The 288,358-nt window shown below is 42.8% G+C and overlaps 6 protein-coding genes, 1 long non-coding RNA gene and 2 pseudogenes across 18 annotated transcripts; 4 read left to right on the top strand and 5 right to left on the bottom strand.

The window, feature by feature from the left end:
- Window positions 1-33,390: 33,390 nt before the first annotated feature.
- On the bottom strand, window positions 33,391-34,398 carry LOC311633557 (ribose-phosphate pyrophosphokinase 1-like; the record flags this gene model as incomplete). The annotated part of the gene is made up of 1 exon (XM_084906344.1): window positions 33,391-34,398. The coding sequence occupies one exon, from the start codon at window positions 34,396-34,398 to the stop codon at window positions 33,442-33,444; it is 957 nt and encodes a 318-aa protein (XP_084762470.1). The 3' UTR covers window positions 33,391-33,441.
- Window positions 34,399-34,621: 223 nt separating this feature from the next.
- Window positions 34,622-39,370, top strand: COMMD4 (COMM domain containing 4). 2 transcript variants are annotated; one of them, XM_084906690.1, is made up of 8 exons: window positions 34,622-34,741; window positions 37,407-37,478; window positions 37,673-37,738; window positions 37,901-37,940; window positions 38,219-38,338; window positions 38,454-38,534; window positions 38,862-39,038; window positions 39,128-39,370. In XM_084906690.1, the coding sequence occupies exons 1-8, from the start codon at window positions 34,739-34,741 to the stop codon at window positions 39,166-39,168; spliced, it is 600 nt and encodes a 199-aa protein (XP_084762816.1). In that variant the 5' UTR covers window positions 34,622-34,738; the 3' UTR covers window positions 39,169-39,370. The 2 variants fall into 2 exon arrangements, with proteins under 2 accessions (XP_084762816.1, XP_084762817.1); XM_084906691.1 differs by lacking the exon at window positions 37,673-37,738 and having other exon boundaries at window positions 34,689-34,741.
- Window positions 39,371-41,349: 1,979 nt separating this feature from the next.
- Window positions 41,350-41,585, top strand: LOC311633747 (cytochrome c oxidase subunit 7B, mitochondrial-like; annotated as a pseudogene). The gene has a single exon. The product of its transcript is annotated as a cytochrome c oxidase subunit 7B, mitochondrial-like (transcript).
- Window positions 41,586-44,425: 2,840 nt separating this feature from the next.
- NEIL1 (nei like DNA glycosylase 1) lies at window positions 44,426-52,424 on the top strand. 3 transcript variants are annotated; one of them, XM_084906130.1, is made up of 11 exons: window positions 44,426-44,472; window positions 45,129-45,221; window positions 45,830-46,280; window positions 48,769-48,888; window positions 48,983-49,046; window positions 49,322-49,421; window positions 50,364-50,491; window positions 50,860-50,887; window positions 51,053-51,114; window positions 51,277-51,439; window positions 51,618-52,424. In XM_084906130.1, exons 3-11 carry the CDS (start codon window positions 45,847-45,849, stop codon window positions 51,632-51,634), a joined length of 1,116 nt encoding a protein of 371 aa, XP_084762256.1. In that variant the 5' UTR covers window positions 44,426-44,472; window positions 45,129-45,221; window positions 45,830-45,846; the 3' UTR covers window positions 51,635-52,424. The 3 variants fall into 3 exon arrangements, with proteins under 3 accessions (XP_084762256.1, XP_084762254.1, XP_084762255.1); XM_084906128.1 differs by lacking the exons at window positions 44,426-44,472; window positions 49,322-49,421; window positions 51,618-52,424 and having other exon boundaries at window positions 44,999-45,221; window positions 51,277-51,605; XM_084906129.1 differs by lacking the exons at window positions 44,426-44,472; window positions 45,129-45,221; window positions 49,322-49,421; window positions 51,618-52,424 and adding an exon at window positions 45,222-45,249 and having other exon boundaries at window positions 51,277-51,605.
- Window positions 49,558-50,357, bottom strand: LOC311633713 (large ribosomal subunit protein uL14-like; annotated as a pseudogene). The gene has a single exon. The product of its transcript is annotated as a large ribosomal subunit protein uL14-like (transcript).
- A 118-nt stretch (window positions 52,425-52,542) lies between the features above and the next one.
- MAN2C1 (mannosidase alpha class 2C member 1) lies at window positions 52,543-67,274 on the bottom strand (the record flags this gene model as incomplete). The annotated part of the gene is given in 39 exon segments (XM_084865071.1): window positions 52,543-52,760; window positions 52,762-52,793; window positions 52,864-53,331; window positions 53,680-53,773; window positions 53,775-53,821; window positions 53,934-53,986; window positions 53,989-54,032; window positions 54,034-54,087; window positions 54,155-54,208; window positions 54,210-54,319; window positions 54,718-54,747; window positions 54,751-54,806; window positions 54,964-54,996; window positions 54,999-55,067; window positions 55,070-55,117; window positions 55,212-55,265; window positions 55,268-55,291; window positions 55,396-55,500; window positions 55,503-55,527; window positions 55,919-55,974; window positions 56,348-56,407; window positions 56,410-56,683; window positions 56,897-56,942; window positions 56,944-57,005; window positions 57,128-57,160; window positions 57,162-57,209; window positions 57,528-57,638; window positions 57,798-57,876; window positions 57,878-57,999; window positions 59,481-59,682; window positions 61,198-61,320; window positions 66,167-66,186; window positions 66,190-66,266; window positions 66,269-66,288; window positions 66,629-66,686; window positions 66,689-66,753; window positions 67,003-67,026; window positions 67,028-67,070; window positions 67,073-67,274. Coding segments are annotated over 39 exon segments (3,300 nt in total), but the record flags the coding sequence as incomplete, so codon positions are not given.
- A 2,622-nt stretch (window positions 67,275-69,896) lies between these two features.
- On the bottom strand, window positions 69,897-158,238 carry SIN3A (SIN3 transcription regulator family member A). 4 transcript variants are annotated; one of them, XM_084905608.1, is made up of 21 exons: window positions 158,174-158,238; window positions 127,313-127,539; window positions 122,004-122,183; window positions 114,903-115,009; window positions 113,971-114,253; window positions 112,705-112,956; window positions 112,004-112,156; window positions 111,707-111,865; window positions 109,925-110,014; window positions 108,033-108,151; window positions 107,039-107,249; window positions 106,393-106,509; window positions 102,955-103,193; window positions 101,208-101,391; window positions 99,060-99,633; window positions 96,647-96,816; window positions 88,667-88,840; window positions 82,577-82,669; window positions 80,897-80,991; window positions 73,349-73,556; window positions 69,897-70,909 (listed from the first exon to the last, which is right to left on the bottom strand). In XM_084905608.1, the coding sequence occupies exons 2-21, from the start codon at window positions 127,505-127,507 to the stop codon at window positions 70,679-70,681; spliced, it is 3,834 nt and encodes a 1,277-aa protein (XP_084761734.1). In that variant the 5' UTR covers window positions 127,508-127,539; window positions 158,174-158,238; the 3' UTR covers window positions 69,897-70,678. The 4 variants fall into 4 exon arrangements, with proteins under 4 accessions (XP_084761734.1, XP_084761733.1, XP_084761735.1 ...); XM_084905607.1 differs by lacking the exon at window positions 158,174-158,238 and adding an exon at window positions 153,869-154,125; XM_084905609.1 differs by lacking the exon at window positions 158,174-158,238 and adding an exon at window positions 140,407-140,608.
- Window positions 118,011-205,898, top strand: LOC311633828. The gene is made up of 2 exons (XR_014797020.1): window positions 118,011-118,429; window positions 205,691-205,898. It is a non-coding gene; the product is annotated as an uncharacterized lncRNA (long non-coding RNA).
- Window positions 172,257-266,582, bottom strand: PTPN9 (protein tyrosine phosphatase non-receptor type 9). 4 transcript variants are annotated; one of them, XM_084905904.1, is made up of 14 exons: window positions 265,666-266,579; window positions 241,218-241,361; window positions 226,386-226,475; window positions 222,009-222,133; window positions 215,913-216,018; window positions 207,223-207,333; window positions 203,309-203,375; window positions 203,047-203,194; window positions 188,144-188,237; window positions 184,904-184,970; window positions 178,043-178,121; window positions 176,702-176,852; window positions 176,090-176,297; window positions 172,257-173,113 (listed from the first exon to the last, which is right to left on the bottom strand). In XM_084905904.1, the coding sequence occupies exons 1-14, from the start codon at window positions 265,726-265,728 to the stop codon at window positions 172,899-172,901; spliced, it is 1,668 nt and encodes a 555-aa protein (XP_084762030.1). In that variant the 5' UTR covers window positions 265,729-266,579; the 3' UTR covers window positions 172,257-172,898. The 4 variants fall into 4 exon arrangements, with proteins under 4 accessions (XP_084762030.1, XP_084762031.1, XP_084762028.1 ...); XM_084905905.1 differs by lacking the exon at window positions 207,223-207,333 and having other exon boundaries at window positions 265,666-266,582; XM_084905902.1 differs by having other exon boundaries at window positions 203,047-203,375; window positions 265,666-266,576.
- Between the last annotated feature and the right edge of the window lie 21,776 nt (window positions 266,583-288,358).

Genomic DNA, 288,358 nt, shown 5'->3' with positions numbered 1-288,358 from the left:
AATAAATAAATAAATAAATAAATAAATAAATAAATAAATAAATAAATAAAATGTGAAGTAGTGAAGGTAGTTCACTTTCTCTACTGTACTGCTTGGCAGGTCTGTTTCCTGTCAGGTAGACAGCACAGTATTGAAGTTCCCTGTGCTCCATCACTCCTCTGTGTGATAAGCCACAACCCTGTTTTCAAGCAGTCAGGGTCTCTGTTTCTCAGCCTGCATTTAGTTGTATTTACACAAGAGCCAATTTCTGATACAACCCCTGGATGGCAGTGTTTCTGTATTGATATCTGCTGCTAAAACACCCCTTCCCTCCCCAGGGTTAGATTGCTTTCCCTGCAGCACTCAATACTGGGTTGGGGGGATAGACTGCCCTTGAGCTGGTTTTCTGCTCGTCTCTCCGCAATCTGATCCCCAGGTTCCACAAAAACCGCTTTCCCCTGCAGTCTCAGTGAGTGTTTTTTGATTGTTTTTTTTTTTTGTTTGTTTGTTTTAATATATTTTATTTATTTTTTACAGAGAGGAAGGGAGAGGGATAGAGAGTTAGAAACATCGATGAGAAAGAATCATCAATCAGCTGCCTCTTGCACACCCCCTACCGGGGATGTGCCCGCAACCAAGGTACATGCCCTTGACCGGAATTGAATCCGGGACCTTTCAGTCTGCAGGCTGACACCCCATCCACTGAGCCAAACCGATTTCGGCTTGGTGAGTGTTTTTTAATTGAAAAATCTTATGTACTAGACTTAGCAATCAAAAGCATGGATTTAAAAAGAAAAAGAAGAAGAAAAGCCACAGGATGTGTGCAAACTCCCGTCTTGCCCAACCCCCTCCCACCCACACCCACCCCTACTGTCACCCCCACCCCCGGCACTCCACAGCCGGCATACTGGTAGAACTTCAGGCTGCCTTTCTGGGCCCAGCCCTGCTGTGGGTTAATTTCTGTAGTCCCCTTCTTCCAGCAGCCCTGTGGACCCCCTTCCACATTTGAGGGCTACACTGACCCCAACAGCCCTGGATTTCGTGGGTGCAGTCTTCCTCTGAAACTCTATTTCCTGTCACACACATTTCACACTCGTTTCTCCCTCCACCCTGGATCCTAGATCTCACCTTTCCCTAGGCCAATGGTCAGCAAACTCCTTAGTCAACAGAGCCAAATATCAACAGTATAATGATTGAAATTTCTTTTGAGAGCCAGATCTTTTAAACTTAAACTTCTTCTAACGCCACTTCTTCAAATTAGGCTTGCCCAGGCCGTGGTATTTTGTGGAAGAGCCACACTCAAGGGGCCAAAGAGCCGCATGTGGCTCGCGAGCCACAGTTTGCCGACCACAGCTCTAGGAGCTATCTGACCTTTCCATCCATGGATTTCCTCACCAGCTGTATTTAATCCACCAATTCCGGGTGGATGTTGTTGGATTCAGCTGTTCCTTCTATCAGCTCTGTGAGAAGGCACAGGGCCTGTCCACATATTCCGTGCCGCTTTGTCTCCTCCTGGACAAACTTTTTAGGCATCCGTGGCCAGGGAGGCTGGAATCTTGGTGTTCCTGGGTTCACAGCTGAGGCAGCTTGTCCATGGGGGTTGTGGTTGTAGGGACCCAGGAGGTATCCAAGGTCTCCCCGTTTGAAGGTAAGGCTGGGCTTCCTATCACAGCTGCTCTCCCCTTCAAGATGGTGTGGTCTCTGCAGCAGAGCGGCCGCTCAGGGGGAGATCTCAGCAGCAGTAGAGGCTGCTGGGCCAGGGGAGCCAGTCCACCAGTCCCCAATGATTCCTTGGAATATAGCTGTCCCTCACTACAAATCAGACACTCCCCGCACATCCACACACTCTCCTTTCACTCTCATTCACACACTATCTTGCAGCCTGCCGTCCCGTCTGTAGCCATCTTGGATCCCCCCCTTTTTTTTATTATTGACTCTATTACAGATGCCCCTCGTTTCCCTTCCCGCTTTGCCCTCCTTTACCCAGCCCACACCCCTCATGGACATTTTAAAAATATATTTTTAAAAAATATATTTTTAGTGATTTCAAGGACGAAAGAGGGAGAGATAGAAATATCAATGATAAGAGCCGAAACCGGTTTGGCTCAGTGGTAGAGTGTGGATCTGCAGACTGAAAGGTCCCAGGTTTGATTCCGGTCAAGGGCATGTACATTGTTTGCTGGCACATCCCCGGTAGGGGGTGTGCAAGAGGCAGCTGGTTGATGTTTCTCTCTCATTGACATTTCTAGCTCTTTATCTCTCTCCCTTCCTCCTCTCTGTAAAATATCAATAAAATAAAAAATAAAAAAAGATACATATATAAAAAAAAAAGAAATATCAATGATAAGAGAGAATCATTGATCAGCTGCCTCCTGCAAATCCCACACTGGGGATGGAGCTCACAACCGGGCATGTGCCCTGACCAGAATAAAACCTGTGATCCTTCAGCCACCAGGCCGACACTCTATTCACTGAGCCAAATCGGCTAGGGTCCTCCTAGACTAAGGTGACCAGATTTTTAACAATTGTCCCATATCCCGCGGCGTTTTAAAAAAAAGTCCCAATTTTTGGAAAGAATGCACAACAAGCTAGGGAACGGCAGGAGAACGGGAAGGGAGTATACGGTTTTCAGCGGCATGTGGCTAGTTAGCCAGGATATGCGTTTCATATTATTTTTGTTAATTTTGTAATGTTAAACTTTAATAATAACAAATAATTGTTGAGAACTGATTATCGAGAACTGATTATCAAAGTTCGTATTGTTGATCAGTTGTTAGAATTCGACCACCATTGTTTGGACTTAATGAACAATGGCATTTTTTGGGATTGGCAACTACAAAAATATTTTGTAACTGTTTCTCAGACAATACACATTGTACTGCGTGCTAGTAAGCTAGTTAAACAAGTGATGTCATTACAAACCAGCTATTCAGATAATTTAGGTAAGTAATTTATTTCATAAATACATAAATTTTCTTGAATTTAGCAGACAGTACTCGTATTATTTATATTTTATAGTGGCGGCAAAAAGTCTAGCACTGGCCTTGAGAGTGACACGACTATACATAATTTTATTTATTTATTATATTTGTAAATTGTACTTATGTTGAAATTAAAAAATATATATTACAATACTATTTTTGCGTTCTATGAAAATTTTTGTTGCTCCATATAGACCAAATTTTTAATCAAACCCCACCCCTGTCAATGGTGTCCCGCTTTACCAATGTTAAAATCTGGTCACCTTATCCTAGACATTATTGTCTATGTCCATACATATATGCTTATATATTCTTTGGTTGATCTCTTCCCATCCTCCCATGTTGAACCAGTATCTTTTCAATGCAAAAAATCCAATTCTGTTGCAATACTACTGAATAAAATATTTAAGAAAAATTAAATTATTTACTCAAAAATAATTAATATTGAAAATCTTGAATGTATTTGCTTGATTTTAAAAAGAAATCCATCTCTCGTTTGAAGCTTCTTAGCTAACTTTTTTATTAAATTCATCTATCTCTCTTTAAAGAGCTCTGCTTAAATCTTGTTGGAAATTTTTTAGCACTCACACAATCAGCTTTGTAATGGAGCTACTTAGGTAAGTGTTGTGCATTTACTCATGAGTTCCAGAAGCTGAAAATTATGTCTTAATTTTTGTGTCCCCAACAGTGCTTTCTACATAGTGGTATTCTGTAAATCTTTGGTAAATTATTATTATTTTTTATTAAATTAGTATCTGTGTACATATTTTAACATTGCCCCCCCCCCCCAGTCTTTGGTAAATTATTTAACTTAAAACCTATCTATTATTTTTAACTTGTGAACCAGGAAGTATGGGCTCTAAACAAACATTTTTATTGATAAATGTTATGGAGGTATGGAGGAAGTGAAACAGAGAAGTATAATTATACTATGTCTGCTCCTCTAAAAATAGTTGTATTGTCTCAGCAGTGTGGGTTTCTTTCTACCCTACTGTTTTCAATGGTAAGGTGATTGAGTTTATGATCAGTAGATACCTATAATAATGTGAAACTGTGGAAAGCAATTTTATATTCTGAGCCAAGGAAGTTTTATAACTATTCATGTATACTTAAGAGGTGGAAGGCATATTGATTAATGTTAGGACGAAAATAATTTTTTAATCTATCTTTTTTAATCTATCTTTATGAAAAATAATGAAGGTGACTTTTTGTTTTTAATCCTCACCTGAGGAAAATTTTCCATTGATTTTTTTTTTTTTTTTTTTTTTTTGAGAGAGTGGAAGGGAAGGAAAAAGACAGAAAAATATTTAATTGGTTGCCTTCCACACACGCCTAGACTAAGGATGGAGTCTGCAACTGAGATTCATGCCTTTGACCAGAATTGAACCCAGGACCCTTCAGTCCATGGGTCAATGCTCTATCCACTGAGCAAAACCAGCTAGGGCATGAAGGTGACTTTAAAAAAAGATATTCTCATTGCAGTAATTTTTCTCCATAGAAAGTGAAGGAAATTTCCTGTATGATTTTATGAACCACACTTTTATTTTATGTATATATTCTATTATAAATTCAACGTGTATTTAATACCTATTGAGATTTTGGCTTTCAGCTTGGAGAAGGCTCAGGTGCAACTTTCTTCGGCCCTCCCGAATTTGGGTTCATCGACACCATGTGCACTCATGAGGAAGTGAGTGCCATGTTTGCCCTGGCCCCCAAGATCAGCCTCTGGGGCCTGTCTCCAGAAAGGGCTGGGGATGGCATTGCCAAAGCAACCAGTGATTGGGAGGGTCTGAGGATTACAGTGAAACTGACATCAGAACAGACAGGCCTAAACTGAGTTAGTGCCTTCTGCCTCTGCTCTGCTCATCAAAGCCCTCAAAGAACTATCAAAATTTAGGAAGAAGCAAAAACACATTTGGCACAGTGGAAATATCACTTTTGATGAGATATTAACATTGCCCAACAGATGCAGCACTGATCTTTAGCTAGAGAACTCTCTGGAACCATTAAAGAGAACCTGGGGACTGCCCAGTCTGTGGGCTTCAATATTGATGACCACCACCCTCATGACATCATAGATGACATCAACAGTGGTGCAGTAGAATGCCCAGCAAGAACTACAAAGGAAAATGTTTCAATTAAATATCATTTGAGAGAGAAACCAAGATGGCGGCATGGGATAGATACCCGAATGCAGCCTGCCACAACAAATTTGAATTTAGAACTGGAAGACAGGGGAAACATTGCCCTGAAGTGCCAGACGGCTGGCTGAGAGGAGGCTGGCTGTACCATCTGGGAAGGAGAGAGAAGGCAGGCTGAACCTCAGGAACTTTGAAGGTGCAGAGAACTGTGCATGCGAAAAGGCAGCCACCCGACTTCACTGCTGGCTTGCTTGCGGAGCTTGGAGAGGGCAGGCGGAGTTCGCTGCTGGCTTACTCCCTGTGTGAGGAGAGGGCAGACAGCTAATGCATGGCTAGCTTTCTTGTTCAGGAGGAAAACAGAACCACCCTATTGCTCTGATAGACAGGGAGAGGCCAGACTGTCAGGCAGTGGGCAGAGATCTCCTGGAGGTGTGTGAAGCCAGCGGCCATTACTGCGGGACTCAGAAACCAGACCCTCGTAGGGAGGGGCTGAATAAAGCTTGTCTGCACCACCCGAGACTCCGCTCCATCCAAGCAGAGCACAAAAGCTCTTCCAGTGGCTAGCTTTCTCGTTTGCCTCTAATAGGACTCTAGAGCTTGTCTGCACCTATACCAAAGAGGTGCTCGTGCCTGCAACCAATCTTGCAGAATTCACCAAAGCTTGGCTGCGCCACCCTGAGACTCCGCCCCATCCAAGCAGAATACAGAAGTTCTCCTAGCTGAGACACTTCTGATCCTCATAGCCAACTGGCTTGGAGATCAACGCTTCCCAGTGATACCAACAACAAGCAAGGCTTAACAACAAGACTGCACACACAGCCCAAAAAGGTCTACACCAAGACTGTCCACCTCAGGTAACTGGGAGGCTAAGGTGAACCATATAGGACATCTTAGCACACAAAGCCACCCTACCAACTCAGGGAAGCTGTTAAAATGCCAAGACAAGGAAACAGATCACAAACAAAAGAAATGGAGGACAAGAATCGACTGGATATAGAGTTCAAAACCACGCTTATAAGGTTTTTCAAGAATTTCCTAGAAAAGGCCAATAAAATAAATGAGACCTATGAGGATATGAAAAGGGATCAACTAGAAATAAAGAATACATTGTCTGAAATAAAAAATATTATACAGAGTCCTAAAAACAGAATGGAAGATCGCAAGAATCAAGTCAAAGATTTGGAACACAAAGAGCCAGAAGACACTCCTCCACAGAAGCAAGAAGATAAGAGATTCTAGAAAGTTGAAGATAGTGTAAGAAACCTCTGGGACAATTTCAAACTAACCAATATCAGAATTATGGGAGTCCCAGAAGAAGAGAAAGAGCAAGATATCGAAATAATACTGGGAGAAATAGTGACAGAAAAATTCCCCAACCTGGTGAAAGAAATAGACTTACAAGTCCAGGAAGCGCACAGAATCCCAAACAAAAGGAATCCAAAGAGGACCACACCAAGACACATCATAATTAAAATTCCAAGAGCAAAAGACAAAGAGAGAATATTAACCTGTTAGCCGGGGAGTTCCCTTTTTAATTACGCAAAGTACAACGGGCGCATACTCTTTCACTAGGACGTGTCAGTACGTCACGCCCAGTGGACATATATATTATTATTTTTTAATTTATACTTAATTCAATAAATGAAATATATATTTTTTTGTTTATTTATTTATAAAGCACAAAGGAAAATACAAAATTACAAACAAATAGAAAAGAATACCAACAAAAAAATGGAAACATCGAATTAAAAAATTATAAATTTTACAAACAATTATAAAGATTACAAAAAATATATATTTTTATTTCTATACACAATAAAAAATATAAAAAAGTTAACAATTACAGAACAGTAAACAAAAGCACACAAATAAAATAGAAATATTGAGTTTAAAAAATTGAAATATAGATGTAAAAATTCAAAACTCAACTTCAGTGTGATATATTTTAAAACAATTGTTGATACATAGTGCTACCTTACAATCTGGACACCAGTATGTAGATTCTTTCCTAACACCTTTTTTGTAGCAAACTTGGCATTTCCTGGATTTAGTTTTTCCTATATCGCTTTTCATTTGTTCTGGAAAATGCCTTTCAACTAAGCGTGATGGTTTAGATGTAGAGCTGCTTGTTGATGTCTTTGGGTGGGTTTCCACTATGTTGTTATCTACCAATTTCTCTACACACTCTATCAAAAAGTGTAATCGATCCAAATGACCTTTATCTTTTTTGTATATAATAGATGCAATGAAGCAGCACATATCAATTAATCGTAGAAAAAAAATTTTATAAAATTTTTTTACCCTATTACGGGCAGCATAACTCCATCTCCCAAATCTATGCCGCCCATATTCTTATTATAATCCATGACAACATTTGGTTTTTCTTGCCTTCTTCCTCTCTTTTCAGTCATTGTCTTTTCATCATTATGAATAGAACTGAGCATCAATACATCCTTTTTATCCTTCCATTTTAAAACCATAAGTTTGTCTTTGATTCTTACTATATGTTCATTTTTCTATAATTTTTTTGTTTTTATTTCACTGGGGATTCCGACTCTGTTTATCCTCATTGTTCCAACAATGTCTGTATTGTTTTGACACAAGAGTTCAGCCAAATGAATTGACGTATAGAAATTATCTAAGTAAATCCTATACCCTTTATTCAGTAAGTCATGTGTTAACTCCAAAACAATTTTTGTTGATTGTTTTTCTTGTGGGTAGTTTGAAGCATAATTTGTGTCCTTGCCTGTGTATAAAATTATATTTTGTATGTATCCGGATTGGCTTTCACTCAAAATAAACAACTTCATTCCAAATCTAGCTCTTTTTGTAGATATATATTGTTTCCAAGATAAATTCCCTTTCCATAATAAAAGAGATTCATCTACGCATATTTCTCATTCACATACATAAAAACTTTTAAACTTTTCTAACAAATTATTGATGATTGGGTCAATTTTATATGTTTTTCTATTATATAAAAGTTGGAGATATAAAAAATATAAGTAAATAATATATAATACAAAAATAGGTAAGTAAGCGTAAGTACGTACCCGTCACTGCTCACCCAGAACACGTCCACCACTCTCAATAGCGAAATTATACTGATTCCCTCCGTGTCTTAAATTCATGTCGAGACATGTATGGATGACTAATACCTTTGTTGTTCGGAAATATACGTCCCTCCCGTTACAGGGCGCAACATATATTTCAAGGACGTATTCATATGTCCTACCCGTATCCGATATTGTTTACGTTTGATGTATTTATACATCCCGCTCGGTTAACAGGTTAAAAGCAGTAAGAGCAAGAGCACCCATACAATTGTCAGCTGATTTCTCAACAGAAACCATGCAGGCCAGATGGCAATGGCAAGAAATATTCAAGGTGATGAATAGCAAGAACCTACAGCCAAAAATACTCTACCCAGCAAAGCTATAACTCAGAATCAAAGGCCAGATAAAGAGCTTCACAAATAAAAAAAAGCTAAAGGAGTTCATCACCGCCAAACCAGAATTATATGAATTGCTGAAGGGGGTTCTTTAGGAAGAGGAAGAAGATATAGATAAAAGTTATGAACAACAAATACGTAACTATCAACAAGTGAAACTAAAAGCCAAGAGAATTAAAAAACCTGATGAACAATATTAACTAGTGAATATAATAGAATCAGAGGTATGGAAGGGGAGTGGACTGACGATTCTCAGAGTGAGGGAAGAGCCTGAACATAAACTGTGCACCTATGGATGAGGACAATGAGGGGTGGAGAAAGGGCAGAGGGTGGGGTGGGAACCTGGTGGAGGGGAGCAATGGAGGAGGAAAAAATGAGGAACATTTGTAATAATATGAATAATAAATATTTATTAAAAAAAAAAAAAGATGAACAGGGTTGCCTACCTCCTGCTCCTTCAAGTGTCTGTAGTATCCCAAATTCCGATTCCAGGGACAGTATTCTATTATCATTTTAGCCAATGATTCTTCTAGTAAAAAATGTTGACAACAAAAGTATGTTTATTTACATTATATGCATGTACAATATATTAAAATTATATGTATTTTAGATTATACATAAATATAAAATTGGAGAAATTAAACATAAGCGGAAATAAAAATTTTAATGTTTAAAAAATAAAAAAAATAAAAATAAAGATCATTTGAGCCGTAGCTGGTTTGGCTCAATAAATGGAGTGTTGGCCTGGGGACTGAAAGGTCCCAGGTTCAATTCCAGCCAAGGGCACATGCCTGGGTCACAAGCTTGGTCCCCAATAGTGCAGGAGGCAGCCAATCAATGATTCTCTCTCATCATTGATGTATCTACCTCTCTCTCCCTCTCCCTTCCTCTCTAAAATAAAAAAAATATATTTAAAAATAAATAAATAAAGATCATTTGACAATCAGTAGAGGAAGGAAATACTTATTGAATGTCAGCCATGTGCAGTGCACTGTGGCAAGACAAAGATGAATAAGACAGTCATATTTCAAATTGTTTATAATCTTAACAAGAAGGATATGACATTTATAGGTAACAATAGTAGAAATAAAGTGTAAGTGATATAAAAATAACCTTTACATATATTATAGAGTTAGGATGGAGGGAAATTTTTAGAAAAATGATGTTATTTGAACCAGGTTGGGTAAGCTTATGAAAGGTGCAAATGAATGGATATTGTTAATCAGGTTAGGGGTGGGAGGAGAAAAATAACGTAAATGAAAATAGAGAGATAGGGAATATTCAAGGAGTTTCCAGATATGGTTCAATAGCCATTTATGACTGGAGCAAAAGGGAAGGGAACAGTGGGTGGCAGAGATGAAGAAGTATTAATAGGTATAGATCAGATAACAGAGGACCATAAATGCCAAGCTGAAGAACATTTTGTATTTAGCTTGTCTTTTGAGGGACTATTAAACATATATATATATATCCTTATTTATTTGGGGTTCTGTGCACTTCCTGGACTTGTAAGTCTATTTCTTTCACCAGGTAAGGAAAGTTTTCTGTCATTATTTCTTTCAGTAGGCCTTCAATATCCTGCTCTCTCTCTTCTTCTGGCACCTCAAAAATCCAGATGTTGGTATGCTTAAAGCCGTCCCAGAGGCTCCTTACACTATCCTCACACTTTTGGATTCTTCTTTCTTTCTGCCTCTCTGGTTGGGTGTTTTTTGTTTCCTCATATTCCAGATCTTTGGTTTGACTCTTGGGGTATGTTGATCTACAGTTGAGTTTCTGTATATTCTTTATTTCAGACAGTGTATGCTTAATTTCTAACTGGTCCTTTTCCTTTTTTTTTTTTTTTGTATTCTTGTATTCTCATTAAGGTCTTTGAAGGTCTCTTCAAGTTTATCAGCAGTTTTTAGAAGATTCTTGAGTATCCTTATAAATGTGTCATCCAGTAGTTTACTTTCCTCCATCTCTCCCATTCGTGATATGCTTCTGTGTCTCTGCATTTTGGTTGCCTCTCTATGTTGATGGAGTGGCTTTGTGTGGTAGGTGACTTATAGCAGCGTTTTTCAACCGCTGTTCTGCGGCACACTAGTGTGCCACGAGATGTTGCCTGGTGTGCCGTAGGTGTAGACAAGACAAGAATTTTATAATTTTTCACTATTTTGTTTACTTAATATTTCATAATAAAGTAATTATAAAATACTTTCTTTGTGTTTATTTGATTCCTATTCAAGAGAATTACTTTATATATAGTCAATATAGGCACAGAGTTAAATTTTTTAACATTTTCTAATGGTGGTGTGCCTCGTGATTTTTTTCATGAAACAAGTGTGCCTTTGCCCAAAAAAGGTTGAAAAACACTGACTTATAGGGCCAGTAGCTCTGCTTCCCCAATCACCCGAGGTGGTTGCTCTTGGTGCACCCCTTTGTGAGCTGAGTGCAAAGTCTTGGTGTAGTTAAGCCTTGATTGCTGTTGGTACACTGGGAGGAATTGACCTTCAAGCCAATTGGCTGTGAGGACCCGCTGTGTCTATAATGGAAGAACTGCTGCACTGCAGATGCACTTATGGTGAAGGCCTTGTTTCAGTGGAGCTTTGGTGCTCACTGATTCCGCCTCCCAAATGTGTCACTTATGGATGTGAGGAGTTGAAATCTGGTGTCTCACACTGACCACATGTCCACTGGCTTCTGGATCTCCAATGGGGTGCAGTTCAACTACTATCTGAGGCCACCCTGCAGGAGCTACAGCAAGAACCAGTCCTCTCCTTCCTGCTTGGAGCTTGGAGGCATTGGAGCTATCTGCACCACGTTGCAAGTTTGCTAGGTTAAACCTCACTAGAGAAGACCATTCATATGCAAAAGCTGCTGTATGGAGCTTGGGTGTGTTTGTAGATTGTGCAGGGCAGAGTCTCAGGGTGTCACATGGCCAACAGCAATGGTTGCATGTCAGCCTTCTCTGCCTCTCTGACCGCGTCCCCATGTCTCGCCACCCCGCACAGCAAACAATTATTTTTGCGCGCAGTTCTGCAAGCAAGCCACCCTCACTTTCCAACCCGATGGCAGACAGTCTAGTTTTCCCCTAGAAACAAAAGAAGCCAAGCTTTCCACCTGCCCTAGCAGGCTAAGCCTCCACTCAAGACTACAAAGTTTCAATTATAGAAGGTAAACAAATGCAAACAGAAACGGCTGCCACCACTGAGCGAGCAGGAGGCTTGGCTCCGCTCCAGGCTACAAAATTTCAATTGTAGAAAGTAAATATATCTCAGATAACAGGGCCTCCGATTGGGTCGCTGGGGTGTGTGGCCGGCCTGCAAACCACCACAGGCCCCTCACCCAGGCCACCCCATGCCCCAAGGGAACCCCCACCCTGATCCAGGACACCCTTCAGGGCAAACCAGCTGGCCCCCACAGGTGCACCAGGCCTCTATTCTATCTAATAAAAGAGTAATACACAGATTGACCATCACTTCAACACACAATATGGCTGCCCCCATGTGGTCAAAGATCCTGCCCCTATGTGGACACAAGATGGCCAGTAGGGAAGGGCAGTTGAGAGGGACCAGGCCTGCAAGAAAGGTCAGTTGAAGGTGATCAACCCTGCAGGGGAGGGCAGTTAGGGGTGACCAGGCTGGCAGAGGAGGGAAGTTGGGGGCAAATGGGCTGGCAGGGGAGCAGTTAGGCATCAATCAGACTGGCATAGGAGTGGTTAGGGGGTGATCAGGCTGGCAGACAGAAGCGGTTAGGGGCAATCAGGAAAGCAGGCAGGCGAGCAATTGGGAGCCAGCAGTCCTGGATTGTGAGAGGGATGTCCGACTGCCCACCGAGATCAGGCCTAAATGGGCAGTCAGACATCCCTCGCGGGGTCCCGGATTGGAGAGGGTGAAGGCTGTGCTGAGGAACAACCTCCCCGCCCCCCCATCCCGGTGCACAAAATTCGTGCACCAGGCCTCTAGTATGTTCATAAGTGTATAGAATTAAGTCTAGAAGGATATCTATCAAACTAGTTAGCAGTATTTAGCCTTGGGAAGGAAGAGATTATGAAAAGAGCTTGAACAGCATGCTTGAAATATTCCTGGATTATTAGATACATAGGTAGGTAACATAAAGAAAATATTATCTTAACAGCCAGAAATATAACTTGGCTTACAGAGGAAACAATTTCCGTGTCTTTCCAATGCTGAGGATGCAGAAATAGGACACTCCAAGCTCTCCATTATCTGACCCCATATTGCCCTGTTACTTCTAGCTCTACCTCCACACCCCTAACCACTCTGGGAGAGCAGTAAGCTCGGCCACCCCTGGCTCTAGGACACCTGTCATAGGCACTGGAGATCACTCATCTGAGGGGCTCAAGGTGGGCCCAGCAGGAAGGACTGACCAGAGAAGGAGGGGGACTGGACATCAGCCCTCACTAGGGTTGCCATATTTAGCAAATAAAATTATATTTCCCATACAGTATTTGGGATATACTTGTACTAAAAAAATGATTTTCTATCTACTTGAATTTCCAATTTCACTGGACATTCTGTATTTTTTCTGCCAAACCTAACCCACAACCCATCCCAGCCCTTGGGGCACTTGGCCCTGAGCAGGAAGCATCATCTGAAGTGTTCAGGAGCAACGGAGAAACACCTAGTGGAAAGGTGATCTGGGCCATGCCTGGCATTGGAAAAAGTACCCCTGCCCTAGGGGAGTCCTGCAGCGAGCAGGACCTTCCAGGGTCTGAGCCATCACTCATGGAAACATCCACACAAGGTGAGTGCAGTGACTCTGGCAGAAAAAGCCAGAGTGACCACAGGGGAGCCCCACAGAGCAACACCTCCCAGCCAAAGTACTTAGAAGGTATGGATGCAAGTCCTGAACAAACTGCAGATGGTGAACATGCGAGATCAAACAGGTGCCGAGAAATTATGTGTCCCAGGGTCAGCTTCTCAGGGCCCGGGCGGTGCCTGGTGAGGGTGGATAGCTGCTGAGGTGGCCTACTTTCTCAGGGTCCAGGAGCTCCTCTCCAGGAGACTCAGCTGTGCCCTACACACTACTGCCCCTGGCAAGGGCTCATCCATCCTCACTCCCAGGGCCCTCCCACTGGGCACAGAAGCATGAGGCAAGTGAGCCCACCTCACTCTCCCCCTACCTGAGTCAGACGGTGCCAGGAGGAAAACAGACCTGCCTCTGGGGGCTCAGGGAGTGGCAGCCTGTCCATCATTGTCCCAGCATGCACTGTGGGGAGGGAGCAGGAAGATTAGTGTGGGCAAAATGGGGCCTCATTACTCCAGCTGGGCTCACCTCAGCATGGGTTCTCCAGGACCGACCCCAGCCTCCCAGCCCAGCGGGCTTCACACTGCCCCCATCTTTGGGATGGGCCTCGTGGCACCATCCTCCCTGCTCTCCCCCAACCCCCAAAGTGACCTCCCTGGCCTGGCATTCAAGGCCCTGACCAAGCTCCCACTTCTCACCGCCTGGCACTGTCCTCCATAGGTCAAGCCATTTTGCAAGTTGTGCTCACAACATGTACACACATGCATACACACTGGCATGTACACATATATACATGTGCACACACACCTAAACATAGAGACATAAACACATAGGTTCACATACACATACATACACACCAATACACATATACACATGCATAAACACATACACACCTACACACCTACTTATATGCAGATATACACACAAATGAGCAGCTTCACCCACTCTCTCTGAGATTCCCACTGATTCCTACTAAGTCTGTCCCCTGTAAGCTTCACTTACACGTCCTCACCTCCAGCACTCCTCAACCCAGGATGTTGGATTACGCTTCATCACCACCAGCAGCAATACCCTCAGCAAGGTCCTGAAGCGCCCCATCTGCCTGTGCCAGTCCTCCTACCCCAGCCTGCTGGGGCTCCCTGACCCACCCTCTCCTTGGGGCATCGCACCCCTCTATCACTCCTACACATGGTCACAAGCTGTTGTTTTCTGTCCTCCCCTTCCCCCTACCCTCTAGGGTATCTCACCCCATCAGTGTTTCAGTGTTTCCTTTATACATGGCCAGAGAAGAGCCAAAGCCCCTGCCCTGTCCTCCACCCTCTCCTCTTCCCCTACCCTGCTCTAGCCGTGTGGGCCATCTTGCTGCCTCTGCCTGACACATCTTCCTCTGGATCCTTACAGGCCTGGCGCCCTCTCCTCACCCAGGCTTGGCTCAGAGCGCCTCCTCAGAAAGCCTTCTCTGACTACTAGACTGTGTGCAGGGGCCCCTCCTCACCTGTGCCCACACCCTGACTGACTGATTCATCATTTGGTTTTCCCTATTTTAACAGTCCAAAAGTGAGTTTTTCCCTGTCAGGTTAATTGAGGTATAATTTACCTACAGTAAAGTTTACTCTTTTTAGTGCACAGTTCTATGAGTTTTGACAATTGCATATAAACATGTTACCACTGTCATGATCAAGATATAGAACAATTCTATCACCCTGAATGCTATCAAGTATTCTTATTTTTTACCTAATGAATTATTTAAATCAATTCTTTGTAACTTTTTTAAAAATCTTTAATTTGAAATCTTTATAGATTCAGAGGAGATTTCAAAGATAAAAATAGTGCAGAAAGGTTCCATGTGACCTTCACTCCATTTCCATCAATGGTGACATTTGATATAAGTATAGTATATTAAAATAATGTCAAATGTACAGTTCTACATCATTTTATCACATATGTAGATTTGTATAAGCACCTACAGTCAAGATTCATCACTATAAAGAACTCCCTCTGCTACTCCTTTATTTATAGTCATGCCTCCCACCTCCCTCCCACCATCCCTATCCCCGGCAATCACTGATTTGCTTTTCATCTCTATAATTTTGTCATTTCAAGACCATTGTATAAATGAAATAATATACTATGTGACCTTTTGAGATTGGCTTTTCCCCCCTTCAACACAATACCCTTGAGACCCATCCAAGTTTTTACATGAATATATGGGTTGTTCCTCTTTATTGTTGAACTAGAGGCCTGGTGTACGAATTCGTGCACAGGTGGGGTCCCTCAAGGTGGCCTGCACAGTTCATGCCCCAGCCTCGCAGCCCCAGCTCACACCCCCAGCCTTGTAGCCCCGCAGCCTCGCAGCCCCTCCTGGCACCCCGCCGTGGCCTGACACCGCCCCCTCACCGCTCCACCATCCCACCTGCATGGCAATCTGTCAGAGCTGGACCCCCAGTCCAGCTCCCTCAGCAACCCCATCCCCATCACTGCACTGCTGGTTGCCATCTGTGGGCTGATCAGCAGGGCAATCGGCCCCCACTCGCACCCGCCTTGGCATGGTGCCACCCGCTCACCTGTCCACCATCCTGCCATGGTCCTGCACTTATTGGGACCCATTGGCACTTATTGGGACCCATTGGGGCCAGCAGCACCTCCACTGCCACCCGCTGCCAGTGCTGCATCACTGACACCCTCCATGTTCAGCACCACCCCCTGGTGGTCAGCGCATGTTATAGTGAATGTTCAAACTGCCAGTTGAACTTCCGGTTGAATGACTGCCCGAGGGGACAATTTGCATATTAGGCTTTTATTATATAGGATAGTATTTCATAGTGTGGATGTAAAATGGTTTGTTTAACCATTAACCATTTGAGGATTATTTGATTGTTTCCAGTTTGAGGCTATTACAAATAATTATGCCATGAACAATAATGGACAGGTTTTTGTGCAAACATAAGTTTTCATTTTTCTTAGAAAACTTCCCAGTAGTGCAATTGCTAAGTGACATAGAAGGTATATGTTTAGTTTTTTATTTTATTTTTATTTTTATTTTTTATTAAATATATTTTTTATTGATTTTGTACAGAGAGGAAGGGAGAGAGATAGAGAGTTAGAAACATCGATGAAAGAGAGTCATCGATCAGCTGCCTCTTGCACACCCCCCACCGGGGATGTGCCCGCAACCAAGGTACATGCCCTTGACCAGAATCGAACCCGGGACCCTTCAGTCCCCAAGCCGACGCTCTATCCATTGAGCCAAACCGGTTTCGGTTATGTTTAGTTTTTTAAAGATACAAACTATTTTTCCAGATTGTCTGTACCATTTTATATTCCCACCAGCAATGAATGAGATACACTGTTTCATCTGTATCTTCACCAGGAATTGATGTTGTCACTACTTCTTTTAAAATTGAATTTATTGGGGTAACATTGCTAATAAAATTATGTTTCAGATGTACAATTTTATAATACATCATCTGTATATTGTATACTGTTCTTTCACTATTTTATAACTCAGCTGTTCTAATAGGTATGTAGTGATCTCTTAACATGGGCTTTATTTGCATTTCTTTAGTGGTTAGTGATATTGAACATCTATTGATGTGCTTTAAATCAACTCATCTAAAAAACCTAAACAAATGTATTTTTTTTTTAAATTTTAAATCCTCACCTGAGGATATTTTTCCATTGATTTTGGGAGAGTGGAAGAGATAGGGAAAGACAGAGAAACATCTATGTGAGAAAAACACATCAATTGGTTGCCTCCTGCATGTGCCCTGACCCAGGTGGGGGAGGAGCCTGCAACTGAAGTATGTGCCCCTGACCAGAACCAAATCTGGGATCCTTCAGTCTGCAGGTCGACACTATCCACTGAGCTGAATGGCTAGGGTTAAACAAATGTATTTTGAGAGAAACCGAGATGGCAGCATAGGTAACTACAGCCTTGCACAACAATTTCAAAAAAATACAACTAAAATCCAAAATGAACATTATCCAGAACTACAGGAAAGTTGACTGACTAGAAATTCTACAACTAGAAGGAAAGAGAAACCCAGAAGGAAAATCAGAGGAGCTGTAAAAGCCTAAGGTACAGAGACACAGTGTGCACATGGGGAGAGGACTGAGCCAGAGAGGAGGGGGTGGCTAAGTGCCTTGCTGGCATTCCCTATTGGGAAGGAGATAAAAGCTCCAGACTGTGCTGAACCCCAGCTCCAACTGCACTGAACCACAGTTCTAGATCAGACCCTGGGGACCCAGGCTCATACGGAGGGAGCCTGGGCTGTAAGGCAGAAACTCAGGGGAGCGGCAAAAGGCAGAGCCCCAGAGTGGTGCACATTAATGCGCGCAGAGGACGGACTGTTGACTGTGCCGCTGGATTGCCCTACTGGGAAGGAGACAAAACCCCACTTCCAACCCACTTCCAACTGCACTGAACCCCAGTTCTGGGTTCATTGGGGGAGAGACTAGACTGTCTGATAGCGGGTGAAACTCGAGGGAACCTTTCTCTCAGAGGTGCGTGCAGCAAGTACTGAGAGACACTGAGGAACACTGAGTCTCAGGAACCTAATAGGGCGGGGCTGACAGAAGGCAAGGCTGTAGACTCCACCCTGAAACTCTGCCCCATCCAAGCTGAACACAGAGGCTTTTGCAATTTTCCAAGTCTAGTTGAATAAGGCTGTCTCCCGGCACAGACACAGCTGATCCTCACAGCCAATTGGCCTGGAGGTCAGTTCCTACCAGTGATACCAACAACAATCAAGACTTAACTATAATAAGGCTGTACACACAGTCCACAAAGGGGTGCACCAAGAGTGTCCACCTCAGGTAACTGGAAGGCTGACCCACTGAACCATATAGGACACCTTAGCACATAAAGCCACCCTTCCAACTCAGGAAAGCTGTGAAAATGCCAAGACAAGGAAACAGATCACAAACGAAATAAATGGACGACAACAAGTGACTGGATATAGAGTTCAAAACCACGCTTATAAGGTTTTTTCAAGAATTTCCTAGAAAAGACCGATAAAATAAATGAGACCTATGAGGATATGAAAAGGGATCAACTATTATAGAAATAAAGAATACATTGTCTGAAATAAAAAAATATTATACAGAGTCCTAAAAATAGAATGGAAGATCGCAAGAATCAAGTCAAAGATTTGGAACATAAAGAGCCAGAAGACACTCTTCCTCAGAAACAAGAAAACAAGAGAATCCAGAAAGTTGAAGATAATGTAAAAAACCTCTGGGACAACTTCAAGAGAACCAAAATCAGAATTATGGGGTCCCAAAACAAGAAAGAAAGCAAGATACTGAAAACATATTGGAAAAAAATAATGACAGAAAACTTCCCCAACCTGGTGAAAAATTAGACTTATAAGTCCAGGGAGCGCACAGAACCCCAAACAAAAGGAATCCAAAGAGGACCACACCAAGACACATCATAATTAAAATTCCAAGGGCAAAAGACAAAGAGAGAATATTAAAAGCAGCAAGAGAAAAGCAGGTAGTTACCTAAAAGGAGCACCCATACGAATGTTAGCTGATTTCTCAACAGAAACCATGCAGGCCAGATGGCGATGGCAAGAAATATTCAAGGTGATGAATAGCAAGAACCTACAGCCAAAAACACTCCTCCCAGCAAAGCTATCACTCAGAATCGAAGGCCAGATAAAGAGCTTCACAAATAAAAAAAAGCTAAAGGAGTTCATCACCGCCAAACCAGAATTATATGAATTGCTAAAGGGGGTTCTTTAGGAAGAGGAAGAAAATAAAGATAAAAATTATGAACAACAAATACATAACTCAAGTGAATCTAAAAACCAAGGGAATTAAAAAATCTGATGAACAATATTGACTGGTGAATATAATAGAATCAGAGGTATGGAAGGGGAGTGAACTGACAATTCTCAGGGAAAAGGGAAGTGGGGGGGTGCGGGAAGAGACTGAACATAAACTGTGCACCTATGGATGAGGACAATGGGGGGTGGAGAAAGGGCAGAGGGTGGGGTGGGAACCTGGTGGAGGGGAGCAATGGAGGGGGGAAAAATAAGGAACATTTGAAATAATATGAACAATAAAGATTTATTTAAAATAAAAAATAAATAAAATAAAAAATAAAAAAGGAAAAAAAATAAGCCTGAGGTAACCCAGCAACATGGTTAGACTCCTCTTCTAGTGCTCTCACCCCAGCTGGGACCCAAAGAGACTCCACACAATTTCCAGTCTGTCCCTAGTTGCTACTGAGTGAAAATTTTAGGTTCTAACACAGAATATAGGGTAGGATAGCATTTTATAAAATACATATATGTGGTAGCTAAAAGGAAAAATTCTACTTCTCTATACACTGAACCCTCTTGGTAAAGGCAGCTCTCACATACACCAGAGAAGTATCAGACAGCTCCCAGAGTTCGTGGTAGAGGGCTGTCCACAACCTCAATCCTTGAATTCTCAAATAAAATTATAGAGATGGGAAGCAGATCAGTGATTGCATTTATATGAGAGACCTTGACTGTGTTGTGAAAAGCCAATTTATTAAAGCAATTAAAGTGTGTATCTTCATTAAGGAAGCAAAGCCAGCAAACCTTTACATCTGACTTATGAAGCTCAGATGGGCTCTCAGCTAATCTGAAAAGCTATTGAGTTTGGGGCCTGAGGTGATATATACCCTTCTGTCTACAGATTAATTCTCAAGGTCCCTTTTTACTTTGTTGTGGCTTTCCCAGAATTCATGAGAAGCACCTGGCAACTTTATCTTGCCAAGCCTTGTGACTGCTGGCTTCTCTGCTTAGGGAGTAAAACTGCTCTTTTGTCCTTTCCCTTTCATCCCCTCCCTTTCTGCATTCTCTTGTTAGGGAGGCTTTTAACCATTTGTTCTCAAGTGTCCTTGGTTGTGGAAGAAAATGGCTTGTTATTTACAAGCTGGCTGCAAATGGCCCACACTGTCTGGCTTTGTTTTAACTTTCCAGTCTCAGTTTCCCTATTCCTCCTGCCCTGGAATCCTGAATATATCCCCCATCAGAGACTTCCATCCCTAAAATCTTTTGGGATTGATGAGAGAGGAAGGTCCATCTGTAATTACTTTGCGTTCTTAAGGTGTGTCAAACCTGCCAGTTGTGAGGATATGGAAGCCTCTTCCTGTATGATCTAAAGGAGACAAGGGGATGGGATCTGAGAATGGAACAGAGAGGCCTTTGGTTGATTCTTCTAAAGAAGGGATGGACTGGAATCCCTGAAGCCTCATTATCTTGGCATGGAATTGTTGTTTCCTAGAAGTGACAAAATTGACAAGAAGGTTAGTAGAGTGGAGGACAATTATATTAATTCCCACTCATTACATTAGTTATCTGTAATAGGTTTTTGTTTCTTGAAGAGGAATTTGAGGTCCTTGTTGAGGTCACAAGAGTAGACCTCAGGTTGAAGTTTCTGTGGGGACACATAAGAAACCAGAAGTCCGGTGTACGAATTCGTGCACGAGTGGGGTCCCTTGGTCATTGATTGGCTGCCACCACAGAGGATCAAGCCCGCAACCCCAGCATATGCCTTTGACTGGAGTCAAATCCAAGGTCCTTCTGTCTGCAGGCCGACACCCTATCCACTGAGCCAAACCAGCTAGGGCTCATCAATGATGTTTCTATCTCTCTCTCCCTTTCCTTTCCTCTCTGAAATAAAAAAAATACGTATTTTTAAAAATATATATTCTATTGATTTTTAGAGAGAGAGGGAGAGGAAGAGAGAGATAGAAACATTGATGAGAGAAAAAACAATGAGCTGCTTTCTGCACATTCCTTACCGGGGATTGAGCCCAAAACCCGGGCATGAGCCCTGACCAGGAATGGAACTGGTGACCTCTTGGTGAATGGATCAATGCTCTGGTACGCTTGAAGTTGTCCCAGGGGCTCATTACACTATCTTCATATTTTTGGATTTTTTTTTTCTTTTTGCTTTTCTGGTTGGGTGTTTTTTGCTTCTTCGTATTTCAAATCTTTACCTTGATTCTTGCGATCATCTAGTCTGCTGTTGGATCTTTGTATATATTTTTTTAAATATATTTTATTGATTTTATACAGAGAGGAAGGGAGAGAGATAGAGAGTTAGAAACATCGATGAGAGAGTCATCGATCAGCTGCCTCTTGCACACCCCCCACCCGGGATATGCCTGCAACCAAGGTACATGCCCTTGACCAGAATCGAACCCGGGACCCTTCAGTCCCCAAGCCGACGCTCTATCCATTGAGCCAAACCGGTCCCGGCTGTATATTATTCTTTATTTCAGTTCCTGTATGCTTAATTTCTAGTTGGTCCTTTTTCATATCCTCAATGGTCTTGAAATATGGTAGCAATCATACTTGGTAAAAACTGCTGTTTGAATTTTAACCTTGCTATCTGACTTCGACCTTCGATTACTTGCTTGAACAATAGGGTAGTTGCAGGAGATTGACTCCCACTGACTCAGTAGCTTCAGGGGTAGAGACTGTAGATAACCTTTAGTTCTGCTTTTGTATTGTGGGCAAGATAGGGCCACATTCCAATGTTCAGCAGGGTGTGACTGGGAACCGACCCTGCGGGCTGTCCCCAGTCTTTAGAATTTAGTCTTTAGGATTTAGGAACAGAGAGGACGGCCAGTTCTTTGTCCTGAGGGGCCAATCAGGGTTAGCCGAGGCAGTGACATCACCGACCTGAATAAAACCCCTGGACTGGGCGAAATTCGCTCTCTTCCGCCATGCTGCCAGCATGAGTGGGACAGCCCATGCTAGCATGGAGATGGCTCTTTTGTTTATTGCATCGGACACGGCTCCCTGGTGGTCCTTGGGGATCATGACTGGAATCCCCAGCCAGGACCATGAGGAACCCCAATCCGGAGAGCCTGACTGGCCGCGGTAGGTGTGTGTTTGTCTGTGTTTTTGTGTGAGCGCTCTGGAGGGACTGCCCCTCCATCGGGGCTCTTACCTGGGTGTTTACCGGCTGCTGCGTCAGCCATGGTTTGAGTCGAGATTCGAATCTAATAAATTCTAGCATGCTTAATCAAATTGGCTCCGGTGGTCCATCTCTTGGGGACTCACATCGTAACAGGTCTCACTAAATTTATCAGCCTTTTCTAGAATATTCTTGAAAAACTTTATAACTGTGGTTTTGAACTTTATATCCAGTAGTTTGCTTTCCTCCATTTCTTCCATTTGTGACCTGTTTCTTTGTCTCCACATTTTGGCTGCTTCTCTGAGCTACACTGACAGGTCTGTCAAATACTTTTTAATTAATGAGGGAACAGTAAGATGGTAAAACAGGTTCAAGGAACATTTTGAGAAAAAGTATTTTTTTATGTATGATTGACATTTTAAAGAGAGGAAGGGAGAAGGATAGAGAGTTGGAAACATCGATGAGAGAGAAACATCAATCAGCTGCCTCCTGCACACCTCCTACTGGGGATGTGTCCACAACCAAGGTACATGCCCTTGACCAGAATCAAACCTGGGATCTTTCAGTCTGCAGACCAATACTCTGTCCACTGAGCCAAACCGGTTAGGGTGAGAAAAAGTATTTACAGTGCACTTGGGAAAGGCATTTGAAATGTGTGCTGAGTTAGATAAATCTTGTTAACGTCCAATAGGAGAATGAAACTGCAATCTTTGGAATTATCTTTTCTGTTCATTTCTTTTTCAACCCAAAAAGACTGGCGTCTTTTTTTTTAATCATTATAGTTCAAATTATTACAGTTGTTCCTCTTCTCCCCCACCCCCCATAGTTCCCCTCCACCCAGTTCCCAAACCACCCCACCTCATGCCCTTACCAACCCCCCACCCACTGTCCTAATCCATAGGTGTATGATTTTTGTCCAGTCTCTCCCTGCACCCCCCCACACCTCTTTCCCCCTGAGGATTGTCAGTTCCTTTCTTTTTTTCTTTTTTAACATATTTTATTGATTTTTTTTTTTTTTACAGAGAGGAAGGGAGAGGGATAGAGAGAAACATCGATGAGAGAGAAACATCAATCAGCTGCCTCCTGCACACCCCCCACTGGGGATGTGCCCACAGCCAAGGTACATGCCCTTGACTGGAATCAAACCTGGGACCCTTCAGTCCGCAGGCCTAGGCTCTATCCACTGAGCCAAATGGGTTTCGGCAAGTCCTCTTGTTTTTTGTTTTTGGATCTCTGAGTGAGTGATTTTTTCTCTTCATCTTCTAATTCACTGATCTGATCTTCGGCTCCCCCTAATCTGTGTATTTCTTCCAGTGTATTCTTTATTAGTGCCAGGTCATTCTTTATTTCTGACTGGTCTTTTTTTCATAGTTACTATATCTTCCTTGTTAATTTTTTTACTGGAAAATTTATCCAGTGAAGTCAGAAGGGTGTTAAAAGTCCCCTACTATGACTGTATTGTTGTTGATTTCTCCCTTAAAGTCCTCTAGAAGTTATATATAACTCTACCTCCTCCGTAATGAATCTTGCTCATTAGTGTGGAATAAACCTCCTCTTTAACATGTCTTGGTCTCCGACTCCCGTTTCCTACCCCTCGAACCTCACATCTGGTGCTGAAAGCCCAGGTGGGTGAGAGCATCCCATTTGACCATTCATGGTCCGGGGTGCCCCCCACTTCCCTCTTCTCTCCTGTGGCTCGGGACACTCAGCCTTCGTCCCCTGGCTTGGCAGAATCAGCAGTAAGTCCCAGCCCAGGCTAATTCCTGGCAGTTATTCCAGCAGCTCTTTCTGTAAACCACGGCCTGTATCAGAGATTGCCTTCGGGGCTTAGCCCTCTGAGCCTCTCCAGGAGAGGTTCCGAACTTGGGGAGGCAGCGAAGACGTTCCTTTTGGCCTCCATCTGGACCACAGTAAATAGAGGAGACACCCTCTACTGTCCCTTGAGTTTCCCGTTCGTAGCCTTGGCTCAAAGACTGGGACGATGGTCCTTAGCCTCCTCTACCTGACCCCATGAATTGGAATGGGCAATCACCAAAGACACCTCTAGGGTGTCTCCTCTCTAATCTGCTACTTCTGGAACATGGCATGGCCTCAGTATGAATTGGACTGGGTCCAGATTACCCAAAAGCAGGACCTAACATTCTCACTGACCTCAGTAATTTCTGCCAGAAAGCCGGGAAGTGGCCTGAGGTCCCATATGTCCGGACTTTTTTTCTATCTACACTCCAGTTCCTCCCTCTGCTCCTTCTGTGCCACAGCCCAGGTTCTCCTAGCTCGCGAGAAACCCCTTCAAGCTGGTCCTCAGCCCCTCTCTATGTCTCTGACTCTTTCGACCCAGCCAATATCTCATTTCCACCCCTTTCGCTCCCGCCACCGCCCCACTTTCTGCTCCCTCTCTTCCTCCTCCTTCTTAGCCACAGCTGCCTTTTCCTGGCCAGTTCTTCCCTGCGGCCGCTGCCGCTGCGGGAGTGCCATCACGGCCTCTGGCCGCAAGCCGACCAGAGGCCGCTGCACAGCGTGAGAGCTACCTGCTCGCCATCCCACCAGCTGCTCCAAATGGCTAAGTGAGATTTCTGTTTTGGTTTGCTCTTCCCTTGTGTATTTGTGAGCAGCTGCCATGTTGGCCACATGGCTTGCCATTCCCATGGGGGCCGCCATCTTGAAATGTCAAATCCCACCCCTTTCTGGCCACATGGCCTGCTGTTCCCATGGAGGCCACCATTTTGAATCAGCAAGTTCCACCCCCACAGGCCCGGCCTGGTGTGGCTGCAAGCCACCACACTCCTCCTCCTCCTACAGCCCACAACCCACCATCTGCTCCACCACCCACTCCCCTAATGCATTCTCAGACCTAGGTCCGGGATTCAGTGAACATGGCATTTAAGGTTTTAATGCCCATGAGAAGCAGGTAGAATAAGTCCGCCTTTGACAGAAGGTGAGTCTGCAAAACCAAACCTTGGTAGCTCTGAGGCTGTCGGCAGCCATACATGGTCCAAAAGGAACTGTGTGTGGTGGACAAACGCTACCTGGAAGATTCTTCAAGTGCAGAAATGAAGGCCACTGGGCAAAGCAGTGTCCAGGCCCCTAGCTCCAACCAAGCCCTGCCCGGGTTCAGCAAAAGTGAATGACCCCGGTAAAGTGGGGGGCCCTCTGCATCTCAGCATAGAGGGCCACCTTTCCAGGTCATGACCCGCCGCTGGCCATGCTGGAACTGGCTAAAGACTGAAGAAGTCCCATCACCCTCACGGAACCCAGGGTAATGTTCAAGGTAGCGGGTAAGCAGGTCTCCTTTCTGGTCAATATGGGGACCACCTTCTCTGTCCTGCCCTCCTTTTTCTGGGCCACTCTTCCCTTCCACAATCTCGGTCATGGGCATTGATGGCAAAAAAACTGCTCTGGCCTCAGCGCCTTCTCACCCTGCCTTCTCTCCCACTCCACCCTCCTTAAAGAACAATTTTCTTGCTGGCACAGGCTTATCAGAAACTTAGATCTTCATCTCTAGGAAAAAGTGTCAGTTTTGAATTCAAGCAGTTAGAGGCCTGGAAACAGGCTTCAGGGCCTGCTCCCTCCTCCCCAGCCTTTTCTAAATATTTTAAATAGCATACAATACTGAAACATTAATTGCTAGACATGTTCAGAAATATTTAATGGAAGTTATGTTGAAAGAAAGAAGTTCTAAAGTGAACTGTTGACAAGAATTGTAAAAGAACCCACTATATCAGGCTGATAAAGAAACACCAGTAGGCCCCCTCTCTTCACCCTCCCTCGTTCACCAGGCTTTTTCTAACCCTGGGATACCCTTCTAGCCTCCCTCTCTCTCCCTCCCTCCCCCCCTCCCTCCCTCCCTCCCTCCCAGAGAACTAAAAGCCTTTCCAACTATTTATTGATGAGAAACAGGGAATAGTTATGGGGGTCCTCACTGAGCCCTAGGGGCAGCCTTCACCCCCTTAGCCTACCTGTCCGGACAGTTTGAGCCTCCAGGCTCTGGCTGCAGCCACCATTTTCACCAAGGAGGCCCAGAAGATCTGCTTCCAGCAACCCTTACAGGTCTTCTCCACCCATAAACTAAAGGATCTTCTGTCCTACCAATCCTTATCTTTCCTTGCCCGCTCTCGCATGCAGGAACTCCATCTCCTGATCCTCAAGAACCCTGACATCTCACTGACTCAGTCCCCAGCCCTGAACCCAGCCACACTCCTTCCCACTGCCTCCACCCAAACTGCAGCAAAGCACTCCTGCCCCAAGGTCGTAAGAGGCCCTCACTCAACCTCGGATGGGACTCTCAGATTTTCCTCTTTCTAATCTTGACATAACTAAACTGCACATACCCTACTGCCAACATTCATCAGGTAAGATCGAGAGGATCAACGGCTTCCTTAAAGACCATCTAACTAAACTCTCTCTAGAAATTTGCAGCTCCTGGCCGTACCTCCTGCCCATGGCCCTGACCAGAATCCGGGCTACACCAAGGAGCCCTTTTGAACTCCTATATGGGAGACCCTTCTTGCTCAACCATCATCTCCCTACTGACCCTCCTCTCCTGGCTGTTTATCTCCTACTAGAGGCAAAGAAGCAAAAAATCACTCAACTGGAAAAGCTAAAAGAAAAGTATTCATAAATTTGAAGATAGTGTAAGAAGCCTCTGGGACAACTTCAAACGAACCAACATCAGAATTATGGGGGTCCCAGAAGAAGAGAGCAAGATACTGAAAACCTATTTGAAGAAATAATTACTGAAAACTTCCCCACCTGGTGAAAGAAATAGACTTACAAGTCCAGGAAATGCACAGAACCCCAAACAAAAGGAATCCAAAGAGGACCACACCAAGACACATCATAATTAAAATTCCAAGGGCAAAAGACAAAGAGAGAATATTAAAAGCAGCAAGAGAAAAGCAGGTAGTTACCTACAAGAGAGCACCCATACAATTGTCAGCTGATTTCTCAACAGAAACCATGCAGGCCAGAAGGGAGTGGCAAGAAATAGTCAAAGCGGTCTGGCTCAGTGGATAGAGCGTTGGCCTATGGACTGAAAGGTCCCGGGTTCGATTCCGGTCAAGGGCATGTACCTTGGTTGCCAGCACATCCCCAGTAGGGGGTGTGCAAGAGGCAGCTGATTGGTGATTCTCTCTCATCAATGTTTCTAACTCTCTATCCCTCTCTTTTCCTCTCTGTAAAAAAATCAATTTTATATATATATATATATATATATATATATATATATATATATTTTTTTTTTAATATATATTTTTTATTGATTTTGTACAGAGAGAAAGGGAGAGAGATAGAGAGCTAGAAACATCGATGAAAGAGAGTCACAGATCAGCTGCCTCCTGCACACCCCTTACTGGGGATGTGCCCGCAACCAAGGTCCATGCCCTTGACCGGAATCGAACCCGGGTCCCTTCAGTCCCCAAGCCGACGCTCTATCCATTGAGCCAAACCGGTTTCAGCAATAAAATATATTTTTAAAAAAACAGAAATAGTCAAAGTGATGAATAGCAAGAACCTACAACTAAGAGTACTCTACCCAACCAAACTGACATTCAGAATTGAAGGTTCGCTAAAGAGCTTCGTAGATAAGAAAAAGCTAAAGGAGTTCATCACCACCAAACCAGGATTATATAAAATGCTGAATGGTATTCTTTAAGAAGAGGAAGAAGAAGAAAAAGGTAAAGGTAAAAACTGTGAACAACAAAAAGACATAAATACATACTTACCAACATGTGAATCTAAAAATCAAGTGAATAAAAAATCTGAAGAACAGAATGGACTGGTGAATATAATAAAATCAGGAACATAAAAAGGGAGTAGACTGACAACTCTCAGGGTAAAGAGTGTGGGGGGCCAAAACCGGTTTGGCTCAGTGGTAGAGCGTCCGTCTGCGGACTGAAGGGTCCCAGGTTCGATTCCGGTCAGGGGCATGTACGTTGGTTGCGGGCATATCCCTGGTGGGGGGTGTGCAAGGGGCAGCTGGTCAATGCTTCTCTCTCATCGACGTTTCTAACTCTCTAACCCTCTTACTTCCTCTCTGTAAAAAAATCAAAAAATATATTTAAAAATATTAGAAAATCAGATCCAGCAATATATTAAAAACATCATACACCATTAACAAGTGGAATTTATTCTAGGGATGCAAAGATGGTACAATATTTGCAAATAATAAATGTGATGCATCACATAAACAAATTAAAAGATAAAAATCACATGATCATATCAATGGACCCAGAAAAAGCGTTCGACAAAATCCAACACCCATTTTTTATTAAAACTTTTTAAAAATATATATTTTATTGATATGCCTTTGACCGGAATCGAACCCGGGACCTTTCAGTCTGCAGACTGACGCTCTATCCACTGAGCCAAACCAGTTTCGGCTATTAAAACTCTTAGCAAAGTAGGAATAGAAAGATTATATCTCAACATGATAAAGGCCATATATGACAAACCTACAGTGAACATCATACTTATTGGGCAAAAATTAAAACCATTTCACCCAAGAACAGTAACAAGACAAAGATGTCCACTTTCACCACTCTTATTCAAAATAGTACTGGAAGTCCTAGCCACAGCAATCAGATAAGAAGAAATAAAAGGCATCCAAATTGGAAAGGAAAAAGTAAAACTCTCATTATTCACAGATGAGATGATATTGTACACAGAAAACCCTAAAAATTCCATCATAAAACTACTAGATCTACTAAATTAATTTGGCAATGTAGCAGATACAAAATCAACACCCAGAAATTGATGGCATTTTTATACACCAATGATGAATTCTCAAGAAGAAAAACTAAACAATCCCATTTACCATTGCAACTAAAAAAATTAAAGATACTTAGGAATAAACTTAACCAAGGAGGCATAAAACCTGTACTTGGAAAATAAAGGACGTTGAAAAAAGAGATAGAGGAAGTTATAAAATATACCGTGTTCATGGATTGGTAGAATCAACATCATTAAATGTCCATACTGCCCAAAGCAATTTATAGATTCAATGTAACCCCGATTAAAATACCAACAAATATTTCACAGCTCTAGAACAAATGCTCCAAAAATTTATATGGAACCAAAAAAGATCCCCAAATGCCACAGCAATCTTGAAAAAGAACAAAATTGGAGGGATCACAATACTAGACATCAAGCTATATAACAAAGCCACCATAATCACAACAGCCTGGTACTGGCACAAGAATAGGCATATAGATTAATGGAATGGAACAGAGACCCCAGAAACCAACCCAAGCCATTATGCTCAATTAATATTTGACATAGGAGGCAAGAGCATATAGTGGAGTTAAGACAGGCTCTTCAGCCCAGAAAAAACCCACCTAGAGTCCTTTAAAAACCTCTGACTCCCCATCTTTGTGTGCTGGCACCATTTTGGGGCTCAGCCCATCTGGGTTTCCAGATGACCTAATAAATTCATAATTCTCTATCTCTTTTGGCCTCAAGCATTCCTCTTTCAGCGACCCTAACACTGAACTTGTTATTTGTTACTGCCCTCTTTTCTAGGAGGTTCATCAAAATGAAAGAAAATACACAGGCATTTAAGGAGATACCCAGGGTCCTGATAATGTTGTTTTCTTATATGAGTGTCAGGGCATGGGGTGTACAGTTTATGAAAATTCAATTAAGCTTTGTATTTCTGTTCAATTTTCTGCATGTGTATCATATTGTAATAATGTTTTTAAAATATGGCTTTCCTGTATTACAAAGCCACTGTTCTCAAAACAGTCTGGTACTGGCACAAGAACAGACATACAGATCAGTGGAATAGAATGGAGAACCCAGATATCAACCCAAATCACTATGCTCAATTAATATTTGACAAAGGAGGCATGAACATACAATGGAGTCAAGACAGTCTCTTCAATAAATGGTGTTGGGAAAATTGGACAGATACATGCAAAAAAATGAAACTAGTTCACCGATTTACACCATACACAAAAATCAACTCAAAATGGACACAGGACTTAAACATAAGACAGGAAACCATAAAAATACTAGAGGCATCCACAGGCAGCAAAATCTCAGACATATGCCAAAAGAACTTCTTCACTGATACTGCCCCTAGGGCAATGGAAGCTAAAGAGAAAATAAACAAATGGGACTACATCAAAATAAAAAGCTTTTTTACATCAGAAGAAACCATCAACAAAACAAGAAAGCCCACTGTATGGGAGAACATATTTGCAAATGTTATCACTGATAAAGGTTTAATCTTCAATATCTACAGACAGCTTATACAACTAAATAAAAGGAAAATGAATGATCCAATTAAAAAATGGGCAATGGCCAGGACCGGTTTGGCTCAGTGGATAGAGCATCGGACTGCAGACTGAAAGGTCCTGGGTTCGATTCCGGTCAAGAGTATGTACCTTGGTTGCGGGAGCATCCCCAGTAGGGGGTGTGCAAGAGGCAGCTGATCGATAATTCTCTCTCATCGATGTTTCTAACTCTCTATCCCTCTCTCTTCCTCTCTGTGAAAAATCAATAAAATATATTTAAAAATAAAATAAAATAAAATAAAATAAAATAAAAAATGGGCAATGGATCTAAATAAAATATTTTCAAAAGAAGACAGAAGGGAGGCCAAGAGGCACACGAAAACATGTTCAAAGTCACTAATTATCCGAGAGATGCAAATCAAAACAACAATGCGGTACCATCTCACACCTGTCAGAATGGCCAACATCAACAAATCAACAAATGACAAGTTTTGGCGAGGTTGCAGAGAAAAAGGAACCCTTGTGCACTGCTGGTGGGAATGCAGACTGGTGCAACCACTGTGGAGAACAGTGTGGAGTTTCCTCAAAAAACTGAAAATGGAACTCCCATTTGACCCAGTAATCCACTCTAGGATTATATCCCAAGAAACTAGAAACACCAATCAGAAAGGATATATATACCCCTATGTTCATAGCAGCACAACCTATAATAGCTAGGATTTGGAAACAGCCTAGATGCCCGTCAGCAGATGATTGGATCAAAAAACTATGGTACATCTACACAATGGAATACTATGCTGCCATAAAAAAGAAGGAATTCTCATCATTTGCAGCAATCTGGATGGAATTGGAGAACATCATGCTGAGTGAAATAAGCCAATCAATGAAAGAGAAACACCACATGACCTCACTCATTTATGGATAATAAAGAACATTATAAACTGATGAACTAAAAGATATAGAGACAGTAAAGCAACAAGCAGACTGTCAAATTACAGCGGGGAGGGGAGGGAGACCTGGGGGAGATAAGAGATCAACCGAAGGACTTTTATACATGCATATAAGTACAATCAATGGACATAAAACTCTGGGGAGGGAGGGTATGTATGGGGGGGGGGGGGGAGCAATGGTAAAATATGTACACAGATAATAATTTATAAAAAAATAAAAATAAAATTTTTTAAAGAAAAAAAATGACACTGGCTCTAGAGGGAAAATAATTCAGTTATCAGTAAAGCCCTCAAAAGAAGGTGACAATTATTCTTCAAAGCACCCAAAATGTCCAATTATTTGGATATAGATATTAGTAGTAATTTGCTGTCAGAAACATTAGAAGGAAAAACATCATATATGCTAAATATAAGGAAATAATCAACTTATAAACATTAAGAATTGCTTTCATTTTAATTCGTGTATATGTTTTTTTTATTTTATGAGGACAGTATCTGAATTACTTTGTTGTTAATAAAGATGTGTTGGGAATACACATTAAAAATAAATAAAATAAAATAAAATATGGCTTTCACCACAGCCTACAATTACTGTATAAGAGCCTTGCTTACCCACAGAGAACATGGAAATAACCCGAGGCCCCTCTTAAGGAATTACATTAAGTTCCAGACCTGGTTCCCGAGCGCCTGATGCCTTAACTCAAACATAACTCAAACAAATTAAATGGCTTCCACTCCCTATTTTCTTTTCTTTTTAAAAAATATATTTTATTGTTTTTCTTACAGAGAGGAAGTGAGAGGGATAGAGAGTTAGAAACATCGAGGAGAGAGAAACATCCATCAGCTGCCTCCTACACATCCTCTACTGGGGATGTGCCCACAATCGTTACATGCCCTTGACCGGAATCGAACCTGGGACCCTTCAGACTGTAGGCCGACGCTCTATCCACTGAGCCAAAACAGTTAGGGCGATATTTTCTTCTCTCTCTCTCTCTCTCTCTCTCTAACACACAGATACTTTATTACTTTCCTTTACAAGAGCTAGTAACATCATCAATCTTTTTAACAGAAACCTCAGGTCATTTGAGAGGCCATACAGATCCAAGGAAATAAGATGAAAATTAAACACTTAAGGAGAAACAATTGTAATAATCTGAGCAATAAAGATTTATTTAATTAAAAAAAGAGAAAATTAAATACTTAATCAAAAAGTAGTACAAAACCACCTAGAACCTTCTACCACAGTGACAGTGGGCTAAGATTAAGCTACAGCTAAATGATCTCATGTAAATGTTAAAGAATACACAGAAAAAAGTGAGATTTGCTTTCCAGAAGACTGGTACAATGATTGTTTGGGCCCAAAAAGGTATTTAACCAGGAAAAGGTCAAGATGGTTGAAGGTCAAACCAAGTGCAGAAGGAACAGGTACAAAAGAGACTAAGAGACAGTCTCCTAGCAGAGGGTGAAGGATCAGGCTTTTTTCCTCCCAAGAAGCATCTGCTGCAGTGTGCTGCCTTCCCTCAGGCCCTACCCGAGAGCTGCCTGCCTTACAGGAACCAGAGCTGGAGTCTGAGCTGCCTAGGGCTCTTATTTAGTACAGACCTCCGGGAACTTGTCACATGTTAAGGAGGGTTGAGAGTTAGTTTGGCTTTGTTCTTTTTGTTGTTGTTTTTGGGGTGTTTTGGATCTGTTGCTAGTAGTTCTGAACCTAGGGATCCCAGAAGCATTCACATGAAAAGCAGTCTGAGCTCCCCCAAACACATTCAAACACCCCCACACAACACCCTTCGAAGTCTGAAGTCTTGCAGAAGCCGAGTTATAAAGCTGCAGGCCCACAAAATCAAAGAAGCCAGAATGAGACAATGCAGGTAGGAAATCTAAGTAGTCTCAATCTGTTTTTCCCTTGTTTTGGAGAAAAGTTAATATACCTGGAATGGGATGTAGAAAGCTACTGGAGCAAGCTGGGGCTTCTGCTGAATTTTCCATCAAACACCAAGGGAAAACAAGGGACGGGGTTCACTTTATTTTTTAAAAGCCTCAGAAGTTATTCTATTATAAAGGGACATGGCTGAAGAGGTAGGAAACAGATTCCCCATTGTGAGTTCTCCTGATGGCTTCTGCAAGAATCATGGAGATGTCGATCACCTGTATTTTAGAGCAATGCTTCATCTTATCCTCCTGAGGGATGGTATTGGTGACCACCACTGCTTCAAAGCATGCATTGTTAATGCGAGAAATGGCGGGGCCAGAAAAGATGCCGTGAGTCAGGATAGCGTAAACTCTGGTGGCTCCAGCTGAAAGAAGTTTGTCGGCTGCATGGCAGATCGTGCCACAAGTGTCAGCCATGTCATCCACCAGAATGGCCACGCGATCCTTCACGTCTCCTACCAGCACCATGCGGTCCACTTCGTTGGCCTTCTTCCGTTCTTTGTGAATCAGGGCAAAGTCAACATTCAAACGGTCTGCAATGGAGGTAACTCTCTTAGCTCCCCCCGCATCGGGTGAGACAATAGTGCAGTTTCTCCACTCAGGTATATTCTCCCTTATCCACTTCAGGACAGCTGGTTCTGCGTACAAATTGTCCACAGGGATATCAAAAAAGCCCTGAATTTGAGAAGCATGAAGGTCCATGGTAATAATATGATCTGCACCTGCAACGGAGAGCATATTCGCAACCAGCTTGGCTGAGATGGGAGCCCGGCTCTTATCCTTCTTGTCCTGCCGGGCGTACGGGAAGCACGGGATGACTGCGGTGACCCGGCTGGCGGAGGCAATCTTACAGGCGTTCATCATGATCAGAAGCTCCATTAGGTTGTCATTAACCGCACCGCAGCCACTCTGGACGATGTAGACGTCCTCTCCGCGGACGCTTTCGCCGATTTCAACACAGGTCTCCTGGTTGCTGAATTTCTTACTCACCACCTTGCCCAGCTCCAGGCCCAGGCGGTCGGCAATTTTCTGGGACAAGTCCTGGTGGGAGCTGCCGCTGAAGATTTTGATATTCGGCATCTTGGCCAACTACCCCGGGCGCTCTTTGCTCAGCGATCTCTGCGGCTCCAGGTCCGGAACCAGAGCAGCCAAAGCTTCCGGCTACGCCGCCATCTTACGCTCCCGCCGGGCGCGCCGCTCCCGGTCTTCTCCCGCTCGGAGCGCTCCCGTGAAGGGGGAGGAGTGTCCGCCGCCAACCGGAGGGCTTCCGGGGAGGCGCTGGCTTGCAGCCCGGCGGCGGCTCCCGGCGGGCGATCCGCTCCGCCCCGTCCGAGGAGGCCCCGCCCCGCGTCACGTGACCGCCGCGCCCTCTGACCCCGAGCCACCGGAAGGAGAAAGTCCCGGCGGGCTTCCCGGCGCGATGGTGAGGAAAAGGGGAGCGGCCGGCGGTGCTGGCGGGCAGGGCAGGGTCCCCCAGAGCTCGCCGCTGCCCCTTCAGAAGGGTGAGGCGCGGCCAGAGGGGGCCGGGCGGCCGCGCTGGCTCCGCGGCAAACCCGTGGGCGCAGTGGTGCCGGCGAAGAGTTGAGAGAAGAGCTCCCGCCGCCGACTCCACCGCCCGGCGGGCAGGACAGGCTAGCGGGGGGAGGCTCGGGCGCTTCCTGGACGAAAAGGAAGGCAGGCCTGAGGGGAGGGGCTGCTGCGGAGAGGCAGGCCTTCCAGGCCTTCCCGGGCTCCAGCAGGGCCTCCCAAAGTTGCCCGCTTCACCCTCCTGTCCAAGGACTTTGCGCAGAGCTTACTTAGAATTAGGCTCAGTCTAGCCCTAGCCGGGTTGGCCCAGTGGACAGAGCGTGTGGGCCTGGATCAGTTTCCATTCTGGCCAAGGTACCTGGGTTGTAGGCTCCACGGGCCTTGGTCTAGGCAGGCGACCAGGGATGTGTCCCTCTCACATCCATGTTTCTCTCTCTCCCCTTCTCCTCTTTCCTCTTTTCCCTCCTCCTCTTCCTCTCTCCTCTCCCCTACCCCCTACCCCCTTCCCCCTTTTCCTCCTCCTCCCTCCCTCCATTTTCTCTAAAAATCGATGAAAAATATCTTAGGTGAGGATTAACCACAACAAAAGAAATTAGGCTCAGTCAAATTCTTAACTGTCAGACCCTCCCAGAGCCCGGTAGGAGTTTGGGTTGGGATTTCCCAGCCCATCCATTCATTCCTTCAACAGATGTTGAGTGCTTACTCTATCCCAGGCTCTGTGCTGCTCACTGAGACTTCAGCTGCAGAAAGGAAGGGCCAAATTAGAAGCTTCATTTGGCAGTCATAGTTAAGACCTGAGGGGAAGAGACCTTTACTGTACTTTGAATATAGTGATGGGAAAGCAGTCTGAGGGCCTGGGGGAAGGGAAGAAAGCTGGCTCCTTGCAGTGCAGTTTGTGTACCGGGGCTTAGGAGTCATGGGGTGAGGCCTGTATCTTCAGACAGGGACCAGCACATTCACTGACCTCAGGGGTTAGAGAGCTTGGCTCCCTAGAAATGAATGCATTACCCCAACTGGAGTATAGACCGAAGGTTAGTGAAAGATGAGACTGGACAGGCAAGCAAAAGCCAACGCTTGCTGGGTTTTAAGAGCCACGTTTGGACTTTAAGAAGAAGGCACTGGCAAGTTAGGAAGATCCTTTTGGCCACTTTGTGGAGGGAGCAGAGAGCCTAGGCTGGAGCAGCAAGACCCTCAGGAGATGGTGGTGAATTAGGGTGGAAAGTTGAGATAGAAGCGGCGGGGGAGTTAGCAGGGCTCTGGGATTAAGTGTGTGAGGAAAAATGAGAGGGAGGTGTTGGGGATTGGTTCCCAGGTGGTTGTGCTCAGTGGAGTGGGAAACTCAGTAGGGGAAGCAGGTTTCAGTGGGAAGAGCATTAGAGTGTGGGGTTTGTTTCCATCTCGGTAGAGACGTGGACATGTATATTGCTGTGGATTAGAACTTTGCCAGGCCGGCCGAAACCGGTTTGGCCCAGTGGATAGACCGTCAGCCTGTGGACTGAAGGGTCCCAGGTTCGATTCCAGTCAAGGGCATGTACCTTGGTTGCAGGCACATCTCCAGTGGGGGATGTGCAGGAGGCAGCTGATTGATGTTTCTCTTGCCGAAACCGGTTTGACTCAGTGGATAGAGCGGCAACCTGTGGACTGAAGGGTCCCGGGTTCGATTCTGGTCAAAGGCTTGTACCTTAGTTGCAAGCACATCCCCAGTAGGGGGTGTGCAAGAGGCAGCTGATCGATGACTCTCTCTCATTGATGTTTCTAACTTTCTCTCTCCCTTCCTCTCAGTAAAAAATAATTTTTTTAAAAAAAGAAAAAAGAAAAAGAACTTTGCCAGGCAATAAGGACAGCTGATCAGGGGAATAGAGGATACTGGCAAAACATGATTGACAGGGTGGGTTTGCATTCTAACAGAGGAGTGGATAAATAACAAAATGTGATATATGCTGTGGTGATCAAGCAAGAAATATAAGGAGCTAGAGCATAATAGAAAAGAGTGATTTTTATTTTTTAACAGCTTTATTGGGAACAGCACGTGTAAATATACAGTTCAGTATTTTTTGACATTATGGCTCATGAAAATGTTTTCAGGATCAAGCTAATGAACACACCCACTGGCCCCTGAAATTTCCTGTTTTAGAAAGTATGTTCAGAAAAGGGCCATCAGAAGAGGTGTCATATGAGCAGAGATCTGAATGAAATGAGAGCGCAAGCAGACCATAAGGACAATGGTGGGAGTGCCTGGTGTAACAGGAACAGGAGGGAGGACATTGTGGCTGGAGCCAGGGAGGAAAAGGAAGTGAGAGAGGTCACTGCTGTGAGGCCAGGGACTTTATTTTGTTCTGTGGGATCTACCACAGAGGAGGCACCCAGTCAATGTTTGCTGGACAGATGAAGGCCTGGGATAGGCATCAGAACAAAGTTTGTGGCACAGTGGGTCAGGGAGGGGCTCTCTCACAGCCTGATAATCGGGCAGATCCAGTGGCTCCCTGAAGAACAGTAGTGTGAGAGACACCTGGCCACACCTCACTCCCTGCAGCCTGACCACTTGTCTTACTCCCTTGCAGAGGTTCCGGTTCTGTGGTGATCTGGACTGTCCTGACTGGGTCCTGGCGGAGATCAGCACACTTGCCAAGATTGTTGAGTGCATAGGGTCATCTTGGGGGCTGGAGTGACAGGGATTGGGGATGGGACCCTGGGAGTTGAGGGTGTGGGCCTCAGTGCTCTCAGCCCATCCTAGCATGCTGTGTGCCTGCTCACATGAATGACCTTGTGAGCAGCCCCAGCATGGAGGGATGAGGGCCATCGGGCTGATGTTGGGCCTTCCCTCCAGTCCTCCGTGAAGCTGAGGCTGCTGTGCGGTCAGGTGCTGCAGGAGCTTCTGGGGCTGGGGATGGATGTGAGTGCCTGGTCCAGCCCTTGTCCCACAACCCTGAGGGCACACCAAACCCAGGGAGGTGGGTGATCAGCCTCCTGCCCATCCTTAACAGGATCCAGGCGGCTGGGGGTAAGGGGTGGCAAGCAGGGGTCTGGCACCCTTACAGGCCTCCTTTCCCCACAGTATGAGAAGGTCCAGAAGCTCACTGCTGATGCCAGGTTTGGTGAGTACCCCACTGAGTCCACGGGCTTCAGGCAACTCTGGCTACTCGGCCTGGTGCCTGGTGCAGAGACCCCTTTTCCCAGCAGCTCACTCTGACCCAGCTGCCTCAGCAGAGGAACCTGAGGAGAAGACATTGGCAGTCTATCCCAATGTCCTCTGCCGGCAGTAGTAAAGCTCATGGCTCAAGGAGGCCTGGGGGCTCTGAGCTGAAGATAGTAGGGCAACAAGGAGGTAGCTGGGGCTATAGTGACACCTCCTACCTCCCATGGGTCTCCCCAGAGCTGGGCGATGTGAAAGCCACTGTGGCAGTACTGAGTTTCATCCTCTCCAGTGCTGCCAAGCACAGCGTGGATGGCGAGTCCTTATCCAGTGAATTGCAGCAGCTGGGGTTGCCTAAAGGTATGAGGACCTGGGCAGGCCAAGGGCTGCCAGGAGATGCACCCTGCCCTTCCTGGGCCAGGAGCCCAATACTGCCCTCTGAGCAGCCCTAGCAGCCACCTCCATTCTGCCCTAGAGCACGCAGCCAGCCTATGTCGCTGTTACGAAGAGAAGCAAAGCCCCCTGCAGGAGTACTTGCGGGCCTGCAGCCTGCGTGGTAAGTGTGGAGTCAGCCAGGTGTGGTTTGGGTCTATTCTAGAAGGTACATATAGCATGGGATGTGCTTGTTCTCAGAAGATTTACTCATGGTCACATGTCACAATCACAGAGCCAGGACTTCTGACTCTAGCCAGGTTTCTTTCTTCTGAGATCTGTGGATAATCGGAGCTCCCAGTTACTGAGCACATGCTGTGGATCAGAGGTCAAAGAAATAAGAGCTTCCCAAAGCCATACAACCGGAAGGGTTGTAGGCTGAGCCAGGGGCTAGGCTGAGGGCTGCATGGCTCACCTGCCATGAGTCTGAGAGCCCCATCCTGTCTCTCAGTAAATAGGCTGGCAGGCACGGGCTGGCGGGTAGACTACATCATGAGCTCCAGCCTGCTACAGTCTGTGGAAGAGCCAATGGTACACCTGCGGCTGGAGGTGGCAACTGCCCCGGAGGCCCCTGCCCAGCCTGTTGCCCTATCCCTCTCAGCAGACAAATTCCAGGTCCTCCTGGCAGGTAAGAAGGCTCAGCGGTACCTGGAGAGGTTAGGGGCCCTCTCAGATCCCACCTGACGGCTGCCTAACTGCTTCCCTCTTCCCTGGCAGAACTGAAGCAGGCCCAGGCCCTGATGAGCTCTCTGGGCTGAGGAGAGTTGGTGGAAGCTGCTGCCCTTTGAACTTCTCTTCAGGACCCTGGAGGCCTGGCCTCCTGGATCTCTGGCTTTCTAGGTTCCTACTTGAAAATTCAGCACAGCAATCCAGAGAACTTTTCCAAAATTGTCTTCTCTCCCCCAGAAAGATACTCGATGGCTTTTCCAAACAGGAAGAATAAACAGAAGTGTAAAGGAATGTGTGCATAGGTTTTGTAGGTTCAGATCAAAGGTTTTTGTGAGACCAAGTGATTGGCAAACCCCTCTTTTCAACTGCTGAGTGAGGCAGATCAGGGGTGAGGCAGATGGAGGACCAAAACGGGACCAAAATCTGTAGATGGGAGAAATTGGGGTTCTAGTTCCCAGAGCATCTAGTTCCTATGATGCTCTTGGCTCCACCCTCTCTGTGTTGTCTGGTCCGTAGGCTGGCAGCAAGTGGTGGCCCCTGTGCCAGATGCTCAAGTAGAGAAAGTAGAGAACTCTTGTCTAATTGCCATCTTATCTTCATTAGAAAGAGAAGGGCCCATGCCTGAACCACTCCTTGGCAAGCGTGGTTATGGACTGAATTGCCCCCTCCCTCAATTCATATGTTGGAGCCCTAACTCCCAGTGAGATGGTTTTAGGAGGTGGGATGTTTGGGAGGTAATTAGTCAAGACAGTGGGACCCTTATGATGTGCCCTGTTTAGTGCCCTTATGAGAAAAGAAAGAGACACTGCACAACCATGTGCAAAGGAAAGGCCTCATGAGAACACAGCAAGAAGACAACTGTCTCACCAGTCCTTGATCTTTGACTTCCAAAAATTATGGAACTAGAAATAGATTTCTGTTGTTGAAGCCACCCAATCTATGACATTTTATTATAGTAGCCTGAGCAGAGTAAACAAATGGCCTCCCAGGACTGGCTTAAACCAACCAGGGCTCCTGGTAGAAAAGACAGATTCCAGGGCTGGGGGAGGGAGAGTATAAAGTGAGCCTATAACATCTTGGGAAGTAAAGAATAATGAGTCATGTCAAAGAGCCTGCTATCCAGACTATAAGCATCCAAAGGATATCAACTGACTCTGTTCCTGACTTGTGGTTCTGGAATAATGGAGCAGATGTGCTTTTCCTGATTCCTCCACTAAGAACAACTAAAATCTTTGGGTATCCTATCTATTAAAAAATGAATATGCTAATTGACCACCACACCCTCACAAAGATGTTGCCTACTGGGGATATGCCCGCAACCAAGGTACATGCTCTTGACTGGAATCGAACCCGGGACCTTTCAGTCCCCAAGCCGATGCTCTCTATCCATTGAGCCAAACCGGTTTCGGCGTAAAGAAGGAATCTTGAGAAAAGTAAAAATATAAATACAGTAGACTTCTGTGTTATCACAGAATTCCACAGACACTTCTCATTGCATTAGTAAATATTAATTAGTAACAATGTGTTGTAACTTTTTATTGACTCATTTGCCTCTTTTACCAGCCCAAGTTTTTTTTTTGTTTGTGTTTTTTTAATAGCTTCTTTTATTTTAATTTTTTTATTTTTATTTTTTATTTTTATTGATTTTGTACAGAGAGGAAGGGAGAGAGATAGAGAGTTAGAAACATCGATGAGAGAGAATCATCGATCAGCTGCCTCTTGCACACCCCCTACTGGGGATATGCCTGCAACCATAGTACATGCCCTTGACGGGAATCGAACCCGGGACCCAAGCCGACGCTCTATCCATTGAGCCAAAGTGGTCTCGGTTGTTTGTTTTTTAATATATTGATTTTTTTACAGAGGAAGGGAGAAGGATATAGAGTTAGAAACATCGAAGAGAGAAAAACATTCATCAGCTGCCTCCTGCATACACCCCACTGGGTATGTGCCCACAACCAAGGTACATGCCCTTGACCGGAATCGAACCAGGGACCCTTGAGTCCGCAGGCCAACAGTTTATCCACTGAGCCAAACCGGTTAGGGCCCAGCCTGAGTTTCTTAAGGATGAGAATTGTGTTCCATATTTGAATAGCCTCAATGCCTAATAAAATACTCTTTCAATAGTGGGGGTGGATTGGGGTAGGGAGAGAGATGAACTGCAATGGATTTAAATATGTTGACTGTAGAGATTTCTTCACAAGGGTACTTGACTCCAAGTCCCCAAAACCGGCTGCTGCCGTTGCTGCAGTGCAGTCCTCAGCTTCACGATGTTTCTGTTGGCCAAAAACGCGCTAAGCCGTCTCCCAGTTCGAAGCATTCAGCAAACAATGTCAAGGCAGATTCACCAGAAGAGGACACCTGATTTCCATGACATATGGCAATGCTATTTTAGCTAGTGGAGCCACCTTTTGTGTTGCTACATGGACCTATAGAGCAACACAAATTGGAATAGAACGGAACCTGTCCCCTGTTGGCAGTCACCCCAAAGGAATGGAGAGATTAGAAATCATCCCAAAGTTGGTGTGATAATGAATTATTTCAAAACCAACTCATAATTGATGGCAAGTGAAAGCAATGTATGCCTATTAAAATATGGCATGATCATTAAAGGAAAGGAATTTAAAATTTATCCTGTCTTTGTCGTATTTCAGGATAACTATATAGCCCTAGTCAATGAGGTAAAGCTCTTTTTTACAAAAAAAAATCCCAACAAACAATCACCTCAAATAACCCAATACTCCTCAGCTGGTAAGCAGATAAACACATTGGTATGTCCATAGAATACTGCTCAGCATTAAAAAGGAATGAACTAATAAGTATAACAATCTGGGTGAATCTCAAGTGCATTATGCTAAGAGAAAGAAACCAGACTCAAAGTATGTCAACTGTAATTGAAAATAATATTTTTAAATATATATTTTATTGATTTTTACAGAGAGGAAGGGAGAGGGATAGAGAGCCAGAAACTGACCAGCTAATTGAAAACATTTCCCTTCCCAACACCTAACATGATGACTTGAACTATAGTCATCATTGGTAATCTTTGTCTCTCCGGATACTAAGATCAACTTAAAAAAACAAAACAAAAAAGATAATCCTTGGTTGGACTCTGCCTTGAACAAATAACTATAAAAGACATTTTGGGAACAATTAGAGAAATTTGAATGTGGACTAGGTGTTAGATTATGTTCAGAAGTTACTGTTAATTTTATTAGGGATGATAAAGACAGAGATTTTCAGTGTGCCGAGGCATGCTGATGTGCTGTAAGAATTTTTAAAACATGCAACTCCAGCCCTAGCCAGTTTTGCTGAGTGGGTAGAGCATCAGCCTGCAAACTCAAGGATCCCAGGTTCGATTCCCATCAAAGGCACATGCCTAGGTTTTGGGCTTGCTCCCTCAGTATGAGGCCTGCAGGAGGCAGCCGATCAACGATTCTCATCAATAATGTTTCTTTCTCTCCCTCTCTGAATTCAATAAAAATATATTTCAAAACAACACCAAACCAAACCATGCAATTCCTGCTATTTAGTCAGGGAACTGACATTTTTTCCTTTAGATTGTTAAATTAAAACATGACAACAGCCGAAACCGGTTTGGCTCAGTGGATAGAGCATCGGCCTGCGGACTGAAGGGTCCCAGGTTCGATTCCGGTCAAGGGCATGTACCTTGGTTGCGGGCACATCCCCAGTGGGGGGTGTGCAGGAGGCAGCTGATCGATGTTTCTCTCTCATCGATGTTTCTAACTCTATCCCTCTCCCTTTCTCTCTATAAAAAAAACAATAAAATATATAAAATAAACAACAAAAAAAAAAAACCATGACAACAGCCAATGCAACAATAACCGTCCAGTGTCTATTAATAAAATTATACATATTTTTTTGTCAGATTGGAAAAACATTTTTTGGTGTGACACAGAGTTTTCGTAGTTAATGTGTGCCATGAGATGAAAAAAGTTAAAAATCACTGGATAAATGTAGTGTGGCTTTGTAAGAAATGGCTTTTTAGAGATGCATGTTGAAATATTAGGGATGAAATGTCATAATTTGCCTAATTTACTTTAAAATACTTCTCCCAAAATAAATGAATTACTAGATGGAGGAGAGAAGAGGCAGACGTCCTAGTATGAAGGGTGCAGACCATGACTATTGGTCAGGCACACTTAGGAAGAAATCCAAACTCCTTACCGAGGCCTCCTGAGACCTGACCTGACCTGAGCTTGCTGTATCTGTCCTCACCTGCTAGCTCTCTCCGTTACACTTCGGCCACACAGGCCTTCTTTCAATGAGCCAATTGCTTTCCTTCCTGCAGGCCTTTGCACTGCCCATCCCTTCATCTGGCATGTTGTCTTTTATATATAATGGCCCCCGGGGAACTGGGCCCATGCCTCTGAGAAGCTACTTCCAAAACTCTGTGGCCAGGGGTCAAAGAAGTCCTCACATCTCTAGTAAAGGGGACTGCATTCCAGGAGGGGCCCCTTAGGGGGGCCGGGGAGAAGCCTCATGCCTGGAGGAGTGTCCCTCATCCCATAGGTGGGGAAGGACCCCATATCCAGGTCTGTACTGGGTTAGGGCCCCATACAATACTGGCAGTTGGGATGGCCCCACGGACTGGCCTGACATGTCCCGCAGGGACCTGGGCATGGGAACATCAGCTAGGATTCTTTTGCCAGCAGCCCTATTAATCCCCGGGCCCCAATACCTCCAGCAAGTGCACTAGGGCAATGCCAGTATCTTTGGGAGGAAGTCTCTCTACCGTCATTGAGACCAAGTTCTCCCTTTGAAGCAGCTCCGGAACGAGGACTCACTTCTCTTTCTGCTTGACTTACTGAATTCATCTCAATCATATTGGATCAAATCCATATGCTTGTCGAGAACCTTGAAGGTGCCAATAAAGGTAGTACCATTTTGTAGGGTGCACCTCTTCCTGTAGTCAGTGTGGTGCATGCAGCATCTTGCTGCTCTTGCCCACAGCCATGTTGGTGGCTCCGATTGCCCTAGCATGTGCCATCCCCTCTTTACTGAGGTCTCAGCCTGTCACTGTAGAGGCCCTACCCCCACAGAACCATCTGTCGTGGGTTCTGCTTTCTTGCCTGTTTTTTGTTGCTTGGCTGCATTTCTTACCCACAGGCGGTAATGATTCTGTTTATAAGTTATGTGTGACTGTGCGTTGATACTTAGTTTGTCACTGGGTCCCCAGGGCCTGCGTCTATCGCGCACCTGCGTGCTCCCTGCGCACATCTGGCAGGAGCCTCTGCTTTGGGCCAGGGATGCAGCTTCAGGCCGGGAGTGCTGGCTTGTCACTAGCCTGGTGACTTCTCCAGCCATAGGCAGCTGCGACGCAGGACCTCAGACCTGATCCGGGATCCGGCAGGCGCCACCCTCCCAGCCAGGTGACTGCTCCAAAGCCTTTCCTACACCTCGACCTCCAGCTCTGGGAGCTCAGCCCCAGCCTGAAGGCCTGGGCCCTGCCTTTCCCAGCGGGCGCTGGAGCAGCCACCAGTCTCGGTGTGCTCTCCAGTACGGCTCCGCCCCTCGACTGCAACCCGCTAAAGGCTGCAGGTTGGCGGAGAGGGGCGCGGGGCGCAGGTAACCTCGGCGGGAGACGGCTTGGGGGGGTGGGGGGGCTGAGTGTACCGCAGACTGAAGAGAGGAAGGGATTTGTCGGCTTTGGGGAGGAAGGGAGCCAGGGTGTACCGAGGACAGACAACGGGAGTGAGTGGTGAGGATGGGGGAGCGGGCATACAGTGCCCTCCTTCAGCGGGATTAGGAATCTGGACCTTCACCTTCATCTTTTCCAGCACCGCGAACCCTCCCGGGTACCAGACCCCAGACTGCGTGAAGGCGTGGGAGGGGACAGGAATCTGCCCTGACTCAAGGCCTCCTCTGCCCGACCACATCTGTGTCTAGGTGGGGGTGGGGAGGGCAAGCGGCAAGCTCCCCTTATCAGCCAGGTGGCCGAGGGTGGGGAGAGGAGGCGGGGTAGGTTCCCCTGGGCCCAAATGCGGAGCAGGATGGGTCCTGTTTTAGTCTGACCTTTGGCCTGCAGCTCTGGGAGACCTTCCAGGCACAGACGTGGAGACACCTGCACCCCCTCCTCCCGTCCTGACTCGCCCTCACTGCCAGCTGAGCCTCTCTGAACGTGAGTTTTCCCAGCTCCCAATTCCCAGGTGCGGCCATGCTCATTCCCTCAGGGACTTTGGCCACAGATGAGGTCGGTTCTGAGCGGTTGGGCGAACAAACTGAGCTTTCACTGGAGAAAAAGTGGAGGTAGAGGCAGACAATTTCAGATTTGGGAGTGCCACGAAGAAAAGAAAACGTGTCTGGTGGGGAGTGGGGTTAAGAGGCTATTTTGGAAGGGAGATCGGGGAGGGTGGCCCAAGTGTCCCGAGATGAAGGGACAGCAGGGGAAAAGGAGTGGGGGTGGAAAGAGCAATGTGCTTGGAGCAAGTGAGCGAGGGGGAGCCTGGGGAGAAATGAAATGACAACATGGGCCCAGGAAGGATCTGGATTTTATTCTAAAAGCAGTGAGGGTTCATGGGAGGTTAACAAAGGCAGCCATCTCTCCCAGCCGGAACTTACCGTGCCCTGGGCTTTCCCAGCATTTCCAGTTGGGGCCAAGGGCTGTGGCCAGGCCGGAATTTTCTGCCAAACCCAGCTGTCCACGATCCCCTCTGATTCGCAGAGCCCTCCTTTGTAAATCGGGGGTGGGGAACCCTGCCTCACAAGCTCCCCTGTTCTAACTTGCAGCCATCCTCCCCCACAAAATGCCTGAGGGCCCTGAGCTGCATCTGGCTAGCCAGTTTGTGAACACGGCATGCAGAGGGCTGGTGTTCGGTGGGTGTGTGGAGAAGTCACCCATCAGCCGCAACCCCGAGGTGCCCTTTGAGAGCAGTGCCTACCACATCTCAGCCTCAGCCCGAGGCAAGGAGCTTCGGTTGACACTGAGCCCCCTGCCTGGGGCCCAGCCCCCACAGGAGCCACTGTCCCTCATCTTCCACTTCGGCATGTCTGGATCCTTCCAGCTGGCACCTAGCAATGCACTACCACCCCATGCCCATCTGCGCTTTTACACGGCTCCTCCTGGTCCCCAACTCACCCTCTGCTTCGTGGACATCCGCCGCTTTGGCCACTGGGACCTCAGCGGCGAGTGGCAACCGGGCCGTGGGCCATGCGTCTTGCTGGAGTATGAACAGTTCAGGTAGGTGAGGGGCAGGTCCCAGCCCCTCTTGAGCCTCCATCCCTTTCTCTGGAGACCAACACAGTGTATTTCCCTGGGGACAGCTCCCTGAGCTAATGATGTGAAAACCCAAAACTGATATGGGAGGAGGTAGGGGTGAGGTGAATACATAGGCATGCCCTGAAGACATAGACAGTTACTGTGAGGCTGAGGCTGGATCAGTGCCCCACCCTGCTTCTTGGTGCCCTCAGGAGGCCCTTGGAAAGGTAGAGGTTTTTAATATCAAAGAAGGGAGGCTGAACGGGAAGTAAGGGTTTCAAGGTGGTGGGGAGGGAACTGCCTAATGACATGGTTTCTGAATCAGGTTTTGTGGTCTCCCACATTGTCTGCCCACTGGTCTGTGTCCCATGCTCTCACTGACTGTCTTCTGCCTGAGAAGGGGTAATACCCCTACCTGGGATGTGCTGCAGGTCACTTAAGATGGCAGTGTCAGCCAACTTCTCTTCCTCTAAAGAGGCAAATGGGTATGAGTCTGTTTTGTGCCAGGCCTTGCAATAGGTGTGAGGGGTACAGCAGAGATCAAGGGCTGAAGTTCAGGCAGGGCAGGGAAGACAAGGAAACAAACTAGATTAATTCATATAGACAAATTTCTTTAAAAAAAAATCCAAATCTAAGAGGGAGAGAATGACTTCTGGCCAGGAAGTGGGGAGGGGGGCACATTAGCAAAGATCACATTCTAGGCGGTGACATTTGAGCTGAGACTTGCTTGAGAGCCAGCCATGCAAAGCTCCATAGCAGTGATTCCCAATGTGAGGCACACAACCCACAGGGAAGCAACTTGATTTTTAAGGGGGGCAACTTGAGAATGAGTTATTAACAGGGAATCTTTGGCATTTCTTTCTTTTTTAAAAAAAAAAAAATATTGATTTTTTTACAGAGAGGAAGAGAGAGGGATAGAGAGTTAGAAACATGGATGAGAGAGAATCATCGACCAGCTGCCTCTTGCACACCCCCTATCGGGGATGTGCCCACAACCAAGGTACATGTCCTTGACCAGAATCAAACCCGGGACTTTTCAGTCCGCAGACCAACGCTCTACCACTGAGCCAAACTGGTTTCGGCTCTTTGGCATTTCTTATGGTTCTAGGGACCTCATATACAACATATAAATATATATTGACATATTCATGCATTTAATTTCTCTGTTTTAAAACTTCATTTGCTATTTTCATACCACTTCATATTATTTTTAAAACCATTTCTTAGTGATTTCTTTCTCAGTACTTCAACTGTCATTTCATTCTTTTATTTTTCTCTTTTCATGGATGCCAAACGTGGAAGCTTGTTTAGAACAAGTTAGTGGCCTTTTAGGCTTCCTCCAGGTGAATAAGAATTATGTCCCAGGGGAGGTACCAGGAATTTAGAGATGCTCAGGTGTGGCATGGCTAAAAAAAAAAAAAAAAAAAGGTTGGGAACCACTGCTATAGAGGAAGAGCATTCAAACTGACCAGCACCACAGGGGCAAAGGTCTGGTGTACATTTGGTAGATCCTCCCTTCCTTGGGGACTGCCCACCTTCACTTGACCCTTAGGAGACTTAGCTGCCCACTAAGGTGGGTCAGGGCATGTCTGATGCCACAGGAGCCAACTGACTCCTGGCCTTCCTAGGCAGGACTCCAAGTGCACCCACAGGGAAACATCTGTGGTCCTGGGTTCCTCCACTCACCTCTCCTGGGGATCATCCACAGGCTAACTCTGTCAGCTGGCCCTGAGGTTTCTCACAGAATGAGCGTCTCAGTTGTTTTCTTGGTCCTATAGCTGGGTAGCCTTCAGGGAGCTGGTCATCCAGGCTAAGCTTCTACTCTTTTCTTTACCCCAGAACTGTCTTCTGGTCCCCTATTTCACATGCTTCTCAGGCCCATCACTGAGTTAGTCTTGTCATGAGCCTTTTCCACAAATAAACAAGACACATTTCTTCTTCAAGGTGGTGAGATCTATAACCCTTGGAGGTGGGACAGGGGATGCTGGAACCCTTACTCCCACGCACTTGCTGTGTGAGATAGTACCAGCCTCATTAAAATCTTCAGGTCTTGAGAAGAATTGACCCTTCAGTGTTAACTCTTCAGATCTAAACATCCAGAAGTCCTGGCTAGGGAGCTGTAGACTGTAGGCACACCTGAAGTCCTATGATCACATTGCTTTAAAAAATGCCTGGAGTCTGGTGCACTCTGGTGGCATTCACACAACAGGTAAGACTCATGTGGCTCCTTGAACTCGTTGCTTTTGTAATGAATTAAAATCACATATTGTTCTCATTTAACAGATAGAGAAACTGAGGTTAACCCTGCCAAAATAGCACTGAGGCTTGAAAAGGGGAACTGGGACCCCCAATTTCCTTCCCCTTATACCTAGGAGCAGGTTATCCCAGTTCCTATCCTTCATCCCATGGCAAGGAGGGGGCGGGGGGGAGGGGAGAATGGGTATCATGTGCCCAGGCTGTGTCCCTCCAGGGAGAATGTGTTACGAAACCTAGCAGACAAGGTCTTTGACCGGCCCATCTGCGAGGCCCTCTTGGACCAGAGATTCTTCAATGGCATTGGCAACTATCTGCGGGCAGAGATTCTATACAGGTGAGCATGCAGGCCATGGACAAGAGGGCTGGGCTAGCTGGGTGCCCATATGCCCCACTGCTTAGCATGCTTCCCTCTTTCTACCCCACCGTAGGCTGAGGATGCCCCCCTTTGAGAAGGCCCGCACTGTTCTGGAGGCACTGAAGCAGCACAGGCTGGTGCGGGGCCCGGGGAGGAAGGCACACTCACCTACCAGTGAGGCCCGACAGGGAATGGGCTGGGGCTGGTGTCTTGTGTAACCCAAACAGGTGTTAGTTTTTCCTTCTCTACAATGTGAGTGTGTGTGTGTGTGTGTGTGTGTGTGTGTGAGTGTGTGTGTGAGTGTGTGTATTGGGGAGGAGGGGGATGAACCATCTCTGAGTCGTGCCAAGCTCAGAGGAGGTCTGCTCCCAATGGATCAGCTGCCTTCTGAGTGGCCCTGCCCCTTTTCCAGAGCCCTAAGTTGACCTTGAGCCAGAAGATCAAGGCCAAACTGCAGAACCCAGATCTGCTGGAGCTGTGCCACTCAGTGCCCAAGGAAGTGGTCCAGCTGGGTGAGGCTCGGGACCAGTCCCTCTGTGTTGGAATACTGTATAGCCCGGGACAGTTGCTGCCCTTCTCTGGGCCTGGCTCCCTGCCTGGGGAAGGGAAGTTTGTAGACCTAGTTGCTGCTAAATGGACGAGGCCTCCTCACCTGTGTCTGTCCTCCAGGCTGCCCACGAGGCAGGCAGGGCAAGGTCTATTTTATTATTATTTTTTTTTCATGTCACCAGTTTTTAATGGGTTTTTCCTTTACAAATACACCTGAGAATCATGCAATGCTGCCTGCATTGGACGCAATCCTGGGCCACAAATCTGCACACTCCTTTGCAAGGGGTCCTGTGATGGCAGAACCTTTCATTTCCCCTTTATTATTTACTATGACCCCCACATTATCCTCAAAATAAAGAAACACGCCATCTTTTCTCCGGTATGACCCGTTGTCTAATTACCTCCGCTGGATATACCTTCTTTCGAAGCTCTGGTTTGCCTTTTTTTTACTGTGGCCATCACCATGTCGCCCACACCGGCAGCAGGAAGCCTGTTCAGTCGTCCCTTGATCCCCTTCACAGAGATAATGCACAGATTTTTGGCTCCTGTGTTGTCGGCACAGTTGATCACGGCTCCCGCTGGAAGACCCAGGGAAATCCGGAATTTTTCCCGGAGGACCCACCATGTCCCCCTCCGGCTGGACGAGAGCCAAGCGCCTCAGCTGCCCATGGCCGCCGCTCCCGGTGAGGCCAGCTGCCACCACGCAGCAGATGGAGACGGATCACCCAGAGCCAGACAGGGCAAGGTTTATTAACCGCACTCCAGGATGAGCAAGCCATGGCCGAGTGGGGAAGAGTTCACAGCTGGAGAAGGGAGAGCCTTGGCCCCGGACTTAGTCCGTCAGGCTCCCTCTCCTCCCAGCCTCAGTCTGCCGTCTAAACTCTGCCTGGCTCCTCTGTCCACAGGCGGCAAGGGCTATGGGCAGACGAGAGGGGAGGATGACTTTGCACCCTTTCGAGCCTGGCTGCAGTGCTATGGCATCGCCGGCATGCGCTCCCTGCGGGACCGGCACGGCCGCACCATCTGGTTCCAGGTTTGGGTCCTAATGCTCAGAGGTGAACTGAGATCCCAAAGAGGCAGGTGTGGAGAGACCGAGGGGTCATAGCCAGGCAGGTGATAAGGGTCTTTCTCTAGAACCCCAAGTGTCAGGCTGTCCCTGAGGGTCTAAGCCTTCCCTATGTTAGCCCCTCCCCTCCTCTGAATCTCAGGGTCCCAGCTAGTAGAGCAGCCCAAGGCAGGGGAGCCTTGATGCTGGCTCTGACCTGGCAGGGAGTGGGCAGTGAGGCTTCCTAGGAGAGGATTACACTAATCTGGAAAGAGAGGTGTGAGTCCTGCTTCTCCAAGGGAGAACAACCCTGTCCCAACCAGGCTGATTCCTGAATATTCCCTGTTCCATTTTAGGGGGATCCAGGACCTCTGGCACCAAAAGGTAAGGTACTCCTAATATAATAAGCTAAGAAAGCAGAAAGGACATGTTGCCTGCAAGGGTTGCAGCAGTCTCTGGTCCCCACTCCAAGAGTCACCCCAAAGTGGGAGTCTGGAAATGGGGCCCAAAGGCCATAGGACCTTGTATCCCAGCATCAGTGTCCTTCAGGGGGCAAGTCCCATAAGAAGAAAGCCAGCGGAGCACAGTGGGGTCCTGAGGACAGAGTGGAGGTATGGCTCCCCGTCTCTAACTCCTCCCTGAACTCTCCCCTGGCCTGGCGACCTCCCAAGCCAGGCTTTTGGACAACTGCCTTCTGTGGGGGCCGTGGTGGGTCCTAACCAACCTCTGAACTGCTCTCTGAGCATCTCAGGAACCTGTCTCTCCTCATCCAGGTCCACCCTCCCCCAAGCAAGGCCCCTTCCGGGACAAAAAGGGCATGGAGAGGCCTTCCTGAGCAAACAACAGCTCAGCAGCCTGAGAGGACCAGCCTCCGTGACCCAAAAGTCCCCCCAGTCACTGAGAAAGGGAAGAGGAGAGGGCGAAGGGCCAGCTCAGGTGGGTCTTCCTGAGCACTTTCCTCTGGAGATGGAAGGGGCACCACCAAACGGGGCTTTCGGAAGGAAAGGATGGCAGTACGGGCAGAGGTTACTTGTGGACAAATGGGGGGAGGAAGGCTGTCCAGGCAATTTTCAACCTGGGGTCTGAACTGCCACCTCACCTGTTCTCCCCACAGGCTGCTGCAGACCTTAAAAGATAAAGACTGACGTCCCATCTTTGGAGCCTGAGGAGACCTCAGCCTCTTAGCAGGAGGATCTCCTTGCTTGCACCTACCCCTTCCCACTGCCTTGCCCTGGATCTGGGGGCTTGTGTGGCTTTCTAGAAGCATGCACTAGGTTAAAGGGGCTAGATGCCTGTGACCTTGTGGCTGTTCTCCACATAACTATGATGCTTTTCATTGTACCCACCATCCCCATTTTTTAAGCCCATGTGAAAAACGCTGTATTTAAGAAAATATGAATTGGTAAACTAGCTGGCTGCAGAGGGTTTGGGATGGCTAAGTTAGTTAGGCCTGTTGCCTGACTGAGAATAAGAGGCCAACTCCTCAGCAAGGCAAACTGGGCTCTCAGTCCTCAAGGCCCTGGCTCTCACAGGATAGTCTGCCTCTCAGGGACAGCCCCTCAGAGGGTGCAGAGGCCCCTCTCAGGAAGCCCAGGCTCCACAGCTTCTGCAGGCTGGGGTTCCTCAGGGCCTGGGGTGCTCCCCAGCCTGGCCAGACCAGTTAGTACTCCCCTCCTGACGGGGCTAGCTGGAACCCCCCAGATCGGCCCTCTACCTGCTGACACACAGGAGGACTTCTTGTCTCATGCTCTTAACTTGTGGCCATCCATATCCCCACTCATGGGGGCTACAACCTGCTGCACACACTGATCACCTTAGATTTTGCCCCTGCCCGCAAAAGCCCAAGAAAGACTTCTCTCCTCAGAGCCGTAAGGCCAGAGAGAGAGCAGGAGTTACCGGCAGGGTTCCTGAGCCAAAGATTTATTGTTGCTTTGGGCTGGAAAAGCAGTCCCCAAAGCTTCCCCTACACCCACCTCCACCTCCACCCCCCCAACACACACACAAAATCCCACCTCAGAGACTCAGTTAAGTGGAGGTTGAAGCTTGAGCCAGAATGCACTTGGAAGGGAGAAAAGGTGAGTTTCAGGCCAGTGTCCCTAAAGGGTAGGTGGCCAGCTCCAGGAGGTCACAGCTGCAGAACATGAGGGGCCACGAGGACTCTGAGGGCAGGGCTCCTCTCTCCCCACACTCAGCCCAGGGGGCCCTCCTGAGCTGGCAGACATTTGCAGCCAGCAGTCCACATGGCTGCCACGGGCCTCACAGCCTGAACACCTGTGTGAGGCCCTGGGGGCTGACCTCAGCCTGCTGAGGGAAGTGAGCGTGGGCAGGGCCAAGAGTGGACCCGCCCTACCCTACCCCACCCCTTGCCTTCTGGATAGTCTCCAGCACCGCCTGGGGGAAGACACAGTGAAGGCACTCCAGGCGGCTGTGGGTGCCCAGGGCCGGACCTGGACAGCAGTGTCAACAGCAGGAAATTGAGGCTGTAGGCTGTTTGGATTAGGCAGCATCTTGGAAGGAGCCTGGGCAAGGGTGGGAAAGGAACCAGTGGTGCAAAAGGGGTTAGGGGCTCGGAGCTGCTGTTTCCCCCACTGACAGTTGGAAAAACCGAGGTTTGCAGAAGAGCAGAAAAGGGGCAGGCAGCACTCACCCTTGGGCGGCATCGGCACATATGTGAACTCGTGGTGCCCCAAGTCAGCAGTGGCATCAGGGGCCCTAGGTGCCCACAGCTGTGGGGAAGAGGGAATGGGCCGGCTGGAGTTCTGGCCCGGGGAAGACCCACACCTCCATGCCGGCTCAGAGCCTGGCTGCCCGGAACTGATGCTCGGTACCTGCAGTCACTGAGTACCACAGGTGCATCCAGCTGTGGGCCCACACCTGGAGAGCATACCCCAGACCCATCTTTTACTCCCATCACTGAAGTGGTGAGCTCTGGGACCCCAGGATTGAGTCCAATAGGAGGCCCTGGACACCACCCAAACTGTCTATGCCTCAGTTCCTCATCAGTGAAATGTCCACCAAACAGTCACAGTATCAAACTAAACATAAAGCATTTAGCACAATGCCTGGCACACACGTTAGGAACCAGCAAATATTGCTGCTTTTCCTCAACCCATTCTACACAGAGTCTCTCCCCAACTAGGGAGAGTGCAAACCCCCTCACCCCACCCGTGTCAGACCTCACATTGAGCCCAGTCCCCAGAGGTGGTACAGTGGGGGGGACACTGCAGTTGCCCAAACTGACCCTCAGAGGTGGCCTGGGGTCTGCATACAGGCAGGGAGCTCCACCTTCAGAAATGTGTGGGCTTCATGCCAGTGCACCAGGAGTGGGAGAAAAGGGCGAGGAGAGGGCGACACACACACAGGCCCGGGGCTAGCCCTTCCTTCTACAGCCACACCTCAGAAAGGCAGCCCCTGCCCTGCCCCCTGCTATTTCGGTGTGGAAGTGGACATAGCAGCAACCAATGTCCAGGACAACTTCCTGCTGAGCTGACTGTGGGGACTGATCTGCAGTAGGAGCCAGGTGCTGCCCCACACCGCCCTCAGCACCCACTGATAGGGTCCCTGCCCGGCTCAGCACTGGCTTCCTGGGGCATATGTATAGGAGGTGCTGAGCTAAGCCAGCTGATGGAGAGGCCCAATAGGCCTGTACACTCACCCCCATCATGTCCCAGGTGGTAATCCATGACGTCCCACACATCCCAGTACAGGAGACATAACAAACAGCACAAACTGGCTTCCCACAGTGCCCTTGGCAACAGCCTCCCTGGAAGGAGATGGGAACTGCAGCTTTACAAATGACCTTGGTTTCTCTAGATGCTCAAGGTGGGGTGGGAGGAGGGTGAGTACGGTTAGGGAACAGGGAACCCCCAGCCCAGCCTGCCCTGCTCCATGAGTGGGTCCCAGGCCAGAGCCCCAGGTGGGCTGTTGAGGCAGTGCTGTGGCCAAGGGGACTGGGTCTGGGATCCATCTGCCAGACAGGGAGAGGGCAGTGAGGGGCTGGCACCTGCACCAGGGATGTTAGGCAGCCGGTCGGTCCAGCCTCACCGTTGTCCAGAATCACAGAACCATCAGTCTTAGCAGAAGGGAGCCTTGAAACAGTTGGCAGGGGGTTCCACAACCAGCCCCGCCTCACCACTTACTCCAGCCTGGGGAGCTCAGCACCCCCATGGTAAGTGCCTTCCCAGCCCTGCCCCACTGGACATGCCAGCACTCACCTCTTGCACAACAAACACAGGCTGCAGGGTCTACAGTGAGGTAGGGGCAGGAGCAGGAGTATAACCCATACTGCACACTGTCACCAGGACTAGGGATGAGGCCTGGGCATCAGTGCAGCTCTCTGATTTTCAGGAGCTGGGATGGGGGATACTGCTACTGCTATTCTCCAGCCTGGGGCACCTCAGGGCATAGGTCCCCAGGAGTGTCCCCAAATCTCGGTCTGGACCCCTCTCCCCAGCTCCTACCCAGGCTGTGGGTCCGGCCAGGCCTGGGCAGGCCAACACTGCAGTGTGCTTCCAAGGCAGGGTATTTATAATGAGGAGGCCCTTGGCACCTGGCTCCCAGCTCACAAGGCTGCATCCAAAGCACTGAGCAGTGTGTTGCCATAGGAATAGATGTCTAAGGAGAAACTGGTTGGTCATGAGTGGGCAATGGGTCTGGGATGACCTGAGTGTCCCATAGGAGAGAGCAGCGAGAATGTTTTCAGCCTAACCTTTGTAGTGGCACATGGCTTCTTCTGCCACCAGCTGAATGCAGTTTCCAGATCATCATGGAACTTGTTCAAGAGCAGGACTATGCAGGGGCCAAGGGCAGGGATGGGGAAGGCCAGGAAGATGGGAAGAATGAAGGCTGGGAGGGGCAGCCAGAGGTTTCTCGGGTGAAGTCAGGTATGTGACAGGGGGCAAACCAGGCTGACTTCCAGAGGTCCTGCAGCTGTGCTGCCAGGGATAGAAATTGGACACTGCAGACTAGAGCCAGACTGAGCAGCTCCATGTCATGCGCTCACACTCCTGATTCCCATTCTTGATCTGAGCCCCAGCCAGCGAGGAGGGTGAGTCTAAAGTCTGCTTAAATATCCCAACGCGCCCCCTGGTTCAGAACCCCTGATGGCTCCCCAGGGCCCCCTGGATAAAGCCTCTTGTGGGTGACATGTCCCAAACACCTCCCTCCCTCAGTGCAAGTCTCTTCTAGGTCCTGACCCACCCAGGTTTTGCTCTTCTCTCAGCTCCTCCTTAAAGAACAAGCTTCCTCCCCCAGATCTGGGGTGGGGTTGGGGGAGGGTCTGTCCTGCTTCCTTTACTGACCCTCTACAGAGCAAGGGCACACTTTCCCCGCTCAGCTGAGTGACTAGCTCCTGACCTGGGCGGGTGGGCAGTGCAGGTGCCAGTATGCAGCTCCAAGAAGAGCTCTCGGACGCACATGCAGCTGCTTGGAGTCACTCCCCAGCACCGAGCGCAGCTGCCCACAGAAGACAACTGCATCCTGAAGAGAATGTGAGCCTGGGTCTCCCAGTCTTTGGGGGCCACATGGCTCACCCTTGATCCACACCAGAGCAGACAAGAGATCCAGCCCCCAAAGAAAGAAGCACCCCCAGAATGTTCCCAGTTTACAAAGCCAGCTCTGAAAACCCCAGGAGAGTTCTCTCTCTGATGAGTTTAAGCCCCTTCCCACCCTCAGCTTTTCTCCCACCTCACTCCCAAGGTAGAAGTTGGGAGGAGCCCATGCACCAGGATTGGAGCAGGACAGACCCAGTGGAGGGATTGGGCCAAATGGTTGAGCAGAAAGAAGGGCTCAAAGTAAGGGCTAAGTTAGCAGCTCAGCGAGGGCTATCAGTGGGCCAGGCCTTACCTGGGCAGCCATCTGTATTGTATAGCCACTTTAAGTGGTCCACCATAATCTGAGGGGGTCACCACCTCCATCCCCAAAGCCGAAGAGGAAGGCACTGTGGTTGGTCCGTCCTTTCTCCCATTTTTTGGCCACTGTCTTTAGTACCTGGAGAGACAGGGGCAGATCAGCATGGTTCAGTTTAGGACAGGACACCCAGACCTCTCCAGCCTGCCTCCCTGCCCCACCTTGGTCTCTCAATACCCTCTCACCTCCTCTACACTGCCCCCATCCCATATGAGGTGGGAAGTGGGCCAGCACACGGCAGCCATCCAGCCCTTCCCAGAAAAAGGTATGGTGCTGCGGGCAGGCAGAGAGAGGGGCTAGCACCAAGGCCGAGGCAGAGTTGAGCCTTCCAGTCCTGCCCTGCCCCTTGTGTGACCCTGGAGCAGGCACACTCTATCTGGCTGGGGTTGGGTGATTTGTCCATGGCTCCTGAATAAGCCTGGGAAGAGATGAACGGGCCAGGTGGGACCTAGGCCCACTCTAACGTGACCCACTAGGTCTGCTCACCGGAAAGAAGTTCACCAAGTTCCAGCTCAGTTTTTGGACCAGGAATGCCACATCTGTGCATGATCTGGGGAAGTTGTGCTGAGGAGCCAAATGTGTTTGGTAGCCAGAAGTGCAGGAAAAGGGCTCTGAAGCACAGGAACCAAGGCTTTTGGCAGAGCAGCCCAAGCTGCAGTCCCTCATTTCTCCAGGTTAAGCCCCATCTGCCTGAAGGCATAGCAGTTTTCAGCCTACCTCTGAGCACATCTTCCCAAACTCCTGCAGGAAGCAGTTCTAGCCCTGCAGGAACTGCCTCACCATTGGGAAGATTCCCATCCTGGCAGTGAGAGAAGAGGGAGTCAGCCAGGGTCAGCACCGGATGAGGAACAGGCAGGTACTCAGGTCGACACCACCCCTTTGGAGAAGCCATGGCTCTGACCCAGGAAGTGTCTATCTCCTGGCTTCAGATTCAGCCATTGATCTGCCGAAGGGAGCTTCTGTGCTGGGTTATGCAGATAGCCCGTCACAGTGCTTGAGACCTTCTCCCCCTTGGAGTCCCAGGGCTTGGAATTGCAAGAACTAATAGTGCTGCAACAGAAAGGTTGTGAAGGGCCTGCAGAAAGCCGTAGGCTGAGGGTATGCAGACTGCACTTACCATCTCCACCCAGGTGCCTCTCAAGGGCACAAACTGCCAATGGCAGGCAAACTCCTGGAGCCAGGCATACAGGGCAGGGTAGTGGTCCTTTACCCACTCAAGCTGCTGTGCCTATGAGGCAGATGTGGCAGGAGTTGTGCCAGGAGTAACAAGAACTCTACCAAGGGCCAAGCATCTGGGGAGCCGTGGGCAGCTGAGACTGGGGAGGCCCTCAGAACCCCTGTTAGACCTACTGGGTTTCTGGTGTCTCCACATTACTGTCTCTCTGACCTGGGAGCAGGCAAAGATGAACTTAGGGTTCTGTTCCATAAGCTGCACAGCTGTTACCCAGCTCCAGGCACATTTTTGCAGTCTTTTTGAAGGCCCAAAGCCAGGCTAGATGGAGAGGGCGACAGAGGATGGAGGGAGAGGTCCTCAGTTCCACATACCGTGTTTCCCCGAAAATAAAACATCCTCCAAAAATAAGACCTACTTACAGGTTTCCTTCTGAGTGAAATATAAGGCATCCCCCCGAAAAGAAGGACCCCCTAGGCTCTGTCTCAGAAACTTTGTGAAACCTAAACTGCAAGAAGTTGTGACTTGGGTGAAGAATTCATGGGAGAAAAATCACTGACAGTTGCATTGCAAATGCACTGCGAGCAGGCTACCTTGACAAGAAGTACTCATTTAAAGACGGTGCTATTGCTAAACATGAGAGATTTGGTCCACTGATTCTGAAAGAAATGGAGTCACAAGAAATTCACCAGGAAATTCAAGAATTGGATTGTTATGATGATGTTCCAGAAGATGATGACATGATTGTCATTGAATAAATGAGTAAATTCTTGATACTGTAGGATTCAGTTTGTCTGGTTTGTGTTGACAACTACCGTACTACGGTACCGTATACAGGTAATAAATTTCCTTTATTTTCATTTAACAATAAATGTGTACCGTATTCTTCTTCATGGAAAAATAAGACATCCCCTGAAAATAAGACCTAGCGCATCTTTGGGAGCAAAAATTAATATAAGACACTGTCTTATTTTCGGGGAAATAGGGTAGATCTCCAGCCTCATCTCAGCCCTGTCCTATTAGGCCCCTGTGTCTCAGTGTCTCGTGGTAACCGCTGCAAGCACCTCTGAGAGAAAGCTGCCCTTGAGATTTTCCTGCTGCCAGACAGTCCAGTTTCTCCCCGAATGAGTCTGGGTTCCCAGAGTCTCACCCGGAACTGAAGTTCAATGCAGTCGGGAGCTTTTGTCTTCCTCCACAGCCGCGCACTCAGCCACCCGTGCACTCAGCAGTCAGTCCTCTCTGTGCACATGCGCCTCCGGACCTCTGACTTCTGCAGCTCCTGAGTCTCTTTCCTGACAGTACAGATTCCTCCCGAATGAGTCTGGTTTCCCAGTGTCTTGCCCAGGACTGGAGTTCAGTGCAGTCAGGAGCTTCCTTCTCCCTCCTGCTTTAGAAAGCCAGCCGCACACTCAGCCACCCGTCCTCTCCGCATATGAGTCTCTGTACCTCAGCCTTTTGCAGCTTCTCTGAGTCTCAATGTGCTTTCCTCTTTCCTTCTAGTTGTAGAATTTCCACTTAGCCAGCTTTCCTGTGGTTCTGGATGGTGTCTGTTTTGTCTTTTAGTTGTAGTTTTGGTATTGTTGTGCGAGGCAGCAGTTTAGGTGTTTACCTATGCTGCCATCTTGGTTTCCAGGGTTCTGTCTCTTAATCCCTGTCTTAAGCAAGTGGAGTCTCTAGAACTAGACCCTAGCTAATCTCCCAAGGGTTCTCAGCAGAGCTTTCCTTCCTCCAACTCTTTGCCTCTGCTGTTCCCCATGCTTAGAACTGTTTCCTTCTTCCCCTTTACATAGAGAAACCCTATCAACCCTTGAGCAGGCAAAATACTCTCCCTATTCTGCATTCCCAGAGTCCCAAGTATTTAACCCAAGAAACCACTAACCTGGAATTCTAGAGAGTGACCAGGTAAGGTGGGGTGTGAAGTACCTTGGCCATGCCCAGCAGCAGTTCTAGATCCACCAGGAGCTTGTGGATATCCTGGTGGAACAAGGCCAGCTCAGCCCGGCTCACCTGGAACATCTTCTCCAGGTCTGGGGCTGCAATCATGGTGCCCTTCCCGGGCCCCAAGGACCCATTGCAGGCGACTTCTTCATAGAGGGTCAGCCTACAAATATGGGGAGGCAATAGTAGGCCAAGGGACTGGCAGAGACCTCTGGGGGCTTAGGGAAGGAGGATGGCAGATGCATCCAGATGACCCCTCCCCATTTACCTCCAAGATCCCAGAGTATGTCAAGTTCATATAAGAGAGGGTCACAGAAGCACCAGCCTAAACCCATATGGTGATGAGAGCTCTATTATGGTTAGTGAGAACAAGCAACTCATTCTGGAATTGTATGATGCTACTGTTTAGCCTTTTGTTACCAAAACTGTTTTACATAGCACTGCCTTCGTCTCAGAACCATCTTTGTACATTAAAAACATGTTTGGCCTAGCTGGTGTGGCTCAGTGGTTGAGTATCGACCCAGGAACTAGGAGGTCAAGGTAGATTCCAGTCAGGGCACAAGCCCGGAGGTTTGGGGCTTGATCCCCAGTAGGAGGTGTGCCGATTGATGATTCTCATCATTTATGTTATTGTTTCTCCATGTCCTTTCCTCTCTCTGAGCAAAGACCCATCAGCTAATACAGAGCAGGCTGTTCTTTGAAGCATCATATTGGGCTCTGATACTGTTCTACTCAGTCTTCAGAGACCACAGATGACTTGTTTGGGGAAGCCCTCCCTATTCCTCCTCCCATCCCTCTCCTAAGTCTGGAACAGAGTTCTCACATTGAGCTCCAAGCGTTTTCTCTCAGAGTCCTCATCAGTTTTGCAATTGTATAAGTAGGCAGGTGTCCTCTTCCTGTAGAAGACCACATTACTCATCGTCATAGTCCCAGTGTCTGGAAGAATCAGACACACAGTATTCATTAAATATTATAACATAAAATAATATTTTTAATGGTGTAATAAATGTTAATGTTATAATATGGAATGAAAGAATTTAGAATACAAATATCAAGGACATATAACCTAAACTAGTAAAAACTACACCCGGAAGAATTCCTGAGATAAACACTGAGATATACACTGAGTGGCCAGATTATTATGATCTCTGCATAATTTGCATATTAGCCATATATATATATATATATATATATATATATATATATATATATATATCCTATATAATAAAAGGCTATTATGCAAATTGTCCCCTTGACCAGGAGTTCAACCAGCAAGCAGGCTGGCCAACCTCCCATGTCCCCTTCCCTTGGCCAGGATGGCCAGACCCACCCAAGCATGAATTTATGCACTGGGCCTCTAATATATATACACTGAGTGGCCAGATTATTATGCGTTCAGAGATCATAATAATCTGGCCACTCAGTGTAAATAATGGTCATTTCTAGGTGAGTAGGATAATGGGAGGTATTTACTTCTTTGTACTTTTCTGTATTTACCACAAGGCGGCAAACATTTTTATAGCCAGAAGAAAAATCCTGCTTTAAAAAACAAACACTGAAGATTTGAAAATGGTTGTGTTGGGAGTAGGTATGTTTCCAAGACCATTCTGGGCTTCAGCTACCACTAATGTGTCCTCCCCTCCACAACCTTGGTCAACCAGTGCAGGGCTTCACTCACCTCCAAGGGTCTCCTTCTCCCAGCCTCTCAATCAGGACATAACTGAGTTTCTCCCCTTCTTTGGTCAAACGTGGTGGGAGTACAGTAAAGGAGACAGGGCTGAAGTTTTTGGACAGTTCATATTAAACATAAGCTAAGAAAACTTAAGATCCTCCACTCTGTCTCCAGCGTTGGCTTCTTTTCCAAGGCAAGGCCAAGACTGATAAATCAAGGACCCTTGGTAGCAAGTGCCCCATCCTTCATGGCAGCCAGCGCCATGACCACCCTGGTGTTATGAGATGGGTCTTGGGCAGGCATCAAAAAACCTGGGTATGGCTCCCAGTGTCCTCTGTACCCTTGAATAAGTATCAGAAGGGAAATTCTATAAAATCACAAACAGGTTTGTCTCATTTCCTGCTATGTCCTCATTGCATAGCATAGGGCCTGGCCCAGAGAGGGCACTCAGGAGACATGTGCTGAGCCAATAGAGGGAGGGAGAGAGGGCTTTGCCATACAGGTAAGAGTCCTACCTGAGACTGAAAGTCCAATTGGAATAGAAGATGTGCAAACTGAACAAGTGAACTAACCTCTATGTATCTCACCTTAATCTACAAACAGTTACAAAGACCAACCACATAGGATGATAAAGATACCGTTAGATGCATAAGCAAGACACTTAATAGTGGATATATCTGGGGAATTTGGATTGGGTAGAGGGGAAATATTTGAAAGTTTCCCCTCATTCTATTTAATAAAGAGGGAATATGCAAATTGACTGTCACTCATCACAAAGATGGTGGTGCCCATAGCCACGAGATGGAGGCACCCAGTCCTCTTAGCCCTGCCCGAGGCCCCCAGTCCTGGGTGGGCTGGGGGGAGAGGCAGCCACTGAGAGCAGGTAGAATGAGCGGCCTGGCAGAATACTTGCTTCATAGCCCCGGCAACAAGACAAGTGTTCCAGCCTAGCCGTGAAGGGTCTCTGAGCAGGCCGGGCCTGGAGCTGCCGGACAGAAAGTTTGCTTCATCATCACTATTGCAGAGACTCTGACAGCAGGGAGGAGGAAGTCCCACCCCCACAGAATCAGCCAGAATCAGCTGTTGGTCAGATAGCTCTCAGTGGCCTGACAGCCAGGACTCTCTCATCACCTGCATCTCAGACCATGACAGAAGGGAGGTGGGACTGACTATGTCTAAAGAGCAACTATTGATACAATGTAGCTCTGTAGCCAAAAAAGAAGCCTATGTTATTGACAGAAAATGTCTAAAGACCAACATGTGTCTAGATGTTGAAAGAAGGCGGCACCTGTGACAGAATGTATCTGAAAAGCTACTATTGGCAAAACGTAGCTCTGAAGCCAAAAAAAGCCGGCGTCATCTACAGAAAATGTCTAAAGACCAATGTGCCTTTGAAGTTGAAAAAAGGCAGTGGCAACAACAAAATATGTCTAAAGAACAGTCATCAACAAGTACTACCAGAAACCAAGATGCTGGCATAGGTAAACACCTGAACTACTGCCTCGCACAACAATTTCAAAACTACAACTAAAAGACAAAACAGACATCATCCAGAACCACAGGAAGCCTGGCTGAGTGGAAATTCTACAACTAGAAGGAAAGAGAAAAGTACACTGAGACTCAGAGGAGCTGCAGGAGGCAGAGGCACAGAGACTCGTGCATGGAGAGAAGTGGCAACTGAGTGTGCAGCTGTCTTTCTCAATTGGGAAGAAGACAAAAGCTCCCGACTACCCGACTGCATTGAACTTCAGTTCTGGGCGAGACTCTGGGAACCCAGACTCATTCGGGGAGAAACTGGACTGTCTGGCAGCGGGAAAAACTCAAGGGAGGCTTTCTCTCAGAGGTGCTTGCAGCGGTTACCACGAGACACTGAGACACAGGGGCCTAATCGGACAGGGCTGACAGAAAACCAATGCTGTCTGCTCCACCCTGAGACTCCACCCCATCCAAGCTGAGTACAGAGGCTTTTGCAATTTTGCAAGTCTTGTCTCACAAGGGTGTCTCCAGCACAGAAGTTCTCCCAGCATAGACACAGCTGATCCTCACAGCCAACTGACCTGGAGGTCAATTCCTCCCAGTGATACTAACAACAGTCAAGGCTTAACCACAACAAGACTGAGCACACAGCCCACAAAGGGGTGCACCAAGAGTGTCCACCTCAAGTATCTGGGGGAGGCTGAGCCATTGGGCCCTATAGGACACCTAGCACACAAAGCCACTCTATCAACTCAAGGAAGCAGCCAAAATGTGGAAACAAAGAAAAAGATCACAAATAAAAGAAATGGGGGAAAGTAAACAACTGGATGTAGAGTTCAAAACCATGGTTATAAGGTTTTTCAGAATTTCCTAGAAAAGGCCGATAAATTTAGCCAGACCCTCAAGGATACAAAAAAGGACCAACTATAAAGTAAAATAAAAAATGTTATACAGAGATCTATCAGCAGACTAGAGGACCACAAGAATCAAGTCAAAGATTTGGAATACAAAGAAGCAAAATTTACTCAACTGGAAAAGCAAAAAGAATCCAAAAATACGTGTAAGGAGCCTCTGGGACAACTTCAAGCGTACCAACATCAGAATTATGGGGGTGCCAGAAGAAGAGAGAGAGCAAGATACTGAAAACCTATTTGAAGAAATAATGACCAAAAACTTTCCCTACCTGGTGTAAGAAATAGACTTAAAAGTCCAGGAAGTGCACAGACCCCAAATAAAAGGAATCTAAAGAGGACCACACCAAGACACATTATAATTAAAGTGCCAAGAGCAAAAGACAAAGAGAGAATATTAAAAGCAGCAAGAGACCTGAAACCGGTTTGGCTCAGTGGATAGAGCATCGGCCTGCGTACTGAAAGGTTCCAGGTTCGATTCCGGTTAAGGGCATGTACCTTGGTTGCGGGCACATCCCCAATAGGGGGTGTGCAAGAGGCAGCTAACTGATGATTCTCTCTCATTGATGTTTCTAACTCTCTATCCCTCTCCCTTCCTCTCTTTAATAAATCAATAAAATTAAAAAAAAAAAAAAAAGCAGCAAGAGAAAAACAGTTACCTACAAGGAAATACCCATACGACTGTCAGCTGATTTCTCAACTGAAACCATGCAGGCCAGATCGGAGGTATTCAAAGTGATGAATAGCAAGAATCTACAACCAAGATTATTCTACCCAGTAAAGCTATCATTCAGAATTGAAGGTCAGATAAAGAGCTTCACAGATAAGAAAAAGCTAAAGGAGTTCACCACCACCAAACCAATATTATATGAAATGCTGAAAGGTATTCTGTAAAAAGAGGAAGAAAAAAAAAAGGTAAAGATAAAAATTATGAACAACAGATACATATCAACAAGTGAATCTAAAAATCAAGTGAATAAAAAAATCTGATGAACAGAATAAACTGGTGAATGTAATAGAATCAGGGGCATAGAAAGAGAGTGGACTCACAATTCTCGGGGGGAAAGGGGTATTGGGGGTGCAGGAAGAGACTGGACAAAAATCATACACGTATGGATGAGGACAGTGGAGTCTAGGGGTAAGGGGAGAGGGTGGGTTGGGAACCAGCTGGAGGGCAGCTATGGGGGAAAAAAGAGCAATAATTGTAATAATATAAATAAAGGCTTATTAAATTAAATAAAAAAAAAACCACAATAACAAGTACTACCAATACTGGTAGGAACTGCCTTCTCAGCGAAAATGGAGTACATGAGGATGCAATTCTTGAACCTAGTTGTGGTGGAATGACTGTTAGATTTGAATTTTGCCTATCACTAAATTTCTCTGATAAAAAACCATCCGATGGGAAATTTACTCTATGTTGTAGCAAAGGTAAAGTCTGTTCAAATGATATACATTTTCCAGAATACCCAGCATATTTAAAAAGATTAATGACAAACAAAGATTCTGACAGTTAAAATTTCATGGAAAATATTCGTTCCATAAATAGTTCTTTTGCTTTTGCTTCCATGGGTGCAAATATTGCATGCCATCAGGATATGGGCCATAATGTTTTAGAATACACAGAGAATTTTATCACCATACTGGAACTTTACACCCTTTGGTGTTTCTCAGAAGCAGGGGCGGGCAGTTGTGGAAGACCGGGTCAGCAGGGGGCCATCGGGCCATTAAGGGAGCAGTTAGGCATCGATCAGGCTGGCAGGGGAGTGGTTAGGGGGTGATCAGGCTGGCAGGCAGAAGTGGTTAGGGGCATTTAGGCAGGCAGGTGAGCAATTGGGAGCCAACAGTCCTGGATTGTGAGAGGGATGTCTGACTGCCTGTTTAGGCCTGATCCCTGTGGGACATCCATCCCTCGAGGGGTCCCAGATTGAAGAGGGTCTAGGCTGGGCTGAGAGACACCCTCCCCACTGCACCCCCTGTCCCCATGCATGAAATTTGTGCCTCTAGTTGTATATATTATATATAATAAAGAAGTATTTAAGAGCTAAAGAGATGTGGTCTACAAAGCCACAAGTCTGGCACTTAGCAGAGGGTTAATAAATGGAACTGCTTTACTTATTATCATGATTAGTAACCATATTCAGCCTACAATGATGTGGTCAGCCCAGCCGGTGTGTTTCAGTGGTTGACCATCAATTCTCAGTTAGAGCACATGTCCAGGTTATGGGCTAGATTCCCAGGAGGCAACTGATTAATGATTTTCTCTCATCATTGATATTTCTATCTCTATCCTTCTCCCTTTCTCTCTGAAATCAATAAAAATATATATAAAAAAAAAAAAAAAAAAAAAAAAAGATGTGCAGTCTGTGGCAGGGTTGGTTTAGCACTAATTATGTTGTGACCCAAACACCGTCCACTTAATTTACCGTATATGAAAGGACCTAATCAAGCACAGAGGCCCAAGCAGCAACCTCCCCAGTCCTGAAATCCTCTGCCACTCTTCAGGCAGAGCCACTCAGCCAGCTTTAACTTCTCCAGAGACCAGAACTGAAATGTGGCTATGCAGTCCCTAGGGCAAGGCTCCTTACCTGAACTGTTCCCCATCACGTCACACCAGGCCCTCTCCATCACTTTCCCAGTGAAGGTGAACTTCTTGCCCCACCCATGCCTCCAGGATGGTCAGCTCCACCGGAACCAGCAGATCCACCATCTGCAAGAGAGCCACTTAGATGGGAGCTCTTGTCCTTTTGAAATAGTACTTTCTTGGATTAAGGGTCAGTAGGGGCTTGAGGCTTTCTCTATGCATTACAAGGTAATCAGATTTGATGGACAAGAAAGGAGTAAGGAGAGGGAAAGAGGCAGAGCCAGGGTCTGTGATACATCCTTGAGTGCCTTTCCTAAGGGGTGTCCAGGGACTGGGAGAAAGGGGAAAATGAACTCTTGCATTAAGTCTGAGGGACCAGAGACAGACAGTGGAGGTGTGGCCCTTCGAAGTGAGCCAGCCCAGAGGGACGCCCACTGACAGGGCCGTGCCTCTGGGCGTTACCCACTTGGGTCCAAAGGTGTCCCCGACCTGCACAGGGCGGAAGTCCTGCCGGATTGCCTCCTAGCAGGGAAACCTCTCAGCGTCAGGTAACTGGAGAGCGTGGCCACCGGGCAGCTGTCCCCAAAGAGCCTGGGCACAGAGGGGTCAGTGGGCATGCGTTCAGTCATCTTTCCACCTGGCGGGTGGAATGCGGGTCCTTCGATCCACCTTGGAGATGGCTGCCCCACAGCACAGCCTCCCCGTTCCCTCCTCCCGGCCACGCAGGCCTTAGGAGGCGGGCACTTTCTCTCAGACCCGGTGGCTGTAGCTTGGGTTTAACCACAGAAAGGAAGGCAGAGGCCGGTGAACTAGGCCAGCTGGTGTCCTGAGAGGGGCCACACCTGCCAGAGGTTACAGTTGTGGGTAGAGTGGTGACACGAATTTCTCCGCCCGCTCCAGCCTAGTGCCCAGTGCTTCAGGGTTGGCGCTGCGTCAACGCCGCCCTCCCACTCTTCTCGGACAATTCCGGTGCTTCTGCGCGGCGGAACCTGCGTGTGGACCGCTGCAGGCTGCTTTTTACAACATCCAGGCTCTCTGGAAAGCCCAGCAGCTCGGAACTTTGAGTGGGACACTGAAAAAAGAGCTTCTGGACTGGTGGGCCACTTGGCAAATCACGAAATAAAATGGTTAGTCTGGCCTTTGGCTCGGTGGATGGAACGTCGGCCTGCAGACTGGAGGGTCCAGGGTTCGATTCCGGTCAGGGGCATGTGCTTTGGTTTCGGGCACATCCCCAGTGTGGGATGTGCAGGATGCGGCTAATCAGTGTTTCTCTCTCATCTATGTTTCTGAGTCTCTATCCCTCTCCCTTTCTGTAGAGGGTCAGTGAAATATATTAAAAAAAAAAAAAAAAGGGGGGGGGGGGGCCGGGGAGGTTGTCTGACACACAGATTCTCCAAAAACTCTGGGACATAGATAGGGGGACCATTAGACACAACAGATCACTTGGCATCAGCACCAACAGGTGGGAACCCTCTGCCCTCCAGTGCCAGCCTGGCCTCTGGCTCCCTAGGGCCGCCATGTATGGACATGGTGTTGAGGGCTTTGCATCCCAGTAACCTCAGCTTCCTCTATTACTTTATTGTATGTACATGGCTGTTGGTCATCACCAGAAACTCTGGAAAAGTTTTGATTTGAGATAATATGTTAGTCATAGCACTCAAGATCCTAATAAAATACTGTATTTCACCACACAGGACTGAAGAGTTAAGAGAAGCCATAATGCCAGACACCTAATTTCATTTTCACATTACCCTAGTAGTCCACTGGCAGCTTTTTTTTTTTTTTCTCCTAAGATGGCCAAGGGAGTTCTTGTCTATAATAGCATTAAGAAAAATATATACACAGCATTAGCCCTGATATTTTAATGGAAATACTGACCAAGTCAAATTTACATTTCAAATGCAAACTACATAGAAGGGTGACTGAGTACATAATACCAAGCATAATCCTATATAATAAAAGGCCAATATGCAAATCCACAGAACGGTATAATGACCAGTTGCTATGACATGCACTGACCACCAGGGGGCAGATGCTCAATGCGGGAGCTGCCCCCTGGTGGTCAGTGCGCTCCTACAGGGAGAGCACTGCTCAGCCAGAAGCCAAGCCTGGCTCACTGCTGGCGAGTGTGGTGGCGGGAGCCCTCTTGACCTTCGCTGCAGGTGGGCGGTAAGGAGAGAGGGGTCCGGGACTGCAAGAGCCCCAGGCTGCAAGAGTGATGTCTGACTGCCAGTTTAGCCCTGATCCCTGAGGTGGGGCAGGGGTGAAGGAGATCAGGCCTAAGCCAGTAGGTGGACATCCCCTGAAGGCTCCTGGACTGCAAGAGGATGCAGGCTGGGCTGAGACCCCACCCCCCACCCCAGGCCTCTAGTTTAGTTTAAAATAAAGATAACTTGCCAGCTATAATACAGGCTGGGTTTAGAGCTTGTAGCTCTGTTGTCATTAGACAGGAGGGACAAAAATGCTGATTGTGAGAACCATGTAGTGAAACTCCCTTCTTTTTTGGTTACACTGGTAGGTTGAAGGTTTACTCCTGAACTGGCTCTGAAACCTTATTCCCAACCTGCAAGCAAGTGCTCTGGACATAATCCTGTGCAGGGACAACAACAGCTGGGCCCCGTCTATTTCTCCCATAATTCCAATCAACATGATCTTTTTTGAGTGAGCAGAGGGGGATAGGTGAGTTAATTGCTGGGAAAACCTGAAGATTTCCCATCCCCAATCAGTACTTATTATTCCATTTCCAAGTCAGATAATGCCTCAGCTTCATCCTACAATCTCCTCCCACAAGGCTCTTTGTTACCATACATTTCTGGGTCCCACCTCTTGTGTGTCTCCCCCCTCAACACTACACACACAACAAACAAACAAAAAATCAGAGAAGTCTACCATGTATTTTGAAAGTCCAGAAGCCAAAAGTTTGTGGGATTTGGAAGTGTGTTGGGAGTGAGGGGTGGGGATGGCGAATTTTATAAAAAAAACAAAACACAAACAAACAAAAAAAATCACTGTTGGTTACTTTGCAACTCTGATTAGGGTAAATAGTTGCTGGAGGAAAATCCACCTAAAAGTCAGTCCAGGCTGACCACATAAAAATCCTTATCAGCCAGGATCAAATGTCTGCCAGTTTAAATTATATATATTCCATTTTCAGTTAGTAATGAAATGTATCAAATCTCCCTCCCAATCCCACTTATACCACATGCCTTATACACACTTCTTTCAAATACTGATTTGGTATTTAAGTTGCTCACTCCCATTTCTACTAAGGATAAGAAAAAATATAGAGAATTATAAATTATTTAGCTAGACAACTCATTCATATATCACACATATCTAAACAGTTGGATATGGGAGGGAGAAAATATGTATTGAAAGAATAAAGTATTCTGCTTCAAAATTTTGGAATATTTTGACTTGAGATAAGTGAAATTGATTGCTAACTAGAAAAGCCTGGATAAGGAACTGAGCCTAAATCCCTGCTTCATAATTGTTCTCTGGTGAGGACAAGGGACTTGCGTTGCAAGTTTATTCCTTAAGAACCAAACTTTATTTATTTTTTTTAAAAAAAGTTTTGGGGCAAGGGAAAGACAAGTTTTACACAAAAGTACTACAACTGTAACTCCCTTTGGTAAAAAGTGTAATAAATGTCTTGCACACCTGTTCATAGGTACTAAATCTGAAGTCACATAGAACTATGGTACACAAGAAGCTAGAGCAATTATGCTAGCACATCAAAGCATATTTCTTTTAATAAAAAATTGACAGTATGTACATTATTTACAAAAAAGAAAATCCCCGTTAAAATTGTGTGTGTTTGAGAGAAAGAGTAAAGCTGGTGGATGGCACTGGGGAAGACTGGTAAAGAAGCAGGTACAAAATAGTTCCTCGGGAGCTAAAAAGAACTGATTTAACTTGTTGAGGTTGATAAACAGAGGAGAAAGTAAAAGGGAGGCAATAAGGGATTCGGTCAGGAATCAAATTCACAAGATGATCAATCCCAAAGCCAATCTGTAGGTCCCACATAAAGCCTAATGGATGCTCTAAATGTGCTTGAGTGACCAGGAAGAAAAAAAGAATCACATCCAGTTTTGTGCCCCTCCCCCCTTTTTTTGGGGGGGTGGGGTGGGGGAGAAGAGGAGCATTGACCATCAGAGTTACAACCCATTTGAGCGTTGAGTCCTTCCCTAGTTCGTCAACGCATACCCATCCAGCCAAGGTTTGAATAGCACCTGGTTCCCTCTTTGAAGGTCAGGCCCCAGGAGACTCCAGTCTTAGCTTTGCTGGTGTGTGCAAGCAAGCTGTGTATTTATGCTTAAGTGGGTTTCCTTCCCCTCCAGGATCCTAAACCCGTGGGGAAAGTTCCCGAGCACAGAGGGATCAGATGGCCACGTCCCAGAGAGGCCCAGTGAGGCTTGGAAGGCATCTTCCTCATTTCTTCAGTGTGTGTGAGGGCACAGGGACCGCACCCCCTCACACACACACCTCCTTCAAGTTATCTACTCTGGCTTCGCAGTTATGGGGTTTTGAACACTGTGCCGTACTTGACACGGTACTTGTTAATGTTCACAAAATGCAGAGTCTCTGTGTCACAGGTGGTGGTACAGGGTACCAGGCCCTCCAGCCCCTCACCCATGAGCCACTTGCTGGTCTCCGCTGCCATTTCACGGGGCACGTGCTCCTTGGTCCACTTATCTACCCAGGCCTGGAACCTCTGATGTAGTCTCTTGCTTACACGCTCATGGGACTGCAAAACAAAACAAGTAAACAAAACAAAAACACCCATGAACTAGGACCAAAAAAAACACAACCCTTCAAATACAAAGCCCAATTTCCTCCTAAAGTAGCAAAGAAAAGATGTGGCCACAAGTTTCTGATACCACTGGTTAGTGGGGGGGGGGGAAACACACAAAAAAATAGAAATCTATGTTTAAGAAGAGAACTAAAAGAGGTTTAGAATATAGAGCATGTAAGGAGTTGGAACCCACTGAGCCACCAAAGAAATGCCAACATAGGTTCTGGGCAAAACAAGCTCAGTGTTTCTCAATTTTAGCATTCATTAGAATCACCTGGGGAATTTAATAAAATATAGATTTCCTTGTTTCTCTCAATCTACATTTTAACATCAGCAACCCACCTGATTCTAATTAAAAAGAAAATTCTCACCTGAGCATATTTTTCCATTGAGTGTTTTAGAGAGTGGAAGGGAGGGGGAGAGACAGAGAGATAGAAACATCAATGTGAGAGAGACCACATCAATTGGTTGCCTCCTGCATGGGTCCAACCAGGACCAGGGATCAAGCCTGCAACCGAGGTATATGCCTGTATGTGCCCTTGACCAGAATTGAACCAATGACCATTCAGTCCTCAGGCCAACACTTTAGCCACTGAGCCAGGGACCAGCGGATTCTAATATACCCTCAAGTTAGACAGCTGTTAGTTATTTCTATCAGCAGCATGGTAACCCACTTCCAAATAACATGAAGCTTACAGGGCTTAAAATCCTCACAGTATTACCCCCACCCTGTCCAGCAGAGTACCAAGCATAGCGGATCTCCAGTGGATCCTACCTATGCATCCTGTAAATATTTATGAGTGCTCACATAAAAGACTGAGGAGAAAAGAATGAATTAGGCCCAGCTCCCCAAATAATTTAAACCAGAAACACAGATACACAGCACACAGTACCATGAGATAAGTATATTAAACTGTCCACCCAGCATCTCCTACTTGAATGTTTTATTGCCTTATCAAACTTAAGCAGTTCAAAACAAAATGTTTGTTCTGCCCCTCAAAAATGATAATCTCTTCTTAATAATAGATATATTCCTAAACTTTTCACTTACCCAAAAAAAACAAACAAAACCAAATAACAAAAACCACACCAGGCATCATCCTTGATGTTCTCTTTTCTCTTACCTCAAATGGGAATCTAATCACTACTGTCTGACAACTATATCTCAAAATTGTATCTCCAGTTTGTTTAATTCTTATAATTCCACTGCCACCTTTCTGCTAGACCAGGTCACCACTGAATCTCATTTGGATTATAGCAGTCCTTTTGTGTAGTCTCTGCTTTCAACTTGGTGCCACCACTTTCCTCATAACAGTCCAAGCCATCTTTGTCAACAACATCCCAATGCTCTTCAAACAAAATCCAAACCCTGGCCTGTAAGACTAAGCAATGTGGCCTCTTATTACCCTTCCAACTTTACTCATCCCACTTTTCTTATGGCTCAAGCCACACTGATGGATTCAGTTTTTCACATATTCCTCCCTCTCAGCCTTGGACTTGCTTCCTTTGCCTAGAAATTATCAACCCCCAACTCTTCACAGAGCTGGATCCTTGTCAGTGTTCAGGTCTTAAGCTTCACCTCCTTAGAGAGATCTCTCCCACAAAAGCTGGGCACATCACTTACTCTTGGTCACTTCACCTAGCTTCTTTCCTGGACAGTGAATATCACAGTGCCTTTCTTATATACTCTACTTCATGGCTGTGGTCCCAGGGTGTGGCTCAATACCTGGTACAGAAGCTTTCACTACTGAAGCAGTACATGTAAATGGGTAGCCTTCATATAAGCACTACCTCTTGAAGGTAAATGCTAGGAATAGCTTCAATGGAAATGCCACCAGCTGTATTGGGTTGATTTGTGCCCCACCTCCAAATTCATATGTTCCAGTCCTAACCCTCAGTACCTCAGAATGTGCCCTAATTTGGAAATAAGGTTGTTGCAGTAATAATTAGTTAATATGTTAGCAGGGTGAACCATAATGCAATATGACTGCAGAGGAAAACTTGGACACACACATGCACACAGGGAGAATGCCATGTGAAGATGAAGGCAAGTATCTACAAACCAAGAAATATCAAAGGGTGCCAGTTAACTACCAGAGTCCAGAGGAGGCAAGCAAAACATTCTCCCTCACAGCCCTCCGAAGGTTTGAACCTACTCTGCCAACACTTTTAACGTGAACTTCAAGCTTTCAGAACTCTGAGACAATAAAAAATAAATGCTGCAACCAAGTACCACACAACAATTTGTGTGGCACTTTGTTACAGCATCCTCAACAACCTAATACACCAGTTTACTCAATTCTTAAATCCAAGTGGAGATGTTCATAAAGGAAGAGAAAAAACTAGCAGCCTCTGGGGTAGCGCTGGTCCTGGCTGGGGAGAGGGTGTTACCTGATGAGCCCGGAGCAAGGCAGTCCTCCGATACATGTAGTCCTCAGACTTGATCACATACACCATCTTGTAGGAGTTCAGCTTGAACCTACACTCCAGTTTATCCAGGCTATCCACATTCTCCATGCTCTTCTTGCTGTTTCCTTCCTTCCCTTCCTTTTCTTGCTGTTCTCGACCACGCTGACACTTCCGGATCCGCCGCAGGTTCCTACAAAGCAGAAAGCCATGAATGATGAGAGCTAGTCCAGACAGATTTCTATGACTCCCCTAAGAGTTTTCCTTATTATATGCCTTCACAGTATTCATCACTATTTTATTTTATTTTTTTAAAAAAATATATACTTTGATTTTTTACAGAGGGGAAGAGAGAGGGAAAGTTAGAAACATTGATGAGAGAGAATCATCGATCAGCTGCCTCTTGCACACCCCCTACTGGGGATGTGCCCACAACCAAGGTACATGCCCTTGACCGGAATTGAACCAGGGAACTTTCAGTCCACAGGCTGATGCTCTATCTATTGATCCAAACCAGTTTTGGCTCTCATATAAAAAATGTCCAATGATTTCATTGTTAAAAAAAAAAAATTCAGCTGCAGGGAAAAACAGAAAAGCAGAAATCTTCAACTACCTCCTACCCCTAATTCTTCAAAAATCCCGCTTGCCTTAGCAGAGATAACCTCTGTCAGCAGTTTTGCTTTGAAATCTTCTAGGTATCCTTGAAATAACATGTAATCATTTGCTATGGTTTTGCTCTTGGAATTTGTTCAAGAGAAAATAGAATCACACTATAAATATTATTCTATTATTCTCAACTTTTCACTGACTCCATGAAGATTTGTCTACATATAAAATTGTCTCTCTTTAATGGCTGCAGAGGAAATGTGCCTCAATTTACCATTCCCTAACAGAAATCAATCAGGACTTCCTCATTTGAACCAGAGTACAGAAAATTATTTAAATGCCCATTTTCTCAATTATTCCAAAGATGGAACATAATTAATACTATTCTACATATCTAGGAAAAGAGATAAACATCAATGGGTGCCTTGGTAGGTAGATAGTGCTTAATTCTCTGCAACAAACAGAAAAAGATTGTTAATTAGGCAGTTATATTTCCAATACTTTATTTAAAATTACTGTTTCAGTGAGTATCTCTGTATCCATTTATCTCTGTAGGACAGCAAGTTCTTTTTCCATTTTTTTATTAAGGTATTATATGTGTACATATCTTACCTTTGCTTCCCTACCCCACTCCCATACATGCCCTCAACCCCCAGCATTTTGCGTCCGTTGGTTTTATTTATATGCATGCATACAAGTCCTTCAGTTGATCTCTTATCTCCCACACCTCTCCCTAACCATCCTGCTGTAATTTGACAATCTGTTTGATGCTTTACTGTCTCTGTATCTATCTTTTTGTTCATCAGTTTACAATGTTCTCTATTATCCATAAATGAGTGAGATCATGTGGTATTTTTCTTGCATTGACTAGCTTATTTCACTTAGCATAATATTGTCTAATTCCATCGAGGTTGCTGCAAATATTAAGAATTCCTTCTTTTTTATGGCAGCATAGTATTCCATTGTGTAGATGTACCATGGTTTTCTGATCAAGTCATCTGCTGACAGTTACCTAGGCTGTTTCCAAATCTTAACTATTGTAAATTGTGCTATGAACATAAGGGTGCATGTATGCATTCTGATTGGTGTTTCTAGTTTCCTAGGATATACTCCTAGGAGTGGGATTACAGGGTCAAATGGGAGTTCCATTTTCAGTTTTTTAAGGAAACTCCATACAATAAGTTCATATAATAAGGCATATAATAAGTTCTCCACAGTGGCTGCACCAGTCTGCATTCTCACCAGCAGCGTACAAGGGTTCCTTTTTCTCTGCATCCTCGCCAACACTTGTCGTTTGTTGATTTGATGATAGACATTCTGATAGGTGTGAGATGGTACCACATTGTCATTTTGATTTGCATCTCTTGGATAATTAGTGATTTTGAGCATGTTTTCATGGGTCTCTTGGCCCTCCTTCTGTCTCTTTTTGAAAAGATTCTATTTAGGTCCGTTGCCCATTTTTTTTATTGGATCATTTATCTTCCTTTTATTAAGTTGTATATGTTGCCTGTAGATGTTGGAGATTAAACCTTTATCAGTGATAACATTTGCAAATATGTTCTCCCATACAGTGGGCTTTCTTGTTTTGTTGATGGTTTCTTTTGCTGTAAAAAAGCTATTTATTTGATGTAGTCCCATTTGTTTATTTTCTCTTTAGCTTCCATTGCCCTAGGGGCAGTATCATTGAAGAAGTTCTTTCCGCACATGTCTGAGATTTTGCTGCTTGTGGATGCCTCTAGTATTTTTATGGTTTCCCATCTTATGTTTAAGTCCTGTGTCCATTTTGAGTTTATTTTTGTGTATGGTATAAGTTGGTGAACTAGTTTCATTTTTTTGCATGTATCTGTCCAATTTTCCCAACACCATTTATTGAAGAGACTGTCTTAGCTCCATTGTATGTTCATGCCTCCTTTGTCAAATATTAATTGAGCACAGTGGTTTGGGTCAATATCTGGATTCTCTATTCTATTCCATTGATCTATATGTCTGTTCTTGTGCCAGTACCAGGTTGTTTTGAGGACAGTGGCTTTGTAATACAATTTGAAATCTGGTATTGAGATCCCTCCTACTTTATTCTTTTTTCTCAGGATTAGATAGCAAGTTTTTTGATCCAAGGACCCAAACTCAATTCAAGAGGTCTCTAAATTCAAAGCTATTTTCATAACAATACCAAAACATTAACTGCCCCCATTTACTGCATTAATATCTGGCTTCACAGTTCAAAAGTAATGGTAAAAATGATGGCAACAAACTATTCTTAGAAATCTTTGCATTCTTCTCTGGGCATGCAGTAGCGATTAAAAAGATAGATGGCTTCACTTAAGAACGCCCTAATGAAAAGTACCTTTAAAAAAATATGTTTTTATTGATTTCAGAGAGAAATGTTCATAATGAGAACAATCGGCTGCCTCCTGCACACCTCCTAGAAAGGATGGAGTCCACAATCTTGCATGTGCCCTGACGTGAAATCTAATTGTGACCATAGTTCAGGGGTTGAAGCTCAACCACTTAGCCTCATCAGCTGGGGAAGAAGTTAACATTTTAAAATTAAATCCCAGTCCCTCAATTCACATCATTTTAATATACTGTAGGTAAAATGGGAACTACACAAGAAGCACCTTTGTGTGCTGAAGTACAATAAAATCTTTGAAGAAAGGCACTTGAGGTCTGCTGAGTTGCAAATGGATCACCGATTTTACCTGAAAAAACTGACTAGCCAGTCTAAGATATATGCCACATTTTTTTCCTCAAAAATGAGCAAGGGAGCTTGGCACTTCAAGGAAAACTATTACATGTATTTGTTGTCAATAAGATTTAAGCTTTCAAGTAAAACTTTGAATTTTGTAAACTGGTGCTTGCCACCATGAGCTGAAAGCTTCCCATTATTTAAAGACCAGAGGCCCAATGCATGAAATTCATGCAAGAGTAGGCCTTCCTTCCCCCAGCTGCTGGCACCAGCTTCCCTCCAGCCACCAGCAGATACCTGGGACCCAGGCTACCCTCTGGCAGGCACCCGGAACCTGGTCTTCCCTCGTAGCCCCAGCTTCACCTGGAAGGTTGTCTGGAAGGATGTCCAGTCTAATTATCATATTACACTTTTATCATTATAGACTAGGAGCCCACTGCAGGAAGATTCCTGCAAGCAGCTGCAGCGGCCACCCACTCCACCCCGCCCACACTCCTTCTGGCAGCCACCTTGCTTTCTGCTTTTCCTCCCTTTTCCTTATAAGCTGTCTTTAGTCTTCACTCCTCCCTCCCTCAGCATATGCAAATTAACTGCCATCTTTGTTGGGTTGATTTGCATACTCGCTCTGATTGACTGTGGGCGTAGTGAAGATAATGGTCAATTAGCATTTTTTCTCTGAGCGTAGATGTATTTGATGAGGTCAATGGCAATATTAATAAGTGTGTTTTTTAATATTGTAAAATGAAAATGTGTAAACTCTCAACAATTTTAAGTTTATAATTCAAGAAAGTATGACAAATATATATTCATGTTTACATTTCAATTCAGTCAAAATTCCTCTGTGTCTCGTTGAAGTAAATACTCAGGAAACCACTCTTTTCCTTTCCATTCTTACTTTTAGTTTTTCTTGTTCTGATTTAATGAAAAAGCAAGTCAAATGATTTAATTTAAATAAAATAATACAACATATTCAATTCTGTATTTGGCTTCTTTAGCTCAAAATATTGTTGAGATTCAATTTTGTTGTGTGATTCAACACTCAAGATTCCGGATTGTGCTTTGTTGCTGTGTAATATTCCATTTTATACCTAAATATATTTTATCAATTCACTTAAAAAGAAAAAAAGGAAAATGTGTAAACGTTTGGTAGGTTTGCATAACTTAGTGAATTATAATTTTCCAAATAACCAATTGCATGAAGTTATAATGCATGAAAAAGAATCAGACTACAAAATAAACCAATGGTTTGACATAACTGTATGAAAAAGATCATTAGTACTTTCACTGATATTGTAACTAATCCTTAAGAAACTACTACTTAAAGAGCTTTGATGTCATATCAAAGAATGCATATTTGAGTAAGGCCAGATTTTCTTTGCATATTTTAACCAAACAATATAGTGCAACAGACTGAATACAGAAAGAGATATAAGAATCCAGCATGAAAAAGTTTTGCAAAAATGTAATGCAATGCCACTCTTTCACTAATTTTTGTTTGGAATAGCTTTTCATTATAAAATTACTACTGGCTCGGCGAATAGATTTGTGCACATTGAAAGGAAATTAATTAGAAGAAAAATTCATGAGATAATTACATTACTGCAAAAAATTACATGTCAAAATATTATCTACATATATAAAAGCCTAAGCGAATAAACAACTAAACTGGTCACTATGATGTGCACTGACCACCAGGGGGCAGACACTCAATGCAGGAGCTGCCTCCTGGTGGTCAGTCAGTGCTCTTCCATAATGGGAGCACCCCTCAGCTGACCAACCGTCTTGGTTGCCCACTAGCCCAGTGGCAGCCACTCACTTCCCCAGTAGTCCTGCAGGTCCAATCTCCAGAAAATGGGCCAGGTACCGCCAGCCTCCTGGAAGTCAGCCTTAGGCACCACAGCCGCTTCCCCTCCCTAGACACTCCACAAGGAAGAAATGATAAAAAAGCAGTTGCCAGGTGGCTCCCAACAACCAGCATGAATGTCAATGAGATGGATCTGGATCCTGGGCAGGCAAGGGTGTATTACCGCCTGCCCGGAGGGCTGATCATATCCTGCCCCTGCCACACCCTTCTTGGGATGGGTGCCAGATGCAGGGCTCACAGCTAGTAAGCACTGCTGTGGCTGCACAAGCCTCTCCTAATCAGGACTGACTGCGTGTGAGCCCGCGGCAGGCGCAGTGGGGCCAGGATGAGCAGGAGGGCAGACAGGAGTGTCAGGCAGTGTTGGGCTGCCAGTTTTGGCCCAATCCCACAGGCCACCCTGAGGGACCACACAAATTAGTAAAATGTATATTAAAATAATATGTAAACTTATTAATAAACAATATTCTGTTGATGACGTTAGTTTCTTTTGGCTTCAGAGGCATATTGTGCCAATAGCTGATCTTCAGATATATTTTGTCAATGCCACTGCTTTCTTTCAGCTTCAGAGGTACATTGTGCCAATAGTTGGGTCTTCAGATACATTATGGCATTGCATGCGATTGGTGCCAGGGAGAGCTTTATATGTATTGTGTGTGCACGAGTCAATGTTTATTTTTAAATTGCCAGTGCGTGACATATGTACCAGCCAGCCAGTCAATCAGTAACTTAGCCTTTTATATATATAGATTTTTAAAAAATATATATTTTATTGATTTTTTTACAGAGAGGAAGAGAGAGGGATAGAGAGTTAGAAACATCGATGAGAGAGAATCATCGATCAGCTGCCTCTTGCACACCACCTACTTGGGATGTGCCTGCAACCAAGGTACATGCCCTTGACCGGAATCAAACCCGGGACCCTTTAGTCCGCAGGCTGACACTCTATCCACTGAGCCAAACCGGTTTTGGCTATATATCTAGATTTTTGATAACATAATGTGTTTAGTATTATTGTTTTTAAATGAATTCATTAACTTTTGAAACATTCTCAGTTTTATTTTCTAATGTGGTAAATGTAACTAGATATAAATCATATAAACAAAAGCTTTTGTAGGTACTCAATCTCTAAAAGTGAAGAGATCTCAAAGCCAAAAACACTGAGAACCTTAGATATTAAGGCAAATTATTAGAAACCAAAGTTCTACGGAAAAGTTCCCATACATGAACATTCTGACCCCAGAATGATTGTATCAACTTATATCCTTCCCATGGAATATGAAAATGCCTCCCTTTCCTACACTGCCTACAATATGTGTTACAAATATTTCTAAAATGTTGCTGAATACAAACACATGAAATATTTATTTTCCTGTGTCAGAAGCATGGAAACTAAATCTGTTTTGTTTGCCTGGCACAGAGCAGCTGCTTGGGGTGTGCTCAATGAATCAATGAAAAAAAGAAACTGGCAGAGCCCTTCTGCTCACACTACCATCCATGTTCTGATTAGGACTAAGCCTATAATACTGGGATAACATCTTTCTGGTAATGTAAAGCATGAGATTTCAATTAAAATTTTGGCAAGATTTCAATTTTGGGAAGGAAGAAAGCCAGTCTATTATAGCAAAACCTACTTTCTACTTTTGAAACTCTTCTTCAACCTTCCATAGAGGACCAGCATTACAATCTGCCTACATATGTGCAGGATGAATTAAAAAGATTCTGTGAAGGGAGTTAACAAAGCAGGTCTAAGATTATTATCATTTGAGAGCCCTGCTAACAAGGTTGTCCCCCTTGGATATGGGGACATTTCCACCATTCCGGAAATGGTAAGAGTGGCTCTCTCTATATAAGCTGTTTGCTCAAAATATATGGCTTATGCTGAAAATGTGCTCTCCTTCTGGAAATGTGGTACATGCTAGGCAGAGAGTGCCTACATGAATGACTAGCACCCAATAAAAAAAACTATGGCACTGAGACAGAACCTAATGAGCTTCCTTGGTAGACAGAATTTCAAACAGATTGTCACAATTCATTGCTAGAGGAATTCAGTGTCCTGTATGACTCCAATATAAGAGGATTCCTCTGACTTTGTTACAGATGACTGACTTACCCTTTGCTGATTTAGCTTTGTGTCTTTTCAATGTAATAAGGAAAGTAAATTGTCATTGATTCTCTAAAACTCTCATTTCTCTGATGCTCTGGCACGAGCTCCAAGTAAGCTTCTGTTTTAACAGCAACACAAACCTTGATTAGTGCCCTCAGCAGAAAGAACAATGAATAGAGTAAGTGAAAAACGAGAATCTAAGAAGACATTTAACTTTCTGTTGCTTAACCATGCACAAGTGTATGCTGCCAATGCATGACTTAGTTCACTTACCTTGGGAGAAATACTGGTTTCCGTGCCAGATGCTCACGAAGCTCAGGAGAGGTAGTATCAGAATGCATGTATCGCTCCACATAGTCTGACCAGCGCTAGGATTATAAACGCAAAATAGGAGTGGGAAGAGAGAAAAACCTGAGCTCTATCCTCCATCACCAGCAAATTATATTACTAAAATTCCTAAAATTTCAAGATAAAAAAAAAAAAAATATGTTCCCATAATGACATGTTTGTTACTTGGTATTGAAACATAGTTTTGAAAGTCTGTTAGATCAGCTATTTTCTACCTTTTTCATTCAGGGCACACATAAACTAATTACCAAGATCTGTGGCACATGCCCTGGCAGGGTGGGTGGGTTGGAGCATCATCTTGTACACCAAAAGGTTGTGGGTTCACTCTCCAATTCAGCGCATATGGGAGGCAACCAATTGATGTTTCTCTCACACATCAAAGTTTCGCTCTCTTTATATCACCCCCCATCCCCGCAAAAAAAAAAAAATTAATAAAAAAAATATCCTCAGATGAGGATGAAAATAAAAATTACAATTCTGTGGCATACGAAACAATGTACTTTTTGCCGATATAACAAAAAAGTTAGGTATAATTTTGATTCACTCACACCAGAAAACTATTATCATATTGGCTGTCATTTTTTAAATTTGACAATCTAAAGCAGGGGTCCTCAAACTTTTTAAAGTGGGGGCCAGATCACAGTCCCTCAGAGAGCTGGAGGGCCGGACTATATGAACTACTAATTCCTACTGTAACACCTCGGCTGCGCTCACTGCCCAAAAAACCTGGCGGGCCGGATCAGACTCCTCTGCGGGCCGCATGTGGCCCGCGGGCCGTAGTTTGAAGACCCCTGATCTAAAGGGATATGTCAGTGCTCCTAACCAAATAGGAATTGCATGTTTTAAAAATTTTTGTGGCAAACTAGTTGAAAGTCACTGCGATAGATAGCAAAACCCAGTTTCTCTGAGATACTTAAAAGTTACCAGAAGTCATAAATATGTATAAAATGGCTTATTCACAAGTTTTATTTCCTCCGAGTGTTTTTGTTAAATAAAATATTAGTGGCAAATGTTTGAAAATCAGTATCTTTCACATTAAAATCTGGACTTCTGGCATCTCTAAGAAAAAATTAATGATCTGGCAACCATGAACCAATATTCCCACAAAACAACAGTCTCCCTTCTATATTCTCCCAACATCATACACGTGGCTTACATTCTCATTAATATTACTAGTTACACCCAGGTATGATAACCAACTCACTGTGTCTACTCGGTGGAGATTGAAACCTCCTGGTTTAATCTAATCCAATAAAAAGTAAACATGACACAAAAAATCAAGATGAAATAGGGCAGATGCCACTTCATTTGTTGTTTCTTACATTTAAGGACATTAACAGAAAAGTTGCCAACCATAAGGTTTCCTCAGAGGAGATGGCCTTACTGATAGTAGCTGAGACTGCCATCAACCCCAAATAGCTACCTCCAGATAGCTCTTCTCTTCAGCTGAAGACAAGGCTGAAATGATCTGTTCTTTAAAGAGCATCAGGTCTTGACCCTTAAGCAGACCTACAGCTGTCTTGGCCTTCTAGAAGACAATCAATGAGGAGTCTCTCAGGACATGACCGCTCCCTCAGCAAAGCTTCTGCAATATACTTGTCATACCTCAGCTTCTACAGGGTCATCTGAGTTCTCCTCTTCTGTGTCCAAAAGCTCAATAGTCAGCTGAACCTGGCCTTGGCTCTGAATGAACATAAGCTGCAAATAAGAAACCTGAGTGTAAACAAAGACCATCTCCAAAGCTTTAACCTAGCTTCTTTAGGGTTTAGAGGCAATAAAGTCATACAACTCTGTTCCAATGGAAAAAATGAGGAAGACAAAAACTTAGGAGGCATGTGACTAAAAAGGCAAAGTTTAATCTTGCTTCCAGTAAAATAAAATGTTAGTGCAAAAAGCACCATTTTATATTTCATACTTCTTAAATTAGCTAGAATAATCAATGTCAATAAGAGTGCTTTAAAGTCAGAACTATACAATGTCAAAGCCATTTCACTTGATAATCCCATTTCTAGGACTTAACACAAAGATGTAAACAAGTCTACAGTATTCTATATAATAAAAGCCTAATATGCTAAGTGTCTGATTAACCAGTTGGACGTTCAACCAATCAAAGTGTAATATTCTACTGATATGCTAAGGCTGCTCAACTGCTAGCTATGATGTGCACTGACCACCAGGGGGCAGATTCTCCAATTGGCAGTATTAGCTTGCTGCTGGGGTCCAGCCAATTGGGATTGAGTGAGATGGGCCAGATGGAGACGCCCTAGAGCCCTCCTGTAGTCCCTCCCGGGCTGGCCAACCTCCCACATCTCTCCTCGGCCCTGATTGTGCACCAGTGGAGTCCCTTGGCCTGGTCTGCACCCTTTCACAATCCAGGACCCTTCAGGGTATGTTGGAGAGCCGGTTTCAGCCCAATCCTGCAGGCCAGGCTGGGGGATCCCACTGGTGCATGAATTAATGCATTGGGCCTCTAGTTTTAAAAAAGAAGGAACTTTCTCAAACCAAAATGAAGATGAAAACATAAACACAACCAAGAGGAGCAATTGCATTCCCACTGCAATGAAGATTACCGGAGGTATCACACACACCACGGAGGTAAGGAACACAAAACATTGATGTATTAAGAAGTGATCTGCTATAATAGTATTAGTCATATTGGAAGTTCTTCAAAAGCAAGTCATGTGTTGCACAAAAGAACTATCAAATGATGATGGCACATGGATCTCCCCTTTCAGAATCCTAGGACTCTCACTGTCCTTATTCTAAAGGGATTGCTGCAGACAAGGTCATGATTCAAGTCACATCGAAGATCAGCACTTAGAAGACAGCCTGATAATAATTTATTTCAACCTCTTTGGTTTAGACAGAAAAAAAAACCCCTAAAATTCAGAGTAAATAAACAGGACTAGAAGCCAGCTATGGTTTCTGATTTGTTCTAGAGAAGCTTTAGAAATTCCTATCTTCTAATAAAATTTAAAACATGACAAGAATATAATATATACACAAATACAAGCAAAGTTACTTCTAAAATAGATGGGAGAAAAAACCTGCATCCAGGACTATGCTAAACCCCTCTGCCACTAAGATGACCTAGAGCATGGTCAGCAAACTGCAGCTTGCAAGCCACATGCAGCTGGCTCTTTGGCCCCTTGAATGTGGCTCTTCCACAAAATACCACGGCCTGGATGCGTCTATTTTGTAGAAGTGAAGTTAGAAGAAGTAAGTTAAAAATTTCAATCGTTGTACTGTTGATATTTGACTCTGTTGACTAATGAATTTGCCGACCACTGACCTAGAGTGTCTAGATTACTACTATTGCTCCAAGGAAATCACCCTTCAAAGTGATATTGAGTAGGCAGTCTACTCTCAATTAGGGATGTCGAACTCAATCAGAGAAGGGGCCAAAATCTAAAATCCAGCCTAAATCACGGGCCGAATGGTTTACTGAACAGTCATAAACTGACAATGTCATAAACTGACAGCGGAGTGCAGTGATGACAGCGCGGTGCAGGCCACATTGCAAGGCCTGGCGGGCTGGATCTGGCCCGCGGGCCTTGTGTTTGACACATGTGCTCTACATGCTTAAAATTGAACTCAATTTTATCCCAACAGGCTCTTCCACCTGTATCCTGTCTTCATAGGCCCTTTCCCATGCGTTCACCCAGCTTCACCCAGTTCACCCAGTTTACCCTCTCCTCTGTAATCACTCTCCAAGCCTTAACTAGCTAGCTTCATTATTAGACTGCTCACACCTATCACCCAAATTTAGTTACCTGGCCCCATGAGCAAACTCATCTCTGATTCCTCTGCATTTCTTACTCAGTGCTACCAAACTGTCTTCCTGAAAACTCAAATCCAGTGGGATATTTAGTCCTTAATAATAAGGACTTATTATTATTTTCATAAACCACAAGAAAATCCAAACCATTTACTTACTAAAGATCCTCTACCACTTGGACACCCTCCGTCTACATGCCTCTTCCACCAATATCCTTCCTATACTTCATTTTCTCAACACACAGTCACTGAATGTTACTACTTAACAAACAGGAGAAATTGTAAACGGGAACATGGCTCCATGCTCCAACTCCCTCTCCTATTCTGTGGGAATAGTATAGGCCATCTGTAAGCAGACTGTGAAACCTTGGGAACCTGGCTAGCAATTCAATCTAAGAAAGTCAAAGAGAAACTGCTTCTAGATGTCAGCCTGGATTGTGAACAGCTAGTGTTTCAATCTCACAAATCTTGTGCATATGTTCCTCCCCCTTGCATGCTCTGTTCCTCTGTTTTCTGTACTCTATAAAACCTGTATTGGGAAAATCTGGGTGGTGGCAAAACAATAGCACCGACCAGCTACCCCTGGTCGGGATTTCGTGGGACTTCTTTGGCAGTAGCCAGTGCAGCAGTAAACTTCACTGGTCAGCCACCACCAGTGGGCACAGAAGTCCTAAATACCCATGTCTTTCACAGCTGGCCATTTCTTTGGAATCCACAAACAATACCTAAGATTTTCTAGGATTTCACTTTTTGTCTCTACCCTAGATAAATACTAACACATGCACACAAGGATACAAATACAAGAAAATGCTGTTCAATATAGCCCTATTTGAGATAGTTAAAAAGGAAACAAACAAACAAAAGTTTAAATGCTCACCCATAAGAGAATTTTTTTTTAATATGGTACATTTATTCTATTAAGTATGATACAGCAGTTGAAAAAACTGAGCTAGATCTATATAAACCAAAATAGAGCAATTCAAAGACATACTAAATGAAAAAAGCAGGATGTAAAATATGCAGTCTAATATATATCTACATATACATACACATGTATGTAAATGCACAGAAAAGGGTCTGAATGAACATGAAGAGAGCTAAAAATGTCTGAATGTAGAATGTACATAGGAAAAATAAAGGGAGAGGAGGCTGAAGGTTGGGTGGGGAGTGGTGGCAGAGGATTTAAAGGGCTGCTTATGTTTAGCTTACTGCTAACATATTAAATTTTATTCTCTATGTACTACCGCGTTTCCCCAAAAATAAAACATCCTCCGAAAATAAGACCTACTTACAGGTTTCCTTCTGAGTGAAATATAAGGCATCCCCCCGAAAAGAAGGACCCCCTAGGTTAAACATGAGAGATTTGGTCCACTGATTTTGAAAGAAATGGAGTCACAAGAAATTCACCAGGAAATTCAGGAATTGGATTGTTATGATGATGTTCCAGAAGATGATGGCATGATTGTCATTGAATAAATGAGTAAATTCTTGATACTGTAGGATTCAGTTTGTCTGGTTTGTGTTGAAACTACCGTACTACCGTACCGTATACAGGTAATAAATTTCCTTTATTTTCATTTAACAATAAATGTGTACCGTATTCTTCTTCATGAAAAAATAAGACATCCCCTGAAAATAAGACCTAATGCATCTTTGGGAGCAAAAATTAATATAAGACACTGTCTTATTTTTGGGGAAACGGTAGTAAACATTTTAAAGAAGAGGATCACCGTGATGACACAATTTTCCTGGCTACAAAGCCTTTCTTCCCTGATAATTAGTCTTACCTATAGGTCGAATCTGTCCATTCCTTCATAAGGCTATGGCCACAATTTAATACCCTGTTTAACTCTTTATGGGTGGGGAGGCTAATTCTGTTTCACCACCAGCCGAAACCGATTTGGCTCAATGGATAGAGAGTCGGCCTGCAGACTGAAAGGTCCCAGGTTCAATTCCAGTCAAGGGCATGTATACTGGTTGAGGGCACATCCCCAGTGGGGGGTGTGCAGGAGGCAGCTGGTCGATGGTTCTCTCTCATCGATGTTTCTGGCTCTTTGTCCCTCTCCCTTCCTCAGTGTAAAAAATTAATAAAAATATATTAAAACACACACACACACACACACACACACACACACACACACACACACAAAACCTAACACACAATGCCGAAACCGGTTTGGCTCAGTAAACAGAGCATCGGCCTGCGAACTGAAAGGTCCCAGGTTTGATTCCAGTCAAAAGGCATGTACCTTGGTTTCGGGCACAATCCTAGTAGGGGATGTGCAAGAGGCAGTTGATTGACGATTCTCTCTCATCAATGTTTCTAACTCTCTATCCCTCTCTCTTCCTCTTTGTAAAAAACTCAATAAAATATATTTAAAAAAAAAACCCACAACTAACACAATAAGTGCATAAGAAACACGTATAGATTTAAACCTTTATAGAAAAGCTTAGAGAATCTCTTCTGTAATGGGAAAGTCCTCAGGTATTAGAACATCAGATCTGAGGACTGAACTGAAAAACTTGCTACCAATTCTTTGATTCTAAATTAAGCAAACATTACTGGTGCTGAATTAGAAATGAAAATAACTGAAAGTAGAAGCAGACAACAAAATAAAACATTTGGGGTCAGATTAATAAACTATTCAGAACCTATGGAACTAGATCAAACTGTTACTTAGCTTTCTTCCCTGTTCAGCCAATCACAAATCTTAATCTGGGTCATCTGAACTTGCCCTTCTTGTGTGTAAATACATATAGGCTTTACTCAACTATACACATTTATTACAAAGCAGCAATCATAATACACATACTTTTATGTCCTTTTATCTACTTTCAATATTTTTATACCAGTAATTTATAATGAATTTTAAGGGCTGCAAAATATGCCATCCAAGTATTTATGCAATAGAGTACCATTAACCACTCCCATAGTGGGTTGGACATTTAGGCTGTTTCCAGCAATATACTTTTCAAATCAGCCATTACAATGATGGAAATCTGGAAACAACTTAGGTGTCAAATAAGGCAAGCATGAAATATCAAATAGTCTCAAAAATATGCTGAAGACTCACAGATGTTGCTAATTGCACCAAACAACTTATGAATCTTTTCTAATAAAGAGGGAATATGCTAACTGACCCTCACACCATCTCACCCGTGGTGGCGCCCAGTCTATAAGGAGGGGATGTGTTAATTGACTGCCACACACTCAAAGATGGCCTCTGGAGTCCCCCAGTCGCCCATTGCCAGCCCGAAGCACAGGCAAGCCTTGGATGGCGGCTAGGCCCCAGGGGTGCCTGAGGCTCAGGTAGCCAGAGCCAGCCAAGGTTGCGTTGCTGGCAGTGGTGGCAGCAGAGGTGTGATGGGGTGTCGCCTTCCCCTGATCGCCAGGTCACCTCCTGCCTCTGAGGGCTCGCAGACTGTGTGAGAGGGGGCAGGCCTCCGCCCCCCACTCCAGTGCATGAGTTTTCATGCACTGGACTCTAGTATATATATAAAATTCTAGAAATGATTATTTCTGGGAAGAATTGTGGCCAATCTTTCTTTTTCTCTGCATTTCTTATCTTTTCTACAATTAAGGATTACCTTTTAAACATTTTAAAACAATATACTTACAAAACACTATCATATAAAAAAACATTCAAAGAAAAGCAGAAGACAAAATTATAAAAATCATATATCAATAAAACAAGTAATTTTTTGTTAAGGCAAGAAAGTAAGAGACTGTCCATATGAGACTTTACTTCTATTTTTCCATGTTTTTTATACATTCTCCAGTGAGATCACAGGAACTCTAAGGAGGTTCCAGCAGTGGAATCACAGAGTCAAAACACTGCTCTTTGACTTCTGGTAGAAATGATCCCAAGAACTTCCCCTGTTACCAGCACTGTTATTAACTACATGAGTAACTCTCACCTTAAAGCAGTTCTCCTCTGACATGAGCTGTTCGGCTTTCCGCTGATATGCTGACTCCAAGAGACTCCTCGAACTCTGTGTGTTCAGCTGGCCTCCAGTAGCCCCATTATTGTTTTCTGCCAGGTAAAGGTCAGTCACTTGCACACAGATCTCATCACTCACAATGTGCTGAAGCTGGAATCAAGCAAAGACAAGTAGACAATGAATCAAGAAAATATTTCTCCTTGTCATACACTCAACCTTCCTTTGATAATTCCAGTCACTTAGTTCAAAAAGAGGAAGAGGTTTTGGGAATTGGTAATTTTAAAAAATCAGTCACACAAAACCATTATTATCTTTTTCTTGGAGAATAACTAAGCCAAAATCTTCAACCATATCACTGGTCCATGAGTAAAACATTCATATCTATTGTATTTAAAAGCAAAACTATAAACAATGGTTATTAATGTGCTACCTATTTAGTAAAGTTCTAAGGAACTTAAAAAAATTTTTTTACATAAAAGAAAATTCCCATGGTCTCCTATTTTTAGGTCACTTCTCGACCATTTACAATTTGCTTGGAAGAGTCTGGAGAGTGGTGTTGTTACATGAGATAAATTTACATGTTTGTTGTTCATTATTTCCTCTAGATGTGTGAGATCATGTGATCCAGACCCAGAGAAAGAGAACCAGTGATCAGACTCTCAAACCTCAGAGGGAAAGTAAGGGAGGATGGGGGTAAGGGGAAGAGATCAATCAAAGGACTTGTGTGCATACATATGGGCCTAGCCAGTGGCCATGGACAACGGGGGTTGGAGGTGGGGGGGCATATCTAGGGAGGGGTTTGGGATGGGAATGGGGGAATAAGGACAATTATGTGAGACCATAATCAAAAAAAAAAAAATTTACATGTTTGATAATAAAACTCACTGTGTGCTCAAGGTGAGGAGAGGGACCTTAGAAAACCATGAAAGCAAGAACCATGTCTATATCCCCAGTCCTAATACAAAGTCTGAAACTCAGTATTTAATAAACTGTTGCTGAATTAACAGCTAAGGCCTCAGCTGAATGAGCAGAGCTTTCTGACCCCTAAGGCAGTGTTTGGCAAACCACTGCTCCAGAGCCACAAGCGGCTCTTTGGACCCTTGAGTACTATGTGTAGAGAGCCTCCTGGGAATGCTCTTTTGAAATTTCCCGCCCTGAGGCAAGTAAACACCAGAAAGTAGACAGCAAGTTTACATATGAATGGCTGAGGGTTTGCCTCTTTCCCAACAGAGATTTTGTGACCACTTTAAAAGCAGCTGTGCCAGGCCTATTGGCTGGAAATTTAAAACTTTTAAGTCAAATGATCTAAATGTATTAAAATTTATAATACAGAAAGGTTAATCTGAGTATGCCTAGTATGAAGTCTAGATGATAGAAGTTAATCTATTAATTGAATATGCCTTATATTTTATTTGAAATGTATCCTTAAAAATGTAAAAGTATTGTTGATTTGAGAAATGCTAAGTATTTAATTTTGCCACCTAAAATTTAGAGCTCTGAAAGTTTAATTAAGGTCTCTTTTCTTGCCATGAAGAGGTTTTAAAGCTACACCCTTTAGGGCAGGTAGGCGGGTTCCAGCCAGCAGTCATCTTTAAAGAATGTGTTAATTTGCATTAAAATGGCTACACCTTTTCAAGCAGCCAAAAGGTGGCTCCTTTGAAATCAGCTTTTCACCAGTAGCCATTATTTTCTCTAAGGACAAGTTTACATGTGAATACCTACAAGTTTGCTTCTCAGTTTCCCCGGGGAAGGAAAAAACATGGTTTAAAGTTATTAGATTTTTAAATTTATTCTTAAGAATATAAAAGTTTACTAATAAAGAACTGCTGAATATTTGATTTGCAAATTCTGAAAGTTTAAAATACAAATTGAATTGGAATGAATTAAATATCTAAAGTATAATGTGTTTTTGAGAAAATAGAATGTGTTTTAAATAATTAAAAATTCAAAAACTGTTACTTATTGGTCTGATTGAAAAAGAGGATTAATTCTGTGATCCAGTTTAAATGTAATTGATATTCTTTAAGATAATTTAAGTGTTATGCCCAGACTTCGTGATCCCCAAGGACCACCAGGGAGCTGAGTCCCATGCAATAAACAAAAGAGCCTTTTCCATGCTAGCATGGGCGCTGTCCCACTCACGCTGGCAGCATGGCGGGAGAGCGAATTTCACCCAGTCCAGGGGTTTTACTCCGGTCGGTGGTGATGTCACTGCCTCGGCTAACCCTGATTGGTTGGGTGAGGGCTAGGGTTCAGTTACAGAATGGAGGATAACTCCGCCCTGCCACACAGTGGAGTCAGGAGCCCATCCTCGCCCCACCCTGCCCTCTCATAAGTATGTAATCCTTAAATCATATATATAAATATGTATATTTGATCTTTCCAAGTGTATTTTAAGGTTCTGAAAGTAACTTTTAGACGTTTCATGTTTAAGCATATAACTACTTCTTCCCAAGGCTTTAGTGGAGAGCTCCCTACATCAAAAAAGGGAACTTCAGGATGTTTACAGCTCCGCCAAGAGTAAGACATCCATCCTATGGTGGCACAAACATTGCTAACATTGAAGGCCCCTGGGATATGGGAAAATATGTTCAGACAGTCACTAAACTAGGATTTCCTAGGCCACCCGATGGCTGTCTGATAAGCATCCCCTACTCCCCTCCTGCCCTAATAGTACTACTACTGAGTTGGGAGCATTTCCTCAATGGCAAGATTGTGCCAGTGAGACATAATATTTCTGGCTCTGACTTGTATGTATTGGATTGGTCCCACAGGCTTGATCCTAAATATCCCTACCACGAGGCTATGTCACCAGGAGGGTTTATAGGTAATGCCCTAACCACAAACCCAGGAAATTTATAGAAAGGTCTGTGGTGTTTAGCCACTGCTCTTGATTTTCTTAATTTTACTGGCTCTTTTTCAGCTAACACTAAAGGAGTATGTACTTTGAGTCCTTGTTATGGCTTACGAGCCTGTGTCCAGCACCCATATGTATTGGTTTTTATACGTATTTAAATAAATAAATGCCAAAGAGCTGTCCAACGCCATCACTGTAACCTTACCAGCTGTGTCTCCAGGCATAACCTGAATGAAGATATATTAATTTTAAAGCAGCCTTCTTTTATTATGCTTCCTACCAATATAACAGGAAAATGGAATCATGATGTAGGCCTTCAAGCATTGCAGGAATTACACAATCAGCTGTCCAGGGAAAAGCATGCTTTGGGACTTATTATTTTTGGTGTTGTTACTCTAGTTACTGTTATTTCATCTGCTGTAACTGCTTCTCTTGCATTGACCCAAAGCATCTAGAATGCAAAGTTTGTCAATGAACTGGTTCAGAATACCTAAACTACATTTCATGATCAAGAAGATATAGACAAACTGTAGTGATAAGACTAGGTAGACAATTGAAAAGTATCAAGATTAAGACAGAAGCTGCAATGCCATGCTTCTTTTACATATATTTGTGTGACTTCAGCCCGCTATAACAGTTCTCTGTGGGACTGGAATAAAATCAAGATGCAACTACAGGGAATATCGAATCATAATAATATCAGTATAGACCTGGTATGGCTACACAAATATGTACAACCCATTCAGAATAGTCAAGATGAAATTATGTCTCTGGCAAATCTGGCAAAAGAATTGCTGGATGATTTAAAAGAATTTAATCCTTGGAAAATATTAAAAAATACCACCTCGTACCTAATTGGATTCCTTTGTGTACTACTAATCTTATCTTCTCTTTTTCAGTCATCAGGAAGCTCCTGCGATCTCAAATATGAAGGATCCAACTAGATGTCCACAAGCTCCATTTAAAAATTAAAAATGGCTGGGACAACTTCAAGCGAACCATCAGAATTATGGGGATCCCAGAAGAAGAGAGAGCAAGATACCGAAAACATACTGAAAGAAATAGTGACAGAAAATTTCCACCTGGTGAAAGAATTAGACTTACAAGTCCAGGAAGCGCACAGAACCCCAAACAAAAGGAATCCAAAGAGGACCATACCAAGACACATCATAATTAAAATTCTAAGAGCAAAAGACAAAGATAGAATATTAAAAGCAGCAAGAGAAAAGCAGGTAGTTACCTATAAAGGAGCGCCCATATGATTGTCAACTGATTTCTCAACAGAAACCATGCAGGCCAGATGGCAATGGCAAGAAATATTCAAGGTGATGAATAGCAAGAACCTACAGCCAAAAATACTCTACCCAGCAAAGCTATCACCCAGAATTGAAGGCCAGATAAAGAGCTTCAAAAATAAAAGAAAGCTAAAGGCGTTCATCACCGCCAAACCAGAATTATATAAATTGCTGAAGGGAGTTCTTTCGGAAGAAAAAGAAAATAAAGATAAAAATTATGATCAACAGCCGAAACCGGTTTGGCTCAGTGGATAGAGCGTCAGCCTGTGGACTGAAAGGTCCCAGTTCGATTCCGGTCAAGGGCATGTACCACGGTTGCGGGCACATCCCCAGTAGGGGGTGTGCAGGAGGCAGGTGATCAATGTTTCTCTTTCATTGATGTTTCTAACTCTCTATCCCTCTCTCTTCCTCCCTGTAAAAAAAATCAATAAAATATTTTTAAAAATTATGATCAACAAATACATAACTATCAACAAATGAATCTAAAAACCAAGGGAATTAAAAAAAAATCTGATGAACAATATTAACTGGTGAATATAATAGAATCAGAGGAATGGAAGGGGAGTGAACTGACGATTCTCAGGGAAAAGGGGAGTGGGCGGGGGTACAGAAAGAGACTGAACATAAACTGCACCTATGGATGAGGACAATGGGGGGTGGGGAAAGGGCAGAGGATGGGGTGGGAACCTGGTGGAGGAGAGGAATGGAGGAGAAAAAAAATGAACATTTGTAATAATATGTACAATAAAGATTTATTTTTAAAAATTTAAAAAATGGGGGAGATGTAGAGGACCCCTTGGGAATGCACATAGATGACCTTTAATTATCATTAAAGGTCATCGAGGCATGAACTCGAGGCATAGGTAGAGCCACGACCTGGGAACATGTTTCCCCAAAATGCAGGAGACTGTTATCAGTACTGATTTCTTATCTTTATCCATGTGCTTGGAATGAGCACATGACAATCCTTCTATTGTGAAATAAAATTTTCCTCAAATAAAACTATCCATTACAATGCCAGAGAATGTTAAAAACAAAACAAACAGAAAAGTAGAAAGCAAAAAGTTAACTGCAATATTTTATTTTAAAATTCTCATAACCACTAAGCTATTCTATTTTTAGGAATTTATGTTCTTTAACTATAACTATTTGTTTTTAGAAGTCTTTAATAACAAGTATGTGTATTTGTACATAAATGAACTCAGTGCAAAGTCAGAGGGTGAATGATATGAGGGCAGTCTAAAAATCCACAACTGGAGATGATTAAAGAAATAACAATTAGTCCAGATAATTGACTCTAATGGAGCATTAAAATAATGCTTATGATAATGTAAACTGAGAAAAGCTTAAGATAGTGTTTTAGAGGGAGAAAAAAAGCAGTTTAAAGAAAATATATTCAAAACATGGTCTCTACCATGTGGACACATACTTTACTAGAGGCTCAGTGCACAGATTTGTGAACTGGTGGGGTCCCTCAGCCTGGCTGTGCCCTCTTGCAATCTGGGACCCCTTAGGGGATGTTGGAGGCCTAATGCATGGAACTGGCCTGTTCCTCACAGGCCAGACCGAGGGACCCCACTGGGGCACTGGGCCTCTAGTATGCATATAAGATTTTTAGTTAATCTCTTCCCACCCTCCCAGCTTCTCCCTTCCCCCTGAGATTCATCAGTCTGTTTGTTCAATGCCTGTGCATTGAGTGTCTGCCCCCTGGGGGTCAGTGTGCATCATAGCTATTGGTCAAATGGCTGAACACTTAGCATATTAACCTTTTGTTATATAGGATACCTTCTTGTTAAAGTAAACCAAGTCACAAACTACCCACCCCTACTCTGTTCTTGAATATATGGCCACTTCTAGAGTCTTTAGAAAGGGCATCATTATAATCCAGGGACAACTAGATAACTCCATACCCAAGCTAGGCTGGTCAGATTCTTACTCCTCTTAATCTGAAACAGTGCAGGATAGACAGAAGAGCATCTGGATGTAAATATCATGTATGTTTGGGTCAGAGGCACTGCCATGGAAAGACAAGGCCAGTAGTAGGGGGTTGAGGATTCAATATTCATTTGCAGAGAAAAGCATTAGAATGAAGCAGATGTCTAGAAAAAAAGCATGCAGGCAAGGGGAGAAAATGTCCCAATCCAATTCCTATATGATCTGGGCATATATTGAGTTTTTACTAGCTACCTATTTTATTCCTAAAACAAATCCCTCTTAGATTAGCCTGGAAATTATAAGATAAATGTATAGAATGACCCTGAAATATATGTTCTCCTCCAGTCAGGAATGAACTTAGGGAGAATACCAAGTGAGATGAGGTGAATAACATGCCTTCAATTGAGGGGTGAAGATGAGAACCATGAACATAGATTTTCAACCTATTGAATTAGGGTTTCTAGATGAAACCTGTTTTCATATAAAAGGACTAAACCTTATGTATTATTGACTCAAAATCATAACCTAGTGCTACTAGTAAATGAACTAATTATATCTATTGTTTCAAAAAGAACACCAATCTTGGCTTATAAAAAATTAGTTTTAATGACGTTATTCCTAGCTGTAGCAGCAGCAAACTAACTTGTAAGCAGAAAAAAAAGAAGCATATGACAACTTTTAGGGGATGTTAACAGGGTTAGTCTCTCAAAAATTATGAACATAGCTAATTATATGCATACAATGATTTCTGCCAGTCATGATATGGACCTCTTAAGGAAAGGCTTAATAACTTCTTTAACTTTCAGGAGAAAACTGCTTGACAACTTTCATCAAGAGGCCAAAATTCAGAAGTGTTTTCCCTGACTCCGAGAAGCTGCTATGGGAGGAATGCAGAATCATGGGTACTCTACAAAGGATTTCATATTTTACCCCAAGAAAACACTTGAGCAACAGACTTTTCTTTCCATAGTGGCAGTGTAGACTTTAGAATTAAAATTATCTTTTTGCTTTTTATAAGTTTTCACTTTATTTACTTTTTGTTAATCTTCAACCAAGGATATTTTTTCCATTGATTTTGAGAGAGTGGAAGGGAGAGAGAGAGACACAGAGAGAAACATTGACATGAGACACATAGATTGGTTGTCTCCTGTACGCACCTCGACCATAGCTGGGGATTGAGCAACCGAGATATGTGCCCTTGACTGAAATAAAACCTGGGACCCTTCAGGAGGGGTTGGGGGGGGGGGGGGGGGGGGGCGTTGCTCTATTCACTGAGCCAAACCAACCAGGGCAAGTTCTCACTTTAAAAAAAGTAGTGCACCAACTACACACTCCCTTTGGAAGTTGACAACTCAAGATATACTGTATAAAATTATCATAGCAATAGAGGACATCAAACATATTTATAAACACACAGGGTGCCACAGGAACAAGCCACAAAACCAACGACAAACCTAACTCGGAGAAATGCTCTATGAAACCCTTCCTGTAAGAAGAACTTCAAATATTAAATGAAAAAAGAATGGAGAATTACCAACACCTATAGAAGAGAAAAGACTATCAGCAGAGAGCTCACCCCTGATAGACGAGAACAGAGCTGGACCAAGAAGGCAGAGATCAGGGTCAGGACCAATGCTGGCTCAACAGGCAGCCAGCAAGAAAGGAGCCAAACATCAGGTGTGAGGCAGGCTCATCCGACTATGAGGGCACACTGAGCAAAGTGAGGAGTTAGTTATGTGGGTGAAGTGTATATTCACTTCCTCTCCCCTCTATAGAAGCATTCCTACATAAACATTATTATAAACCCTTTCTTTGTGCCTGGTCCATCTTTAGGGAAGGCTATCTTCCTGTACCCACCCTCACCCTCACCTGTCTGACAATGCTCTGGATGAGCTTGTCCATGGTGAAGGCAATGTAGGCATGAATGGTGAACATCTCTCGCAGTGAATCTTCATATTGTGATGAGTCAATGTTGCCATCCAGCAGGCTCCGCACCATATCCAGGAAAGCTGGGTAATAATCTTCTACATCAACATCCACTGTGGGGGAGATGGAACAGGTGAGGCTTTACTCTGCTAAAGAAAGATCAGGAGAGTAGGCAGGCAGGTCCCAGAACTGGCCTAAAGAGCATTGAATGAACCAACCCTAGGTATCAAAGCATGCCTTCTCAATCTGAAGAGACACAATCTGACAGGAGGCTACAATCAGCAGCTCTATCGGAGAACAGTGATTCCACAACTTCACCAGCAGCTTCTAGAATTCTGACCATGCCAGAAAGACACTTAGTGACAGGCTGGGCTCAGCATAAGAGAGCAAAATATCCCAGGGAAGAAGTTTCTTCAAAAACTTGTTGGCTCCCCTGCTGAGAGAAAACTATCACCACACCTCCAACCGTGCCTGTGAAGAGCATTTCTCACTTGAGTCTCTTGCTCACCAAGCTATTTGCATGAAATATAGAGGGGCAGGTGAGGAAAACAGATAGTCACACTCTAGCATTGGGAAACTTCTCAGAAACAGAAAAAAAGGTGAGCAAATTAAATACCATATGAATAATAAAGTCAACTGCATCTGTCAAAGTCCCTTTGTTACAAAATGGATTCCAAATGTTATACTTCATAAATTGCACAGTGATGTGTAGCTGCACTTGAACCATTTCTGTCACCAGCTGGACTCTTATCAGTTGTGATGGAGACGTTGGCAACTAGCAGAGTGCTCAGGAATGGTAAAAGGACTCTGACTGCAGCTTACTAAAATAAGGCTCATTTATTTACACAAGGCTCAAAAACATGCAGACTTGAAAGTGGCATGAGGAGGCTACTGGTATATTGGTTGTGCGTTTTTTTTTTAATCTAGGTTCTGGTTACACAGGTGTATTCACTTTGTAAAAGTTCCCTGAGCTATATACAATTTGGATTTGTATACTTTTGAGTATGTGTTACACTTCAATAAAAAGCTTTCACAAAATGACATTTGGTCATCAGTTTGTAAAGTATATACAGGGGCAAAAAGCTAACAGCAAAAGCTGAGTCCGTTTATCTGCAGTGTGATGGGCTTATTCAAGATAAGCAAAACAGGACAATTACTGTTTAAGAGCAGCAATTGGCTTGAGTTTCATCAGAATATCATCTTGTTCAGAGTCACGGCAAAGGCATGAGCCATACTAGTGCTATGAAAAAATGCTGTTCTGTCAGAATAAAGCAATGAGTGCAAATGCACACAAGCTATGATCAGTGAAGCTGGAATTGCCACTCAAGACCGTAAGCCTTAAACCAAGATAAGTCAGTGGTCAAGCCAGGATTAGGCCATTTTCTCTTATTTCTACCCAAGCAGGTGGAAATCACCACACTGAGGTCCAAAAGTTGTCTCTATCAAGCTAGGATTAATCCAGATAAAGGTTTTTAAAATTCCCAGGGTCATTAGCTCTTCAACAGATTGAAGGCTAGGGCCATACATGGGCTTCTTACATTAGCAACAGTTAAAAAAAACAAAAAACAAAAAACAAAAAAACTAATTTGCTCCACAGATTGTCTATTTCCTCAAGGGCACAGAAGGCTTCATGAAAAAGATTTTGACTCATACCTCAAGTATTTATGAACTAAACAGTTATCTAGAAATAGGTGGCACAGAATTACTTAAAGCACATGATGAATGGCTTCCTTATCCCCTATTTATTTTCCTTTTCTTGGTTATCGATCTTCATTTCTGTTTTGCCTATTCTGCTGGCTCACGCCATATCTTGAGTTCCAATCTCCTTTCCATATCCCCATCTCCATTTATTAGGAATGAACCATGAACCCCTCTGGTTAAAGAAAAGTCCTGCCCAAACACATCAAGAAAATTCCCATCTGCCTTAGGCATGAACCACTAGGAATTTATGATCTGTCATGCAATGGAGCCAACTGTGCTGTTTTTGTCTCTCTATCCTTTGAAATTCTTTGTAATAACCCAGAGATCTGCCATTTGGGAAACTGATGGCAACTGACACCCCCTGCTGGTGTCAAGTATCCACAATCCAAGCATTGTAAAGGGTGGTTTGCATATTTTCACTTCTCCCAACAACCTCATAAAGTAACAAGTAGAACCTTCATTTTACAGGTAAACAGGTTCAGAGAGTTAAGTAAGGTCACACAACCAATAAGTTGCAGAACTAGGATTTGAACTTCTCTAAAGCCTGCCTGTGTCCCATGTATAACAGTTCCAAGTCTAACTAGGCGCCAAGGTCACCAACCCCTCACATCTTCTGTGAACACATCTTCTGTTAACCAGTAGTCTAGGCACTCACTAGGTTCTTTAAGACGGAGCTGGATGGCAGGGCTGTCGCTCTTGTCTCGCTTTATGCCCAGCACTTCCCGCTCCCACTCCCTCTCTCGGTTTTCTTCTTCGATCTGCCGTTCTGCTTGGGAACAAATCCGCAGAAGTCTCAAGCAAAGAATCTGGTGCAGTCGCATAAAGATGTACCAGTTGTTATTAACATAGAAGAGGTTGTACACTTCATCCATCCCTCTTAGTTTCTGTGCTGTTGTGTTGCTAAACAGTAGCTTGGACTTGGGGGGGCTGCCCCCAACCCCATTGTGCTTCTTAGCCACCCCTGTGGCCTCATCTACATCCATCTCTTCTTCTTCCTCTTCTTCTACATCAGAGAGATCACCCCTCTGAGCAAAGAGCAGATCTGGAATGAAGTGATGCATGATCTGCTTGATTTTATACTTGTCCTCCTTCTGAATGCCTGTCTGTCTCTTCACGTGGTGGATAATCAGGGCAGCAGCGTCCTCCAGGATCTGCTTGTCTTCATAGGCCAGAGAGAGGTGCGGGCCGGCAGGTACGCTAGCATTTTCTTCAGTAGCCTGCTCTTGCCTCTACCAGGAGAGAGAGATACAAAGTAGTAAGTGTCATGTCCATAGCAACAACCTATCAGTACATTCAATTATTAACTATAGTGACTATTATTTTTCCAATCCAAAACTTCTAGGAACAATAAGGTAATGTGGAAGATGTGGTTTGAGAACAAAATATTGGTACCTTCTAGACTTTGAAGACTGATAGGGGACATTGGGACAATCTTCTAAAATTCAGAATTAGCATTTATGGAGGAAGCAGTCAGTATGAGGTCTAGGATTCACTCTAAAGTACTTCTGGGGTGAAAGTGCAGAAAGTGTTTGATATAAAAACATTGACAAAATAGAAATTATTATTTAAATTTACGTAAGAGCTCACTTTATTATTTTCTCCCCATTCATGTATATTTGACATTTGCACGATAAAAAGCTTTTTAAAATTGAAGACCACATCACTTCTAGGAATTCTCAACCATATTACATTTATGTCTCTATCCATCCCCTAAGACTGTGAATTTAAAGAAAACAGGATTACTTTCTTATTCATCTCTTATCCTGAACTACATAGAATCTTTGTAAGTATGCTGAATAAACGAGGATTAGAAAGAGTTTGGTATCAGTGAGAAGAGTTTAAGCAGTGGGAAGCTGAGGCAACCCAATCAAACACAAGGCACTCAAGCAGTGAATGGGGAGAAGTGGGGCTGTCAACTGAAACCAGGAGGGTAAACTAGGAAACCAGTAAGACAGCTAAGGTAGAAAGGTAAGGTTAAGAGTTAAAATGTTAGAATCATTACTAGAAGCTTATGATAGTTATGAAGCAAGAATCAAGAAGTCTTAGAGGGTTTTGCTTTCATATAACAACTAGAGGCCTAGCGCACGAATTCAAGAACAAATGGCGTCTCTCAGGGTGGTCTGCAGGGATTGGGCCGAAACCCACAGTCCAATGCCTCCTGCAGCTCCTACCTGCAGCTCCTATATGCTAAGTGTCCAGTCATCCGGTGGCTGGTCAACTTTGTAATATGCTACTGATATGCTAAGCCCCACTGTGCCTGCTGTGGGCTCACACCTAGTAAGTCTTGATCTGGAGAGGCTCTTGCTGCCACAGCAGGGCTCACCAATCTGGCACCCTCCTAAGGAGAGTGGTCTACGGGATTGGGACAAAACTGGCTCTCCAAGATTCCCCGAGGGATCCTAGATTGTGAGAGGCACAGACCAGGCTGCGGGACCCCACTGGTGCATGATTTGGGCTGGGGAGGTACGGCGGGAGGGCTCCAGGGGGTGTCTGGCCCATCTCATTCAGTCCTGATTGGCCGGACCCCAGCAGCAAACTAACCTACCAGTTGAAACATCTGGTGGTCAGTGCATGTCATAGCGACTGATCGACTGTCTGCCTCATGGTGGTCAGCGCACATCATAGCAAGCAGTTGAGCGGCCTTAGCATATCAGTAGCATATTACACAGTTGACCAGCCACCGGATGACCGAACACTTAGCATATTAGGCTTTTATTTTAAAAGATGGTAATTTCCAGGAATCAAAGCTATGCAGAATACAAAGATTGTAGCCCTCTCACAGGTGTAGAAACTTCCAGCTCACCTCATCATAGATACTCTCAATCTCGTTGAGTAAGCTCTTAGACCTTAGGACCTTGGTGTCATTCTGTTTAAAGTTGATACCCTGATGGTCCAGAGACTTCAAGTAGTATTTCTCATTTTGCTCTCTCCACACCTTGTTAAAGCCCCTCTGAGCTTCTCGCCATTCTTCCTCTTTCATCTTCAACCTAGTCGGGTATGAAATGGGGTGGAAATGCACGTATAAGTCAAAACTATTTGGAATGGAATCCTGGCTTTGCTATACCAGTGAAATAGGGATAACAACACCTAACCCACATCTGAAACCTATATAATCATGTTGACCAATGTCACCCCAATAAATTTAATAAACAGATAGATAGGTATGACAGGCCTGTCAAAATTATTGGCGACTTCAGATAAATGTTATTCAAACCAGTCTTTAACTTGTTACATGAGGAAATTACACATTCAGGATTTTGGGGAAATGATTTTCCCTAAAGTCAGAAATCCTACTTAGAACAGTATTTCTCAAACAGCATTCCATGGAAAATTCTTAAATATTCTCATCCTTGACCAGCTAACATATATTTAAAGAAGTTTCTTTGATACAGAACCTCTAAGAATGTTTACTATGCAAACATAAATGCAAAAGTCCAAGAGTAGAGAGCCTGCATTGTAATGTTCCTTTTGACACAGTTTGGGAAGTTCTGATGAGAACTGATCCTAACTTCCAGAAGAAGAGAGAATAGTAAAATAAAAAACAACATGGAAACTGAAGAACATTCTACATCTCAAAGCTAAGATTTAAATACTTCTGGTAAAGAGAGAAATTATCTGTGGTAGTATCTGAGGGGAAGACTAGGGAGAGACACTAAATTGGGACATCTGTGCAGCAGACAAGAATTCCTTTTCACCAGGTAATACTGGAAGAAACTGGCTCTGGCCCCCTCCTTTGATGGGCACAAAAGCCCCTCTACAACTTAGGCTGAAGGCTTATTAGGAGAAAGAAAAAGACATTCTTGGTAGCAAGGTATTCTTAAGTCTTTTTGAATAATATTTATCAATTTTACAAAGACAAAGGGTGCCAAAACCGGTTTGGCTCAGTGGTAGAGTGTCGGTCTGCGGACTGAAAGATCCCAGGTTCGATTCCCATCAGGGGCATGTACATTGGTTGCGGGCACATCCCCAGTAGGGGGCGTGCCGGAGGCAGCTGGTCGATGTTTCTCTCTCATCGACGTTTCTAGCTCTCTATCTCTCTCCCTTCCTCTCTGTAAAAAATCAATAAAATACATTAAAAAAAAAGACAAAGGGTGACTCTTTAAAAACCAAAGATAAGAGTAAGTACTGAACAGTAGGAGCATGGGTGGTGATTTTCTTCTTTGTTCTTTTTTATACTTTTTTATGGCCTTAAATATAGAGTATTCCACTATGGATTTTCAAGGTTTGCCCTGTACTGTTGATTACACAGAACCCCGTCAAGAAGCTCCACCAGCTTGCTCAATTTGGCAGCATATATACTAAAATTGGAATAATATGGAGAAGATTAGCAGGTGCCCTGTGCAAGGATGACACACAAATTCATAAAGTGTTGTGTGTGTGTAGTTTTAAGAAGCTACACTATGTCACACTATACCTGACTTTCAATAACCAGGGTGGGGAGAAATGGGGGTCTCATGGGATAACAAGGTAAAAAAATGAGCTTTGTTTAATGGTACACCAACTATGTCCTGAAGCACAGGAGAGCACGAAGGGCACATTTGTTTGGATACCTTTTAAGTACAATGGGGACAGCAATGGAGGGGTTCTTCCTCAGACCATCAATGATGTCGGCTGCTTTGTCAGCATATATCCTCTGGAGTGCTTTTCGATGAATAACTTCTGATGTGCCCCCTAGGGTGTTGTCCAAGCGAAATTTGGCTTGTTCCTCAGCAGACAAACGGGAAAGCTTCTTCTGTATTGCTTCCAGAACCCGGATTGTTGCCAAATTGGTCTCTAAAACTACATCAAGCTAAAGAAAAAGACAAAGTGTGCTCAGGACCCAAATCAGAATAGAGTAGTAGTTAGGTATATAAGGTGAGGAGTCAAACTCCCTGGATTGGAATCCTGGCTCTGCCGTAAAAGCGACAGAAGGATGTTTTCTTACAAGTAGGGATAATAGTTACTCTTAAAAGGTTGTTTTCTGGATCAAACGATACAATCCATATAAATGGTTTTGTGCAATGCCTGGCACATAACATCAATAAATGATGACTATCCCAAGTCGGTTTGGCTCAGTGGATAGAGCATTAGCTTGCAGACTGAAGGGTTCTGGGTTCGATTTCAATCAGGGGCACATACCTCGGTTGCAGGCTCTTCTCTGGCTTGGGTCCTAGTCAAAGCGAGTGTAGGAGGCAACCAATTGATGTGTTTCTCCCACATCGATATTTCTCTGTCTTTCCCTCTCTCTCTAAAAATCAATGGAAAAATATCCTTGGGTAAGGATTAAATAAATAAATAAATAAATGATGAATAAGTGGTAGTCATTACTTCTACCACCACCACCAATGGGCTTGGCTTAGGACTACTAACCCTAGAGTAGAGGGACTTAATAGGAAGCAACCTTACAGATACTTTTCCTGAGCTTTTCTGAATTGTTAAGATGCTCCTCCCTGGCCCAGGCCCCAGTCAGGGCTTGTGCAGGAGACAACCAATTGATGTGTTTCTTTCACATAGATGTTTCTCTCTGTTGTTCCTTCTCTCTTCCTCTCTCTAAAATCAATGCAAAAATATCCTCAGGTGAGAATTAAAAAAACACACACACTCAAAAATTCATAATTCCAAAAATACCATTCAAGATGATAACTCTCAGTCTCATGAAAAAGGTTTTTCAGGGTAACTTGAAATATTTAAATATTTTATAGCCTTGTTCACATTCAGTAGTAATAACAGAAGAGACCATCATTCTTTAAGGATTTCAATGTTGTATGTGTAGGTACCCATTTAAATTCTTACTGTAACTCCTGCAACTTATTTTTTGACAAGGGCCTAGTCTGACCTAGTTTAGGATATGACTGGTATCCTTTGAGTGAACTTTTTTCCTAGTCTTAACACAAGATTCTCTAAATAAGAAACAAAGTGAAGGAACAGTCTCAAGGGCCTATGACAAAATGTCTGTAGAAGTTTCTCTAAGTTTTAAGTCATTTTGCCAAATATTTCTGGTCTTCCCTCCCGCAATTTTGGACAAAAGATGGGATTGAACTTCCTGGTTCTCTTACGATCAGATAGGGCTACATAACTAATTCTGGCAAATGAGTTATGAACAGGTAGGTCAGAATACTGATTACTTCCAGGCTAGAGCATTTAAAGGTGCAACACCCCTCTGAGCAATCTTTTTCCTTCCAGTGACTGGCATTGTTCAAGATGGTAGCACTCTGTCAGCCTGGGACCCTGAGTAATTCTGATGAGCAGAATACCCCACTAAACATCAATGTACATGTAACAAGATCAAGGAATAAATCTGTTTCTTAAAGCCACCAAGATTCGGGGAAGGAGGGGGTTGCCTATATTGTAGGATCACTTACCTATCCTGATGTATAAAAGGAACGCTCCTTGAAAACCACTGTACTGATAAGAGATTTTCAGAAAGGAACACTCCTTTTAACTAGCCCCCCACCCAAACCTAAACATACGTACACACATAGACACACACACACTCTTACTTCTGTCACCTTTATTCCTATTACCACTAATAGGAAATGAGACTGTTGCCTCTCCTTTGCTTGCATACCACTTGAAAATAAAAAAAAGATGCTAACCTCTGCTTTCTAACTCATCTCACCTTACTAAACATAGGTAACAAAGAAATGCTTTCTTTAGCCTGATAAAACTTTCCATGGAAGTCACCATCTATCAAGATTTATTTCTCTGCAAATGGCTGAAGGCTCCTCATAAACCCTGGAGCAGAGGCCAAGCAACACCTGGCTCTTCATTCAAAACATGCCAGAGACAACTGGAGTGAGTGAGGGGGATAACTGGCAGAGGGATAAATTAGTATGAGCTAACAAAGAGCAAAGTATCACCCATCTACAGGGATAAGCAGGGTCAGTAAGTTTTATATAATAAATATATTAAATAGGATACATGTAATTTTTCCTCTTTAGACACATTTAACATGCCCTTTTCTTTTTTTGTTTTTTTAAAAAAATTGATTTGAGAGAGAGAGTGAAAAACATGGATTGGCTGCCTTTGGCACATGCCCCTACCAGGGACTGAACCTGCAATCAGGGCAGGTGCCCTGACCAGGAATTGAACCCACCACCTTTTGCTCCAACCGAGCTACACTGCCCAGGGAAAAATATTCCCTTTTTTTTGTTGATAATATCAGTGAACATGGGGATTCAGAACCCATTTTCAGTATTCCCACTTCTAGCATGGGGGCTCTATCAGATCATTTACTCACTCAAGCCCTTCCTAACTACTTTAAAATAAAATACCTAATTTAACTTTCTTTCAAAGGGAGCCAACCACATCCATATCAGAACGATGAAAGAAGAATTCCAGTTCCCATAGGAGAGCTGGTTTGCTAACCACCTGCTAAGAATAACAATATGCTTTAAAATAAATAATTTCCAACAGCTTCAAAAAAGCCCAGTAGGCCTTACTACAGTCCTAAGTTTTTATATACCTTTGTAAAATATAATAACCTTTAAAATGCCATTCAAATTAGCCCTAGCTGGTTTGGCTCAGTGCATAAAGCGTTGGCCTGTGTACTGCAGGGTCCTGGATTTGATCCCAATCAAGGGCCCATGCCTGGGTTTTGGGCTCAGTCCCTAGTGGGGGGCATGCAGGAGGCAGCTGATCAGTGATTTTCTCCCCTCATTGATGTTTCTATCTCCCTCTCCCTTCATCTCTGAAATCAATAAAAGCATATTAAAATAAAAAAAAAAGACCTTGCAATTTATTTTTAAAATAAGCAAATTACTATTCAGCTATCAATTGGTAATTTCAATGAAAAGGGTTAAAGTGGCCTAAATAAGTCACATTTGCCATTAAAATATTACTAACATATTTGACAAACTCTTAAAGTATAAGTACAACAAGCATTTAACATAAAAGAACATGAACCTCGACTCTTTACTCTTAAAAGTCAACCCTCACAGATAAGTATTTAAGATATCTTATTTAGCATCTCCCATTTCCCAAACTTCAAATAATCAAGGAGGCTTTACCTCAAAGCGTTCATCTTCACAACGATAGATATGTTCTTCATATTGAGTTTTCTTGGAACTAACAAAGGTGGAGTCTTCAGACCAGGAAGGGAAGGAAACCCAGGTATCATTTAAAACCTTTGGATAATAAAAGAGAAATTGAAACAAAAGTGTAACAAAGCTTTCTGGCAAGTAAATATTCTCAATAAAAAGACAAATTCTAAAAGAAGAATCATTTAGCATTACAAGCTTCCTCTTTAGCAAGTATGCAAAATATATTAGAATAAGGAAAAGGTTCTAAATATAAGCGTAAAACATTAAAACTGAAGGGTTCCGGGTTTATTTAAAAAATGTTTATTAGAAAATGTTTTGCTCAGTGGAGAGAGCCTTGGCCTGCAGACTGGAGGGTCCCGCGTCCAATTCCAATTAAGGACACATGCTCGGGTTGTGGGATCGATCCCCAGTAAGGGACATGCAGGAGGCAGCCAATTAATGATTCTCTCATCATTGATGTTTCTATCTTCCTCTCTGAGATCAATAAAAATATTTTTAAAAATTAGAGAAGGGTCTATATTTCTGCAGTGATATAAATTCTTGATCCCTAGGACCATTCCCTTCCAGAGAAAGTTGAGGTTTCAGGATTGTTCCTTTCTGGGGAAGGCCTTACCTCTTTACAGAGAGGAGTCCGTCCTGTACACTTAGGCTGCTGATAACTCTTTGGGAGGGCTCGGTAGCTGGAACCCAACCGTTTACAAGAGGCATAATCTATTTCCATGGCAATGCCCTCTGTAGCTCGTTCCTTTGGAAAGGTTTCCAAATGTACAGACTCCTTATAGCCCAGAAAGTTTTTAAACCAATTAAACAATTCAGGGAATTTCCTAAAAAATTAAACCAAAAACTGGTAAGCAATTAATTAGAAGCATTATGCAGTTATTTTGAGATATGAGTACCACTATTTGGTGTTAGGTTAGAACTCTGCTAACAAGAACAAAGCCCAATCATTGTTTCTAAGCATTTGGCTTCCCCTTTTCTTACAGTGTGCTTTACAGTTAGATAAGGTGGTGATAGAAGACTGCACAGAAATCAGATAGAGCCAACTATTATTCTAACCAAGGATATTGTTTCAGTATTAAGATCATTTTTAGGTTGTCAAATACAATCAGGATTCTAGAACCCTGGAATAGACTGGTCTCTATAACATCCTACACTGATCAGGGGATCAGGAGACTACCACTAGTGCTAGCCAATGGCCTATTTTTTTCAGCTTTATAGTTGAAATAGAAGAATTCCCATAAGCCAAAACCGGTTTGGCTCAGTGGTAGAGCGTCAGTTTGCAGACTGAAAGGTCCCAGGTTCGATTCCCGTAAAGGGCATGTACCTTGGTTGCGGGCACATCTCTGGTAGGGGGTGTGCAAGAGGCAACTGGTTGATGTTTCTCTCTCATCGATGTTTCTAGCTCTCTATCTCTCTCCCTTCCTCTGTAAAAAATCAATAAAATATGTTAAAAAAAAAAAAAAAAAGAATTCCCATAAGACTCACATCGTATAAGCCAAATGACCTAACACAATCACATTAATTTTACCTATCATATACTCTCACAAACTAAGTTTATTTCAATTCCATGTCATGCATCAGAGCTAAGCCCCTTCAACTCTACTTACCCCAGGAAAGGAGAGACTAATTGCACAAGCTCAGCCCGAGAGATCACCTCCTGGTTAAAGATAACAAGACAGCGCAGGAAATTTTCATAGGCCTCTGCATTCCGCAGAGCTTTTCGAACCTTATGGAGACAACCAAAAGAGAACGATTATAAAATTATTTTAATATCCAAAAATTTTAAAATGTTCAATGGCATAGACAAAGTAAAACTAGCCTGGCTAGATGAGCAAGCTGAAGTTTTAATTTCAGAAGTAAGTATTTAGCAACTGTGTTCTTTTATTGGAGGATTGCAGACCATGTGGTTTTACCAACCTCTTCTCCAGGCTCCCATATACTTTTTATAACTACCAATCAGTAAACACAATATAAAATATCTACTTTCATGCCCTAACTGGTTTCGCTCAGTGGATAGGATCAGCATCAGCCTGCGGACTGAAGGATCCCAGGTTGGATTCTGATCAAGGGCACATGCCTGGTTGTGGGCTTGATCTCCAGTAGGGGACGTGCAGGAGGCAGCTGATCAATGATTCTCATCATTGATGTTTCTCTCTTTCCTTCTCATTTCCTCTTGGAAATCAAAAATGATATATTTAAATAAATAAAATAAAATATCTACTTTCAAAGCCAAAGGCAAAAGAGCACTTCACTATTATATTCTATACCTTTATTGACTTTTAATTTTTATTAGCTTTTAAACATACAAAGAGTAGACAGAATAGTCTAATGAACCCCATATACTCATCCAGCCGTAATGTTCAAATGTACAGTAAATTTGGTTTCATTTAAACCATTTCCCAACCAATGAGTTTTAAAGTGAATTCCAGACATTTCATCTACACCTAACTCAGTATATATTTCCAAGAAAGAAGTACTCAAAAACAACAAAAGCCCTGGCCAGGTAACTTGATTAGAGCATCATCCCAGGTTGTGAGTTGATCCCTGGTAAGAGTACATGCAAGAACCAACCAATGAATGTACAGATAAGTGGAACAACAAATCAGTATTTTTCCTCTCTCCCCCTCTAAAATCAGTAAGTGAAAAAAACAAAACAACCACATTCCTCTTTAAAAATTGAACTCATTTTGTCCCCCACCCCCTAGATTAGAAGCATCAAGTGCCTAGGCAGCCCTCAGAAATGAATCAAGTCAGAGCCTCGACTTTTTGCAGAAAGCTCACACAGGCACAGCAGGCTTGAGAGAGATGAGATCAAGAGGCACCAATCATGGAGATATTAAGTCATTCGCCCTTTTGCAAAAACCCACAATTACAAGACAGGGTAAGTCACCAGCTCCTGCCAGTGAGAAGTCTGACAGTTGCCAGCCACCCTGATAAAAGTAGCCTACTAATCAAGTTGACTCCAAGGAGGAAGTCAAACACACACACACACACACACACACACACACACATTAAAACACCATTTAAACCAATGATCACAATTTCAGGCTGTTCATTAGAATCACCTGGGGAGCTCTGAAAACTAAATCAGAATCCCCAGGAATTTTATACATGATTCTGAAAATAAGTATCACAAGCAATTAGAAGATTACAAGTCATCTTAAGTCTTCCACAACTGGTACACCAACACTTGCCAATGTACAGACCTGAGCACCTGCAACAGGGGGCTCCAAAAACCTTTTGAGAGTATTTATTATCATTTATTTTATCAAAGCTGTCTTACACCATGGAAAATGCAGTATTTTGTTGCAAACCATTTCACAAAATCAAATCAGACAATGCTATAATTTCTCTAGCACTGAAAGGACCTACAACTTATAAACCATGTCAAAAAGTAGAAAGCCCTAATCAGCTTGATGCTTCTAAAAAAATCCTGAGGATGGTGATTTTCTTTTGGTATTAATGGTCAATATTAAATCTAATTCATTCATTTACTCACCTTATCAAAAAATAATGATTCAGTTCCTACGCCATGCTTGCTGGCATCTGCCATAGAAGAATCCTTTAGGCTGAGAAGTTTGGGTTTCTTCTGCAAAAATAGGAAAAATACAAACATGCTAAAATTTAAAGGGTGTATTCTTCTATTATTTTCACATGTTCAATGGTTTCCTTATTAACCAATGCTGATTAATAATTTGCAACAAATGAGAGAATTCAAGTCCTAACTTGCTTTACATCCTACAAGATTTCCACCCGTCTTCTCTATTTGTTTACCTGTCATTTTTTCCTCCTGAGGATCATTCTACTCCTCAAATATTCTCTCTAATTTTCCCATGGGCCAAAAGTATGAAGGTAGAAGAGAATGTTTGTAAATTCATAAAGAAAATATAGTTTACTTTTCTAATAAAAGAAATAACTATCTTGTCAGCAATATCCATTCAGATCAATTTAAAACTGGCCTTTTGTTTTTTGTTAATCCTCATTGGAGGATATTTTTTCCAGAGATTCTTAGAATGAAAGGGAGGGAGGGAGGGGAGAAGAAAGGGAAGGGAAAGAAGGGGAGAGACAGAGGGATGGATGGAGGGAGAGAGGGAGAGAAACATTATGTAGGCTTATCAATTGGTTGCCTCCTGCACAAGCTGGGATGGAACCTGCAATCGAGACAATGTGCCCTTGACCGGAATTGAACCCATGACCCTACAGTCCAATGCAAACCTCTCACCATTGATCCAAACAGGCTAGGGCAAGACTGGTTTTTTTTAAAAGGAAACTAATAGGACATGACATAAGTGTCAGGCAAAATTTACTTTTTTTAAAAAAGGAAGGCATTTTCCTTTTAAAATTGATTTTAGAAAGAGTTACGAGGAAAGAAACATCAATTGGTTGCCTCCCACACTTTCCCCAACAGTGGATCAAACCCACAATCTGGGTATGTTCCCTGACCAGGAATCAAATCTACGTTTTAGTGTATGGGACAATGCACAAACCAACTGAGCCACCCAGCCAGGGCAAGAATTTATTTTTAAAAAGCTACATCTCAACTATCTGTGAAGAAACACACAAACTCTGGGAAAAACAGCACATTTACCTTTGTCATTCCAGAGCTCACTCACTGAGGAGCCACAGCCACTGCTCACACTGCCTAAGCAAAAAGTAGGGAGGGAGTTCTAATCCCAATGTAGTGTTTCCACCTGTGGGTAATCACGTGCAGAATACAAACTCACAAGTGGAACAGATCTGTTGACCTGCTTGCTACTCATATGACAGCTAATAACAAAGAAGGATAAAATCAATAAAAACTCAAAAAACAATAGTGCCCTGGCCAGTGTTCTCAATGGTTTGAGCATCGGGCTCACCAAAGGGTCTCCCCAATTTGATTCCGTTAATAGCAGGTACCTGGGTTGCAGGTTTGATCCCCAGTCCTTGTTGGGGCATGTGTAGGAGGCAACCAATGTGTCTCTCTCACATCGATGTTTCTTTCTCACTTACTCCACTTTCCTCTCTCTCTCTAAAAAAAAAAAAAGATATCAATGGAAAAAAAAACCGTATTTTTGGTTGAGGATTAACAACAAAAAAGCATATTGGTCTGAGTAATTAGTGGTATTCTAACATTTTTTTTGCAAAGCTTTGCATTAAGTTTCTATGCCATACACCCTCACTCTGAATATCCAAGATCCAACTGACTACATGCTTAGGATAAAAACACATGACCAACCCTGGGGTACCTGTCCACTAGAATTGCTTCTGAAAGTCAAAATGAGCAGCTGCTGCTCATTCTCACCTTCACCGGAGGGGTGGTTCCTGTTCCAGAGTGCCTCCGGATCTGGCAGCCATTCTGGCTGGGCCTCTGCGGCTTGTTGTTCAGTTGGGGCTTCTTCACAGTGCCTCCATGGTCGTTTCTCACAGAATCAACCTTTTCCGCAGTTGTTTTGCTTAAAAGCTAATTAAAACACATGAAAGAGATTAATGCTGTCATCAAAGCAAGTATCATTTAGAAAAAGTTCCCTTCTGATTCCAGTTTCCTAATTCATCTAAGAAAATAATTCTAAATAGTGTAGTTCTTCTAAATAAAACTTACCACAGAGCTGTTGGCATCTGGTAAAAATTGTCCAAACTCTGACAACAGATCTTCTTGATTTTTAAAAAGACGAGCCACCTGGGCATAAACCTCCTGCTCAGTCAACGCTGGAGTGTAGTTTCCTCCAGCTTCCTTGGCATTTCGCTGCTCTTTCTGACAAAATGCAAATGGAAGAGATCATATTGGAGGGGCACTGTTTTGGATGACTCACTTTTGCACATTTTTTGAGACTTTTGACAAGAGCTCTGTATGTCACCTACTTGAGCTACATTTGAAAATGTCTATACTTTTAGCAACTGTTTTGACTGCAAACTTCAAGGTGAGAAAGTGTGGAAAATGGTGGCTGACAATTTCTTTTTAAAACATTTAAAATGAATATGTGAATTCGCAGAGGACCACTATCAATTGATAAAACACAAAAAATTATAGAGAAATTTCTCCTTATACAAGTCATCCTATAAACTTTCCACATAAATAAGTATGCATTTCACAGGGCAGTAACTTTAAAAATGCTGACTACCTACTTATAAGGTAATTAAAGCCAAGCAATCAAATGCTTTATAAGTACATATCAAAGTTTCCAACTGGTTCATTCCTAGTAAGAATTAGGAGACACAATAATATTTATTCAATTTCTTCTTGGACTAGATGCCCTCAGAGGATGACCTGGTTAAGACAGGATGAAAGGGTAACTCTCTTACCTGATATGTGTGCAAAATTTCCAGGAATGCTTTGTAGATGTCTGGTTGGCCCTGGAACCTGTTCTTGATCTTATTAACATAGTTGATAGCATGATTAAACTCCACAGGCTGATTGTTCTGCAAGGATGGGGCCGTTCCCAACGAGATTGTCACTGGTGTATGAGGTTGGACAGGTGGAGAACGTGGGGATGCGTATGGTGGGAGTGGGGGGGTCTGCTGGCTGGCGGGAGTATGTGCTTGTAGTTGGGAAGGCTAAAAAAAAAAAAGTCTTTATTCTCCTCAGGAACAGATGGTTTGACATAGGAAAGTTTGAACTAAAGAGAAACAAGGTGTCTGATAAACTTATATCCTTTATTCACTCTGGCCAGGCCATTTCAGGCCAACTCAAATCACATTGGGCAGGGTGGGAAGTGTAGAGGGCTTACAAGTCCCATACAAATATTTCAGTCTCAAAATTTCTAAAAACAGCCTTAAAAATAGATACAGGGAAGGACTTTTCACATGCCATTTTAAGTATACTAACTCAACAGGTGCAAGAAGGATAGAAAAAAAAAAACCTCATTCTACATGTATCTTTAGTGTCAAAAGAGACAATTTAATGTTACAGTAACTCCACATCAAAGTCTTGTATACCAGCTCTGTCCAACAGAACTCTGATGATGGAAATGTTCTTTATTTACACTATCCTGGATAATACCCACTAGCCATATGAGACTACTGAGTACTTAAAATGGGGCTAGTGCAACTGAAAAATTGAATTTAATTAATTTAAATTTATATATAGTCACATGTGGCTACTGTATCAAACAATGCAGTTTTAGATAAAGTACACCCATTATTATTATCATTGTCATCAGATTTTTCTGCTTAACTTGATTATGACCTAGTCTGGCAAATGGAGTAGCCTCTGTAAAATGATGACAATGCAGCCAATAGCATAATCTGATCATAAGATGACCATTTCTGCCTGTGCTATCAAAGTACCACTCACTACCCAAGCAAAGTTTCTACCTATTGGGGTGCTCTTGGTTCAATGAGCATAAGCAGGGGGCAAGAGAGTCCTTGTAGGTTATTCATGTCTTAATTTAAACAGATATAAATATGTGGTATGTAAATGTGAACCATTTGATAGGGATGTGACTACTGCACCTTCTCTGATAAAAACACTGAAATATGTCCATTTAGTCTTATATAAAGGGGAAATGTCAAAAGAGAGTGCTTTCTAGGGATGCATTTCATGTAATGCAAAGTATTCCAAGTGCTCACCTTGCTGACTTTGGCAGGTGGGGGCTGAGGAGCTGGCTGGGCAGGACCTGGGGCTGACTGGGCTGAAGACTGGGAAGGATGTTGGGGTGGTGGTTGAGGCTGGGGCTGGATGCCATGGGTGGGAATCTGATGGACCTGGCCAGGAGTTGTCACATTCACCATGTCATTGGGGTGCACCTCAATCTTGTAGCCAGGAGGCAAGAAGGTATTGAAGCCCATGATCAGGTCTGGGTGGCCTTTGAAGAGCTGGGACACACGATTTATCACTCCTGGAGTGTCAATGCTGATTAAAAAATAAATAAATAAATAAATGAAATTGGCAAACTTGAGAAGCACTCTAGTAAGAAAAAAAAAAAATCACACTTACTACATTCTTTAGACAGGAAAACTGATAAAAATCAATCTGTGTATTACAAAATTAAGAACATACAAAGAAATTTAAAATTTCAAAGACATTTGGTCACAATTTTGAACAGAATATACATTCATTAACAGTCCTATCAAGCAGATACTCAAACAGTAAATCTAAAGCTGCAATTTCCAAGTAATATCCAACACGTGAAACACCAGTATGAATTATCATGTATCTACATTTTCCCAATTAATTTAGCTACATTCTTATAACAATGAACCATGCCAGAATATTAGTGTATCCAAGTCAAAGAGCAAGTAGCCTAATCATCACCCACCTACTCCCTTGTTTTGCAATGAAATCCTAAGAAAATCTTAGTTAAAATTTTCATAGGAAGAAAATATCTAGGTACTATAATTTTCATCAATAAATCAAGACATAAATTAAAGCATCACCCTGAAAATTAACCCCCCCAAAAGGGACATCCATTATCTTTCAGAAGACGAGAATAAGCTATGTCCTCCCTTCAAAATCAACATTTTAAGCACAAAGCTTGTGTACAACTATATATATCTTTTACCTCTGTGATTTAAATTCCTTCATGATGTCAAGGAAATCATTGTAGACCTGAGGCTGACTACCAAACTGCAGCTTCACCTGGTCAAGATAGGACAGTGCATCCTCCACCTGAAGTAGGTTATAAAAAGAAAATAAGCCAAGAATTATAAAAAACAAACAAATGATTTATGCCTAAATAAAATTAACATAGTAAATTAAATAGGAATATATAGTAAAATATGAAAGTATTAAAAATTAGTATGGATATCCAATCTAATAAAAGAGTGATATGCAAATTAACCATCACTCTACTACACCCACAAGTCATGCCCACCAGCCAATCAGGAGCAAGTATACAAATTAACCCAAACCAAGATGGCTGTAGCCAAGGAGAGAGCAGGAGGCTTGGGTTTCCCTGGCAATGGAGGAAGCCAAGCTTTCCACACACCCTGGTGGGCCCAGGCCTCCACTCAAGGCTACAAAGTTTCAATTATAGAAGATAAATCAATCCCAAATACCAGGGCCTCCGCTTGGGTCGCCGGAGGACATAGCCGGCCTGCAAACCACATCAGTCCCCTCGCCCAGGCTGCCCCACGCCCCAAGGGAACCCCCACCCTGATCCAGGACATCCTTCAGGGCAAACCACCTGGTCCCCATCCATGCACCAGGCCACTATCCTATCTAATAAAAGAATAATATGCAAATTGACCATCACTCAATGTGGTCAAAGATCCTGCCCCCATGTAGACACAAGATGGTCACCAAAGATGGCCAGCAGGGGAGGGTAGTTGGGAGGGTCCAGGCCTGCAAGGAACAGCAGTTGGGGGTGATTAAGCCTGCAGAGGAGGGCAGTTAGGGGGTGACCAGGCCTGCAGGGAAAGGGCAGTTGGGGGGGGGACCCAGGCCTGCAGGGAAGGGCAGTTAGGGGCAAACAGGATGACAGGGGAACAGTTAGGCATCAATCAGGCTGGCATGGGAGTGGTTAGGGGGTGATCAGGTTGGCAGGCAGGAGCGGTTAGGGGCAATCAGGAAGGCAGGCAGTTGAACAGTTGGGAGCCAGCAGCCCTGGATTGTGAGAGGGATCCCAGATTGGAGAGGGTGCAGGCTAGGCTGAGGAACACACACCCCCGTGCACAAATTTCATGCACTGGGCCTTAATCATTAATAAAACACAAGCTTCAAATAAAAATCCAGTAGCCTTGCCTTGGATACTTTTGGAAAAAATGGTTAGTGAAGCATACACATGAATATCTCATTCACTTATTTGTTTATTCATCTTACAAATATCAACTAAAGCTACAACAGGCTATCCTAGGCCCAAAGTGGAATATTAATGAATCAATGACAAAGAAGCCACAGTCCCTGTTCTACAGAAGTTCTATCACATCTAGCTGGGCATCCTAACAGTGGTATAAGGGGACAATCTCTAAACACCCAAAGAGAAATGAGAAGAGCACAAAGGTTTTCCCACGAAGTAATTTGAAAACTGAGTCTAAAGGATGAATACAAGTTAGCAAAAGTGAAGACTCATGAAAAGTCAGAGGAAACACCATGGGCAAAATCCCAGACAGGATACTAGTTCAACTGGAAAACTACAAACAATTTACTTTACCTGGAAGATTTGTGTTAAGAGGAGGAATGGTGGCGAGAAGAGTGACAGGAGACAGGAGAGGAATCAGAACTTGATTCTAAAAGGCCTTTAAAACTTGTTAGAAAGCAATTGAGATTGTTATCTGCATTTTAATGTATTCAATTTGGCTATAGTGCTGAGACAAATTGGTGCAAGGGCAGGATAGATTGAAAGGAGGCAGGAAAACCAGTTATGCTCCAAGGTTAACTCACATGTGAACAATAGTTGTTCAAATCACAGTCCTGACCAAAGGAACAGGGAGTACTGAATAGATTCAAAAGTTTTGTAGGGCTGAAACCGGTTTGGCTCAGTGGATAGAGCGTTGGCCTGCAGATTGAAGGGTTCCAGGTTCGATTCCGGTCAAGGGCATGTTCCTTGGTAGGGGGTGTGCAGGAGGCAGCTGATCGATGATTCTCTCTCATTGATGTTTCTAACTCTCTACCCTGCTCTCTTCCTCTCTGTAAAAAAATCAATAAGATATATTTTTAAAAAAAGTTTTGTAGGACTCAGAAATGACAGGGACTGGGGACTGACTGAATAGGGAAAAGGAAGATTCACTAAATTATAAATTATTTGGGCATTTGCAAAGAGAAACAGTTTGAAGGGCTAGAAAATTATGTGTCTGATTTAGAACGACTTACTTTTTAGGTACTTAGCCCAGTGCATGAAATTTGTGCATGGGAAAGGGGGAATTTGGAGGGAGGGGTTCCCCCCTCAGCCCAGCCTATACCCTCTCCAATCCCGGATGCCTTGGGGAATGTCCAGCTGCCAGTTTAGGCCTCATCACAGTTATCAGGCCCAAACTGGCAATCAGACATTCCTCTCACAATCCAGGACTGCTGGCTCCTAACCGCTCACCTGCCTGCCTGCCTGATTGTCCCTAACTGCCGCCCCCCGCGCCCCCCCCCCACCCCCCCGCCAGCCTGATCACCCCTAACTGCCTTTGCCTGTTAGCTTGATTGCCCCTAACTGTCCCCCCTTTGCCAGCCTGGTCACCCCTCACTTCCCCCTATGCTGGCCTGGTTGCTCCTAACTCCCCTTACCCCCCGCCCGTTGGCCTGGTTGCCCCTCGCTGCTCTCCCTGACCCCGCCAGCCTGGCCGCCACCCCATGCAGCCTGCTGTTCAGTCACTTGGTTGTCCCTCACTAACCCCCTAGTGGCCTGGTTGCCCCATGCAGCCTGCTGTCCGGTCCTTACTATGAGGGCATCCTGACCAATTTGCCTATTACCCTTTTATTAGTATAGATTATACAAACTATCAAGTTTAGGAAAGTTGTACAAATAAACTGATTTGATAAACTCTACTCATGATAAATATTGTGAAATAGAACATTTATGTTCAAATAAATCATTAAATGACATCTCAAGAGTTGCCCAAACTTCCAAAATGGCCAAAGTTAATCAGTTATTTCAGTGTTGCTAGAGCACAGATTATATGCTTGGTTGATACACATTCATTTGATGGCTGGTTTTTCTTTACACATAGCATGACAATTTCTATTGAAATTCAATAAACTAATTCATATTCAGAATTTTCCATATTGAAATGTTTCACTAATAACAAACTGATGGAATATAAAACTCATTAAGTTTGCAGAAGGAGCAAAGACTTTGGAAGATATTTTAAAATAGCATTCACAATCATAAGACAAAGGAGGAATTATCAAAAATAAACAAACACCAGCCCTACCCGGTTTGGCTCAGTGGATAGAGCATTGGCCTGCGGACTGAAGGGTCCCAGGTTCGATTCCGGTCAAGGGCACATGCCCGGGGTTGTGGGCACATCCCCAGTGGGGTCGTGCAGATGGCAGCCAATCAATGACTCTTACTCATCATTGATGTTTCTCTCTCTCTCTCTCCCTCTTCCTTCCTCTCTGAAATCAATAAAAATATATTTAAAAAAAATAAACATCAAAAAAGTTAAAGTTAAAAAATAAATAAAGAAGCACACTATGGTATAATGTAATTACAAAAGAAAGAAAAAGTGCAAAAACCCAAAGGAAATTATATATGATGTGTATATGCTTGGAAGAAAGGTATAGGTAATAGTAAACTCCTATTTAAAAATTAGATATAAAATGACACTATGCTTAAAAAAAAGAGCTATGATACCACATTATGAGATAACTGCACATAAAAAGAGTATGGAAATTCTCTCACTACCTAAAGTACAGTTCAAAAGCAAGTATGCAGTTCTAGAAACCACAACTTAAAAAACAAAACAAATCCACACATTTGGAACTAGTTATTTAGAAACTACACATTTAAGGAGACACTAGAGAAGAGACTCTTTTAAAGAGTCTTCCTGATTCACTTCAATAGGAATTTATTAAGGTCCCTAACCTCCTGAAGTTTATAAGTTTATTGGGAGGGGAGAAAACATGAACTGTAAAGAGAGCTCACTAAACATGTGCCAAATATCAATAAATAACTAAAGCACAGCAAGCAAGCCTCAAATTATTCAAATCTTCCATCAATATGCCAAAGACAAAAAAGTATAGACAGTGTTGGTGCTTGAAATAGCCTACACTGCCCTAGCTGGTTTGGCTCAGCAGATAGAGCGACAGTCCGTGGACTGAAGGGTCTTGGGTTCGATGCTTCTGATCAAGGGCACGTACCTCAGTTGTAGGCTCCTCCCTGTCCCTGGCTTGTGCAGAAGCCAACCAATCTGTATTTCTCTCACATCGATATTTCTATCTGACTTTTCCTCTCTCTTCACTCTCTCTAAAATATCAAAGGAAAAATATCCCCAGGTGAGGATTAAAAAAAATAATAAAAAAAGAAAAAAATGTTTAAACTAATTTAAAAAAAAAAGAAAGAAAGAAATAGCATATGCATTCTCACTGGACACTTCCTTATTACAAAATATAAACTGTTTGCTGAAGTAGATTTAAGGCTCATAAAGTTTTTTGTTTGTTTGTTTTTTTTTAAACACATTTTATTGATTTTTTACAGGAGGAAGAGAGAGGGATAGAGTTAGAAACATCGATAAGAGAGAATCATCGATCAGCTGCCTCTTGCACATCCCCTACTGGGGATGTGCCCGAAACCAAGGTACATGCCTTGACTGGAATCGAACCTGAGACCTTTCAGTCCATAGGCCAACACTCTATCCACTGAGCCAAACTGGTTTCAGCACTCATAAAGCTCATCCAAAAATGGCAGTCAATGTGAGAATACTGAATGAAATTACATGAAGGCACAAGAAAGCATTTTATCTCTCCTCATTAGAAAGAAAATGCAACAAGTTACTGTGTTCAGGAATCCCATTCAAGTGCTTGTAGAGGGTGGGGGAAATGGGAGTCCTAATATATGGTGATAGGTGAAGATTTGACTTTGGATGGTAGGCAATATATAAATCTTGTAACATAGGAACCCAAACCTGAAACCTATATGTTCATGTTGACCAATGTCACCCCAATAAATTTAATTTAAAAATGCAAAAGTTAAAATAAAATAAAAAGGTAGGTAAATAAAAAAGCTTGTAACTAAAAAAAAAGAGCAAAAGTCCTAACTCAACCCGACTCCAAAGGCTTTTCTTGCTTCTGTTACAGTTTCTGTAAAACAGATAAAGCACAAACTATTTATACCTCAGTGAGGAAGGTAAAATAGGTGTTGTGCTTTGATAGAGCCGGTTGACAAAAGCTATAAAAATAAATACATTTTCATTAGCTTAATAGCAAGTTTATAAGCTCTTTCTCAACATCAGTAACTAACTGCTGGAATTAAATCACATCAAACCAACTTTTACAAAAATATTTTCAGAGCTTGATTATGTGCTAAGTATAGTAATAATACATTTTGGTACATAGACATCACTCTATAAGCAGAGAGTTACAATGTTATAAGGAAAATAACAATATAGCTAATAAGTATTTCCCCAAAGACAGAGTCCATAAATAATTTGTACTCTCTTTAAAGAGTATGCTTAAATACAGTCAACTCTTCATTACTTAAAGTAATATAGAAAATGTAAATTTTACAAAGTCCTTCTATACAGCTCAGCTTTAGTGTGCTTTATATTTAGGTAGCATTTACTTTCCTTAGGTCAATAATAAGCTCTAGAGGCCTGGTGCATGAAATTAGTGTGTGGGGGAAGGGTCCCTCAGCCTGGCCTATGCCTCTCGCAGCCCAGGAGCCCTCAGGGGATGCCCTCTTGCAGCCACGGAGCCCTCAGGGGATGTCGGACATCCTTAGCACTGCTGTGGAGGCAGGAGAGGCTCCTGCCACCACCGCTGTGCTTGTCAGCCGTGAGCCCAGCTTCTGGCTGAGCAGCAATCCCCCTGTGGAACACGCTCACCACCCGGGGACAGCTCCTGTGTTAAGTGGGATCCGACTGAAACCAGTTCTGACATCCCCCAAGAGGTCCCAGATTGCAAGAGGGTGCAGGCCAGGCTGAGGAACCCCACCAGTGCATGATCAGGGCCAAGGAGGGACACGGGAGGTTGGCCAGCCAGGGAGGCAGAAGAATTCCAGGGTGTTTCTGGTCCATCTAGCTCAATCCTTATCGGCTGGATGCCAGTAGAAGCTAACTACTGGTCAGAGCATCTGGCCCCTGGTGATCAGTGCACGTCATAGCAAGTGGTTGAGTGGCCTTAGTATATCATTAGCATATTACACTTTGATTGGTTGAACGGATGACCGGATGCTTAGCTTATTAGGCTTTTACTATATAAGAAGTTCCTGAGAAACTTAGCCAAGGAGAACAAGATCAGGGTGAACTTGACTAAGTATCAAGGAAAACAGAAGGCTGAGATATTTGCTAAACATAATGTATCTTTCAAGGAAATACTATACATTCCTACCTTTAAGCTACTTAATATATGAAGACTGATTGGACCAAATAAACATCCAACATCTTTCTTTTAATTTTATATTTTCTGCACTCAAGTTTATGCTTTATATAAATGTAAAAAAAAAAAAAAAAAAGAAAGAAATATGGAACATTTGCAGCAACAATCACACACATTCTAAAAAATAACACTCAAGCAGAGAGTGAAAATTAGCTGGGAACACAAACTTCACTTCTCCACAGATGCCTCATGAATTTCAAAGCACTGAAAACCTATGGCACATACCCTGGCCAACGGTGTGTCTAGTTGGGTCTCATCCCACCCACTGAAAGATTGCTGGTTGATTCTGGGTCAGGGCATGTTCCCAGGTTGCAGGTTCAATCCTAGGTAGGGGGCATGCAGGAGGTAACCAACCAATGTTTCAAAATTTCCCTCTCACATGGATGGATCTCTTTCTCTCTCTCTCTCTCTCTCTCTCTGTCTCTCTCTCTCTCTCTCTCTTTCAAAAACAATAAAAATATTATTTTAAAAAAGAACTAAAGAGTTCAAAATGAGACTTCTAAAAAATGGACTAAGTTGATTTCGTATACAAATGGCCCCTCAATCCTGATCTGAGTGCCATGCATTCATAAATTCCAGAAATGTTTGTTGCGTGCTATGAGAGAAACTTTTTGATAGAAGGAAAAGAGCTGAATACCACCTTGAGCCTCTGAAACTGCTGCTGTCCCTGTACTGGTGCAACTGGTGGGGCTGGATGAGCGTGACTCTGGACCACCTGGCCTCCGTGGGGCTGCACAGCTGTTGGGTGATGATGGCTGCTATGAACCGCGGCTATGGTGGGTCCATGACTGCCACCAGAGCCTGGTGGCACAGCTGAAACCTGGGATGGACAAAATAGATACAGGAAAGGTCAAGGCTTGTGAATTCTTGCCGAAATGTGTCAAAAGAACACACATACACAAAGATAACTAGAAACTCAAATTTTCCACAAGATGAAATTGGTGAAATAAACTATAGCATACTCATTATAAAATCCTATGCATTGTTAGGTATTACAATACATAACTCAGTACTTCTCAAACTATCTGCTTTCCTTTTTTCTTAAATTACAATCCATCATGGGCTGCTACTTTTACAAAATACAGTAAAAATGGCCCTGGCCAGCATTGCCTGCTGGTTAAAGCATCGGCCTGTGCTCTAAAGGGTTGCAGGTTTGATTCCTGGTCAGGGGCATGTATGTACCTGGGTTATGGGTCCAAACCCTGCCCCTAGTCAGGGCATGTGTGGAAGGCAACCAATCGATGTGTCTCTGTCACATAAATGTTTTTCTCGCGCCCTCCTTTCCATTCTCTCTTAAAGTCAAGGGGAAAATATCTTCACTCGTCAGGTGAGGATTAAAAATAAATAAGTAAATAATAAAAAATAAAGTAAAAATGGATTACTGGAAAAGTGAAATAAAAAATACATCAGCCCATAATTTTCACTATTGGATTTTACAGACATAAAATTACAATGTCTAGTCACTATAAAAGTTTCTAAACACTAAATTTCTACTTACACAGGAACTGCCCACAACGCAGGCCTTGATCGCCTGATAGGGACCTTCCGGCCAACCTCTTGTCCCTCCCCCTGGCCAGTAGGCTCTGATAGCGTGATGGGTACGGGGAACTGGGGGTGGGTGGCCCCAGACTCGGGCAACACCTGGCCAAGGTGGATGTGAGCAAGCGGGACTTGACTGCCCCACCGGTTGCCCCCCCCAAAGAGGGCAATCAGTGTTGGCGATGAGGGACTGCTAGGGAAGATCGGCCCTGATCTCAGGCCAGGCAAAGGGACCCTACCTGTGCACGAATTTCGTGCACCAGGCCTCTAATATTTTATAACATTAAAAAATGTTCACACTCTAGTAGAGGGTAAAAGAAAACAAATACATGATGACAAAAGATTTGAATTTGGATGATGGGCACACAATGCAATATACAGATGATGTATCATAGAATTGTATAGCTGAATCCTATATAATTTAATTAGCCAATGTTACCTCAATAAATTTAATTAAAAGAAAAAAATGATGCCCTAACCAGTTTGGCTCAGTGGATAAAGTGTCGACTTGCAGACTGAAAGGTCCCAGGTTTGATTCCAGTCAAAGGCATGTACCTTGGTTGCGGGCACATCCCCAGTAGGAAGTGTGCAGGAGGCAGCTGATAGATGTTTTTCTCTCATCGATGTTTCTAACTCTCTATCCCTCTCCTTTCCTCTCTGTAAAAGAGCAATAAAATATATTTTTAAAAATACCTTTTAAAAAAAAAAAGTTCACAATCTGTAAGTTGACTATAATTGTGTTCCAATTTAATATGAATTCAAACTTTTAAATAATTTTATAAAGCACATTACAAAGCAGTATATAAAATACAATAAAAAGATTTTAAACCCTAGACAAAAAATATACATCAAAATGTTAGCATTTTATCTTGTGGTGGTGGGGTTAGAAAAGAATTTTATTTTGGTTTTTTTTTCTTATCCTTATTTGCTTCTAAAATAAAACAAAAAAATTTTTTTTTAATTGTTGGTTTGACCTCACACATCTTTCTTTTCTCATTCACATTCATTCTCTTTCTCTCATTCTCTTATAAGTTTAGGGGTGACATAAAAGCACAAGCTGTTTTCCTCCCATTTCTATTACAAGAAATGCTATGTAATATTTACAAAACTTTAAAAAGTTTTTCTATTTCAGAACTGTTCATCACTACAGAAGCCAACTAAAGACAAATATACCTGATGTGCCACATCTCCAAAATAAGGAAAATACATATCATGAAACTTTCTCTAAACAATGTTGTGTCCTAAAACTAAAGAGAAGATATGTGTGGGCTTTTTCTAGAGTCTCCAAAAATTTATAAAGATTAACCTGGGTAGAAATAATACAAATCCACAGAAATAATATAATATACATTTGGAATATAATATATATATATTTAAGACAATTCTACAAGCTCTAATATATCTCACAAGTGTTATCATTTTTGAGCTTCTAATTCCAATATGAATAAATTCTTTGAGATGGCAAAGAATTATGAACACATTATAATTTCTAGTATAAAAACAGATAAAACGTTATCACAAGCGAAGGAAACAATCATGAACATGTTCAGATAAAAATAATCAGCCAAGGAAAACAAGTAACCTTTTTTCTTCTAAGTCATAACCTTTTTTTCTTCTAAGTCCTAACTTAAAGATTTGATCTATAGCAGTCCTCTGCACTTGAAGTATATTAAGGCCATTATACTGCTTCAAGGGGAACTCCTGAGAAAAAGTGGCACACCTAAGGAAATCACCATATCCTACTTCACCTGGTTTCTCTCTTCTTTGATTGCTTTTACAGAGAGGAAGAGAGAGGATAGAGAGCTAGGAGCATAAATGAGAGAGAAACATTGATCGCTGCCTCCCACACACTCCCCACTGGGGATATGCCCACAACCAAGGTACATGCCTTTGACCAGAATCGAACCTGGGGCCCTTGAGTCCACAGGCCGACGCTCTATCCACTAAGCCAAACCGGCCAGGGCTGATTGCTTTCTTATAACAACTCCAGAATCTGACACAATTGTCAAACTGTTCTCAAGGTAAATTATACCAATTTATATTCCCAGCACCAGTCATAGCTTTTCTTTTTTAAAAAAAATATATTTTTACTAGAGGCCCAGTGCATGAATTTGTGCACAGATGGGGTCTGGCTGGCCTACCCCCTAGTCAAACTCCCAGTCAAGGGGTTAATTTGCAAATTAGCCTTTTATTATATAGGATTGACTTCAGAGAGGAAGGGAGAGAGGGTGAGGGAGATGAAACATCAATGATGAACATCATTGATCAGCTGTTTCCTGCACGCCCCCCACTAGGGATTGAGCCCAAAACCCGGGCAATGAACCCTTGACCAGAATCAAACCCAGGACCCTTTAGTCCACAGGCCGACACTCTATCCACTGAGCCAAACCAGCTAGAGCACTAGTCATATCTTTTAAAAGTCACTTACAAGTTAGGTTGAAGAAGGCCTTTCCAGACCAGTTAAATAAGTTGTGGTTCAGATGACCTGGGATGGAATATTACGTATGCAGTAATTCTTTTAAAAAATTACTTGGGTTTCTACATATATTCAAGTGGAAAGTTGTCTACTATATAATAATGAAAAGAGCAAATAGCAGAATAGTATATACTATATGATATAAATTGTGTAAAAAGATAAGTGTATCTAGATAGGTAGGCAGGTAAATATAGATATGTTTGTATATACATACAAAATGTTGGAAACCCAAGAAATACACCAGTGAGATAAAGTTGAGGGGTAATTAGAAAAGGTAATCTATCTTTTTTTTTTGGTAATGATTATATTTACTTTCATAATTTAAAAAGATAAAAAAATTAAATTTCTTCTTTTTTGGCAAAATAGATAAAGTTGGTTAGGATGCAGAACAATAGAAATATACAATGTTGGCGGAAGTATAAATTCGTACAACTCTGAAAGCCAATCTGACATCACCTGCTAAAGTAAAGATGTGCATACCCTAGGACTCAGCAACCCCTCTCCTATATATTGGAGCATCTCTTCCTCATGTGCCTGCCCTCTTACCTGCTGAGTGGTCTGCAAGAAGAAAAAATGTTTGCACCAAAATGTAAACCAACTACTTTACTAATAAGCACACTATTTAATTCAGCTGCCTTTTTTTACTCAAGTAAAACTCTCTTGATAAAAGTAGTGTGTTCCTTTAGATTCTGGTAAAAGTTTACTTTGTCACACTGTGAGTACCACTGCACTAGAGAACCACTTACAACATTAACAGTAGCACCTTTATAAAAAAGCATAAATGTGGAAATAGACTGATTGTCCAATAACAGAAGAAACTGGATATATTTATATAATTCATAACAGTGAAAAATTACTTAGTTACTCATAAAAATATGGCTATGTCTTGGGAATCACACTGAGTGAAAAAAAGAGCCAAAGAAGAAAATACTCATGTTTTCATTTATGTCAAAGTTAAACAATACCCAAACCAAACAATTTTAGTGTATAGAGCAGTGGTTCTCAACCTTTCTAATGCTGTGATCCTTTAATACAGTTCCTCATGTTGTGGTGACCCCAACCATAAAATTATTTTCGTTGCTACTTCATAACTGTAATTTTGCTACTTTTAATGAATCATAATGTAAATATCTGTGTTTTCCGATGGTCTTAGACTATACAGCAGCAGTTCTCAACCTGTGAAAGGGGTCACGACTCACAGTTGAGAACTGTTAGCAGGGTCACACAAGATCATCGGAAAACACATATTTACATTACGATTCATTAACAGTAGCAAAATTACAGTTATGAAGTAGCAATGAAAATAATTTTATGGTTGGGGGTCACCACAACATGAGGAACTGTATTAAAGGGTTGCAGCATTAAAAAGATGGAGAACCACTGGTCTAGAGATATAAACAAAACGACTTAAAAAAAAAATAAAGCTGAGGAAATGATAAATGCAAACTAAGTTCAGATCAATGACTACCTCTGAAGTGATGAAAAAGGAAAAGGGGTCAGGAAAAAAAACAGCGAACATCAAGGTCATAACAAACTTTTTCTTTATAAACTTACGTGGTGAGTACACAACTGTACATTATTTTCATTAATTTTATAATTTAAGATATCTCATAAATACGTTATATCTCACTGAATGCTTAATTAAAACTTCTAACTGGCTTGCCAGTGTGGCTCAGTAGTTGAGCATTGACCTATGAACCAGGAAGTCACGGTTAAATTCCTAGTCAGGGCACATGCCCAGATTGTAGGCCCATTCCCCTGTAAGGAGCATGCAGGAGGCAGCTGATCAATGATTCTCTCTGATCATTAATGTTTCTATCTCTCTCTCCCTCACCTTTAGTCTCTCTGAAATTAATAAAAACGTATTTTTAAAAAATAAACAAAAACTTATAGCTGGATGAAACCATCACACTGGCCTTGCAGTACCAGCTCACCTGATAACTGGGAGTGACGGAGTACTGAATGCCTGTGGCTGACTGCATGGTCTCGGCCACAGCTTCATACACAGGAGGGGCAGGGGCAGGGGCGAGCACTCGGTGCTGATGAGGAAAAGCCTCTGTGTTACCAGGGATCCGCCGCTGCTGAGCTGCATACACCGATGATTCTTGATCATCCAAACGTCGCTTCATTCTGCATTCATGCTCAGGGATGCACTAATAACCTGCAGAAACCACAAGTACAACATATACACCAATTCATGCTCCACACCACGTGTACAATTTAGGATCAGAACCCAGATTTAATATAAGCTCCCCCCTTTGAACCAATTATCTATTTCATCCTAGGGATGAAGCTGCACAGATAATCCATATCAACAGGTTATCATAACTGAAAGACAAAATATAATAATTTAAATTAGTTTGGTACTGTAGAGTTGAAAAATAACCTCCAACTTAAAAACAGAAATATTGCCAGAATCAGTTTGGCTCAGTGGTTAGAGCATTGGCCTGTGGACGAAAGGGTCCTCCTGAGCTTGTTTCCGGTCTAGGGCATGTACATTGGTTTCATGCTCCTCGCCAGCAGGAGACAACCAATCGATGTATTTCTCTCACATCGATAATTTCTCTCTCTTCATGGGTTTGATTCCCTGTCCCTCTCTCTTCTACTTCCCCTAAAATTCAAATGAAAAAATATCCTCAGGTGAGGATTAACAACAAAAAAGACCCTCCACGAAATAAAAACAAATATATCTTTTTCTCTATTCTCTAGTTTTCTCTTTAAATGCAATCATTCCTAATATTGTGAACTACTTACTCACAAAGAACAAAAACACTGAAGTGTTTTTTGTAGTTCTTCCTAACTCCTCTCAAACCTAGCACTATAACTGTGGTCTAATTTTCAAAGTATCAATGGTATCATGAAAAGAGTACTGGGGCAGAAATCATGGACTTATGGTTCTAGACTTGCCAATATAAGTTGTTTCAACAAGTTTCTCATTTCATGTGAGTTTGTTTCTCCAGCTATCAAATAAGAAGGTTGAAATAGGTAATTCCTAAGGTTTCTCTGATTCTAACATTCTTTTTTATTTTTATTTATTTATTTTAAAATATTTTTATTAACATTTTACAGAGAGGAAGGAAGAGATAGAGTGAAAAACATCAATGAAAGAAAAATCAATCAGCTGCCTCCTGCACACCCCCTACTGGGGATGTGCGTGCAACCAAGGTACATGCCCTTGACCGAAATCGAACCTGGGACCTTTCAGTCCACAGGCTGACGCTCTATCCACTGAGCCAAACCGGTTTTGGCCTAACATTCTTTTTTAAATCTATCAATCTATATATATTTTAAAACATATTTTTATTGACTTCAAAGAGGGAGAGATGGAAACATCAATGATGCAATCATCCATCGGCTGCCTCCTGCATGCCCCCTTCTGGGAATCAAGCTCCAAACCTAGGCATATGTCTTGACGGGGAATCAAACTAGTGACCTCCTAGTTCAGTGTTTCCCAAAGTGTGGTATGCGTACCTCCAGGGGTATGGGAAGAGTTGGTGGGGATATGCACTGCACCGTGCCTAGCTGCGCCTAATATTTTTTTTGACGAGGGGTACTCAGTGTTACGAAAATTATAAAAGGGGTACACATATGTCAAAAGTTTGGGAAACATAGTCCTAGTTCATAGGTTGATGCTCAACCACTGACCCACACTGGCCATGCTGACTCTAACATTCTTGAACACTAAGGGAGGTCCCAGAATCCCTTATTTTTTTTCTTTATTTTTTTCTTTTTTCTTTTTTTTTTTTTTTAAATATATTTTATTGATTTTGTACAGAGAGGAAGGGAGAGAGATAGAGAGTTAGAAACATCGATGAGAGAGAGTCATCGATCAGCTGCCTCTTGCATACCCCCTACTGGGGATATGCCCGCAACCAAGGTACATGCCCTTGACCGGAATCGAACCCGGGACCCTCCCGTCCCCAAGCCGACGCTCTATCCATTGAGCCAAACCGGTCTCGGCTTTCTTTATTTTTTTCATCAATATTCATTCTAGCTTAATTTAATAATCCCTCTGTGGGAGGATACTTTCTTGCAGGACACTAAAGTTTAGTAACACTGGCTAGGAATCTGGTTGAGTCTTTTCAGAACTATTCTAACACAGTATCACTAACACAAGCATATCAATAAGAATACTACAAGTCTGACTGGGTAACTCAGTTGGTTAGAGTATACCCTAATATGCCAAGGTTGCAGGTTCAATCTCTGGTCAGGGCACACACAAGAATCAACCAATGGCCGAAACCAGTTTGGCTCAGTGGTAGAGCGTCGGTCTGCGGACTGAAGGGTCCTGGGTTTGATTCCGGTCAAGGGCATGTACGTTGGTTGCGGGCACATTCCCCATGGGGGGTGTGCAAAAGGCAGCTGATCAATGACTCTCATCGATGTTTCTTTTTTTTTTTTTTTTAATATATTTTATTGATTTTACATGGAGAGGAATTAAGAGGGACAGAGAGTTAGAAACGTTGATGAGAGAGAAACACCAACCAGCCGCCTCTTGCACACCCCCCACAGGGGATGTGCCCCCAACCAAGGTACATGCCTTGACCGGAATCGAACCCAGGACCTTTCAGTCCGCAGGCCGTTGCTCTATCCACTGAGCCAAACCGGTCCCGGCTCATCGATGTTTCTAACTCTCTCTCTCCCTTCCTCTCTGTAAAAAACCAATAAAATATATTTTTTTTAAAAGAAAAGAAAAAAAAAAGAATGCTCCAGCCCTAACTGGTTTGGCTCAGTGGATAGAGCACATGTGTCAAACAAGGCCCGCGGGCCAAATCCAGCCCGCCAGGCCTTGCAATGTGGCCCGCACCGCGCTGTCATCACTGCACTCCGCTGTCAGTTTATGACATTGTCAGTTTATGACTGTTCAGTAAACCATTCGGCCCGCAATTTAGGCTGGATTTTAGATTTTGGCCCCTTCTCTGATTGAGTTCGACACCCCTAGGATAGAGAGATGGCCCACAGACTTAAGGGTCCCAGGTTCGATTCCAGTCAAGGGCATGTACCTTGGTTGTGGGCTCCATCCTCAGTAGAGGGTGTGCAGGAGGCAGCTCATGTTTCTCTCTTTCAATGTTTCTAACTCTCTATCCCTCTCCGATCCTCTCTGTAAAAACCAGTAACATGTATTAAAAAACAAAACAAAAACACAGCACAGTAATTGTAGAGCTCACAAACCACCACCTCCATCTGAAGAAAGGCTCTTTTTGTAATTAGAAAAGAAAAAAAAAAAAGCCTCTACCTAATTTTATAAATCACCCTTCCCTCTTTTCTTCATTCCTTGGAAGCATGAAAGCCATGAGGGTGCAGCAGTCCTCACAAAGCCTCCCCAGGGTCACTTTATATCTTCTCTGTCCTCACTAATATCTTCAACCTGCCTGTCACTCTAACCCTCAGCCTTAAAATAGGGTCTGGTTTTTCTGACACCTCACAACCTAAGTTAGCCCTGACACAGTAGCACAACTGTCTCATTTGCAACACTCTAACCATGAACCAAACTGCTAGGGCTGCAGGCTGGCCATTTAATATTATCTTTCGGTAAATCTCAAACCACAAATAACCTCTTTCTGTTGACTCTTAACTTTAGATCAAAGGACTAAGTCTTCAAAACTTATGTATGATAATTGAATTCAATTAACTTAGAGTTGAAAACAATGCTGACATGCTGAAGGAAAGTAAATGTCTTAAGCGATTGGAAATACAGACTTGCCCATGCTATTGATACTTATGAGCCACCAGTCAATTGACTATGAACATTCAATCTCAACCTATTTTGGAATGAGGAAGCAGGTCTACTAAATGGACAGAGAAAAAAGTCTTCAAGACCTTTTGGCTGTTACTTCTATGTACATAGATGACCTAGACCAGTGGTCACCAACCTTTTGGACCTCACGAACCACCAGTGGTCCGCAGACCACCAATTGGCGACCGCTGCTCCAAAGGTTTCCTTAAACCAGTCGTCGCCAACCTTTCTAACCTCACGGACCACCAATGGTCTGTGGACCATGGGTTGGTGACCGCTAACTAGACCATAGTTTAGTCTTGGGTTCTGTTGATTTGAAACCTAGATGCTTAAACTCACCTGAAATTAATATTTTTAATCAAAAGCCAAGTCAACTCTTCATAAATGGAAAGCCGAATTTAGATCAGAAGAGCATAGCACAGGACTATGGAAAAAAAGACTAGAGTGTATCTGTCAAGACCTGGATTCTACCCTAGTATACTGCTAGTGGGAATGTACACTGATGTAGCCATTATGGGAAACAGTATGGAGTTTCCTCAAAAATTAAATATGGAACTACCATTTGTCCCAGTAATCCTACTTCTAGGAATATATCCTGAGAGACCTAAAACACCAATGAGAAAGAATGTATGCACCCCTATGTTCACGGAAGCACAATTTACAACAGCTAAGATCTGCAAACAGCCCAAGTGCCCATCAGCAAATGAGTGGATAAAAAAGCGGTGGTACATTTATACCATGGAATACTATACAGAAGTAAAAAAAAAAAAAGGATTTCTTATCCTTTGAAACAGTGTGTAGGGATCTGGATAGTATCATGCTAAGTGAAATAAGCCAGTCAGAGAAAGACAAGTATCACAGGATCTCACTCAAATGTGGAATCTAATGAGCAAAATAAACTGAATGGCAAGACAGATCCTGAGACACAGAAGCATGGAACAGACCGTGGAATCTCTGAGGTAAGGTGACGTTGGGTGGGAAAAGACCAATCAAAGAACTTGTACGCATATAGGCATAACCATGGACACAGATAACAGGCTAACAGGTGATGGACTGGGGTAGGGGAAGGCGGGGGGGCTAAAAGAGGTCAATGGGGAAATAAAGGAGACATATATAATACTGAAAAATAAAGATTTTTAATAATAATTAAAGAAAGGCCAAAACCGGTTTGGCTCAGTGGATAGAGCCCTGGCCAGAGTGGCTCAGTTGGCTAAGCGTCATCCCATGCATTCAAGGGTTGCTGTTTCGATTCCTGGTCAGGACACATACTCAGATTTCAAGTTGGATCCAGGTCTGGGAGTGTATGGGAGGCAACGAGGAAATGTTTCTCTTTCTCTCTCCCTTCCTCTCTCTCTCTAAAAAAAACACAATAAAATAAAATGTTTTATTCTGAAATCATACCCTATCCTTTTGTTATTAAAATATGTCATTTCTTTTATAGAATGATTGTGATTTTTATAAAGTATTTTAATTTCATTTACCTCTAAAGTGTTTTGCCATCCAGACCATCTCCATGACAATGAACAGGCTGCCAGGATCTGTACTTACTCTGAACTATACTTTACTCCTTTAATAATCACTACTCTTAATTCTATTTCCTGAACAGTTCTCAAATAAATTGGCTTTTCTTTTTTTTTTTTTTTTAAATAATACAGCCACTCCTTGGAGAATCCAAGATGGCGGCATAGGTAAACACCTAACTGCAGCCTCACACAACAATTTCAATAAAATACAACTAAAATACAAAATGGACATTACCCAGAACGACAGGAAAGTCGACTGACTGGAAATTCTACAATGAGAAGGAAAAAGAAAACCAGAAGGAAAATCAGAGGAGCTGTAAAAGCCTAAGGTACGGAGACACGTTGCGCACGCAGAGAGGACAGAGCCGGAGAGGAGGGGGAAGCTGAGTGCCTGGCTGGCGTTCCCGAGCAGGAAGGAGATAAAAGCTCTGGACTGTGCTGAACCCCAGATCCGACAGCACTGAACCCCAGTGCTGGGTGAGACCCTGGGGACCCAGACATAAGAAGGGAGCCTGGGCTGTAAGGCGGAACCTCAGGAGAACAGCGAAAGGAAGTCCCAGAGTCGTGCACATTATGCGCAGAGGACGGACTGTTGACTCTAGGCCAGTTCTAAGCCAGACCCTGGGGACCCAGGCTCATACAGAGGGAGCCTGGGCTGTAAGGCGGAAACCCAGGGGAGTAGCGAAAGGAAGTCCTGGAGGCACGCACATTGCGCGAAGAACGGACAGTTGACTGTGCTGCTGGACTGCCCTAGCAGGAAGGAGACAAAAGCTCCAGACTGCTCTGAACCCCACTTCCAACTGAACTGAACCCCAGTTCCAGGCTCATTGGGGGAGAGCCTAGACTGTTTGGTAGCAGGCGAAAATCGAGGGCACCCTTCTCTCAGAGGTGCTTGCAGCCAGTACCGAAGGACCCTGAGGAACACTGAGGCTCAGGAGCCTCATAGGGCGGGGCTCACAGGAAGCCAAGGCTGTAGGCTCCACCCTGAAACTCCACCCCATCCAAGCTGAACAAAGAGACTTTTAAGGCTACCAACTCAGGGAAGGTGAGAAAATGCCGATACAAGGAAACAGATCACAAATGAAAGAAATGGAGAACAAAAAGCGACTGGATATAGAGTTCAAAACCACGCTTATAAGTTTTTTAAAGAATTTCCTAGAAAAGGCCAATAAAATAAACGAGACCTATGAGGATATGAAAAGGGATCAACTAGAAATAATAAGGGATCAATAATAAATAATAAGGGATCAACAAGAAATAAAGAATATATTGTCTGAAATAAAAAGTATTATATAGAGTCCTAAAAACAGAATGGAAGATCACAAGAATCAAGTCAAAGATTTGGAACATAAAGAGCAAGAAGACACTCCTCCGCAGAAGCAAGAAGACAAGAGAATTCAGAAAGTTGAAGATAATGTAAGAAACCTCTGGGACAACTTCAAGCGAACCAACATCAGAATTATGGGGGTCCCAGAAGAGAGAGAGCAAGATATCGAAAACATACTGAAAGAAATAGTGACAGAAAACTTCCCCCACCTGGTGAAAGAATTAGACCTACAAGTCCAGAAAGCGCACAGAACCCCAAACAAAAGGACTCCAAAGAGGACCACACCAAGACACATCATAATTAAAATCCCAAGAGCAAAAGGCAAAGAGAAAATATTAAAAGCAGCAAGAGCAAAGCAGGTAGTTACCTATAAAGAAGCACCCATACGATTGTCAACTGATTTCTCAACAGAAACCATGCAGGTCAGATGGCAATGGCAAGAAATATTCAAGGTGATGAATAGCAAGAACCTACAGCCAAAAATACTCTACCCAGCAAAGCTATCACCCAGAATCGAAGGCCAGATAAAGAGCTTCACTAAAAAAAAAAAAGCTAAAGGAGTTCATCACCGCCAAACCAGAATTATATGAATTGCTGAAGGGGGTTCTTTCGGAAGAAAAAGAAAATAAAGATAAAAATTATGAACAACAAATACGAAATTATCAACAAGTGAATCTAAAAACCAAGGGAATTTAAAAAAAAAATCTGATGAACAATATTAACTGGTGAATATAATAGAATCAGAGGTATGTAAGGGGAGTGAACTGACGATTCTCCCAGAAAAGGGGAGCGGGGGTGCAGTAAGAGCCTGAACATAAACTGTGCACCTATGGATGAGGACAATGCGGGGTCGGGAAAGGGCAGAGGGTGAGGTGGGAACCTGGTGGAGGGGAGCAATGGAGGGGGGAAAAAATGAGTAACATTTGTAATAATATAAACAATAAAGATTTATTTTTTTTAAAAATACAGCCACTCCTTGATTTCAGGCTCTCATCATCCTTTACCTCAATTGTTGCCAACACCTTCCAGCCTCTCTGCAGTATAGTCTACTCTCTAGGCTGTTTTCAATAAATTGGTCAACCCCAAATGCAAGTCCAATCCAATTGCAAACTCATCACTGGCTTCGCATCACTTAACAATAGAAATTCTTTACTTTTGTCTATAAAATTCTTCCTTACTGACTGGGGGAGAGAGGGATTGAGGTGGGTAATTTAACTTACTTATTATCTCTTTCTAGTCCCCACGCTATGGTCCAGTCCTGTCAAGTGTACTCCCATTACCTAAATAAGCCTCAAGTCTATAAGCTTCTTCAAGGAAGCATCCATCCTTTTCAAATTTGTCTGCATTCCCCAAAATACTAACACATCAGACACTCAAACACTGTAACATAATAGTCAACAATAGTTAGCATATAGAATGCCAAGCACTATTCAACACAATTTCCAAATATTAGTTTAATCCCATTCCAAGGTTCTGTTATTCTCTAGTTTGTAAATGAGGAAACTGAAATACAATGATTAAGTGAATTGCCCAAGGTTGCACAGCTAACAGGCAAAGCTAAGATAGGAATCCATGAAATCTACATCAGAGCCTGGATTCTTAACCCACCTATAAGAGAAAAATAAAACGAAGAGTCCCCTTTCACTTAGTTAAGGCACACATGCTCAAAGCAACTTTAGCTTTTTTTTTTCTTTTAATTTATTTTATTGATTTTTTTACAGAGAGGAAGGAAGAGGGATAGAGAGTTAGAAACATCGATCAACTGTCTCCTGCACACTCCCTACAGGGGATGTGCCCATAACCAAGCTACATGCCCTTGACCAGAATTGAATCTGGGACCCTTCAGTCTGCAGGCCAATGCTCTATCCACTGAGCCAAACCGGTTAGGGCAACTTTAGCTTTCTTTAACCTCTCACACACTTAGTTCATTCAACCTTCTTCAGCCTCAACCCAATAAGCAGGAATGCTTTGGCAGCATTCATTCATTCAATTAGCAAATATTCAGTGAGGAGATGTGAAGGTGGTAGATGATCTTGGCCCTTGCCCTATAAAAGCTTAAAAACTAGTTGCAAATACACTAGACAGCCTCACTAGTAATCAAAGAAATATAAATAATACCCCAGAGGAACTGGCTAGAGAGAATGATGATGTTCAGTGTGGGTGAGTGTGTAGGTATTTGCTGAAGTTTTAATTGGTACAATTTGATTGTTGGCTTGCAGGTATATATTAAATTTTATAAATTAAATTTAAAATGTACAAACCTTTAGCCCAGCCATACAACTTCTAGGTCTCTATCCTACACATATGTCAAGTATATTGGGTCGGCAGCTAAGTAATTGCGGGTTTCACACATATATGGCTTCAGTTGAATTTTTAGGTTTGCAGACGTAGTACAAATGTAAAACACATTTTGTTATTGATAGTTGGCTATTCAGCTGTTAATCAGTAAAAAAAGTTTTTTGATCTGTTTTGTAGTTTTCGTTTGGCGTTCGTTGAAAAATGGAAAATCAAAAGGAACATTTTCGTCATATTTTGCTTTTTTATTTCCGCAAAGGGAAAACGCATCGCAAGCTCATAAAAAGTTATGTGCTGTTTATGGTGACAAAGCCTTAAAAGAACGGCAGTGTCAAAATTGGTTTGCCAAATTTCGTTCTGGTGATTTTTCACTCAAAGATGAAAGACGCTCTGGTCGTCCAGTTGAAGTTGATGACGCCCTAATCAAAGCAATAATCAATTCGGACTGTCACAGTACAACACGTGAGATTGCAGAGAAGCTTCATGTATCACATACATGCATTGAAAATCACTTAAAACAACTTGGCTATGTTCAAAAACTCGATACATGGGTTCCTCACGAACTGAAAGAATCACAGTTAACGCAACGCATTAGCAGCTGCGATTTGCTAAAGAAACGTAATGAAAATGATCCATTTTTAAAACGACTGATAACTGGCGATGAAAAATGGGTTGTTTACAACAATATCAAGCGGAAAAGATCGTGGAGCAGGCCAGGTGAACCAACTCAAACAACATCAAAAGCTGATATTCATCAAAAGAAGGTTTTGTTATCAGTTTGGTGGGATTACAAAGGAATTGTCTACTTTGAACTCTTACCACCCAACCGAACGATCAATTCTGATGTCTACATTGAACAACTAACGAAATTAAACAATGCAGTTGAAGAAAAGCGGCCCGAATTGACAAATCGAAAGGTGTTGTATTCCATCATGACAATGCAAGGCCACACACATCTTTGGTCACTCGGCAAAAATTAATGGAGCTTGGTTGGGATGTTTTGCCACATCCACCATATAGTCCTGACCTTGCACCATCTGATTACTTTTTGTTTCGATCTTTACAAAACTCCTTGAATGGTAAAAATTTCAATAATGATGATGATGTCAAATCGTACCTGATTCAGTTTTTTGCTAATAAAAACCAGAAGTTTTTTGAACGTGGGATTATGATGCTGCCTGAAAGATGGCAAAAGGTCATTGATCAAAATGGGCAATACATTACAGAATAAAGTTATTTAGTTCCATGAAAAAATTGTCTGATTTTTTTTAAAATCCGCAATTACTTAGTTGCCGACCCAATATTTATTATAGTAAAGTATAAAAAAACGTAAATGTCTATCAATCCTCCTATATAATAAAAGCAAAGTATGCAAATTGTCCCCTCAACAGGGAATGTCCAAGAGTTCAACCAGGGGGCAGGAGGGAGGCCCCTAGGGACTCTACCAGTACCCTGGGCCTCTAGTAGCTAAATAAAGTTGATACATCCATATTAGGAAAACAATATTAGGAAGATTTGGGTTCTTCTACAAGGAAAGCACTCTAACACATACTATTAGTAAAAAAGAACAAACTACAGAATATATACATTGTGATCTGAACACAACGCAATGTACTCTTTAAGAACTGTGTATTTCATTGTATGTGAATATTGCATCAAAAGGAAAAGGCTCTAAATAATGAACTCTACATAAAGATATGCATGCTCAGATATTCAGGTGAAGGATACAATAATGCATGAAATTTACTTTCAATGACATCAATAAGTTAGTTTAAATTAATAGATAGAGGGATGGATATATGGATATATGATAAAGCAAATACTGTAAAAATGGTATGGTAAAATCTAGGTGGTAGCATATATGGGTGTCTACTATAAAATCTATCAATTTGCTGTGTATTTGAAATTTTTCTTTAAATAATGGCAAGAAAGCTAACAATACAAATCAGTTTATGCATGATACAAATAAGTACTATAAATTTGGAAAGGAGTGGCAATGTGTACATTTGGAAACACTATACAAAGAAGGTGAATATTAAGTTATATCTTGAAAGTTAGAGATGAATTTGGGCATGTGGTATAGAGGATGAAATTAAAATATTACAGTAATAATAGACATATATGATAGTTATTTACGATCTTTGCTAATTCATCTATCTCTCATACAGGGTAGTAGGTTTACAGTGTGAATACACAAAACTCGAAGTTAATTCTTATTCTTATATTATTTATTAATTATTGTATTATTTTCTATATAAACAATTGTAAACCTATTTTTTGCCCTACTCTGTATAATTCCAGTGTCTACACATGCAGGCCCTGTGCTTGGTGTCGGGGCTTTAGCACTGAACAGGACAGACTTACTGCCCCAACACAACAATGCTGACATGACTCAAATCAGTTGATTTGCTCCTCAAAACAGTCCTGTTGGATGAGGCACACCCAGAACCTTAGAGGAAAACTAACACTTAAAAGAAATTAAGGTCACAGAGCTGGCTAAAGGAGGAAGAGACTATTCAAAAGGGTCTTTTAAATTCGTGTGGTCAAAATAATACTGCTTACTCTAAGCTATGTTATCTATAGACATTTTGCCTTCTATCTTCCAAAGAATAATCACTTTGGGCATACTGAGATAATACAACAAAATCAATAGAAAGCTTATAAACTGCTTTCATTTTATTGCATGCGTATATATGTGTGTGCTGAAATAGGGATAGATTTCTAGTAATATATCCTAAGAAATCCGAAACACCAATCAGAAAGAATGTATGCACACATATGTTCATAACGGCATAATTTACTATAGCTAAGATCTGGAGACAGGGCCAAGTGCCACCAGCAGATGAGTGGATAAAAAAGATGTTGTACAATTATACCATGGAATACTATGCAGCAGTAAAAAAGAAGGATCTCTTACCATTTGAAACAGCATGGGTAGTATTATACCAAGTGAAATAAGCCAGTCAGAGAAAGACAAGTACCACATGATTTCATTCATATGCAAAAACTAATGAACAAAATAAACTGATGAACAAAACAGATCCAGAGGCACAGCATAGAACAGACTGTGGAACCTCAGAGGGAAGGTGGGGTAGGGTGGGTGGGTGGGAAATGATCAACCAAAGCACGTGTGTGTGTGTGTGTGTGTGTGTGTGTGTATATTTATATATTTACGCACACACATACACACTAGTGGCCCAGTGCACAAATCCATGCACATTGAAAGGAAATTAAATAGAAGAAATATTTTTTTTTTAAATATATTTTTATTGCTTTTGTACAGAGAGGAAGGGAGAGAGATAGAGAGTTAGAAACATCTATGATGAGAGAGAGTCATCGATCAGCTGCCTCTTGCACACCCCCTACTGGGGATATGCCCGCAACCAAGGTACATGCCCTTGACCGGAATCGAACCCGGGACCTTTCGGTCCCCAAGCCGACGCTCTATCCATTGAGCCAAACCAGTTTCGGCATAGAAGAAATATTTTAATATTGTTATTCACCCTTTCTGAGTAATAGAAGTGTCAACCAAATTCACAATTGACAATGACAGAAACACACGCATGCGATGGCGCCAGTGAGAGCTTTATATGTGTGAACTTAGCCTTTTATATATATAGAATAAGCTTGCTTAATTAGACCTGCTTTCTGATTTAGCTAAACTGTTTCCAGCCCAGTGAAGCACCCCAACTGCTCTTTCAGGTTAATTGTCAGCAACACAAGAGTAAATATCAACAAGAAGCAGATTATTTTTGTAGATCATGCAAGGAGAACAAAGGATAAAATATTTGACTGCAGCAGTGTTTGACTATATTCTGTGCAGTGAGAAAACCTGAAGTCATTTTCAAGGTCCATCGTTTCTTACTTCTTTTCAGTCAGGTCAATTTCTAAGCTTTCTAAATTTCCGTTTGCAGGCTAATGAAAAGAAAATATGATTCCACTGAGTCTCCTATCTACCTATTTCAGGACTTCTTAGGATCAAATGAGATGAGGCATGGGGAAAATGCTTCACAGACATTTGGTTAAAGTGTAAAATGTTTCTACCTGGCTATAATATAAAGCAAGTTGTGTTCCTGGACTAAAGAAACTGCAAGGAGGCTAGACACTAGGAAGAGGAAGCCGGGCATTGCTATGTGATACCATTACCTGGAGCCCACGGCCATTGTTTCCGAGCTGGGCTATGGGCCACATTTTGCACCATGGGGTCTTGACAACATCAGCTGCGATTTGAGGGGTGTTGGGGCCTGTGTCCCACTTGTGGAAAGCTAAGTGTTGCTTTGTGGGCGCCAAGTCTGTGGTGCCGTTTCTCTGTAAATGGCCAGTATGCATCACAGTAGCTCCTGCGTTGAGCGTCTGCCCCCTGGTGGTCAGTGCGCGTCATAGTGACTGGTTGAACGGTTGGACACTTAGCATATTAGCCATACACACACACACACCATGGACACAGATAACAGGGTGGTGAAGGCCTGGGGCGGGGACAGGGGTAGATGGGGGGAGAAAAAGAGGACACATGTAATTCTTTCAACACTAAATATTTAAAAATTAAATAATAAAGGAGCAAGAGGCTAAACTCTCCTTAGAATACATAATCAATCTGGAGTAAAAATATTGGACAGACTATAGTATTCTGTTTGCTATCCTGTTTACAGAGAGGTACAGTGTAATTCCAGATTGTAAAGTATTCGAATGTCAGCTGAAATGATTTTCATGTGCCACTGTGGTCTCCAATTGTTTCAGATTAGGAGCTTACACAGTTATCAGAGCTCATCTATGAAGACAATTTAAAAAAAACAAAAAAACCAAAAACCCTTTGAGTGATTTTGAGGGATAGACACTAGTGAAAAAGATTTATGTGAACAACAATGTCAGCAGAACACTAAAAATATCACCTGGCCAAGTGTGATAATATATCACCCTACCATATAAAGTGGGAACAGTTTCAAAGTCATCATGCAAAAGAATCACAATGCCCAAGTAAAGCAAGCAGAGAAGGGTAATTCTTAACACTGCAGAGGAGACATCTGGAATGGGGTTGAACTTGGAAGCAAATGTGACAGATATCAGTCAAATCTTAGAAGGAAAGAGGTAAAAGCTAAATTTTTCAGAATAAGAAAAATAAAAACTGATTTTCTAGTTCTACAACCTACAATGTCTTTAACCACAATAAAGTGTTTTTCCCATGATCCTTAAAATCCAAATGGAAAAATCCAACTTTAAAGAATCTTATTTTTTCTCGCCAAGAAACATGGAAGAAAAAAAAAATGCTCCAAGTGACTGAACATCAGAGAGATGCAAATTAATACGACAATGAGGTATCACCTCACACTTGTCAGAATGGCTACCATCAACAAATCAACAAATGACAAGCTGGCAAGTACACTACTGGTGACAATACTGATGCAGCCATTATGTGAAACAGTATGGCTTCCTCAAAAAAATTAAACATGGTACTGCCATTTGACCCAGTGATCTCACTTCTAGGACTATATCCTAAGAAACCCAAAACACCAATCAAAAAGAATGTATGTACCACTATGTTCATAGCAGCACAATTTATAACAGCTAAGATCTGAAAACAGCCCAAGTGCCCAAAAGTAGATGAGTGGATAAAAAGCTGTGGGACATTTACACCATGGAATACTATGAAGTAGTAAAAAAGAAGAATCTCTTGCCGAAACCGGTTTGGCTCAATGAATAGAGCGTCGGCTTGGGGACCGAAAGGTCCCGGGTTCGATTCCGGTCAAGGGCATGTACCTTGGTTGCGGGCATATCCCCAGTAGGGGGTGTGCAAGAGGCAGCTGATCGATGACTCTCTCTCATCATAGATGTTTCTAACTCTCTATCTCTCTCCCTTCCTCTCTGTATAAAATCAATAAAATATATTAAAAAAAAAAAAAAGAATCTCTTAATCTTTGAATCTCTTAATCTTTGAGACAGCATGGAGAGAACTGGAGAGTATCACGCTAAGTGAAACAAATCAGCCAGAGAAAAACAAGTATCACATGATCTCACTCATATGTGGAATCTAAATAACAAAATAAACTGATGAACGGAGTGGATCCAGAGGCAAGGAAGCACGGATCTCCAAGTGAAGGTGGGTGGGAGGTAATCAACCAAAGGCCCTGTACCCATATAGGCATAACCCAGGGACACAATGGGCTGGTGAGAGCGGGGGTGGGGTCGTGGTGGTGGGGGATGGATGGAGAGGTTCAATGGAGAGCAAAGAGGACACATGTAATACTTTCAACAATAAATATGTAAAAATTTTAAAAAATAATCTCATCTTCTCATTTAGATTAAATTTCATAAACTGGCTTAAATGGAGACAACAGTTGATCCTTTAATGCCTCTTAATTTTGTACGGAAATTAACATGAATTAGATGTATTTTTGAGTTCCTTTATTTATATAATAAAAAATTCCTCTGAAATTATTCTCTTATTGGTGATCAGCATCACATAAAATCGCATAAAATGTGTCCTGATCTGTTTTCTTCAATAAACACGCTTGGGGGGGGGGGGGGGGAGGAAGAAAAGTTTCTTTTTAAAAGCTAAGGAAATTTTATCAAAGCATTAAGTGAATGTAATTACATCAACCCATCGAAGTCTACTTCAAAACCTATCTAAAACTTCACTTCTGGATTTAACTCTGCTAGAATATGAGAAGTATTCCAGAATAAATAAAAAAAGGGCAATATATTTACATTTCCCATACTACAACAAAAGTAACCCATTCTTCTTAAAACACCACAAGATCTAATACCCAGGCCTGCCCTGAACTCAGTTTTATATCCTTCTAATGAGATGGTCCTTAACCAGGGATGTTGCCAACATCCTACAATTCAGAGGACAGCTCCCTACAAAGAATTATTCAGCCCGAAGTATTAATAGTGCCAAGGTTGAGAAACCTCAATCTAATATAATGGGAACTTACTGGCATATACCTTTTGTGAGCTTTGGTGGGATTATGTAATACTTCGGTGTGAAAATTTTTACCAAGGTGGCTGAGGACATTCACCTTGGTTGTGTAAAAGATATCACTGCTTCCTTTATGACAGGTGATTCACCGTTAAAACTCAGCATACCAAAAAACCCACAAAAAAACACATCATTCTCACTTACCATTTGGGTGGAAAAAAAACTTCATTAAAACTTAGTAAGCCGCCAAAACCTGGTTTGGCTCACTGGATAGAGCTTCAGCCTGTGGACTGAAAGGTCCCAGGTTCAATTCCAGTCAAGGGCATGTACCTTGGTTGTGGGCACATCCCCAGTAGGGGGTGTGCAAGAGGCAACTGATCGATGATTCTCTCTCATCTATGTTTCTAACTCTATCCCTCTCTCTCTTCCTCTCTGTAAAAAATCAATAAAATATTTTTAAAATAAAAAGTTTGCTAGTGGTAGCCAAAAGAGAAAAACAAATAATAAAAGAGGAAAAAAAAAACAACTTAGTAAGCCCTGGCCAGGTAGCTTATTTGGTTATGGCATTGTCCCACTACGCCAAGGTTGTCAGTTGATTCTAGGTCAGGGCACATACAAGAATCAACCAATAAATGAACAAATGAGTGGAACAACAAACCAATGTCTATCTCTAGTTCTCCCTCCTCCACCCTTCCTCCCCCTCTTCCCCCCCCTCTCTAAAATTAATAATAATTTAAAAACTTACAAAAATTTAGTAAGAATTTAAACAGCAAATTCTTATTCCATGTTTTCCTGGTTTTGGAGATAAAAACACCCCAAATAGGAATACCCATTAAAATGCAACTAACTAACTAGTCATCAACTTTTATCCCATTCTGTAAATGTTGACTCCAAATTTCAGTACCTCTCTAATAAAGTTCTAAGAATGACCAAAGAGCCGAGACCGGTTTGGCTCAATGGATAGAGCGTCGGCTTGGGGACTGAAGGGTCCCGGGTTCGATTCCGGTCAAGGGCATGTACCTTGGTTGCGGGTATATCTCCAGTAGGGGGTGTGCAAGAGGCAGCTGAGCGATGACTCTCTCTCATCGATGTTTCTAACTCTCTATCTCTCTCCCTTCCTCTCTGTACAAAATCAATAAAATATATATTTAAAAAAAAAAAAAAAAAGAATGACCAAAGAACACCTCACTAATGAGGTAACTTGAATAAAGGCAGTAAGGATTTAGCCATGTGGGAATCAGTGGGGTAAGCATTATAGGCAGTGGGTCCAGCAAATGTAATGATCCTGATGCACATTTGCTTGATATTTTCCAAGAAGAACAAAAAGATTGTGTAGCTCCAGCAGAATGGAAGAGAGACTAGTAAAAACTGATCTAAGAGAGGTAATGGGGTTGGGGATAATAGGAAGGTGTCATATATTTGTTCTCAATAAGTCATAATAAAGACTCTGACTTAAGACTCAGACTGGAATGAGAAGCCACTGGAGAATTTAAAGCAGGAAAGTGACACGGTCTGACATAGGTTTTATAAGAATCGCTTGGGCCCAGACTGTGTGGCTAAATGATTGAGTGTCAATCCAGGACCCAAAGAGATCACTGGTTCGATACCCAGTCAGGGCACATGCCTGGGTTGCAGGCTCAAACCCCAATATGGGGTGTGCAGGAGACAGCGGATCCATGATGTTTCGCTCTCATCGGTGTTTCTTTCTCTCTCTCTAAAAAAAATTAAAAAATATATATTTTAAAAAGAATCACTTGGAATGCTGTGTTAACGGACTAAAGAAAATAATACTGAATGCAAACTGTGAGTGAAAAAAATAAAATTTTTAAAAATAGACTGAAGAAAAAAAAAATAAACTGAAGAGGGGCAATAATAAAGCATAGAGAACAGTTAAAATAATCCAAACTAGAGGTATTAGTCATTGCTGTAGTCAGGGCGTAGAAGGAATTAAGTGGTCAAATTATGGATAGTCTTTTGAATACAGAGCAAATAAGGTTAGTCAACTGACCACCTATGAAAAAGACAGAAAGAGAAAAGTCAAAGATGTCTAGTAGATATCCAAGAGGAAATATGAAGAAAGGGGCAGGAGGCCTAGCTGGTTTCACTCAGTGGATAGAGCATTGGCCTGCGGACTGAAGGGTCCCAGTTTCGATTCTGGTCAAGGGTACATACATTCAGGTTGTAGGCTTGATCCCCAGTGGGGCATGCCGGGAGGCAGCTAATCAATGATTCTCTCTCACCATTCATGTTTCTATCTCTTTCTCCCTCTCCCTTCCTCTCTGAAATCAATAAAAATATATTAAAATGGGGGTACTAGATGTTAGTCTATAATACAAGGAAGAGGTTCTTAGAGATAGAAATTTAAGTTATCAGCATTGCTTGGATTTCAGAAAATGTGTATGGCAGCTCCAAAATCAAGCACTTTCGCATTTCTGCACCAAGTGAAACAGCTTAGACCAGTGGTCGGCAAACTGCATCTCCCAAGCCACATGCGGCTCTTTGGCCCCTTGAACGTGGCTCTTCCACAAAATACCACATGTGGGTTCGCATCTACAGTGCGATTGAAACTTCAGTGGCCTATGCGCAAAAGTCAGTTTCCGGCCTGGGCAAGTCTATTTTGAACAATGAGCCACACTCAAGGGGTCAAAGAACTGCACGTGGCTCGCGAGCTGCGGTTTGCCATCTAGTACTGGCTTAGACAGGTCAGGTTGTGCTCCTAAATTGGTTGTGGAACCAAACTTACCATCAGTAATAAATTAGTGCATTTCCGAGTTTGCAGATAAGAGATTGTGGACCTGTATATGCTTCAAAAGTCTGCAAGTTAGCAAGCCTAGCCCTGGAGGATACCAGCAGGACTGGAGAAGTACCCACTGCCAAAATGCTGGTAAATACAAATGTAGGCACATATGCCAGAAAGAAAGGGAGAGTACAAAAGCAAACAGAGAGAAAAAGATATATCTGTTAGAAATTGCTACCAATTAATGCCTAACTAACTTTGAATCCAATTGTAACTGAACAGAAGCAGCCTCTGGATAGCAAACTTTAAAATGCCATTCGAGTTCAGTTAGTGAAACAGTATTTACCACCTACTGTGTCTCAGCACTGTCCGAAGCACTGTGCTATCAAGAAAGCTAACTCTCAATCTAGGTGGATTCTGCACCACTGGTGCAGTATTCCCTGAGGATAATCAGTATCAGGTAGTTGCCCTGAAAATTTATAAGGAGAAAAACTCTATGCATTTGGTTATAACCAACAACAAATTCCACTGGGCATGTCTTGGAAGAAAAGACCTAAAAAGAAAGTTACATAATTAAAGAAGGCCAAGGGTGTGTGTGTGTGTGTGTGTGTGTGTGTGTGTGTGTTTTAAGGTGCTGTTAAAAGGACATTAGATCATTGTCTAGAAACAATTAGAATTCACATTTTTTTAAAATGTCAGGAAGCCTGGACGGTGTGGCTCAGTGGTTGAGCACTGACCATGGGGTCACAGTCCAATTCCAGGTCAGGGCACATGCTCAGGTTTTAGGCTCGATCCACAGTGGGGGCTGTGCAGGAGGCAGCTGATCAATGATTCCCTCTCATCATTGATGTTTCTATTTCTCTCCCTCTCCCTGAAATCAATTAAAATTTTTATTTTAAATGCCAGGAAAATAAAATTTCTCAAAATATTTGGAAATATGTAACTTAATGGTAAAACCCTGACTCACAGACTACCCAAGTATGCTGCATTAGATGAGTTTCATTATTTGACCTTAACTTTAATAAAACACTAATATCCAGAATTATTTAAACTGTAACAACAAAAAGATAAAAACCCCAAGCTATTTCTGCTACTACTCATTTGTTAGCAGAAACATAAACCCATGTGAAGGGAAAGGAGATTTAAGAAATAAGAGTTGAGCCGAAACCGGTTTGGCTCAGTGGTAGAGCGTCGGTCTGCGGACTGAAAGGTCCCAGGTTCAATTCCGGTGAGGGGCATGTACATTGGTTGCGGGCACATCCCCAGTAAGGGGTGTGCAAGAGGCAGCTGGTCGATGTTTCTCTCTCATCGACGTTTCTAGCTCTCTGTCTCTCTCCCTTCCTCTCTATAAAAATCAACAAAATATATTTAAAAAAAATAAAAAATAAAAAGAAATAAGAGTTGAGCTGAGACCGGTTTGGCTCAATGGATAGAGCGTCGGCTTGGGGACTGAGGGGTCCCGGGTTCGATTCCGGTCAAGGGCATGTACCTTGGTTGCGGGCATATCCCCAGTAGGGGGTGTGCAAGAGGCAGCTGATCGATGACTCTCATCGATGTTTCTAGCTCTCTATCTCTCTCCCTTCCTCTCTGTACAAAATCAATAGAATATATATTTTTAAAAAATAATAAAAAAAATTAAAAAATTAAAATAAAAAAAATAAAGAAAGAAGAGTTGAGCCCTAGCTGGTTTAGCTCAGTGACTAGAGTAATGACCCTCGGACTGAAGGGTCCTGAGTTCAATTCGGGTCAAAGGCATATGCCTGGATTGCGGACTCAATCCCCAGTAGGGGACGTGCAGGAGGCAACCAATCAATGATTCTCTCTCATCATTGATGTTTCTATCTCTCTTCCTCTCTGAAATCAATAAAAATATATTTTTAAAAAATAACAGTAACCATATTAACAATATTATATTGAGCTTGACATGATAGCAATAACATATGCCAATTTCTTCATTGTGATTCTTAACCTTCCAACATTAGAAACAATCAGAACTGCAAACTGAAGAGAACAGGATTCACAAACTCTGGAAGAAAGACTACAATCAACTTGCCAATTCCAACATGATGCCATCCATACCTTCTAACATTCGAAAGCATTCTCTAGCGTACTTTGTGTGAGAGATGTCTAAAGTCATGTTAGCACTCAAATCAACTGGATTTAAGACTTAAGACTCCACCCTACTCACTGTCCCCTCTCCCTCCACCCAAAGGTGGTCTCTTCTTCCTCCAAATTCCTTACAGCTCTTTGTATTTGACTCTTATGGCCTCAACCTACAATGACATATAGTAAAATCATAATTCATATATTTGCCTTTTCTTCTAACAATGTAAACTTCTATAGGGCTAAGATTTTTCCTATGTCAGCCTAGAAGTATTTAAGAAGATGATCAATAAATGAATGTTGAAACAATTCACCTTTAGAATCTGAGCCCCAATCTTTCCTTCAAAGCTCTCTCAAAAACACACTGCTGGTTCCTCGAAAAATTAAACATAAAATTGCCATATGATCCAGCAACTCCACTTCTGGGTATATACCCCAAAGTATTCAAAGCAGATACTTGAAGAGATATTTATACACTCATTTTCACAGCAGCATTATTCACAATATCCAAAAGGTGGAAACAACCCAAATGTCCACCCATGCATGAATAAACAAAATGTGGTATATACATGCATACAAAAGAATATTATTCACCATCAAAAAGGTAATTCTGGCTGAAGCCGGTTTGGCTCAGTGGTAGAGCATCGGTCTGCAGACTGAAAAGTCCCAGGTTCGATTCCGGTCAAGGACATGTACATTGGTTGCGGGCACATCCCCGGTAGGGGTTGTGCAAGAGGCAGTTGGTCGATGTTTCTCTCTAATCAACGTTTCTAGCTCTCTATCTCTCTCATTTCCTCTCTGTAAAAAATCAATAAAATATATTTAAAAAAAAAAAAAAGTAATTCTGGCTTTGGCCAATGTGACTCAGTCAGTTGAGCTTTGTCCTGTGCACTAAAAGATAGCTGTTTTGGGGTGAAAAAAGGCGACATATGTAATACTTCAACAATGAAGAATTATTTTGTTTAAATGTAAAAAGAAAAAAGAGGGCACTGGTTTGAATCCTGGTCAGATCATATGCCCAGATTTTGGGTTGGGATGTGTATGGGAGGCAACCAGTCGATGTTTCTCACATGGATGTTTTTCTCTCAAAAAAAAAAAAAAAAAAAAATCAATAAAAACATTTTAAAAAAAATACATTTTATTGATTTTTTAGAGAGGAAGGGAAAAGGATAGAAAGTTAGAAACATCAATGAGAGGGAAAGATCGATCAGCTGCCTCCTGCATACTTCCTACTGGGAGTGTGCAAGCAACCAAGGTACATGCCCTTGAGCGGAAATGAACCTGGGACCTTTCAGTTCACGGGCCAATGCTCTAACTGAGCCAAACAGGTTAGGGCTAAAAACATTTTTTTAAAAGGTATTTCTGACACAAGCTATCACATAGATAAATCTTGAAGACATTATTCTAAGTGAAATAAGCCAGACACGACTGACAAATACTGTATGAGTCCACTTCTATAATGTACTTAAGAGTAGTCGCATTCTGAGAGAGAAAGTACAACAGTGGTTGTCAGGGGCTGAAGGATTTTTGTTATTGTTTAATGGGCACAGAATTTGAGAAAATGAAAAAGTTCTGGAAATGGATGGTAGTGATGGTTAATGAATGTACTTACTGCTACTAACCTGTACACTTTAGATGCCCTGGCCAGGGTGGTCCAGTTGGTTGGAACATCTTCCCTGTACAACAAAAGGTCATGGGACTGATTCCCATACGTAGATTGTGGGCTTGGTCCCCAATTGGGGCACATAAGGGAAGTGACCAATTAATGTTTCTCTCACCTTGATGTTTCTCTTTACCCCACCTCCCTCCTTTCCTTCCTCTCTCTAAAATTAATAAACACATTCTTGTGTGAGGATTTTTTTTTTTTAAAGCACACTGTTCCTTCTGTTTACTATCCTTAGACCAGAGACAGCTGAAGTATAAAGAGCATGAACTCTGGAAACAGAATGCCTGGATCCAGATCCTGGCTTGACCTCTTTTTTTTTAACACAGAGAGGAAGGGAGAGAGATAGAGAACTAGAAACGTCGATGAGAGAGAAACATCGACCAGCTGCCTCTTGCACACCCCCTACCGGGGATGTGCCTGCAACCAACGTACATGCCCCTGACCGGAATCGAACCTGGGACCTTTCAGTTCGCAGACCCACGCTCTACCACTGAGCCAAACCGGTTTCTGCTTGACCACTTATTATATATCTATCCTCACTCTTTAAAACGTGGATTCCATAGAACTCGCTACATAGGGTTACCATGAAGACTAAATGGGTTAATAAATGCATAGTGCCTAACTCAGAGTCTGGGACATAGTAAGGGCTTCATAAATGTTGAATTCTTATTATTATTCAAGGAGGCCAGAGGTGCAGTTAGAAAAGGCATGTAACTATCATTTTTGCAAGAACTACAGAAAATAACTTAAACTCTTGGTTGGGGAGTTAATGAAACCTTTTACAGCACTGCACTAAATTACTGAATGCTGTGAACATAATCTTTCAATTTCAACTAAAATTCATAGCCATTAACATCAGCTTTGCAGTTCTCCAGTATACTGTCTGCTTGCACTAAAGATGTAAACAAGACTATGCTTTGCCAGGAATCTTTTCAAATTACTGTATACCTCCTTCCTTAAAAAGAAAAAAAATATCTTTAATTACAAATCTTATCTTCTCAATTACAAAATGCCAATCTATCTAAGATCTTTAATTCTGACAAACTACAGTGTATAATAGTGATTTTTGGATACGTAAGAAACATTTATGAAAACTTTCCTAGGACAATATATCCAAGTTCTTACTTTTTTGTTGTTGTTAATTTTCACCCAAGGATATTTTTCCATTGATTTTTAGAGAGAGTGAAAGAGAGAAAAGAGAAACATCGATGTGAGACAGACACATCGACTGGTTTCCTCCTGCACACACCCTGACTAGGGCCGGGGAACCTGCCCGTGACCAGAATTGAACCTGGGACCCTTCAGTCTGAGTGCTGACTCTATCCACTGAACCAAACCCGCAGAAGCTCTTATTTGAATTCTTAATGCCTCTGTGGGGATTTGTGACCCTGCCACACCAATAGACAATATTCTCAAAAGGCAAGAATTAGGTCTTCCATTTCCCAGCACACAGCTGTGCAAGTAGTGGGCACAACCATGTGTTGACCATCCTGAGTAGTAAATTCCCCACTATTTCACTATCTTTGTCAGTTTATAGTCAGTGGGTCATCGGGTTACGTTAGAGATCCGTTCCTACCACAATTTTCACCGAAAGTCAGAACCCACTTACATAGGCACCTACATCACTCACATGGAGCACATACACAGCAGTAATGAAGTGAAACAGTAAAAAAATTAGCCCTAACTGGTTTTGCTTGGTGGATGGAGCATCGCCCTGCGGACTGAAGGGTCCCAGGTTCGATTCCGGTCAAGGGCATGTACCTTGGTTGCGGGCACATCCCCAGTAGGGGGTGTGCAGGAGGCAGCTGATCAATGTTTCTAATTCTCTATATCCCTCTTCCTTCCTCTCTGGGGGAAAAAAAAAAAAAATTCAATAAAATATATTTTAAAAATTTTTAAAAGATAACAATTCCTGACATTTACTTGTGGTAATAATAATAATAATAAAGTAAAGCGCATATGTACATACGTCAAAATAACAACTTTAAAAATATATATACATTTTATTGATTTTTTACAGAGAGGAAGGGAGAGGGATAGAGTTAGAAACATTGATGAGATAAGAGAGAAACATCGATCAGCTGCCTCCTGTACACTCCCTACTGGGGATGTGCCCACAACCAAGGTACATGCCCTTGACCAGAACCGAACCTGGGACCCTTGAGTCCAAAGGCCAATGCTCTATCCACTGAGCCAAACCGGTTAGAGCGGAACTTTTTAAAAAAATATAAATAAATAGGAGATGGCAACTAAAGATGAACGTTGATTCTGACGTAACCCGAGGACTGCCTATATCAGGAAAACACCCAAGTTTTCATCTCCAACCAATTATATTACATCCACAATTAAATCAAACTAAAAAGCTACTGTTGCCACTATTTCTTTAGCTTAGAAGGTGGGGCTTACTTTCCACGTGTGAGCCCAAGGTATCAAGTTCTCAGTCCTAACTGAGCAGAGCACAAATCTAGAATTTATCTTCAGTTCAGCCAATTAGCCAGAGAGCTTGCTCAGATGTTAGTAATTAAAATTAAAAAAAAAAAAAAAAAAAAAGCGCGCGCGCACACACACACACACACACACACACAAAACAACCTACATACATTCAATGTTTATTTTCTCATGAAAACTATCAAAAACTTACCTTCTTATAAGGAAAGAGAATGTATCATGTCAGAGCAAAATCTCAACTGAAATGGTTTATTAAACCTGAAGTGTCCTAAGGCAAATCCCCAATTCACATTGTAGGGGCAATGCTACAATACATGTCACAAACAACTCTGCACTAGTCCTTGACTTCCCCCTACTTTCTATGATAAAACAGGGCATAAACATGTATTTTATAGACTATAACAGAAATTGGTCTAGATGTTCTAACATAAAACCAGACTTTTCAAGAACACCTATTGTTATTTAAACTGCAACTTATTTCTTTGTAAAATTAAGCAGAAGAACCACCTGTACAACGAATGCATTAACAAATTTAAGGGTTGAAGAAACCCAAGGATTATATGCAAAATGAGTTTTTAAATAAACCTCCATCTTTTATAAACAGATCATTTTAATATAAAATGTAAATCTAACGCTTCCTTTTCGAAATCTGAGCCTAATGAAGAGCAGGAGCTTCCACAGCCCTTTCATGGCTGTGTTTGAAGTCCTAAGGCACCGAAACAGTGGCAAAGTCTAACTACTATACCAGTCACCCCATTGGCTCAAAGGAAAGCCCGCCCCATATAACCACGGTAACTGAACATCAAGAGAACTACAGAAAAGATTGTCCCTGGCTACATTTCTAATCTCTGACAATTCTCTCGGTCCTTCCCCCAACTAAGATCACAGCACGAGCAGAGTTCGACCGCAGACTTCAAAGGACCTCTTCCCCAAAAGTACAACCAAGAGGAGAGCGGTGACGACCACACTCCCATTCTCCAAGATGTGAGGTGCCGTCCTCACTGCAAGGATCAAGAAAGAAACAGCTCCAGCACGGGATCCTCGTGCTCCATGCAACAGGCACCGCAGAGCACAAGACCAGTTGATGACACCGCCCACCTCTCGGGTGGGAAAGGACCCCTTCCACCCCCGGAGAGATAGGGCGGGGCAAATCTAGGCGGCGAGACTCCAGACAGCGGGATCCTCGAGCCCGGTTTCGCGTGCCCGGGAGGAGGAAATCTGGGACTGGGGGTGGGACAGGTTAAGGATAGCCAGGGGGCGTGGCATCATCCGTCCGTACAGCCACTCCGGATCCTAAGAAGGCGGACTTCACGCACCCTCCCGACCTAGCTCCCAGCCCCACGCGGGAGACCTCCTCTCATCCCACACCCCAGCAGACCCGCGCGCCGCCCACAGCCGAGGCTCCGCCTCCCCCGGGAGGACCGGAGAGGGAGGTCGGCCACAGACAGCACGCAGCGCAGGCCAGGACCGCCCCTTTCTCCGCTACCGCACGCGCGCCGACCCCGCCCCTGAGCAGCGGCGCGAGAGCCCGCCCTCGCCGCGCGCACCGGGACGGCGCTCTCCTCCCCCTCCCGCTCGAAGCTAACCCGCTCCGCCCTCCCCACCCCCTCACACAACCACACACCTCCCGTCCGCCGGCTCTACGGGAAGCCGAGGAGGTCAGTCACCCCCTTAAAAATACACACACTCGAGTGCCGCGTTACCCGCCACCAGGATCCCCGGCCCAGCGTGCTCTCACCGCAAAGCTGCTACGGCCGCTTCTTACTGCGTGTCCGGCTCAGCATGAGGCCCCGCGAACGGCGCAGGGCATAGGCCCGCCGAAGAGGACTGGCAGCTTCCTCTCTGCTAACGAGGCGGTCACAGGCCCAGATGCCCAGACTAGGAAGGAGGGAGGGAGGGAAACTCTGAGGGGGAAGGGAGGGGGGGAGATGGAGAAACCGTCTCCGCCGCCTCTACCGCCGCGGCCGCTTCTCTGTTACCCGGGAAATCCCGCCCACTCCGCCGGCCCGCCCCGCATAGGAAAGACTCAGCTTCGCTCTGCCACAGGTCGTATAATCTGTCTGTCAACGGTTTAGCCAATCGCTGGGCCCTGTCTACAGTATGCCCGCCCCCTCCCCCTCTGCAGGGAAAGGAGGGGGAATCGCTCACCTTCTCCACGCCCCTATTGGCGGGGAGCTACCCAAACTCAACCCCGCCTATTGGAGATGAATTGCTGAATCCCACCCCCAAGCCGCAACACTATTGGAGGAAGCATAAAAGCTCTTTTTCGTCTCATTGGAGGATTCCACATATCACGCCCCATGCCGTCTCAGCTACAGACCCAACAAGTCAGCTCTCGCCCTCGCCGATCATCTCATTGGAAGGCTCTCCCACAGCCCTAGGAAGGTAATTAATCGATGTGGGATAAAATGTCCGTGAGACAAGCTCCTCCTATCACACTGCCAGGCCATGACCCGCCCCCAACCATCGTATTGGATAGCTCGCGCCTGATAGAAGCCCCCATTGGCCAGAACGCCCGTCTAAGAAGGCGCTGACTCCGCCCCGCACGAGGAGGCTGAACCTTAGCAGTCCTTTTGTGGAATGTTTACACTAGAGACTGAAAGCAGAGTTCCAGGGCCGAAACGGGAGGTGCCGCCCTCCTTAGTCGAGATTCTATCCTTGGGATTAGGAGAGAGGCAGCGGCAGGCACCACCGCCTTGGATAAACCCCGCCCCCTATACAAGGGAAAGAGAACCTCATCCTTCCTATCCCATTCGCTCTTTATAATTTACATTTCTGCAAGCTGCCTCTTTGTAAACACTAATATCCAGAGTAGCCGACAACTCCTTTTAGTAAGCAGGGTGCAGAATAAGGACCGGAGACCAAAGCCAAGAAATAGCCCCAGGGGTTGCCACCCCGCAGCACACTTCTAACACCAACACTCCATAAACCTGAAAAAGCAGTCTTAAGAGGGCGGAGATAATAAAAATGAAGGCAGGGCTCTAACAGCCATGGTCCTGGGAGGCGGAGCGTGAAGCAAAAGGCACTTGCGATCTCCGACTGAAAGAACTGAGGAAGTAGACCAAACAGGCTATGGCATAAATAAACCTTCACTCAAACTTCAGAAAAAGAATAAAAATTAAAACTGGGGCCGAAGCCGGTTTGGCTCAGTGGATAGAGCGTCGGCCTGCGGACTGGAGGGTAACAGGTTCGATTTTGGTCGGGTGCATGTGCCTTGGTTGTGGGCACATACCCAGAGGGAGTTGTGCAGGAGGCGGTTGATCAATGTTTCTAGTTCTCTATCCCTCTCCCTTCCTCTCTGTGAAAAATCAATTATATATATTTAAAAGATCTTTAAAAAAAAAAAAAAAAAACACTAACAACTAGGGACAAAAGATAGTATTTCACCTCCTCCTTGGAAAGCGAGCGTTAATGGCAGTCCTTAGGCCCTCTCTTTGCCACAGTGCTTCGAACACACAAAGTGCTTTAAGCCTTTGGGTTGCTTTTACTATTTATTCACCAAATAGGGCGGAGAACTGACGCTAGCCATGTTTTGGAGGGTGCTTACTGAGCGCCAGAAGAGGAGGGGGCGGGACTAGAATTTTCCCGCTCTCTCCAGCCAAAGGCTACTCCGGGAGAAGCCTACTCCACGAGTGGCAGGCTCCAGAAATCTAAGTCCTATCGTGCCCTCCTTACCCAATCGGGCGGAGACGGCAAGAAATGAGCGCCGGCAACAGGTGGGCCTGAGTGAAGGACGGCTTCTAGCCGCAAGGACAAGGTAGCTAATTCTGAACCCCAGGAACACCCGACAAATGGAAGCAGCCTCGCTGGGAGCCAAGCCCTGCCCAATAGAGTTCTAAAAATAAGTCACACTGAGGAAAGGGAACCCGGGAGCAAACCCTACGGTTTCGAAGCGGCATTTCCGAGGGCTGTGAACTTAGGTCGACCCGGCTCCCTGCACTGTATGCCACACTGCACTCCCACCTGACCACTTCGAACCCAAGCAGGATTCATCCCCGGTCAACAGGGTTGCTCTGGATCTTGCCTGAGGCTTCCAGACCAATCATACTTAGGTTGCTAGCGTTTTAGATAAGAACTAAGCCGTTTTAGATACGGCTGCCTTACGCTGGGAAGAAAAGTCGGCGTCCGCAGCGTGTTCAAGCTTAAAAAGAGGACGATCTTTGAAAAGTCCAAGGGCGCAGGAATAAGCCAGGCTTGGAGTCAGTACCTTAGTACTTGGCCCGGAAGGGCAGATCCCACTCCCTCCTTCCAACTCATTCAAGATCACTCTAAGTCCGTGTGTTCCCACCCCCACCCCCGCCCCTCGAATTCTCTTCGCACCGTCAACCCTAACTTTATCGAAAAGGCTACTAGATATCGAGCCTTGGTGAAATGAATCACTGTGTGTCTTTTTGGCTCGCCCAGCCTTGCCGCAGGCTCCAACTCCAAAGCCGGGACTTCCGGGCGGGACACACTTCCAAGGAGCAAGGCGGGCCTCACAGTGTGACCGGCGCGCACACGACCCAAGAGAAGGGGCGGGGAACAGGGTGGACTTCCTCCTCCAAGCAGGCTGCGCCGGGGGCGGGACCATCTGTCCACCAATCGGAAGCAGGGGAGGGACCGTGCGCCTCGCGTTAGACCGTAGGAATCCCTCCTCCGCCGTTCACGGAAAAAAATCCTCCAACTTAAAACTCCAGCCCAGTGTCCCATAGGCGGAGCTCGGAAGTAGGTTATCCAATCAATAACCGAGAAGGAAAAAACCGATGAGGTTCACCGTCCATCCAGTGGAAGACAAGAGAAGGCGGGCCCTCTGGAGGAGCCCGAAACGGGTGGGAGCAGGGAAAGGCCCCGCCCCCGTCCTCCTCCGGGTGCGGAGACCGGCGGCCGGCGGAGTAGGTAGTAAACAGGCCCGAAGTGGGCCCGGCCTCGGCGCTTCCTCTCGGAGACGCTCCGGCCGACCGCAGCGGTTCCCGCCAACGCCCCGCCTACCAGTCGGCGGCCGCCATTCCGGCTGACAGGCGCGCCCCCGGGCCCTCCCCGCCCGCTGATGCATTTCCTTTTCCCGAGTCTGAGCGTGGAGACTGTTTTCCCAGTTTCCGACCTTCACTGCTCCTCTCAACGAACCCCCGTGGGCACGCTCCTAAGCCGCGCCCCCGCCCCGTCGGCCGCTGCCTCGGGGTGGGCGGGGAAGGAGGCAGCTCCTGTTTGTGGGATCAGCTGGTGCACGGGTCGAAGCCACCGAGTTGTGGGAGGTTTTCCACAGCTACGGGCCGAGTTGGCGCGAGCTCGCGGTCTGGCAGGCTCCAGCGCCGAATGCCAGCTCTGCCAGGACCCGGGGATCCGGAGCGCCCCGGCCAGCGCGGGGGGCTCTTCCGGTGGCCTTCCCGCCGCCGCCCCTCCCGCCAGGCCGCGCGGCCCCCGCCCCCGGAGTCCATAACAACCGGGCCCGCGGCACTCGCGCCGCTCCGGAGCGCGCCCACCGCCCCCCACAGTTCGCGGACAGAAACCGAACCCTCCGGGCGCCAGCCGCGCCGCCCGGCGTGCTCGGTCGCGGAAGCCGCGGCCTCGGCTCGCTCCCAAACTCCAGCTCCCGGCCCACCCCGGCGCCGAGGGCTCAGGCCTCCGCCCCGGCTGAGCCCGCGCGCCGCAGCCCGGGCCCAGCTTCGGTCGCTGTGCAGAATCACCCCTTTTCTTTTACAATAATTTCTTAATGCTTTCAAGGGAGATCCCTCCTGCCCGCCACTTAACCCAGTCCCCCGCCGCAACCAACCGAAACCACCGGCTCAGTGAAGCAAACTAGGCAGCACACCGGCGTTCTAGCGACCCCGCGCCGGGCCGGGCCCTCCCCCACGAAACCGGCCGGGCTGGGAGCACCGGCGAGCGACGAGGCAGAGCTCTCTCCTGGCCGCCCCTCGCGGCTCCGGACCCCGAGCCTCTCCTAGTTTCGTCCCGAGGCCCAGGGCGCCCGCACCGTGGCGGACAGGCAAAAGCGATCGCCCAGCTAACTAGCCCCCCAAACGCTTGAGATTGGGGGGAACAAATTAAAAGCAGCTGTTTAACATACCTTGGGAGCCAGGCGAGGAGTCCTGAATGGGGAGAACGCCCCCCACGGGCCATTGGCTCCCCGGCGCTGGCGTCAATCACCCTCGGCCCGCCCCCTCCGTTTGCCCCGCCTCTTCTCTTCATTGATCACCTCCTCCCTCCAAAATAAATACAAATAAATAGATAAACTAGCCTCGCTGGGAGGCGCTTCTGTGGCAGAGGCCCCTATCTCCGACACCGACACCGCCGCCTCTAGTTTCTGGAGGCCTTTGGACTGGAAGGAGCCATTCTGGAACTTGACCCGCGGGGGAAGGGGGCGGAGGAGGAGCCGGCAGGGCAACTACAGCCCCACTTCCTTCACCCGCACCGCGTCTGAACTGGACAGAGGGAGGCAATAGGGACATTCTAGGGTTTGGCTGGGAGCGTCCCGACTCCCCTGGCTGTGTAACCTAGCCGTGTCTGGCCCATTCTGGTAGGCATCAGCCTAAAACTGAACTGTGTAAGCAGGAAATCCTGCGTTCAAGGCAACAGGCACTAGTCTGAGCACCTACCCTGCGTTAGGCAGACACATTCATACCCCACTTGCTGCTGGATGCGATTGCAGAGATTAGATGAAATGTGCTTGCTCTGTACCTTCCAAGGGCTCCAACTGAGGAGATGCCACAGAAAGAGCTAAAGCAAGCCAGAAATGTTTATATAAACAGATACCCATAGGAGCTTAGAGCAGCAGGGAGATTCTTTCTAGCTGAAGAAAATTAGGGGAGTATTCCTCATGGAGGTGGTGGTGATGCTCAGGTTACATCTTTTTTATTTTTTTAATTATTATTTTTAAAAATATATTTTATTGATTTTTACAGAGAGGAAGGGAGAGAGAGAGAGAGCTAGAAACGATGAGAAACATCGACCAGCTGCCTCTTGCACACCCCCTACCGGGGATGTGCCTGCAACCAACGTACATGCCCCTGACCGGAATCGAACCTGGGACCTTTCAGTCCACAGACCGACACTCTACCACTGAGCCAAACCGGTTTTGGCAGGTTACATCTTTTTTAAAACAATTTTTTAATTTAGTGATTTTAGAGAGAGAGGAAAGAGAGAGAGGAACATTCATTGGTTGATTCCTTTATGTGCCTTAACCCAGAGATAGAACTGAAACCTTGGAGTATCAGGACACTCCAACCAGCTGAGCTGCCCAGCCAGTACTCAAGTTGGGTCTTAAATTATTTCATCAGGCAGAAATAGAGAGGTAAGTCATTTTCAACAAAGGACACAAAGGAGTACATGCAAAACATTATTAAGGGTCTTCAAGTGTGGCTCTAGTCATGAAAATCAGGGTTGCAAGGATGGGACCAAACAGAATACTTTAATACCTCATCAAAATTCTTAGAATTATACAACAGAATGTGCAAACAGTATGGTCATAGGACTACAGGCCCAAAACTGTGGATTCAGATACTCAGCATTCCAGTACCTGGATAGGTTCTGAGGGTGGGTTAAGTGAGGGCTATCTACATGAAGCAAGGAGAGACACAAAGGCAGATGTAAATACTGGGTTTGGAAACTGCAGAGGTACATCTTCTGCTGGAAGAGGTAGGTGGAAAAAACCAAATGGTCTCTTTTCTCTCCCAGTAACCCAATCCAGGAAGCCTTCCCTACCTTCAGCAGTCCTCAAGTCAAAGCTCTGACTCAGATCCTTTCTTAATTTGTCTTGTCATAATTTTCAACCAAAAGGAGTTTCTGAGACAGAGGCTACCTAACATGTCTGTGCTAAAGGGCACAGAGTGAAGAAGAAGGACCCATTAATTGAGGCACCCAGAAAAACTAGGCAAGTCTTCCTCAGGAAAGGTAGCTAGTGTGGATGAGGTATTGTGTACAGAATGTGAAGGGCCTTGAGTCTGTGGGCAGAAAGGGGACTGTGGGGAGAGCATTTGGTATCTTGCTCCGCAATGTGTCATCGGTTTGGTTCAAGTAAACTCAATATGCAAAAAAAAAAAAAGGAAAAAAAAGGATGGGGGCCTGCTGTTGGTTAGACTGTCCAAACAATCCGTGAGATGTTATAAGGACTTAAATAGAGCAGTGGCCATAGGTAAGCAAGAATAAAAAAGAAGAGATGTGTTTGAGAAATTCTCAAGGGAACTGGGTGACTGATTCTTCATGGGTAACGGAGGAAAAGGAGTCAGTGTCCTGGTGTTTAAAGGAGAAGAACTTGAAGCTATTGGTTAGGTACCGTATTTTCCAGCATATAAGACGACCCCCTAATTTTACAGTTAAAACATAGGTTTAGGCCTATATTTGCTGTATAAGACTACCCCCCACTTCAAAGAAAAGACTTACTTTGCAGTCAAGATCTGCAGGTAATTTTTGTGCAATTTTGGTCTTTTGCCCCCGATTTTTGGTTGACTTTTTTTCGTTTCAAAAGTCGTCTTATACACCGGAAAATACGTAATCTGGGTTCTAGATTTAGTATAGCCAGTGATTGATTGGTAATATATTTAAGCAAATCCTTTCTTACCTCTGGGCCTGTTTTCCCCCCTGTGAAATGGGGTGTTAATTGAAGTAGAAAGACAGTCTCTAAAGACCCTTGTTTCACTCAAGAGTCCATGGGGCTAGGGAATCACACCGGGAAGGAAACTTGACATTAGGAGAGAGGGCAGGAAGGAAGAAATACTGATTTGAGAAGGGCAGTGGGTCATAAAGGCACTAGAATCCTGGTGGTAGCTTGGTTGACAGAATCATTGAGGGAAAGGGTGTGAAGGGAGAAAAGCCAAGATATAAGATAAGGACTGTGTATTCAGTGGGAGGCCCAGCACCTGGCAGGACCATGAGGATTGAGATTTATTCTCAGAATAGGGGCTCCCTAGGGTGAGGTCCAAGTATTATTGTATCAGAACAGAGATCACCTGATCATCTGGAACCCTGTAGCAGATTCCTGCTCCATTTCCTAAGAAGCTGTGGCCTAGATGAAGGCATAACAGATAGTGTGTGAATATGAGATGAGTAAAAAAGAACATTAGTCTAGAATAGATCCCAGTTAGTCTCTTGTGATCTATGGATCAGCCTCTGTCCTGTATAAGAGGATAACATAGCAATCCTTGTCTAGTTATGAAGTTCAAATGTAATAATATTTACTTATTTTTAATTTTTAAAAATATATATTTTATTTATTTTTTACAGAGGAAGGGAGAGGGATAGAGAGTTTGAAACATTGATCAGCTGCCTCCTGCACATCTCCTACTGGGGATGTCCTCAATACATGCCCTTGACCGGAATCGATCCTGGGACCCTTCAGTTTGCAGATCGATGCTCTATCTACTGAGCCAAACCAGTCAGGGCAAATATAATGATATTTAATACACCCAGTGAGGTTCTGAACTTCTGTGGAGGCCAAAAGCCCATTCATTTGATTGTAAGTTTGAACAGCACATGGTATATATTGTGGATGAAGTTACTTGTGGAGAATTTACAATTAGAATAGATAATCCCACTCAAGAGAACCAGGCTTCACTGATACTCCCTATCTTCCTAAGTGCATCATGCTGGTGGAAATCCCCTCCAAACAACCCTTAGATTGAGTTCCACTAGTATAACCACTCTAATTCACAACAGTCGAAGATAGGAGACCCTTTGGGAGGGGTTTAGTAATTGTTTCTGACTCAGTATACCGATGCCTGCATAGCAGAGCAAGTCACAGACTCTTTAGGAAAGTGAGTATAGTAAAATCTCCATTTAACAGACTAATTTGGATAAGGGGGTGTCCATCAATGCCTAAAATCCATCCTATCTAAAAAAATGGATCATACCTCTGCTATACCCACAAACCACACCCACAAGCCAATCAGGAGCAAATATGCAAATAAACCCAACCAAGATGGCTGCGGCCACAGAGAGCAGGAGGGAGGCTTGGGTTTCCCTGGCAATGGAGGAAGCCAAACTTTCAGCCTGCCTTTGCTGGCCTTGGCAAGAGGTGGAGTTGGGTGATTGGACGGAGCTGGGGGTCCCTGCCCAGGGCCGGAGGCTTTAGGCCTTGGCAGGGGCAGAGCTGGCGATTGGAAGGAACCGGGGGAGGGGCTCCTGCCCACTCCCTGAGGCTTTAGGCCTTGGCAGGGGTGGAGCTGGAGATCAGAGGAGAAAACACCTTTTCTGACCACTCTTTGGCTAAGCTTCCTGAATGCCACTGGTAATATTCTTAGTAACTTGGGTATAAGAATTCTAAAAGGTGATCTAGGGCTTTTCCACCATACTCCTGGAGAAAAAAAATGAAGGTCTGCTACTGGAGGGCTAAGAAATGTCATACCTTGCTCGAGGCGGTTTAGCTCAGTGGATAATGCCTAGGTTTGCCAACCGCAGGGTCTGGGTTAGATTCTGATCAAGGGCATGCACCTAAGGTTCAGGCTCCTCCCTGGCTCATGGCTCAAGCAGGAGGCAACCAAATTAAAGTGCTCCTCTCACTTTGATGTTTCTTTGTCTTTCCCTTTCTCTTCCACATTCTCTAAAAATCAATGGAAACATATCCTCAGGTGAGGATACAGGAAGGAAGGAAGGAAGGAAGGAAGGAAGGAAGGAAGGAAGGAAGGAAGGAAGGAAGGAAGGAAGGAAGGAAGGAAGGAAGGAAGGTCACACCCTATGAAAGACACATCTTGAAAATGCCTAAAGAAAGGTGTCATTTTTTCATGGTGAAGGGACCAGAGTCTGTGTTGATGAAAACACTTTGGTGGCCATAGTGACTGGCAGTGGCTGCAGCAGTGGGGAGATGGGGCTGGTGCCTTTCCCTGATCAGCCTGGTTATCTCCCACAAAGAGAGGGCCCATGAAGAGCAGGCCTAAGACTTTAGTAGGACATCCCCTGAGGGCTCCCAGTATGTGAGGGGGCAGGTTGGGCTGAGGGGACAAATTTCGTGTACCAGGCCCCTAAAATCCATCTCTATATATAAAAGCCTAAGTGACCAAATGACCCAACAACCAGTCGCTATGACGCACACTGACCACCAGGGGGCACTCAATGCAGGAGCTACCCTCTGGTGGTCAGTGTGCTCCCACAGTGGGAGCGCTGCTCAGCTGACCTTCAGGTGCCAGACACTGAGGGCCAGTGTGAGCCTCTCCTGCCTCCACAGCAGCACTACTGAACAGTGGGTGCAGGCACAGTGGGGCCAGGATGAGTGGGAGTGGTGCAGCACTGGGCTGGGGCTGTTCTCTGGTGGCCTGCCGCTTTGCACACTACTACATCCCCTGAGGGGTCCCAGATTGCGAGAGGGCACAGGCCAGGCTGAGGGACCCCAGCGGTGCACAAATCTATTCACCGGGCCTCTAGTTATATAAAAAGTAGGTTTTCCCAATGGGCATGTTAAAGAAGTGATAAAGTAGTTAACCTGTTTTTACTTATGTAGACACATTTGTGTAATTATACTTAAGTATGTATGAAAAGTTTAATTTCACAGGAAAGTTTCCAATTTGCATTATTGTAATTTTAAATTTATACTAAATAGGTCTTATAAATGTGTGCATTAACCAGTCACTGCGAGTAAACAAATCTGGGATGTGGCGTAGTGCATATGGGAACATCAGCCTGCATGTGTTAAAACTGCATGTGTCAACCCATGTACCAGAAGATCATGGTTCGATTCTCTGGGTCACATACCTACCGTATTTTCCGGTGTAAAAGATGACCCCCTAATTTTACAGTTAAAACATAGGTTTAGGCCAATATTCGCTGTATAAGACTACCCCCACCCCCCACTTCCGAGGCAACACCAGTTCTTTTTTTAATAGACAGCCTTTCTAACTCAGCCAATCCAAGCAGGCTTTTTATGCGAGCAAATTATACATGTTCTGTACCCGAAGCTACACTGTGTTCTAGTAAAAAGCCTGCTCAGATTGGCCAGAGCCAGAGAGGCGGTCTATTAAAAAGAGAACTGGTGTTGCCTCGAAAGTGGGGGGTAGTCTTATACAGCGAATATAGGCCTAAACCTATGTTTTAACTGTAAAATTAGGGGGTCATCTTATACGCTGAAAAACACGGTAGGTTGCAGGCTTGATCCCCAGTAGGGGGCGTGCAGGAGGAAGCTGATCAATGATTCTCTCTCATCATTGATGTTTCTATCTCTCTGAAATCAATAAAAACATATATATATATATATATATATATATATATTTTTTTTTTTAATTGAAAAACTGACACAGAAAGTCACACCACATGACAACAGAATCAATTACCAGACATGATGCTGTATGATCATGTGCTAATCATTCTCCAAATATTGTTTATGAGCAGTGACACTTAGGTTTAAATATGTAGACTATAGTTGTACACATGTAATATTTATTTATGTCTGCAAAATTACTACAGTGTTTTTTCCAACATATGGCCTAGTCACTAAAATTTGTTAAAAATAACAATGAATTAATAACAAAAAATAACCTGTTAATTTAATTGTACGCAAATCTTGGTTAAAAGCATTTTAAAATTAACAGGGTATTAATTTTCACATATGACATACGCACAAGAAATTTTGACCATTAAATATGAAGTCAGTTAAATCGAAGTCCAAAAAAACAAGGGTTTACTGTTTGATTTGGCGATATTGGTCCTCCAGCTGCATTTAAGGTTGCATCCACCCCACCTTTCTTTCCTCTACCCTATCAGTGAGGACAAAGCAGTGAATGGATCTGGGGAAGTGCCTTCCTTGGAGAAGTCACATTGAGAAGCCAGGTTCTGAATCCCAGAAGGCCTCCTTTGTGTATTAGGGATTACTATACTATTGTAGCTGAGAAAACTGAGGCTCAGAGTAATAGAGTGATTTGCCCAAGTCACCAAAGCAAGTATGTCTGGGCCCAAAACCTGAGCTTTGAACATCCCCCCATGTGCTATCTCCATAAACGCTAAGGCTCACGATCTAGGGTGGGACTTCTAGAACAAAAAAGCCTCCCCTTTTACTCCACACTCCATACCTCCCTAACTCCAAGAGCAGTTTGTCCCCAGACAGGTCTAAATGATTTCTGGCCCTTCCAAAAAATATAATTAAAGAAGCAAGATTTGTCATTCATATATATATTATATAATCTTCTTCAGCTCACACCTATACTCAAAACTGTCACACCTTCAAACACCCTGTGTCTCTCAGACATTTCACACTCACGTCCACCCAGCCTCACAGAAAGGCCACAATTCTTTAGGGTGCTTATGGTATGGGTGACTGAGACATTTAGGCCCTGCACTTCAGTAACTTGGTAAAAAATATGTCAGTGGCCCTAACCAGTTTGGCTCAGTGGATAGAGGGTCAGCCTGTGGACTGAAGGGGAAAAGCTCGAGCTATTGTTCAGAATCCCAGTTACCTACTTCCTAGCTGGATATCTTTGACTTATTTTTTTGACAAGTCACTTATTTATTTTTTCAGCGTTCTTATCTATAAACTAAGAACTGCAATGGGCTGTGAGGTTAAAAACAAAGCATGTCCAGCATTTAGTCAAGAGTTCTCAGACTTTTTTCTCCTTAATTGCAGCTGCTGTTCCCTCTTCTGAAAATTCAAATGCAAAGTCTGAGAGGAAGCCATGACAGGCCTAACAGACCCAACAATCCCACTGTGTGAATAAACTCCATTTCTCTGAAAACTGGTTGACTTATGTTGTACATATTCCATACTTCTGATATGTGGGTGGCTTTGGAGGCTTGGGATCTTTTTCCACAAAGATTTCAAGGAGGAAGAAAGAAGATAGAAATATCAATGATGAGAGAATCATTAATAGGCTGCCTCCTGCACTATCCACACTGGGGATCACTACTTCCTGCATGATCCACACTGGGCATCAAGACCACAATCCAGGCATGTGCCCTGACCAGGAATTGAACCAGTGACCTCCTAGTTCATAGGTCGACGTTAAACCACTGAGCCACAAAGGCTGGGCCAGGCTTGGGATCTTTAGTGGGTGTTTTAAGACTGCTAGGTATTGCCTTGAAGTGTCTTCCCCTCATTGAATATTAATTTACCTCTCTGTATCACTTCCAGCCCAAATCTAGAAAATATATAGGGTAAACAGTATGTTCCCAAGTTCCCTTTGTTTTCAAAGTATTTCCTTCTGTGTATCAGTTGTGGTTTTTTTTATCTTTTTAAAAAGCAGCAGATTATTTTGTTTAAATGAAATCTTAACCCAAGGCCTAATATGTAAGAGAGAAAGGTAGGCCTTGCATTGGTTGAAGCAGAGACAGCCCAACCACTGTCTCTGTTCCTTTACCTTCCATACATGCCTCCTCTCTGACACCCCTTTCATCTCCCAGCTCTCCCCACCCCGTCCCAGGCCCCTGAGAAGACTGATGAACCTACATTTCTGAATCCTGTTCACTCACCCCAGCCACTTCTCACTGCTCACCAATCAAAATATTTTACAGGCTTTTCTTCATCCTCCCTTAAGTGTTAGTGGCTCTCAAGGGTCTCCTCTCTTCTTACACTCTTCATTCTTCTCTGTTCTCACCCACTTCCAATGACCTTAGCTTCTATCTAAACTAAGTCCCCAGTTGACATCTCCAGCACACGGTCATGAACATCGGACTCTATATGTCCCCTGGCTGCTGGCCACAAAACAGGTATTCATTAAAGGTCAAGGAAGTAAAACAGAGACCCCACAGGACAAACAGGCTGACTTAGACTCAGTGCACATCTGTAAATGATGAGGTTTGGACAACTACACTATTTAAGAGACATAAGAGACATAACCAGGTTCAGATGTGGGAAGAGTAAAAAGAAGTGAGCATGGAGTGGGGAATGGGCACTGTGCACTCTGACCATATTCTCTGCATCTCACTGTCTTGCTTTCTTACTTTCAGTTTCATCTTAGTCCTAACAACTCTCAGGAACATAGTACCCTAAATTGTTGAAAAGGAATCACTGCTCCCAGTCAACTATGTTCATGTTGGCCTTAGAAGAAAAAATATGGGTGTAAAAGATTGCACCCTATAGATTTAACTTAAACAGAAGGAAGCATTTTATGAAAGCTGTGATGACAGGCAGAGAGAAATTAAACACTGCAGCAAATTTCTAAGTGCCAGATTTCTATTTGTGAAAGAGACCTAGTCTTTGTGGTTAAGAGCAATGTAGTTGAATATACACTGAGTGGCCAGATTATTATGACCACCCCATCAGTACTTCATTGGGCCACCTTTTGCCTTCAATACTGTGGCAATTCTTCTTGGTATTGACTCCACGAGATGTTGAAAGGTGATGTGAGGAATCTGACACTGTGCCTGATGAATAGCTCTGTCCAGTTCTGTGAGATTCGATGATTGTGGAACCAGCTGCCTGATGGCTCTTTTAACTTCATTCCACAAATGCTCAGTTGGATTGAGATCTGGTGAATGTGGGGGCCATCTAAGCAAGGTAAAGTCTCCCTCATGTTCTTGAAACCACTCCTGCACAATACGAGCACCGAGCACCATGGCATGGTGCATTGTCTTGTTGGAAGAAGCCATCTCCACTGGGATACGCCATCAACATGACAGGATGAACTTGATCAGCAACGATACTTAGGTATGCTGTGCTGTTCAGACATTGTTCTACACGAATTAAAGGCCCCAAATCATGCCAGGAAAACATGCCCCAAAACATAACACTGCCCCCACCAGCTTGAAGGGTTGTACTTATGCATGTGGGGTGCATGCTTTCATGCTGTTTCAGATAAATTTTCACTCTGCCATTTGTATGATACAACTGGAAACATGATTCACATGACTTTTTTTCCAACGCTCAACTGTCCAATCTTTGTGTTCCTTTGTGTGCAAATTGGAGATGTTTTATCTTGCTAACTACAGATAGCAAAGGTGTTCGAACAGACCTTCGGCTTCTATATTGTACACGTATGATGCAGTGTACGGCTAATTTGCCTACAAACGTCAGGTGGTCATAATAATCTGGCCACTCAGTGTATTTAATATTCACCACTATTTTGTAATGGTAACTATGGGAGCAAATACCTCCCAAGAGAAAATCTGGTTCCCAAGCTTTAGCTCGTGCCCTCAGTAAGCTAACAGTACTAAGTGGGTAGTGACCAAAACCTGAGACAAATCTATGACCTTGGCTGGGAGTTTGGGTCCTTAGTTAATTCATTCCTTGACTCTTAAGTCACTCTGCCCCACACGGAGCAGCATGAAAGCCTTAAAGGTCTATGGGTTGATTTATGGATTACAGGGTTATTTGACCTGTTTTCCAAGTTGGGGGCCAAGTGGGTAGAGAACTAAGTGAATATAGGGAAGTGGGAGTTGACCCACCTGGAGAAGGTCTTGATTGTTACTCAGCATATATTCACTTCCAACAAAGAATTAAATCCTTCACATTGGATGGCCTATAGTAAGATAATCTAATGTGGCCTCTTATTTTACCAAAGGAAGCTAGGACTTGATACTTGGGTTAAATGGTGAGACCTCAAAATTATCAATTAGCTCAGTCACTTCAGGCAAGCTTGTCTATCTGGCCCACCTCCCTCCAGATCTCTGATTTGTGCATTTCCGTATGTGTGTCTGGTTATTCCTAGGGACATCTTTAAGGACAGGGGTCCCATCTTCCTCAAGCTACAATGCTTAAAATAGTCCAGCTTCACAAGAACCAGTCCCATTTTGTCATTTACCTGCAAATGGTGACGTGGAGACTGACAATGACGGATCTCCTAGGCTGTGGGTGCTGTGGCACCTTTCCCCTCAGGAGTCCCATCCTAGCTTATAGGGATAGGCAGGATAAAGGGACCAATGCTAGAGGAAGTATAAATTAGGTTAAAAATAACAATCAAATTAGAAATAGAAGCCTGAGTTAGCCCACAATGCTCTCTTCCCTGGACATTTTTTCATCTTATGTTCACAACTGTACAATCCAGAATTTGATTGTGGGTTTCTCTTGCTTTGTTGACCAAATCTCCCATGTGAAAGCCTTGACTTCCTGAACAGATTTGGGGCTTCTTTTCTGTATTCCTCCTTTTTGCCTCCTTTAACACTTAAAATAGATAGACTCACACTGAGCCTACTGATTATCTTCCCAGTGGTGAAAGCTACAAGTAACTATCGCAATGGGGCTGTTTATCTCTTTCTTTCAGGTTTGGAAGACATCAATTTATTAAACTTCCTCAGATTCAGGGATATGGACAAATACAGTGCTTCTGATACCTGGCTTATTCTGTCAGTTACTTAATCATGTACTGGGCAGGATCCAGGAATCTGCATCTTTTTTTTAAAAAAAAACCACACACATTTTATTGATTTTTTTACAGAGAGGAAGAGGATAGAGAATTAGAAATATTGATGAGAATCATCGATCAGCTGCCTCCTGCATACCCCCTACTGGGGATGTGCCTGTAACCAAGGTACATACCTTTGACTGGAATCGAACCTGGGACCCTTGAGTCCACAGGCCGACGCTCTATCCACTGAGCCAAACCAGTTTTGGCAGGAATCTGCATCTTTATGGAGCTCTTAGAAATGATAACTTCACCAACACTCAGACATACAAGGAGGAGCTCATGAGTAACCTGAATTTACAGAGCAATGGATTACAGCCTCATCAAGTAAATGACAGTTCAAGTTTACTTCCTACAAATAGATCCTTTATAATTTAATCCTATTTCCTATACATTTCACAAAAACTGCCCTCTTTGATCTCCCAGATTTCAGGTATCTCTGTTCACCACTTATGCTTCCTGTCCTTAAGAGAATAAAAGAATCATCCAGAAAATTACTAATCATTTTCTGGCTTAATTATTTTCTCTACAGTTCAGGTCTTAAGTCAGAAACTCAAGAAAAATTTGTTGGCAGATCAGGAGATGAATCCTTAGAGGGAATCTAGTGTAAGAGTTAATATTACCAGCAGCTCTTTGGAATCAGATGGTCCAGGTTCTTAGTGACAAACTAATTTTCCTGTACTTTAGTTTTCTCCTGTCAATACCTACCTCAAAAGGTTGTTTTGGTCCTAGCCAGTTTGGCTCAATGGATAGAGTGTCAGCCTGTGGTCTGAAAGGTCCCGGGTTCGATCCCAGCCAGGGGCACATGCCTGGGTTGTGGGCTTGATCCCCAGTTGGGGGCGTGTGGGAGGCAGCCGATCAATGATTCCTTCTCATCACTGATGTTTCTCTCTCTCTCTCTCTCTCTCTCTCTCTCTCTCTCTCTCTCTCTCTCCCCACCCCCCCTGAAATAAATTAAAAAATGTGTGTGTGTGTGTGTGTGTGTGTGTATGTATGTATGTGTGTATATATATATATTAAATTTTTTGAGGGTGAATGAAATATTATAATACCTAGAAAGCACTTTAAACACCTGGAAAGTCAAGCACCCAGTAAATGTTAACTGCTATAATTTTTAAAAACACTCCAATATTTGCACACACTCTAGGCCAGAACAGTCCCAGTTTGGTAGGCTGTCAATAGGGAGTAGCTATCTGGCAATGGGAATAGGCCTGCATGAATAAAGCTCTGGTTCCATTCTAAGAGAGATGCAAATGACACAAGATCTTCCCACAAACACGAGTGTGCCCATAAGCGTGTAGTGTCCCTAGGAAAATGACCCTTTCAGTACTCTACAGATCTGAAAACCCTACATAAGGAGATCCTATTTGGGAGAATCAGTCACCAACTCTGTCACCCTTGTGCAACATGAGCTCAAGATCAATTACCTGGAATTTTAAGCAATGTGTATGCTCTAAAAGAGAACTACAAAAAAGATCTAGCTTCAAAAGACAAAACACTGTATGTTTGAGAAAGCAATGCAGGGAAGAGGCCAAAGGCTTTGTAAGCAGACCAACTTCAGCTCTAGTTCTAGAGCAAATCACTGTAACCTTCTGGACCTCACTTTCTTCATCTATTTAGAAATAGAATGAAGAGAGAATAATCTTTCATTGGATTGTTGTAAGGTTTGAATGAGGTAATAAGAAGAAAAGCACCAAGCATAGAGATTGGCAACCCAGAGCACTCAACTGGTATGGATCCAGAGGTAAGGTCATGGCCTACAGGCAAGGTAGATAGATGGCTTTCAGACCTGAAAGTCTCAGATATTGAGGCCTTGGGTCCCTCCCTACCTCTCTAACCCTCCCAGACCAGCTCTTAGACCCTCTCCTTACCTTCCCAACCCAACACAGCTACTAAATTGATGAAGCTAAAGGAGTTTGATCATGCCAGTATATTTATATGTAAACACAAAACTATTGGTATAAGATAGTGAATATGAACATTTACAATTATTTTCTGAATCTGACTCAATCCATTGACATTAAATACAAAAGTAAAAGATTGTAAAATAAGAACATATACATTCAAGAGCTTATTACAGTATAAAATTATTGAGGTCTGATCAGCTACCAACCTCATCTGTGATGGAGGAAGCTTTAGGGGTTCCTGGGATTTTCTTGGGAATATGGAGCACTGGGGACTCGATTCCATCCCTGGCATATCAGGCTGGTAGGCTGGGAGCAGACAGGAATAGGTTGGGTGAATGGGAAGGAAATAGTAAATTGCAGGGGGACTGCTATACCCAGTCAGGAGTTAAGATTTTTACTGTCACAGAACCCACACAGCTCAAGCTCCAGGGTCTGGCAGGCTACTAGGCAGAAAGAAATGGTTATTTGAGTGGATAGGACCAAGCTGCATAAGGAAAGGAACCTCTTGGCAAAAGAAAAAGGGACCCTAGCACATTCTCCCAGGGACAGATTCTCATAGTAGTTTTCTTTCTCATACCTAGGCTCCTTCTCCCTCCTTCTAAGAAATTGCTTTTGGCTCTGGCTGCTTAGTGAGTTCATCTCTACTCCCAGGCTTCAAACCCCGAGGGATTGGGAGAGAAGAAAGGATCACAGTGGAGGTCTAGTACCAAAATCAGCAAAGTAAACAGAGGAAATCATTAAGTAAGGGTAATCTAAGCTGAATTAAACCAGTGTCACCACAAACCAGTATTTTTGGCTCCAAAAGGTAGCATTCTGGAGTGAGATAAGTCATTACATAAGGATGAAGGCCTGTGGCAAAAACACGAAGAGTAGATATACCTGTGTCCTCTTCCACCACTCTGTGGTCTGACAACAGGAGACATGATCCCCAACCCCAGCTAGTCCAGATAAACAGTAGGGCACAAGAAGCAACGAGTCCTAAACTGCAACATGGAGCTCCAGGAACTTTTATAAAGGAGTAACTGTGTGTATATGTATTTACAGAATACCACCATATTGTCACATACAATATATATTTATATACACACGTACATATGGATCCATACACATAAGTGCGTGCACACATACGCTAACAGAAGAGATTCGAATACACGCTCTAGGTATAAACGTGCTTGGCACTCGGGACTTTCTCTAGAACATATAACTTGGTCAAGCTTTCTGGGAAGGAAGGTGGATGCTCACCAAATCTCCCCATCAAATCCTAGTAATGGGGAAGGAATGGGAAAGAGATCTCCAGAAGGAGAAGGCATTGGGAAAGGAGAGCGGGCAGGTTCCTTTCTCACTTACCTTGCTTAGAGCCTCTAGCAAAAATCAATAGCCACAATTTGGTTTTAATAAGGCACAGTTCAATGGCAGGTGCTAGGAATTAAGAACACATTGCTGCTGGCCCTTTCTAGTAACTATTTCACCGTATCTACCTAGCCAAAAGGAAAGGCCACCCTGCGTACACCAGGAGACACAAGAAAGAAGTTCATCCATGGCTTCAGTGTAACTGATGGCAGCCCATAGGCTCAGCAGTGTCCAGGGAGATTAAGGAAGAAGGCTGGACAGCAGGAGGAGGCTCATGGGACAGTTACTGACTCTCCATAGCCAGGATGTTGTGGCTGGATGGCACCATGCCCTCCCTTTCTGCGAACTCCAGGATTGCCTTGTAGCAAAAATAGTATTGCTCAGGGGTCTGAATGCTGAAGGCCCTCTGGGTCCTCATGCGGGACACCGTCTGGAACACATTAAGGGTACCGAGCTCCTCCAACTGTGCCAGGCAGATGTCCAGTGAGCAGAAGGTACCTGAAGGAAGAAAGGAAACAGTCATATGTGACGTACCTCTCCTTTCCCCACCCCTCTACCAAATAACTCAGGGAGGACTAGATTACTGAATTTAAAGGCAAGGGGCCTTAGGCCTGAAAGAGTCAAGGAAGAGGGCAGAGTGAGTGCTGGAGGCCAGTGAAATAAGAGTGCATATACATGGAGGTAATAGGAAGAGGTGGGAAAGTGACAATCCTGATAAAACAACAGCACTCCCACACCTGGGCCCTAATTTTCAGACTCTACAATTTCTCCACAGAGGCCTAACACAAACCTATTCTTCCTGACCTTCTCCCAAAGGGATCTCTGAAGAGAAATGACAGTCCCTTCAATAATCATTCCCTTAAGGCTACAGTTGCTCACTGGATCCAGAACGGAGAGATAAAACAAGGCGGGAACCTCCCCAAGGAGAGAGATGGAAAGGAAGAAGAGTACAGCTGAGCTCTCTGAGACACCCAGGTGACTGATGGGGTCAGAAGATGACCATGCTGAGCTCGGGGGAGAATCCAAGATGGCTGCCCAGGTAAACACCTAGTCGCAGCCGCACACAACAATTTCAATGAAATACTACTAAAATATAAAATGGACATTACCCAGAACTACAGGAAAGTCGACTGACTGGAAATTCTACAACGAGAAGCAAGGAGAAAACCAGAAGGAAGCGTGGAGGAGCTGTAAAAGCCTAAGGTACGGAGACACGCAGCGTGCGGAGAGGACGGAGCCGGAGAGGAGGGAGGCTGAGTGCCTGGCTGGTGTTCTCTAGCAGGAAGGTGATAAAAGCTCCGACTGTGTTGGGCCCCAGTTCTGACTGCTCTGAACCCCAGTTCTAGGCCAGACCCCGGGGACCCAGGCTCATCCATAGGGAGCTGGGCTGTAAGGCGGAGCCCCGGGGGAGCGGCGAAAGGAGGTCCCGGAGGCGCACACATTGCGCGCAGAGAAGGGACGGTTGGCTGTGCTGCGGGATTGCCCTGGCGGGAAGGAGACAAAAGCTCCAGACTGCTCTGAACGCCACCTCCAATCCCACTTCCAACTGAACTGAACCCCAATACCGGGCTCATTGAGGGAAAGCCTAGACTGTTTGGTAGCAGGTGAAAATCGAGGGCACCTTTCTCTCAGAGGCGCTTGCAACGGGTACTGAAAGACCCTGAGACGCAGGAGCTGCTTAGGGCGGGGCTGACGGAAGCCAAAGCTGTAGGCTCCACCCTGAAACTCCGCCCCATCTGTAGCTGCGAAATGCGACAACGAAATAGATCACAAACGAAAGAAATGGAGGACAAAAAGCGACTGGATATAGAGTTCAAATCTACGCTTATAAGCTTTTTCAAGAATTTCCTAGAAAAGATCGATAAGACCTATGAGGATCTGAAAAGAGATCAACTAGAATTAATAAGGAATCAACAAGAAATGATAAGGGATCAACAAGAAATGATAAGGGATCAACAAGAAATAAAGAATACATTGTCTGAAATAAAAAATATTATACAGAGGCCTAAAAACAAAATGGAAGATCGCAAGAATCAAGTCAAAGATTTGGAACATAAAAAGCCAGAAGACACTCTTCCACAGAAGCTAGAAGGCAAGAGAATCCAGAAAATTGAAGATAATGTAAGAAACCTCTGGGACAACTTCAAGCGAACCAACATCAGAATTATGGGGGTCCCAGAAGATGAGAGAGAGCAAGATATCGAAAACATACTGAAAGAAATAGTGACAGAAAACTTCCCCCACCTGGTGAAAGAATTAGACTTACAAGTCCAGGAAGCGCACAGAACTCCAAACAAAAGGAATCCAAAGAGGACCACACCAAGACACATCATAATTAAAATCCCAAGAGCAGCCGGGACTGGTTTGGCTCAATGGATAGAGCGTCAGCTTGGGGACTGAAGGGTCCTGGGTTCGATTCCAGTCAAGGGCATGTACCTTGGTTGCGGGCATATCCCCAGTAGGGGGTGTGCAAGAGGCAGCTGATCGATGACTCTCTCTCATCGATATTTTCTGACTCTCTATCTCTCTCCTTTCCTCTCTGTATAAAATCAATAAAATATATTAAAATCCCAAGAGCAAAAGACAAAGAGAATATTAAAAGCAGCAAGAGCAAAGAAGGTAGTTACCTATAAAGGAACACCTATACGATTGTCAGCTGATTTCTCAACAGAAACCATGCAGGCTAGACGGGAATGGCAAGAAATATTCAAGGTGATGAATACTAAGAACCTACAGCCAAAGATAATCTATCCAGCAAAGCTATCACTCAGAATCGAAGGTCAGATAAAGAGCTTCACTAATAAAAAAAAGCTAAAGGAGTTCATCACCACCAAACCAGAATTATATGAATTGCTGACGGGGGTTCTTTCAGAAGAGAAAGTAAATAAAGATAAAAATTATGAACAACAAATACGTAACTATCAACAAGTGAATCTAAAAACCAAGGAAATTTAAAAAAAGAATCTGATGAACAATATTAACTGTTGAATATAATAGAATCAGAGGTATGGAAGGGGAGTGAACTGACGATTCTTGGGGAAAAGGAGAGAGGGGGATGTGGGAAGAGACTGAACATAAACTGTGCACCTATGGATGAGGACAATGGGGAGTGGGGAAAGGGCAGAGGGTGGGGTGGGAACCTGGTGGAGGAGAGCAATGGTGGGTGGATGGGGGGGGAGGAACATTTGTAATAATATGAACAATAAAAATTTATTAAAAAAAAAAAAAAAAAAGATGACCATGCTGATGGGATGTATAAAACACCAACCCCCAGAGAACTTGGCTTGTGAAGTGTATGTTCTGGACACACACTTAGCACTAGGGATACCAGAAATACATTAAAGAAGAATTTTTCATGACAATTCACCTCCACAGGACCAAATTCTCTTAACATGGCAAGGAAGAGCTTGGTTATTCCTCCCGGACACTTACTGCCTCCAGAGGCTATGAGAGCTGCATCAGGTGCATTATTACCTGTCCTGCCAATGCCTGCACTGCAATGGACCACAATGGGTGGTTCAGGGCACTGCCCTTTGGCGTGTGCACCCATGCTGCTGACGGCCAACCTCTGCTGCCTCCTGACTGCTCTCAAGAAGTCAATGAGGGAAGCTGCTGAGGAGGGTACACCATAATCTGGCCAGCTCAGGAATTGAAAGTGAGTCACCTGGCGTTTCTGCCGCTCCTTGGATAGAAAAATAAGAAAAAGTTAGTGAGGTCACTTCTGCTTGCCCTGACTACCTTCAGCTTTTCTAGTTCTTAACATCCTGGGGTCTCTACCAGCAAGATTCCTGCCTACCACCCTCAACTTTCTCCACAACTGCTTCTCTACAAACCCAAAGGAAAGGTTTAATGTCTGGAAAAGGCAGAATTCCTATTTGTAGGATCCAGATTTCTTCTAAGTTTTATTCCTACTTAATGCCACTATTATATTGGCTCTGAATTAAATATCCTGATCCTCTTCCCAGAAAAAATGGAAGTAACTTATAGGCCCCCTGGAATCCTGCCTACTTCCCTTTGGATATTTTCTTTACAGTAATGGTTCTCCCTTAGCTTCAAAAAAGTGAGAAAATAGAAACCTGGATTTACCTCTGTGTTATGAATTTCTAGCGTTGTTTTCTTATAATGGTTCATGTTCTCCACGCCTAGATTGGTCACTGTGAGGAAGCCAAATCGGATCCGAGAGTCTTTTTCTAAAGGCCAGTACTGACCACACTTCCTCCTGCCGCCCTCCTCAAAGCTGAAGATACACAGAGCAAGGTAAGCCTTCCGCCCTTCCTCTCCACACCATTAACCATGCCCTCCCCAGGGGCAGTAGTATCACCTCTTGCTTTGTTTCTAATTTATACCCTTGCTTTTTTGGCAGAAAAGAAAACCTTCATTGTAAACAGATGTAACAACAAAAATTTCTGCCTGTACTCATTATGCAGACTTTTACCAAGCACCTACTATATCATTTGACCCCTTTCCTCTGGGTACTCCTCACATATCTGGGATAAATACTGGGCGGACAAATAAAGACAGTAGATAAAATGTGGTGGGCCAGATTGAACTCTCTGCCTTGTACCTTCAGCCACTGTTCATTATCTTCCCCAATGAGGGCCCTGAGGGATAGAAGATTAGGAAAGGCACAGCTCCTAAGATGCCAGCCCTGAGGTCTGTGTAAAGGCCTAAAGTCCACCTCTTTATACATCAGTGGCTCCAAATTACTCCAAGGTGACACTTCTTCCACAGCCTCCTCTCCAATCAAAGGTGGTTGTGACAGTACCATGAGAAAGCAAAATAAGCTAACATTCTCATCAATTCTTTTCTCCTCATCTGAAATAGGTTACAATTATCATAATGATAATAGTAATACTAATGAAATAGTAATTCCTGAAGTTTTGGCAGATGTGTACACCAAAATTTCAAAAATACTATTTTCATCAAGAGCTGCCTGCCTTCATGAGCAAAAAATGGTCAAAGTAGCAGGGGAAGAGAGAGCAAAGGGGAACTGGTAATTCAGATACCACACTTGGCATGTCAGTGTCTGACTTTTTAAGTATAATTTAAATGGAGTGACGGTCACTGCCCTTAATATTATTTTTTAAACAGCTGTCCTTTGGAAGTATTCAAAGTGAATTGTCCCATGTTTCCTAATACTTCCTTTAGTGGATAAGATCAGGATAGGCTTTAACAGAGCCATGAATTAAAGCTTTGACAAATTAGATCTATTAATTTTCACCATACCCTGGCTGTGTTAATTTTGGATCAGCTAAAAAAAAAAAAAAAAAAGAGAGCTTCGACATCTCAAACTCTTGGCCATGGCTTTCTTAATCCTCATTGTGTCTAAGAGCTAAATTCCTCTTTGCAATCACCCATGATATATGTGTGGGGCGGGGGGGCATTGTGGGAGGCAGAGAACAGTGGGAAGAAAAGTGATGAACTCACCGAGTTGTCATGACAATCACCAAGACTTTTTGCTCCCATACCATGAGCCAAAAATCACGGTAAGTATTCTCTAAAGGGCCTGGAATGAAAGGAGAAGACAAGATACATGAGTGTGTTAGAAATCACATCTGAATGTTAACAAGGTCCCCAGGAGGAACTGTAGGTAGGTTACAGTCTGAGAAGCACTGTTACTCAACTTCTCAGAGTTTTATTACCAGGGCTTCAACTATCATATCCAGACTGACAGTGTCAACTGTGTACAAGTCTGTAGCTCTTTTCATTTCATCTAAACATTATAATCAATCACCAGTTGCCAAGTGAACTGCCCCCTTCCGTGTCCCATCATCTCCTCAGACTCAACGTATTTGCAATTCAGCTTCCTCCTTCAAAACTAGCTTTCTCTCTACACTTTCCCATCTCTATTCACAGTACTGGCATTCTTCAATCACCCAGTCTTAAAAAGTTGAAGCCAGCCAAAACAGGTTTGGCTCAGTGGATAGAGCGTCGGCCTGTGGACTGAAGGGTCCCGGGTTCGATTCTGGTCAAGGGCATGTACCTTGGTTGCGGGCACATCCCTAGTAGGGGGTGTGCAAGAGGCAGCTGATCGATGATTCTCTCTCATCGATGTTTCTAACTCTCTATCCCTCTCTCTCTCTTCCTCTCTGTAAAAAATCAATAATATATATATATATTTTTAAAAAGTTGAAGCCAATTCTGACCCATTTTTTCTAAATTTTTTTTTTTTTTTAATGTATTGATTTGAGAAAGGGGTGAAGGGGAGCGGGGGGGGGGGGAAGGAAGAGAGAAAGGGAGGGAGAGAGAGAGAAATACATCCATTTGTTTTCCGCTTATTTATGCATTCATTGCTTGAGTCTTGTGTGTGCCCTAACTGGGGGATCAAATCTGCAACCTTGGCATATCAAGATGACACTCTAACTAACTGTGCTACCCATTTTGGCCAGGATCTTTACCCATTTTCTTTATCTAACAGGTCCTTGAGATTTTTGTCTTTGAATTGTTTTTGCTTTTTATTCCCATCCTGCTCTCCCTACTCAATTTCACTGCTATGAGAACCAACCATATCATCTTTTGTCTGAGTTACTGTGCTTCCATCTTGGTTTACTTTTCTGAACAGGACTCTCTCTTCCAATCTATTCTGGATACTCCTGCCTGTTTAATCTTTCTAAAAAATTGCTTCATCACAATATAGACACATTATGCTGACTTCTGCTTCTATTCCCTTGCTCAAGCCATCTCTCATCTCCAAGGCTTTTCACTTTCTACCCTTTTTCAAGTGCTGCCTCTCTCCCTTGCAGCTTTCTCTAACCACCACACTCCTTGTAGGACTTCTTCTTGTCTCAGATCTTGATGGCACAGCTAGATCAAAACAGCTTAACCATTTAATGTATATGGTCTTACACCAGTCATTTTACTTTGTGAGAATTAATCACATCTCAGCAAACATAATGCTAAAGACAAGGGCCATGTCATCAGGTTATCCTTCTGTCTTACAACCTGCACAGGATGGGCATTCAGAGGGAACTTTGAAGATACTCGTGGGCCAGCCAACTCCCTTTCAGTCAAAGAAGTAACAACCCAGGGTAGTTCCTTTTACTTTCCCTCTTCTGATTTCAGGGAAGCACAAAGGTTGATTTTATCCTGGAAGTTTGCAGGTTTCACTACCATTTTTGCTAACCTTTTTAGCAAGCACCAACATTGTATGACACTAGAATTTCCTCTGTGCAGAAGTGGACATTGTGAAGTCTTGAAAACAAACTAAATGTCTACCAAAAGAGGATTAAAGTATCACATATCCCTAATTTAAACAATCCACATGGTAATATAAGATCTGCATCTTTTGCTCTGGAAAGGAGTGCACATAATATCATCAAGTGAAAAAAGAGAATGTATAAAAAGAGCTCATTTTATTAGATATTTTATAGGTCTATACCTATTTATATGCATAGAAAAAGGTTTAGAAGGAGATGCTGAAAAATGTTTACGTTATCTATGGGTCTCAGATTTATGAGTGATTTCATCTTCAATTTCTGTAACAGATATGCATTACCGTAGTATGCACATCAAAGAGAAAATGAGAATACCCTCGCCCCATCTCTGATTCCCAGCTTATTCAACAACTCACTACATTGTATCACGCAGCTCACATTTACTTACCACATTCAAACCACTGACAAATTGGTATTGCCTATCAGAGCACCTGATACCACTCAAATTCAGGCTGGGCAGAGAAGGTCATAATTTCCCCAAAGGCAAGAGAGAGATTTGGAAGGCAAAGTGTACTCCCCAGATTAGACTCTTTAACAGCAGACTTTTCTGAAGAAATAGTCACCAGTTTGTACTGACATGAGTAAAACAATCCACTGACTAGGCTTGCTAGGACTTTAAGACCAAACAGACATATTTTCAAATCCTAGTTTTGTCACTTACTAGCTGTGTGATACAAGGTCACCTAAGCTATTTGGGCCTCAGTTTGTTCATGGATTAAAAACCTCCCTTGTAAAGTCTCTATAATAATTAGACGAGGATTATGTTCCTGATATATAATACATACTCTCAATAGAAACATATATTGTTAATAAAAATATTATGATGATTAAAAATCAGAATACTATAAATATAGCCAGGAATATTAGCCAAGCAAATCAAACCAGTCTTCTCAACATCACTGGGCACCACCATCTGGTATTAACACCTTCTCAATGTGATCAATGTTTGACTCAAGAAACTCTCTGTTCTATATTCCTAGAGTTTCATCTCTCCTGGGCAGGGCCTACAGAACCAGCCTGGAAGAGCCAAGCCTTGCATAATTAGCAATGCTAACAGTACCCTAGCCTTCTAAACCTGGAGGCAGGAGCATTCTGAAACCCCCTAAAGCCAATCCTTATCCTTTATAAGCCCAAGCATACCAAGACCATCCTCCTAAATCAGTGTTTCCCAAACTTCTCTCATGATGAGAATCACCTGGTGGAGTTGTTAAAACACAGATTCCTGAATCCCAACTAAGAAGTGCTAAACTAGAATTTTTGGGAACATATAAGTAAAATTGTATACTTAACTAGTGCTCTAAGACAGATTTTATATACAGAGCACTAAGTTAGGTATGCAATTTTACCTATATGTTCTCAAAAATTCTAGTTTAGCACTTCTTAGTTGGGATTCAGGAATCTGTGTTTTAACAACTCCACCAGGTGATTCTCATCATGAGAGAAGTTTGGGAAACACTGTCCTAAATAAAGGCCCTACTTTCTCAGGCATCACATCATATCTTACACCTGCCAACAATCTTCCCTGATTGTTCTCTAGTTTCTTCTTCTTTTTAAAAAAAAATATATATTTTATTGATTTTTTACAGAGAGGAAGGGAGAGGGATAGAGAGTTAGAAACATCGATGAGAGAGAAACATCGACCAGCTGCCTCCTGCACATGCCCTACCAGGGATATGCCTGCAACCAATGTACATGCCCTTGACCAGAATCGAACCCGGGACCCTTCAGTCCGCAGACCGAAGCTCTACCACTGAGCCAAACCGGCTTCTGCTCTAGTTTCTTCTTGAAAGGACTCCTTAGAGAAAAATAAACCTGTGACCATAATGCCAATGGACAATGTACCAAGAATCCAAAGGCCCCATTCCTTTTTGTTATCCATTAACTTTTATTTTGAAAAATGTGAAAACCTCCAAAATGTTGAAAAAATAGTACAGTTTACTCACATTCTTTAGTTCAAAGCTGTAATTTTAGCTACCATTTTGCAACGTTTACTTTTCTCTATACAGTAGTCCCCCCTTATCTGTAGGGGACATGTTCCAAGACCTACAGGGGATGCCTGAAACCACAAATAGTACCAAACATATATATATAGTTATATATATATATATATATATATATATATATATATATATATATATATACACACACACACAGTTTTATATATATACATATATATATAGTTTTACATACATATATATAGTTTTCCCCTATACATACATGATACATAACATAAATTAGGCACAGTAAGAGATTTACAACAACCAATTTTAATAATAAACTAATAAAAGTTATGTGAATGTGGTCTCTCTATCTCAAACTATCTTATTCCACTCAATCTTTTCTTGTGATGATGTGAGATGATACAATGCCTATGTGATGAGATGAATGAGGTAAATGACTTAGGCATTGTGACATAGTGATGGGTTACTGTAAGGGTGACTTGAACACAAACACTGATACTCAATGGGATAACCGAGATGGCTACTAAGTGACCAACAGGCAGGTAGCATATATAGTGTGGATACACTGCACAAAGGGTTGACTCACATCCCAGGTGGGATAGAATGGGACAGACTAGATTTCATCATGTTACTCAGAAAGCATGCAATTTAAAACTTATGAAGTTTTTATTTCTGGAACTTTCCACTTAATATTTTGGACCACAATTGACTATGGGTAATTGAAACTGCAGAAAGCAAAACCAGCCCTATCCAGTTTGGCTCCGTGGATAGAGCACAGGTCTGTGGACGGAAAGGTCCTGGGTTCAGGTCCAATAAATGGCATGTACTTTGGTTGCAAGTGCGATTCCCAGTCTTGGTTGGGGAGCACACGCGGAGGCAACCAATTGATGTATCTCACATACTAGTAGATGTTTCTCTCTCTCTGTCTCTCCTTCTTCTTTCCACTCTCTCTCTCTAAAAAAAGAAAAAAAAAAAGAAAAAGAAAAAAAATCAATGGAAAAATATGTTCGGGTGAGAATTAACCATAAATTAAAAATAAAAGCAAAACCGCAGATAAGGGGAGGCTACTGTATATAAACACACATATTTTCATTTTTACTGAACTATTCAAAAGCAAGTTTTAATTATTTGGAAAATATAATAAAGAATAAAGAAAAAAATTTTAATGTAATTCTAACTCCCAGAAATAAACATGTTTATTTTTGGTTAAAAAAATAAACAAAAACAAAAAAAGTTTCATCATGCTCTCCCTCTGGGGAGCATGCCTTTACTTTTCCCTTTCCCCTCTCCTTCCCCTCAGGCACATTACTTAGCTTTGCCTTGCTCTCTCGGCTCCAAGGACCCTTCTTCTGCCTCTGTAACTTGTTACCTTAGCCTAAGCAGCCCTGACTCACTTTTACTACCTCTGTAACTTTCTAAATAAACTTTCTTATAATTTGGAACAAAAAAAGTAAATTTTAGACATTATGACATTTCACTCCTACATACTTGAACACAAATTTAGAATAATAAGGATATTCTCCTACAGAACAATAACATTATCATACTTAAGTAATAAACACTGATACAATATTATCTATTGTATAGACTCCAATTGTCCCAGTAGTTTGTCCTTAATAGTTTTATTCTCCAAACACAGGTTTCAATCATGGATCACACATTAACTTTGGTTATCAAGTCTCTTCAGTCTCTATTTAACTAGAACAGTTCTCTGACGTTTTTTATGGCAAGAACTTTGAAGAGTGTAAACCAGTTTTCTTAATGTATGTCCAAAATCTAGATTTATCTGGTTTCTCATGATTAGATTTGATAGATTTGAACTTAAAAACTATCAACATACAACATAGGCTAATAAAGTTCTCACAGTTTCACAACAGGAGTCATGCAATATATGTTTGTCCATTATTAGTGGTAAGTTTGATCAGCTGGTAAAAGAAGTATCCACCAAAATTGTTTTTATTTTATTTTTTTTTGTTAATCCTCACCATAGGTTATCTTTTCCATTGATTTTTTTTTTTTTTTTTTTTTTTTTTTTTTTAAGAGAGAGTAGAATAACCCTAGCTGGTTTGGCTCAAGGGATAGAGCATTCTGAAGAGTCCCTGATTTGGTGCCAGTCAAGGGCACATGCCTGGGTTATGGGCTCAATCCCCAGTGGGGGATGTGCAGGAGGCAGCAGATCAATGGTTCTCTCTTATCATCGATGTTTCTATCTCTCTCTCCCTCTCCTTTTCTCTCTGAAATCAATAAAAATATTTTAAAAAGAGAGAGGAATAGATGGGGAAAGACAGAGAGAGAAACATCCATGTGAGAGAGACACGTTGACCATCTGCCTCCCACATGCTGGGGATTGAGCCTATAACCAAGTTATATGCCCTTGACTGGAATCATAGCAGTGATCCTTAAGTCCGCAGACTGATGCTCTAACCACTGAGGAAAACGTGCTAGGACTCCACCAGATCTTTTGCGGGCCATGTTCTGCAATGGTCAAAGGGCTTTGAGACCATATGGGCCTGTAATGCCCTCCTGGTTATGATTTCTTTCCACCTTCTTAGAAGGCAACCTGATACTCTCCTTGAGATGGCAAAGGCCATGTCAGGATACTAGGCACGCAGCAGCATTTATAAAAACTCCACCTGAAACCCTGGGAGCCTAGTACTTCACTCTCAGAAGACTGCTGAGGTGCTCTGTGATAGTATAGGGATCAGCAAAGCTTCGCAGGACATCAACACCCACTCAAGATTGGACTCAATTTCCGGGAAGTCCATTGCCACTCCTGGCCTTCTACTGGCCATAAAGAGATTTAACTGGCCAATGAGATCCTCTGATATCCTATCTCCATGGGCTGGCAATATTAAGAGTCCAAAAATTGTAGTAGCGCTGTGTGTTGAAATTTCCAATTAATCTCTATGCAGTGAGTTTCCAGGAACTTATGTATAAACTCCGCACCTCTTATCTGCCTTCCTCAATAACCCCCAATCTTTATGAAAAACCAAGATCTAATGGCCAAAACATCACAGAAAGTAACCATTCCTTTAAAAATTATGCTATCATCTGCTGCAAAGAATTACAGGTAGATGACTCAAAACCAATTTGTGAGGGGTGAACTAACTTACCTTGTGTACCAATGTAAGCATTCTTCTGCTTATAGCCATCCATGAAACTGGCATTGATGTAATCTGTCTAATGATAAAAAGGAAACATCATTGCAGCTATGTGGAATACACCATTTGGGTGGGAAAATAATGTAGTAGTAAGTAAATAAAACCAAGGGTATGGCTACTCTTGTCAGGAAAAAAAGAGAGAAGCAAAAAGGCCAAGTCAATTCAAAACCTCACCTCCACAAATATTGCTGGAACAATTGGATATCTACATGCAGAAAAAGAAAAAAACCAAGCTGAATCCTTCCTCACACCATACACAAAAACTAACTCAAAATGGATCACAGACCTAATGTAAAAGCTAAAAATATAAAACTCTTAAGAGAATCTATAGGATTAGCCAAAACCGGTTTGGCTCAGTAGATAGAGCATTGGCCTGTGGACTGAAAGGTCCCAGGTTTGATTCCAGCCAAGGGCATGTACCTTGGTTGCAGGCATATCCCCAGTAGGGGGTGTGCAAGAGGCAGCTGATGGATGATTCTCTCTCACTGATGTTTCTAATTCTCTCTGTCCCTCTCTCTTCCTCTCTGTAAAAAATCAATAAAATATATATATTTTTAAAAAAGAATCTATAGGATTAAATCTTTTTAACATTAGGTTGACATGGCCTTCTTAAATATGACACTAAAATCACAAGCAGCAGCCTGGCCAGCAGTGGTTAAGTGTTGACCTATGAACAAAGAGATCACAGTCGGGGCACATGCCCATGTTGCAGGCTTGATCCCCAATATAGGATGGGCAGGAGGCAGCCAATCAATGATTCTCTCTAATCATTGATATCTCTCTCTCTCTCTCTCTCCCTTCCTCTCCCTCTCTCTCTGAAATCAATAAATAACTATATTTTAAAAATTAGCCCTAACTGGTTTGGCTCAGTGGATGGAACGTCAGCCTGTGGACTGAAGGTCCCAGGTTCAATTCCGGTCAAGGGCATGTACCTTGGTTGTGGGCACAATCCCAGTAGGAGGTATGCAGGAGGCAACTGATTGATGTTTCTCATCGATGTTTCTAACTCTCTATCCCTCTCCCTTCCTCTCTGTAAAAAACCAATAAAATATATATTTAAAAAAATTATAAGCAACCAAAGGGGAAAAAAAAAACACATAAAATTTAACTGCATTAAAAATAAAAATTTTGGGCTTCAAATGATACCATACAAACAAAATCCCACATAATGCATATATTTGAAAAGAGATTTATAACTAGAATATAGAAAGAATTTACAACTCAACAGTAAAAAGACAACCCAATTTTGCTTTATTTTTTTTTAAATATATATTTTATTGACTTTTTCACAGAGAGGAAGAGAAAGGGATAGAGAGTTAGAAACATCGAAGAGAGAGAATCATCGATCAGCTGCCTCCTGCACACCCCCCACTGGGGATGTGCCCGCAACCAAGGCACACATGACCGGAATCGAACCCGAGACTCTTCAGTCTGCAGACCGACGCTTTATCCACTGAGCCACACCGGTTTCGGCAAATTTTGTTTTAATTTTTAAAACAGATTTTAGAGAGGGAGACAGGGAGAGAAAGAGAAACATCAACATGAGAGAGACACATCTATCAGTTGCTTCCTGAAAAGTGCCCCAACCAGGGATGAAATCCCAAACCTGTTACTGCACAGGATGACACTACAATCAAGAGAGCTACATCGCCACGACAAAGGCAACCCAACTTTAAAATGGGCAATTTAACTATTTCTCCTAAGAAGATGTACAAGTTAAAATCATAATAAGATACCATTTCACATCAACTAAGATGAATATAGGTAAGAGATAATAAATGTTGGCAAAAATGTGGAGAAATTAAAACCCTCATTCATTGCTAGTAGTAATGTAAAGTGTTGTAAGCACTTTGGAAAAGAGTCTGGCAGTTCCTCAAAACGCTAAACACAGTTAACATATGACTTAGCAATTCTACTTAGGAAAATGGAGTTTCTTTTTCAGGTGATTAAAAAGTTGGTTGTGGTATTGGCTGCACAATTCTGTGAATTCATTTTTAAAAACTATTGAATTATAGACTTTAAATGGATAAATTGTATGGTATGTCAATTATATATCAACGTTTCTAACCCTCTATCCCTCTCTTTTCCTCTCTGTAAAAAAAAAAAAATCAATAAAATATATTAAAAAAATAAAAGAAAAGAAGTGAATGATTATGCTATAGACCAGTGTTTCCCAAACTTCTCTCATGATGAGAATCACCTGGTGGAGTTGTTAAAACACAGATTCCTGAATCCCAACTAAGAAGTGCTAAACTAGAATTTTTGAGAATATATAGGTAAAATTGCATACCTAACTTAGTGCTCTGTATATAAAATCTGTCTTAGAGCACTAGTTAAGTATACAATTTTACCTATATGTTCCCAAAAATTCTAATTTAGCACTTCTTAGTTGGGATTCAGGAATCTGTGTTTTAACAACTCCACCAGGTGATTCTCATCATGAGAGAAGTTTGGGAAACACTGCTATAGACAATGCATGAGGTACAGGATGAATAAAAAATTAAAAAAACTAGTGTTATGTTAATAGATTTTTATGGTTTAGAATAAGCTTTCCAGTGATATCACCAAGTACTTAAAAAAGAAATAAAAATAATGTGCTCTAGTAAACTTTTATATTAACTCAAAAAGTAGATCCAAATGAGGACGAAACACTGATGTTAAATGTTTGAACAACATTTTCATTAAATATCTCTACTAATGCATTATATGTGATAAAATACATATATATATCTATTGATTTCAGGGAGAAGAAGGGAGAAGGAGAGAGAGAGATAGAAACATTGATGAGAAACATCAATCGCTGCCTCTTGCACACCCCACACTGGGGATCCAGCCCAAAACACGGTCAAGTGCCCTGACCCAGAATCGAACGAATGACCTCCTGTGGAATGATGCTCAACCAACTAAGCCACAACCAGCCAGAGCAATAATTATCGGGCACCTACAATATACCAGACCTTGTGCTCTTAGCATTTACATAAAGTATGTCATTTGATCTCCACTTAATACCATGAGATGGACATATAGGTACTTGCCTATGGTAACAATAGATTAGTATGTAGCAACATAAAAACTCAAACAGTATCTTTCTGACTTAGAATCCATATTCTTTCATAGTATTAGTAAACTTCACTTTGTAAGAGGCTTAAATTTCCCTCAGTAATCCTGAAAAGATAGAATTTATCTTTCTACCTGAGTATGGCCACTTCGTTTTATCAGTTTTACTCTTGTTTGGTCCAGGCAGGGTACATCCCCATAGCGGTTCTTCTCTAGGTTTCCTGGAGACCTGAAGAAAATGAAATAAGCAAAATAAAGAAAAAGAAAAAGTGGAGGTAGTATGTATGTGTACGTACAAAGCCTGGCAATGCTAAGGTGGGTGTCAGTTACTGTCAGGGGAAGGTATGTTGAGCTTTTCATGATCAAGTCTATATAATTCCATATAATTCAATATTTTAATAATAAGTACTATAGAAATATTTCCATTAAAAAAAGAGAAATAGAGGTACAACAAAAAAAAAAAAAAAAAAAAAAACTAGCTGCAAATAAAATTTTCTACTACTCATTTCCAAAAAGATATTAAAAAATATATATATCTTAAGTTCCAGTTTAACAAGGTACATTGGTAACATGTTTGATGCCAGTCCATCCAGCAAACTCATTAAAATAAAAAAGGAGCCCCTCCAGTTGTGGCTCAGTGTTTGAGCGTTGACCTAGGAACCAAAAAGTCACAGTTCAATTCCTATTTAGGGCACATGCCAGGGTTGTGGGCTCAGTACCCACTGGGGAGTGTTCCTCCTTCACCCATGTTTATATCTCTCTAACCTCTCTCTTTCTATGTAATAAAAGTCTAATAAGCTAAGTGTCTGGTCGTTTGATCATCTGGTCAACCAATCAAAGTGTAATATGCTAATGATGCTAAGGCCACTCAACCACTTCCTATAATGTGCACTGACCACCAGGGGGCAGACACTCAGACCAGTAGGTTAGCTTGCTGCTGGGGTCTGGCCAATTGGGACTGAGCAAGACAGGCTGAAGACACCCTGAGCCCTCCTGCAATCCCTCCCTGGCTGGCCAATCTCCCGCGTCCCTCCCTAGCCCCGATTGTGCACTGGTGGGGTCCCTTGGCCTGGCCTGTGCTCTCTCTCAATCTGGGACCCCTTAGGGGATGTCAGAGAGCCAGTTTTCACAGATCCCACAGGCCAGGCTGAAAGACCCCACTTGTACACGAATTTGTGCACTGGGCCTCTAGTAAAAATAATAAACAAAGTAATTAATTAATTTTTATAAAAGGAACTAATCAGTAGAAACCCAAAAGTGACAGCAGAGACCTAATTGAACAAAGAGGATTACACCCATTTTGGCAGAGAAAATAATAGAAGGATTTTCGCTGACTTGACAAATTACAGAAAGCTAGGACTTCTGGACAGCATGGCTCAGTTGGTTGAGCATCAATCTATGAACCAGTAAGTCATGATTCGATTCCCAGTCAGGGCACATGTGGGGCTTCAGGCTCCATCCCCAGTAGGGGGCATGTAAGAGGCAGCCTATCAGTGATTCTTTCTCATCATTGATGTTTCTACCTCTCTCTCCCACTTCCTCTCTGAAATTAATTTAAGGGGGGGGGGGGGGGGGGGAGACCAAGATGGCGGCATAGGTAAACACCTGCTGCCTTGCACAACCACTTCAAAACTACAATTAAAAGACAAAACAGAAATCATCCAGAACCACAGGAGAGCTGGCTGAGTGGAAATTCTAAAACTAGAAGGAAAGAAAGGCACACTCAGACTCACAGGAGATGTGGAAGTAAAATGCAGAGGTACAGAGGCGCATGCGCAAAAAGGGCAGGCAACTGAGTATGTGCCTGGCTTTCTCAATCGGGAGGGAGACAAAAACTCCTGACTGCTCTGAACTCCAGTTTTGGGTGAGACTCTGGGAACCCAGACTACTACAGAGAGAAAATGGACTGTCTTGCACTGGGCAAAAGTTGAGGGTGGCTTTCTCTCAGAGGTGCTTGCAGCAATTACTGCAGGACACTGAGACCAAGGGGCCTCTTAGGGCAGGGCTGACCGGAAGCCATTGTTGTTTGCTTCGCCTTAAGATTCCGCCCCATGAAGCCACTGCAGTTTTCTCTGCCCTGAGACTCCCTCCCATCCAAGCTGAGGGCAGAGGCTTTTGCATATGAATGGTCTGGTCCTTTGAATTCTAAACTTACCTAACAAACTGCAACTGAGTCAGTAAGACCCAGCATCAAAAAGAAGGCCCAAGGCACTCCAGCAGCTTGCATTATTTCACAGCTGGACCTCATGTAGGCACTTCTAAAACCAAAACAAAGAAGAGGAATCTGCAGATCTCTCCACAGCTCCTGCTGAGTGGCCTCAGGCAGAGGCTAAATTAGCACCTCCTTGGAGATCCAAGAGCCAGTGTACCCAGGGATCAGAGTAGGACCTTCCAGATTACAAGTCCTCAGATCCTAAGGGATACACTCAGGGAGCAGACTCAGTGAGCACCCAAGCCCCACTGAAGGGTGTCTTGCATCATAAGGGTGTCTCCAGCACATACGTTCTCCCATCATAGACACAGCTGATCCCCACAGCCAATTGGCCTGAAGGTCAATTCCTCTCAGTGTACCAACAACAATCAAGGCTTAACCACTACAAGACTGTGCACACAGCCCACAAAGGGGTGCACGAAGGTAACTGGGGAGGCTGAGCCACTGAACCCCATAGGACACTTAGCACACAAAGCCACTCTATCAACTCAGGGAAGCAGCCAAAATGTGGAAACAAAGAAACAGATCACAAATGAGAGAAATGGAGGAAATAAAACTAATGGATATAGAGTTCAAAACCACGGTTATAGGTTTTTCAAGAATTTCCTAGAAAAGGCCAATAAATTTAGCCAGACCCTTGAGGATATGAAAAAGGACCAACCAGAAATTAAACATACACTAAAATATTATACAGAGACCCAATAGCAGACTAGAGAAACACAAGAATCAAGTCAAAGATTTGAAATATAAAGAAGCAAAAAACACTCATCCGGAAAAGCAAAAAGCAAAAAAAAAAATGAAGATAGTGTAAGGAGCCTCTGGTACAACTTCAAGCGAACCAACATCAGAATTATGGGGGTCCCAGAAGAAGAGAGAGAGCAAGACACTGAAAACCTATTTGAAGAAATAATGACAGAAAACTTCCCCCACCTGGTGAAAGAAATAGACTTACAAGTCTAGGAAGTGCACAGAACCCCAAACAAAAGGAATCCAAAGAGGACCATACCAAGACACATCATAATTAAAATGCCAAGAGCAAAAGACAAAAAGAGAATGTTAAAAGCAGCAAGAGAAAAATAGTTAGTTACCTACAAGGGAGCACCCATAAGCTGATTTCTCTACAGAAACTATGCAGGCCAGCTGGGAGTGGCAAGAAATATTCAAAGTGATGAATAGCAAGAACCTACAAACAAGATTACTCTACCCAGCCAAGCTATCACTCAGAATTGAAGGGCAGATAAAGAGCTTCACAGCCGAGAAAAAACTAAAGGAGTTCATCACTGCCAAACAAGTATTAGATGAAATGTTGAAAGGTATTCTTTAAGAAGAGGAAGAAGAAAAAGGTAAAGATAAAAATCATGAACAACAAATACATTATCTATTAACAAGTGAATCTAAAAATCAATAAACTGGTGAATATAATAGAATCAGGGGCATAGAAAGGGAGTGGACTGACAATTCTCGGGGGAAAGGGGTGTGGGGGTTGCGTGAAGAGACTGGACAAAAATTGTGCACCTATGGATGAGGACAGTGGGGTGGAGGGTGGGGGTAAAGGGCAGAGGGTGGGGTGGGAATCAGTGGAGGGGAGCTATGGGGGGGGAAAAAAGAGGAACAACTGTAATAATCTGAACAATAAATATTTAATTAAAAAAAGAAAGGAAGGAAAAAAGGAAGGAAGGAAGGAAGGAAGGAAGGGAGGGAAGAAAGAAGGAAGGAAGAAAGGAAGATAGGACCCATAGAGGTATTATAGAGATACATAATGACTCACCCTTATAAATCCCACCCTGGAAGACAAGATGAGGCACAGGACTAAAAACAGAGAAATAAATAAAAATTTGAATGACATACAGTGAGAATACCTTGTCCCACTCTACCTGAACTATCCTTTCTTACACTCATATCCACACTTGGACCCTACCAGTCAAGAAAGTGGAGAATTCCTCTCTGGAAAAAGTGAATAGCCCTACATAAAAGAATTCTGTCATTTGGAGTAAATTAACAACAAGCTAGATGATGAGTTTAATTTGAAGCTCACTCATGCAGCTTTAAAAAAAAAAATTCAGTGTAATGACAGCAATAAACCACTAGAGGGGAAAAATTTAAAAATAAATAAATAAAAATAAAAAATAAAAAATAAATTCAATTCTTTTTTTTCCCCAAGAGGAAAGGAGAAGGAGAGAGAAGTTTAAACATCAAAGATGACAGAGAATCACTGATCGGCTACCTGCAACCCAGCTTCTGCACACCCCTCATTGGGAACAAAGCCTGCAACCTGGGCATTGTGCCCTTGACTGGAATCAAACCCAAAACCCATCAGTCTACAGGACAATGCTCTATTCACTAAGCCAAATCAGCGAGGGCAAAGCAGCTTTTAAGGACCCCATTCCTAAGTGTGAACTAACAGTCAAGGATCTCCAGATAGTTAAGAAAAGCCCATAACACAAAAGAGATCAATTCAAATACTTGGGGAGGGGAGAAAAGCACAAAATAGAGTTAATATGAGAAATTGAGTTCTAAAAGGGTACAATTAATAAAGAAAAAAGGTACTACATACATGAAGAATAGGATGCAATGAAAAAGGAACAAAGAAAAAAAGGTCTTAGAAATTAAAAAACTTATCCAAAGAAGAGATGAAAGAGAAATTTCCCAGAATAGGGAAAAAAACATCAAAGTAATGCAAAATATGAAAAATTTAAGAAAATAAGAGAATCATTTCAGACAGAACTTTGAAAAATACTACTTGTGTTTATAAGTAAAAGTTTTATTGTAACACAACCAAGCCCATCAGTTTAGTACTGTCTGTGGCTGTGTTCACAGTACAATGGCAGAGTTGAATACTTACAATAGACTGCAAAGGCTTATGAGCCTAAAATATTTACCATCTTGCCCTTTTAAAAAAAATTTGTCAATCTCTGCTTTAGGAAATGTAACCAGACTGACAGGAACATTCCAGTAAGAAAGAATTGACATAATACAAGGAAAGAGAGAATGGGGGAAAAAAGTTTTTAAAAGTCCCAAAATTAAAGAACACAAGCTTTCAAAGTAAAAGTACCTTTTAGGCACCTAACAAAATTAATGAAAAAAAGGATACCAAGGCACATCATTGTGACATTTTAAAACAGAAAGATACACATCTAAAAATGTCCAAAGGAAAAAAAATTTAGAAAGACTTGAGAAGGAATAAGAATAACATCAAACAATTTAGTAGTTTTAAGTTTGATCCAATAATTGAATCAATATCCCTCCCTCGGGGATTGACTTTCAGGGCATTTCACAAAGGACATTCCACTTGTTAAGACCATTCATTATCTTTTCCCTTAGGACTCGCCTAGAGAATTCTCTGCCTAGAAAAAGCCTGCCTAGACAAGTCCTTTAAAACCTCTGACTCCCCATCCGTGGTTGCTGATGCCATTTGGGGGCTCAGCCCATCGGATTTTCTAGATGACCTAATGAATTCATAATTCTTTACCTCCTTTGGCCTTGGTGTTCCTCCTTTGGTGACCCTAATAAGTAGCATTTTTAGTAATTTAGAAAGACATTGCATTAAAAATTCTGAGGTAAAATTATTTCCAATACAAAACTCTATGCTGTAATACAACCTTTTTCATCTCATGGCACACATAAATAACTAAAATTTTGCAGCGTACCAAAAAATATAATTTTTACTAATCTAACAAAAAAAGATAGATGTAAATTTGACTCATTCACATGAATGGCTATTATTGTGTTGGCTGTTATCATTTTTAAAAATATTTTTTTTTATTGATTTCAGAGCGAGGAAGGGAGAGGGAGAGAGAGAAACATCAATATGAGAATCACTGATTGGCTGTCTCCTGCATGCCAGCAACTTGAGCATGTAACACATGTGTCAAACACAAGGCCCGCGGGCCAAATCCGGCCGGCCAGGCCTTGCAATGTGGCCCGCACCGCGCTGTCATCACTGCACTCCGCTGTCAGTTTATGACATTGTCAGTTTATGACTGTTCAGTAAACCATTCAGCCCGCGATTTAGGCTGGATTTTAGATTTTGGCCCCTTCTCTGATTGAGTTCGACACCCCTAGGAAGTGAACCCTAAATCTCCTGGTTCATGGATCCAATGCTCAACCACTGAGCCACACCTGCTACGTGGCTGTTGTCACTTTTTAATTTGACAATCTAAGATAAATTAATGCCTCTGACTAAAGAGTCCGGGAATGTATAAAAATTATTGTGGCACATGGGTTGAAAATCACTGCTCTAGCAAAAGAGAATATAAGTAAAGGAAGAAGAAACTAAACATACAATCACCAGCCTGGCCAATGTGGCTCAGTTGCCTGGAGTGTCATCCCGTATACCAAAGTGTGAGGGTTCAATTCCCAGGCAGGGCACATACCCATGTTGAGGGCCAATTGCTTGTCAGGGCAAGTGCAGAAGGCAACAGATTGATGTTTCTCTCACATTGATATTTCTCTCTCTCCTCTCTCTAAATGCAATAAAAACATATTATCAGGTGAGAATTTAAAAATATATAAAACATACAATCACTATATGACCTAGCAATTGCACTCTTAGACAGTTATCCCAGGAAAGAAAAGCCAATAAAGGGAAACGGGGAAGGGAAACAACAGGATGAAAGCTGAGGAGCAACCATAGTTTAGACTTGAACAAAAACCCCCAAAAGTTTTGAAAGTGAGGTCTATAGGGAAAAAAATAAAATCAGCTCATTATTTAATATATTTGACCACTTATAAAATGAGAATTTAAAATAAATCTGACTTAGATAGAAAGAAATAAGGATAGGCACATAGAAAACTAAGAGCAAATAAAAAAAAGTAGGTCATTACCTCCAGAACAAAAAAGTGGAATAGCCGAAACTGGTTTGGCTCAGTGGATAGAGGTCGGCGTGCAGACTGAAAGGTCCCAGGTTCAATTCTGGTTAAGGGCATGTGCATTGGTTGTGGGCACATTCCCAGTAGGAGGTGTGCAGGAGGCAGCTGATCGGTGATTCTCTCTCATCAATGTTTCTAACTCTCTATCCCTCTCTCTCTCTCTCTCTCTGTAAAAAATCAATAAAATATATATTTTTTTAAAAAGTGGAATAAGACTTAATATATTTGATTATTTCATAGAAGCACACTTACCTCTGCAATTAAAAAAAATTACAGACATAATAATATAAACACTGACTTAATACAAAATGTGACATAATAATATGGGGAAAACAGACAAAAGAGAACAAAAGGGAACTGGAAAAAGAACATAAGATCTAAATGCCTATCTACCATAAAAATCAATAAAATTTATATAAGGACTAGAATAGGCTTCCAGTCAAGATGGTGGCATAGGTAAATGTGGTAGTAGAATCCTCTCACAATCAAATAAAAATACAACCTATCTTCAGAACCACCATCATTCAGAACCACCTGAAATCTAGCTGAATGGAAGTCCTATAACTCAGAAGCCAAGTAGGGATGGGGACACAAGGCATGGAATACGTTGGTCCCACATCCATGTGTGGCAGTTTTTAATTGGAAGGGATATCTTTGTTGTGGAGGTCACCCCTTGTGGAGCGAGGGATCCAAGCACCACACCAGCCCCCCAGCCCAGGGTTGCAGTGCCAGGAAGAGAAGTCTCCATAACTTTGGGCTATAAAAACCAGTGGAGATTGTAGCTAAATGACACAGAAGCTACTGGAGTCCCAGGCAGTTCTTCTTAAAGAGCCCAAGCACAGACTTACTCAGACTCACTTCCTCTGAGCTCCAGTGTTGGAGCAAAAGCTTGAAAGAAACCAGTAACATATAGGGAGGAACTAAGTTGTCTGGCATCAGGGCAAGAGCTGCTGGTGGGGCAGGGAGAGCTTTCTCCCAAACAAAAGTGCTGGCAAAGGCCACTGTTCTTTGCTGAGCCTCCCCACCACAGCACTGACAGATAGGTACCGTATCTGAGTCTCCATCAACCTGGCTCACACTGTTCACCCCCACCAGAGACTCTCTTAGACCATAATTAGCAGGATAGTCCAAGCCATTTCCAATGACTTTTCCATACAACTGTCCATCTTGCCTCATGTTTGGACTTTCCTAAAATCTCTTAAATAATGCCCTGACCGGTTTGGCTCAGTAGATAGGGCGTCAGCCTGCAGACTGAAGGGTCCCGGGTTTGGTTCTGATCAAGGGCATGTACCTTGGTTGTGGGCACATCCCCAGTGTGTGTGTGTGTGTGTGTGTGTGTGTGTGTGTATGTGTATAGGAGGCAGCTGATTGATGTTTCTCTCTCATTAATGTTTCTAACTCTCGAGAGATGCAAATCAAAACAACAATGCGGTACCATCTCACACCTGTCAGAATGGACAACATCAACAAATCAACAAACGACAAGTGTTGGCGAGGTTGCAGAGAAAAAGGAACCCTCCTGCACTGCTGGTGGGAATGTAGACTGGTGCAACCACTGTGGAGAACAGTGTGGAGTTTCCTCAAAAAACTGAAAATGGAACTCCCATTTGACCCAGTAATCCCACTCCGAGGAATATATCCCAAGAAACTAGAAACACCAATCAGAAAGGATATATGCACCCCTATGTTCATAGCAGCACAATCTACAGTAGCTAGAATTTGGAAACAGCCCAGGTGCCCATCAGCAGATGATTGGATCAGAAAACTATGGTACAGCTACACAATGGAATACTATCTGCCATAAAAAAGAAGGAATTCTCATCATTTGCAGCAACCTGGATGGAATTGAAGAACATCATGCCGAGTGAAATAAGCCAGTCAATGAAAGAGAAACACCACATGACCTCAGTCATTTATGGATAATAAAGAACATTATAGACTGATGAACCAAAAGATAGATATAGAGAGAGTAAAACAACAAGCAGACTGTCAAATTACAGCGGGGAGGATAGGGAGATTTGGGGGAGATAATAGATCAACCGAAGGACTTATATGCATGCATATAAATACAACCAATGGACACAAAACTCTGGGGAGGGAGGGCAATGTTAAAATATCGGGTCTAGTAATAATTAATGTCGTTTTTAACATTCGTTTAAAATCTTGCTTGGCGTTGACTTGTATTGACATAACCTTCAAACACGTGGCATCTACAGAACGTGTGAAGTGCAATTAACAAGTTTTGCTTGAAAAAGTTTGTGTTTGGTTTGGGTTTTGTTGCAAAACTAGGGCTAAGAAGATGGCGGATGAAGAGCATATTCGGCACTGCATGCTTTACGAGTTCCAATTAGGAAGAAAAGCAAGTGAGGCTGCAAAAAACATCTGTAGTGCTCTTGGTCAAGATGCAGTTAGCGCCAGAAAATGCCAGCGTTGGTTTGAGAAATTTCGCGAGGGAAATTTTTCATTAGATGACAAGAGTGGTCAAGGCTGTGTGTCCAATTTTGATCAAGAAGCTCTTCAAGCTCTTTTGGTGCAAAATCCTCAAATTACCCAACAAGAGCTTGCGACAACTTTAAATTGTTCACAAAAAACAATTTCCAATCAATTGCGTGCACTTGGCAAAGTCCAAAAGTTTGGAAAATGGGTTCCTCATGAGTTGACCGACAACAACCGTAATCAAAGAGTCACAATTTGCAGTTTGCTCCTCTCTCGTCAAAACCTTTTGCCGTTTTTAGAGCAAATTGTTACCGGAGATGAAGAATGGATGCTGTATGTTAATTTGAAAAGGCGGCCTCAATGGTTGGACAAAAATGAGGCTCCGCAGCCCACGCCAAAACCTGACTTGCATGCGAAAAAAGTGATGTTGTGTGTTTGGTGGAATTTTAAAGGAATTCTTCATTATGAACTTTTACCATCTAACCAAACCATTACAAGTGCAGTGTATAGTGCCCAATTGGAAAGGTTAGCCCAAGCTTTAAGAGAAAAAGAACCCACGCTGATTAATCGGAAGGGCGTAATTCTTCACCACGATAACGCACGACCGCATACTGCAAGAATCACTGCTGAAAAGCTGCGCCAGTTGGAATGGGAAGTTCTCCCTCAACCTGCATATTCTCCTGATATTGCCCCTTCCGATTACCATTTGTTTCGTTCTTTGCAAAACTTTCTTCTTGGAAAAAAATTTAATAATGAAGAATGCCTCAAAAATGCATTGACCGAATTTTTTGCATCAAAATCACAAGAATTTTACAACAGAGGGATTAAAATGCTTCCTGAGCGTTGGGCACAAGTAGTAGAAAACAACGGCAACTATATTGTTGATTAAATTTTGTTGTATTGTTTAAATAAATTCGATTTAAAAAAAGTATTAGAAAACGACATTAATTATTACTAGACCTAATATGTACATTTAATAAAAAAATAATTTAATAAAAAAATGTAAAAGGAAAAAAATATGTTTCTAACTCTGTCATTCCCCTCTCTGTAAAAAATATATTTTAAAAATAAATAAATAATAAAATAAAATCTCAGTGGCTAGAGCTTTGGCCTGCTCACTGGAGGGTCATGGGTTTGATTTCTGGTAAAGGACACACACATTGGGTTGTAAGTTTGATCACCCACCCACCCCAGTCAGAAAAAATATTCTCAGGTGAGGATTAACAAAACAAAACAAAAAGAAGCGAGATTAGAATGTCCTTCCATAGGATTGGGATGTGTTTTCTAATTATAATATAACTAGAGACCCGGTGCATGAAAATTCATGCACTGGAGGGGGGGTCCCTCAGCTCAGCCTGCCTCCTCTCACAGTCTGGGAGCCTTCAGGGACAGGAGGCGATCAGGGGAAGGTGATGCCCCATCACACCTCTGCTGCTGCCACTGCCGGCAGTGCAAGCCTCGACCAACCATGGTTACCTGAGCCTTGGGCGGCCCTGGGCGGCTGGGCAGCTGCCATCTGAGCCTTGCCCTGTGCCTCTGACCAGGCTGTAAGGCTGAGGGGACTGGCCACCATTATCTTGTGGCTGTGGGTGCTGCCATTTTTGAGGGTGTGGCAATCAATTAGCATATTCCCTCCTTATTGGCTGTGGGCACCACCATCTTTGTGAGGGCATGGTGTTCCATTAGCATAGTCCCTCTTTATTAGATAGGATTATTAGATAGGATAGCTGTTTTGATTGGTGCCAAGAGAATAATTCAAACCTGCTTTTTTCTTTTTCTGTTTTTAATCCTCACATGAGGAACTGCTTAGAGAGAGGAAGGGAGGAAAGAAGAAAGGGAGAGAGGAACAGAGGAAGGAAAAGAGAGAGAGACACACAGAGAGAAACATCAATGTACGTGGATCAAACCTGCAACCCAGGCATGTGCTCTAACCGGGAATCAAGCCCAGCAACCTTTTGGTGCACAGGTCACTCAAACAGCCTAGCCACTCTGGCTGACCAAACCTGTGTTTTGAATGGGGGATATGGGGTCATGCTAGAAACAAAATCTCAAGGGTCCCATAGCAGAAGCACTAGAACAAGTCAAGAATCCAGAGGACAAGTGTGTATCTCTTATAGTAGCACAGAGCTCCTCCCTGCTCCCCAATAAAACTGTGATTCAAAACTACAGGGGGTCCCTGCCCAGTTTGACTCAGTGAATAGAGGGCCTATGGACTCAAGGGCCCCAGGTTTGATTCTGGTCAAGGGCATGTTCCTTGGTTGCGGGCACATACCCAGTGCAGGAGGGTATTTCTCTCTGATCGATATTTCTCTCTTATCAATGTTTTTAACTCTCTGTCCCTCTCCCTTCCTCTCTGTAAAAAATCAATAAAATATATATTTTTAAAAAACACAAAAAACGACGGGGGGGGGAACTGGTTGGGAAAAATACTGGATGCATATAAGGACCTTGAACTGTTAGGGAAGAAACAAGGGCAATGTGGGAGAAAAGAAGACTCCTCCCAACTTGATATATATGCTTTCCTTTTTCTTCTCCTACTTTTCTTGCATTATTGATCTGCTTATTGACTCTTTTCTCCATCACTTCTTACTTCTTTACCTGTTTCCTAACTCATTATTTTCCTCTTTTCTCTTGGTAAAAGGCTCTCTTCCTGCATCTTCTTTATAGCACACTAAGCAGGACAGGAATTACAAAGAGGAAGATGTACTCACAGAATCATGGATTCCTAAAACATTTAAGTTAGACAATACGTGGATATCAGAGTCTAACATCACAGGAAAACTGAAGTACAGAGGAGGAATTTTTGGCTAAGCTGGAATTTAAGCCTGGGTGAGACCCACTGGGACAACTTTGCCAAATTCTAGAGCTCAGCTTGGAGAGAGAGAATTTCTGCTGTAGCCAATGAAAACATGGCAATATAACTGAGAGCAATACTAAGAGAAATGATCTATGCTCTGTTGCCATAACAGTTATCAACTAGCCCTGAATCAGTTATAAACTAACCTGGTGTTTTTGTAGTACAGTGGGTTGAAGGAAAATCACATAGGCTAAGTTTCTAAGAGGCAACTCTTCTCTTACTGTGAATCATTTTGTTGTTTTTGCTTGTTTTGTTTTCTCTATTCAGAGGCCATTTACAGTCCCTTTCTTCTTACTGATCTTGCTAACTCTGATACCAATGCAAACTAAGTTCTTTCATAATTCTAAATATCAAATTTGCAAAGTACAACTGAGTAGTGTATGAAAGAATAAGCAGCAATAAAGAAAATACAGCATTGCAGTTTTATATATTTCTTGTGTTTTTTGAAAAATCCTTATTGTTAAAATATATTTTGCTGGCAGATATTTCAACTACTTTGTATTTTTCTGGAATGCAGATGCTTAGAGAAGCAGTTTAACTGTAAGGCTGATGGGTGGTGTCCTTAAAGTCACAACTGTAGAGGATTCCTGGGTCTGGGCTCCCTGAGATACAACTTGGACCGTTGGAAGTGTTTCTGTCAGACACGGGCATTTCCTCACAAACGAGGGATCACTTTCCTGCCTTCACAAAGCAATGCAGAATACTTACTTGGCTTTAGAGCTGGAGTTACTAAAGATACTCTTAAGACAGAGGAATATTCTTAAAACTGAATCTTTGAATCCTTACATGGAAATGGAAAACACCAGGTACTGCATTCTGTCACTATATCAGTCAGTGCATCAGTACTTATGCTTTTTGAAAGCAAAGAACAAGAGAAAATGGAAAACTGAGCATTGGCTGTGTAGGCTTGGTATCCATGAATCACGCTATGAAACTGCTGTTAGGGTAACTAGAAATCAGGCACAAGGAAGAAAAAAAATAGCACAAATGAGAGGAAGCTCTGAGACTAGGTTGATCCTTCACAGTATGTGGGAACCAGGAATGTCCACAGTTATGACTTGTTAGACAAAGGTAGGAGGTATGAGAGAAAAGAAAAATTAGAATTTCAAATAAAAAATATATACAGCTATGAGTTTTATAAAATCTGTTCTTTTGTAGAATACATGACATATAAACTTACTTTGACTTAATATGGTGTCTAGGGATGTGGCTATTGCTTTCTGAGGGAAAACTCCAAATAGCTTTCCTTTTGAGCATAATTAGAAGAGAGACACATGTGGAAATATATTCAGCTACTTGTTTACCTTGATCTCAGTTAATTATTATTATTATTATTTTAAATATATTTTATTGATTTTGTACAGAGAGGAAGGGAGAGAGATAGAGAGTTAGAAACATCGATGAGAGAGAGTCATCAACCAGCTGCCTCTTGCACACCCCCTACTGGGGATATGCCCGCAACCAAGGTACATGCCCCTGACCGGAATCAAACCCGGGACCCTTCAGTCCCCAAGCCGACGCTCTATCCATTGAGCCAAACCGGTCCCGGCATCAGTTAATTATTATTAAAACTCCTAGCCCTCCTTCCCCTTCTTGCCAGGAGGCCAGAATATATGTTGACTTAAGAATGTCTCTACCCTGCCGAAACCGGTTTGGCTCAGTGGTAGAGAGTTGGTCTGTGGACTGAAAGGTCCCAGGTTCGATTCTGGTCAAGGGCATGTACTTTGGTTGCGGGCACATCCCCGGTAGGGGGTGTGCAAGAGGCAGCTGGTCGATGTTTCTCTCTCATCGACGTTTCTAGCTATCTATCTCTCTCCCTTCCTCTCTGTAAAAAATCAATAAAATAAAATATATATATATTTAAAAAAAAGAATGTCTCTACCCTGGCCAGTTGCACAATGGTTAGTGTCGGCCCTTGGACCAGAAGATTAGGGGTGTGATTCCAGTTCAAGGGCATATACCTCAGTTGCGGGTTCAATCCCCAGCCGGGTTGGGGTACATGCCGAAGGCACCCAACTGATGTGTCGTTCGTTCGTGTTCCCTCCCCCTTTCTCTCTCCCTCTCCCTCTCTCTCTCTCTCTCTCTCTCTTTTCCCCGTTCCGTCCCCCCTCCCTTCTATTCCATCTGAAAATCAATGGAAAAATATATCCTCGAGTGAGGATTAAGAAAAAAAGGAATGTCTAAAACCCTGCAGAGAATTTGTATAAGAATTTATTTGAGGTAAAACTGACAATTGCTGGGAAGCAATATCTCAAATGCTTCCAGGAATTATTTTGAATGTACCTGCACCCCTTCCTCAAAAAATAATGTTAATAAACACTCTATAGAGAAACTGCCTAAATGAAAGGACCAAATTTCACTCAGAGCACAGGACATTTTTTTTCTCTTCTAAAAATACCTGCATTTCAGGAAAATATTTTTTAAATGTGTCATTATAGGGTTCCCCTTTTGCTACCAAAGATCATCAGAAATTTCAGAACATAGGATACTGGCAACAAGTACCAAAGCAGGAGATGCCTCTTTCTGGAAGAGAGAAACCATCATCTAAGTGGCAGTGATGCTCCCTAACCCAGGAAATCTCAGTTAAGGACGTGAGGTGTGGAAGGAGCCGTTGCCAGCCCATGCCAGAGCATCTCAGTTGGCTCAAACCTTTTTCCTACTTACATGGAACAGTGGAAAGTGCCAACAGGGTTCTCACGACGAATGTCTTCATACTCCTCATATATTCCTCGCTTTTGCCTGGTGCTAACATAATTCATCAGCTCTTGGATGGTCATGGCATGAGGACCTGGAACATGCACTGAGTCCCAGTCTAAAGCAGGAGGGAGGGAGAACAAGATGATCTCATCGAAGGGGTCCGGGTGGCCATTCATCTGGGGTAGGAATTGGAAATTCCAAGTGGCGAGGTCCATTTTGACGTACCCACCCAGATTTTCTGGAAGGCACTCTCTGGGCAGGTGCTGGGTGACCTCGGATGTCTTTAATATCTGAATCTGGAAGGCCAGAAAGAACCTTGTGAATATGTGTATGTGAGGGTGTGGGGGGAGAGACAAATAATGAAGATAAAGAACAAATGTGGCCCTAGTCAGTTTGGCTCAGTGGATAAGAGCATTGACCAGCACACTGAAGAGTTCCGGGTTTGTTCTGGTCAAAGGCACATACCTGGGTTGCAGGCTCAATCCCCAGCAGGTGGCATGCAGGAGGTAGCCAATCAATGATTCTCTCCATCATTGATGTTTCTATCTCTCCCTCTCTCTTTCTCTCTGAAATCAATAAAAATATATATTTTTTAAAAAGAATAAATGTGGCCAAAACCGGTTTGGCTCAGTGGATAGAGCGTCGGCCTGTGGACTGAGGGGTCCCAGGTTCAATTCCGGTCAAGGGCATGTACCTTGGTTGCGGGCACATCCCCAGTGGGGGTGTGCAAGAGGCAGCTGATTGATGATTCTCTCTCATCAATGTTTCTAGCTCTCTATCCCTCTCTCTTCCTCTCTGTAAAAAAAAAAAAAAAAATCAATAAAATATATTTTTTAAAAATGAATAAATATGCTTCAGGGATGTAAAGTACAGCACAGGGAATATAGTCAATATTATAATAATTATGTATGGTGCCATCAGAGTTTTTATAAATGATTGCCTAACTACTATGCTATATACCTAAAACTGATATAAAGTAATATTAGGTTTGGAGAACAGGATGAAATTTACTTGCAATACTTAGTATACTTGTAAAAACAGACAGTACTTCATCTGTCTGGGATTGAAATCTTTTGAATTTCCCAGAGAATATATATCAAATTCCCAGAATGTATAGCACATTCACTCCTGAAAATAGGTGCTCTATTTTACACCTTCTAAAAGGAAGGTAGAGTGAACAAAGGCGTTATTTTATGCTATTAACAAGGCTTCCCAGTAACATCTGCTGAAGTTAATTCATCTCCTGACTACCAAGAATGAATAGGTAGTGGTTATTTTTGTCAACTGTTATAATTTACTTTATTCAAATATTTGTATGGATGTTCTTAGAGCTAGGTTTCTATGAAAGTAACACAAGTCACCCGTACAAAGGGTAGCCCAGGAAAAATGCTGGAGAAATTAGCATAATATCTAATTCTGCTGTCTGTTGGCACCCAGCCATACAGAACAATATTAGCCTAGTTAGTTAGTCTTTTTTTTATTTTTATTTTTTTTTATTGATTTTTCACAGAGAGGAAGAGTTTGAAACATCGATGAGAGAGAATCATCGATCAGCTGCCTCTTGCACACCCCCTATTGGGAATATGCCTGCAACCAAGGTACATGCCCTTAGCCAGAATTGAACCCGGGACCTTTCAGTCCGCAGGCCAATGCTCTATCCACTGAGCCAAACCGGTTTCGGCATAAGGACTGTCATGAGCAAGTTTTCATTCCCAAGGCCCAGAGCCTGGATTGTAAAGGTCCTCCATATATTTTGAGTTTATACACTCATTTATGTTTGAATATAAAATTGTAAGAACTTGCCTAAGGAGTCTTCTCAAAGAGTTATATTAGGAAAGATCTCCCCTACTCCGAGTCATCAGGTCCCCAAGTAGTTCCATAGAACCAAATCAGTTTCTCCTGGCCAACTCAAGTCACTTCAACTATAAAGATCTGCATTACTATTAATATAACCTCATAATCCTATACTACAAAAATCTCTGGTATTCCATAACAACTTTTTCATCTTAAATCTAATTATGTCAATGTTTCATATGCCCTTTCTTTCAAGGGTAGAAAGGAATGAGTGAATTAGTAACACCATAATCTTTCAGACCTGGAACACTCAGAGAATAATGGAATTAAGATAATTTTAGATAACACTTTTGAAGTTAGGAAGCAACAAGCTGTTTTAAAAGAAAATGCCAAACCTTAGTCAGTTTGGCTCAGTAAATAGACCATTCGCCCAGGCACTGAAGAGAAAATGCCAGAAATTTAGGTAGAAAGAGACATAGTGAAATACTCTTCTCTGCCCCCTTGGTGGTCTAAGGACTGAATGGCATTTATAGTTGAACAAAGTCAAACTCCAGTTCAACTAATGCAATTATATTATACAGTAGTGACTGAGTGCACAAAATTCGTGCACATTAAAAGGGAATTAGAGAAAATATTTTAATATTGCTATTCGCCCTTTCTCTATAATAGAAGTGTCAGAGATGAAAGAAAATTAGTAAAATGCATATGAAAATAATATATGAATTTATTAATAAATAAACAATCACAACATGATAAGACAACAAAGACATGATATAAAAATAACAAAAACATGATGTAAAAACAACACTGAGCCGAGACCGGTTTGGCTCAGTGGATAGAGCGTTGGTCTGCGGACTGAAAGGTCCCGGGTTCGATTCCAGTCAAGGGCATGTAACTTGGTTGCGGGCACATCCCCAGTAGGGGGCGTGCAAGAGGCAGCTGATTGATGACTCTCTCATCGATGTTTCTAACTCTACTCTGTATCTTTCTTCCTTCCTCTCTGTAAAAAATCAATAAAATATATTTTTTTAAAAACCAAACAACACTGATACAAACAATGATTGATAAATTGATTAAACTTATTCTAATATCTCCCTGTATACCACATTAAGAGTGAAAACACCTTCAGAGTGCTTGACTAATTTCCCTTGTGATGAAGTATTTACAACTTTAACTTTAACAACACATGCTTTTCAAACTCAAGAAAAAGCAACATATAATTGACCATATGTGAAAACAGGTTCAGATAGAATATTCCTACTCTGTCTAGAGTTTGTCCTTATGATTTATTTTTATTTTTTAATTTCTTTATTGATTATGGTATCACATAATTGTCCTCATCCCCACCCCCATTCCCATCCCAAACCCCTCCTCAGTCCTTATGATTTATTAATAGTCATCACAAATGTTGGCATCACGGGAAACTGTCTTTGAATTCATTTAAATGGGAGGCCAGTGTCAGATCAGGGTCTGGAGTGCTGGGGAATGGGATTCCTGGCTGGTAGGCTGCTGACAGCGAGCTATCCAACAGCTGATTCTGCGAGGAATGGGGCTCCCTCCTCCCTCCTGTCAGGGTCCAGTTTGAAGACTGGCAATGCCGCGACTGCGTGAGACCCAGAGTGCTGCTGTGCCCCAGTGGGGCCAGAGCTCCTTCCCACAGCCGTGGCCCCAGGCCAGGGCAGGGAAAGAGCTCCCTCCCGCCAGCAGCCTGCTATTCGGCCATCTTTCTGGTCGTTTAGGTTGTGATAGCCCCTGGCTTTTTATATATTAGGATTGTTAAATATTAAAGGTCTGTATAGTAATAGGCTAAGTTTTGGTAGTAACTATCCCTAAGTTACCCAGAGAACACATTCCTTCAGTACTATTTTTATGCAAAGTGCTATGATGGGAGAGTGTCCAGTTCCTAACTTCAAGGAACTTGTAGTGCAGTGGGAGAGCCAGTCTATACTGAGCCAAGAAAGGATAAAGCAGAGCCCCAGCCAGTTTGGCTCAGTGGATAGAGTGTAAGCCCATGGACTCTAAGGTCTCAGGTTCAATTCCAGTCAAGGTCACATAACTCGGTTGTAGGCTCGATCCCCGAGTCAGGATGCATGAGCGAGGCAACCAATCAATGTATCTCTCTCACATCGATGTTTCTTTCTCTCTCCATCTCTCTCCCTCCTTTCCACTCTCTAAAAATCAATATCGGGTGAGGACTAACAACAAAAGAAGAATAAAGCAGAGAATACACATGAATACACTGACAGAAGCAGAAAGCGCTCTAGAAGAAAAGACAACAAGACTTTTTTGGCCGGTTTCAACAGCAAAGATGAAAATCTCTATCCACCTCCAAATAAAATAAAGCCTTACCCTCTCCCGGACTTTGTCCTTCAGGAGGAGGCTGATGATGGAATAGGGCACTCGGAACCATATGGGTGCTCCCACAATCAGCACTTTCTTCAAACGAGCTGGAAATGCCCCCTGTGGAAAACACATGAGGATTTCAAGATACCAATCACAGCACTCAAGAGAGGCAAATGGAACCTGTGGCTATTCAAGCCCAGGTTTTCTGCTCTTCTACCCATTCGTACTCAGCAGGAGAATCTACAGCATAATTCAATTTTCACTTGAGTAGCTGAATAAAAAGTGGTTTAAAAGAAATAAATTAAAAGCTGATTTACCTTTAAAAGTATTGATGTTATATACTTGTAGACATAAGCTTTGTGGATTAAAAACTATCCTGACTTTTCTAAACAGCAAACATGTGCATCCTTAAGTTCTGCTTATTGAAATTTTAAGGAAAAAATAAATCATAAATAAACTGAATATGAAAGACACATTTGTCTCATAATTTTTCTTTTATTCTGGTATCTGTGTATTTATAACAATTTATTTTTTTCACCCAATTCTTCATCTATTTATGTATTCATTTACTTAATTGATAAATATGGAGGGCTCAAGGGCAAATGAGATCTAAAAGAAAAGGAGACACTGCACAAAGCATAAGAACAAAAAGCAATGACCCTAATCCTACAGCTCTCAATTTCTCTTAGTTTCTCAAAGGCAGGGAGACCATTTAATATTGGCAATCTAACTGGGAAGAAATTATTTCCGATGAATCAAAAATAAGAGGAAACATAGCTAAATATCTGCTACCACTTTCTCTCCATTATTTTTCAAAAGACTGAGTCTCAATTTGACACATCACTCTCTGGCTACTCTTCAGTTCTACTAATTTTGGGGTCTGCAAACACTTCCTATAAATATACAGCATCCAGAACAAAATTCTTCAAAGGTCTCTTCATTAAAGTTTGAGGAAATCACCTTTCATCTCTTCCCTCAAAGATGCAAAAAACTAACAGAGGAACTTACATGCATATATGCATGATCCATGGACACAGACAATGGTGGGGTGAAGACCTGGGAAGAGCAGGTATGGGGTGGAGGAGATCAATGGGAACACATTAAAACAAAAAACCAAAGGAGACATTTGTCATACTTTCAGCAATAAAGATAAATGAATAAAAAGATGCAACAGCCCTGACTGGTTTGGCTCAGTGGATAGAGTGTTGGCCTGCGGACTTAAAGGTCCCAGGTTCGATTCCGGTCAAGGGCGTGTGCCTTGGTTGCGAGCACATCTCCAGTAGGGGGTGTGCAAGAGGCAGCTGGTCGATGATTCTCTCTCATCGATGTTTCTAACTCTCCCTCTCTCTTTCTCTCTGTAAAAAATCAATAAAGTATATTAAAAATAATAATAATAATAATAATAATAATAATACTTTAAAACTGAAAAGAACATATGTCTGAAAATGGGTAGTGATTAACAAAAATCGACATATCTTTTTAAAAGATTGTTATATAACCTTTAAAACTAAAAAATGTTCACAATAAAACTTAAACAAGATCAAAACTATAATATTAATTTTGTTTAAAAAATGACACACATATACATTAATAGAAAAAAGTAAATAAGCCGAGACCAGTTTGGCTCAGTGGATAGAGCGTCTGCCTGAGGACTGAAGGGTCCCGGGTTTGATTCCGGTCAGAGGCATGTACCTTGGTTGGGGGCGCGTCCCCAGTGGGGTGGGTGCAAGAGGCAACTGATTGATGACCCTCTCTCATCGATGTTTCTGGCTCTCTTTCTCTCTCTCCCTTCCTCTCTGTAAAAAATCAATAAAATATGTTTAAAAAGTGAATAAAAAATTGTATCTAAAGCTAAATAGATTTTATATCTAATAAGTGAAATCATGGTTAGTCTTAATTTTTCATGTTTTATTTTCTATGATACTCTGTATTACTTTTACTTTTTACAATCTTATTAAGAATGATTAGAGTACTTGTTCCAGTAATTCTACTTCTAGAGATTAATTTCAAGCAAATTACTTAATGTGCATACAAAAATATGGATATAAAAATGTTTGTTGAAAAATTATTTATTGTAAAAAAAAGTTTTAATTTGACAACATAGAAATAGTTAAATTATTTATAGTAAATACAGAAAAGACTATTATTTAGCAAATACAAGTGTTCATAAAATAAAGTTGATGAAGCTTATTGTGTAGAAAAATTGTATGAGCATAACTAAGACCATATTGAAAAACTTCTAGAAGAAAGTGGTACACCAAATTGTCAACGGAGGTTATTTCTGCATGATAGTATTAAGGGTCACATTTTTTCTTAATGTAAATAATTCTGGGTTTCCAAAATTGTCTACAATAAATTTTTTCTAACTACAATGGTATTTTAAGGTATAAAAGATAAATATGAAAAAAATTAACCATCATATAAATGATAATAAGCCTAAAAGTATGATGGTAAAATCTGATTTATAACAGCGCTTGTGCACATACACACTACCCGCATACCCTGTCTATTTGTCTCTCTCACTTTCCTTATAGCCCACTAGTCTTAGAATAAAGATGATTTATCCTTGATGCATGCCATGCTATTATAAATATATGTACATATTTTTAAATCCAGAAATAAAAGTCATAAGAAACATGCAAGATAAGTAATTTTAAAAGTTTATTGAAAGACATAACAAAAGTATTTTCTTAAAAAGCAGAGCATTTTGGCCCTAGCCAGTTTGGTTCAGTGAATAGAGCATTGGCCTGTGGACCAAAGGGTCCCAGGTTTGATTCCCATCAAGGGCACGTTCATCAGTGGGCCTGGGCCTTGGTCAGGGCTCCTGCAGAAGGCAACCATCGATGTGTTTCTCTCACATCAATATTTCTCTCTGTCATTCCCTCTCTCTTCCACTCTCTCTAAAAATCAATGGAAAAATATCCTCAGGTGAGGATTAAGGGGGAAAAAAGCAGAGACAGCACTACAAAGATGTCAATCCTGCCTGGCTGGCATGGCTCAGTGGTTGAGCATCAATCTATGAATCAGGAGGTCATGGTTGACTCCTAGTCAGGGCACCTACCTGGGCTGTGGCTCAATCTCCCTTGGGGGGCATGCAGGAGGCAGCTGATAAATGGTTCTCATCACTGATGTTTATCTCTCTCCCTTCCTCTCTGAGAACAATAAAAATATATTTAAAAAAAAAAGAAAAAGATGTTGCTGAAACCGGTTTGGCTCAGTGGTAGAGCGTCTGCCTGCAGACTGAAAGGTCCCACGTTCAATTCTAGTCAAGGACATGTACCTTGGTTGCAGGCACATCCCCAGTGGGGGGTGTGCAAGAGGCAGCTGATCGATGATTTTCTCTCATCGATGTTTCTAATTCTCTATCCCTCTCTCTTCATCTCTGTAAAAAATCAATAAAATATATATTTTTTAAAAAGATGTCAATCATCTGTAAATTAATTTACTAATTATCCTATATAATAAAGATGTAATATGCAAATGGTCCATACGCCTTGAAGCTAACGACTGACCAAGTAACAACAGAAGGAATAACGACCAGATCACGGATCAGCAGGAGGGTGGGGAGGAGAGCTGCCGGAGTGGGCAGGGCAGCAAGCTATAGGAGGAGGAGTTACAGGAGGGCAACAGCAAGCTACATACTGGCTACAAGTGGGCAGTGGAGAGCTATAGGAAGGGGCAGGGCAGCAAGCTATGGGGGAGGGGAGAACTACAAGAGGGCAGGGCAGGGGCGGAAAGCTACTGGAGGGTGGCAGTGAGCTAATGACGCACAGATTTATGTGTAGGGTTACTACCCTGTTTCCCCGAAAATAAGACATCCTCCGAAAATAAGACCTAGTGCATGGAAAGATAAGACATCCGCTGAAAATAAGTCCTTGCGCCACTTTGGGAGAAAAAATTAATATAAGACACTGTCTTATTTTCAGGGAAACAGAGTAGTTTAACTTTAATAATAACAGCATAATATGCAAATCAACCAAACAACTGGCAATGGAAACTAAAGAGAAAATAATGAAAATAAAAAGCTATTTCACAGCAAAAGAAACCATCAACAAAGCTACAAGAAAGCCCACTGTATGGGAGAACATATTTGCAAATGTTATCACTGATAAAGGTTTAATCTCCAACACTTACAGGCAACTTATACAACTTAATAAAAGAAAGATAAACGTTCCAATAAAAAATGGGCAACGGACCTAAATAGAATCTTTTCGAAAGAAGACAAGGAAGGTCAAGAGACAGGTGAAAACATGCTCAAAGTCACTAATTATCCGAGAGATGCAAATAAAAATGACAATGTGGTACCATGTCACACCTGTCAGAATGGCTATCATCAACAAATCAACAAACAAGTGTTGACGAGGTTGTGGAGAAAAAGGAACCCTCCTGCACTGCTGGTGGGAATGCAGACTGGTGCAACCACTGTGGAGAACAGTGTGGAGTTTCCTCAAAAAACTAAAAATGGAACTCGCATTTGACCCAGTAATCCCACTTTAGGAATATATCCCAAGAAACTAGAAAACACCAATCAGAAAGGATATATGCACCCCTATGTTCCTAGCAGCACAATTTACAATAGCTACAATTTGGAAACAGCCTAGGTGCCTGTCTGCAGATGACTGGATCAGAAAACTATGGTACATCTATACAATGGAATACTATGCTGCCATAAAAAAGGAATTCTTACTATTTGCAGCAACCTGAATGGAACTGTAGAGCATTATGCTAAGTGAAATAAGCCAGTCAAAGAAAAATACCACATGATCTCACTCATTTGTGCATAATAAAGAACTTTATAAACCGATGAACCAAAAAATAGATACAGAGGCAGTAAAGCATTGAACAGACCGTCAAATTACAGATATTTACATTACGATTCATAACAGTAGCAAAATTACAGTTATGAAATAGCAACAAAAATAATTTTATGGTTGGGTGTCACCACAACATAGGAACTGTATTAAAGGATCGTGGCATTAAAAAGGTTGAGAACCACTGCTCTAGAACATAACATTCTCAATAGGGGTAATACCACCCTCAAGGGGATAAAATAGTTTTGAGGAGAGTAGATTATAGGCACAAAAAAAAATCATATCCTTTTTTTGCATAAAGTGATATGCAGTCAGTACATCAGTGGTATTAGAATTTTATTCGAAGAGGACTAACTTGAGGGGTAGGGTGATGTCTTTGGAAGGTTCCTAATTGAGGCAATAATGAAAAAACATTTGAGAAACACTGACCTAGAGATATACCTGCACACATGCACCAGAAGAAAAGTATGAAAGTATTCATAGCAGCACTATTCATAGCAAAATCAGGAAACAATCCAAGGAGCCATTAGTAGAAAAGCAGATTAATAAATTGATATATTGTTATCAATGAATAAGGAATTAAAAGATAACAATCCTTCAACTATGAATAAAAATAAGTAAATCACAGCTACATACCATAAGGGGAATTTCAGTAAAATAATGATGAGTGAAAAATTCAAGTCCCAGAAAACAACATGCAATATAATACCCTATCTATATACTATAAAGCTGTAATCTTATTTAAAAAGAGGGGATATGCAAATTGATCATCACACCATCATAAAGATGGCAGTGCCCACAGTGGAGAGGGGGGAGATTCCATAACACAAGACGGCTGCACCCACAGGGGAGGCCAAGTTCCCGTAATGAGCCTTATGAAGCAGTCAGCAGGGACCTGAGACTGTATGGCGCTGGGCCACGGCAGGGGACCTGAGCCGGTGCCCCCCACCTGAGGGATTTGACAGGGGACCTCAGGATGCACCCCCTACCCGGCAGGGCTTGATGGGGGACCTCAGGCCGCATTCTGTTCCCCAGAGCTGGGCTGGGGGACCTCAGGCCACACCCCCTGCCCGGGCACTGAGCCAGGGGACCTGAGGCCATGCCCCCCACCCTGGCACCGGGCAAGGGAACTTGAGACCGTGCCCCCTGCCCAGCGGGGCTTGATGGCGGACCTCAAGGTGTTGGGCCAGGGGACCTCAGGCTGCTCCTCCTGCTCTGAGCCAAGGGACCTCAGGCCATGGCCCCCACCCAACGGGGCTTGACAGGGGACCTGAGGCTGCGACCCCACCTGGTGCTGAGTCTGGGGACCTGAGGCTGTGCCCCCCCACCTGGCGCCAGGCCAGGGGACCTGAAACTGCTCCCTACCAGGTGGGGTTTGATAGGGATGGGGCCAGCTGGGTCTGGGTCTCATGCGATTTTGAGGCGCCACAGGTGGGCAGGGAGTTGACCCTGGGTCCCACGGCACGCCCCAGACTCTGACAGGAGGAAGATTTTCATATACATTTTACTAATTTTCTTTTATCTCTGACACTTCTATTAGAGAAAGGGCAAATAGCAATATTAAATTATTTCCTCTAATTAATCCCCTTTTAATGTGCATGAATTTCATGCACTGGGCCACGAGTAGTAAATTAACACCTCTAGAAATCTAGTTCCTTAGTACTCTCAAGTGAGGTCCTGGAACAAAGAGTGCATAGACTCCTAGATGAATGTTTGTCACTTACTGGGACTTTAATTTAATAGGTAAATTTTTTTCATAAGTTTTTCACAGGGCAGCTCGGCCACTGTTGTTCAATGGTTGGGGGTCGATCTATGAGCCAGGAGGTCACAGCCTGATTTCCAATCAGGGCACATACCTAAGTTGCGGTCCCAGTAAGGAATGTGCAGGAGGCAGCCAATAATGATTCTTATCCTTGATGTTTCTACCTCTCTCTCCCTCTCTTTCTCTCTGAAATCAATAAAAAATATATATATTTTTAAAAATCACAGGGCAGCAAAAGCTAATCTGAAATACCCTAGGCTATTCATAGCCTTTATTCTTTTCCACTCCTTATAATACATTTCATTGTAGAAATATTAATGTTTGGTTATAGCATGGCATACATATTATCTTCTTTTTAAAAGATATATATTTTTTTTTGCTGAAACCGGTTTGGCTCAATGGATAGAGCGTTAGTCTGCGGACTGAAGGGTCCCGGGTTCGATTCCGGTCAAGGGCGCGTACCTTGGTTGCGGGCACATCTCAGTGGGGGGTGTGCAAGAGGCAGCTGATCGATGTTTCTCTCTCATCGACGTTTCTAGCTCTCTGTCCCTCTCAATTCCTCTCTGTGTAAAATCAATAAAAATATATTTTTTTAAAAATTAAAAAATATATATATACATATATATATATATATATATATATATATATATATATATTTTTTTATTGATTTCAGAGAGGAAAGAAGCGAGATAGAGAGATAGAAACATCAATGATGAGAGAGAATCATTGACTGGCTGCCTCCTACACAACCCCTACTGAGGATCAAGCCCACAGCCTGGGCATGTGCCCTTGAGCAGAATCTAACCTGGGACCCTTCAGTCTGCAGAGCACACTGAGACAATACAGCTAGAGCCATGTTTTCTTTTAAAGTTCAAGATATTACAAAAGACTTCTGGACCTAGGAGTTTGTGATAAGAGATTAAGAATCTTATCTATATATGTAACTCTCTCTCTCTCTCTCTCTCTCTCTCTCTCTCTCTCTCTCTCTCTATATATATATATATATATATATATATATGTGTGTGTGTAAGTATACATATACTTTAGTGCACTAAGTCATAATGTAAAACATATTTTGGCCCTGGCCAGGTGGCTCAGTTGCTTGGAACGTTGACCCATATACCAAGAGGTTGCGGGTTGATTCCTGTTCAGGGTATATGCCTAGAATGTGGATTTAATCTCTGACAGGGCAAGTACAAAGGGAAGCAATTGATAGATATTTCTCTCTTACATTGATATTTCTCTGTTGCTCTCCTTTACTCTCTCTCTAAAATTAATAAAAACATATCCTTGAGTGGAGATTAAAAAAAAAAATTTAGCCGAAACCGGTTTGGCTCAGTGATAGAGCGTCAGTCTGCGGACTGAAGGGTCCCAGGTTCGATTCCGGTCAAGGGCATGTACATTGGTTGCGGGCACATCCCCAGTGGGGGGTGTGCAGGAGGCAGCTGGTCGATGTTTCTCTCTCATCGACGTTTCTAGCTCTCTATTTCTCTCTCCCTTCCTCTCTGCAAAAAAATCAATAAAATATATTAAAAAAAAAAAAAAAACCTTAGCCGAGACCGATTTGGCTCAGTGGATAGAGCGTCGGCCTGCAGACTGCAAAGTCCCAGGTTTGATTCCGGTCAAGGGCATGTACCTTGGTTGTGGGCACAATCCCCAGTAGGGGTTGTGCAAGAGGCAGCTGATCAATGTTTCTCTCTCTTAGATGTTTCTAACTCTCTATCTCTCTCTCTTCCTCTATGTAAAAACTCAATAAAATATATTTTTTAATTTAATTAAAAAGCCCACACACATATTTTTGACTAGGTTAAAGTCTGAAAGTCACTGACTAATGACATTTTTCATGGACACTGGCCACTTCATTCATTCTTTATTCTATAAAACTCCAGGAAGGAAACATGCCACACCTTTATGATTCAGAATGTTCTTGTGCATTTTTTATTTAAATTCTTCCCATTTTACTTTTAAGACCATTTCTTGTTCTGAGGAAGCAGTAATCAGTTAGTCATGTTTTATAGATGACCTTTAAGTGGAACACAATGTCTAAAATTTACATCATTTCTAAATTCAAAAAATAGAAAAGAAAAATATCCTAATCATTATGGGAGTTAAAAGGGCCTTACCTTCAGCAGGTTTAGGACTTTCTTGCCAAGATCCAGCTCAAAGTTGGTATAATTAGAACCACACATGTCATAGATAAACACCAGTCCATTTCTCTGTGTTTCAAAGCTGTAAAGCAATCATTGAACAAAAACATTTAAGTAATCAGATGAATGATGCAGATTGAAAGCCTGGGGCAAAAACAAAAGTATGGAACATATTTGAGACCAAAATAACAGCCTCCTTTAACACTAGCCTTACAAGAAGATGATTTACCTTCGGTATCTGCTATGCTTATTTTGTTATTGTGATTTGTATTAAGAACTATATATAGTATTTGGTCTTTGACCCTGCTCCTGGAAAAATTCTGAAAAATCTTGGAATTTCCTAAGTGAAGAGCTCAATAACGGTGTCTGTTGTTATTGAGGCAACTGCTGGAATGTCACTAAGTTACCAAGGATGGATGCTGGTTGCCAGGAAATCAAACACTGGGAAGGAAGAGTGAGGGAAGGGGTAGAGACTGAGTTCAATCACCAATGGATAATGATTTATTCTATTACACCTAGTAATGAGGCCTCCATAGAAATTCAGAAGGATGGGGTTCAAAGAGATTCCAAGTTGATGAACATGTGGAGAGGTACTGGGAGAATGGCTCTCAGAGAGGGTATGGAAACTCCACGCTACTTCCTCATATCTTGCTCTATGCATACTTTCCATCTGGCTGTTCCTGGGTTATATCCTTTTATCACAAATCGGTAATCCAGTGAGTAAAATATTGCTCTGAGTTCTGTGAGCCATTCTAGCAAATTCATCAAATTTAAGAAATAGGTGGTTGAAACCTCTGATCTACACAGTTTATATTGGTCAGAAGCAGAGGTGACAACCTGGACTTGCCATTGTTATCTGAAGGGGGTAGAAGGAGACAGTGTTTAGGACTGAAAATCCTTAACCTGTGTGAACTGTGGCTAATCCCAGGTAGACAGTGTCAGAACTGAGGCAAACTGTGGAACCCTGAGCTGGTGTGAAAGAACTGCTTGATAGTGTGGGGAAAAGCCTCACATGTTGGAATTGGAATTATTCTTACTGATGCATATTTGTCCAAATTTATCAAGTACAAAGCTCCTAAGTTGAGAATGTTCCAGAGCATCTAGGTTATTGAAATTTAAACTGTTTTCTTGTATGTCTCTGAATCTGCCTATCCAAATTCTATAACATTCCATGTTCAGCTCAAAAGTTTCTTCTTCCATGAAGATCTATCTCCCTGATAACTATAATCAAATGTACTGCCATACTTCACCTTCTTGAAGCCCCACAAATCTTCTGTGGATCTTTATTACAGCTCTTAAACTATGCCAACTTTGTATAGTTATCTGATTCTCTCCTAGAGTGGAAATGTGTTTTGTTCACTCATTATCTCCAACAGTCGCTAGCACAGTCCTTGCAACACGAGCCCATAATGATTGGTCACTGAATTGTAATCCAGTGGACTGGAAGCTATCACTAAGGAAATACATTATAATTGTGAAAAACTAAAAAACAAAATAAAAACCTCTAAGTTTAATGATTGTGAATTTGTATATTTTGACTTGTAGGAAGAGGACCCACAAATGGTCTTTGGAAAACATTCTCAAAAGTAAATTGTTTGGCTCAGTGGATAGAGCTTCAGCCTATGGACTGAAGGGTCCTGGGTTTGATTCCCTGCCAAGAGTACATACCTTGGTTGCAGGTCAGGGCATGTGCAGGAGACAACCAATCAATGTGTCTCTCTCACATCGATGTTTCTCTCTCTCCCCGTCCCTTCTATTCTCTCTAAAAAAATCTGTAATTTACCCAAGAAATGCTTTCTTACACAAAAAAAGGTAAACTGAAAGGTGGTGAGCCAGTTCCCAGATTGAAGTTGGGCACACATAAGATATGAAAAGTAGTCCTCAGTGCAGCCTTAATGCTTAAGTACTTTTCAAAGTTGCCTCTTCTACTAAGCCAGATCCTTACTTATTTTATTCTATACACAGAATAAATAATTATTTGATTGGAGTATTCACAGGTGATTACAAGAGTTTTCACATTTATTTAAAATTGAGAACAAATTTTCGTTCAAAATACAATCCTGATATCAGGTTCTCATGTTATTTTGTACATTAATTTTTTGTATGACCTCCTGGAAGCCTCTATACCTCTATCCTTTCAATAAAATCTAAGACAGAAGCACTAATTCACCAATTTAAAGTAGTATTTAAAAAATCTCTAATTGTGAAGTACACCCAAGTTTCTCTAGCACCCTTCAAATAGCCCTTAATATACTAAATCTTGACTCTTTTTACAACCCCAGAGAGATTATGGCTCATCAAGAGCAAAGATGCTATTAATTGAATTGCACAATTACTATCTAAGTCTAGAGATTTTTCATTTCTTCACATGCTCATCAAAGATCAAATTCAAAGAATTATAGATTTTCCCTCACAGCTCTAGTTCGAAGCAGGAGACTGAAAAGAGAGAAGATAAGGCCAGAGGAAACAGAATTTAATTTTTTAAAAATATTCTTTAATTTATTTCAAAGAGGATGGGAGAGGGAGAGATAGAAACATCAATGAGAGAGAATCATTGATTGGCTGCCTCCTACATGCCCCCCTCCCACTGGGGATCGAGCCCGCAACCTGGGCATGTGCCCTTGACTAGAATCGAACCCAAGACCCTTCAGTCCGCAGGCCAAAGCTCTAAACATGGAGCCAAACTGGCTAGGACAATATATATATATATATTTTTAATCGTTACCTGAGGATATTTTTTCCAATGATTTTTTTTCTCCATTGATTTTTAAAGTGAGTAGAAGAGAGAGGGAAAGACAGACAGAAATATCACTAGAGCATTGGCCAGGGCCCAGGTGGGGGAGGAGCATGCAACCAAGGTATGTGCCCTGAATCCATTTGGTCCCCAGGCCAAAGCTCTATCCACACACTGAGTCAAACTGGCTAGGAGCAGAATTTAATTTTTAAAAAGCAATCTTCAAAACGATGCAGGTTCTATATTTCCAAAAACTGTTCATCCTTTGAAGGCGCATGAAATAAATAAAAATGGGATAGTATTTTCACTTTTCTGGGTGTAAAATATAAGGTTTACAATAACAGCTAATTCCTTACTAAGAATAATTGCTTTCCTCCTGAATTTGATTCCTGAGCTGTATGCTACTAGTAACACCAAGAAGTTTAAAACATAGTTCTTCACATGCTTCAAAATAATCGAGAGGAGGGGTAGGAGAGAAACTATCAATGAAAGAAGATTAGTTACAGATCACTTTGAAGACCATGGATGATGGGCATGTGGAAATTTATGGTAGCATTTCTTCTCCACCTAGGAAGATTTGGAAATTTTCCCTTATGTAATGTTAAAAAATAAGCTACTCTACCCTTATGGAGCTTACAATCCAGTAATAGATTTAAAAAAATAATATAAAATAAATAACATCATAAAGCCATGCATAATTAAACACAAAATGATCAGTATTAGTAATAACTGCTATTAAAGTCAGAATAAGAAGAATTTTATTTGTGACAGGTTGGAGTGGTAACAGGGCCAGTCATAGAGGTTGGACCTGAAAAGAGGGCATGACATAATGAAGAGGAGAGCTTTCCTCCTCTTCCATCCTGGTTCAAGGTAACATGGGAAAACATGAATTTCTTCTCACTATAGAGAAGATTTTCCTTGGAGAAAAGAGTGACATTTTAACTCTTATGCACCCTCTGAATAATGAGGAGTTACTAGGGGTTTTTAAAAAAGAAATGAACATCACAAAAAATGTTATGATTTTACCTATCCGTGGTGCTCCTATGGGATCAAATACTCACACAAAAGAGCAAGCTTTGATTACTGCCAGGCCTATATGAGAGCTCTGACGCTCTAAGCTGCCCCAGGAGGAAGGACAATACTGAATTTTCTGGCAAAAGGGTCTTTCATTCATTCCCCTGAGTTAAAGTAAAATTTCAAAGGAACTTATATTCTGGAAATCATGCCTGAAAACCAATCACCAAAAAAAAAACCTGAGACACTCCACACTTTGGACTGTGCAGTACTGGGCCCCTAACACCATTGGACCTCTCTCCTTAGTAACCTCTCCAAATTTCAGAAAAATACTGTGTGTAGTTTAGATCTATCTCCCGTTAAGCAACAAAAGCAGAAGCTAAATACTATGAAAATAACATTAACAAGGCAGAAACAAGTAAATTAGAGAGCTTCAACTGAAACAATCCTTTGGCTATTCCCATCCCTTAAATCCACAGTATGACTAAAGTTGTGCACAGCTCTCTTACTGTGTCAGTCCTAAATATATCACTCCTAACCCAGAGGACAAGCCCATAACATCTAGAGCACATATGTCAAACACAAGGCCCGCGGGCCAAATCCAGCCCGCCAGGCCTTGCAATGTGGCCCGCAACGCGCTGTCATCACTGCACTCCGCTGTCAGTTTATGACATTGTCAGTTTATGACTGTTCAGTAAACCATTCGGCCCGCAATTTAGGCTGGATTTTAGATTTTGGCCCCTTCTCTGATTGAGTTCGACACCCCTAATCTAGAGCAATAATAACCTGTAAAGGCAAGCACGAAGGTAAAAAGTATGGCAGAAAAACAACATAGTAGGGAACAAATGCTCTAGCCAAGAGAAAAAAAAATTCAAGATCTTAGAACTGCTTGGACCAATATGTGACAACTGTAAAAGAGTCATATAACCTCTTGGGACTTCAGTTTCCTTTTCTATAGAATATTAATAATATTATTTACCTTAGAGAGGGAGAGATATAACCTGAACTGTTTTTTGGTGTGCTTTTTTTAATGTATCTATTGATAACCAAGATTTTACTTAACTTTATACTTTTGGACTCTTCACTCCTGCTTGTCAAAATCCTCTGAGCTAAATGCCATTATTCCTATTTTAGAAAGAAACTGAGACCCCAGAGGGATTTGAAAAGTCAACAATCAGGCAAGAGTAAACAAAAAGAACCAGCACAGGCCCTTATCAGGTAACCCAGTTGGTTAGTGTGTTATCCTGATATGCCAAGGTTGCAGGTTTGACCCCTGGTCAGGTCATATACAAGAAGCAACTAATGAACGCACAGATAAGTGAAACAACAAATTGATGTTTCTCTCTCTCTCTCTCTCTCAAATAAATAAATAAATATTGGCCTCGCTGATGTTGCTCAATGGTTAGAGGGTCAGCCTAACTGAAGGGTCATGGGATCGATTCCAGTCAAGGGCACATACTGGGTTGCAGATTCCCTACCCTGCTTGGGGCTAATGGGGGAGGCAACTAATTGATGTGGCTCTCTCACAGTGATGTTTCTATCTCTTTTTCCTCTCTCCCTCTTTCCTTCCTTCCCACCCTCTCTAAAATCAGTAAGAAAAATATCTTCTAATGAGGATTAGCAAAAAAAAAAAAAAAAAAGGGGGGGGACGGGGGGGACGCAGACCAGCCTGGTGGTTCAAGTGGTTGAGCATTGACCTATGATCCAGGAGTTCACAGTTCAATTCCCAGTCAGGGTACATGCCTGGATTGTGGGCAGCCAATCATGATTCTCTCTCATCATTAATGTTTCTCTCTCTCTCTTTCCCTTCCTCTCTGAAATCTATTTTTTTTTTAAATAAAAAACTTTTAAACTTTTTTTAAGGGACAGCAGAAGCTGGTCTGAGGGGTTCAGAGAGGTGGCCCAGCAGCACAAGGAGGAGCCCCAGCAGGGGGTGGGGAGTTGTCATCCGCGACACAGCAAGGAGACCTTGGAATCACTGCCCAGACTACACAATACCACTGCAGCCAAATTACCCTTCAACAACCAAGTAGAATAAAGGTGTTTTCAAAAGAATAAAAGAAATATTTTTAAATTGCTATTTAATTTGCTTCCTCAGTTTCTGTTATTCTGAAAAGAGACAGCAGGTAAAGATATAAACAACCCACCAGCTTGATAGTACCTGGAAACATGCCAAGCCTTTAAGGATATGGGACATTTACCATACAGAGCACTCACTGCTCAGGACATACCTGAGAAACATATGGAAAGCACTGCTAAGTTTTATCAAATCAAGAACCATCACTTTCCCATCTGAATGTTGACCACCTAAAAGATAATCTCACCTATCTACAGCTCTGTCTAACAAGTAAAACAGAGCCTGAAGTACCACATGTTGCACTGATTTGTGGGGATGATGCAATCTGGCAGTGAAGAGGGCAATGGAGGCTCCCGTTGGGTCCCGAACATCCTAGTGCGAATAAAACAAAAGACATTTAGAAATCAAATAGGAAATTCCAATAACCTCTGAAGATTCTTAGTATATCCTAAACACAGGTTTCTGATTTGAAGGTAACAGATACTAGCAATATTTCTCTGACTTGCATTAATTGCTTAAGAAAGGGAAGGGAAGGAAGTTTATATCATCCCATGACTAATTCTCAGCAAGTTCCCACCCCAAACTATATTTCAGTGATAGGGAAAAAAAACATTATCTTAAATCTTCAATTGCAGAAATTAAAATATGGTCTACACTGGCTGATTAGCTAATTTCCCAGGCAGGATGCCAAAAGAAACGAACAGCAGATGAAAACTATAAAATCCACCCATTATTACTTACCTGTGAGGCTATAATTTCTTTTTTTCTTTCCATTTTTTTTAATTAAGGCATTATATGTATACATATCTTACCATTGCCCCCCACTCCATACATACCCTTACTCCCCCATGTTTGCGACCGTTGGTTATGCTTATGTGCATGCATACAAGTCCTTTGGTTGATCTCTTATTTCCCCCACCTCTCCCTAACCTTCCCACTGTAATTTGACAGAATGTTTGATGCTTTACGGTCTCTGTATCTATTTTTTGGTTCATCAGTTTATAATGTTCTTTAATATGCACAAATGAGTGAGATCATGCATTTTTCTCTAACTGGCTTATTTCACTTAGCATAATCCTCTACAGTTCCATTCAGGTTGCTGCAAATGGTAAGAATTCCTTCTTTTTATGGCAGCATAGTATTCCATTGTGTAGATGTACCATGGTTTTCTGATCCAATCATCTGCAGACAGGCACCTAGGCTGTTTCCAAATTGTAATTATTGTAAATTGTGCTGCTAGGAACATAGGGGTGCATATATCCTTTCTGATTGGTATTTCTAGTTTCTTGGGATATATTCCTAAAGTAGGATTACTGGGTCAAATGGGAGTTCCATTTTTAGTTTTGTTTTGTTTTGTTTTGTTTTATATATTTTATTTATGTTTTACAGAGAGGAAGGTAGAGAGATAGAGAACTAGAAACGTTGACGAGAGAGAAACATTGACCAGCTGCCTCACCGGGGATGTGCCCGCAACCAATGTATATGCCCCAGATCAGAATTGAACCTGGGATCTTTCAGTCCACAGACCAACGCTCTACCACTGAGCCAAACCAGTTTTGACCCATTTTTAGTTTTTTGAGGTAACTCCATACTGTTCTCCACAGTCGCTGCACCAGTCTGCATTCCCACCAGCAGTGCAGGAGGGTTCCTTTTTCTCCACATCCTCGTCAACACTTGTTTGTTGATTTGTTGATGATAGCCATTCTGACAGGTGTGACATGGTACCACATTGTCATTTTTATTTGCATCTCTTGGATAATTAGTGACTTTGAGCATATTTTCACCTGCCTCTTGACCTTCCTTGTCTTCTTTCGAAAAGATTCTATTTAGGTCCGTTGCCCATTTTTTATTGGAACATTTATCTTTCTTTTATTAAATTGTATAAGTTGCCTATAAATGTTGGAAGTTCTTTTGGCATATGTCTGAGATTTTGCTGCCTGTAGATTCACCGGGTTATTTTACATATATATATATATATATATATATATGTATTTTATTGATTTCTTAAAGAGAGGAAGAGGGATAAAGAGTTCGAAACATTGATCAGCTGCCTCTTGCACACGTCCTACTGGGTATGTGCCCATAACCTTGACCGGAATCGAACCTGGGGCCATTCAGTCCACAGGCTGACGCTCTATCCACTGAGCCAAACCGGTTTTGGCTTCACTGAGTTATTTCATAAAAAGGAAAAGGAAAAAAAAGTCTCCAGCGGGAGGAGACGCAAACTTTTTTTTTTTTTTTTAAATATATTTGATTGATTTTTAACAGAGAGAAAGGGAGAGAGATAGAGAGCTGGAAACGTCGATGACAGAGAAACATCGACCAGCTGCCTCTTGCACACCTCCTTTTATTTCTTCCAGGGATGTGCCCGCAACCAAGGTACATGCCCTTGACCAGAATTGAACCTGGCACTTTTCAGTCCACAGACAGATGCTCTACCACTGAGCCAAACCGGCTTCAGCTGGAGACACAAACTTTTTGTAAATTTTTGTGTGTTTTTTTAAAAGGTTATCTTAGATTTATTATTATTATTTTTTTAATAATAAATGTGTGTTCCGAGCCCGGAGCACACACTCCGCACTCTCAGCACTAACTGCCAGGAAGAATGGGTCTCTCTGCTTCTTGATGACCCTGGCTAGAGGTTCATTAATCTTATTTATTCTCTCAAGAACCAGCTCTTGGTTTTGTTGATCTTTTGTATGATTTGTTTGGTATCTATGTTGTTTATCTCTGCTCTGATCTTTATTATTTCCTTCCTTCTGCTTACACTGAGCTTTTCTTGTTGTTCTCTTTCTAACTCTTTGAGTTGTAGAGTCAGGTAACTTATTACCATTCTTTCTTGTTTTTTGCAGTAGGCTTATAGAACTATGAACTTCCCTCTCAAGACTGCTTTTGCTGTGTCCCATAGATTTTGAATTGTTGTGTTTTCATTGTCGTTTGTTGCCATAATGTTTTTTATTTCTTCCTTGATCTCTTTGGTAACCCAGTCATTATTTAATAGCATGCTGTTTAGTCTCCATGTGTTTGATTTCTTTGGATTGTTTTTATTGTAGTTGATTTCCAGTTTTATGCCACTGTGGTCTGAGAAGATGCTTGATATGATTTCTATCTTCTTGAATTTGAAGAGACTTTGCCTATGACTCAACATATGGTCTATCTTTGAAAATGACCCATGTGCACTTGAGAAGAATGTACATTCTGTGGCTTTGGGGTGAAATGTTCTGAAGATGTCACTTAATTCCATCTGGTCTAGTGAGTCATTTAGGATTAATGTTTCTTTGCTGATTTTTTGTTTAGAGGATTTGTCCAATGATGATAGTGGGGTATTAAAGTCTCCTACTATGATTGCATTGCCGACAGTGTCTCCCTTGATATCCTCCAGTTTTTTTTTTTTAATGTATTTGGGTGTTCCTGTATTGGGTGTGTATATGTTTACCGGAATTATTTCTTCTTGTTGGATTGCTTCCTTTAGTATTATGAAGTGGCCTTCCTTATTTCTTGTTATGTCCTTCACTTTGAGATCTAATTTGTCAGATATAAGTATTGCTACCCCAGCTTTTTTTTCATTTCCATTGGCCTGAAAAACCATTTTCCATCTCTTCGCCCTCAGTCTGTGTGCGTCTTTTTTTCTGAGGTGGGTTTCTTGTAGATAGCAGATATATGGGTCTTGTTTTTTTATCCAGTCCGTTGGGGTTCATTTTGCTTGAGATTCTGTGAGCTTCTTGGATTTGTGCTGTTATTGTTGTTGTTTCCCTATATCAGGAAAGTTTTCTGTCATTATTTTTTCAAACAGGTTTTCTATTCCTTGCTCAGTTTCCTCTCCTTCTGGAACCCCTATTATGCGGATGTTGTTTTGTTTTATGTTTTCCCAAAGTTCCCTGAGGATCTTCTGCTTTTTAATTTTTTTTCTAGAAGCTGCTCTACTAGGGTATTTTTCCCCACCTTGTCTTCTACTCACACACTGATGCAGTCCTCAGTTTCTTCTAGTTTACTCTTGAAGCTTTCTATTAATATTTTCTTTATAGCAGCGATGTCATTTTTCATTTCTTCTTGGTTCTCACTCATATTGTCGAATTTGTCTTCCATTTTTTTTCATCCAACTTATGACCATTTCTCTGAATTCTTTCTCTGACAGGTTGCTTGGCTCCATTTTGTTTACTTCCTTTTCTGGTGATGTCTGATTTTCTTTCATATGTGGGCTGCTCCTTTGTCTGCCCAAGTCTCTCTTCTCCAGATGTCTGGTTATGTAGTTCTCTCTCTCTCCGGCTAGTCAGGAGGCCTGGTCCTGCTACTGGAGCACAAAGCAGGACCTATAATTTCTAATTAGAGCTTGCTTTCAATAACATAGAACTGGTCTCTGACACATTATATGCACATTCCAAAGGCCTTGACTGTTATGGACCAATGAAAACAACTTTTCTAAATCTACAGTACAACTGATTCTCAATCATTTCAATTATTTCTCGGATAATTTTATGCCACACTGCACAACTGCTTTACATCTGCTCTTGACTGTAGAAACTCTCTAGATTCGGGATAAGGTATGCAGCAACAAAGTCCAAAGAGGACAACAGCTACAAAAAGAAATAATGAGACATTACAAGAGGGGTCCAAGAAGACTCACTAAGATGGTGAATTTTCCACTAAGAATCTCAGAACGGAGAGGTTCTTCATGAGGTTTCAGATTCACAATGCCTTCCTTCCTTCTTGTTTCCTAAAAATAAAGCACACAAGATAAATTAATATTAAAATCTTGTACTATGCACCCTAGTCAGTGTAGCTCAGTTGGGTTGTGAGTTGTCCCATGCACCAAAAGGTTCCCCAGTAAAGATCATGCAGGAGGCAGTCTATCAGTGTTTCACTCTCATCTCACATCAATGTTTCTCTCTCCAGCTCCCTTCCACTCTTGCTAAAAAAATATATACATAATTTTTTTAATTTTTAAGAGATTAAAAATGGTGGCAGAGTAAGTTAGTGATGCATGGACACACTCCTAGGAACAAAATGGAATTACAACTACAATACAATAAAAAAAAAAAAAAAAAAAAAAAAACCTTCCAGAATAAATCAATGGAAGACAAGGGTTTCTGTCTGCCAGGAAGAGATGGCTAGAAAGCAGGCAACCTCTTAAAGGGTCAAAGCACAAAATTTAGTGTGTAGCCATTCACCTTGTATTCTGGAAGAGGGAGAGAAGAGTGCACTGGAGCTATATGGGCGGAAGCCAGGATTAAGGGCTCTGGAGTTAAAGCTCAGAAGGCAGGCACACTGGTTTCCTGGGCTGAGTCATCTTTCTCACACAGATATCTGCTATAAAGGCAGCTTTGCCTGGGGGGAAGAAAGCTGACCCAACATATTGGAAAACACCTTGCCCCGAGGTGTGAAATTTTGAGGCCTGATAGGAGACAGAATATGACAGCCTCCAGGCAGAAGCAATTGCCCCACCCTGTTGAAAAAACTCTCACCACACCTGTGCATGATTACTTAGACTATTCAAGACAGAATCCTATCAGCCTGTAGGAAGTGGAGATCTCTGGAAGATTTGAGTCTTTGCATGATTGAATTAATCAGAAACAGCATTTGACACTATCCTGCACTAGAAGTTAGTGTAGCAGAACTAATAAATAGTCACAAACCCAAACAGGCAGCCAAAATGAAGATACAAAGAAACAACCCCCAAATGTAAGAACAAGAAAATTGTCCAGACAAATATATAAATGAAATGGAGGTAAGAAAATTATCTGATATAGAGTTCAGAATAATGATGATAAGATGCACAATAGCATGAGGAAAGATGTAGTAACTATAACAACAGAAATAAAAAGTGAAATGGCAAAAATAAAAGACATATTAGAAGGAATACACAGCAGATTAGGGGAAGCAGAGGATCGAATCACTGAATTAGAAAACAGGATTGAAAAAAATCACCCAATCAGAGAACCAAAAAAATAAAAACAGGAGGACAGCTTAAGGGGTCTGTGAGGCAACATGAAATGTAACAATATTTAAATAGCTATGCCAAAAGAGACAGAAAGGGAGAAAGAAATAGACAACATGTTTGAAGAAATAATGGCAGAAGGAAAAAGTCACACAAATTCAGGAGGCATAGTCTCAAGGAAGAACTGAAACAGTTCCATGACCAGACACATCCTAATTAAAATGAAAAAAGTTAAAGGCAAAGAAAAAACTTAAAGGCAGCAAGAGAAAAGCAAACTGTTACCTATAAAGGAGCTCTCATAAGGCTAACACCAGATTTCTCATCAGAAACTACAGGCCAGAAGGGAATGGCATGAAGACTAAAGGTAATGAAAAGCAAGGATCTGAAACCAAGATTACTATATCCAGCAAGACTATCATTCAAAGTGGACGGTGAGATAAAGAACTTCCCAGACCATGCTGAAACCCAGTGTGCAGGAAGCAGCTGGTCAATGTTTCTAGCTCTCTATCCCTCTCCCTTCTACTCTGTGAAAAATCAATAATATACAGATATATATATATATATATATATATATACACATATACATACATATATATATTTTAAAAAGAACTCCTAGAGGACTTTAAGGGAGACATCAACAATATTACAGTTATAGTAGGGGACTTTAACATCCTGCTGACTTCATTGGATAGATCTTCCACACAAATAATTTCTAAAGGAAACACTGGCTCAAATGGAATAAATTGACATTTATAGAACATTTCACCCCAAAGCTGCAGAATATACATTCTTTTCAAGTGCACAAGGATCATTCAAAAACACAGACCACATGTCAGGACACAAAATAAGTCTCTAAAAGTTCAAGAAGATTGAAATCACATCAAGCATCTTCTCTGATCACAGTGGAATGAAATTAGAAATCAATTACAGTCAAAACATTCAAACACATGGAGGCTAAATAGCATATTATTAAATGATATCAATAAGGAAATCAAAACACTCCTGAAAACAAACAAAAATGAGCACACAACAACACAAAACACCTGGGACACAGCAAAAGCAATCCTAAGAGAGAAGTTCGTAGCACTACAGGCCTACTTCAAAAAAACAGGACAGCCGAAACCAGTTTGGCTCAGTGGATAGAGCGTCGGCCTGCAGATTGAAAGGTCCCAGGTTCGATTCTGGCCAAGGGCATGTACCTTGATTGTGGGCACATCCCCAGTAGGAGGTGTGCAAGAGGAAGCTGATCGATGTTTCTCTCTCATCGATGTTTCTAACTCTCTATCCCTCCCTCTTCCTCTCTGTAAAAAAATCAATAAAATATATATTTTTAAAAACAAACACAGGATAAACATAAACTATTTAACCCTAAAATTAAAAGAACTAGAAAGAGAACAAGAAAAGCCCAGAGTAAGAAGAAGGAAGGAAATAATAAAGATTAGAATAGAAATAGATAACAAAAACTAAAAATCAATAAAACCAAGAGCTGGTTCTTTGAATGGATAAACAAAATTGATGACCTGAGCCATACTATCAAGAAACAAAGAGTGAGGACCTCAATAAATAAAATCAGAAAGAAAATGGAGCAGTAACCACTGAGACCACAAAAATACAAAGGATTTTAAGCAAATACTATGGACAACTATATGCCAAAAAGCTGGACAATGTGGATGAAATAGACAAATTCCTGGAAATAGACAAATAAACTACAATCTCCTAAAACTGAGTCAGGAATAATCAGAAAACCTGAATAGACCAATAACAACTGATAAAATAGAAGCAGTAATCAAAAAAATTCCCAGCAAACAAACACCTAAATCTGGATGGCTTCACAGGGGAGTTTTACCAAACATTCAAAGAACTAACACCTATACACCTCAAACTATTTCAAAAAATCCAAGAGGCAGGAACACTTCCAAGCTCTTTTTGAGGCCAGCATTACCCTAATTCCAAAACCAGATAATGACACTAATAAAGAAAGAGAATTATAGGCCAATATGCCTGAATATAGATGCTAAAATTCTTATCAAAATATTAGCAAATCGGATCCAGCAATATATGAAAAAGATCATAGACCATGACCAAGTGGGATTTATTCCAGGGATGCAAGGCTGGTACAATATTCACAAATCAATAAATGTGATATATCACATAAACAAACCAAAAGACAAAAAAATCACATAATCATTTCAACAGACACAGAAAAAGTATTAGATAAAATCTAACACCCATTTTTGATAAAAACTCTCAGCAAAGTGGGAATAAAAAGAGTATCTCAACATGATAAAGGCCATATATGACAAACCTACAGCCAATATCATTCTCAAAGGGAAAAAATTAAAACTATTTCCCCTAAGAACAGGAACAAGACAGGGTTGTCCATTTTCACCACTCTGATTACACATAGTACTGGAAGTTCTAGCCACAGAAATCAGATTAGGAAAAATAACCAATGGACACAAAACTCTGGGGATAGAGGACATATCTGGAAGGGGGGCAATGGTATATGTACAGAGATAATAATTTAATGAAAATGAAAAAAGAATTTAAATAAAATAAAAGGCCCTAACCGGTTTGGCTCAGTGGATAAAACGTCGGCCTGCACCAGGCCCGGAGCTGCCGGGTCGGGTGCATCCAGGCCTGGAGCAGCAGCTGCCAGGCTGGGAGCAGCCAGGCCCAGAGCGGCCGGGCCCGGAGCAGCCGGGCCCAGAGCACCCGGGTTGGGTGCGGCCAGGCCCGGAGCAGCAGCAGCCAAGCCCGGAGCAACCAGGCCGGGAGCAGCAGTGGCCAGACCCGGAGCAGCTGGTTGTGGAACAGACCAGAGCAACAGAGGCCAGGCCCGGAGCAGCCAGGCCCTGAACAGCTTGCTCCTCGCCTGCCCCCGCCCCAAGGCTGCCTCTCAGACATGGCTGGAAACTTTTGCGGGAACTTGAGGGTCTGCTGAATCAAGTGGTGAAGGCTTAGATCTGGATATGTTGAGTTAGTATAGCGCTGGGGTGTTGATCTGTGAGTGCCTTGTGCGGGGCCTGGATGAGGTTGGTTGACCTATTTGGAAATGTCTTTTGTGTGAAGTGTATCTTTGGGCATGTGGAGGTATTATTGATATGAGAAAATGCTAAGTAACTGATTTACTATCTGAAAAGGGATTTACTATCGGGGAAAGGGAGGGAGGAAGAGACTGAACATAAACTGCACCTATGGATGAGGGCAATGGGGGATGGGGAGCGGGCAGAGGGTGGGGTGGGAACCTGGTGGAAGGGGGAAGAAATGAGGAACCTTTGTAATAATATGAACAATAAAGATTGATTTAAATTAAAAAAAAAAAAAAAAAAACATAACAACAACAACAAAAAACGTCGGCCTGCAAGCTGAAGGGTCCCCAGGTTCGATTCCAGCCAAGGAATTGAACTATACATTGGTTACAGGCACATCCCCAGTAGGGGGTGTGCAGGAGGCAGCTGATCGATGTTTCTAAGTCTCTATCCCTCTCCTTTCCTCTCTGTAAAAAAAAAAAAAAAAAAAAAAAAAAATCAATAAATTATATATATATACTTTTTAAAAAATATATATATATATATATTTTTAACAGAGGAGAAGGGAGAGGGATAGAGAGCTAGAAACATCGATGAGAGAGAAACATCGACCAGCTGCCCCTTGCAGACCCTCCCATTGGGGATGTGCCCACAACCAATGTACATGCCCTTGACCGGAATTGAACCTGGGACCTTTCAGTCTGCAGACCGATGCTCTATCCACCAAGCCAAACCGGTTTTGGCTAATTATATATATTTTTTAAATAATAAAATAAATAAATTCATCTTCCCCTTATTTAAAAAAAAAGAAAACAAAGTTGGAGGAATCACAATACTAGACTTCAAGTTATACTACAATGCCACCGTAATCAAAGCAGCCAGTACTGGCACAAGAACAGGCATATAGATCAATGTAACCTAGAAATTAATCCAAGCCATTATACTCAATTAATATTTAACAAAGGAAGCAAGACCATACAATGGACTCAAGACAGTCAATAAATGGTGCTGGGAAAATTGGGCAGATACATACAAAAAAATGAAACTAGATCACCAACTTACACCATACAGAAAAATAAACTCAAAATGGATAAAAGACTTCAATGTAAATCAGGAAGCCACAAAAATCCCAGAGGACACCACAGGCAGCAAAATCTGACATCTCTCCTAGCAAAATGTTTACAGATAATCTCCTAGGCCGTGGTTGGCAAACTGTGGCTCGAAGAGCCACATGCGGCTCTTTGGCCCCTTGAGTGTGGCTCTTTCACGAAATGCCATGGCCTGGGAAAGTCTATTTTGAAGAAGTGGTGTTAGAAGAAGTTTAAGTTTAAAAAATTTGGCTCTAAAAAGAAATTTCAATCGTTGTACTGTTGATATTTGGCTCCTGTTGACTAATGAGTTTGCCGACCTCTGTCCTAGGGCAAAAGAAACTAAGGAGAAATGAACAAATAGGACTATATCAAAATAGTTTCTGCATAGCAAAAGAAACCAGCAACAAAATGAAAAGGGAACCCACTACATGGATGAACATATTTGGCAATGATACATCTGATAAAAGGTTAATATCCAAAATATTTAATTAAATTCATTAATATGAATTCCTTAAATATTTTGGATATTTAAGGAATTCATACAACTTAACAAAAAGAAGACAAACAATCCAACTAAAAAATGGGCAAAGAAACTAAATAGACACGTCTCCAAAGAGGACATACAGATGGTCAAGAGAAAAAAATGCTCAAAATTACTGATCATCAAAAAGATGCAAATTAAAACGACAATGAGGTATCACTTCACTCCTGTCAGAATGTCTACTATCAACAAATGAACAGCCCTAGCTGGTTTGGCTAAGTGGATAGAGCAGTGGACTTGTGGACTCAAGGGTCCCAGAGGTTCGGTTCAGGTCAAGGATACATGCCCAGGTTGTGGATTCGATCCCCAGTAGTGGGTGTGCAGGAGGCAGTCGATCGATGATTCTTTCTCATTATTGATGTTTCTATCTCTCTCTTCCTCTCTGAAATATGTGTGTGTGTGTGTGTGTGTGTGTGTGTGTGTGTGTATATATATATATATATATATATATATTTTTTTTTTTTTTAAATTAACAAATGACAAGAGCTGGCAAGGATGAGGAGAAAAAGGAACCCTAGTACACAGCTGGTGGGAATGCAGACTGGTGCAGCCATTATGAAAAACAGTATGGAGTTTCCTCTAAAAATTAAATATGGAACTTCCATTTTACCATGATCCCAATTCTAAACCCGAAACACCCATCAGAAAGAATGTATGCATCCCTTCGTTCTTAGCAGCACAATTTACAATGACTAAGATCTGGAAACAGCCCAAGTGCCCATCAGTAGATGAATGGATAAAAAAGCTGATAAAAAAGTATTTTATACCATAAAATACTATGCAGAAGTAAAAAAGAAGAATCTCTTACCCTTTAAGACGGCATGGAGGGACCTGAAGAGTATTATGCTAAGTGAAATAAATCAGCAAAATAACAAGTACCACATGATCTCACTCATATATGGAATCAGTAACAAAATAAACAGGATAGATCCAGAGACATGGAAGCATGGAATAGAAGGCAAAATCTTGTAGGGAAAGTGGGGGAGGGTGGGTGGGTGGGAGGTAATCAACCATGGACCTTGAATGCATATATGCATGGATACAGACAGTGGGGTGGTGAGGGCCTGCTGTGGTGAACTGGGTGGGCTGGAGGGGGTTGATAGGGGAAATAAAGGGATATATGTAATACTTTTAATAATAAAAAATTTTTTAAATATATTTTATTGATTTTTTACAGAGAGGAAGGGCGAGAGATAGAGAGCTAGAAACATCGATGAGAGAGAAACATCAACCAGCTGCCTCTTGCACACCCCCTACCGGGGATGTGCCTGCAACCAACGTACATGCCCCTGACCGGAATAGAACCAGGGACCTTTCAGTCCGCAGATCGACGCTCTATCCACTGAGCCAAACCGGTTTTGGCCTCACTACCATCTCATCGGCAATAATAAAGATTTAAAAAAAAAAAAAATACTGTATATCTAGGACAGCTTTATGTAATCACCCAATTTCAGAGATAAGAGACTTTACAAGTCAACTAACCAAACCATAAATTCCTTTTCAACCCTCTTCCAGGACAACTGAGTTTTATCAAAATTCCTATCCAATTACACCTTATCAGTCTCTTGGATGGAATAGTTTTCTTTGAATCACTAGGAATCTTGATTGAGACCAATCAGTGTGTATTATTAGTGTCAGAGTCAAAGTTCTTAAATATGTAGCAGCACAGATATTGCACCAGGATATTAAAATATGTACCCAAAAGGGTCTGGGAGCAGACATCCTCATATACATTCCAGGCACAGGCTTATCCTGTTGTAAATAAGAGTCACCCCTCACCCTGGCCAGATAGCTCATTTGGTTAGAGCATTAGAGCATCATCCGGATATGCGAAGATTGCAAGTTAGATCCCTGGTCAGGACACACAGGAAAATCAACCAATGAATGCATAAGTAACTGGAACAAATAAATGTTTCTCTCTCTCTCTCTCTCTGTCTCTCATCAATTTAAAAACAAGTCACCCCTCCCTTTGATCTTTGATATCCTCAACAACAGCTACCATGACATCATTTCCCACGACCAGTTTCTTTCTGTTTTGTTTGTCTGTTTCTTTGTTTTAACTTTTCTTTATTTTTTTTAATTTTTATTTTATTTTATTGATTTTGTACAGAGAGGAAAGGAGAGAGATAGAGTTAGAAACATCGATGAGAGTCATCGATCAGCTGCCTCTTGCACACCCCCTACTGGGGATATGCCCGCAACCAAGGTACATGCCCTTGACCAGAATCGAACCCGGGACCCTTCAATCCCAAGGCCGACGCTCTATCCATTGAACCAAACCGGTCTCGGCTGTTTTAACTTTTCTTAGTATTTACTTTATGCTGAATTTACTCCAGGGCCATACATTTTTCTTCCTTCAGTTTCTTCTGTGCAACCTCCTGCTCTGGTTTAGGAACAGTCTGCTCCTTTGCAGTGAGGATCATCTCAATGTGGCCGAGAGAGCTCGTGTATGGGTTCTTCTGCCATGAACTCCGTAAGTTCTGTGCTGCATCCTGGGAGCTTTGTTCACCTGGATGTGCTCAATGACCAGAGAATCTACAGCTAAACCCTGAAGCATCACTCTGCATTTTTAAGCAGAAATCTAGCACTCAATTTAGGCCACTCACCCTGTGTCCAGCAGGGTGAGTGGCCTAAATAGAGTTTGGCCTGGGCACACCTACCAACTGCACCACAATAACAAAATGGCACATATTGCTTCTGTAAAGTGATGTCGTTCAGATACTTGGTGGCTTTTCAAATACACAAAGCCTTGATTGCTTGCAAAGTTTCATAAATGTTGTTTTTTATTTTTAGTGGTGTTGTGTTTTTTTAATCTTTATTGTTGAGAGTATTACACATACCCCACCCCCCATTATCCCCTCCACAGTTCCCACTCCAGCCCTTCACCACCCTACTCTGTGTGTCCACACATAAGATCTTTCGTTAATCTCTTCCCGTCCCCACCACCCCCCCTTCCCTCTGAGATTCATCAGTCATTTCCATGCTTTCATGCCTCTGGTTCTATTTTATTCATCAGTTTATTTTGATCATTAGATTTCTTTCTTTTAACATATAATAAATCTTTATTGTTCAGATTATTACAGGTGTTCCTCTCCCTGCACCCCCTTAGTTCCCCTCCACCTGATTCCCCAACCCACCCCATGCCCTTACCACCTGCCATTGCCTTCATCCATAGGTGTAAGATTTTTGTCCAATCTTTTCCCACACCCCTCAGACCCCCTTCCCCCCGAGAACTGTCAGTCCACTCCCTTTCTATGTCCCTGATTCCATTATATTCACCACTCTATTCTGTTCTTCAGATTTTTTTATTCTCTTGATTTTTAGATTCACTTGTTGGTAGGTATGTATTTGATGTCTTTTTTTTTTAAATATATATTTTATTGATTTTTTTATAGAAAGGGAGAGAGATAGAGAGCCAGAAACATCGATGAGAGAGAAACATCGACCAGCCGCCTCCTGCACACCCCCCACTGGGGATGTGCCCGCAACCAATGTACATGCCCCTGTCTGAAATCAAACCTGGGACCTTTCAGTCCGCAGACCGACGTTCAATGCTTTACTGAGCCAAACCGGCTTTGGCTGATGTCTTTTTGTTGTTCATAGTTTTTACCTTTACCTTTTCTTCTTCTTCCTCTTCTTAAAGAATACCCTTCAGCATTTCATGTAATTCTAGTTTGGTGTTGATGAACTTTTTCTTGTCTGTGAAGCTCTTTATCTGACTTTCAATTCTGAATGATAGCTTTGCTGGGTAGAGTAATTTTGGTTGTAGGTTCCTGCTGTTCATCACTTTGAATATTTCTTGCCACTCCCTTTTGGCCTGCATTGTTTCTGTTGAGAAATCAGCTGACAGTCTTATGGGTACTCCCTTGTAGGTAACTGTTTTTCTCTTGCTGCTTGTAAGATTCTCTCTGTCTTTTGCCCTTGGCATTTTAATTATGATGTGTCTTGGTGTGTTCCTCTTTGGATTCCTCTTGTTTGAGCTTCTGTACGCTTCCTGAACTTGTAAGTCTATTTCTTTCACCAGGTAGGGAAAGTTTTCTGTCATTATTTCTTTCAATAGGCCTTCGATATCCTGCTCTCTCTCTTCTTCTGGCACCCCAAAAATCCGGATGTTGGTATGCTTAAAGCTGTCCCAGAGGCTCCTTACACTATCCTCACACTTTTGGATTCTTCTTTCTTTCTGCCTCTCTGGTTGGGTGATTTTTTCTTCCTTATATTCCAGATTTTTGGTTTGGCTCTTAGGGTACATTGATATACAGTTGAGTTTCTGTATATTCTTTGTTTCAGACAGTGTATGCTTAATTTCTGACTGGTCCTTTTCCATTTTTTGGTATTCTCATTAAGGTCCTTGAAGGTCTCATCAAGTTTCTCAGCGGTTTTTAGAAGATTCTTGAATAACCTTATAAATGTGATCCTGAACTCTGTGTTATCCAGTAGTTTTCTTTCCTCCATCTCTCCCATTTGTGACATGCTTCTGTGTCTCTGCATTTTGGCTGCCTCCCTGTGTGGAGTGGCTTTGTGTGGTAGGTGACTTATAGGGGCCTGTAGCTCAGCTTCCCCAATCACCCAAGGTGGTTGCTCTTGGTGTACCCCTTTGTGGGCTGAGTACAAAGTGTTGGTGTTGTTAAGCCTTGATTGCTGTTGGTACACTGGGAGGAATTGACCTCCAGGCCAATTGGCTGTGAGGACCTGTGTCTATAATGGAAGAATTGCTGCACTGGAGACATGCTTATGGTGCAGGCCTTGTTTCAGTGGGGCTTTGGTGCTCACTGAGTCAGCCTCCCAAATGTGTCACTTATGGATGTGAGGAGTTGACCACTAGGCTTGAGCTCTTTATCTGACCCTTCATTTCTGAATGATAGCTTTGCTGTGTAGAGCAATCTTGTTAGTAGAATCTTACTATTCATCACTGAATATTTCTTGCCACCCCCTTCTGGCCAGTATAGTTTCTGTTGAGAAATCAGCTGACAGTTTTATGGGTGCTCTCTTGTAGGCAATTGACAGCTTTTCTCTTGCTGCTTTTAAGATTCTCTCTTTGACCCTAGATGATTTGGCTCAGTGGCTAGAGCATCGATCTGGTAACTGAAGGGTCCCAGGTTCAAGGGCACATGCACAAGTTGTAGGCTCAATCCACAGTAGGGGGCTTGCAGGAAGCAGCCAATCAATGATTCTCTCTCATCATTGATGTTTCTCTTTCTCCCTCTCCTTTCCTCTCTGAAATCAATAAAAATACAACAACAACAACAAAACATTTAGCCAAAACCAGTTTGGCTCAGTGGATAGAGTGTCGGCCTGCAGACTGAAAGGTCCCAGGTTCGATTACGGTCAAGGGATGTACCTTGGTTGCGGGCACATCCCCAGTGCAGGGTGTGCAAGAGGCAGCTGATCGATGTTTCTAGCTCTCTATTCCTTTCCCTTCCACTCGTTGAAAAATCAATAAAATATATTTTAAAAAAACAAAAATATTTAGCCAAAACCAGTTTGGCTCAGTGGTAGAGCGTCGGTCTGCAGACTGAAAGGTCCCAGGTTCGATTACAGTCAAGGGATGTACCTTGGTTGCGGGCACATCCCCAGTGGGGGGTGTGCAAGAGGCAGGTGGTCGATGTTTCTCTCTCATCGACGTTTCTAGCTCTCTATCCCTCTCTCCTCCTCTCTGTAAAAAGCAATAAAACATATTAAAAAAAATTCTGAAAAACTAATTTAAAAAAATATATATTTAAATGCACAGCACTTAAAAAAAAAAAAAAGATAGTCTCTTTGTCTTTAACCCTTGGCATTTTAATTTTGATGTGTCTTGGTGTGGGCCTCTTTGGGTTCTTCTTTTGTTTTGTCTTTTTGTGTGTTTTTTTTTGTTTGTTTTTGTATATATATTTTTATTGATTTCAGAGAGAGGAAGGGAGAGGGAGAGATAGAAACGTTGCCGGTTACCTCCTGTCCACCCCCTACTGGCGATTGAGCCCACAACCCTCGTATGTGCGCTTGACCAAAACTGAACCTGGGACTCTTCAGTTTACAAGCCAATGCTCTAACCCCTGAGCCAAACCAGGTAGGGCAAGGTTCTTGTTTGGGATTCTGTGCTTCCTGTGTTTGTAAGTCTATTTCTTTCACCAGGTAGGGTAAGTTTTGTACCATTATTTCTTCAAATAGATTTTCAATATCTTGCTCTCTCTTCTCCTTCTGGTACCTACATATTGCGAATGTTGGTATGCTTAAAGTTGTCCCAGAGGCTCCTTACACTAACTTTATATTTTTGGATTCTTTTTCTTTTTGCTCTTCCAATTAGTTGTTTCTTGCTTCCTTATTCCAAATCATTGACTTGATTCTCAGAATCCTCTACTGTTGAATCCCTGTAAATTATTATTTTTTAATATATTTTTATTGATTTCAGAGAAGGGATAGAACCATAAATGAAGAGAATCATTGATGGGCTGCCTCCTGCATGCCCCTAATGGGGATTGAACCCACAACCTCAAGCATGTGCCCTGACCAGGAATCAAACCTGAGCCATGCCCATAGGCTATAAATGATTCTTTATTTGAGTTAGTTTATCCTTAATTTCCGACTGGTCCTTTTTTATGTCTTTAAAATTCTTACTAAAATTCTTGAAAATCTCATGAAGATCCTTGAGTAACCTTATAAGCATGGTTCTATTTCTTTTATTTGTGATATGTTTCTTTGTCTCCTCATTTTGGCTGCTACCCTGTGTTTGTTTTTTTTATGTATTAGGTAGAGCTGCTATGTCTCCTGGAATTGGTAGAGTGGCCTTGTATAATAGGTGTACTGTAGGGCCCAGTGGCTCACCCTCCTCAGGCACCTGAGCTGGGCACTCTAAGTGCGCCCCTGTGTGGTCTGTGTCCACTGTCCTGTTGCAGTTGAGCCTTGATTATTATTAGTGTCACTGAAAGGAACTGACCCCTAGGACTATTGGCTGTGAGGAACAGCTGAGCTGCTATGCAGAAAATAACCCCTGTGGAACAGGATTTGCTTATGTGGAGCTTAAATAAAGCATTCAAATTCAACCTATAAAAACAACTTTTCAACCAGAAAAGCAAAAAGTCTGAGATGATTCTGCCCTACATGTCTTCCTATTCCTCACACTCTCCAGAATGACCTCACCCATTCTCATGGCTCCAAGATTCAGCTCCACTTTGGTCCACTTCAAAAACTCTACTTATATCCAGATTTCTTTTCTGAACTCTAAATGCATATTCCAACTGCTTTGAGGACAAGTCTGTTTAGATATCCCAATGGCACTACAAACTAACATGGCCAAACTAAACTCATGACCTTCTCTGTCCATATACCTGCACCCTTCAGTGTCTATTTTAGTGAATGCCCCCACCATGTACCCTGTCATCCAAGGCAGATACCTAGAACCCTAGTCTCCTCTTGCCTCACACACCAGTTTAAGCAACACTGTCCTACCAATCTTATTTCTAGAATCTGCCCACTTGACACTACACCTGAAGATACCACAATAATCTCTTTTCCTATAAGTATAAGAAGAGCCTTTTAATTTGGTCTGTCTTCATTATGACCATTATGATCCATTCTCTAGAGTACAGTGAGAAAGGTCTTTCCAGAATACAAATCTGATCAAGTCATTCTGCTGTTTATACCTTCAATGAATTTCTCTATCCTTAAAAAAAAAGCAGATAGACACTCCCATATCTGGCCTTGTTACCTTTGTTGCTCAAACTCTTGTGATATCCCTACTCCCACTTAGTGTTTTTGCTCAGCTCAATTTCTCTCTGGGTATCTGAAACTTGCTGTTCTCTATGCCACACTTTTGTAAGCTTTATTTCCCTGATTCCTATTCATTCTTCTTCTTAATTTTTTTTTTTAATCCTCACTTGATATTTTTTCCATTGACTTACTTTTTTAGAGAGATTGGAAGGGAGGTATAGGAGGAAGAGAGAGAGAAAAACATTGATGGGAGAGAGACACATCGATTGGTTACCTCCTTCTTGTGCCCTAACTTGGACCAGGGACCAAATGAGCAATTGAGGTAAGTGCCCTAGGCTGGGAATCAAACCAGTGGCCCTTTGGTCTGTGGGCCAACACTCCAACCACTGAGAAAACCAGCCAGGGCCCTATGAATTCTTTTTTTTTTTTTTTTTTAATATATTTTTATTGATTTCAGAGAGGAAGGGAGAGAGAGAGACAGAGAGACAGAGAGACAGAGAGACAGAGAGAGAGAGAGAGAGAGAGAGAGAGAGAGAGAGAGAGAAACATCAATGTTGAGAGAGAATCATTCATTGGCTGCCTTCTGCCCAGTCCATACTGGGGATCAAGCCTGCAACCCAGGCATGTGCCGTTGACCAGAATTGAACCTAGGACCTTTCAGTCCACAGGCCGAAGCTCTATCCACTGAGCCAAACCAGCTAGGGCCTATTTATTCTTTCGATCATAATTTAGAAGTCTTTTTTCCTTCAGGAAGGCTTCCACAGAACCTAGTACTGCCCTATCCTAACACTTCTATAATTGTTTGTTTACTGTCTGGAATATATCAGGTATACAGTAAATTTCTGTTGAATAAATTAATGAATATTGAAGGAGATGTCCATAAAATAGGCCTACTTGAGCTTTAGAATTAAACCAATCCTAGTGCTTCCCCCTCCTTTAAAAAAAAAAAAAAAAAAATTTAGAAAGATATCTCTTTAGAAGGATTCTCCGACCCCATGGTAGAGCTCTTGAATACTGACGCACTTTTTATTTGTTTGTTTGTTTGTTTGTTTGTTTACTTTTATGAGAGTGGGGGAAACACTCAGAACCACTGTCTGAAAAGCATGGCAGAGAAAATAGCAACACAAGAGAGCCAAGCTGCAGCAGGTCTGGTCCATCCTGAGCTACATACCCTGTAGGAGTGGAACAACTCTATGGCGCGGAGCACATCAAACTTCCGAGCCATGAGGAACTTTACAGCCACATTCCAAGAGAGAGGAGAAACGTTGTACTGAACTGTCCACTTGTTAATCTCTTCAAGAAATTGCTTGGTGGCCTGTGTAACAAAGAAGATAAAGAATAATAAGTAGAGAACTTATTTACTGAAACAAAAACAAACAAGAAAAAACAACAACAATCAATCTTTCCCCCAAGCAGGTCTGAAACCAAAGGTTACTACAGGAAGCCAGTGAAGACAAAAGTTTGAAAACAGAAATAGTAAAAATTGATTGGTACAATTGAATGAGGCCAGATGAGGAGACAAGGATCCCAAATGAGATGCAAACAACTGTCCCCAAAACAAAACAAAAAAACAGCAGTTTGTTTTTTGTTTTTGTTTTTTAAGTTAAAAAATTCAATGGGCCCATGCTGGTTTGGCTAAGTGGATAGAGTGTTGGCCTGTGAATTGAAGGGTCCCATTTTTTTTTCCAGTCAAGGGCACATGTCTGGATTGCTGGTTTAATTCCCAGTAGTTCAGGAGGCAGCCAATGATTCTGTCTCATCATTGATGTTTCCATCTCTCTTTCCCGCTCCCTTTCTCTCTGAAATAAGAACAAATATGTTTTTTGGGGGTTTTTTTTGTTTGTTTGTTTTTATATTTTATTGATTTTTTACAGAGAGAAAGGGAGAGATAGAGAGTTAGAAATATCAATGAGAGAGAAACATTGATCAACTGCCTCCTGCACACCCCTTACTGGGAATGTGCCCATAGCCAAGGTACATGCCCTTGACCGGAATCGAACCTGGAGCCCTTCATTCCGCAGGCCGATGCTCTATCCACTGAGCCAAACTGGTTTCAGCAGTACAAATATATATTTTTTTAAAAAGTTAGATGGGCCCTCTAAAGGGTTACTGCACAATGTGCAGTACAATACATTGAAAATGGCAGTACTGGGTTTCGTACGTAGCAGAGCAGCTCCCTCGCTGCGATCTATTGAAAGTCAGCCCTCGACACAAGGGTTTGTAAAAGAAAAAAAAAAAAAAAGAAAAAGAAAGAAAATGGCAGTACTATTTAAGAGCAACAAAACATAAGAATTTGACAAATCAAAAGGACAACTGTTCTTTGCAGCTGACTGACCCCACAGACCTCTTCATGCTTCACATGGCAGCCCAAAACCAGACACTAGTGCCCAAAAAGTCATTAATAGCTGCTCTGGATAGTGGTTTGGGAGAGGGACAGTGGTAGAGAAGGATGAAAATTTTTCATTTTCACTGTATGATAACAAGCTGTCAAGATGCCTATTTGTTCCAATCTCTTCATTATACCATATTTTTTAGCCTCTTTCACCCTATTTCTCCTTACATTTTTAACCAATTTCCACTCTAGCGATGCTATCTTTCTGTTTCTTCATTCAGAATAGTATTTACATGGGGATTTTTTTCACAAATATTCTAAATTCCTAAACCTTTTCTGCATAGTTATTCAGACCCTTTCATCCAAACACTTTTCTCACATATTTGTCTAAAAGGTGATCAACTTGCCGAAACCGGTTTGGCTCAGCGGTAGAGCGTCGGTCTGCAGACTGAAAGGTCGCAGGTTCGTTTCCGGTCAAGGGCATGTACGTTGGTTGTGGGCACATCCCCGGTAGGGGGTGTGCAAGAGGCAGCTGGTCGGTGTTTCTCTCTCATCGACGTCTCTAGCTCTCTATCTCTCACTTCCTCTCTGTAAAAAATCAATAAAATATATTTTAAAAAATAAATAAAAGGTGATCAACTTGATGAGAATTCTAAAATTTAGTTGATCAACAATCAACCCACAGTTAAGATGTATTTATTTAGCTCCTCAAGGCCTGGTGAGGGTCCCTCGGCCTGGCCTGCAGACATCCTGCAAGGGGTCACGGATTGCAAGAGGGTGCAGGCCAGGCAGAGGGACCCCACCAGGGCACAACAGGACATCGCACATAGGAGCTAGGGAGGGACCACTGGAAGGCTCCAGGGTGTGTCTGGCCCATCTCACCCAGTCCTGATTGTCTCGCCCAGTCCTGATCAGCTGGACCACAGGAGCAAGCTAAACCATCATAGCGACTGGTCCAATGGTCAAAAGAACAGTTGGACACTTAGGTTTTTGTTATATATGACTAGAAGCCTGGTGCACAAAATTCATGCACTGGAGGGGGGGATCCCTCAGCCCAGCCTGCACCCTCTCCAATCTGGGACCCCTCAGGGGAAGTCTGAATGCCGGTTTAGGCCCAATCCTTCTCACAATCATGGACTGCTGGCGCCCATTTGCCCCAAAATGTCCTCCTCTGCCAGCCTGATTACCCCTAACTGCCCTATCCTGCTGGCCTGGTTGCTCCCAACTGCCCTCTCCTGCCAGCCTGGTCACCTCCAATTACCCTCCCCTGCTGGCCCAGTTGCCCCTAACTGCCATCCCCTGCAGGCCTGGTCCCCCCAAGCTGCCTTCCCCTGCAGGCCTGGTCTCCCCCAACTACCCTCCCCTGCCAGCCATCTTGAGGCAATTATCTTGTAACCACATGGGGTGGCCATCTTGTGCAAGGGTGTGATGGTCAATTTGCATATTACCTTTTTATATAAGATTATGTTATTTATCCGGTCAAGGGCATGTACCTTGGTTGCGGGCATATCCCCAGTGAGGGGTGTGCAAGAGGCAGCTGATCGATGACTCTCTCTCATCGATGTTTCTAGCTCTCTATCTCTCTCCCTTCCTCTCTGTACAAAAACAATAAAAGATTATGTTATTTATTAACTATTGCTAATAGTTGTGCTAAGAAGTATAAGGAATAAAAACATGAGGTGTGCTTCAAAAGTTTTAAGACCAATGTACTGTATGATCTTGGACAAGGTAGTTCTTTTTACCTCTAAATTTTCTATTCAAAAAACAAGGGGAGAAAAAGTAACAACAACCACCTATTTTGAGAGTCTTGGCAATTAGTTCTAGCATGCAAATACAATCCAAATTGCTAAATATGTGTTTAAACAAGTAGCAAACTAGAGTCCCAGGAGAGTTAGTAATCCCTCACTACAGAGCACCTGATTTATTCATCCCCCAATTTATAGGGAAGAAAAAAGGCACTTTATAAAACCAGAGTGAAATTTAAGAGGACAGAGGCTGCATCTGAGCTTTAGAATCTTCCAAGCAAGGCAACATAACTGAAAAAGGAGAGAAGCAAAACAAATCAGGCAAAGTGCATAAAGTGAGCCAAGAAATAAATGCCATGAAGGAATGCTTTCAGATGTTCACTTAGGCCTAGAAGCAGTTCAAGCTAGACCAGAGAAATGAGTCCCAGAGAAGAAAATAGGACAAACTTAGAATGTTCCCCCAGAAAATAGTTTGAGTAGCCATGGTGGGGTGAGTGGCCAGCATCAGAATGAGGAAACACGGAATGGAAAAAGAAGAGAAGTAGGCACAGAAATATCCCAGAAACAAAACTTCAGCCAGCTCGGAATTTCCCCAGGAGATTTTGTAAAGGGTGTGTGTTTTTTAATTAACATATCCTCTTTCAACTCTAGCCCTCTCCCGAGTATTTCGGGAGCTGCTTTGAAGAATAAAACACCAGAATATTGGTAGAATATTATTTTCCTCTTTTTCTAACAAAAACAATAGACAAGTCAATATGCAGGCAGGAGAGAAATAAATATATAGTTAAATGACCAGGAGGTGATATGAACTCATTACATATCCAACTGTTATGACAATTATTAATTTTTTCATAAATAAGCCATGCTCCAATAGAGACATACATGTTTCAAACACTTACTTCAAAGTACATATTGGCTTCCTTCTATTAAACTCAGATCTTTCAAGGTTCTTAATGTCCTGTAGATCCCAAGAGCTTTGCCTTAAACTGACCTCTGTCCTCTGCTGGTTAGAATGTTATTCTTGGCTTTAAACAAGGGAACAATTTCTCCTGATTTTGCCTGACTAGGTCTTGCATGAAGAGAATACAGTGTACAGTAAACAGCGATGTGATATTTACAGATACAAATACACACACAAACACACATACCGCCTGCTCTCCTCAACCTCAGATTCACCATCCTATACATTCCAATCCCTCTTAGAGAAGTCAGAAAAGATGCTCTCATCTTCAACAGCCTTTTTCCAGAGTTACTCAGATCTTTCCTTTTGTTTACACATGGATTTTGTACAACCAGTAAGTATAGACCAAGTTGTAGGTTACCAGAAAAGAAGTCCCAGATATTTGAGTGAGGAACAAACTCTTCAGAAGGGATAACTGAAATTCCTGAACTCAATATTCAGTGTATTTCCTGGTGAAAGAAAGAATGAGCCAAAATATGTATTTATTTAGCTACTAGAGGCCTGGTGGGGGTCTCTCTGAAAAGGTTTAAGCTCAGCCAGATTTTATCTTCCTAACTAGGAAAAGGTTTAGAATATTTAGCTTACAAAACTCAAGGTCAATGGTTTGAATCTATCTAGGCTTCTGAATAACCATAGTGGTTAAATACCTGGCAGCTAAGTAGTGGTCACAGTTCAATCAGCTTTGGTCTTCCTTTGGGAAAAGGTCTGAGCTGATGTACAGAAAAACTAACATTAGCACTTACAACCCTCCTCAACCAGCTTTTCAGGTACAGGTAAGATTTGTTTTAGCTTAGTAAAAAGCTTACTGTAATTATATCATATTTAAGTAGATAAGACAAATTTCTTAACTATGGACATAAGGAAAAAGCTACTAGAGAACCTGCTCTAGAAATCTGTCAATTGAATGAATTATACCCTGGACACTATCCTCTGGTGTTGAAATATAATATAGGAGAAATAATACCAACAACATAATAGTCTTCATGTTATATCAAAGTCCCAAAAAGGTCAAGAAAAATGTTCTAGCACACTCAGTTCCACAATTAGTACCTTAAATCCTGTATTCCTAGTTAATGTGGAAGAGAGTGGAAGAGTCAGGCTTAAGAATCCTGTTCTTGGGAAGAAACCAAGACGACGGCGTATATAAACAACTGGTCTGCTGCCTCGCACAACAATTTCAAAACTACAACTAATATATAGGATGTCTATCCCCCAAAACCACGGGAAGGCTGGCTGAAAGAGAAAGGAGCGCAAGCGCTGAAAAGCTGAAAAGCCTAGGTACGGAGGCACGCGAATCGGGCTGGTGGCGGGCACCTAGACGCCAGGCTTTTTTTTCAACCCGAAGAAACAAGGTCACGTGAGGGACCTAGATGCCTATGGAGAGAAGTTGGCCACCAGGTCCGGAAGTGAGGGTGACTCTCTTGCAGAGGTGCGTGCAGCAATCATTGTTTACTGCGCTGAGTCGCAGGGACACAGGGTCTTGGAAACCCCGGCAGGGCAGAGAAGGCTGACGGCAGCCATCGCTGTTTGCCACACCCCAGCCTGTTCTTGACATAAACTCCTGGGTATCAATCCCCTAACCACCAACGAATAAGTGTAGTAGACTAACTAGTTTGGGGCTCAGCAAAAACCATCCTCTTACTGCTGTGATATTTGGGCTAGTCATTTAACCTCTCTGAACCTAAACCTCAATTTCCTCATCTGAAAAGATAAGGCCTGAAGAGACAAAAGATAGTCCTATGCCGAAACCGGTTTGGCTCAGTGGATAGAGCGTCGGCCTGTGGACTGAAAGGTCCCGGGTTCGATTCCGGTCAAGGGCATGTACCGTATTTGTGGGCACAACCCCAGTAGGGGGTGTGCAAGAGGCAGCTGATGGATGATTCTCTCTCATCGATGTTTCTAACTCTCTATACCTCTCTCTTCCTCTCTGTAAAAAATCAAAAAAATACTTTTTTAAAAAGATAGTCCTAGCCAGTTTGTCTCAGTGGATAGAGCATCAGCCTGTGGACTGAAAGGTTCTGGGTTTGATTGCAACCAAAGGCACATGCAAGCTCGATCCTCAGTAGGGGCATGCAGGAGGTAGCCGATCGATGATTCTCATCATTGATGTTTCTATCTCTTTCTCCCTCTCCCTTCCTCTCTGAGAGCAATAAAAATATATGAGAGAGAGAGAGAGAATAGAAAAGCATTCCCATAGTACCTGGCATGTGGAAGTCATCTCTGAATGATTTTCTTTTTGTCTTTACTCCACTCATTTCACACTAAAATTTCTTTCAACAGAGTTCCTCAGAATCAAGTGACCTCTGTTGCTACTTGTTAGCCTATAGCAATTCAATCTCTCTAATCCATTTTATCCAAAAGCACAGATTTAAATTAGAAACTTCTAATATGTGTTAAACTGCAAAATAAAGATGTCTAAAGAAACAACACCTTCTCAGTCAGGGTTCTGGGGTAATATAGAATAAGCTAGCTCTAGAAGTATATATTCTCCTGCTCCCACCTTTAAATCTTTGTCCCTACTTACAGACTACACTGGCAGCTCTGGGGATTAACACTGCCATCCTGAACAGTTTTTTGTTGTAGTTGTTTTCAAATATTTTTTAAATTTATTTCAGAGAGAGAGGGAGAAAGAGATAGAAACACCAATGATGAGAAACAATCCTTGATCATCTGCCTCCTGCACACCCCACCCTGGGGACTGAGTCCACAGCCCAGGCATGTGCTTTGACCAGGAATCTAACTGTGACCTCCTAGTTCATAGGTCAATACTCAACCACTGAGCCATGCTGACTGGGCCACAAGTGTTTTTTAACAAATCAAACTGACTAGAGACTATATTTCATTATAATAAACAACTCTGTACAGGACAACCATGCAAAAAAATGCAGTCACCCTGCACTGAATACCTAAATAAAGTGATTCAATAAAAGACTTACTGTGGGGGAAGAGAGCTTAGTGGCTGCCTTTTACCAAATTTGAGGTTACCTCTGTGTTTCAGCAAATATGCCTTTTCCACATTAATTTCAGGGGGAAATGCATAAGTAAACTACCTTCTTCTTATACCTACTTTCCCATCTTTCCTTTGTGAATCGTTGCCTTCTTTCTATTAATCCATTCAGTCCTTATTAGTATGCTAAAACACATTAGCTTGCTATATATAAGGGGCAAGGTGAGATTTGTTGATTTTTCTAACTAAAAACTACAATCATTCCTTTAGCCCTTTGTTATTGTGCCAAATCCTCCTATATAATAAAGAGCTAATATGTTAATGGACATCACGCCCTCACACCATGACACTCTCATGCTGTAATGAGCTGTGTGCCCTGTGGGCCCACATGGGTGGGTAGGGCAGCATGTGTGGTGAGGTGTGCATGGGTGGGCAGGGACTTGACCCTGCATGCACAGCGTGGAAGTGGGTCCCGGCAGCTCCATGCAGTGAGGCCAGGGTTCCTGCAGCTCCTTGAGGTGTGGAGGCAGGTCCCACAGATCCAGCCTACCTCTCTGGGGCAATCCATCGAGGAGCCCTGGATGGGTGGACAGGCCTATCTCTCTTTTTTATATATATATTTTTTTTTATTTAATATATTTTATTGATTTTTTTTGCCCCCCTCCCTCCCTCCCATACCCTCCCTCCCCAGAGTTTTATGTCCATTGGTTGTACTTATATGCATGTATACAAGTCCTTCGGTTGATCTATTATCTCCCCCAGATCTTCCTCCCCTCCCCTCTGTAATTTGACAGTCTGCTTGTTGCTTTACTGTCTCTATATCTGTCTTTTTTTATTTTATTTTATTTTTAATATATTTTATTGATTTTTAACAGAGAGGAAGGGAGAGAGATAGAGAGCTAGAGAGAGAAACATCGGCCAGCTGCCTCTTGCACACCCCCTACCGGGGATGTGCCCGCAACCAATGTACATGCCCTTGACCGGAATCGAACCTGGGACCTTTCAGTCCGCAGACAGACGCTCTACCACTGAGCCAAACCGGCTTCGGCTATATCTGTCTTTTGGTTCATCAGTTTATAATGTTCTTTATTATTCATTAATGAGTGAGGTCATGTGGTGTTTCTCTTTCATTGATTGGCTTATTTCACTCGGCATGATGTTCTCCAATTCCATCCAGGTTGCTGCAAATGATGAGAATTCCTTCTTTTTTATGGCAGCATAGTATTCCATTGTGTAGATGTACTATCGTTTTTGGATCCAATCATCTGCTGACGGGCACCTAGGCTGTTTCCAAATTCTAGCTATTGTAGATTGTGCTGCTATCAACATAGGGATGCATATATCCTTTCTGATTGGTGTATCTAGTTTCTTGGGATATATTCCTAGGAGTGGGATTACTGGGTCAAATGGGAGTTCCATTTTCAGTTTTTTGAGGAAACTCCACACTCTTCTCCACAGTGGTTGCACCAGTCTGCATTCCCACCAGCAGTGCACGAGGGTTCCTTTTTCTCCGCAACCTCGGACAGGCCTATCTCTTTGGGGTGATTGATCACAGAGCAATTGAGAGGGCAGATGCCAGGCTAGGGAAACCCCTCTCCAAGTGCACGAATTTTGTGCATGGGCCTCTAGTATATAATAAAAGGCTAATATGCAAATTGTCCCCTCAAGAATTCGACCAGGAGTTCAATTGCTCACTATGATGTGTGCTGACCAATAAGGGGCGATGTGAAACATAGTGGGTGACTAGCTGCAGCAGCAGAGTACTGAGGGAGTGAGGGAAGGAGAAGGCGGGGAGGCAGAGAACCTGATAGGCCCTGATCACTGGCCATGCCTAGGGACCCTACCCGTGCATGAATTTCATGCACCGGGCCTCTAGTATGGAAATAAACCTAGTCACTTTAAATTACCCTTTACTGGTTTATCTGAGGAACAGAATAAACTGATGAATATAATAGAATCAGGGGCAAATGCCGGAAACCAATCATTGTCTCACTAATAGAAAGAGGCTGGTCAACCTTGAAGCTCTGAAAGGTCAGAGCCAACCACACCCTATCTAATTGAGACAATAGTAACTGAGGCAACTTCCCCATCTTGTAATCATGTAAATCCTTACTGATATGATAATCCGCTTATTACCTGCCTAAGGGCTATGGCTGTTTCCCAAAGCTGCTTAAAGGTAATGGGTGTATCCCATAGCCTCAATAAAAGGGAGAGCAAGGCCAGCGCCCAGTGGTAGTCTTCCCACTAGAGGTTGACTCTCGCCTGGCCCCCTATTTGTCCCAAATTAACTCTTTTCTAGTCTCTCTCTCCATTTTAGTGTGTGGCCTCTCCAGAAACCAGACCCTGAGTGGGCCCTAATCATGCGGGTTGTGTTAAGGGTTCCCACAGGCAAAGAAAGGGAATGGATTGATAATTATCAGGGGGAATGGGGTGTGGTAGTGCAGAAAGAGACTGGACTAAAATCATAGGGGGGTAGGTAAGGGCAAAGGGTGGGATGGGAACCAAGTGGAGGGGAGTTATGGGGGGGAAAGAAGAAACAATTGTAATAATCTGAATAAAGATTAAATTTTTTAAAAAAGTAAAGGCTACCCATAATTCCACACACCTGTTTTCATGTTTTGAATAATTTTAAAATTAAAATTAAAATACTAATAAATATATCATTTTCTAAGTATATGTCCCCCCAATCACCTCCACCAAAAACAAAATCTTGGGAGAGGAAGGGGAATAGAAAGACAACTTTTTCAAGTATATATTGTTCTAATTCAGAGAATCATTTCCTCTCTGGCAACTTTCCTTGCCTAGCAGCATCAGTATTCCCCTTCAAGACAACAGAACAGTAGAGCTCTTTCAGGTATCAAGTTATGTTATCAGTCAAGCATTCACAAGCATCTGTTTGAGGCCTACTTGGTGCTTAGCATATTTTAGCTGCTAAGGAGACACAATTTAAAGAGATACTCTATTCTGAACAGTTGACAGTCATTTAAAAATGGAGACATGTATTAACAGGTTATTATCATATAATTTTTTATTGATTTTAGAGAGAAGGGAAAGGGAGAAAGCGAAACACTGATGTAAGAGAGAATCATTGATTGGTTGCCTCCTGCATATACCACCCTTGGGATCGAGCCTACAACCAGGGCATGTGCCCTGACCAGGAATTGAACTTGTGACCCTTTGGTGCATGGACAATGCTCAACCAACTGAGCCACACCAACCAGGGCAATTATCATATAATTTGATAAGTTCTAAGGCAGAGCTATGAACAGAGTGCTATGAAACTTGAACTCTCTCCAAAGTTTTTAAAAATTCTTTTAGAGCCCAGCTGGCATAGCTCAGTAGTTGAGTACCAACCTACGAACTAGGAGGTCACAGTTCAGTTTCCCATCCGGTGAGGATTAACAATAAAAATAAAATAAAAAACAAGATCTGTCAACAGACTATTTCAGAGGGAAAGGGGTCAGGGGTGGGAAGAGATTAACCAATGAACTTAAATGCATAGCCCATGCACAGATAATAGTGCAGGGAAGGCCTGAGGAGGGGGAAAAAAAGACATCTAATACTTTCAAGAATAAAGAAATTTTTTTAAAAACCAAGATATGTTGCCCTGACCGGTTTGGCTCAGTGGACAGAGTGTCGGTCCACGGGTCCCAGGTTCAATTCTGGTCAAGGGCATGTATGTACCTTGGTTGCAGGCTTGACCCCAATGGGGGGCATGCAGGAGGCAGTTCACCAATGTTTCTCTCTCATCAGTGTTTCTGACTCTATCCCTCTCCCTTCCTCTCTGTAAAATAGCAAAAAAAAACAAACAAAAAAATCTTAAAAAACAAAACAAAAACAAGATATGTCAAATATCCCCTACAAAAAAATAATACCAACAGGTTGAGATTATTTTTTTAATTTATTTTTTTAATAAATCTTTATTGTTCAGATTATTACAATTGTTTCTCCACCCCACGCCCCAAGGAACCCCCACCCTGATCCAGGACACCCTTCTGGGCAAACCAGCCGGCCCCCATCTGTGCACCAGGCCTTTATCCTATCACACCATCACTCCAACAAACAAGATGGCTGTCCCCATATGGACCAAGATGGCCGCCACAAGATGGCAAGCAGGGGAGGGGAACTGAGAGGGACCAGGGCTGCAAGAGGTGATCAAGCCTGCAGGAGAGGGCAGTTGGGGGGCACCAGGCCTGCAGGGGAGGCAATTAGGGGTGACCAGGCCTGCAAGGGAGGACAGTTAGGGGCAAAAAAGCTGGCAGGGGAGCAGTTAGGGGATCGGGCCTAAAAGGGCAGATAGACATTCCTCAAGGGATCCCGGATTGGAGAGGGTGCTGGCTGGGCTGAGAGATTAACATCCCCTGTGCACAAATTTTGGGCACCGGGCCTCTAGAGAATACATAAAAATAAGTGGAACAGTCGTAGCCGGTTTGGCTCAATGGATAGAACATCGGCCTGTGGACTGATGTTTAGTTTACAGTCAAGGGCACATGCCTGGATTGTGGGCTCCATCCCTAGTAGGGGGCATGCAGGAGGCAGCCCATCGATAATTCTCTCTCATCACTGATGTTTCTATCTCTCCCTTTCCCTTCCTCTCTGAAATAAATAAAAATATATTTAAAAAAATAAAATATGAATCATTTAAAGAAAAATAAGTGGAACAAAAGTATATTGGAAAACTGTATATTTTAACCTCACTAGCTATGTCACTTTTAAATCTCTCACCTAGCTGAAATACCATTTTCACTTCACTTGGGTTTTCCAGGTATGGAAGAGCTAAAGTCTCAGTGAGACACAAGACCATTCCTAAATAAAACTGCTTACTCGTATTATGTTCAAGTTTTCAGACCTTTCAGTAATTCTTTTTCTTCTTTTATCAGTATAAGAAAGTGAAAATGTAGAAATAGATCAAGTAAAAAGGATTAAAAAATTCTTGTTTTTATAAATGTTTTCTTCCTCAACTTTTACATTTGGCAAGAGTTGAGGGGAAAAAACCGAGTAGTAGCTTAGGTACAACAAAACATGGGCAGCCCTAGCTGGTTTGTCTTGGTTGGCCTGTGGACTGAAGGATCCCCGGTTTGATTGCAGTCAAAGGCACGTTTCTTTGTTGCAGGTTCAATCCCTGGCCCTGGTTGGGGCTCGTGTGTAAGTAATCAATCGATATGTCTAAAAATTAATGGAAACTATCCTCAGTAAGAATTAACAAAAAATAAAAATATAAACATGGGCAAAGTGAAGGTATCAAAGAAAAAAATTTTTTTGAAAAGCTGTAGTTCCGTTCTAGTTACTGGTAGAGAAGTATACCATATATACTTCCCCATTATGATGATAACAATATTAAAAAAATTAAACTCTACCATCCTGGCCAGGGTATGTTTGGTTGGGTATCGTCCCATGTACCAAAAGGTTGCTTGCTGGTTTGATTCCTGGTCAGGGCATATGCCCCAGGTTGGGGGTTCATGCAGGAGGAAGCCAATCCATGTTACACTCTCACATTGATGTTTCTGTCTCTCGCTCTCCCTTCTTCTCTCTCTTAAAAATCAATAAAAATATTTTTTAAAAATTAAACTCTGCCAACAGTACCCCAGTTGTCTGAGACATCAAGGCAAATAGTAGGCAGGATAGGTGTGAAATGGCTGAAATTGCACTAGAGGGTTTTAGTATTTGAACAAATAATCATTTTGCTATAAAATAGTGCTTAAGTCCTAGCTGGTTGGGCTCAGTGGATAGTGAGTCAGCCTATGGACTGAAGAGTCCCGGGTCCTGTTCCAGCAAGAGCACATCCCTCAGTTGCAGGCTCTGGCCTTCGTCAGGGCATGCAGGAAGCAACCAACCGATGTATCTCTCTCACATCAGTGTTTCTCTCTATCTCTCCCTCTCCCTTCCACTCTGTCTGAAAATCAATGGAAAAATATCCTTGATGAGGATTAATAACAACAATTAACTTTTAATTAATTTAAAAAGTAAATACTTAAGGTCAACTTCCTGCCAGAAAACATCCAGGTTCCTTAATATTCACAAAAGTCCAAGACCCTTGATATGCTCAAAAATTTTAAAAGTAAAATTCTCTTATCCAAATTAGATTTTTACCAAATTGCTAATTATAAATATTATTAGTTACTGGCAATAATAAAAATGAGATTCTTCAGCTCTGCCTCCCCTCCTTTCCCTCTCTGGAAAACCTTAACTTAATATTATAAATCACTTGGTCCTTGACATATGGCTACTTCCGGAGAGAGCAGCTGACATTTAGCAATAGGACATTTGAGGCTCTGGGAAAAGAGAAGTTCTTGGCCACAAGAAACAAGACAAAAACCCTGCCCTTGGAAAAAAATGCCAAAAATTTCTAGACAGATCAACTTTTAGCTTTAAAAGATTCTGATATAAGAACAAACCAGAGGATGGAATTAGGATAGGTTTTTAAAAATCTACACTATAAAGCTACAAAATACCTATTTTCTAGCATTCTTAAGAATCCATGCTAAATTATGGTTCCTGAGTGAATATGAATATTTCCCCCGCCTTAGGATTGGTTTAAGCTAACTTGGCTCTAAAATCTTTTACTATTTGAAGACAGAGAATGTCATGACAGTGGCTAACTTAATGAAGCATCAGGCTAAGTGCTCTACATGCATTAGGTTATTAATCCTTTTAACAATGCTAGAAGCTCTAAACAATAAAAATTCTAAAATAAGAATTTTCTTTAGAAACTTTGAAAATAAGTATTAGAATTTTTGTTAAAAAAACTTTAAAGGACTCGTGAATTCTTTTTTTTTTAATTTATTGATTTTTTACAGAGAGGAAGGGAGAGAGATAGAGAGCTAGAAACGTCGATGAGAGAGAAACACCGACCAGCTGCCTCTTGCACACCCCCCACTGGGGATGTGCCCGCAACCAAGGTACATGCCCTTGACCGGAATCGAACCCGGGACCTTTCAGTCCGCAGACCGACGCTCTACCACTGAGCCAAACCCGTTTCGGCCTCATGAATTCTTTTTAATATGAGAGAAGGACTATATGAGTTATTAAAACCTTTTTTGGTCTAAAATAAAAATATGAGTAAAAGCCTCAGTGTGTTAGAAAACTGTAATTCTATCCTATCAATCGCTATTTGGGAAATCCATGTAAAAACAAAAAGACAGTGAAAAGCTGTAACTACTGAATTAAAAAATCCTCAGAATCCTAGTTAAGAGTCTTTGTTTTATGGTTTATTAGAGTTCTCCTCTCAACTTATACCCAAAAGAATGTAACCTAAGGAGCCTCACTTAACTTTCTTTTAGTTACACTGACATAGAGCTAAGAATATAGGCATATAACATAAAATACATATATATATTTTTTTTTAATCCTCACTTGAGGATGTTTTTCCATTGATTTTTAGGTGGAGTGGAAGTGAGAGAGAAACATTGCTGTGAGACCAATTGATTGGTTGCCTATCACACATGCCCCAACCAGAGCCAGGGATCAAGCCTGCAATCAAGATACATGCCCTTGACTAGAATCGAATCCAGGACCCTTCAATCACCAGGCTGACACTCCTTCCACTGAGCCAAACTGTCTAGGGCACCATAAAATATTTTTAACTACCCATGGTAGTCAAGTTAATTATAATTTAGTAAATTCAAAGATTTCAGATCAAGTTACAAATGTGAGTATATGCTTTAGAAAACTAAAATTAGGATAATTAGTAACAGAGTAGGAATAAAGACTAGTACTAATGTGTAGAAATTACCCATCACACTTCCAAATTTATAATTTTGCCAGCATATTAAACATAAAAAAAAGAGTGTAGTCCTGACACAAAAACACCTTTGTTTTTATACTTTGGTGAGAGAATATTCTTCATATTTGACTCCAAATTAGTTATTTCTCCTGTACAAAAGAGAAGAGGTGTCTGCTGAATTGGCTCAAGTAGTGACAGGAAGCCCAGACCAACTGGCTGTCCAGTTTTGTATACTGGCGACCCAGAAGGGATAGAAGTGGGATAGTCCCCTTGGGATTAAGCTCAAAAATCACCTCCTTTAAGAAGCTTGCCCTGATATATCAAAGCTTCCTTTGGTGTTCCATTTAAAAACTTAAAGCTTTAGAGATTTAAAACGGTGGAAGAGCCCTGGCATTTGGCTCAGTGAATAGAGTGTTGTTGGCCTGCAGACTGAAGGGTCCCAGGTTCGATTCCAATCAAGGGTACATGCCCAGGTTGTGGGCTTGATCCCCAGCAGAGGGCACGCAGGAAGCAGCCAATCAGGGATTCTCTTTCATCATGGAGGTTTCTGGCTCCCTATCCCTCTCCCTTCCTCTCTGTAAGAAACCAATAAAATATATATATATTTTTTATTTTATTTTATTTTTTAAATCAATCTTTATTGTTCATATTATTACAAAGGTTCCTCATTTCTTCCCCCCTCCACCAGGTTCCCACCCCACCCTCCGCCCGCTCCCCATCCCCCATTGTCCTCATCCATAGGTGCAGTTTATGTTCAGTCTCTTCCTCCCTCCCTTTCCCCGATAGTAAATCCCTTTTCAGATAGTAAATCAGTTACTACTTAGCATTTTCTCTATCAATAATACCTCCACATGCCCAAAGATACACTTCACACAAAAGACATTTCCAAATAGGTCAACCAGCCTCATCCAGGCCCCACCCAAGGCAGTCACAGATCAACACCCCAGCGCTATACTAACTCAACACATCCAGATCTAAGCCTTCATCACTTGATTCAGCAGACCCTCAAGTTCCCGCAAAGTTTCCAGCGATGTCTGAGAGGCAGCTGTGGGGCAGGGGCAGGCAAGGAGTGAGCTGTTCCGGGCCTGGCTGCTCCGGGCCTGGCCTCTGTTGCTCTGGTTCGTTCCACAACCAGCTGCTCCAGGTCTGGTCACTGCCGCTCCCGACCTAGTTGCTCTGGACTTGGCTGCTGCTGCTCCGGGCCTGGCCCCTCCCAGCCTGGCAGCTGCTGCTCTGGGCCTGGCCGCACCCGACCCGGCTGCTCCGGGCCTGGCCGCTCCCAGCCTGGCAGCCGCTGCTCCGGGCCTGGCCGCTCCCAGCCTGGCAGCTGCTGCTCTGGGCCTGGCCGCTCCCAGCCTGGCAGCTGCTGCTCTGGGCCTGGCCGCTCCCAGCCTGGCAGCCGCTGCTCCAGGCCTGGCCGCTCCCGGCCTGGCCGCTCCCGGCCTGGATGCTTCGGGCTTGGCTACTGCTGTTCTGAGCCTGGCTGCTCCCAACCCGGCTGCTCTGGGCCCGGCTTCTCCGGGCCCAGCCACTCCAGGTCTGGGTGTTCCTGGACTGGCCACCCTGGGCTTGGCCTCCTCCGCCTCAGGCCTGGCTGCCACTGCCCCAGGTCTGGCTGCTCCAGTGCTGGCTGTTGATGCTCTGGTTCTGGCTGCTGCTGCTCTGGGGCCTGGCCGTTGCTGCTCCAGGCCCGGCTGCCACTGCCTTGTGCCTGGCCACTCTAGGCCTGGCCGCCGCTGTTCCAACATTCTGTCCTTTTTTTTTTTTTTTTTTTTTTAAACGCATTTATGTTGCAATGTTGGCTGGTGAGTTGAGTTCTGACTTAGTCTTTGATTTTTCAAGATCTTCTTTGTATTCTTTCTTAAGTAATTTTACTATCTTTTGCTCTCACTTGATTTCTTCACATTGAGAACTTCTTTGGTTTCTTCCTCCTTGTCCTGGGGGCTCAGCAGGTTGGCCTATGGCACCCCTTTGTTCTCCGCGGGCTCCTGCGCTGCTTCAGCCTGTTGCCGGGGTCAGCGCCGCCCAGGAAGCAGCCCCCGGCCTTGGCTCCGTTGCCCGCCCTCAGTGGTCGAAGGCTCAGGGGCACCCCCCGCCTGGGGGCCCCGTCACCCAGCTCCTTACTGGTGCCCGGCTGGCCGGTGTCCGGCAGGGGCTCCTGCTCCTCGTTGCGTTCCTCCAGTCTGGAGCTTTTTTTTCTCCTTCCCGCTAGGGGAGTCTAGCATCAGAGTCAACAGACTGTCCTCTGCGCGCAATGTGAGCGACTCCGGGGGCTCCGCTTTTCGCAGCTCCCCCAGGACTCCACCTCACAGCCCCGTTTCCCTCTGCTTGAGCTTGGGTCCCCAGGGATTGGCCTAGAACTTGGGTTCAGAGCAGTCCGGGCTGAGGCTCAGCGCCGCCGGAGGCCCTGTTCCTTCCGGCTAGGGTAATCCAGCCTCAGAGTCAACATTCCGTCCTCTGCGCACAATGTGCGCGCGACTCCGGGGGCCCTGCTTTTCGCTGCTCCCCTGGGATTCCGCCTGACAGCCCCGTCTCCCCCGCCGGAGCCTGGGTCCCCAGGGTCTGGCCCATAACTGGGGCTCAGCGCTGCCGGTTCGGGGGTTCAGCCCAGGCTGGGGGTTTTATTTCCTTCCTGCTAGGGAACGCCAGGCAGCACCCAGCCCTCTTCTCCTCTCCGGCTGCGACCTCTCCGCGCGCATGCGTGCGAGTGCGCAGCATGTCTCCGTACCTTAGGCTTTTTTTCAGCTCCTCTGATTTTCCTTCTGGTTTTCTCTTTCCTTCTTGTTGTAGAATTTTCAGTCAGTCAACTACCTGTAGCTCTGGGCAATGTCCACTCTACATTTTAGTTGTATTCCATTGAAATTGTTGTGTGCTGCTGCGGTTAGATGTCTACCCGAGCAGCCATCTTGGATCCTCCTCTCTATATATATATTTTAAAATCCCGAATAATCAACTGAAGACTAGCTGGAAAGAACACTGATAACCAAGGATGGAAATAGAGACTGCATAGAGAGCATAGAAACTGGGACAGAGGTGTGAAAGGCCTGGCCAGGCTCCCACAGACAGCAGCTGAAGGTCCAGAGAGATACCTCAGATCTGGGGGGTGGCCCCTGACAACTCTGGGGTCTAATCCCCAAGATGGGCCACCCCATCAGAGGGCACCAAAACTGAGAACGGTGGCTACATAATATCTGGCTGTGAAAAGCAGCAGGATTGTTCTCCGCTAGGGAAAGACAGCCAGAAATTCAGTCACCTTCTTAAAAGGACCAACAAAATTCCCTGTGTCTGGCAGAGGGAGAGCAGGGTGAGCAGAAGCCAGGGTTGAGGGCTCTGGGTTTAGAGCTCAGATGATGGGCACCCTGGTTTCCTGTGCTGCAGAGGTCATCTTTCTCACACAGACATTTGCTACAAAAGGGTTTTGTCTGGGGGGAAACCAATTGACAACCTATTGGAAAATACCTTGCCCCAAGGTGTGGTTTCTGAGGCCCATTAAGAGACTGAGAATAACAATTAGCTTCCAGGCAGAAGCAGTGCCCCACCTTGTTGGGGGAAAAAACCTTACCACACCTGAGGACAATTGCCTGAGGGCTACTCGAGCCTGAATCTGATCAGTCTGCAGGCAGAGGCGGATCTCTAGAGACTTTCAGCCTTTGCCTAGTCTAATTAGTCAGAAATAGCATTTGACACTGTCCTGCACTAACAATAGAGAGGTGTAGCAGATCTACCTAATAGTATTCACAAACCTAAACAGGCAGACAAAATGGAGACAAAAAAAAAAAAAAAAAGAAAAGAAAAACAAGAGAATTCTCCAGAAGAAGGGATAAATGAAATGGAAATTTAAAAAATTTATCTGATATAGAGTTCAGAGTAATGCTGGTAAAGATGCTCAACAGCAGGAGCTGCTGCTTACACCACTGCTGGCACCAGCCTCACTGGCCCCCGCTGCTGGCACTGGCCCCAATCACTCCACACCTCAGTGGGTGCGAGCGGGGCCAGCGTCATCAGTGCATGGGAGTGGCAGCGGAGGGAAGGGGGAGGGGGGGTGCCAGCAGAGGGGACCGGGGGCTGCAGTTGGAGGGGTGTGGAGGATGGGCTGAGACCCGCCCTGTGTCCACTGCAGCCTTGCGGCGCACACAGTTCCTTTCAAGATGCACAAATTTGTGCACTGAGCCCCTGGTACAATAGAAAAAACATTTGCATTGGAGGCAGAATAACCTAGTTCTAGGTGGAAATTATGGCTCCAGGCTACAAAGTTTCAATTGTGGAAGATAAATAAATCCCAAATACCAGGGCCTCCGTTTGGGGGTAGGGCTGGCCTGCAAACCACCACAGGGCCCTCGCCCAGGCCACCCCATGCCCCAAGGGGACCCCCACCCTTATCTGGGACACCCTTCAGGGCAAACCAGCTGGCCCCCACCCATGCAACAGGCCTCTATCCTATCTAATAAAAGAGTAATATGCAGATTGACCATCACTCCAACACACAAGATAGCTGCCCCCATGTGGTCAAAGATCCTGCTCCCATGTGGACACAAGATGGCCACCACAAGATGGCCAGCAGGGGAGGGGAGTTGGGAGGGACCAGGCCTGCAGAGGAGGGAAGTAGGGGGCAAACAGGCTGGCAGGCAGAAGCAGTTAGGGGCAATCAGGAGGGCAGGCAGGCGAGCAGTTGCGAGCCAGCAGTCCTGGATTGGGAGAGGGATGTCCAACTGCCCGTTTAGGCCCAAACCCATTGGGATCGGGCCTAAACGGGCAATCGGACATCTCTCGAGGGGTCCCAGATTGGAGAGGGTGCAGGCTGGGCTGAGGGACACATACCCCCAAACACGAATTTTGTGCACCAGGCCTCTAGTCTCTATATATAAAAACCTAAGCAACCAGATGACTGGACGACCAGTCAACCAGACCACTGCTTGGTAGCTATGACATAAACTGAGCACCAGGGGGCAGACACTCAACACAGGAGCTGTCCCCTGGTGGTCAGTGAGCCTCCTCAGCAGGAGCGCCACTCAGCTGACAGATGGGTGGGCGCCAGACACCAGGCTGGTGGCTGGCAAGCCTCTTCCACAGACACTCCCCCCTGCGTGCCTGACTGGTGGCGGCAGGCGCAGTGGGGCCAGGATGAGTGGGAGCGGTGCAACACCCAGCCAGGCTCGGGCTCCTCTCTGGCCACCTGCTGCTTTGCACACTACTTTGTGCTGTGTGGCATCGATGCGAACAGCAGGCTGGAGCCCCATGAGCTGTCAGTTAAGGCTGGCTGTGGTGGCGCAAAGGTCCACTGATCCCCACAGGCCAGGCCGAGGGACCCCACTGGTACAGAAATCTGTGCACCAGGCCTCTATTTTAAAAATAAACATTGACTCATGCATGCGTGATACATATAAAGCTCTCGTTGATGCCAATCACATGAGTGTTTTAATTTTATAATACTACTAGTGGCCCAGTAGACGGATTTGTGCACAAAGGAAATTAATTAGAAGGTGGCCGGCAGGGCAGGACTGGGCTAGATGGGCCGGACATACCCTGGAGCCAACCTCCTGTGATCCTTCCCTAGTCAGCTGCACCTGGGGTGGCACTGCAGCACGAAGGGTGTCTGCAGAGTGAGGAGAAGTCCGTTGGCCTGGCCTACAGGGATCTGGCCAAAACCGGCTCTTTGACATTCCCCAAGGAGCTTGGCAGCTCCTGCTTTGAGTCTGCCCCCTGGTGGTCAGTATGCATCATAGGTAGCGAGCAGTCAGATGGTCGCTTAGCCTTTTATATATATAAATATTACATATACTATTTTTAAAATTTTTTTTATTGATATAGAGGAAGTAAGAGAAACATCAATGATGAGAGACAATCATTGATTGGCTGTCTCTTGCATGACCCCTACTGGGAATTCAACCTGTAACCCAGGCATGTGCCCTTGACCAGAATCGAACCCTGGCCTTTTTAGTCTACAGGCTATCCACTGAGCCAAACCGGCTAAGGCTACATATACTATTTTGACGTGTAATTTTTTGCAGTAACGTAATTAACACACAAATCTTTCTTCTAATTAATTTCCTTTCAATGTGCACAAATTCATGCACCAGGCCACTAGTAAAGTAATAATAATGACCTTCAACACATATCAAAATAAGCAATGTCCTTATTTTCATAAGCCATTCTAAAGGAGATGAGTGCTGTCTGTGTATAAGTCACATACAGGATTACTTTAACTCATCCCACAAGTATTTTTTGAAAGTCCATTAGGGGCTGAAACCGGTTTGGCTCAGTGGTGGAGCGTCGGTCTGCGGACTGAAGGGTCCCGGGTTCGATTCCGGTCAAGGGCATGTACCTTGGTTGCGGGCACATCCCCGGTAGGGGGTGTGCAAGAGGCAGCTGGTCGATGTTATTCTCTCATCGACGTTTCTAGCTCTCTGTCTCTCTCCCTTCCTCTCTGTAAAAAAATCAATAAAATATATTAAAAAAAAAAAAAAGAAAGAAAGTCCATTAGGGGACAGTCATTATGTTAGACCAGTGTTTCCCAACCTTCTCTCATGATGAGAATCACCTGGTGGAGTTGTTAAAACACAGATTCCTGAATCCCAACTAAGAAGTGCTAAACTAGAATTTTTGGGAACATATAGGTAAAATTGTATACTTAACTAGTGCTCTAACACAGATGTTATATACAGAGCACTAAGTTAGGTATGCAATTTTACCGATATGTTCCCAAAAATTCTAGTTTAGCACTTCTTAGTTGGGATTCAGGAATCTGTGTTTTAACAACTCCACCAGGTGATTCTCATCATGAGAGAAGGTTGGGAAACACTGTGTTAGACAATGTGCCTATGATGGTAAGCAAAAGCAGACACAGTTCCAATCCTCACAGAGCTTCTGGTCATGCAATAGCACAGAATGTAAACTTGTCGTAAGTGATATAAAGGACAGTACATATTACTCTGAGAGCCAGTAACAGAGATTTCACCTAACTAGGGACATCAAGGAAGGCCTTCCAGAGAAAGTGAAATCTGAGAGCTAAAGGATGAAGTGGGAGTATCAGTGGAGGCTATTTCCAGACAGAGGAAAGCAGGAATGGGCAAGAGGCAGGATCAAAAGGCCAGTGTGCCTGGAGCAAAGATGAGGTGTGAGAATTAGCTAGGCTTTTAGACCACTCAAAGGCTGAGGCTTTGCAGATCATATTCAAGAGTTGTAATGACCCCAAGAACAATGAAAAAGTCACTGAATGGTTTTTTTTATAAATGCTTATTTGGGAGACAGGTAGGCTAAAAGGAAGATGCAACCAGATATGCAGTTTGCCTTTGGCTTCGGGAATAAGAGATAAAAAATGCAGATAGGTCAGGTCGGAAAAAGAAATTCTTTCAGAATAACTTGGGGACTTGGGTGGTAAAGGTGGAGGTGAAGAAATTAAGCAATTCAAGAGATATTCAGAAAACCTGATGATCCTAGATAATAAAAGCCAAACAAATCAAATGGCAGAATGACCAATCGACCAGTTACTATGATGCACACTGGCCACCAGGGTAAAAGCTCAACGCAGGAGCTATCCCCTGCTAGTCAGTGCGTTCCCACAGTGGAAGCACCACTTGGGAGCAGCTGCTCAGAGAGCAGGTCCACAGCCACTCAGCTGATCGGAATGAGCAGCAATCCTACAGCGAACTGATCCCTGCAGAACATGCCCCCCCCACAGTGCACAGATTCTGTGCACCAGGCCTCTAGTCCTATATAATAAAGAGGGAATATGCTAATTGACCCTCATGCCATCGCAAAGATGGCAGCACCCACAGCCAATAAGGAGGGGATATGCTAATTGACAGTCCCACCCTCAAATATGGCGGCACCCACAGCCATAAGATGGTGGAGCCCAGTCCACTCAGCCTCCCAACTGCCCAGGGCCAGCCCAAGGTGCAGATAACTAAGGCCAGACAAGGCTTGCACTGCTGGCAGTGGCAGCAGCAGAGGTGTGATGGGGTGTTGCCTTCCCCTGATCGCCAGATCGCCTCCTGCACCTGAGGCTCCCAGACTGTGAGAGGGGGCAGGCTGGGCTGAGGGACCCCACTCCAGTGCATGAAAATTCACTATGTATATATAATATACGTGGGCTGTGAGAGAGTAGTGTCCATGAATATTTCTGGGTTTCTGACTCACATGACTGTATGAGAGGTAGATACCATTCAGAGGGATCTGCTCCAGAAACTTCTGTAAAGCAATTTCCACACCCCAAAAAAGGGCCTAAATGTATTTCAGTTTTGCCTTAACCAAGTTTGACCGCCTACTTTACTTTTGAAATAGTGTTCCAAAAGATTTTTTACTATTTCCAAAAATCAAATTGCCTCTCAAAAGTACAAGATTTTTCCAACATTGAAAATACTTCAAAGATTCCACCACAGCTTTGAAATAAATTCTAAATGAGTTCTAAAATTGGTTTGAGCAATGGACTAGCATTTTGGAATAAATGTTATTTCCTATGAGGACTACTATTATAAAACTACACCCATTTGCAGTTTAATTTAAATACTTTAAAGACATCTTTACAGTTAAGAGTACTCTTCCATGATATTAAAGTAAAATGTAAAATTTTACCAGCATTGCAATAGTTGGAACTATAATACTTAAAACTATGCTGCTTTTATGTTTGTCTCAACATTCTGAAATGCCAGTAGAAAACAAGTTGTTTCCACTCAGTCCTTGCTAATAGCCATCACATTCATTGGATATAAACGGTTTTTACTAAACCACTTTATCAATACTTTAATATTTGCTTTCCTTGGTTTTAATTTTTAAATTTGCAACCTAATGCCATCTTCATAGTGAAATACTGATGCCATTAAGTCTTAGAAACATAAAAACTTCAAATCTGAGTAATCCAAAAAAAAAAAAGAAGTGAATGGAAAAGTTTTGTCCCTTTAAAATCAATCTAACACATACCTTAGTACTAAAGTGTATTTCTAATTCTGGCACGATTGGCTCCTTGGCCTCCTGTTTGCACTAAGTCCTGACTAGCATTTTATTAATGCTTAACTGCGGTTACCAGAATGTTACCATGCCTTGTACAAAGCAGCAGAATTCTTTTTCCCCGGTGCTGATTTTATCTCAAAACTCCAAAAGGAAAGACTGTGGTCTGAGGCTAAATATGAAAAATGTTATCTCCACAAGTGAGGAGGCACGGGTTTTTAAACAATCAAGTATTAAATAAGCCCATTAACCAATATTGGTTTGTAGAACCAGATTGTCTCCATACTAGAAACTGTACTATCAAGTGTGGTTCTTGGGAACAAGGGCTGGAGAGTTTGAAACGGGTGACCATCTTATCTCAGATGAGGAAATTCCATGTTTTACTAAAACATGGAACCAGACCATATGGCTCTCTCTATCTGGGCATGGCTAGGCCGGTGTGGGTATCGCCACGGAAGAGGCAGGAGAAATCTGGAGGACTCCCATCTTCTCAGAAGGTGTGGTCCCTGTCTGTCCCGCAAAACTGAGCGGGGTGAGAGGCCGGCTTCCCCTCACCCACGCCCTCAAAATGACACCGCGCACCACTCCCCCCGGGAGCCGGGCGCGGCGGAGGGACAATGGGGCTCCGGAAAGATGGAGACCGGAATCGCGGGGCAGGGAAGTGGGCGTGCGGAGCAGGAAGGGCCAGGCCCGGATTTCCAGGGCGTGGGCAGCCGGCCTTCAGAACGCGCCCGCGGCGGCCAGGCGCTGCCGGCCAGGCTCGCGGGAACCGAGGCCCGACCCCCGGGAGCGCGGCCCGCAGGCGCCCGCCGCGGCCTGGCCGCCCGGGGCCGCCGGCGCAGGAGGAGCCGCGGAGCGAGCGGAGGCAAGGGGCTCTGCACGGGGCCGGGGCGGGGGCTTCGGGGAGGGCGGCGGGGTCTGCGGCGCGGGCTCCCCGGGCTCCGGCAGGCCCACCCCCGGCCGCTTACCTGCTCCTCCTCCGGGGTCAGCTCCGGCGCCATGTCGGCCTGGGGCGCGGTCGCGGGCTCCATCCCGCCGCCAGCCCGCTCCGGGCGCCGCGGCTCAGCAGCGCGGGGCCGGCCCGGGCATGCCGCGCCCGGCGCCGCGGGCTCCTCGCCGAAGGCTCCCGGCGCCCGGTCCTCGAGGCGGAGACCTGTGTGCTCTCCTCCCGGAACACTGCCGCGGAGAGCCGGCCGCCCGGGAGGGGAGAGGAGGAAATGCAGGCCCGGCCGGGCCTCTCCGCCGAGCGCGCCGGGCCCTGGGCTGCGGTCCGGCCACCCGCCCGCCGCCGCAGCGCCTCAGGCCGCGGCCGGGGCCGAGCGGAGCGACGGAAAGCCGCGCCTCCCTCCCGACTCGCCGCCCCCGCGGCCGCCCGAGCCCCCCCGCCGCTCCATTGAGAAACCGCGTTCCGTTCATTCAGGGGCGGCGGCGCGCTGGGCGGGCGGGAGGGGGCGGCAGAGAGGAGGGCGGGTGCCTGCGGGAGCGGGGCGGAGAGGGGGGCGGAAGGCGGAGTGCGCGTTCTCTGGGTTAAGTTCCCTGCCGGAGGGAGAGGGTGCTCCGCGGTGACCCGCCGCGGGACCCAGGGAGGAAGGCGCCTGCCCCGCCGGCGGCCTGGAGGCCCCTGGAGGAGGCCGCCGCGTCCCGGCTGCTCGAGGGGCGAACCTCCGACCAGCCCCGCCCCGGCCCTCGCTTTGCCACGGCATCCCGGAATCCATCGCCCACGGAGCTAACGTTAGTACCTCCAACCACAGCCCGGGCTCGGAAACCGCGTCCAGAACACGGCAGCTTCTGCAAGCCTCTGATTTCCCCGCAGGCGGCACCACTATTGGGGGCATCTTACTGCGCGGCCTGGGCCAGTTCCGAGTCACAGGAAAGGCTGGTTCCGCTGTTTCTGAGTAATTCTAGGCCAAAAATAAATAATATAAAAGGGTTGAAGCCCAACGGAGGGTCTTCAGACCGCTGAGGAAGTTCCTTCCAGGACTTTAAAAACAGCCTCTGACTTCACTCATTTCTGCATCATTGCAGCAGGAACTTCTGGTGCCTGCTCTTAGTTAAAAAAGAACCCCCTGGTACTCGAGGATGTTATTTTACCCTTTGCATCAGGAAGGCTGGCTCTGGGTTGACTTCTTAACCACTTACAGGAGTTTCATTATTACAACCAGGTGCTCCTCTGGAAGACAATGTCTATTTAACAAGAATATTTATATACCAGGCCCTGGGGTTACTTCCACATGTTAAAATTTGGAATTATCCCTAAGCTATATTAAAAGGTGAAAAAATCAAGACTCAAGTATGCATTTAATGCTGTCACATGTATAAAGAAAAAAAAATGAACATACATTTGTAAACTTATTTATACACTAGAGCAGTGTTTCCCAAACTTCTCTCATGATGAGAATCACCTGGTGGAGTTGTTAAAACACAGATTCCTGAATCCCAACTAAGAAGTGCTAAACTAGAATTTTTGGGAACATATAGGTAAAATTGTATACTTAACTAGTGCTCTAACACAGATGTTATATACAGAGCACTAAGTTAGGTATGCAATTTTACCGATATGTTCCCAAAAATTCTAGTTTAGCACTTCTTAGTTGGGATTCAGGAATCTGTGTTTTAACAACTCCACCAGGTGATTCTCATCATGAGAGAAGGTTGGGAAACACTGCACTAGAGCACATGTGTCAAACACAAGGCCCGCGGGCCAAATCCAGCCCGCCAGGCCTTGCAATGTGGCCCGCACCACGCTGTCATCACTGCACTCTGCTGTCAGTTTATGACATTGTCAGTTTATGACTGTTCAGTAAACCATTCGGCCCGCGATTTAGGCTGGATTTTAGATTTTGGCCCCTTCTCTGATTGAGTTTGACACCCCTACACTAGAGGCTCAATGCACAACATTCATGCACTGGGGAGGAGCCTGATCCCTCTTGCAGTCCTGGAACCCTGGGGGATGTCCACCTGTGGGCTTAATGGGGCAGTGGGACATCCCTCTCTCTTGCAGTCTGGGACTTACACCCGCCTGCTTGCTGCTCCTTACCACTGGGCTGGCTGCTCCTTAGCACTGCCACGGAGGCCCCAGGCCCCATGCACTCACCAGCCTTGAGCCTGGCTTCTGGCTGAGCGATGCTCCTCCTGTGGGAGCACACTGACCACCAGGGGGGCAGCTCTTGTGTTGAGCGTCCAGGCTTTCTGCTTTCTGGTTGATTTGCATATTAGGGTTTTATTATATAGGATTACAAAAGGTTTGGGAGGACACACAAGAAAGGTAACAGTTGTTGTTTCTCAGGAGGGGAACCAGGAGTCATAAACAGAAGGGATTGGGAGACTTTTCCCTATACGTCTTTTGTACATTTTGAGTTTTTTTTAAAAAAAACCTTTTTAGTCGAAGCCGGTTTGGTTCAGTGGATAGAGCGTCCGTCTGCGGACTGAAGGGTCACGGGTTCGATTCTGGCCAGCGGCATGTACATTGGTTGCGGGCACATCCCAGTGGGGGGTGTGCAGGAGGCAGCTGGTCGATGTTTCTCTCTCATCGATGTTTCTAACTCCCTATCTCTCTCCCTTCCTCTCTATAAAAAATTAAATATATATATTTTTTTTAAAAAAAAAACCTTTTTAAGCACTCATACACAAAAAGTGAAAATGTTTGTACTTTCATAAACTCAACATACCCATGTAACCAACACACAGATGAAGAAATTAGAGCATTCCCAACTTGCCAAAGCCCCCAGTTAGTCACTACCCCCAAGTAACTACTCTCCTCAAGAGTAATCACTATCTTGGTTTCTAACATCATTGTGTATGTGTAAGTTTTCCATGTAGATGTATAACTTTTTCAAAAAAATTTTTTTAAAGTAACAAATACAGTTGACCCTTGAACAAAATGGGTTTGAAGTACACAGGTACACTTATGTGTGAAAATTATTGCATAGTTATTGCAGGTAGAGATGGCTGTAGGACTAAGCTGGAGGACAAATGGCGGGACCTACTACAAGCCACCTAGTAGACACAGAAGAGGATGTTTTGTCCAGTAACCTTCAGTACACCAAGGGCCAGTGATTTATCCAAAGTCACACAGCTAATTAATTTGTATTGAGCTTAAACCTTAACCCAGACATTCTTACTCCTAGTACAGGGAGAATTAATAAAGGGAGAAGTTTAACAGAGTGAACCCTGAACAGAAAACTCGGGTTTTTAGAGGCACGGTTGTATGTAAGGGCCTGTGGTTGTGTAAGGGAACAGTTCTCAGAACCGTTGCCTTTTACAGTCCTCACAGGACAATGTTTGGAAGTTGCTGAGCAGAGATGTGGATAACAAAACCAAGTGCAAGGCAGCTGGCTGGATTTTCTCTAAGAGGTAAATCTTAGGATAATCAGAGTAAAAAGGCTAGTCTATGCAGGCTCAAATCAAGGAAATCAAGTGTGATATTGTCATTCTGCTCAAACAGATCTTAGAGATGCAAAATAGTTTGTAATAGCAAAAGAATGAAATAAAATAATGGCTTATCAATAGGAAATTCTGTAAAAAAAAATTATAGTACATACACTGAAATAATTTCACATTTATTGTGTCCTTATCACATGCCAGAAACTATTGTGAATGACTTTCTTCTACTCTCACTATCATAATATGACATAGCCGAAATTATGATTAGTGTGTGTGTGTGTGTGTGTGTGTGTGTGTACTAGAGGCCCCGTGCACAAAATTCGTGCACTGGGGGAGGAGGGTGTCCCTCAGCCAGCCTGTATCTTCTCCAATCTGGGACCTCTCAAGGGATGTCCGACTGCCCATTTAGGGGCAGTCAGACATCCCTCTCACAATCCAGGACTGCCGGCTCCCAACTGCTCACCTGCCTGCCTTTCTGACCACCTAACTGCTTCTTCCTGCCAGCCTGATCACCCCCTAACCACTCCCCTGCCAGTCTGATTGACAGCTAACTGCTCCCCTGCCGGCCCGATTACCCCTGCCTTCATCTGATGGCCTAGTTGCCCCTAACTGCCCTCCAATGCTGGCCTGATTGCCCACAACTGCCCTCCCCTGCAGGCTATCTTGTGGTGACCATCTTGTATCCACATGGGGCAGCCATCTTGTGTGTTGGAATAATGGTCAATTTGCATATTACTCTTTTATTAAATAGGCTATTAGATCCATATGTACAAACATAGCCTTTTTGCATTTTTTAAAATATATATTTTATTGAGTTTTTACAGAGAGGAAGGGAGAGAGATAGCTAGAAACATCGATGAGAGAGAGACATCGACCATCTGCCAATGTACATGCCCTTGACAGGAATCTTGTAAGACAAATGCCTCTGACATGTGCCCCAATGATGGCTGGGGTTTGGAACTTGCAATCCAGGTGTGTACTTTTGACCAGGAATTGAACCTGCAACATTTTTGTGCTGGTCAATGCTCTAACCACTGAGAACACCAGCCAGTGCATGGAATTTTATAGCCTTTCCCCAGAAAAACTTTACTCCTCTCAAAACATTGCTCCTCTCAAAATATTTACTGCTTATAAGAGAGACATGTTGTGCTACAGACATACTTTGGCTATAAAAAAAAATCCAAAAATTATAGCAGTACAATTTACAATAGCTAAGATTTGGAAACAGTCTAGGTGCCCGTCTGCAGATGACTGGATCAGAAAACTATGGTACATCTACACAATGGAATACTATGCTGCCATAAAAAAGAAGGAATTCTTACCATTTGCAGCAACCTGGATGGAACTGGAGAGCATTATGCTGAGTGAAATAAGCCAGTCAATGAAAGAAAAACACCACATGATCTCACTCATTTATGGATAATAAAGAACATTATAAACTGATAAACCAAAAGATAGATATAGAGACAGTAAAGCAACAAGCAGACTGTCAAATTACAGCGGGGAGGGGAGGGAGATCTGGGGGAGATAAGAGATCAACCGAAGGACTTGTATACATGCATATAAGTACAACCAATGGACCAATACTCTGGGGAGGGAGGGCACTTATGTGTGGGGGTGGGCAATGGTAAGATATGTACACATATTATACCTTATTAAAAGAAATCCAAAAATGTTCTTACTGATAATTTTTCTAAAAAGACAAACAGATACAGAGTAAAGAGGTCCTACTGCTATCCAGTGTCATAAGTTAAAAATTATGTTTTTGTTTACTCATAGGCCATGTCTATAATCACTAGGATGGCTGAAGGTGAGCTCTGTAAGGTGAAAATCTTTCCCTGAATAGATAACATTTTGCTCCATTACCAAGTACTACAGGGACTGGTCCTTACCATAGCTATTTTCTGCGTTTTAAAAAATTAAAATATGATCTGCCTCTTTTCTCACCTGGCACATCTACTTCCCAACTCCATCACAGGTTAAGTACTATACTTTGGCTCAGTGGATAGAGTGTCGGCCTGTGAACCAAAGGATCCCAGGTTTGATTCTGGTCAAGGGCATGTACCTTGGTTGCAGGCTCATCCCCAGCCCGGGCCCTGTCAGGGCTCCTGCAGGAGGCAACCAATTGGTGTGTTTCTCTCACATCAATGTTTCCCTCTAACTTTCCCTCTCTCCCACTCTCCCTAAAAAAATCAATGGAAAAATATCCTCAGGTGAGGATTAACAACAACAACAATAAATACAAGTATATACATATAATTCCAGAGAGTAAGGGAGATGGAGAGAGAGAGAGAGAGAGAGAGAGAGAGAGAGAGAGAGAGAGAGAGAGAGAGGAGAAAGAGAAACATCAATGATGAGATTCATTAATCAGCTACCTCTTGCAAGTCCCACACCAGGGATCGAGCCCGTGAGCCTGTAACCCAGGCATGTGCCTTGACCAGGAATCGAACCCTGACCTCCTGCTTCATAGATTGAAGCAGGGCTCTGAGCAACCCCAGCAGGGCTATATTATATTTTTTTACCTGATACTTGTGTCTAGAGTTTACCCAACACTCTGAATTACAATATAATTGCTTCCTTGTTAGTCTCTCACATTAGACCATGAACTCTTTGAGGGCAGGGACCATGTCTTATTCATTTCCCTCTTCAGAACCAACACAATATACAGTACACAGTAGGAGGTCCTCAATCAATGTTTGCTGAAAGAATGGATCTGTCCTTTTCTAGCATGGGCAAAGTCCAATTTTTACCAAAGAATACCAAACAAGTTTGGTTACCTTGGATATTTAATTACTTGTGAGAAACATTCAATATAAGAGAGAGGTACCACCTAAATTACATTGCATTGCTTTCATTCACTTTGACTTATGTGTATTAAGGGGGAGGCCAGAGCAAACAGAACCTTACTTGAACCAGTTTCAATTTCCTCCCTTATAAAAGCTTTTGCTAAAGTTGCCAATGGGAAGCAGAACTGACATATTTGAGTTCCATCTTTTATTTCCCTAGTCTAACAGCAGAGAAAATCTGAAGGGCAAGGAGCAGGAGAGCCCTAGCTGGTTGGACTCAATGGATACAGCATCAGCCTGGGGATTAAAAGGTCCCAGGTTTGATTCTGGACAAGGGCACAAACGCATGTTGTGGGCTCAATCCCCAGTAGGGTGTGCAAGAGGCAGCCAGTCAATTATTCTCGCTCATCATTGACGTTTCTATCTCTCCCTCTTTCTTCATTTTTTAAATCAATAAAAGTATATTTTAAAAAGAGAGAGAGAATAGGCTCAAGCCCACTGGGAGGGAGGGAGGGAGGGAGGGAGGATGTTAGCTGCAAATGCTAATCATCTGTGTCAAGTTCTAGCCAGAAGAGATTTCTAGGTTTCAAAATTTTCCTCTTCCGGTCCCACCCTGTCCCTCAAAATGGGGAGAATGCCTCTAGCTGGGCCTAATAGTGAGGTTCACCTTCCAATTTCCCAGACTGCCTCTGGCCACTTTTCTTTCTCCACAAAAGGTACAAAATTCAACTTTTCAAATAACCATCATTTGGAATGGATGAGTGTGAAATGTGGGCTTTGGGGAGTGGGTCTCCCCCTTGCACAGGTTCTTGCCTCATGAAGATTGAAGAATAAAATTCATGGACTAAAAGGACTTGTCAGTAACAGAAATTTTGAAAATTTCTGAAAATTTATTGGAAGCAAATATAAACTCCTGCATAGGGAGCGGTTCCCAGTGGGGGTAACCCACCAAGCCCCTTTTTCTAAGGTTTATAAAGGCTGCAGTTCTTTGTCTCTTCATGCTTCCTTCTAATTGAACCCCTTCCCCATTTTATAACCCTGTGCTTTTCTAATTGGTCACTCTTTTGCAGAATATCAGTTTCAAAGTCCAAAACTGACATGGTGCCTCTCCTTTGTCTCCCCCTTATCTTGCAACATTCCTCTATCTCCTATGAAAATGTGTTTCCCTCTTTCCGACATTTCTCTGTCCTCTGTGAGAGTATGTTTCCTTCCTCCTGGTACTCTGTGACTTTTCTTTGTCCTTTATGTATGCTTTTTGGCAGCTCCAAGCCCTCCCTCACCTATGCATTCCTCCCCCATGGGCCCTCTTTATTCCCTAAACCTGCCTATTTTGTCCCTGGAATTCCTTTCAAGAGGAACAAATACACACTTGTCCCTTCCCACGTATTTTCTGCCTAAGGCCATTCTTTATTTTTTTTTTTAAGTATGTTTTTGATTAATTTTATTTTTAAAAAATATATTATATTGATTTTTTACAGAGAGGAAGGGAAAGGAATAGGGAGCTAGAAACATTGATGAGAGAGAAACATCGATTAGCTGCCTCCTGCACACCTCCCACTGGGGATGTGCCCACAATCAATGTACGTGCCCTTGACCGGAATTAAACCTGGGACCTTTCAGTCTGCAGGCCGACGCTCTATCCACTGAGCTGAACCGGTTTCGGCATAAGGCCATTCTTAGTTCACCTTCTCTATTGCCAGCCTCCTAGTTCTCCCAGGTCCTCTCCACCTGCCTCTGCCATTTCATTCATTCTTCCTTTTCTTTTTTTTTTTGAACAACATTTTACTGATTTTTTACAGAGAGTAAGGGAGAGGGATAGAGAGTTAGAAACATCAATGAGAAACATCGATCAGCTGCCTCTTGCACACCCCCTACTGGGGATGTGCCCGCAACCAAGGTACATGCCCTTCACTGGAATCGAACCTGGGACCCTTCAGTCTGCAGGCTGACACTTTATCCACTGAGCCAAATGAGTTAGGGCCTGCCTCTGCCTTTTCATTCGATGGTGGACGTTCTGAGATGTTTGGAGAAGGTAAGTCACAATCAATAAAGGCCCCAAACCAAATCTTTCAGCACTTAATGAAGAAACAAACTTTTAAAAATTTTTGAAAAGGGGTGGGAGATCAATGAGGGCACAGAGGGGATAGTGATGGGGGGGAAATAATAAATCCTAAAAAAATTATTTGAAAAAAAATTCTTCTTTGATGTAAAAATGGGGGATAATCATAGAATCCAAAGACAGGATATGACTCAACACCTCATCTTACCAAAGCAAGCAGACAAGTCACACTCCAATTAAAATCACAAGACTCACCAAAACCGGTTTGGCTCAGTGGATAGAGCATTGGCCTGAGGACTGAAGGGTCCCAGGTTGGATTCCATTCGAGGGCATGTACCTTGGTTGCGGGCACAGCCCCAGTGGGGGGTGTGCAAGAGGCAGCTGATGGATGATTCTCTCTCATCGATGTTTCTAACTATCTCTCTCCCTTCCTCTCTGTAAAAAATCAATAAAATATATTTTTTTAAAAATCACAAGGCTCTGTCTGCTTTTCTTGCCCTACATATAAGAAGGCGTAAGACAAAAGACACATTTGCTTAAAAAATATATTGTGTGTGGGGGAGGAGAAGCAAGCAAACTAACAAACAAACAAAAATATATAGTGGGGTTTTTTACTCATCTCCTTATTAGAAAGTCTATAGCTAAGAAGTTTGTTTCTTTCCCTCTCCAATGTACAAGGTGAGAAGTTTTTAGGCTATACTTTAACCACATCTCCAAAACGAAATATAGTTCTTGTTATTAGAAGTCTGCAACATACCCAAACACCTGTTTAGCAGCCAGCCATACACCTCCAATCAGCTTTCTCCCCAAGGTCACCTCTGTGCAGCCAGAGAGGGGAGGGGCTCTCTCCAAACTGCCTTCTCATTCCATTTCATCATTTCACTTAACCAACCAACGTTTATCAAAGCAAGTGCCAAGCAGAATGCCAAGCATGGGGATCTAAAGATAAATAAGACCAGGTGCCTAACCTAAAGGAACTTGCAACCTAATAGAGGGAGTGTAAAGAATTTAACTTTTTGGTTTTTTTTTTTTTTAATTGGTATTTTAAGCTTGCTCAAAGGTTGGCCTTTGCCCTGGGCTCATATAAAGTAACTTCTAAGCCCTTAGAATGACCTGCCTAATAATAGTGTCTTTCTTTACCTAGGGGTGTTTGTCCACATAAGAAGTCCAACAATATGGTTGGGGAAGGTGGAGGGGAGGAAGTTTGGATCACATGTTATCAGCTAGACCCCTGGAAGGGCTGGAGACTAGGTTTATGACAAGGCCCAGATTAAAACAAACAAACAAACAAACAAAAAAACACAAAAAAAACATTGGATACCAAGTGTCAGGTGAGAGTCTAAATATTTCTGTATTGAGGAAACTAAGATGGCAGCATAGGTAAATACCTAAACTGCTGCCTCGCACAATAATTTCAAAACTACAACTAAAAGACAAAACGTCTAACCACATGAAAACTGGCTGAGTGGAAGTTCTACAACTAGAAGGAAAGAGAAAAGAGCATTGAGACGTGCACAAGTGCTGAAAAGCTGAGGTACGGAGGCACGTGAATTGGGCTGGCAGTGGGGGACTGGGTGCTCTGCTTTTTTCAACCCAAAGGGAGACAAGCTCCCAATTACTCTGAACTCAAGTTTCTGGGGAGACCCTGGGAACTCAAACTCCTACGGGAGAAGCTGGATTGCCTGCCATTGGGTCAGAAAGTGAGGGTGGCTTTATTGCAGAGGTGTGCCCAGCAATCATTGTTTACTGCTCTGGGGCTTCGGATGCCGAGCCTTGGAAATGCAGAGATGCAGAGATGGCTGTCTGGCAGCCATCGCTGTTTGCCACGCCCTAGCATAGTGACTCCCTGAGACTCCGCCTTGAACAATCTACGAACCCACCCAAGCTCGGAGAAGCTGCTTTTTCATATGAATGGCCTGCCCTATGGCAGCTTAACCTAACAAACTGCAGCTCTGGTCAGACAGCTCCAAAACCTCTAAACCCCAAGCAAAGAGGAGAAAACTGCATTTCTCACTGTAGCTCCTGCTGGGTGGTCTCAGATAGCTGACCTGCATCCCATTGGAGATCCAGAAGCTAGTGTTTCTAGTGGTCAGTGTGAAATGACACCAGATTTCAACTACTCACATTCATAAGTGACACATTCAAGAGGCAGACTCAGTAAGCACCAAAGCCCCACTGAAACAAGTTCTGCCCCATAAGCGTGTCTCTAGCACAGCAGTTCTTTCATTATAGACACAGCCAATTGGCCTGGAGGTCAACTCCTCCCAGTAATACCAACAACAATCAAGGCTTAACTACAACAAGGCTATATACAAAGTCCAAAAGAGGTGCACCAAGAGTGTCCACCTCAGGTAACTGGGAGGCCAACACACTGGGCCATATAGGCCATCTAGCACACAAAGCCACCCTACCAACTCAGAGAGCAGCAAAAATGCAGAGATAAAGACACAGATCACAAATGAAAGAAATGGAAGAAAACAAATGACTGGACATAGAGTTCAAAACCACGGTTATAAGATTTTTCAAGAACTTCCTAGAAAAGGCTGATAAATTTAACAAGACCCTCGAAGATATGAAAAAGGACCAACTATTGTAGAAAGTAAACATACACTGACTGAAATAAAAAATATTATACTAGAGACCCAACAGCAGACTAGAGGAAAGCAAGAATCAAGTCAAAGATTAGAAATACAAAGAAGCAATAAACACTAAATTGGGAAAGAAAAAAGAATCCAAAAAGTTGAAGACAGTGTAAGAAGCTTCTGGGACAACTTCAAGGGTACCAACATCAGAATTATGGGGGTGCCAGAAGAAGAGAGAGAGCAAGATACTGAAAACCTATTTGAAGAAATAATGACTGAAAACTCCCTCGACCTGGTGAAGATATCCAAAGAGGACCACACCAAAACACATCATAATTAAAATGCCAAGGGCAAAGACAGAAAGAGATTATTAAAAGCAGCAAGAGAAAAAGTTAGTTGCCTACAAGGGAGCACCCAAACGATTTCCAGCTGATTTCTCAACAGAAACTATGCAGGCCAGATGGGAGTGGCAAGAAATATTCAAAGTGATAAATAGTAAGAACCTACAATCAAGATTACTCTACCCAGCAAAGCTAACATTCAGAATTGAAGGTCAGTTAAAGAGCTTCACAGATAAGAAAAAGCTAAAGGAGTTCATCACCACCAAACAGTATTATATGAAATGCTGAAAGGTATTCTTTAAGAAGAGGAAGAAGAAAAAAGTAAAGGTAAAAGTTATGAACAACAAGCCGGGACCGGTTTGGCTCAATGGATAGAGCGTTGACTTGGGGACTGAAAGGTCCCGGGTTCGATTCCGGTCAGGGGCATGTACCTTGGCTAAGGGCTTATCCCTAGTAGGGGGTGTGCAAGAGGCAGCTGATCGATGACTCTCTCTCATCGATGTTTCTGACTCTCTATCTCTCTCCCTTCTTCTCTGTACAAAATCAATAAAATATATTTTTAAAAAATTATGAACAACAAATACATATCTATCAACAAGTGAATCTAAAAAGTGAATTAAAAATCTGAGGAATAGAATAACCTGGTGAATATAATAGAATCAGGGGCATAGAAAGAGAGTGGATTGATAATTCTCAGGTGGAAAGGAATGTGCAGGGTGCAGAAAGAGACTGGACTAAAAATCATACACCTATGGATGAAGACAGTTGCGGGGGAGGTAAGGGCAGAGAGTGGGTTGGGAACCCGGTGAAAGAGAGTTATGGAGGGGGGAGGAGGAGAAACAATTGTAATAATCTGAACAATATTTATTAAATTAAAAAATAAAATTAAATACTCTGTATTGTCACATATCGTTACCAAGAAAGTTTAATGCTGTCTATGACTCCACTGGGGGAAGACAACTAAAAAATCCACATTTGGAACTTTCCTGGATTCTTCCCCGTGCATTTCTTCCCTTGCCTGATTTTAAACCATTTCTTTCACTTTGATAAACTGTACCCACAAATATAATGGCTTTCAGTGAGTTCTTATGGTGAATTATCACACCTAAGGATGGCAGAAGGGGGTATCCTTAACTTGCAATTAGTGTTAGAGTAAGGGTGGTCTTGTGGATCATCACAAATATGAGGATGGCTAATACTGTCTACAGAAGTAAAGATTCAAATAAATATCTGTTGGCTCTGGCTGGTATGGCTCAGTTGGTTGGGTGTCATTGTGCACTGAAAGGTTGCCAGTTCGATTCCCAGTCAGAGTACATGCCTGGATTGCAGGCTTGCTCTCACATTGATGTTTCTCTCTTTCCCCATCTCCTTTCCTTTGTCTCTAAAAATTAATAAAAAATATTTGTCAAAAAATAGTTATCTGTTCAATGGAATTTTTCAAAGATGAGTAAGTATACTAGTATTCACCAGGTGAATGTAATCAGAATAAGGATGGATGGTGTGTGGGAGAGCAGTATGTATGAAACACATGTGTACAGAGAACAATAAGCAACATCACTGGAGATGAGGCAGGAAAGGAGGCAAGATATATTAAGGCCAGGTCACAAGGAAGTTTCCTAGCCAAGGTGACTAAATGATATAAGCAAGGACAAAGATCCCAGAAAGTGCATGACAGTTTGGGACATGCTGAGTCTGAGGTGACTGGGAGATTACTGGTAAGTAGTCATATATATATATATATATATATATATATATATATATATATATATATGCCTGGATTGCAGAGCAAGCCTGCAATCCAGGCATGTACTCTGACTGGGAATCGAACTGGCAACCTTTCAGTGCACAATGACACCCAACCAACTGAGCCATACCAGCCAGAGCCAACAGATATTTATTTGAATCTTTACTTCTGTAGACAGTATTAGCCATCCTCATATTTGTGATGATACACACACACACACACACACACACACAGATATGTCTATAATAATAAAAGTGTAATATGCTAATTAGAGCAGACATCCTTCTGGGAGACCTTCCTGACGAAACCAGGGCTGCAAGGGAAGCCTGGGATCCGGGTGCCAGAGGGAAGTCAGTGCTAGCAGCCATGGGAAGGAAGGTCTACTCTTGCACTAATTTTGTGCATCAGGCTTCTTCTGTGTGTGTGTGCACAATGACCAGATTATTATGATCTCTGAATGCATAATAATCTGGCCACTAAATGTATATCCTATATAATAAAAGGCTAATATGCAAATTGTCCCCTTGACCAGGAGTTCAACCAGCAGGCAGGCCAGCCAACCACCCATGACCAGGCTGGCTGGACCCTACCCATGCACAAATTCATGCACCGGGCCTCTAATATATATCTACACTAATAAAAGAGAAACATGCAAATGAACCATCATTCTGCTTCGCCCACCAGCGAATCACAATTGAAGGAGAAAGATGGCAGCTGCCCAGCTGCTCCAGGCATGAAGTGGCTGGGCAGGGCAGGACATCTGCTATTAGAGAGATGGGGGCGACAGGATCTATAGGAGTGGCATTCTGACCACAGCAAAGATGAAGACTGCATACTCCAGTTTGCAGCAAAGACAAAGATGACAGTTTCCTTCATGAATCTGCAGCAAAGATGGCAGACTTCATTTGGAGTCTGCAGCGAAGACAAAGAAGGCAAACTCTGGCCGGAGTGAAGGCCTGGGTCCCGGGTGCCAGAGGAAAACTGGTGCTGGAAGCCAAGGGAAGGAAGGTCTATTGGACTAAATCTCTTCATGCAATGATGAGCCTCTAATATATATATGTGTGTGTGTGTGTGTGTGTGTGTGTGTGTGTGTGTGTGTGTGACCAGATTATTATGCAATCAGAGATCATAATAATCTGGCCACTCAGTGTATATATTTGCTCACCAGAGGCCTGGTGTGCCACTGGAGAGGGTGTGTCCCTCAGCCCAGCTTGCACCCTCAATCTGGAACCCCTTGAGGGATGTCTGACTGCCTGTGGGATGAGGCCTAAACCAGCAATCTGACATCCCTCTCACAATCTGGGACTGCTGGCTCCCAACCACTCACCTGCCTGCCAGCCTGATCACCCCCTAACTGCTCCCCTGCTGGCCTGGTCACCCCCAACTACCCTCCCCTGCTAGCCTGGTTGCCCCCTACTGCCCTCCCCAGCTTGATGATCATCTTGTGAAAGAGCATGAAGGTCAATTTGCATATTACCTATTTATTATATAGGATATAGATACTACACTGAAAGATTGCTGATTGATACACACACACACACACACACACACACACACAAGGCTGGTGATAAGACAGAGAAGGCATCAGCATATACACAGCAGATATAGTTAGGTAAGAGAAAGCCTGGGAAATGTCCCCTGGATTTGGAAAACAGGAAGAGCACTGGTCACTGGATGAAAGGACTTTAAGTGATATAAACACAAGTCAGATTTCAGACATAAGTGAGAAGAATGGAGATAAACTTTCTGGAGAGCCCTTTGAGTGAAATGGGATTGGCTCTCCTCTCCTTGACTCATCAGCTTGCAAGAAGGAATTCAGATGAGTAACAGACAGCGGTGTTGAAGCAAATTAAGCAAATTTATTAAGAAAGCAAAGCAAGCCAGGACCGGTTTGGCTCAATGGATAGAGCATTGGCTTGGGGACTGAAGGGTCTCGGGTTCGATTCTGGTCAAGGGCATGTACCTTGGTTGCAGGCATATCCCCAGTAGGGGGTGTGCAAGAGGCAGCTGATCGATGACTCTCTCTCATCGATATTTCTAACTCTCTATCTCTCTCCCTTCCTCTCTGTACAAAATCAATAAAATATATTAAATTAAAAAAAAAGAAAGCAAAGCAAGAGAATCCTACCTTATAAAAGAGTAATATGCAAATTAACCATCACTCTGCTCAAGCCACACCCACCAGCCCATCAGAGCAAGTATGCAAATCAACCCCAACCAAGATGGCTGCCGCCACAGAGAACAGTTGAGAGGCTTGGGTTTCCCTGGCAACGGAAGCCAAGCTTTATGCCTGCCCAAGCCCGCCTAGGCCTCCACTCCAGGCTGCAAAGTTACAATTTTAGAAGATACATAAAACCAAACAGAAATGGTGGCAGCCAGAGTGAGCAGGGGGCTTGGCTCCGATCCAGGTTACAAAGTTTCAATTTAGAAGGTAAATAAATTCCAGATACCAGGGCCTCTGCTTCGGTTGCTGGGAGGTGTGGCTGGCCTGCAAACCACCACAGGCCCCTTGCCCAGGCTGCCCCACACCCCAAAGGAACCCCCACCCTGATCCGGGACACCCTTCAGGGCAAACCAGCCGGCCCCCACCCATGCACCAGGCCTCTATCCTATCTAATAAAAGAGTAATATGCAGATTGACCATCACTCCAACACACAAGATGGCAGCCCCCATGTTGTCAAAGATCCTGCCCCCATGTGGACACAAGGTGGCCACCACAGGATGGCCAGCAGTGGAGGGCAGTTGGGAGGCACCAGGTCTGCAGGAGAGGGCAGTTGGAGGTGATCAACCCTGTAGGAGGGCAGTTAGGGGAGGCCAGGCCAACAGAGGAGGGAAGTTGAGGGCAAACAGGCTGGCAGGGGAGCAGTTACACATTAGTCAGGCTGGCATGGGAGTGGTTAGGGGGTGATCAGGCTGGCAGGCAGAATCGTTAGGGGCAATCAGGAAGGCAGGCAGACGAGCAGTTGGGAGCCAGCAGTCCTGGATTATGAGAGGGAAAGAGCAGTTTAACATCCCTGGAAGGGTCCCAGATTGGAGAGGGTGCAGGCTGGGCTGAGGGACACTTCCCCACCCCATGCACGAATTTAGTGCACCGGACCTCTAGTTTATTAATAAGCATGGCAGCCCTGGCCAGTGGTGGTAAGTGGTTAGAGCATTGGCCCACAGACTAAAGGTTCAATCTTCACCCCAGGTCAGGGCATATACGAGAGGCAACAAATCGATGTGACACACAATGATGTTTCTCCCTGCCCCCCCACCTCCCACCTCCTTCCCTTCTACTCTCTCTGAAAATCAATGGGGGAAAAATATCCTCAGGTGAAGATTAAAAAAAGAAAAAAAGAAAAAGAATAATCGTGGCAGCCCTGGTTCGGTTGGTTAAGCATTGTCCTGTGCATAGAAAGATTGCCAGTTTGATTCTGTCAGAGCACATGATCGGGTTGCAGGCTTGATTCCCAGTAGGGGGCATGAGGGGGCAGTCAATCAATATTTCATTCTCACATTGATGTTTCTCTCTCCCTTCACCTGCTAAAAATCAATAAAAATATTTAAAGAGAAAACAGAAGAATATACATGGCATAAAGCACAAGCAGGCAACTCATGTATTTTGAGTGTACCACCCAGAGGAGGTACAAAGGGTTCAATACTCTTCCCCTTACAGGTTTCAAAGCTCCTCTGCCAAATTATCTTGGTTGGCAGACTTAGGTTTCAAAGTCTCCTACATTGTTGTGGTTTATCTTGGAATGTTTGTACATATATCTGGTCATTTTGTTTGGTAAATCCTAAGATGGCTGACTTCTTTGTATAGTGGGTGACATCAACTTTCCTTTTTCTCCCCTCCTCTCCCTCCTCCCTAACAGCTTTCTTTCCTGCCTAATATCTCCCAAGTGATACCATCCAAATGTTTTTGAGGTTTTATCCCAGACTTTATCTGTCTGTGGGTTTAGCTGGAACAAATGACATTAGTTGGATCATGGCTATTTGCCTAGGCCAGGGCGATTTAAGCTAAGTATTCTCTGGTTAGGGAGAAGAGGTATAAACCATTTGATCTCAAGTGTCCTTGGTTGGGGAAGATAAGGTCTTGCTATTTACAAGCTGGCTGCAGGCTGCTCAAACAGTTTGGCCTTGTTTAATTTTCTTGTCTCAGTTTCCCCTTCCACTTGCCCAGCAATTTTCATAACTTCTTACTATCCTGCCACATAAACCATTGCCAAATATAAGTGGATTTGGCACCAACTCTTCCATGCAGGCATGAGAACCCAACATGGCTTTTTTGATTAAACATTAAAACAACCAAGACTATTTATTTTGCCTGGTCTTTTCTAGGGATGTAGGTTCCATTCTAGTAGCACTTGATGAAATAGGTGCTCCCAGCTAGTAGTCCCTTGCTAACTCATGTCAAGCTGGTCCTCCAGTCGAGGCAAGCAGTTCAGGGATTCTTTGGTTGCAAGCTCAGAAATTACCTCTGCTACTTTAAAGAAGATGGAATTCACTAGATGTTCATAGGTTTCATAGCAAGAAAAAGACAAGGGAAAAATAAATGAATTCTTACTGATCATTCCCTTTGTTCTTCTGCTCAAGACACAAATTCTTGATGAGGAGCATATAATTGGCCCAAATTAGTCATGAGCCTACTGCCTGGCTAAGAAAGGGAGTTCCCCCAAATTTAAGGTGACCAGACGTTCCAATTTTTAACAATATGTCCCGCGTCCCTCGGAGTCTTAAAAAAGATTCTTTCCAAAAATCTGGACTTTTTTTAAAACGCTGCGGGATGCGGGACAAATTATTAAAAATCGGGACTGTCCTACCAAAAGCGGGATGTCTGGTCACCTTACCCAAATTACAGTCCCTCTGTACCATATTGCCTGGGGAAGAGATAATTCCAAAAAAAAGAAACTGTGAGCTGTTAAGGGTGGCCAGAAAACTATTATCTAATCACAGTAACCTATAACAAAACTATCTTTATAATAGGTGGTATTTCACAAAGAAGAGTGAGCAGGACATAAATTCTATTCAGTAATCACTACTGGATCCTCAGTTAAAAATAGAAGGGCATTTTTCTGAGATACATCCTTCCAGCTACCCTTCCAGCTACATTTAACAATATCAAATTGTGTGTGGTGATAAAGTTTGGCTGATATGTTCTTTGACTCTTTGCATTTATGCCCAGAGTGTCCTTTAGGGAAATAGTCCTTCTAGACCTGATTATTTCTGGGCATAGTCCAGACAAGTCTCACTGATGCTATCATGCACTGCTCCTGAAATGGCACAGCTGGCTGCTGAATAAAGAATACAGCATTCAGAAGGTGATCAGAGATGAAACAAGTAGGCAGCTAATAATATGCTTCCTGACATGAGAAACATCAGGTTCCTATTGCAGAATTGACCCCAATGGAATTCATGAAAGAGCTTATTGCTATAAGCATGCTAAAATCTTCAGCTAGTTGGAACATCATTGGGTGTGAGGGAGGAAGCTTCTTCTCTGGTTTGATGAGTCAGCTTGAATGGCTCTCTAGGAGCCCAGCAGGAAGGCCAGGTCCACTAGTGTACTGAATTTTGTCATCAGATTCCACTCAACCACAAGTCCTGTTCCCCAAATCTATATAAATAAAAATGTAAATGTTCGTTTGTTCAAAATCTTAAATCTCCGAATGCTTTGAAATTTTGACACAACGTTGCATTCGAATACACGCATGTTTTTATATACCTTATACCTACTACCCTGTTTCCCCCAAAATAAGACTGTCTTATATTAATTTTTGCTCCCAAAGATGCGCTAGGTCTTATTTTCAGGGGATGTCTTATTTTTCCATGAAGAATACAGTACACATTTATTGTTAAATGAAAATAAAGGAAATTTATTACCTGTATATGGTATGGTAGTACGGTAGTTGTCAACACAAACCAGACAAACTGTGAATCCTACAGTATCAAGAAGTTACTCATTTATTCAATGACAATCATGTCATCATCTTCTGGAACATCATCATAACAATCCAATTCCTGAATTTCCTGGTGAATTTCTTGTGACTCCATTTCTTTCAGAATCAGTGGACCAAATCTCTCATGTTTAGCAATAGCACCGTCTTTAAATGAGAAATTCTTGTCAAGGTAGCCTGCTCCCAGTGCATTTGCAGTGCAACTGTCAGTGATTTTCTCCCATGAATTCTTCAACCAAGTCACAGCTTCTTGAAGTTTAGGTTTCACAAAGATTCCACGCTGATTTCTCTCCATTCTATTTTCAATGTAGTCATTAATTTCCATGAGCAAACTGTCTTTGAATGGCTTGTTTATTGCAATATCAAGAGTCTGGAGATAGGCCTTATTTTCCAGGGGATGCCTTATATTTCACTCAGAAAGAAACCTGTAAGTAGGTCTTATTTTCGGAGGATGTCTTATTTTCGGGGAAACACGGTATTATATAGATGTCATACCTGTGACAGGTAAAACCGTTTTTGAAAAACAGCGCCATTGTTGGACGTAAAAGCAACACATGCTATACTAAATATTTTACGATTCCATTTCAATGTTTCTGATTTATGATCCATTTACAATTTCCAAATTTCAATTTTACGATTCCATTTCAATGTTGATAATGATTGAAGATTTGTGCTTAGAAATCACGAACAAAATTCTCAATCAATTGGGAATGCCATCACCGAATCAATCTGCTGCTTTGTTCGATGTAGAATTGTGTCATGAACAAAATTACAACATAGGTGATCTTTTATCATATATGCAATCAAATATTCCTAAGCTAACACTTGAGTAAAAAGGCATTTACCATCAAATTATGCAAACTGTCAATAATGTGGTTGGAGAAATCTTCTTCTTAGATGCGCCAGGAAGAACTGGTAAAACATTCCTAATTGATTCTGGCAGCAATTCGATCCCACAATGACATAGGCTTAGCTCTTGAGTCGTCCGGAATAGCTGTGACATTGCTACCAGGTGGAAGAACTGCTCATTCCGCTTTGAAATTGCCACTGAACATGCAATTCACTGAAACACCCATGTGCAACATGTCCAAATGGCAAAAGTATTGCAAAAATGCAAACTTAATTTAGGATGAATGCACAATGGTACACAAAAAATCGCTGAGGCTCTTGATCGATCATTGCAAGATCTGCGTGGAAACAACAGATCATTTGGGAACATGTTACGAAATAAATGTTTGCCTGAAATACTCTACTTTGTGGCGACACGTAAAGACATTAAAATTAACTACAAATATGCGTGTCCAGCTGCAAAATGATCGATCAGCTGAGATTTTTTCACATCAATTGCTGGAAATTGGGAACAGAAAGGTGCTGGTTGATCTGACCTCAGGATGAATTTCATTGCCTCATAGCTTCTGCAATTTAGTGATGTCAAAAGAAAAATTGGCCGAAACTGGTTTGGCTCAGTGGATAGAGCGTCAGCCAGGTTCGATTCCAGTCAAGGACATGTGCCTGGTTGCAGGCACATCCCTAGTGGGGGGTGTGCAAGAGGCAGCAGATCGATGTTTCTCTCTCATCGATGTTTCTAATTCTCTATCCCTCTCTCTTCCTCTCTGTAAAAAATCAATAAAATATATATTTTTTAAAAAAATAATTGGTTGAAAAAGTATTTCCCAATATTCAAACCAATTATAAGACTCACGATTGGCTGAATGAACGAACTATTCTTGCGGCCAAAAACAAAGACGTCTAAGAACTTCACAATATTATTCAGTCTAACATTCAAAGCGAGGCAGTCACATACAAGTCCGTCGACAATGTTGTGGAAGCAGATGAAGTGGTTAATTATCCAACAGAATTTTTAAAAAAATATATTTTATTGATTTTGTACAGAGAGGAAGGGAGAGAGATAGCAAGTTAGAAACATCAATGAGCCAAAACCGGTTTGGCTCAATGGATAGAGCGTCGGCTTGGGGACTGAATGGTCACGGGTTTGATTCCAGTCAAGGGCATGTACCTTGGTTGTGGGCACATCCCCGGTGGGGTGTGTGCAAGAAGCAGCTGATCGATGACTCTCTCTCACTGATGTTTCTAACTCTCTCTCTCCCCCTTCCTCTCTGTACAAAATCAATAAAATATATATTAAAAAAAAAAAAAAAAAACAAACATCGATGAGAGAGTCATCGATCAGCTGCCTCTTGCACACCCCCTATTGGGGATATCCCGCAACCAAGGTCATGCCCTTGACCGGAATCGAACCCGGGACCCTTCAGTCCCCAAGCCGATGCGCTATCCACTGAGCGAAACCGGTTTCGGCCCAACAGAATTTTTGAATTCACTCAATCTGCCAGGGATGCCACCGCACGTACTGCAATTAAAATCGGCGTGCCAATTATCATGTGAAATATCAACCAGCCAATGCTTTGAAACAGCACGTGGCTTGTAGCACAAAAATTAATGAGCAACTTGTAGAAGCAACAATCTTGACAGGACCTTTCAAAGGTGAAGATGTCCTCATTCCTCGAATTCCTGATTCCAATGGATATGCCATTTCAATTTAAGAGACTGCAGTTCCCCATTCGATTGGTGTTTGCAATATCATCAACAAAGTTCAGGGCCAATCTTTAGAATTGTGCGGTTTAGATGTAGACTCGGAGTGCTTCTCACATGGACAATTATATGTTTCTGTTCTAGAGTCAGCAAACCAATCTCTATACCTGCACAGACAATGGAACAACAGACAATATTGTATACCCACAAGCATTGTGAAATTAAACTTACTAGAAAGTGCACTTTCTCTTTTCTTCCTTTTCCATTTAACCAGACTGAGCCACAGCAACGTGTGGCCGGGTACAGCTAGTATTGAATAAAAATTTAAAACTTGGAAGGTTACTTGGATTCAGCTTCCACTTTTAGAATACCTGCTTTATACTGGGCTTAATTTTATATTTTTTAAAATGCATTTTCATTGATTTCAGAGAGGAAGATAGAGCAATAGAAACATCAATGATGAGAATCATTGATTGGCTGCCTCCTCCACACCCCTACTAGGGATGGCGCCCACAACGCAGGCCTGATCGGTCACTGCTATATCCTCAGGACTAGAACAGGAGGTGCTCAATAGAGATAAATGGAACAGAGATCAATGAAGGGAGAAAAAAGGGAGGGAGGGGAAGGGACGCAGAGATGTCTTTTTACATGTGGAGCAGGCCTAGGCACAGGGAGCAAAAATCTTTGAAGTCTTTAGTTGTTCCTTTTAGCTGACAGAGTACTGAAATTATTTCACAACTTACAGTGATTGGAAAGTTTTGGTTTTTTTTTAATGTGAGCTTGTCCAGTAGAGTGATGGGACCTGCTCCAGGTTTTAACCAAGGGACAAGACCCAACCCACAGGAAGTGTCTACACAGGCAGTGGGGGTAAAAGACAAAGCTATTTTCCTTGCTACGAGTCACAGGTCTTCCCTTGTTCCATCTGCTGGAATCACATGCATATATATGTACGCTCCCCTTTCCTTTGCATAAATGTAGTTATCGTTCAGATTTGCCGTCTTCCTTTTCTATTTAACTACTCTTGAGGTCATTTTTATGTACACATAAGAGGCTTCCTCATTCCACTTATGGCTGAATAGTTTCCACTGTATGTATGGATAATAATTTACTTAACCAATCATCTGTTTATGAACATTTAAATTGTTTCCAGGTTTTTGCTTATAGACAATGCTGTGGTGAATAACCTCCTATTCACCTACATCATTTTGCCTGTGTGCAAGGACATTTCTAAGATGCAATCCTAGAAGCAGAATGACCAGGTCAAAAGGAGTCTTGGAGA

Source organism: Pipistrellus hanaki (assembly GCF_964339955.1).
Source record: "Pipistrellus hanaki genome assembly, chromosome: 1".
Classification (NCBI taxonomy): Eukaryota; Metazoa; Chordata; class Mammalia; order Chiroptera; family Vespertilionidae; genus Pipistrellus; species Pipistrellus hanaki.
This window is presented reverse-complemented; position numbering and strand designations above follow the sequence as displayed.

Excerpts from the sequence above, each read along its gene's own strand:
- COMMD4 (XM_084906690.1), top strand. Across the intron at positions 37,479-37,672 it reads TCAGCACACTTGCCAAGATT|TCCTCCGTGAAGCTGAGGCT; the intron begins GTTGAGTGCATA and ends CCTTCCCTCCAG. Across the intron at positions 38,535-38,861 it reads GCGGGCCTGCAGCCTGCGTG|TAAATAGGCTGGCAGGCACG; the intron begins GTAAGTGTGGAG and ends CCTGTCTCTCAG.
- NEIL1 (XM_084906128.1), top strand. The coding sequence starts at position 45,847 with ATGCCTGAGGGCCCTGAGCTGCATCTGGCTAGCCAGTTTGTGAACACG. Across the intron at positions 50,492-50,859 it reads GCCGCACCATCTGGTTCCAG|GGGGATCCAGGACCTCTGGC; the intron begins GTTTGGGTCCTA and ends GTTCCATTTTAG. Across the intron at positions 50,888-51,052 it reads AGGACCTCTGGCACCAAAAG|GGGGCAAGTCCCATAAGAAG; the intron begins GTAAGGTACTCC and ends AGTGTCCTTCAG.
- SIN3A (XM_084905608.1), bottom strand. The coding sequence starts at position 127,507 with ATGAAGCGACGTTTGGATGATCAAGAATCATCGGTGTATGCAGCTCAG. Across the intron at positions 112,957-113,970 it reads CACCTGCCAAAGTCAGCAAG|CCTTCCCAACTACAAGCACA; the intron begins GTGAGCACTTGG and ends TTTTTTTTTTAG. Across the intron at positions 73,557-80,896 it reads AAACCAGTATTTCTCCCAAG|GAACCTGCGGCGGATCCGGA; the intron begins GTAAGTGAACTA and ends TCTGCTTTGTAG.
- PTPN9 (XM_084905902.1), bottom strand. The coding sequence starts at position 265,728 with ATGGAGCCCGCGACCGCGCCCCAGGCCGACATGGCGCCGGAGCTGACC. Across the intron at positions 184,971-188,143 it reads AACGAAGTGGCCATACTCAG|ACAGATTACATCAATGCCAG; the intron begins GTAGAAAGATAA and ends TTTTATCATTAG. Across the intron at positions 178,122-184,903 it reads TGCTTACATTGGTACACAAG|GCCCTTTAGAGAATACTTAC; the intron begins GTAAGTTAGTTC and ends CTTTCATTCCAG.